A 288358-nucleotide genomic window follows, 5' to 3' on the forward strand; every position below is an offset into this window, starting at 1 on the left:
AAGCCTTTTCAATCTCCTTTTTTGTGAAGAAATTCTTAAAAGTGTTGTAGTTATCTTGATGAATCTGATTAATTTTTTCATTAAATTTTGTATTGGTAACATAGTTATTAAATTGTGTTAAAATAGACATGTATTCAGGTTTGGAAACATATTCTTTTTCTAAGTATCCTTTTGTAACAGCATCATAGTCATTAACTGGGTCATTTATATTTACTAACCGTTTACCTTTAAAGCTAATATATTTTTTGGTAACCTCAAAAATCTTTTCAAATTCATTAATTACATTTTGAATTTTTGAATCTAATATTGAGTTTATTTTATTAATTTGTTTGTTTTTTATATTTTCTGATTTTATTTTATTTCCAAAAATGTCCATTTATTAGATTCAAAATATCACTTAATTTATAACCATCTGATAATAGCTTTAACACAAATATACATAAATGCCCACATAATACTTCATCATAATTTTGTATTCTCATTGCATTATAGTATAATTCATTTTCACCTAAATATTTAACTAGTTGATATGGTATATTGCCACCAAATGAATCAAACACAAATTTACCATCATTATTCTTATAATAACATATCCAATGTGTACCAACATGATCAGATGTGTCTAAATTTACTATTCCACATTCATTACTTTTAGGTTTATTAGATAACTCATCTATCATAAAAACACCTTTAAAATGTTTAATTTTTAGTTTTTTAGCTATATTTTCTAAATCAAAATTACTCAATGCTTGTGGATACATTTTCATTATTTTTTGCATCGTTTTTTTAACCCTGTACCTTTTTTCTCCATTTCCATATTATGCCTCTTTAATTCAGCTAATTCAGCATCATTTTTCTTTTTATTCATAACTGAACTAGCAACAGCTGCAGCACCACCCGCTAAAGATCCCAATGCTCCTAATGCTGCAAATAGTAAAGGTAGAAAACCACCTTCATGTTGTGTTAATCCACTACCTTCTTTCTTTTTCTGTAAATATTCAATAATCTTTTTCACAACTGGAATACCTAGTGTAATAAGTAAATTACCACCAATTTTTTTATCTCTTTTTCTTTTTTGAGCATTAGTTAAAAACTGATCAATACTATTTAGTTGATCATTATTGGCTTTAATTTTAAGTGCTTTTGGTTTAATTTTTCCACTGGGTAGTAAAGTATAGTCAATACTAAATGTATTCATTTATATAGATTAAAAATCCCATCTATCTCATCAAGATATAGTCCCATTCCTAATTTTCTTTTAGTATACATTATACCTCTAACAGCAGTAGAAGCTAATTTTTCACCTAATGATGCATCTGAACTATACATTCTCTCTTTTGCTACATTTTGTAATATTTTATCAGCTATATGTCTTTTTTCTATATCTTTATTATCTCTATATGCAATATCATGCTGTTTACATGCTTCATCTAATGGATTTATACCTTTATCACCTCTAGATAACCTTTCATCTAATTTTGTACCTGGTCCACAATAATTATAACCAGGTAGATGCATTTCAAATGGTAATTTATTAATTAATGTATTTATCAAGCCTTTACCATATTTTTCATTCTTCCAAAATGTATGTGGTATATTATTCAAGAACCTAATTAAATATGGAATACCTTTTGGATCATTAATTATAAAGTCATTAAATTTATTTGTTAACATTTTAGTTATTCCTACCTTTTCATTGTAATAATTATTATTACCAGCCATTTCCTCACCATGAATTACCATTAATCTATCAATTAGTTGTCTAACATCATTCATCCATATATATTCAACTGGTTTATTACTATATTTTTTTACAAATCCTGTACCTGATTTGGTTGGGGACACATCTGAATAATCTGATGAATCTATAGTTTGTTTTCTTTTTTGGGGGAAATAAATATCAACAATTTCTTTTATCAAATTATTGTATTTAACACCTTTACTTGATTTTATTTTATTTGGATTTTTATCAGAATATAACGCATCTGATTTGTATAATATATCTGCATAATTTGATAGATCAACAGGATAAAATTCATCATTCAAATCATCCATAGAAATATGTTTTTTAGTTAAAAGGTTCATTAATCCATCTGTACCATCATATTCATGTCCACCAATGATTAGTTTATCCCCTTTGAATTCTACAGGTAATTTAACGATGTACTTAAACATTCCAACAGGTCTTAATCCAAAAACTGGATCCTCACTGTTATTGATATATTTTAACATTCTTTCACTTATATTTATAATTTTACCTTTGCTATCATCATTTTTATTAAGCATTTTTTTATTTTTTATTTCTTCATCATATTGAGTTAAAACATCTCGTATTTCAGATTCACTTAATGTAAAATCATTAATTGGTGCTATGTCATGATGGTGATGATATGGAATTATTTGTTTTTCTACCTCTCTATTTTCTTCAATAGCTTTCAGAACATTATCACCTATTTCTTCAAACCCTTGTTTTAATTGTTCTATAGCATCAATAACAGGTTGATCCTCTTTTTTATATTTTTCATATTCTGTTCTTGGTTGTTTTTTCCATGTTTTAAATTGTTCTTTTAATTTTTCTACTTTTTTCTATTACGTTTAGCTTGTTTAACTATAGCTGAATCATATTTTGTAAACATTTATTTAGAATGAAAATGTGTTTATGTTGATGTTTGAGTTGACGTTTAACGTTTATGTTAACGTTTATGTTTATGTTTAACATTTATGTTTATGTTAACATTTATGTTTATGTTTATGTTTACGTTTATGTTCTTATGAAATGTTGTATTTTATTTCTATATTTTCCATCATTACATTTCCTTGTAATATCTATTGTTATAAAACCAAATTCATCATTCCAACATTTACTACATATTTCTTTAAATTCGTTAAATTTTAAATCACCACCAACAAATTCATTATAAACATGATGTAGATTTGTATCATCCTGTCTAAATATATTTAAGAAATTCAGATTATCTCTGACTAACTGTTTAGGTATTTTTGAGTATGTTTGAGCTAAATAAAAACAATCAATTCCTTTATGTCTACCTCTAGTAAAATATTCTCTTACTATATCTTGATTTTCTAGGATAAAATCATCAAATATTACAATTGAATTATCATCACAATCATCTAATGGTACAATGTCATCATTGCTACTAATAAATGATGCTAATGAATCACCTGTTATATCTTCAATTTTATTACATTTTTTAATTAGTTGTTGATATTTTGATTGATCTAAGCTTTTAGAATAAATATATACATGGTTTATTTTATCCCTATTTAACCAGCCTGGTGCTAATAAATAGTTATCAATCATTAATGTTGTTTTACCACATCCACTTGGTCCTATAATTGCACATCTAATTGAATTAGGTAACAGTTTACCATGCTTATTTTTTACCTTTTTCTCTGGTATTCTAATTTTTGGTTCCCAATCAATTTTGTTCATTTAATTAATAATAAATGAGTAGATTACTTCAATTGAGTGGTAATTCATCAGTACTTAAAAAAAGATTAAATGTACCTATTAGAGATAACTTTAATAGTGTAGCATTAGTTGGATTTTATACAACATTTTTAACACCTAATATAACATCTAAAAATAATAAATTATATTGTGATGGTGAAACAATTATATTTCCTATTGGTCAATATAATTTAAAAAATATAGAAAAATTTATTCATACAAAAAACCCTAATATAAATATTAAAGCTGATGAAATTTTAAATAGAGTTGTTATTGAGAGTGATAAAAAAATATATATGGATATACAAAAAGATGATAATATAGCACCTCTGTTAGGTTTTACTAATCAAACAATTAATCCAAAACAAAGAACTGTTGCTAATGATGTACCTAAAATTATACCATTTGAATTAATTAATATTAATTTTAATTTAGCTGATGGTATGTATATAAAGCATAATGATCATTTTCATAGAGAAACTAATATTATTGCTTCTTTTAAACCAAATGTTGAATTTGGTGCACCAATAATATATGAACCATCTCATCCATTATTTGTTCCTATTCATGATAAAATATATGATTTAGAAGTAACTATAACTGACGACAATGATAATTTAATTGATTTCAATGGGGCACAAATAACAGTTATATTGGAGGTGAAATGATACATTTTTCTTCTTAATAAATGAAGAAGATTGAAAGCTATCAATTTCAATCATTTCCAGTGAATGAAAAAACAAAAAATAACCTAAATATTCCCAATAAGGATACAGAAATTAATATACATGTTGGTGATGGATGGTTGCATCCTAATATGGCTCAATTGTACATGAATTTTAGTATTATTAAAACTGATGGAACTAATTATCCAACATATGATGGAAAATCCAATAAGAAGCTAATTGATAACTATGTAGCAAAACTATTTGACTTTATAACCATAAGAAAGGGTAATCATGTTTTATCTAGAATTGAACATCCATTTATTTCATCATCAGTTTTGTTACATTTAACATCATGTGTTACTGATAAAATAAGTATGGAAGGACATATAGTTAACAATGGAAAATTAAGAAAGAAGAAAAATGAAGTATTATATCCATTGGAAATGTTAGGTGGATTTTTTAATGATTACCAAGAAATGATGTTTGAAGGTGATCTTACTGTATGTTTCACATGGTCATCAAGTGCAAATGATTGTATTTTGAGATGGGCTGATTATAATAATGCTGGAGTTGAAATTAAAGATACACTTCCAAGTGAAGGTAAAATCATAGTTGAGAATATGGAAATTCGTGTACCCGTTGTTAAATTTGAACCTAATTATGAACTTGAACTACGAGAAAATATACTGAAAAATCCAAAAATACCAATATCATTTTATGAATTACAAACTGTAGAAGTAGCTGGATTAAATGGTAAGGAAAAATTCGAATTAGACATCACAAATTATTATAACTCAATGGAATTTGATATGCCTTACTTTATATTTGTTGTATTTCAAACTAATCGTAAAAATAATCAATTGCTTGATTCATCATTATATGATCATGTTATGTTACAAAACCTATATCTGAAAAATGGGAGAAATGAATTATTTCCTCAAGAAATGTGGAATTTAGATCCACCATACGATTATTTGAAAGCTTATGATTCATTTCGTGATTTTAAAAGGTTAAAACAAAATGGAGATGGAAATGTTGATGTTAATCCATATAATTATATAACAAATTATCCTATTTATGTAATCAATATGGCACATAGAAAAAATACAGTTGTTACACAAAAAACAACTATGAAGTTATGTGCTACTTTTAAGGATAAAATACCTGATAATACACTAGCCTACATAGTCATGTATGGAAAGAAAAATCTCACTTATGATGCACAACACAGAATACTGACAGAGAACTTTTAATCATATATATCAATATCTTCATCTTCATCTTCTTGTTTCTTATACTCATTTTCTTCATGTTTCTTTTTCTCATTTAAAAATTGTTCCCATATACTAATATTACGTTTTGTGTTTTGTATTTTTATTTGATGTTCAATATTTAATAGTTCAGCTATTTTTGCAATTATATATTTGTATGGTAATGCCTTACCTTTGTAAAAGTGATTAAACATCTCAAATAATTCTATAATACGATCCTTTTCATTACCAGTAAACATGTCCACTATTGCACCATTTTCTATAGTTACACGTAAGTTCATTAAATGTTTATTAAAATATTTAAATCTATATTTTTTATTATTATGAACACTTACTTTATCAGGATTACAGATATAACGTCTTGTACCAACAATATTCCATTGTGAACAATTTTGACAATATTCAGGTGCATAATATTCAGATGGATAATGTATATCTTCAGGTATATCAATTTGAACTGCTTTTTCGAATTGTTGAACTAGTCTACTATCATCATTTTGTATTTCATTTTGAATGTTACTAGTGTTCTTTGAATAATATCTATTTTTTCTATCTTGATTTATACATTTCTTACATATAGATCTTGGTTTACCTAATTTCATTCCATATTCTGATATATCTTTTATCATCTCACATTTAGTACATTTTTGTACTGTTTCATTTTGAATGTTACTGGTTTTCTTTGGCTGATATCTGTTTTTTCTATCTTGATTTATACATTTCTTACATATTGACCTTGGTTTACCTAATTTAAGTCCATATGCAGATATATCTTTTACCATATCACATTTGGTACACTTCTTTGATATGTTGTCCATTTATTATATAAAAAAATGTAAGTATTTGTTGTCCACTATTTGTTGTCTATGTTTTATATATGAAAATATATTGTATATTATTGTTTCATCATCATTCATTGTATATATGTATATATTATATAAACATCATTATTAGTAATTGTATATAAGTAAATAATTAGAATAACCAACACCATCTATAATTGTATATATTTTTATTATTCAACACCATTATAAATGTTGTATATATGTATATAGTACTATCTAAAAGAGACACTTTATGCATTTCCCTAATTTTGTGGTTGTATCATTGTAAAAATATGAACAATAGCTGATTTCGATGTAAAATGGTCTAAAAATAGCATAAAATAGGGTTTAAATAGCTGATTTTGGTAATTGGGGTAGAACATACATTTCCTATCTACTGAGGGCACTCGAAATCGTGACTTCACAGACCCCCACTCCCCCTGGGAATTGGCAGGAACCAATGCCAGCACTATGAAACGATGGTTGATAATAGGACAGCAGACTGTCACTCAAGTTCAGGGGAGTAGTCTCCTGCTAATCTCCAAGTAAATAGCTGCTGGTGAGAATATTAGGATGTATAATAATAAGAACAGGACAGCAAACTATTACTGAAGTGCAGGCGAGTAGCCTCCTCCCGATCTACAAGTTAATAGCTGTAGGGATCGAGATAAGGTTGGACGATAACAGGACACCAGACTATCATTGAAGTACAGGGGAGTAGCCTCCTGCCAGTCTGCAAGTGAATAGCTGTTGGGAGAGACTTAGGGATGAGTAATAATATTATGACAGCGACCCTCTGTTCTAGTGCGGCTATAAATCACTGCTCCTTACCTACAGGACTTGTGTAGTAACAGCAATGGGGAATGAAACATACTTAAACCTACTGAGGGAAGTAACACAGTGGTTTGCACAGGATTCGCATTCGGGAAAACGACGATTCAAACTCCAGTCTGGTCATCCTGATTTAGGTTTTCTGTGATTTCCCTAGATCGGTAGACATGGCTGCTCTGATGACCTTGCTGTTTGGTCCCATCCCACAATCAACCAACCAACCACTTAATCTTATTTACGAGTCACAAGTCACATCCAACAGAAATGTCGGAAATACATCTGTGCTATGCAGTCACGTTTTGACATCGATAGTTCCCACCCATTATTAGCCTCTCTGGACTCAATAGCTTCTTGAGCAATTTGTCACCTTTAGAGGACAGGTCTGTGGACCAACATTTAAGCACTGTTGTGGTCAGGAGGTGCTCTCGCAGTGGTGGGCACCTGGAGAGAATGCTGTATCATTCTGACAAATAGTATCCTTGGTCTACTGTTAAAAGTTGTGTTTTTGGTCGATGAGGGTTCGATGGGATTGAGTGTTGGTTGGGGCCGTGAGGACTGCTCGTTGGAAAAGCTATCACTACATTTTCCTGGAACCCAACTTGTTCTCAGCATTTGAATTTGCAAGTAACCTGTGTCCACTGTGGTGCTGGGTTGGGTTCCTGTCTGCCAGTTTCAAGAACAAGGTGCAGTTACATTTGGTAAACAGCATCTGCTGCTTCCTAGTCCTTAGCAAAGTCATCATAGCACATACTTGATGACAGCCCTTGGTGTTGCAGTTCTCAACTTGCGCTTTGTTCTGCAAGAAATTATGGTGAGTGTCCAATTACTGTGGGCATCATTATTTTGTGTTACACAGTGGCTGTTCTGACTCGCCTTCCTGGTTAACTATCGTAAGATATGAACATCTTCATTTATGAATACCTAAAATGATCTCTCTCAATTTACGTTTCTGTGAATGTTTGTGAATAAAATAGTGGTACTCGAGCTTTTGACTACATTTTACTGCACTATAATCAAAATTTATTGCTTATTTTGTAATCAGACTACATGCTCAATGTTCGCCTTTTGCAAGTGTATTTACAGTGTCTATTTCTGATGTAAATGCTAACTGTTAATTAGTGGATAGCATTTTACAGGATAGCTTGATGTATCTGCTCTTTATATTGTGGATCCAGCTAAAGCGGCCTGGGTACGATAAATGCCTTTATTGAGAGTTTCTGTCTCCCTGGTGGCGACCGTCATCCATACTTATATGAGGAAAGAGAAATTGTTGGCTCTGTAACTCCCACTTGTATTATACTTTGAATTTAATGTTGTCAGGTTATTCCACTTGCTTGGAACCAGTGGTCTTCCTTCTAATTATCTGCAAACAATAGTGTGGTAGTGGACGGCTGATGTTAATGACTGGTTAGCTATTTTCAATATGTTTCTGAAACTTGTAATGTGGAAAATACAGGTTAACTTTATAGACTTATGTAATTAGACCTCTGTGCTAAGAATCAGTCACATTTTTTAACTTAACATTGTTATCAGAAAATAAGTATTTTTTAATTTCATGTAGTCATTTCTGAAAGATTTCTACTAACAGTTGTGTTGTTGGAAATTAATTTAATTAATTCTGGGAGCAGGTGCTCAGAATGTCTTGCATCATTTTCTGTGATTTAATAAACTAGTTTCCATTTTCAATAAACATGTTAATAAATTAGTGGTTCAGTACCCCTCCACTCAACACCAGCTTCCTACAACATTGCAACATCATACAGTATTTTATATGAAAGCAGTGGGTAGTAACAGAATAGAAAACCCGATTTCAAGATGAAAAACTGTATGCGCTAGCTCGGAACGATCGCTAGTGCACCTAGCGATCATCGCGCGAACAATGGCGTCACATAAGCGCATCACACAGCCGCATGTGCTCGTCATCTAACGACGACTCGTGGAACTGTGGATAGTTGTGTGTTCCATGAATCTGTGTCTTCGCAAGCGAAGCCTCTCGTTTGTCGCGCCCTGCACTCTTTGGAGATGTCACAGCCACCGCATCGAACTCCACAATGGTCAGACGTCCCCACAGGTTTCAACACATGTGTGTGATTGATTTCATCACATCCAATTCCAAGTCTCAGGCAACATTTCTGAGGTCAGTGGTCAGCAATTGTAGCATTTTCTACCATTCCTTACGACTAAAAGCTAGCACTGCATTTTAAGCAACTCTGCACATAAGATCACACATCCATAATAGAATTACTCTGGGAACTGTGGGTAACGCTAAAAGTTTTTTCTCTCACAAACAGCACCTACAGCTGAGAGAGAGGTAATACCTGTCCCAGCTTGTCGAAACCAAACAGTTCCTCACCCCTGAAAGCTATTTTCCTTCATAAACAAAATTTCTGCTCAGAATACTGTCCAGTAGAAGCGTTCCTACTGGTTCCCGCCAAGGTGAGTGTCCATACGTACAAGTAGATAGAACTCCAACATGCTGACGAAATCGATGCATGTGCCCTTAACATTCTCCTATCAAAAGCATCCAAGCACCTAGAAGTGGATATTAATGTGAGTTGTAACATACGCATTTCTAATTATGTCATCCTGGTTTTGAAATGTACATCTCCAAAACATTAGTTTTTAATGAATCAACAGTAACCTTCAGTGAAACCGAATTTTCCAGTCACTATTATATAGTTATTTGCGCAACTGTGTCATGTACACAACCGATGCTTATGTGTAAAAGTAATTTGTTCCACATGTCGAAATCTTGTCGCCACAGATCGCCAGTTGTCTTTTTTTCCATTCTTCTGTATATTAATCTTCAGCAGTTTGGCTGCTTGAGATATTAACCTGATTGTGCTATAATTTTCGCATCTGTCTACCCTAGTTTTCTTCAGAATGGTGTGGTTGATATTATCCTGAAAGCCTGGTGGTATGCCACCAGTCTCATAGATGCTATATACCAACTCGAATAGTTGTGTGGTCGCCTTTTCCTCCTAATGATTTTAGAAATTCCAATGAAATGTTATCTGTCCATTCTGCTTTATTTGTATCTCAAGTCTTCAAGAGATCGTTTGAATTCTGCTGCCAGTCCATAATAACAAACAAAAAGCTGCAGGTGACAAGTAACTTATATTTTCGAACAGCCATTACTAATCTCCATCCATAAATAAAGAACTCTGTTAATTATTTTCACAGACAAAGTTCGTCTTGCGATATTTTGGACACAGCTCTGTACCCTTCTTACTGTTAATAAACATGGAAGCAATTTCAACAGCAGCCTCCAATAATAATATGGCTGTCTCCCCAGACATTGGAGCATTCTGTTGTTAACGTTAAATCTCTGTCTCTCTCTTGCAAACCTACAGAAGACAAAGTACTACCTGCGAAGAATTCCTTGCAGCAGCTGCATCCAGTAATAATACAGCTATTGTTTGTTGTTGGTCTTTCCGTAGAAATCAGAGCATTCATTTATTAATGATTCCAAACTCACAAAAACCATCCTATCCTACTCAGAAGAACTAGGCACTTAAATGCCACTTTGGCAAATACGAGAATGTTGAACAATATACTTCCCATGCTCCCAATCGCAAACAGAAATGATCTGACATGTGTTTTCGCGGTATGTCGTAAAAGCTGACTCAGTGAACAATAGCGCAATACCTGTCTCCTGACCACATCAACCCAAACTTGTATGAGCCTGTAGACATGCAGTCCTGTAGTAGTGTTACTATTGCTTCCCACCAAATTAGTGGGTGGAATGGTACATCTTAGCAAAGTGAGCACTGAGCATACCGGCATTTTCAGTTTCATCTCTGTTCGGATGTGACAATGCAATACTGTGACACATCCATTCCACCAATTACAGGGCAAATGAAAGACGTGTGAGCGTTTCTTTTGCGAAATACTGTTGCTTAAACTTCACAGAACCCATGATAGAGACAGGTAGCTGAACAACAGTAACTGACATAAGCCATCAAAACCAACTCACATAACTTCATGCTTAAATCGATCAAAATTATAATGAACATAGCGAAATTCACGTCATACCGCCATACTTTCTTATACATAAATGTTTTGTTCCTAGCAGGACATCTATGAGTTCATTCGATATCTCATTGTTCTGCACTCTAAAATCAATCATACTAGTGTCTTCCTTTACAGAACATTTCTTTACTGATGTATTTGTGCCTCTGTTTGTTGTAGGGTAGAACAGGACTGGATCAGAATTCAGCTCAGATAAGTGCAATTATCAAGGGCTGGTAATACCACAGGACTACAGTGTGTAAGAATCATCCAAGTATAGTGAAAAAAATGCATCCACAACAAGAATACCACAAATTAGTGGTTACTTTACAGAACCAACAGTTGAGACAGATAAACAATTCACATCTCCTGTAAGGCATCCAATTCAAATCTCCCAACTTCGTCCTTAAACCTATCAAAATTTAAACGAAAGAAGTGAATTTCACATCATACCGCCACAATTTTTGTCTGATTTGTAAATAAATGTTTCATTTGAGATGTAACAATCCATTGAAAACCATTTAAAGTATATAAGTCCTGTAATTGGTAGGGACATTTAGGATTAATGTAATTAGGTGAAATCTGAAAAAATGAGAGAGTACATTGATCAAAGTCATTTCTTTAAACTGAGATGGACTTTGTGTTATAACAATAACTAAATAAAAGTCTGTTGTATTTAAACAATAAACCAACTGAGAGAATCAGAATTGAATAGAAAATTAAAATGTAATTAGTGAAAATGCTATAAGTGCTGTGTAAACATAGGCAGTTCTTTAGGTATTTTGTCAATAATAAATAAAAGACCTATATTGCCACACTCAATAGGTGACTTGGAAACATATATATTGGTAGTAACATTTTCCAATCCATGTGTCTTTTGCATTTTATAAATATGGTAAAAGTGTTGTAGTAGTTTCACATTTATAAAATATTAAATGGTTAAAGTTCGATAAATGTATTCGTTCTATAAGTGCCATTGCAACTGTTGAAGTATGTCATTAATTTTATAACAATGGTTTCAATTGTAATTTTATTAATAAACCCTTTATAATAATACTGAGGATTGTTCAGATTCATATATAAAGGGGCAGCCATGTTGGCATTAGAGAGCAGTATTTTATTAGATTCCATGCAAGAAGCATGTAATGACTTAAGGAAAATGTAAGTCAGTGTCGTACGCATGTCAGTGCAATTATGAAATATCTTAGAATAAAAGTTCTGAAACTTAATGTTTGTATTTAGGAATCATGGCTTAAAACCCATGTTGCAGTAGACAACATGAGCCTGAGGGAGCAGCAGATATATGGATGAGTACACCCTACAAAATTATAAGCTTTGTTAAATAATAAAATTTTACATGTGGTGAATGGAGCTGGGATTGGTCATAATTCTGTAAATTTTGTTTCAGAAAAAGTTTGTAACTTCATAAGAAACTTGAAGGGTTGCATGAGGAAAACAACGAGATGGTGATCAGCAGCACTACAATAAGAAGAATGTAATGATAATTGTCAATACAAGGTAAACTGAAGTAGTCAAAAAGGTACAGAAGAAGAAAAGTACTGTAAGTACAAAAAAATTATTTGTTAATTGTTTGAAAATTTTTTGCTACCTTTGTTAATATGGAAGACAACAAGGAGGTTGATCTAAACAATAAGAATGATGCAAATGTTAGTAGGGAGGAAATAAATGATAATGACACAAGTATTTGAGTATCAGTCCATGATGAAAGTAATGTAGTTAATCGAAAAAACGGAATTCAAAAATAAAAAAATAAAAATGTTTCAAATGGCTCTGAGCACTATGGGATTTAACATCTGAGGTCATCAGCCCCTAGAACTTAGAACTACATAAGCCTAACTAACCTAAGAACATCACACACATCCATGCCCGAGGCAGGATTCTAACCTGTGACCGTATCGATCACGTGGTTCCAGACTGAAGTGCCTAGAATCGCTCAGCCACTCTGGCTGGCACACCGGAAATGGAGAACTGTGACCACAATAATGTAAGGTTCACCTTTTTGTGGGTCAAGTATGTCTGTTTTGGATACATTAGTTCAGCTAATGGGAGGAGCAGAAAAAGTCGATTGATGAACATAAAAACATTCTCAATCAAAAGCTTGACTCTATTCAAAAGAAATTAGATTAACATGGGAACCAAATATGTGAAACAAAAGATAGCTTAGAAAAATGTGTCAGTTATAGAGGGGGAAATTTCTACTTTAAAACAAGAAAAGTAGAATTTTGAAGAAAGCTAAGATTCTGTAGAAAGAAAAGATGATAGTTTCGAAAAATTTGCAACCTCAGAATGACAGTATTAAAAAAGTGTAACAAAGATTTAGTGAAAAAAGTATACAGAACTTCAACAAGACTGCAAATGACAATTTTACAGAACTAAAAGAAGACATAGGTACATGTTTAGGGCAAATTTCAAATTTCCATTCAAAAAATTCCATGAATTGAGGACACTGTTAGTATAAAATGTTTCAGCAACTACAATCAATTTTTGAATAATATCAATATCAAAACATTTTCAGGGGAAGGGAATATACATTCTGGCGACCCAATGTTTCAAATTAAAGACAATTTTGACAGTAGCATGAGTGACAATTTAAAAAATAAATTCATTAAGAAATTCTTGGATGGTGAGGCTCTCTCCTGGGCTAACCAGATAATCAAACCTGACATGACGTTTTGTGAAGCTGAACATGCTTTTATGAATAAATTTTGGTCGGAAACTAGACAAGCCAGAATCAAGTCCAAGTTCTTAAATGGTCCAAATTTCAAGCAAGTTAGAGGTAGAATGAAAACATTCAGCAGTTAAAAACATCAGTGCATTTGGATAAGCCATTAGATGAGATGATTGATGCTTTGAAAAGACGTTTTCCACAAAGAGTGCAGTGGAGTTTGTTCAGTGGACCTGACGACACTATTGAGGAATTTTTAAGACATATTGACAAATTAGACTTAGCCTGGGATAGAAATGAAAGGTATAATGACAGACAAGATGACAGTAGAAATAGATATATAAGAGCTTTCAATGATCATTTTGAACATAGGGATATGAAGGGAGATTTTAGAAACGAAAATTATACGGGAGATTTTAGAAATCAAAATTATAGGAGAGAGTACCAAGGGAACAGTAGATTCAGAAATTATGACAGAAGAAATGGGGAAAGAAATGATAGGCAGAGACCAGAGAACAAAAATTTTGAACCAAGAAATAGGCAGTGGGGACAAACTCAAGGAAATAATGGTAACAATATTGAGAACAGAAGGAATGGTCCAGAAAACTAAGGCCTGCCTCTTTCAGATCCTGGCAGAGTGAGGCAAATGGTGTGGTGATTTCAGAAAGGGAAGGGGTAGAACAAATAGGCCATACCAAAACTATGTATCCAGAAGACAACCTGAAGTGAACAGAATGATTTTTGATAGGGAATTTTGGAAGAATTTTTTATCTGAGAACAAAGATGAACAAAAAAGGAAAAGAAAATCTGAATTTAAAATAGAAGAAAACATTTTGACAAATTTCTTTGATAGTAGTAATGTAATAGTAGTTACTGATAGTGATGAGAACATATCTGATGAGTATGGTTTAGTGAAAATGTAGAGTGATTGTGAAATGAGTGAAAGAATTGATGCTGGTGTTGTATGTATGGAATCTGACCATGTACTTAGAAATGAAAGTGAAGATGACACTGTTATTCCAGATAAAATTTCAGTAAGCAATAAACAGGAAAAAGATGATGATATGGTAGAACAGAAGGATCTTAGTCGTGAAGTTGTTGGTGTATTTGAAGAAGTGTATGAAGATGGAAATGAATTTAGTGTTGAGGATAATAATAAGTGTGATGATAATGTTTCTGATGATGATGATAATGAGATTGATGACACTATATTGCTCAGAGAATTGGATGTAATGGTATGTGCAGAAGTTAAGGTTGATGATTTTATGCTGAATGAATCTGGAAAATCTGACGTAAGCTTGAGTGATGACTTTTAAACAAGTAGAAAAGTACATGATAGTTTAATTTTGCTGGCAGATGTTAGTGTTATTGTGTCTGAATGTGTTAATAAAACTGAGAGAGAGAATTTGATCAGTGATAAAACATTGAAAAGAGCTAGCGACTATGATAACAAATGTAACCATAGTGACCAAAGTTTTAAAATCATAAATCACATTCGTCAAAATGTGTATTTATGGAAGGAAAGTTGGTCTGAAAATCTAAAACAGTCATCTAATAGAAAAATAATCAGTGGTTGTGTAGAAGTAGTAGAAGAAAGACGTGATTGTGACAAAGAGGTGAATTTCCTGGATATAGAGGAGGATCTGTTATTTGAAAATGAAGCCAATGAAATTGTTATAGAACTTGGAAGTCCATATATTGTAGTACAGATTTCTGATTGGGTAGTAAACTGTCTTCTGGACACAGGTAGCCCAATTACAGGAGTATCAAAGAAGCTAAGAGATAGGATTAAAAATAATGAGAATTTCACAGAACTTCCAGTAAGAGCAAAAGGTGCAACAAGAAAAAGTAGTAAATTGATTACTGGCCAAGTCTTACTAGAGTTTAGATTAATTCTGTGACATTGGTACAAGGATGTCTAGTGAATGATGATTTGAATGAAAACATGATATTGGGTATGAATTGAATAGTTAAGGCAAAAGTAAATTTTATCTGGGCTGACATGAAAATAACATTTGTTGAACCAAAGATTGGAACTCACGGGGAAGCTAGCATTGTAATGGAGCATCATGGCCAGAGTAATTTGATTAGAGGGTGCAAAAGACTAATGGTGATGAATATTGTGAAGAAGGAGAAAAATTTTATATAACTGGTAGCTAAAAAATGTCTAAAACTGAAAGCCTTAATGTAGAGAACAGAAGAGAACTTACGGATTTTTGTGGGATTATAATGACATATTTGATGCAAAACTTGCGAGAGTAAAAGGGTATCAATGTAAACTGAAATTAAAAGTGCATTGTCCATTCTTCATTAAACCATATGCTATTCCCGTCTGCAAAAGAAGAGAAGTGGAAAGAAAGCTTCATAAAATGGAAAGGTGGAAAATAATAGATAGAAGTTGTTGTTCATACAATAATCCATTAGTAGTGGTTTCAAATCGAGATGGGGGTATCCGATTAGTTCTTGATTCAAGATATCTAAATAGATACTTAGAGAGAGAAACTGACCATCCTGAAAGCATAGATGAACTGCTTAACAAGTTTGAAAATGTAAGATATGTCACTAGCCTTGACTTAACTTCTGGGTTTCATCAGATTGAACTGCAGAGAGATTCTAGAAAGTACAATGCATTTTTGTTTAATGGAAAGAGTTTTCAGTACTGTGTTGTACCATTTGGTTTAAATGAATCTGTAGCAGAATTCATTAGAAGAGTAGACTTTGAATGGGGCTCTTGGAAAAATTAATCATATATATATGTATGACATTTCAGTATCAACAGAACCTGGAAAGAGCATATACAAATTTTAAAGGAAATTGTAGAGAAAATAAGACAGGGGGTATGACACTAAAATTAGAAAAATGTAGATTTGCAATGAAACAATTAAAATTTCTTGGCCATTTCATAAATGAAAAAGGGATTTTGCCTGATAGAGAAACGATTGAGGCCATCGCAAAATTCCCAAAACCTAGGAATAAAAAAGATTTGAAGTGATATTTTGGATTAGTGAACGTTTATCTAAAATATGTGAAAACACATGCACTTAATGTTTAAATAACCTGTTAAGAAAAAATGCAGTGTGGGATTGGTCTGATGAATGAGGAAATTAAGAAAAAGTTGATAGAAAGTGAAATCCTTTATAGACCTGATTTATCATTACCATTTTGCTTGATGACTGACAGTTGTGGTTATGGTTTGGGGGTAAATTTGTTCCAAGAAAAGGAAATCAATGGGGAAATAGAACATCATTCTATAGCAGTTGCAAGTAGAACCTTACAAGAACATGAGGTAAATTATATATTAGAGAAAAGGAACTTTTGGCAATAGTATGGGGATTCAAAAAATTTAAAAATTATTTGTTTGGGCATGTAGTCAAAGTTTATACAGATCATAAAGCATTAACTTACGTTCAGGAATGTAAATTGTATCATGGGAGAATTACCAAGTGGTCAATGTTTTACAGAAGTTTAGATATACAGCTCATTTCATAAAAGGAAAGGAAAATGTAATTGCTGATGCCCTATCAAGAATGCCAGTGGGAAATGTAAATGATACTGAAACTGATAGTCAAGGAAAGACTTTCAAAATTATGTTCTATAAAGATGTGAATGAAGAAAATGAAATTAGGAAAATCTGTAATCAATTGATACAAAAATGGTGATGATCATTGGAAGCTTCTTAAAAGTTATATATGGAAGAAAGGTCATGAGAAGGTACAAAAGTACTACCAAGTCTTCAAAGGTATTCTGTTTTATAGACACAACCCAGATAGTGACGTATGGAAAGTTTGCTGGCCAGATTCTCACATCAATACTTTGATAAAATATATATATGAAAGTTTCATACACTGTGGTGCATTGAAATGTATTTAAAAAATCCAAGAATGTATATATTTTCATAACATGTCTCGGAGGGTTAGAACTTTACTTACCAGTTGTGATCAGTGTCAAAGAACAAAAGTTAGTAACAAAACCAATAGGGTCTTTTACAAAATGTGATACCTCATAAACAGTTGGATTTAGTGGAAATAGATCTGTATGGCCAACTTCCAAGAGCCAAAGGAGAGTTGCAGTATATTTTTGTTATTGTATATCTATTTTCAAAATATATAAAAAATTTTCCTTTAAAGAAAGCAACCAGCAAGAAAATAGCAACCAAATTTGTGAAAGACTATTTTGTTAAACTAGGTATACCAAAAGCAATTTTATCAGACAATGGGAGACAGCTTACTTCAAAGTAAGTGTGTTGAGCAGCTAAATTGACAGCCAACGCGTAATGGAAATATTTTAGATCTGGTAGCCACGAACAGACCAGACCTCATCGACGGTGTCAGTGTTGAGACAGGGATTAGTGATAATGATGTTGTCATTACGACTATGGTTACGAAAGTTAAAAAGTCGGTCAAGAAGGCTAGGAGAGTATTCATACTAGAAAGAGCAGATAAGCAGTTGTTAGCATCACACTTAGTAAATGAATTGACTTCATTTAATTCCGGTACGATGGATATGGAAGAATTGTGGGCAAATTTTAAACACATTGTAAATCACGCATTGGACAAGTATGTGCCGAAAAAGTGGGTAATGGACGGAAAATACCTACCGTGGTTTAACAGCGCAATTCGAAGAATGCTCAGGAAGCAAAGGCATTTGCACTCGCAGTACAAGAAAGATCGGGAGAATGAGGACAGGCAAAAGTTAGTAGAGATTCGTGCTGCTGTAAAAAGAGCGATGCGTGAAGCATTCAACCACTACCACCGTCATACCTTAGCAAAAGATCTTGCTGAAAACCCAAGGAAATTCTGGTCTTACGTAAAATCGGTAAGCGGGTCGAAGGCTTCCATCCAGTCACTCACTGATCAGTCTGGCCTGGAAACGGAAGACAGCAAAACGAAAGCTGAAATTTTAAATTTAGCATTTGAGAAATCTTTCACGCAGGAGGATCGTACAAACATACCGCCGTTTGAGTCTTGTACAGATTCCCGTATGGAGGACATAGTGATAGACATCCCTGGGGTTGTGAAGCAGCTAAATGGGTTGAAAATAAATAAATCGCCAGGTCCTGATGGGATTCCAATTCGGTTTTACAGAGAGTACTCTACTGCATTGGCTACTTACTTAGCTTGCATTTATCGCGAATCTCTTGCCCAACGTAAAGTTCCGAGCGACTGGAAAAAAGCGCAGGTGACGCCTGTATATAAGAAGGGCAGAAGGACGGATCCTCAAAATTACAGACCAATATCCTTAACATCGGTTTGTTGCAGGATTCTCGAACATATTCTCAGTTCGAATATAATGAATTTCCTTGAGACAGAGAAGTTGCTGTCCATGCATCAGCACGGCTTTAGAAAGCATCGCTCCTGCGAAACGCAACTCACCCTTTTTTCACATATCTTGCGAACCATGGATGAAGGGTATCAGATGGATACCATATTCCTTGTCTCGGTGCCCCACTGCAGACTCCTAACTAAGGTACGAGCATATGGAATTGGTTCCCAAGTATGTGAGTGGCTCGAAGACTTCTTAAGAAATAGAACCCAGTACGTTGTCCTCCATGGTGAGTGTTCATCGGAGGTGAGGGTATCATCTGGAGTGCCCCAGGGAAGTGTGGTAGGTCCGCTGTTGTTTTCTATCTACATAAATGATCTTTTGGATAAGGTGGATAGCAATGTGCGGCTGTTTGCTGATGATGCTGTGGTGTATGGGAAGGGCGTCGTCGTTGAGTGACTGTACAAGGATACAAGATGACTTGGACAGGATCTGTGATTCGTGTAAAGAATGGCAGCTAACTCTAAATATAGATAAATGTAAATTAATGCAGATGAATAGGAAAAAGAATCCCGTAATGTTTGAATACTCCATTAGTAGTGTAGCGCTTGACACAGTCACATCGATTACATATTTGGGCGTAACGTTGCAGAGCGATATGGAGTGGGACAAGCATGTAATGGCAGTTGTAGGGCAGGCGGATAGTCGTCTTCCGTACATTGGTAGAATTTTGGGAAGACGTGGTTCATCTGTAAAAGAGACTGCTTATAAAACACTTATACGACCTATTCTTGAGTACTGCTCAAGCATTTGGGATCCCTATCAGGTCGAATTGAGGGAGGACATAGAAGCAATTCAGAGGCGGGCTGCTAGATTTGTTACTGGTAGGTTTGATCGTCACGCCAGTGTTACGGAAATGCTTCAGGAACTCGAGTTGGAGACTCTGGAGGAAAGGAGGCGTTCTTTTCGTGAATCGCTACTGAGGAAATTTAGAGGACCTGCATTTGAGGCTGCCTGCAGTACAATTTTACTGCCGCCAACTTACATTTCGCGGAAAGATAAGATAAGATAAGAGAGATTAGGGCTCGTACAGAGGCATATTGGCAGTAATTTTTCCCTCGTTCTGTTTGGGAGTGGAACAGGGAGAGAAGATGCTAGTTGTGGTACGAGGTACCCTCCGACACGCACCGTATGGTGGATTGCGTAGTATGTATGTAAATGTAGATTTACATAATGATAATCTTACATATTTAATTGAAAATATAGTTTAAAGTTCATTGTGATGTATGTATACACTTCATTTTGGAGATTAAGCAGAAATCTGATCTCATATAATACATAAATTCTCCATCCATCCAATTCATTGTAAAATGAGTACCGTTACGTGGATATACGAGAAAAGGTTTTGTGCAACTTTTAGTTGCACAAATCGTTTTGGTGGCTGTTGAGACGTAACAATCTATTGAAAACCATTTAAAGTATATAAGCCCCATAATTGGTAGGAACATTTAGAATTAATGTAATTAGGTGAAATCTGGAAAAAATGATCGAGTACATTGATCAAAGTCATTTCTTTTAAACTGAGATGGATTTGTGTTGAAACAATAACTGAATTAAAGTCTGTTGTATATAAACGATAAACCAACTGAGAGAATCAGAATTGATTAGAAAATTAAAATGTAATTAGTGGAAATGTTATAAGTGGTGTAGTTCTTTAGGTATTTTGTCAATAATAAATAAAGACTTATATTGCCACACTCAATAGGTGACTTGGAAACATATATATTGGTAGGAACATTTTCCAATCCATGTATCTTTTGCATTTTATAAATATAGTAAAAGTTTTGTAGTAGTTTTACATTTATAAAATATTAAATGGTTAAAGTTTGATAAATGTATTCGTTCTATAAGTGTCAGTGCAACTGTTGAAGTATATCATTAATTTTATAACAACGGTTTTAATCATACTTTTATTAAAAAAATCCTTTATAACAATACTGAGGATTGTTTGGATTCATATATAAAGGGGCAGCCATGTTGGCATTAGAGAACAGTATTTTATTAGATTTCATGCAAGAAACATCTAATGACTTAAGGAATATGTAAGTCAGTGTTGTAAGCATGTCTGTATAATTATGAAATATCTTAGAATAAAAGTTCTGAAACTTAATGTTTGTATTTAGTAATCATGGCTTAAAACCCATGTTGCAGTAGACAACATGAGCCTGAGGCAGCAGCAGATATATGGATGAGTACACCCTACAAAATCATAAGCACTGTTAAACAATAAATTTCACACGTTTATAGCAGGATGTCTACGAATTCGTTCGTTATCTATTTGTCATTCACTCTAAAATCGATCGTGCTAACGTCTTCCTTTTTAGAACATGTCATTACCGATGTGTATTTGTATGTGTACATGTGTTTGTTGTAGGACAGTACAGAACAGGATCAAAATTTAGCACCAATAAGTGCAATTCCCAAGAGCAGATTTTGTTACTGAAGTAGTGTGAAAGAATCACCAGTTCAGGCATAGTTACCTCGTAAACATTCCGTATTTTTCTCGTGTTCTAACATCTCGGAACTGAACACTGAATTGTGCCTTGTTGGTCGATCTCGTCTTGATTCTAATACAAGAGTTAAACAAGCTCTTGATAGGTTGCAAGTGAAAGAATACTGTCTCTATAAGGGGCAAGAGACGTTCCCTAAAATTGAACAGCCACATTCAGTAAGACAATCAACACTTGAGAATTGCACTTATTTGGGCTGAATTTCGATGCAGTCCTGTTCTATCCTACAGCAAACAGATATACAAATACATTGGTAATGAAATGTCCTGTAAAGGAAGACGCTATATGATCTATTTTAGAGCGCATGACGCACTGATATCGAAAGACTTCATAGACATCCTGCTAGGATCAAAACATTTATATGTAAATCAGACAAAAATGTGGGTGTATGACGTGAAATTCACTTCTTTCGCTAAAATTTTCATTGATTTAAGCACATAAGTTGCGTGATTTGGCTTTGATGCCTTATGTGAGTCGTGAATCGTTTATCTACCTGTCTCTAGTGTGGGTTCTGTAAAGTCTAGGAATAATATCTCGCGAAATAAAAGCCCACACGCCTCTCATTTGGCTTCTAATCGGTGGAATGGAAGTGCTCGTTCTCGCATGGTCACATCCGAGCAGAGAGATGAAACTGAAAACGCAGGTATGCTCAGTATTATGTGTGTATGTCACATTACTAACAGATGTATCACTCCGCCCACTAATTTGGTGGAAAGCATTAGAAACACTTTTAAAGGGCTATATTATGAGGGAAACTCAGATCTGCAGGCTCATACGCGTTTGGGATAATGTGGTCAGTTGATATGTATTTTGGTATTGTTCCCTGGGTCAATCTTTCCAACATATCTCGAAAACACATCTCAGATTATTTCGGTTTGCGTGTGGGAGAATGGGAAAGATATTGTTCAACATTCTGGTATTTCTCCAAGTGGCATTTAAGCACCCCATCCTTCTGAGAAGGAAAGGATAGCTTTTGTGAGTCTGGAATAACTAACAGTTGAATGCTCTGATTTCTGGGGAAAAACTGACAAGAAATAATAGCTGTGTTGTTACTAGACGCTGCTGTTGAAAGGCTTCCCTGTTTATTGACAACAGGAAGGATAGAAAGCTGTGTCCAAAATATCGCAGGAACGACATTGTTTGTGAAAATGAGTAATGAAGTTCTTTATTTATGAACAGAGAGGTGAGATGGTTGCATACCACACGCAAGTCTTCGAAAATATAAAGTTGCTTGCCCCCTGCAAGTTTGCATCTGAATTCCAGACCGGCAGCAGCTGAGAGAAGAAGAAACTGGAATCGATAAGAGAATCCTGTATTAGTCAGAATTTAAACGATCTCTTGAAGACCTGTGATACAAATAAAGCAGTAAGGATAGATAACATTTCATTGGAATTTCTAAAATCATTAGGGGTAAAAGACCACCAAACAGCTATTCATGTTGGAGTATAGAATCTTTGTGCATGGCGGTGTACCATCAGGCTTTCAAACTAATATCAACCACACCATTCTGAAGACAGTTAGGGAAAACAGATGTGAAATCTATCACACATCTAAGGCAAACACACGGCTGACAAGATTAATATGCAGAACAAGGGATAAAGAAAATTGACGATCTGTGGCGACATGATTTCGATATGTAGGATAAGTTACATTTACACATAAGCATCCGTCAGGAACATGACACAGTTGTGCAAGTAACTATATAACAGTAATTGAAAAATTCGATTTCACTGAAGGTTGCTGATGAGTCATTAAAAATTACAGCTTTGGATATAGACATTTCAAAACCAGGATGACATAAGTTAAGAACGTATATATTGTGTCTCTTATTAATACCCACTAATAGGTTTCTGGATACTTTTGATAGGAGAGTGTTAAGGATGTCTGTGTCGATTTCGTCAACATATTGGAGTTCAATCTACTCAGATGTGAATATGTACCCAAGTTCAGTCCACTAACTGGATGGGAACCAGTAGGTATGCTTCTACAGGTTGGTATTCTGAGCAGGAATTTTGTTTATGAAGGAAAATAACTTTCAGGGGAGATGAACTGTTTGGTTTCGACAAATTAGGAAAGGTATAACCTCTGCCTCTGCTTCAGGTGCTGTTTCCGAGCGAGAAATCTTTCAGCATAACCCACAGTTCTCAGAGCAACTCAGTTATGGTTGTATGATTTTATGTGGGGAGTCACTTAAAATACAGTGCTCGCTTCAAAGCGTAAGCAATGGTAAAAAACTACAATTGACTGACTGCTGGTCTCAGAAACTTTGTCTGCGACTTGGGACTGAATGTGATGAATTAAATGACACACTTACGTTGGATTCTATGGGGACGTCTGACCAGCGTGGGGTCCGATGAGGCGGCTGTGACATGTCACTGGGTGGCAGGCCGCGACAGACGAGAAGCCTCGCCACGAGGATACACAGTCACGAAATAAATTACTATTAACAATTCCGCCGGTCGTCGCTAGATCGCGCATACTTGCGGCCGCGTGATGCTTCTGCGCGATGCTTTCGCGCGATGCTATAGTTCACACGATGACCGCTAGGTGCACTACCGGCCTTTCCGAGGTAACACATATAGTTTCTTTTGTCTAGAAATCCGGTTTTCCAGCCTGATACTGCCCACTACTTTCATAAATAATATCGTATACTATGTATTTCCCACGTTTCTGCTGGCTAGAATGGGAGTTGTGACTCACAAAGTATTTTCATTCCCCAGTGCTGTTTCTACATCACTCCTGTACACAGAGAACAGGAAAATACTTGATCCGTCCCATCCTTTGTTACGCCAGTGTTGGCTGGATACCCGCCTCACCTAAATTCTGTAGAGCCCTCCAAATCCTTAAACGCCATGTGCCCTATGTCGCTTTCCGTATCCGTCTCCTGTCCCCCATGAGGATCTTCTATGACTTCATTCCTTTCCCACATCTCCTCCTTTTCCTTGAACACATCTGTATGCTCTACATCAACCTCCTCCTCAGTCACCATCACCTCCTGGTGATTCCTTTCTTTTCCACTCTCCACCTGCTGCTGTGCCACTACCAATGTGTCCCACCCTCTCTTCATCTCCAAAACCTCCACCTCCTCTCCCAAAGAAACTTCCAGCATCTCCCCATTCCTGGATGATGTGTTTCACCCAAATATTTATTCCTCCTTCCAAGCCTGACCCTCCTCTTCCTCTCCCCTCCTCCGCAGGGCTCCCACTCCTTCCCCTCCTCCTCAGCTGTTTCCACCCTCCTACCCCCTTATCCATCTCACTTCCCCTTTCCCAGTCCTAGCGCTCCATCCTGGGCAGCTTCCTCACAACCTTACCCATTCCTGCCCCCTGGTGTCCTACCACCTCCCCCCTCCGACCCTTCCCGTCCCTCCTCCTCTGCTGACCGCCTTCACTCTTTCCTCTCTCCCTCCTCTCTGATCTCCCCTCCCTTGGCAAGTCCTTCCAATTGTAATCCAGTTACTCTGTTTCGTGTATAGGTGCTCTCCGTGTATGTTACATAAGTGCAGTGTGTTTTTAGTGTCGTCACCTCGTGTGGTTTCCATAGTGTGAACACAGTCTTTAAGTGTGCTCTACATGTCACTAGTGTTTATGTGCTAGGCCATATTCGAGTGCCATTTTGATAAATGTGCCTTGTCAAACTACCCCTTCTCTGTATATTTTAACTCCAGTTGTTTCCCTTCTCATGTGTAAATGTCATATTTATACCAACATTTTATGTATGTTCTCTTGTGATATTTTATACAGTCTCTTGGCTGAAGAGCTGCGAATTGTTTTGCTGCCAGTCCACCCCTTCCCACATGGGGTAAGGGTACGAAATAACAATGAAGAAAAAAAGTAGCCACTCTGGGCCAGTGGGATGCTGTCCTAATATTATTACTCATCCTTATGTCTCTCCCAGCAGCTATTCACTTGTAGATCGGCAGGAGGCTACTCGCCTGCACTAATGAGATAGTCTACTGTCCCGTTATCGCCAGTCATTACGTCCTTCCGAGCAGCTGTTCACTTGTAGCCCAGCAGGAGGCTACTTCACTGCACTTCAGTGACAGGAAACTGCCTTATTATCGTGTGTTCTTTCACAGTGCTTCCATTAGTTCCTGTCAATTTCCAAGGTGGGTGCCCTCTGGTGGCAGAATTGTAAACTAAGCCAGTCAATCTCCACATGTCAAGGTGAACACACACAGAACATGTTCCACCAATCTTCAGCAACGTAATGACGGTGGTGAGTGCTTTACGTTTATGTTGACGCCAATTTTGTGCCAGTATTGCATGCACAATCGAAAAAAAGCAATCTATTTCCATATTTAATCACTTTTTTCCTAAATATTTTGCTACACTTACACCTTCCAAAATTAATTAAACAGCAGAGAATGATGAGTTTTTCCAGCCAAATAAAGAGACCTGTCTCCCATAAACTGATTAAATGAAGGACTTGCAAACTGAGTTGTGTACATAATCAATATATTCTCTGCAATGTAATTAACGTCGATTTCAATTTAATGTCATTAAATTTTTCCAGAAGGTGAGGGAAAAACGCAAGATATCATGTGTGCAATATTGGTACGTATACACCATGGACATTGGTGCGGGGAGGGCCCACCACCTTGAATAACCTGGAAGTGGGTTAGAATACCCTTATACTAATACCAATATCAGTTTTACAAGTACATTCCTCCTTGTTTTCTTTACCCATTTTTCGTAACCAGTTCACAAAATTTCATGCATATGTAATGTCATTTTGACCTCACATGCAATATCGAAGACAACAAGAACTACTACCGAAACTTGTTAGTGTTTGTGTGGGTGCCCGTGAGTCGCAATTTGGAATTTGTAGTTAATAGTTTTCGTATAAGTTGTGTACCATGAAAGTATGCCATTTCAAGACAAATGCATATAGAAAATTTATAATAATTCTTGGTATAATTTGATACAATTAAACATCACATAATGGTATATTGGCAGTTAAAGCTTTCATGAGATCTACGTATGTTACAACATGAAGTCTTTGCATTTATGGAAGACTATGGAACTTGCTTATTAATTAAACAGATTTGTGTTGTGTAATATTTTAGTTTTATATATATATATATATATATATATATATATATATATGTGTGTGTGTGTGTGTTGTGTAATATTTTAGTTATGTTATATATATATATATTTACTCGCTTTTGTGTTTGATGCTCATATATATATATATATATATATATATATATATATATATATATATATATATATATATATATATATATATATATATATATATATGTGTGTGTGTGTGTGTGTGTGTGTGTGTGTGTGTGTGTGTGTGTGTGTGTGTGTGTGTGTGTGTGTGTGTGTGTATGTGTGTGTGTGTGTGTGTGTGTGTGTGTGTGTGTGTTGTGTAATATTTTAGTTATGTTATATATATATATATATATATATATATACTCGCTTTTGTGTTTGATGCTCAATTTGTAAATTATTGACTATATATATATATATATATATATATATATATATATATATATATATATATATATATATAATGGACTATATATATATATTATTGACTATATATATATATATATATATATATATAGTCAATAATTTACAAATTGAGCATCAAACACAAAAGCGAGTAAATATTCAAAATCCATTACTCATCTGGAAAAACAAATTGCCACTCAGAATAAAAAGCAAGAAAAAGATTGACACATTTACGAAAGATTTTAGAGGTAACTTAGTCTCACCTATCTATAAAGTAACATATAAACAAATATTTATAAGCTACTTCAATTAGGACACTTCTTTGCCAAACGAGAATGTCTTCAATTAAAGTGCGTCTTGAACCACCAACATGACCTTCTTTGTTATTTTGTTAGAACAAATTGTACCAATACCAGCATGTTTTTGTGTGATCTTCAGACTGCTGCTGTTTTGAAACACCATTTATTCATACCAGAAGAGCTGCCTCTTTAATCTGTCTGCTAGAATGGCTGTTCACTCTTTTGGTTACAGAACTACTAAAAAAAGTTTTCAAAGTTTCTAAAAATAACCTTGCATTATTGAGACACCTCAATGAAATATAATAATAATGACAATAATAATTTTACTGTTATTAGGCCATTACAGCAATAGACAACATCACACATATAATATAATGCAGTTGATAATTTAAAAGAATTAATGGGCTGGTTATTAACATTAATGTTATGTTGCAGTTGATATACACTATGTGAACAAAATTATCCAGACACCCCCAAAAACATAGTTTTTGATATTAGGTGCATTGTACTGCCACCTACTGCCAGATACTCCATATCAGCGAACTCAGTAGTCATTAGACATCGTGAGAGAGCAGAATGGGGTGCTCCGTGGAACTCACGGACTTCAAACAAGGTCAGATGATTAGGTGTTACTTGAGTCATACATCTGCACACGAGATTTCCACACTCATAAACATCCCTAGGTGCACTGTTTCTGATGTGATAGTTGCTTGGAAACGTGAAGGGAAACATACAGCGCATAAGCATACAGGCCAACCTCATCTGTTGAATGACAGAGACCGCCAACAGTTGAAGAGGGTCGTAAAGTGTAATAGGCAGACATCTTTCCAGACCATCACACAGGAATTCCAAACTGTATCATGATCCACTGCAAGTACTATGACAGTTAGGTGGGAGATGAGAAAACGGATTTCATGGTCGAGCAGCTGCTCATAAGCCACACATCACGCCAGTAAATGCCAAACGACGACTTGCTTGGTGTAAGAAGCGTAAACATTGGACGAATGAACAATCTAAAAACATTGTGAGGAGTGACAAATCACAGTACACAATGTGGCGATCCAATGGTAGAGTGTGGGTATGGCGAATTCCTGGTGAATGTCATCTGCCAGCGCGTGTAGTGCCGATAGTAAAATTCGGAGGCGGTGATGTTATGGCGTGGTCGCATTTTCCATGGAAGCGGCTTGCACCCCTTGTGTCACTATCACAGCACATGTCTGCCTTGATGTTTTAAGCACCTTCTTGCTTCCGAGTGTTGAAGAGCAGTTCAGCGATGGAGATTGCATATTTCAACAAGATCGAGCACCTGTTCATAATGCTCCGCCTGTGGCAGAGTGTTTACACGGCAGTAACATCCCTGTAATGGACTGGCTTGCACAGAATCCTGACCTGAATCCTATAGAACACCTTTAGGATGTTTTGGAACACCGACTTCGTACCAGGCCTCACCGACCGACACCGATACCTCTCCTCAATGCAGCACTCTGTGAAGAATGGTCTGCCATTCCCCAAGAAACCTTCCACCATCTGAATGTATGCCTGCGAGAGTGGAAGCTGTCATCAAGGCTAAGGGTGGGCCAACACCATATTGAATTCCAGCATTACTGATGGAGAGCACCACGAACTTGTAAGTCATTTTCAGCCAGGTGTCCAGATACTCTTCATCTCATAGTATACATCTTCATCTCATAGTATACATCTTTATTTCATAGAATGGGTGGGCAATTAAACAGTCATGCACTGTTTGTTTGAATACTTGTTCTAGTAAACCTTGTACAATTTGTGGGAGCTTAGTAAATAATTTGTGCCCCATGAGCTCATAGCTGTTAAATGATTTTGCCACTTTGTGGTGTGGAGTGTGCATGGAGCTATAGCTTTCTATGTTTGAACAGAGCAGATTTTCTCTGCATTTTGCTTCTGGTGAGCAAGATGTATGAGACAGGCGAAATACCCTCAGACTTCAAGAAGAATATAATAATTCCAGTCCCAAAGAAAGCAGGTGTTGACGGATGTGAAAATTACCGAACTGTCAGTTTAATAAGTCACAGCTGCAAAATACTAACACGAATTCTTTACAGATGAATGGAAAAACTGGTAGAAGCCAACCTCGGGGAAGATCAGTTTGGATTCCGTAGAAATGTTGGAACACGTAGAGGCAACACTGCCCTTACAACTTATCTTAGAAGAAAGATTAAGGAAAGACAAACCTACGTTTCAAGCATTTGTAGACTTAGAGAAAGCTTTTGACAATGTTGACTGGAATACTCTCTTTCAAAATCTAAAGGTGGCAGGGGTAAAATACAGGGAGTGAAAGGCTATTTACAATTTTTACAGAAACCAGATGGCTGTTATAAGAGTCGAGGGGCATGAAAGGGAAGCAGTGGTCGGGCAGGGAGTGAGACAGGGTTATAGCCTCTCCCTGATGTTATTCAATCTGTATATTGAGCAAGCAGTAAAGTAAACAAAAAAAATTCGGAGTCTGTATTAAAATCCATGGAGAAGAAATAAAAACTTTGAGGTTCTCCAATGGCATTGTAATTCTGTCAGAGACAGCAAAGGACTTGGAAGAGCAGTTTAACGGAATGGACAGTGCCTTGAAAGGAGGATATAAAATGAACATCAACAAAAGCAAAACGAGGGTAATGGAATTAAGCCTGGTGATGCTGAGGGAATTAGATTAGGAATTGAGACACTTAAAGTAGTAAAGGAGTTTTGCTATTTGGGGAGCAAAATAACTGATGATGGTCGAAGTAGAGAGGATATAAAATGTAGACTGGCAATTGCAAGGAAAGCGTTTCTGAAGAAGAGAACTTTGTTAGCATCGAGTATAGATTTAAGTGTCAGGAAGTCGTTTCTGAAAGTATTTGTATGGAGTGTAGCCATGCATGGAAATGAAACATGGACGATAAATAGTTTGGACAAGAAGAGAATAGAAGCTTTCGAAATGTGGTGCTACAGAAGAATGCTGAAGGTTAGATGGGTAGATCACATAACTAATGAGGAGGTATTGAATAGAATTCGGGAGAAGAGGAATTTGTGCCTCAACTTGACAAGAAGAAGGGACCGGTTGGTAGGACATGTTCTGAGGCATTGGAGGGCAGCGTGGAGACCAAGAGATGAATACACTAAGCAGATTCAGAAGGATGTAGGTTGCAGTAAGTACTGGGAGATGAAGAAGCTTGCACAGGATAGAGTAGCATGGAGAGCTGCATCAAACCAGTCTCAGGACTGAAGATCACAACATCAACAAGAACTTCTTCATACAAACTAAAACATAATATATATCTAAGTTTATTACTGTCAAGACTTTTTGTTCACTGAAGAAAGGTTTACAATCTGCCTCATTAGAAGAATCGGTAGTTACCCTAACAGCCTTCTTCTGCTGTATTAAGACATCATGTACACAACTAGAGTTTCCCCACAAATAACACCATATTGGTACATGCATGATACCAATATGTTCCAAACTGCCACATGCAAAAATGGTATTGGTCACAGAGATAAGGATGTAACACCACCAGCTCTTATCTAATTGCCAATCGCCAATAATGTCAACCTTCTGTAAAGGGTTTTAGCCTGACCATGACTGTACCTGATGACAAAAAATCGGAAATAATTTCTTAGTCACGAAGTAACTGAAACGGTAACAACAGTTAAACAAATGGGTTTTGAACTTACATTCAACTAATAAGAAGGTAAACTGTAATTATATGTACAAGCAGCCGCCAGCCTAAATAGTCAATGCAGTATCAACTTATATAGTGACGCATAAATAAACTTCACCTAAGAAAACTAGCTTCACTTGATACTCTTAACTAATCTCTTCCAACACAGTTAACAACTTGTCCTAGCAAACAACAAATGCAGTGGTACACATTGTCTCACAATAACAGTTGCTGTTGGCAAAAAAGTACTCTACAACATAAGGAACAAATGCAGAAGGACAAACAAACCTGCTAACAAAGTCTGGATGGTAATAGAATGAACTACTACTATTTTAACTAACTATCACAAAAATATCATGATTTAAAACTGTACTGATTACTATGAGCTTCAGAAATTTGCACATGAAGTTACTCTAATATTTTAAAAAAGTTTTGGTATTGAATAAATGATTGAAGTGATTACTACACTTCGTCAAAAAGAGCCTTTACTTTCGTTATCTTATAAGTTAAGTATCTTATGGAGCCCCTTAAACTGGTATGTTTTGAAGAACAATTATCAACTGTAAATAATAACACACAAAATTAAGAAAATAGCAGTACCTTTAGTAACAACTTTAAGTATAACGAATAATGCAAAATTAGTTCAACAGGTAACAAACTGGCTTTGTGAATGACTATCAAACTTGAAAACCTACTTTAAAACATCATATAAAAAAAAACAATTACAAGTTTACAAACTTGTTCAAAGCGAAGTAATACTGCTGTCTTTTTATAATTTTTATTTATAGAGAGCTGTAAGTACTTTATATTTTTGTCTCATTGGTTATTTTAATGGTAGCTTTTTATTTAATATAAAGCTTTCTTTATAAACACACTTTAGGAAATTTTAAGATGAAAAATTATGGGAAATAAATCATTTACTACTGTATGGAAAACTAACAAACTTCATACACCACAAAGTTAATAAAAGCTGCAAAATGTTTTACTCCCAAAATTGTCAGTTTAATAAAAACAGGACAATCGTAGTTAATTCACTTGGAAAGGACCCAGTCTAGGAACATGACTGGGGATAATTAGATAATAATAATTAGAAACGCGACAAAAAGTTATTATTCAATTCGTAGTACCTGGTCCATTGGGTGTTAGTGGCAAGAAACAATCAATGCCTTCTCTGCACAATAGCAATGGAGATACCATGCTACCAAAGCAGAGTTACTAAACACAGTCTTCCGAAATGCCTTCACAACAGAAGACGAAGTAAATATTCCAGAATTCGAATCGAGAACAGCTGCCAACATGAGTAACATGGAAGTAAATATCCTCTGAGTAGTGAAGCAACTTAAATCACTTAATAAATGCAAGTCTTCTGGTCCAGGCTGTATACCAATTAGGTTCCTTTTGGAGTATGCTGATGCATTAGCTCCATACTTAACAATCATATACAACCGTTCGCTCAACGAAAGACCCGTACCCAAAGACTGGAAAGTTGCACAGATCACACCAACATTCAAGAAAGTTAGTAGGAGTAATCCACTAAATTACAGGCCCATATAGTTAACGTCGACATGCAGCAGGATTTTAGAATATATATTGTGTTCGAACAGAATGAATTACCTCGAAGAAAACGTTCTATTGACACACAGTCAACATGGGTTTAGAAAACATCATTCCTGTGAAACACAACTAGCTCTTTATTCACATGAAGTGCTGAGTGCTATTGACAAGGGATTTCAGATCGATTCCGTATTTATGGATTTCCAGAAGGCTTTTGACACTGTACCACACAAGCGGCTCATAGTGAAATTGCGTGCTTATAGAATATCATCTCAGTTATGTGACTGGATCTGTGATTTCCTGTCAGAGAGGTCACAGTTCGTTGTAACTGACGGAAAGTCATCGAGTAAAACAGAAGTGATTTCTGGCGTTCCTCAAGGTAGTGTTATAGGCCCTTTACTCTACCTTATCTACACTCCTGGAAATTGAAATAAGAACACCGTGAATTCATTGTCCGAGGAAGGGGAAACTTTATTGACACATTCCTAGGGTCAGATACATCACATGATCACACTGACAGAACCACAGGCACATTGACACAGGCAACAGAGCATGCACAATGTCGGCACTAGTACAGTGTATATCCACCTTTCGCAGCAATGCAGGCTGCTATTCTCCCATGGAGACGATCGTAGAGATGCTGGATGTAGTCCTGTGGAACGGCTTGCCATGCCATTTCCACCTGGCGCCTCAGTTGGACCAGCGTTCGTGCTGGACGTGCAGACCGCGTGAGACGACGCTTCATCCAGTCCCAAACATGCTCAATGGGCGACAGATCCGGAGATCTTGCTGGCCAGGGTAGTTGACTTACACCTTCTAGAGCACGTTGGGTGGCACGGGATACATGCGGACGTGCATTGTCCTGTTGGAACAGCAAGTTCCCTTGCCGGTCTAGGAATGGTAGAACGATGGGTTCGATGACGGTTTGGATGTACCGTGCACTATTCAGTGTCCCCTCGACGATCACCAGTGGTGTACGGCCAGTGTAGGAGATCGCTCCCCACACCATGATGCCGGGTGTTGGCCCTGTGTGCCTCGGTCGTATGCAGTCCTGATTGTGGCGCTCACCTGCACAGCGCCAAACACGCATACGACCATCATTGGCACCAAGGCAGAAGCGACTCTCATCGCTGAAGACGACACGTCTCCATTCGTCCCTCCATTCACGCCTGTCGCGACACCACTGGAGGCGGGCTGCACGATGTTGGGGCGTGAGCGGAAGACGGCCTAACGGTGTGCGGGACCGTAGCCCAGCTTCATGGAGACGGTTGCGAATGGTCCTCGCCGATACCTCAGGAGCAACAGTGTCCCTAATTTGCTGGGAAGTGGCGGTGCGGTCCCCTACGGCACTGCGTAGGATCCTACGGTCTTGGCGTGCATCCGTGCGTCGCTGCGGTCCGGTCCCAGGTCGACGGGCACGTGCACCTTCCGCCGACCACTGGCGACAACATCGATGTACTGTGGAGACCTCACGCCCCACGTGTTGAGCAATTCGGCGGTACGTCCACCCGGCCTCCCGCATGCCCACTATATGCCCTCGGTCAAAGTCCGTCAACTGCACATACGGTTCACGTCCACGCTGTCGCGGCATGCTACCAGTGTTAAAGACTGCGATGGAGCTCCGTATGCCACGGCAAACTGGCTGACACTGACGGCGGCGGTGCACAAATGCTGCGCAGCTAGCGCCATTCGACGGCCAACACCGCGGTTCCTGGTGTGTCCGCTGTGCCGTGCGTGTGATCATTGCTTGTACAGCCCTCTCGCAGTGTCCGGAGCAAGTATGGTGGGTCTGACGCACCGGTGTCAATGTGTTCTTTTTTCCATTTCCAGGAGTGTATATAAACGATTTGGGAGACAGTCTGAGCAGCCGTCTTTGGTTGTTTGCAGATGACGCTGTCGTTTATCGACTAATAAAGTCATCAGAAGATCAGAGCAAACTGCAAAACGATTTAGAAGAAATATCGGAATGGTGCGAAAAGTGGCAGTTGATCTTAAATAACGAAAAGTGTGAGGTCATCCACATGAGTGCTAAAAGGAGCACATTAAACTTCGGTTACACGATAAATCAGTCTAATCTAAAAGCCATAAACTCAACTAAATACCTAGGTATTACAATTATGAACAATTTAAATTGGAAGGAACACACAGAAAATGTTGTGAGGAAGGCTACCCAAAGACTGCATTTTATTTTCAGGACGCTTAGAAAATGTAACAAACCAACTAAGGAGACTGCCTTCACTATGGTTGTCCATTCACTTTTAGAACACTGTTGCACAGTGTGGGATCTTTACCAGATAGGACTGACTGAGTACATCGAAAAAGTTCAAAGAAAGGCAACACGTTTTCTATTATCGCAAAATATGGGAGAGAGTGTCACAGAAATGATACAGGATTTGGGATGGACATCATTAAAAGAAAGGTGTTTTTCATTGCGACAGAATCTTCTCACGAAATTCCAATCACTAACTTTCTCCTCCGAATGCGAAAATATTTTGTTGAGGGAGGAACGATCACCAAGATAAAATAAGGGAAATTAGAGCTTGTACAGAAAGATATAGGTGTTCATTCTTTCCGCGTGCTATATGAGACTGGAATAATAGAGAATTGTGAAGGTGGTTCAATGAACCCGCTGCCAGGAACTTAAATGTGATTTGCAGAGTATCAATGTAAATGTGGATGTAGATGTATGTATTTAGATAACAGTTCTGCTGAAGGTGATGACACTTGTAGCAAATTACAGTGGCTGTAAACTTGACAGTAAAGCAACCATGGTTCTTGATGTTAGCCACATCTTGATATAACTCTTCTTGGCATCATAAATTTAACCAAACTGGGCCAATAACAATTCCATGGTTGATGGGCCAATTTTCATTTTATCATAGGATAATTTACATGCTCATGAACTCTTCTTGCCTTAATTTATACATCTAAATTAACCACTATATCTGACCAACGCTGTCACTTACCACTTAGTATCACAGTCAGAACTCGAATATCACTTGTCCCAGAGGAATCGAGCACCTTGCACACCAAGTCCACCTCTTCCAGTCCCACCAAACTACTTCCATAGTGATAGGGTTTTACTACTGGTTTAACATTTGGCTCCCCGGCTTATGGATCAATAAAATATACAGAGTTTTTACAAATTATTACATTCACAGAGTACTACATATAAAACCAATGGTATAGTTACAGTATAATTTCTTAAAACATAGTAGATTCCTTAAAACGCCAAAATAATCAACATTATTGTTACATATTTACACAACCAAAGATCTACACTATGCAGATACACTAGTGTACAATGTCAGCAGAGAACTTATACCGAACATACATACATGTATCGATTATTGGTGTTACGAAGGGGTCAAGTGTTTTGGATAGCCCTTGGTGCAGAGACAAATTGTATACCTGTGGGAAGAACAGGCATACTGTAGCTGTCTTCAGACAGGGTCAAAATTTAACAATACACACTTCCTCCAACCCAAGTAAACTGAGCAAATCGGTTGGTTGTTTTGCATTAGGTGGGTCTAGGGTGGGCCTAAGATGCCTTTAAAAAGGCACCATTTGTTCATAGGCAGTTCCTGAGCAAACTCCAAAAAACTATAATTTTGTAGTGCCAAAAGTACCAATTGTGGGGATGGCCACTTCTATAATTTTTATCCATGAAAAACCGTCAAAATTTTTACTGTATGTTCTTAAGATGATGATCTTAGAGAACTTCTAATTTTTTTTCGTTACAATTATCTCTTAATGAGAGTTAGACGTCCAAAGTTACCATACAAACGCAGAAAGTTGTAAAAACCGGCCTTTAGACTTTCTGTGTGGGCCTCAATTATCTAAATAACTAGCCAAAGAAAATGGCTCAACTTTTAACTGTGCATTCTTTAGACATTTATCTATGACTGACATTTTCCCGTTTTCGAAAATCTGTATCCGTTATCCAGATACACTTCAAAAACCCACTATTTTTGGCTACCAGAAGTACAAATTGTGAGGGTGGCCACTTCTTTACTTTCCATTCATAGTAAATCGTCGAAATTTTTACCATAAGTTTCTAAAATGATGTTCTCAATGAACCTTGAAACTTTTTTCGATATCGTTATCCGTTACCGAGATTCAGAGGTTCAGAGTTACTGTACTTATGCACATGAAGTATGTACATAATATCCAGTCTAAGGCTTAAATGCAGTTTTAAATAATGTAGTGAATACATAGCAAGGGTTCTGTGGCCGTCTCAATGGTTCTGACTTCAGCAAACTGTATTTTAGTCGTCATTTTTTCATCAATAAAGCTTGATGACACATGGTCTCTGTTCGTGAATAATAGATACTTCATGTCTATATAGCCTGCTGTCTTGGACTCGAAATTACTAGATGGCACCATCTGGCGGCAAAGGCACCTTACAAAAAACTATTTTGTCACACGAAATTCTATGTACTTGCAAATCAAACACCTCATTTTTTTGGTATACTGTGGATGTAGCTTAAAAATGTTGTGCTTTTATAATGAAAGTAGTGCACAGTGATCTTGCATTGGATGGGAGACAGTTTTGTGTTAACCTAATGTTATATATACTTGCTTATTGTTTATATATGGGTCAAAGTATTTAAATGTGTTTAAATATGTAAATAAACTGCCATAACTTTGCTGACCTACAGAATTCCTTTTATATAAGCAGCACCCACTGCTGTAACAAGGAAAAGAAGGGTATTAGATGAAAATGCTCCAGTCAGAACACAAAACAGACGAATATGCTCGTCTTTAAAATACTCTGACAGAAGAGTGGGGAACCAACGGCCTCAGTCCTCATTCTACCTTCCTCACCAATAATTTTGGTGTGCGAATATTTCTCACTTTTTGTGCCAAAATAGAGTAGCAAAGAAACTGTTGTGGTGGAAGATACAGCAGACAGTGCCAAGGAGAGAGGAGACAGTGATGGTGAGAGAGAGAAAGTGGCAGTGAAAGAGAAAGAAAGATGTATAAAGACAACAGCAGTGGGAGTCAGAGAAAGACAGTGATGATCAGTGAGAGAGAGTGGTAGTAAATAGGAAGAGAGTTGGATGGAAATAGTAGCAGTGGGAACAAAAGAGAGAGGAGACAGTGAAAATGAGAAGGTGAGATGAGCAGAGACCTTACATAGGCTTGAGGGGTCTGGACACCAGGTGCCCCCCTTCCCCCTTAACACATAAAAAAATGCCCACCTTGCTTCATCCCCTATACTCACATATTAAAGTACTCTGGTCAGCGGGTCAAAACCACAAGTAAACCATACCCAAGGAAAGGAGACAATGGTGGTTGAAGAGAAAGATAGGAAGCTGTAAGCAGAACAAAAGAGACAATGACCATGGGAGAGAAAAAGAATGAGACAAAGACAACAGCAGTGAGACAGAGAGACAGTGAAAATAGCAGAGAAGGAGACAAATGGTAAATAAGGGTGAGAGAAAAGGATGAAGACATTGAGAGTGGGAGAGATAGACAGGAGAAAATGCCAATGGGAGAAAAAGAAGACAGTAGCTGAGAGACATGTATAGACAGTGGCAGTGAGAGAAAAAATGGTAGGTGTGAGGGCTTCACTACACAGAGAGCCTGGAGAAAGAGATTTAGAATGTTGTGTGTTAAAAGAGTGAGAGGACATGAGTGGAAAGGAGACTATAGTGGTTGAAGAGAAAGATAGGAGGCCATAAGCAGAACAAAAGAGACATGTTTACATGTCAAAATTCTTGGTGAGGAAGGCAGAATGAGAATTGAGGCAGCTGGTTCCCCACTTACCTGACAGTGTCTTTTAAAGAGAAACTTATTCACCTTTTTTATGCTCTGGCTGGAGCGTTTATCAGATGGCGATATTATGCTTTGAAAAAACGAAAAATATGCTCTTCTAACGTTTATTTCAAGCACACGATCCATAAGTCACATAAACAGGCAAATTACTTGTGACAACTTACCACTGATATATAGTACATGTTGACCCCGAGATATTTTATCATATAAATATACCATCAAAAACTCAACATACTTTGTGTCACATGACAGAATCTTGTCTTTTAGCCAAAAACCAGCTGCTGTGTTTTGTTTTCATTCAGCAAGAATCTATTTCTTTTTAAACCAGTAAAATACTTCATCAATTGCCTTTGCAACACAAGTTTTGAGACTACCAAAGTCATTAGTACTGAGAAGAAAAGTAGTATTATCTGCATATAGCAGCGCACTGCTTTTAGTAAATGATAACATGTCACTAGTCATTCTTATGAATAAGAAAGGGCCCAGTTCAGACTCCTGTGGAGTACCTACCTTACCTTACTCTATACTGACCATTTCTTTGCAGACATAGAAAATTTGCATATGGTTCTGCGGATAAGATTTTAATAGTTTAAGGCTGCCATCTCTGAGCCACAGAAGTACATTTTTTTCTAGACATTGTGTATGCCCTACACAGTAAAAGACTTTTGCTTAGATCACAGAAAGTGACTTGAGCAAAGCCTTTGTTCTTCTCAAACACTTGAAGTAGGTATTTCACTACAGACTCTACCATATCAATATTAGACAATTTTTCCATAAGGCCAAATTGTGCTCCTGTAATTATTCCTATATTTTCTAAGTAAACATAAAACTGTTGGTAAATAAGACCTTCAAATTCTTTAGAAAAAACTGGGACTATGTAATTTGGCCCATAACTTGAAGGCGAGTCTATATCTCCCTTTTTATGTATTGTAACTGTCCAAGACACATTAAGCTCATCAGGAAAGTATTTCTCAGATACACACTTGTTTATACATCACAGGGTACAAAATAAACCGATTGCTTTCTTTAGCATGTTGCAAGATGTGTCATATATATCAATATTATCTGATGATTTCAATTGTTTTATTATTTTTAGAACGAAACTAGGTGAGACTCAGGGGAATGTAAACGCACTTGTATATGTTAATGATTTTTTTGAAAGTAACTATGGAATAGCGTTTTCTACTTCTTCGATTGATTTAATAAAATATCATTGAATTTTTGGGGACAGATGTTAATTTTTTTGTTACTCGCATTTTTGGCGGCACCATTTATCAGTTTCCAAGCAGCTTTGGCCGTACTGTCGGAATTCGCAATACTGCTGCCATTGTCTGCATTTTTGACTTCCACGATGACTTTTTATATTCATTCGTATATGCAACGTAGGCTAATCTGGCATGATCAGTCTTCAGACAGCAATGTAACTTGATGTTTCAGATTTGTCAGTTATTTAGTGTCCATGGGTTTTGTCTTTGTGGACCCCTTGTCAGTTACTTTGTTGAATATATACGTTAAATGGCTTCACGTCGTCTTACTTTCGGGACTGATGAAGGCGTAGTAGGAAAAACAGTTAATAAAGCCTTGTCATTGAGTCTCTGAATTAGTTCTTGCATACACTTTAATCTCTCTCTCATCTGCTGCCCAGTCCACATGAATACAGAATTTTACGCGTTAATAAACTACATATGTTAAAGTATCCTGCAGTAAAGAAATAGCGTAACCTTCAGTTCTCTCTAATTGAGGCTAATGTTATTGTTTTGAAAGTCATTTTCGTGTCACGTGTGAACCGAACGGTCACGAAAGTCGATAGACAGCTCTATGCGGCTTCGATACAGCAGGTGACGTTAAAATGATGTCACATCGTCGCGTATGCGTGCATACCAAAGTATTACGTAATAAAACATGAAGTTGAGGATAGAGCTGTTTAGCAACAACCTGTTTCAGCGCCGCTCTTCATCTGTTTACCCCCACCACCTCAATTTTCATAGACCGACGTTATACAAGGAAGGAGGAAAACAGAATTAAGAGTAAATGTATGAAGATCGTTTGCGCGTCATATGTCTTATCGCCGACACGAAAAGCTGTGTCGGCTTGTCATTATAATACGTTTTGCGTGTTCCTCGCTGTTCGCAGATGTTTTTGTCACGCACATGAGCTGGGCGAATTCATCGCTTTCGTAGTGCCATACTGTCAGACATCTGATTGGCACAACACCGGATGTAAAATAATGGAAATTCAGAATTGATGGCGCCTGAAAATTGTTTCTGCTCTACTTGTTGAGAAAGAAATGTGCAGAGATTCATGTCAAATTATTCATTCAATTTAAGATAATTGCACTGCACAGATATGGGAGTTCCAGATCCAGAAACTAAGTTGCACGAACTAGATGTAACGATTCGTTTGAAACTCATTGAGAAATTGTTGATTGATGACAACTGGAAGAGACTAGCGGATCTGATGCGAGTTCTTGGGTAAAGTATTAGATATTTTGAATGAAACTTTTGCATGATACTGACGTGCTTTGTTTTTAGCGTTTTATGAAATAACACATTTCATTTATTGGCCAGTAAAAATAATTTTGATTTTCTTGTATCTCGTGAGAATGCGTCTGTGGAAAATTCATTAATGATTTCGTACCAGTTACTATCTGTAAGCAACCTGTACATTTAGTGGCATAGAAACAATGTACAACAGGACATGTCACATGCAGTGTTGTTCGGTTTATTCTTTGCTCGTGCATTGTAGCTGATAATTATGTTGTGAGAGTATTAGGTTCACTATCAAATTTCATATGCAGACAAAGACAGACAGACAGACGTTCGAGCTACATTTACAGTACATTTAGAGTACCTACATGAAGGCTACAGGTGTATTAAATGATTTACAGTACATTTAGAGTACCTACATGAAGGCTGCAGGTGTATTAAATGATAACAGGATTACACTTCACTTCAACATAAATGATTGTTACATATTTTGTGTGTGCAGTGTAACATGTGACATTTACTTTCATTTTCAGTACTCATTCTGTAGACTGTACTCTACAAGAGTTACAGTTTTATGCGATTTTTAAAATGGTGGATTGCTTTTGTCCACTTAATTGAGTTACGTTGCTAGTCCCTCCCCTCCCTCCAACTGAATGCTGTGAACACTTATACTGATAATTTTTTTTAAATATCATTTGCCTTTGGTTACTTGTGTTTTTTGTTTACAGCTGCCACTCAGTTCATTTTTCAAAAATATTGTGCTGAAGTGCTTTGTTTTGGGAGGGGGCACGGAATTGAGCGTGAGGCAGTTATGCCGGATTGACTTTAGTTGAAAATGTTGGTAAAAGGTTGTCTTTTTATAGCACTTGTGCAGGACTGTAGTATAGTCAGTATAAGAAGATCCCTGGCAGCTAACAGCACTGTTTTCCAGCTTTCAGCAGTGTAGCATTAACAGCTGCAGATGGGAACAATAGTTGTTTGTATAGCTGTGAGAACATGAGTTGCTGGCATAGAGATGTTTGCAAAACAAGACGACCTGATCGATTGATTTGGGCGCCCAAAGCTCCCATGCCCAGCCCACTGCAAGTGCCATAGTTTTTCCTGCATGTAGGTAAATTATAGCTAGATTTTCACTTTGTAACAACTGTGCTAACTCAGGCACTTGTTATACTGTAAAATAGGATCATCATAATTCGTTGAAATGAAACTTTAACGACTTATGGTCTGGGTTTGTGTGATCTGATTCAAACTTAATGTTAATAAAGTCTCATAAATTTTACAGAGATATGTTAACTAGAAAGGCTTAAAACTGATGTGTGTTTTGTTGTTAAACCAGCAGTGAGCCTGTAGAAGTCATCACAGGTATGCTTAAATCAACGAGATCGGAGGTAATACTTCTGCCTAGCATCTTCATATAGTGCCAGGTGAGGACAGACAGTGGTGAGATACTGGACTCGTATTAAGGTGGTTAGCAGCTCAGATCACTGTAATTTAGGTTTTGCATCAATTTCCCTAAAACAATTGAGATGAAGCTAGAATGGTTCCTTCCTAAAGAGCACAGCCGAATTCCTTCCAAATCAGAACTTGTGCCCTCTTTAATGGATGTTTTTTTTTATTAGACTATAAAACATTTTTTTTTTTTTTTTTTGGAGAGCCACTCATTGAACTATGTTACAGCTTCAGTAGCAAGAAAGAAAAGTAGCTAAGTAATAAATTACTGTAAGTGAAAGGATGAAATAGCCTAAGTTTAATTTCTCCATAAAGAGCGAGCTTACATTATTGTAAAAAAAAAAAAAAAAAAAAAAAATGTTCTTTTATGATCTCAAAACTTCCATTCTCAATCCATTACACTTTAGTGTCTAAAGAGAAATACATAAACAGAAGGATTTTGTATGATTGCAGCAGGGAGGTTTGATAGTGTTTTAAAATCTCTTTGAACTAATCCAGTTATTTTATAGACTTTATATTCATTTTTGGTACTATGGAATCAAATTAATTAGAGAGAGAGAGAGAGGGGGGGGGGTAGTTCAAATGGTTCAAATGGCTCTGAGCACTATGGGACTTAACATCTATGGTCATCAGTCCCCTAGAGCTTAGAACTACTTACACCTAACTAACCTAATGACAGCACACAACACCCAGTCATCACGAGGCAGAGAAAATCCCTGACCCCGCTGGGAATCGAACCTGGGAACCCGGGCGTGGGAAGCGAGAACGCTACCGCACGAGGGGGGGGGGGGGCTTAGTAGTATTAGTGTTAGTCACCTGACAGTATGATCAGAAATCACCCTTCATCCTTGGAGTGAAAGGTAATCATTAGGACAGCCATAATTTTGGCACATGTTTCATGTAATATTTAATTTAGAAGTGGTAACATTTCTTATACCAGTTGTACGTATTTTCTGAAGTTCTCCAAATCGAGTAGCCCTCACTGAGAAGTTACTACTCGTTCCACATTATAAAATTACATTCTGCTGTGTTTTATTGTCAACATATGTACAATGCGGGAGGATTGTAAATCATATATTTTACTAATTAAAATAATGTACATGAGTATTCCACTATCTGTGACTTTCGATTGAAGTCAATATAGATTCACTGGTAACTGTATATTGTAGAGTTACTATTTTGTAGGGTCATTATCAAATATTTACTTCAGAATTACCCAACATAAATCCATATAGCATACTGTTAGCCATTATACTCATCATATCTGGCGAAATGATGTTTTGGAAAGAAATTTTGTATGTATGTAGAATATGAATAATAGGCCTATTTTGTTAACAGTTCTGAAAGACAGCTATTTCTGTAGAGGAATATTCTGTTTGTGATCTGTAAGAACATAGTCTTCTTAAATGTATGGATTATGTGCCTGTAAATAGATGACATGTAACCATTCATAGACTGTAAGGAGATGTAACTTTTGTACGAATAAACTTCCCATATCATTAATTTCATTGCAAGTATGATATATTGAACATGTAACTCAGTTTTGTATATAACTAAGAAAAGCACACTGTTGTTGTGCATATAATTCAATAAATTTTAAAAAGCCCTTTTGCATTCTGCATAAGAAATCATCATATTTTTCTTTGTGAGAAGTCTTTTTGTTGCCTGTTCACAATAACTATCGCATACTTTGTACCCTTTTCCACTCATTCATTACATTATTGCATAGCCTTACCACTGATACTAGTTCAGTGTCATGAATATTCATGACATATATATGCCATGAGAAGGTAAATAAATGGTAGCGATGCAACATTTGTTGTTTCTTACATTAATAAAATATGTAGTACTACATGCTACTGTGAAATTAGACCAAAAACATCAGAGCCTGAGCTTGAAAATAGGACAGGTTGTCAAAACTTACATCTGTAAGTGGAAATCAGAGAAAAAGTGCTACCACTGACAATGTTTTAAATTGATGAAATGAATTGTATCTAGTAAAATAAAGACACAATTTTTGCAAAGATGAATTTGAAATTCCTGTAATTCTTTGGAAAGTAACTATGACACTGTGGCCCCACAAATGAAGAATTTTATGAATATTCAATTTTATACAAGGATGGAATGGGTAAAAACAATCGCTAACTTTACAGGAGACACATTGAGCAGCTGTTAGTCACATAATGAAGGTGAACATCGTATCTTAGCTTCTGGGAATTCTTTTCCCAAAGAAAATGTTCAATTATTGTGTAAAACATTTAATTTTTAGTGGATATGCTACTTTTTTGGCAGAAGCCAATTTAAATGTTAGGACTGTTATCTCAGTTTGTCGTCATAGTAGAGTGCTATAGCAACAGCAAGCACATGAACTTTCATTTACGAATAAGAGCAAAAGCTGCTGTGCATCATTTACTTGGAGGGAACATTGTAATGTCTTCAGTAATGAAAGATAATGCAAGTTTTTAGTCTTGGTTTGGCGTATGTATCAGAAAGATAGACATCTAAAATAGACTGAGGGGTATTTGAAATGAGCACATTACTTGTCTTAAATGAAAGTCATAATTGTAGTGGCCAAGATCACTGCACCTCAGTGTTCTGTGGTGCCATGAGTGCTGATTTACATCACACTGTCAAAATATTTTGGAGGCAGCTGCCTGAGGTGCTGTGTTCTGCAACATCACACTCTTAGACTAAACCTTTTACCTTCCTTGATTTTAGATAATTCTTAGTATCAGGCTAATTGACTTGTCAATTCTTTTTAGGGATAATTCTACTGTAAAGTAAAACTTCTCAAAGCTGGATTCTCCGTTGATAAGCTTTTCCTTTCTGCACATGGATGAACAAAGTGTTGAGAACTCTTCTTGTAAGAGTGTGTGTCATATTTCATATGCATGTTGGCTAGATTGTAACAAGCATGGGAAATTGATTGGACAGTCTCTTATTTATGACCACTCCAACACTGATGACCCAAATATAATTTGGACACACATAATAGCACTGGAAGGACAAGCTTGTAACGTGACAGAACCAATGACTGAGCCTGTACTTTCAGTCTCTCAGCTCACTGTGCAGTAATACACTTCTGACTGCAAATCAAACATTGTGATTCACACAAGTGAAAGCCACTCTTCTTGGTGCAGATATTACAGCAGATTCCACTAAATTTACAATTGTTGTAAGCCAGCTGGACCATAAATAAGACGAAACTAATCTGTAGGGTGTCTGTGTCACAAGAACAAATCATCAGGCAGGTTTTGATGCAAGAAGACATTGGCGACAGGAGACACTTGTGGAATAAGGTTGACACTGGTAATGTGCCTGATAGTCTTCTGCATGCATTGTGATGTAGCCAGCTGCCATCTCAAGTGAAGGCTGTTACAGTGTCTCAGAACAACATGGACTTGGATACATTGGCTGATATTTAATGCAGTAATGCCCACTCAGGTAAATGCAGTGACAGCATCACGCAACAGCGTGTCACCACCTCTGGTTACACATGCTGATTAGACATTCTGGCTGCCAGGGTTCTGAGGGTACCACACAAGATCTGGAGACGAGGTGAGTAAATGTACTACACCTTGTGCCCACTGGTTGCCAGATTATGTTGCAAAGTCTATTCGTAAGTGACTGCAAGCCAGGACAAAAATGTTGTACCTATGTGTGTTTCCACACATGCAGTTACACAGTAAGTGACCAACAGCCACTTTCTAGCTGACTGCAGCAAATAATTCCTCCATACTGACGTATGGTACACTATGGATCAAGCAGGATCTCAGGCTGCAGCATGACAGCATGGAACTTTACTATTGCGGATGTGTGAGATGGAACCCCATAATAGGGGCATATTCTCTAGCATATTACAAGCTGTTGCCAGATGTGGCAAATGTGTGGCTCATTGGCAGAGCCACCAACTTAATGACTTAAGGCTTTCAACAAAATGCAGCAACACAAATGGCCAAGTTCTTACAAGCCACTATTGCCAAGTATGCAGGATTATTTGGGGGGGGGGGGGGTGGTAACAGGGTATGCCATGGCAAAGTGCATCACATTAAAACTACCAATAGCCCACCGGTATCCTGTTGACTCCAATGATTAGTCCTGGACCAGCTAGCCATAGCAAAAGTGGAAATTGACAATATGCTGTGGAAACATGTTAAATGCCCGTCGAGTAGTTCCTGCTTGTCCCCACCTGACTTATTACCTATGAACTGTGGCCCATGGCATCTGTGCAGGGATTATCAATGGCAAAAGTGTACTAAACTGATACCTCATACCCTTGTTATGAGACTATAATTACTTGTTAAGTCATGCAACCTTATTCAGCATCCAAAATTTTACCAATATCTACACTCAGACCCCAGTAGCAGAAGCAGACATACCAAAGATGGCCATAATCACCGCATTTGGTCTATCCGAGAGTCATTTCCTGACTTTTGGCCTCCAAAATGCTGCACAAACTTGGCAAAAGTTTATAGGCTCCATATTACAAGGTATTCCCTTTTGCTTTACATATCTGTGTGATATTCTGTTTTTTCAGCCTTGCCAGAAAAACATCAGCAGAATCTAGCTGAGGTGTCTGAATGGTTATAGTAGTAGTACAGCATGGTTTTGAATACCACCAATGCATTTTTGGTCAGAGACGATTAACTTCCTGGGGCATAAGATCTAATCATCAGGTTCAGTACCTTTACCTGAGAAAGTTGAAACATCTTGCAAATCACGTAACCAAGAGCCTTTAAAGAATTGTGTCGTACCCCCAGTGTGCTTAATTTATGTTGCTGATACCTGCCACTTGTGGCCAGGTACCTCGATCAGAGGCCAATGTAACCTACTGACAGTGATCAACAGCTTCATCCACTGGCTGGAAGCATTGCCAATAGGTAACATTTCAGCAGAGACTTTAGCTTACACTTTTGTTGCCACCTAGATATCGCATTTCGGCTGTCCTCTACAAGTCACGATGGACTGCAGACGCCAATGTGAGTCGGACCTGTTCACCCAGCTTAAAGTCTGTGGTGCAGTATACCATAACACAAGTTACCCCCCAGCCAGTAGCTGGATGATAGAACACTGGCATAATTCTCTCAAGGGAGCCCTCATATGCCACGATACAGATTGGACCGCAGCTCTGTGAATACTTTTATTAGCCTGAGGAATAGCTACAACTCAGATTTAGACTGTGACTGCTGGATTCGTATACGGCGAAACATTATACGTACCAGGAGAGTTTGTAGACGCACATTCCCTACAGCTGCCTGACCATAACAACTGTGACTTTATTACTCAACTTAGGGAAAATATTTCTCGCATTCGTCCCCAACAAGCATCAATACACAGTACAATTTCCAGCTATGTACATTAGGTCCTAGACAAGTGCACACACATCATGATTTACAACAATGGCATGAAGCCTTCACTGCAACCATCGTACAAGGGCCCACACAGTCATATGATGGAAAGTGCACCCTATCAAGGTACTTGTTAACAACAAGCCCTCTACAATCTCTCTTGACCGGGTGAAGCCCGTATATGTTTTTCAAGAAGAGCTACCTACTGCTGTACCATGATGCCGACCTACTACAGCACCAACATTAGCATCAACAGCACTTCCAGCACCTTCACCACAGACAGACAGACTGACCTCTAGGATGTACAACAAGATCAGGTCGATGTGTCCACTTTCCGGCGCACTTCTTAGGCAACACTCTGCCTCCCTTGAGGGGGCTGATGTAGCAGCCAGGACTTTTCCACAGTCACATCATGCTTACTCTTACAATGGACCTTCCTTGATAATAAAAAGTTCTCAGTAGCAGGCTAACTGCCTTGTCAATTCTTTTTAGGGATAATCCTGCTGTAAAGTAAAACTTCTCAAAGCTGTATTATCTGTCGACAACATTTTCGTTCCTGTACATGGGTGAATAAAGTATTAAGAATTGTTCTTGTATGAGAGTGTAATATTATATATCCCACCCAGCTAGATTGCAGCACACATGGTATATTGATTGGATGGCCTCTCATTCATGGCCACTCCAAAATGATATTAGAAAGACTGTTAATATCCAAATGTAAAACAACTTCTTAATTAAGGTTGTAGCCAAGGTTATATCCAGTGTAAGTTAAGCAATGCAATGGAGACTAGAGTCTATGTGCTGACTAAAATTAGTAATATGATACCCCCTAATTATGTTTATAGATGGTGCACAATATTCCTCTTTTCTGTTACACACACGAATAATCTCCCCCTCCCTCTTCTCTTGCATTGGACACTACCTTTGCACTATCCTTGAATAAACACACAAATTTAACACTTCACAGTAATAATATAAATTCCAGGATGAAAGCAATAAACAAAAACTAAGGAACGTAATCACTCACGTGCAGCTGATTTGTGGATAGTGCATGAACATCGACTTTACTAGATTTTGAGATATTGCTCTTTTTGTGTTTCAAGTACACATCCTGCCATACAGTCCCCAACCTATATTAAGTATTCATTCAGTTGCAGGAAAGTGTTTACCTGACCCCATTTTTGTTTAAAGATTATACCTTGATGACTGCACAATATAAGTAGTTACCTGAGATTAAAAGAAGGGTAAAATTGTACTTGTTAGCTTAAAATTGTTAAAACCTGCAGATTATCAGTATGGTTGGTGGGCTGTACAATAAGTGTTTTTCTGTGTGTCTATTCTGGTTTTACCATAAGTATATTGTGGTACTTTTGCAGAAAATAACACTAACCCCATTTAAACTTCTTGTTACATACTCACGGCTTAGAACAGAAATGCTGCAGAAAGAAGACTTATGTGATATGCTGACAGTTTCTTTTTTAAGTAACATAGAGAAATTAGGGAACTTTATTCAGGTCTCGTAAGTCTGATAGAGACACAAACAAGTGATCATGTCAGTACATCAACATCACTTGCACAGAAGCAATTAATTTGTTAAGAAAGGTAGGTTCTTGGTATTGAGAGCCAAAATAAAAGCCGTTCTCCTCATTAAGGGACTGAATTGATGTGATGTGTTTTATAGTAGTAACATACACGCACATGTCAAAGTGCACACAGTATGAAAAGAAATTTAGGGAGTATAATGAGAAAATTACATAAGGCTGAGGTAAAGATAGTCTCAACCTGAAGGAGACAATCATCCTGTAAAGATAACTGAAATGAGTGAACCATGAATCTTGGCATTGGGGGAGTCAGAAAATGGGATGGGGGCAGAAACAGGGGACTAGGAAGGGATCAAACATAGCCCAAGGACAGAAATTAGTGGACACTCATAACTGTGGGGCACAGGGTATTGTGTATGAAGTTGATCACATTTGTATGTTCTTCAACTAGATTGTGAACTAGCTGTGATGAATGTGGTCTGGTACTGATACACAGCTGATTTGTAACCAAGTCTACATAAAAACTTGTGCTGTGATTGCAATAAATTGTATACTTACATCTTGACATTCCTATCTCATTAGAGGTGGCTGTCTTATTTAACTCTCTAGCTATAGTAGTTGCCTTTTTTTCTTGTTGTATTTTTTTTTTAAATACAGTACTACTTCTTTTTTAGATTTATCATAAAACCTTTATCTCTTGTGTTTCTGTATTTTTTAATTTTTATAGATGAGATGTGTGAAGCAAAAAATAGCAGAGGTGACTGTTAACTCATGAAAGATAAGGGAAGGAGAGTCTAGGAATAAAAGTGTAGAGGATATAGAGGACGGACACACAAAAATATAAAAAGCAGCTAACAACATAGGGAAAGACACAAGTAAAAAAAACATTAGAAATTGCATACTATATATGAAGTTTGATAAAAAATTGGTTAGGGAAAAGTGGACAGAGGTGTTCCTCAAAGGAAGAACAAAAGAAAAGAAGAACAAGAAATAGAGAGAGGAAATGGAAAAAGACTTGCATATTAACAGGACTGATTGGAGCTCTAAGACACTGATTGGGATGGAAAATTCATATTACTCCTATTGTAAAGCATGCATTAAGTTTAAGAGTGTGGTGTTCAAAGTCATGTGATGTGTCTCCTATATAATCCAGTGGGTAGTTGCATATCCCTCCCATGTCCTCATCCTCATGCTGTTAGCCATGTGTCATTTTTATTACCCTGTCGTGTTGATTTTATACCATCCACTGACTATTTCATTCAGCATTCTTCTAGGTGTTCATTCTCTTTCACGTCAACATTCCATTTCCACCTACTGTTTTCAGAATTTCTGACTTTTTACCTGTCCCCCCCTCCCTCCCTCTGTACCATAACAGGCACTAATGGTCATGTTACCTTGCACACATGTCAAAGTCAACAATGATAGTTTTAAGCCCTCAAGTTTAAAAGTATCCTTTCTTCACAGATTTTATTTTTTTATTTCCATCTTATCAGGTGTTGTTGTTTCCCATTCAGTTTTTGAACAGCAAAATTTCCACTAACCATTTCCTTTCCATTTTGTTATTTGAAAGAACTACTGACTTGAATTCCTTCTACATTCACCCGTGCATGTCATTTTATGGCAATCTTAACAACTAGATGCCTTTTCTATCTCAATTTCATTAAGATGTACACCTATTCTTATTCTGCACTTGAGCTGATAAAAAATAATATTGTTTTCATCCAGTTAACTCAATAAACGTTCTGAGAGTGGGAACTGAAAGTTAAAATCTGTTTTGCAAGTCACCACAATGAATTGATGAAGGCGTGTATCACAGTACTTCATTTATTACTGAGTACTATTAGCTGGTTTTCATTTAATACCAGCTCAGCATTAAAGTCATTTAAATATTAGAGCAGTATCAGATTTTTGAGGTGAAATAAGAAACCACCGGATCATTAAATAAAATTTCTTTTTTCAGACATGACACAGTTGAAAGACTTCAGTGCTTTAAAAATCCAGCTGAACGATTGATTGAGGAACTTGCAGCTCGGATGTGTCCAGTAAATATACTTGCCTTTGCACTAAAGACGCAGGAACTATTTGATGCACTTGCATTATTTGTAGAAAGAGGTATGTTCATACTGACATTCTTTATGTTAAATGAATGACAGTAGCGAATTAGATATAATTATTTCTTAAATTTAAGTGTAACAGTTAAGACTGAAATGACAAGTTATACAATTGCCAAGACCCTATGTTCACCAAAACCAAAAGCTAAGAGAGATCTCATAACAATACAAAAATGAATACACTGTAGCAAATGCCAGAATGAAAGATTTGTTCTTCAGGAATAATACAGATGAAAAGAGAGAAGGAAATCCATTTAAGAGGACCATAGAATAAGCGCAGCAGAAATTAAGATGTGGGACATACACTGATCAGCCAGAACATTATGACCACCTGTAGTAGCTGGTATGTCCACCTTTGGCACAGGTAACAGTGGTGATGCTTCATAGTATGGAAGCAATGAGGCTGTGGTAGGTCGCTAAAGGGAGTTGACACCACACCTGCATACATAAGTCACCTAATTCCTGTAAATTCTGGGGAGGAGGGCAATGAGCTCTGACACCGTGTTCAGTGATATTCCAGATGTGTTTGATCAGGTTCAGAACTGGCGAGTTGGGAGGAGGATTGGGGGGGGGGGGGGGGGGAGGCAGTACATCAGTTGTAACTCACCACTGTCTTCCTCGAACCACCTCAACATACTCCTGGCCTTGTGACATGCCACATTTTCTTGTTGCAAAATGCAAATGCTGTCGGGAAACATGATCAACATGAAGGGGTGTACATGGCGTGCAACAAGTTTACAATACTCCTTGGCTATCATGGTACCTTGCATGATCTCCACTGGCCCCATGGATGCCCACATGAATATTTCCCAGAGCATAATGAAGCAGCCGTCAGCTTTTCTGCATCCTGCAGTATAGGTTTCAAGGAGCTGTTTCCCTGGAAGAGGATGGATTCACACCCTTCCATCAGCATGATGAGAGTATCGGAATTCATCAGACATTGCAATGCTTTGCCACTGTACCAATGTCTGGTCCTGATGGTCATGTTGCTATTTCAGCAGTAGTTGCTGATGTCATTGTGTTAACATTGACACATACATGGGTCGACGGCTGCGGAGGCCTACCGTTAGGAGTGTTCAGTGCACTGCATATTCAGACACACTTGTACTCTACTCAGCATTAAAGTCTGGTGTTAGTTCTGTTCTGGCGTAACATAAAGTGCTGGTGCAATGGTCAAGGACAGAAGAGCAGAGAGGGCTGTGAGATGACATCAACCAATAGAACGCTGACAGACCTCTCTCTAGGACGACACCGAGACAGGAGTGGCATCTAGACCAAGAGAATATAAGTGCCATCACCTCCTGGTCGCGGCACAGTTGCAGTCTAGGCAGTCTACAAGATTGACAGCAGCGACTTAGGAGATGTATTTCTCGTCTTTGATGTATTTCTCGTCTTGTGTTATGGATTGTATATACTGAAGAGATTGCTTATGTTTCATGTCACCTTTTGCTTGCGACATCTCATTGTACATTCCTCAAAATTAAGTATTGTTAATTATCTTACTGTAAAAAAATCTCATTAATTAGATTTGCATGAATTTTTGTGTAGCGATCCGAGAAAGCAGGTTTCCTAGGCACCCTTTATCAGGTGAGTGGGCAGAACACTAGAAATTCAACGACAATTCACTGCCTGTCCTGTTTCACCAGTCTGCCTAGCCTATGGCACCCAACATCTGTAGTGAGGGGTGGCTGCCCAACCCCACAATATCTGGACGCAGTTTCACCTTGGTTTTGCCACATGTTGAAGATACTCACCACAGCACTCCTTGAACACCCAACAAGTTGTGCAGTTTCCAAAGTGCTCATGCCTAGCCTCCGGGCAATCACAATCTGCTCAGATAGATCTCACACCTTCCCCATCCTACACATGGACAGCACACTCACTGACACTACATGCACTGTGTGTGTGTGTGTGTGTGTGTGTGTGTGTGTGTAGCAGTCACACCTGGATGGGTTTATATCGATGGTAGGTTGGTGCTCATAATGTTCTGGTTGATCAGTGTATATCAGATGCATTGTGTAGAGCAAAATCAGAGCCTGGGAAGCACATTAAAGTGTACATAGATTTAAAACCAAAAATACTGGCCTTTTTTGTGAAATATTGGTATTTGTATGATTTTGGAGCCATTCATGGGCCAAGAACCACCAAAAATTTTGAATTCACAAAACCCCAAAAATAGATTACTGACATCCTGTATCTTATAGTGGCCAAAGGATTTGATTTTCTACTTCTAAAATACTTGTGTCTGAAGGGGTTCAAGATTGTTTACAAACAACTTATTTCCCTATTCTTCTTAGTTTCTGGAGTATTTGGTTGGTCAGATTTTTCCTCAGAGTCCTCATTGTTCTGGTTTAGGTTCAGATTCTAATGGCCACAGAATGTCTTTGTATTCCTCTTTGAAGTAGATCCTTGTATTTTTAAAAACATAATCTTTTTGTTGTCTTGTCATCCCTGCTGGAATTACTGCGTCAGGAAACCCATTGTCTTTGGGGAAGAAGTGGTGCACAAATTCATTTCCATCCATGTACAGTTTGCAGTGTACATTACCTTTCTAGTCAATGTTGAGCTGGAAGTGGTTATATTTAGTTGTGTCAATTACTGTGTTAGCATTACTATTCTCCAAGAAATTTAGCCAGTCATATGTATTCACAGCAACTTCGACCTTTTTTATTCCAAAGCAACAGCAGAATTAAAATGTGCTTTAGGTGTAGATTTCTCAATGAAGTTATCAAATTCTTGTATGGAAGAGACATAAGTGATCCTAAACCTTTTCTTTAAAAGTCTAAATGCCAAATCACATGTAAGTTTCTTGTGGCCTGCAGGCACGGATGACAAGAAATTCTCTTATTTTTGTTACTACTGATTCTCCAGGCGAGATACCCTAATAAGATTCATTCTGGTTCTGTCCTATACAATTGTCAGCATGAATGGAGATTGTGTCTTCTCCATGACTATAGATTTTGTAATAATTGTGGAAAAGACTAACAGTAGTGGTGAATCCCATTGCTGTTCCTACACATTCTGGGAGTGATAGTTTACTTGTTTGTTCACTCTCACACATAACCTAGAATATGCCAGTTCTGAGTGGGATCAGAAAATAAACAGGCCCCAGCCGTAACATATTACTAGGTATGTGGATCTGCAGAGCATCAAAACTGTAATGTACACAAGGTTTTTTACTATCTTCGGAATTTACCTTAGTCTTTGTGATTGTTCCCTTATAAAACTCCCTTTCTTTTGCAGTAAGTTGTATATGGGATCTCATTTTTTCAGTATTTCCCATTTTAATTTCTTCCAGCTGTAAATCCATTGCAGTTCCAGATCTGAAATGCCTTATTATCGCGTAAAGGTAGAAGTTTTAAATTTGCATTATATCCGTTGTACTTCTTCCTGGTAATAGTATGGCATGTTATTCTGCATAATTGTATAAAAATCTTAAACAAATTCTGAATCAGATAAAGAAACCACATTCTTATGAAGTTTTCTTCTTGCATTACCATGTGGTTTGTAAGATAATCCTGTATCACAGTTTGTTTTTGTTCGGTGTTTTAATATTTTATTTTAATACTGTGGGCAAACATGTAAGTATTTTGTAAACACACTGACCTGTTACTAACTGTTTGGTTCATGGTTGTTTTTTCTTAGTCTGTACATTGTGTTTACAAGCTGTCAAAGAAGAATTTGAAGTTACACACCGCACTTATGAGACTAACACTCCTGGAAGAAAGGATATTGCGGAGACATGCCCCTGAAAGGTGAAGGTCCTGAGTTAGAGTCTCGGCCCGGCACACAGTTTTACTCTGTCAAGAAGGTTCATATTAATGCCCACACCGCTGCAGAGTGAAAACTTCTCTCTGGAAACATCCCCTAGCCTGTGACTAAGCCATGCCTCTGCAGTTCCCTTTCTTCCAGGAGTGCTAGTCTTGCAAATTTTGCAGCAGAACTGCTCAGAAGTTTGGGAGGTAGGACATGAGGTACTGGCAGAAATAAAGCTGTGAGGACAGGTCATGAGTCATGTTTGAGTATCTCAGTTGATGAAGCACTTGCCTCCGAAAGGCAAAGGTCCTTTGTTTGGGTCTCAACTAACACAAAATTTTAATCTGTTAAGGAGCTTCATATCAAATGAGTCAGTTAAATCTATGCAGTCATCAGTTATGACCAGTTCAAAGTTCTTTCATACGGAAGTGTTACATGCTGTTCAGGCAAAATACATTTCACTCCTTGTGTAGTACAAGGAAAGATGATTGTGACAGAATAATATTAAGTAGGGAGTAATAGTATTATGAAAAGGAAAGTTGCTACTCACCATACAGCGTAGATGCTGAGTTGCAGTTAGGCACAACAAAAAGGCTGTCACAAGTTAACTTTCAGCCAGTATGGCCTTGGTCAAAAATAGATGACAGACACTCATGCCCAGTCACACAAACCCAACTCTCTCTCTCTCTCTCTCTCTCTCTCTCTCTCTCTCTCTCTCTCCCTCTCCCTCTCCCTCTCTCACACACACACAGTTGCCAGATACTGCAGTTGTGTGTGTGTGTGTGTGTGTGTGTGTGTGTGTGTGTGTGTGTGTGGTCTAGTTTTGACCAAGGCCATACTGGTCGAAAGCTATTTTGTAACAGTCTTTTTGTTAAGCCTATCTGCAACTCTGCATCTCCGCTATATGAGGAGTAGCAACTTTCATTTTCATAATATTGTCACATTCCATCCTGGATTTTCTATTGTTTAAGTAGAGAGTAAGTCGCAGAACATATACTGTGGGTGAGTGTTTGTTTTCGTATGTGCAGACATTAAATGGGAGGTGTGATGAGAAGTAAATAACTTCACCTTCTGTGGGCAGGGCCTTTTACATTTTAGTGTCACAGCTTGGCTGTGGCTTGACCATCAAAGAGCAACCACACTCTCCAAGAGTGAAAATGAAAGACAAGATGGTTTTGTGACAAATAAAATATATCATAATCTGGGATGTCAAGTTGAGTCTCTGAGGTGTATATCGTACAAAAAGTTGTGTTCTACTCTAATTCATGAGTCACTCCAATGATCTGTACACCCATTCAAGGAAATATAAATGTTTGTAAAAGGAAAGTAGTGGACATGCTTTTTTTTGTGATGTGTGTAGAAGATATCTTCTTTTGCTCCAACAACAGTTGCAGAACGTGAAGGAGCCAAGCCTGTCCTCCGCTACACACAAGATTTCAGAGGCACTGATTAGCGGAACCTTTACTTCAAGAGAATCATCTACAGCAGCCGGATAATAAGTAAATAAATATATAAATAAATGTAGTCAGTCAGATATTAACGTCGGTTGACAGATCTCATGAAGTGCTCTGCCTCAGCTTCAACTACAAGGAGCAAGCCAGCAGCTACATAAAACTCTAATACAACAAGAAAAATGCTTCAACACCATCATTCTCAAATATTGCTTGCTCATTATTACCATGTCATTGTATTTCAGTAATAACATTATCAATAATATTCTCATTGTTGCCACAGGCTTCATCAAAATTTGGAATGTCTTGTAATAAATAAATATTGGAGACGTCAACTGACTCTTTAGGCAGAGGTTCCAGTTCATCACCACTTGATTCATCACTACTTGGTGTTCTTTCAAAAAAATAATCTTGAAATACTTGATAGTCTTCATCACACAAACTGCAGCCAACACTAGTATTATTTAGTGTCTTCACAATCTTATCTTCCCTCAGTTTACACTTTAAACTGATCAAATTGTAATATGTCTTTGGTGCTACAGTAAAGTCAGCTGTTGTTTTAGGGCTGTCAGGCAGCAGCTCACTGTTTTGTGGTTAGTGTTGCTGACATTTGGTCATGGGGCCCTGGGTTCAATTCCCAGACAGGTCAGGGATTTTGTGTGTTCGGGACTGGGTGTGTGTGTGTTGTCATCATTATCATCATCATCATCATCAACTTGCAAGTTGCCATAATGGCATCAAGTGAACATCCCATATGAGGTTTCCCAGCCAATAATGTCATATGCACATTCTATTGCAACTGCTAAGTGCAAATGGCAACATCCATAGGCTTTTATGTCTCATATAAAAAGGGGTCACTTGTCATATTTGGAATTATTGTAATCACACAACATTCTTCTTTTGTGCAAAGCTAACCTGGTATTCTTAAAACACCTCAGAAATTTAAGAGATGCTGTTTTGTGAAGCACTGCAAAACAGCTGTGAGCTTCAGAAAAGGAGCCTCTTATCAGGCCAATGTCATCTTACCATAATGGCAAGAGGTCTGTTTCCAGAAGACTGACATGGATTGCTTTTAATGATATTATTGATTCCTGCTGGAGAGACCGACAACTTTCAAATTCCTTTAATATATAAAAAAAGATGTTTTAGACACTATTGAACATTTTTTTCTTGCACTGAAAATTTTACTTCTTTGACAGGAGGTCCTTTTAACACATTCCATTTCACAGATTCATTGTAATTAGAGTTGTGTATCAGCTGTAAAAGCAAGTAAATGTTATAAAACAGTTCCTATCTATATACTCCAAGCACGCTGGTATTAAGGAGGTATGCACAACAAATATACTGAAGGAATAACCAGGACATCTGCTGTTGCATTTTAGGGTAAATTTCACAAAAGCTGTTGCATTTTATGATCGTTCCTTTGTGCTAACGAGGAAGCAGAGAGCTCATACAAATGTATATGTGCAACTTACTTTTTTCAACCACGCATATGTTCAAGCTTTCTACCCTGTGCATTAGATCTTCATAGTAGATGAAACCAGTTTATTTATTATTTTCATATATCAGAATTATTGTATTGTGTGGGTCAGGGAACAAACTGGATGGAAGAGGCTTAAATATGTCTGCAATAATAATAATAATAATAATAAATAGCAGTGATTGTGACATGTAAGCAGGTGAATGGATAGTAGAGGAATGAGGAAATTCTGAATTAGATTCTAAAATATAAGAAAAGATCAAGATGTAATGAAAGGTGGGTGATCACATTAGGATTACATTACATGGAATTTGATTTAATCTCCTTCAAAGTATTGTCCTTGGCTAGCAGAGCTCTTACCCCAACGTTGAATCTGTTACTGGGAGCATTTCCCGAAGGCTTCTTCAAAAGGGTGTTCAGCTGCTCTGTCATGGCCCTCTCAATGTCAGGAATGATGTCAAAATGTTTTCCTTTAAGGAAGGTTTTAATTTTTGGGAAGAACCAGAAGTTGCACTTTGCTGAGTCTGGTGACTATTATGGATCTGGGTTTCTTCTGTTTTTTGAAGTTAATTCACATCTCGAATGCTGCTCATCTTCTACTGACTCATTTCTGCTTTTAGTCTTTAGAGTTACAGCATTATTGCCATTTACCAAATTCAGGAGGAAGGTACAGTGCACACTTCATTGACAGTCTCTCTTCGCAAGAAATTTTGTATTGGAACACTGTCCTTGCCAGTAGCTATTCGGTATGTCTGCTGGATGAATTTGACAATTTTAAATGTGATAATAAGCACACTAAACAAAAAATTTGTTATCTTTAGGATACATCCCACTAATACCATGTAACACTACCTGCAGCCTTTATAATCTGCATCCATACTCTGGAAACCACCACAAAGCGCATGGAAGAGGCTATGTCACTTTGTACCAGTTATTAGGGTTCTTTCTTTTCCATTCACATATGGAGCATGGGAAGGCCGATTGTTTGAATGCCTCTGTGTGTACTGTAATTGTTCTATTCTTATCTTCACAATCCCTATGTGAGTAATAAGTAGGAGGTTGTAGTATATTCCCAGTTCATTTAAATCCAGTTCTTGAAACTTTGTTAGTAGACTTTCTCGGGATAGTTTATAGAGTATGCCAGTTCAGTTTCTTTAGCATCACTGTCCCACGGGTCAGACAAACCTGTGACCATTCATGCTGCCCTTCTCTGTATACATTCAATATCCACTGTTATTCCTATTCGGTATGGGTCCTACACACTTGAGCAGTATTCTAGAATGGTCGCAAAGTGATTTGTGAGCAATCCCTTTTGTAGACTGACTGCACTTCCCCAGTATTGTACCAATAAACCAAAGACTACCACCTGCCTTACTCACAACTTAGCCTATGTGATCATTCCATTTGATATCCCTACAAAGTATTACACCCAGGTATTGTTATGAGTTGGCCGATTCCAACTGTGACTCATTGATATTATAGTAATAGGATACTATGTTTTTTCATTCCATGAAGTTCACAATTTAATATTTCTAAACATTTAAAACAAGTTGCCAGTCTTTGCACCATTTTGAAATCTTATCAAGATCTGTTTGTATATTTATGGAGCTTGTTTCAGACTGTACTTCATTATACATAACTGCATCTGCAAAAAGTCTGAAGTTGTTATTAATATTTTCTGCTACATTATTAATGTACAACATGACAGCAAGGGTCCCAACACACTTCCCACAGGGCACACCCAGAAGTTGCTTATACATCTGAAGATGACTCTCCATCCAAGATTGTTGTGTCATCAGCTACTGTGGGAGTCAGCATTGACACAAACAACAAAGGAGAGAAGTCGTGAGGGCCAGTGGCAGGAATCCAAAATGATATGTACATAACACTTGCAGATTAATGGAACACTTTATTTCTAAAAAGGAAAGAAACATAACTTAGCCTCTCATTATGAGGTGGTTTGATGTGCTTCCAGTGCCTCCAACATGCAGTTACTTTTACACACTATTACTTGCCACAGAGATCGATGACCACGCTGTTTGGTCTCTTCCCCCAAACAACCCCAACTTGTCACAGAATGTAGGCTACGGATCATCTTCCTATAATGCAGTATTGATGCTCTCAAAGTCTGAGTCTGCGACCGAACTGGCACTGGATATGTGGCGCTACCTGATCTTTCCATTGGTGCACAGGTCACCACCTTCTTAATGCTGTTTTGCTGCACTGTAGCGGTTGGTGTACAGTTGATGCTTTAGCACTGCATACTCCTCTTTCCCCAAAACAACTGGGGATCTGTAGAGGAATTTTGCAATCAACAAGCACAAATCTGTTTCTGATGGCAGCACAGCAACCAAGCAGGACCTTGAATCAAATATATGCAAGAGCCCAAATTGCGAAGAATCATTCCTCTTTCCCAGTGCCTGGTGTGACCAAAAACTCTGAAAAGAATGAAATCATTAGTCACAATGATATACCTGCAGAGCATAGGATGTGCCTTGCACTGCATTGGGTGCAGCAACTGGAGCAGTGTTCAGTGTTGGCAGCCATGTAGAAGCTCTGCTGGTGATGGACTGTCGTGGGGCTGGGAGCGGTACCTGGTGAGGAAGAGCAGTAGCAATTGCTCCTGTGTGTGGGAGGCACGTAGTTTGTTCATCTGTTGCTTGAACATACACACAAATTCTTCAGCTTCTCCATTCAACTGAGGATGAAACAGAGCACTTGTAAGATTAGTGATACCATTGACTGTACAAAACTGTTCAAAATCCTGAGCTGTAAACTGTAGTCCATTGTCTGTAACCAACACTTCAGGTAAACCTTCCTAGCAAAAAATAGATGACAAAGCCTGAACGGTACTACCCAGCGTTTTAGAGTTCATCAGTACTGCAAATGAATATGTACTTAAGAGTCCACAACAATAAGCGAATGAGTTTTCCAAAAGGGACCAGAAAGTCAATATGCACTTGTTGCCATGGCGATTCAGACTTCAGCCAACCTGTAAACATTTGCTGCAGAGCTTATAGATTTTCAGCACAAGTGTGACACTGTGATGTCAACAGCTCAATGTGGACATCTATGCCCAGCCAAGTACAGTGGCTATTTTGTACATACAACTCCTAGTGTCCTTGGTGGAGCAATTGCAACATATCTTTTTGCAATGCTTTAGAAATAAGTACATATGATTGTCCAGAGTCATTTTGCAATAAAATCACACTGTGCTAGATGGAAAGGCTATACCAATGAGCAAAATATTGAAGCACAAAGTAATTCTGAATATTTTTCACTGATCGAGACCAAGTAGTACGAATGTAGTGTAACAAAAGGTTCAAGTCAGGGTCTTCTTTGTGGCCTGTGTAATTTTCCTATAGTGGAATGGAAAAGTCTGTGAAAGTTCAGTGTCCTGCACATCGATCTGACAAGAAGATGTGGGAGTGGCATCAAAGTCAGTATCAGGGCCAACAGGAAGGTGAGAAAGAGCATCAGCATTTGTGTGCTTTGATGTGGGCCAATACCATATTTTGCACTGAAACAGCGACAATAACAAAGCCCAATGTTTCAGTTTCTGAGCAGTGTGTGGCGGAACAGATGAGGACGAATGAAACAAGGACTGAAGTGGCTCATGGTCCGTCACTAGGTAAAACTTCTGACCAAACAGATAATGGTGAAACTTTGTCTTGCCACAGGTAATAGCGAGCACTTCCTTCACATTTGTGAATGGTTACATTGAGTCTTGGTCAGTAATTTGGAAGTGAAAGCAATCAACCTGTCCTGTGTACCAAATCTGTGCGAGAGCACAGTCCCAATCCCGTGGGAAGAACTGTCCACTGCCAGAACCACAGGCTTAGCGGGATCGAAATAAATAAGACACCTCTCACTTAGCAAGGTATTTTTAAGTTTCTGAAATACATCCTGACACTCTTTGGTCCAAACAGAAGGCTCATTCTTCTGGCGCAACAAAGCTGCAATCTGGGCTTCATTGGGTGTCAACTGGATGCGATATTTCATCTTCCTGAGAACTGATTGTGGTTCTGTCATGTTCTGCAGGGCAGCGAGGTCCCAGATGGCCAAGTATTTGGCTCTATAGAACATGACCTAAGTACTCAATTTCAATCTGGAAAAAGGTGCATTTGTCCAGGAGACACTTCAAACCTACAGCTGAAAGTACTTGAGGAAGCATACAAAGATTACTGATATGTTCCTCCAGTATATGTCCTGATACCACAATATTGTCCAAGTAATATGAACAGAATGGAACTTTTGCAGTAAGCTGTTCCAAGTAGCATTGGAATATGGCTGGCACAGAAGTGCTGCAAAAGGATAAATGCAAAAATTTGAACAACCCTAAATGTGTGTTGACTGCAAACACCTTCTGAGACTTCTGATCTAGCGGAATTTGCAAATAAGTATTGCGTAAGTCAGTTTTTTAAAAATAGCTGCCTGCATTAATTCATCAGGGGAGGCAATGGATAAGTATCAGTTATTGTTTTTGGAATCACAGTGGGTTTAAAGTCAGCACAAAGAGGAAGTCTTCCAGATGGCTTTGATAAGATTACTAAGGGAGAAGCCCATTGACTAGCCTGGATAGGACCAATAACACCGTTGTCTTGCCATTCTTTAAGTTCACTTGCAACTTTGTCTCTTCATGCATGAAGGACAGGATGTGCTCAAAAAAACTTAGGTTGCACATTGCCCTTCATTATAACTTGTGCCGCAAAATTATTTGCTCTGCCAAATCTTTCAGAAAATAAATCATGAAACTCCCCAATCAATTGAGTAATACTGGGTTGAAAGCAGAAACAGAAAGTACATTGTCCTGAATATTATGATCAAACAAATCAAATGAATCTAACCCAAAAATGTTTTCATGATCTCACAAATGCAAAATTGTAAATGTCACCGTTCTGGTGTAAGACTGGAATGTAGCAGGCAGACTACATGTACCCAGCAGTTGAATGTCCTGACTGTTATTTGCAGTAAATTGCATGCAAGATTTTATCAACTGTGGTGAGCCCAACTGGTCATGATTAAGCAATTTAGTGGAAGAACCAGTGTGTAACTGAAGTCACACACAGTGTCCGCTAGTGGCTAAGTGGCATTTTCTGCAATCGAAAGAACTATTAATGAGCTGCAGAAACCTGTACCTGATCCTCTAAATACTTAATGCTTAGTGAAGGCAGAAACTAAATCATCAAAAACCAGCAACTCTGACCTACTGGTCGGGAATAATTTCTGAGCAAGGCAGTAAACTCCTGTGCCAGCTATTGACAAGAAACAAGAAAGTTTCACAGTACTTTGCACTTGATGTGTAGCACAATGAGCATTCAACTGAGTGACCACTCATTCCACTTCGCTTCTTGTTGATTGAAAGCTTGGAATGCTGGAATGCATGGAGGTGGTGCCAAGGATGTGGCTGGCTGTTGTTGTGGAGATGATGCAGCAGCAACTTGTACGTTAATGAGCTACTGGACTTCCATCATCAACTGCGACATTTAACGGTTCTGAAACTGAATAAATTGCATTGGATCAAAGCTAGCAGCAACTGGAGGCATAGGCACAGGTGGTGTAGGAGGCGGGTTAGAGGTCCTCTTAATAAGAGAAGTGCCGCAATGTATTGATGAAAAGCGATGCAGATACACAAGTAGCAGAAGTGCTGTGAGTAGCAAGGAAAAAAACAGTTAATAGCGATTTTCCTCTGAAAGGAAAGAGAGAAATATTAGTGATGTGCTGTGAAGAAGAGGCAAAGAGTGAAGGCATCACAGGTTCTGTAATCCTCATCGCCAGATGTTGTGTTGGCTACTGTGGGAATCAGCACTGACACAAACAAGAAGGGAGAGAAGATGCAATGGCTGGTGGCAGGAATCCAAAATGATTTGTATGTAACACTTGCAGATTAATAGAACACTTTATTTCTAGAAAGGAAAGAAACCTAATTTAACTTCTTTCTATGAGGTGGCTTGATGTGCTTCAAGTACCTCATACGTGCAAATACTTTTACACACTATTACTACTCGCAGAACACAGGCTAAATATCACCTTGTATTATGCAGCTCTGATGCTCTCGGAGTCTGCCAGAGAACGGGGCCCGACCAGCAATGGGTGGCTGGTTAAGTCAGTGTTGACAGGGTCGCTGAACTCTGTATTCCTGGTGTGACACTACCTGTTCTTTCCACTGGCGTGTGGGTCAGCACTGTCTTGATGCCTTTTCACAGCCCTGCACTGGTCAATGTGTAGTCGACGCTTTAGAACTGTACAAAGGTAATATGCTGTGTCCTCCCTACCAAAAAGATCTCAGTCCAGTCATGAATTTAGCTTGGTACCCCATGTGATTGAACTTTTGACAAGAAGTGTACATGTGATTCTGCATCAAGTGCTTACTGAAACCAAGGAATACAGCCCCTACATGACTGCCTTGATCTAATCCTTTCAGTATGTCATGTGAGAAAAGTGTGAGCTGGGTTCCACATGATTGATGTTTTTAGAATCCGTGCTGGTTGGCATGGGGGAGTTCATTATGACTGAGCTCAGAATATGTTCTAAGATTCTACTACAGATCAGTGTCAAAGATATTGGATGGTAGTTTTGTGGATCACTTCTACTAACCTTCTTGTATACAGGTGTGACCTGTGCTTTCTTCCAACTACTGGACATGGTTTTTTTTGTTTGAGGGATCTATGACACGTTGTAGTTAGAAGAGGGGCTAAGTCAGCTGCAAATTCAATATAGAATCAGATTGGGATTCCATTGGGTCCTGGAGCTTAGTTCAGTTTTAATGATTTCAGCTCTTTCTCAATACCACTACCAGTAAGATTGATTTCATTCATATTTTCTGTGGTACAAGGATTAAATTGGGGCAATTCTCCAGGGTTTTTCTTGGTAAAGGAACACTTCAGCTTTTGCTTCGCTACCCTCAGTTTCAGTCTGTGTCTCATTCAGTAGGGACTGACCATCAACTTTGGTACCACTAACATCCTTTATATATGACCAGAATTTCTTTGGGTTTTGTGAAAGACCATTTGACAATACAGTATTCTGCTATGGTAATTATTGAAGGCTTCACGCATTGCTCCCTTGACAGCCAAATGTGTTTCACTCAGCCTCCCTCTATCTATAGCCCTAGACTTTGTTTTACACCTATTATGCAGTAATCTCTGTTCATTTAGCTGTTTCTTTACAGTGACTGTACCATGGAGGGTCCCTACCATTATGAATGGCTCTACTGGGTACATATCTATTCAGCGTGTGGTCAACTATTGTTTTAAACTTGAACCGTAGTTCATCTACGCTCCCACCCTGCACTGAAAGTTTTGAGTTCCTCATTGAGATATGACACTACTGATTTTTTATCTAGTCACTGAACGTATTAATCTTTCTGCTAGTTTTAATTGTCCTTTGTACTTTGATAACATTATTGCCACAAGACCGCATCATAATCATTGATATCAGTTTCGATGTGGACATCCTGAAAGACGTCAGGTCTATTTGTCACGATTAGCTCCAATATATTTCCATCATGAGTGGGCTTCCAGTCTATATATTCTAGGTAGTTTTCAATAATGTTTCACACAGTGTCTTATCACTCCCATCACTAACAAAACTGTAATTTCCCAATTGTTTGTTGGTTGATTAATGTCTCCACCGATAATTACAATATAGTTGGGGGACTTATGTACAAGCAAAGTGAGGTTCTCTTTGACATTTTTGGTTACATAAGGAGATGAGTCTAGTGGGCAATAAAAGGATTCAGCTACCATTTTTTACCCACTCCTGATAATCGCCTCAATTTGGCGAGGAAGGAAGTCCACAGGTATCTTCATTTGTGTCATATCCAGCTGCAGCCACTCGTTGATGTTTAGATTGAGAGTATACTTATTGTTAGATTTTATCTGCTGTTTCAAATAGTCCCAGACATTTTCTGTCATTTAAGGTTGGGTGATTTAGTAGACAGGTGAGGTGCAACAGGATATCCAAATACTTGGTATTTGTGTGTTGTCCTGTGGACACAGCTGTTGTGATATTAGAACAAGGGAATGTCCACAGCATACTCATCATGAAGTCATTGAAGAAAGGGTAACATTCAGTCACTGAAAAGATTGAAATAAACAGTCATTCAAGTTCATGGTAACTTGAATAATGGGTGCAATTCGTTGTCCAAATGAAAGTCCCTCCAGCCAAACTACACTCTTCACACACTGTAGATTAAATCCCTCATTGGGCATTTGGTGTCCTCAACACCAAATCATTTGGGTGGAGGGGGGGGGGGGGGGGGCAGGAATGCCAAAACCACAATTTTTCAGACAATTGTGGCATGCCTCCAGCAGCTGCTGTCCAGTTCATGTGTTATTTGACACATAGAAGATGTACAGCTTTATGCTCCACTGTGAGAAATGGCCTTTTGTGAAGTACCTGACTCCAGATGTCCATTGCGTGTAGTTCCCTTCTCAATGTTCTCTCAAAAACTGATTGACATGAACTTGCATTCGTTGACATCAGCAATTTTTTTCATGTCTGAAATTGTTTGTTATTGACAAGGTGTGGCCGATTTCTCGGGTCCTGGTCAGTTAAGATATTTTTACAACCGCTGTTGTTATGCCGTATCTGTGCCATTCCTTGTGTACACATTGGATACACCAATAAATTGGGAAAAATCTTTCATGGTTTGGTCAAGTGCACGTCCCGGCATAATACAGTGGAACCTTGCATAGCGAGTATGATTTGTTCCAGAATCTTAATCATAGTGTGAAACACTTCTTAAGTGAAACAATTTATCCCTTACAAATTAATGTAAAATACAATAAGGCATTCTATGCAGAAAAAATTAGTAAAAGTTTTATCTTATTCATGCCATTTATTCAAAGATAATTATACATAAAGTATTATGTGTACTTTATTATTCATGATACACAACTAATTCTTTTTTACTAGGAAGCTACCTAGTCATTTCTTTCTTCCGGCACTTCACCTTTGGTGAAAATGCGACGCAGCATTATTGTCAAATAAATTTGTAACACTCGTAGCCACTGCTTTATTGGAGTGATGATTTTCAATGTATGATGCAATCAATTCCCATGTTTTTAGCATTTCTCTTATTGTGCTGGAAGATTGCTACTTTGCTGTAACAGCCGCCACCTCCTCCTCCTCCTCTTCCTCATCTGAAGCACTCCTCTCCACAACTTCCTGCTGTGAAACACACTGCAACTCCATAAGCTCTTCAGTAATCATTTTTTGGGTATGATATTCCACAACCTCATTGACATCATTGTTATCCACTTCTAGTCCCGTGCTCTTGGCCAAAGACAGAGGTTTCACAGGTACTGACTTGAATGCCTCTGAATCACATTCAACAATGCAATCCAACCAAAGCTTCTTTCAAGCGTAAGTGAGAGTTCTCATGGTAACCCCTTCCCATGCCTTTTCGATCATCTTGACACAGATGACGATGTTGAAGTGTTATTTCCAAAACTCCCTCACGGCAAGATTGATATCTTTAGTCAACTCAAAGCAATGCTTGTAGAGAGCTTTAGTGCAGAACTTCTTAAAGTTAGAAATAATATGCTGCTCCATAGGCGGGAGTAACAGAGTGGTGTTGGGAGGCAGAAATTGGAACTTGTTAAATTGAAATTCTTCAAGAAGGTGGTCTCGTAGGCCACAGAAATGGGCAGGAGCGTTGTCCATACCAAGCCAGACATGGAGCGGCAGATTCATCTGAATGGTAAACAAGCAGTGGCTTAATTTTCAAATCGCCACTTGCATTGGCCATAATAACAGTGTGAGACTATCTTTCATTGACTTGTGACCAGGCAGTGCATTCTCCTCTGCTGTTTGAAAGATACACTTCAGCATCTTTTACCAGAATAGGGCATCTTGTCACAATTAAAAAGCAGCTGTGACAGATAACTCTCAGAATCTACGGCTTCTTGAAGTTGCTGATGAAATTCTCTGCTGCCTTTGTGTCAGAGCTGATTGCTCCACCATGCCTCACAATGTTGTGGATCCCGGTTCTTCTCTTAAACTTCTCGAACCACTCACAGCTACCCTTAAACACTTCTTTGGCTGCTGATGATCTTAGTGTCTTCTTATTAAGATTAGCGAAAATCATTCTCGCCTTCTCACAAATTATGTTCTCATTAATAGTGTCGCCTTGCAATAGCTTTTCATGTATCCATATAAGGAGCAACATTTTGACGTTGTCCAGAGTAGGAAACCATTGTTTAGATACTATTGTCACTCACTTTGAAGCATCTATCAGAAAGAACGCTAAAGCCAGACTGCAGTACCTACTAAAGGCATTTTTCATGTTCATATGCCACTGCCGACAAATGAAAGGTGTTTGGACGGGGCGTGAGTTGTGCTTGGGTGGCTCAGATGGTAGAGCACTTGCCTACGAAAGGCAAAGGTCCCGAGTTCGAGTCTCGGTGCGGCACACAGTTTTAATCTGCCAGGAAGTTTCATATCAGCATACACTCCGCTGCAGAGTGAAAATCTCATTCTGGGTGTTCATATTGTTGAACATTTCCCTCATTGCATGCAAATGGCTCATGATGTCACACTAAATCACTGTCACTCATTATACAAAACATTGCTCATTAAGCAAGTCATTTTTTTACAATTTGTTTTGCTTGTTATGTGAATTGTGTATTATGGGAGGTGCTCATTAAGCGAGGTTCCACTGTAGCCCCTTTCCACCATTCTGTCACATCTCCATGTCAACCTATCTTATTACGCTGATTCCATATAATCGACTGGCTCGTACATGCTACTGCAGGGTGATGACTTATTTCAGTGGTAAATGGTTATGTGACCACCTGGTACCAGTTGTACACCATGTACAGTGCTCCAGAGTGATCAGTGTGCTCTTGTAAGGGGGTGAATAATATTTTTCCCAGTGACTTTATCTACCCCAAGACCATTGCCATTAATATCTTTAAAAAAAAAAGTCTTCAAGAAGCTGATTAGTAGTTCTGCTGAGAAAACAGGGTGTGAAACCTGCTCAGCTGAATATGTGTATTTTAAATCCTGTTCACTGAAAAGTAACATTAATTTCTGTTTGTGAAAGATATACTTCGTAATTTAGGGAATTGGTGCATCCTGTAGCTCATCCTGCTGTAACACTGCTCCATGAGGCCAGGGCACCACTCAAGTCACCCTCAGGCAGCTGGTATAAGTGAATTGCCAGGCAAACCTTATGCACATGTTCCGTGTGTGGGCAAGTCAGTTTGCCAGTGCTGCCCACATGCACTCAGCCAGTGCAGTATGAGCATGTATACTATGGCCCAGCTGTCTGTCTGCATGTGCTTCAGAGTTTGCCCAGCTGTGCCCCTGGGTACCAAGCAAACTACTGGCAGGCAGTTGAGCTGGGAAAGCTTGCTATAGATAATGGCAATTGTAATGTTTTGTTACTGAGGGACACCTCCATAGAGAATTTGTGCAACAATAATTAATCATGTATTGCAAAAATACCTGAATTTGTATCTCTTTCTGGCAAGGGTAGAAGAAAACAGATAAACTGAAATATCCTGCTGTGGTCAGATTCTTTGTTTCACGCAGTTTATCCAGAACAAACATTTACCCATGTTTGGTGAAGGGTTATTAGGATACTACTGTCTCGATTTCAGCAGTTCCTCCTGAACTCATTTGGACAATCATTGAGTAGAGGTATATGAAATAGGAGACAGATTGTCGTATCAGAGAAAAGGGCAGAACACATTTTGCAATGAGAAAGTGCTGTGCTAAATTTGAGGTGCATCTGTTGAACACTGACTGAAATAAAATGGGGAAAAGAAATTTTACTGTTGGTTTGGACTACCAAAAAGTGTATTTATTCACCAATTTGTAACTCTGGATGAAGTATAAGTGCATACTTCGCACCATGAATTAAACTGCAGTCACCGCAGTAGGCCTACACAGGTCCAGCAGCAGCAACAACAACTGTGGTATTTGTCTTAGTTATTTTCCAAAATACCCTCTGCTTACCGGAGTTAGCTTGCTGACTTCTACCTGCTCCCATATCCAAAGCAATCTGTGGCTGGACAACAGTTCGAGTCCAAGATGATGCTATGACAGCTATTGTGAATATTTTGCAGAACTTACAGACTTGCACCATATAAATTGAATGTAATCACTGGGAAAATGTTGGAGAATGTTCATCAACTTAGTGGAGAACTACATTGCCCTAGGAAACATAATATTTCATTGTCAGGCTGATAAATTTTGTCTTTATTCTCATAACTACTTCTGGTGTTTACATGAAATTGTTTTCTAATCCTGTTTTCTAATCCTCATGGAATTTTTCAGATTCCTCTTTTTTGTCATTTCCATTCCCTAAAACTCCACATCTGCTCTGTCTCAAGACACTGCTGTTTAATGCACCCCCACCTGCTAATCCTCTCACCAACAATTATGTTGCTGTCTTCTTGTCTATAGTTTTGTTCACCTCTTACTTTTTCTTCACTTACGTCTTCAGAATTTTTCCATATTCTTACTGTTTATGTTTATGAACAACTGTGTGATCAGATGATTTCATTTGCTCATACTGTGCATTACCAACTCTACGGTATATGAATCTGCTTTGTTGTGTTTGTATTTTTTTTTTTTTTTTTTTTTAGTAGATGGGTGTTATATTTTACTTAGAACTCTGTAATTTTGTTGTGTGTTTGTTTATATCAGGTTTCTCAAAGTTTTTCATATTATTTTTCATAGATGGGCAGCTAGATGAATACAAAGCACATGCGTTCTGTTTCCCCTTTTCATGTGCTATTATCAAAGCTGCTGTGTGTAATGTGTCAGAACTAAGGATGGAACTAGAGTAGAGTTTTGTTTTAAAATCTCACCTTTTACATACTAGTTTGGTGTATGTTAATGTTATACATTGAATGTTTTCTTTTAATGTTTCTTTAGAACCTCTGATTGTCACAAGGCAACCGGGGAATGGATGTGATGTAGTAAGAGTCAGTTATGGAGATACACTTGAATTACAGTGTAATGCTGTCGGCTTTCCTCCTCCAAAATCATACCAGTGGTTTTTTAACAACGAGGCATTGAGTTTTGGAACAAGCAACATACTTACAGTGGAAAACTTTGAGTAAGTATTTTTTAATTTGTGTGTTTTCGTCTAGGCTAGACATAAAAATTAATTTTTAATTGAGAGATCATTTCAGATTTACAAACAGCTATATTGAAATGAAAATGCCCTAAACTTGTCATCACTTCAGTGACTGTTGCACCAGTGAAACAGTCCTGTAAAAGTCAATGCACTGAACAAATCATAGGTAAATTTAAAGGTTCAGTGTAAAGGACACATTAAGAGATGGAAATACGAAAGAAGCTATTCAGCATTTCTAAACATCCTACAGAACAAAATCGCCTCTCTGAACATGAAAATAATCTGAATAACCAGCACAGCATAAGTTTGCTGACACTATTTCAAGATTATCCCATCTGAAAGTCAATAGCAGATAATACAAAATATACTAAATTAAGAGTTAAATAATGATAGCAAATATGTGTGCAAAATGGCTAAGCAGGGTTGGCTAGAGGACAAATGTAAGGATGTAGAAGCATGTATCACTAGGGGTAAGATATATACTGCCTACAGGAAAATTACAGAGACCATTGGAGAAAAAAGAACCACTTGCATGAATATCAAGAGCTCAGATGGAAACCCAGTTCTAACCAAAGAAGGGAAAGCAGAAAGGTGGAAGGAGTATATGGAGGGTCTATACAAGGGCAATGTTCTTGAGGACAATATCATGGAAATGGAAGAGGAGGTAGAAGAAGATGATATAGGAGATATGATACTGCGTGAAGAGTTTGACAGAGCACTGAAAGACCTAAGTCGAAACAAGAACCCAGGAGTAGACAACATTCCATTAGAACTACTGATAGTCTTGGGAGAGCCAGCCATGACAAAACTGTACCATCTATGAGACCATGTATGAGACAGGTGAAATACCCTCAGACTTGAAGAAGAATATAATAATTCCAATCCCAAAGAAAGCAGGTGCTGACAGATGTGGAAATTACTGAACTGTCAGTTTAATAAGCCACAACTGCAAAATACTAACACAAATTCTTTACAGACAAATGTAAAAACTGGTAGAGGCTGACCTCAGGGAAGATCAGTTTGGATTCCGTTGGAATGTTGGAACACGTGAGGCAATACTGACCCTAGATTTATCTTAGAGAATAGATTAAGGAAAGGCAAACCTACGTTTCTAGCATTTGTAGACTTAGAGAAAGCTTTTGACAATGTTGATTGGAACACTTTCTTTCATATTCTTAAGGTGGCAGGGGTAAAATACAGGGAGCGAAAGGCTATTTACAATTTGTACAGAAACCAGATGGCAGTTATAAGAGTTGAGGGGCATGAAAGGGAAGCAGTGGTCTGGAATAGAGTGAGACAGGGTTGTAGCCTATCCCCGATGTTATTCAATCTGTATATTGAGCAAGCAGTAAAGGAAACAAAAGAAAAATTTGGAGTAGGAATTAAAATCCATGGGGAAGAAATAAAAACTTTGAGGTTCGCCAATGACATTGTAATTCGATCAGAGACAGCAAAGGACCTGGAAGAACAGCTGAACGGAATGGACAGTGTCTTGAAAGGAGGATATAAGATGAACATCAACAAAAGAAAAATGAGGATAATGGAATGTACGAGTCGAATTAAATCAGGTGATGCTGCGGGAATAAGATTAGGAAATGAGATGCTTAAAGTAGTAAAGGAGTTTTTCTATTTGGGGAGCAAAATAACTATCGATGGCCGAAGTAGAGAGGTTATAAAATGTAGACTGGCGATGGCAAGGAAAGCGTTTCTGAAGAAGAGAAATTTGTTAACACCGAGTATAGATTTAAGAGTCAGGAAGTTGTTTCTGAAAGTATTTGTGTGGAGTGTAGCCGTGTATGGAAGTGAAACATGGACGATAAATAGTTTGGACAAGAAGAGAATAGAAGCTTTCGAAATGTGGTGCTACAGAAGAATGCTGAAGATTAGATGGGTAGATAACGTAACTAATGAGGAGGTATTGAACAGAATTGGGGAGAAGAGAAATTGGTGGCACAACTTGACTAGAAGAAGGCATTGGTTGGTAGGACATATTCTGAGGCATCAAGGGATCACCAATTTAGTACTGGAGGGCAGCGTGGAGGGTAAAAATTGTAAAGGGGGACCAAGAGATGAATACACTAAACAGATTCAGAAGGATGTAGGTTGCAGTAGGTACTGAGAGATGAAGAAGCTTGCATAGGATAGAGTAGCATGGAGAGCTGCATCAAACCAGTCTCTGGACTGAAGACCACAACAACAACATGTGCTAAATTGTTAACATTGATAGTAATTGCCTTTAGCTATATATCAGATTGGTTTCCACTTACTTAATGATCCTGTCCTCTGGATATCTTTCAAAAATTCTGTTTGAGTTTATTTGAAAGGTATGTCTTCTGCTGCTCCAATTAAATGTTAGATTCTTGGATTTCCATACTTCTCTGTACCATGCAATCTTGCACCCTTGTTTAATTTTGTCCATAATTATTTAACTACTATGGCAGTAACAAATCTAAAGAATATACCTACATATTTCAGTTTTTAATTCCAAATATTTTCTGTTATACAAAGTGATATTTTGGTCTCCATCTTATGTACTGCAGTACTTAAAACTAAAATTCTTTATTATTCTAATTTTTTCAAAACCTTCATGTGCAGCTAAACACAAAGAAAAAAATCATTTTTGATTTCAGAATTTCTGTGTCATTTAGTTTGACAGTGCTGATAACTGCAATGAGTTTCTAGTACAGTTGTAAACCTTTCTAAAATAATTATTTTATCCTATGTATTTTTATAATTATTATAGCCATTGCAAGTTAATTATACACTTATACCTTAAAAACAATGTATTTCTAAGTTCTCCTGTAGTGTAAACATTTCTTTATTTTTCAGACTTCATCATGAAGGTGAATACAGGTGTGTAATAAAACAAGATGAGACACCAGACGGTTCCTGTTGGACAGATGATGTCACTGTTGAGTTGCTACCAGATGTTCCTATTATTGAAGATGAACCACGACCAGCAGTTTGTGTAGTTGGTGAAACATTCACACTCCAGTGTTCAGTTGCCTGCTACCCTCTTCCAAATTTCCAGTGGTTTCGTGGAAATGAGCCTCTTCTCGATGAAACAAGTGATACTTTAGTGGTCAGTAAATTTTCAGTGTTAGACATGTCTTTCCTTTTTATTGCAATGCTTCAGTGAACTGTTTGTTAGTTAATATTTTTTATTTGCGCTGGCCGGAGTGACCGAGTGGTTCTAGGCGCTACAGTCTGGAACCGCGCGACCGCTACGGTTGCAGGTTCGAATCCTGCCTTGGGCATGGATGTGTGTGATGTCCTTAGGTTAGTTAGGTTTAAGTAGTTCTAAATTCTAGGGGGCTGATGACCTCAGAAGTTAAGTCCCATAGTGCTCAGAGCCATTTGAGCCATTTTTTTTATTTGCTGTTACACAGTGGTGTCTAAAAGTTCAACATAATAAAGAAATGAGAGCATATTTCTGAAATAGGTGTTTGAAGTATAACATTACAAGATAAAGTGATTCATCAAAATATTGAAACATTTAATTACAAAAGGTATGAAACTTTAGATACAAAGTTCAGTTAAAAACTATGGGGGTGGAGGACAAAATAGGAAAACATGGAGCGCAATATAGGAGGACCAGGCACACTTTCTCAGCAGTGATCAGCATCTACATACATACTCCGCAAGCCACTATACAGGGCATGACAGAGAGTACTTTGTACCACTACTGGTCATTCCTTTTCCTGTTCTACTTACAAGCGCATTGAGGAAAAAATAACTGCTCATACATTTCTGTACTAGCCCTAATTTCTCTCATCCTTTCTTTGGGGTCCTTACGCAAAATGCAAATTGGCAGCAGTAGAATCATTCTGCAGTTGGCTGCAAATAATGGTTCTTTAAATTTTCTCAGTAGTATTTTGTGAAAATAACATCTTCCCTTCAGGGATTCTCATTTTAATTCATGGAAAATTACTTACATATTGACTAACCTACCAGTAATAATTCTAGCAGCATACCTCTGGATTGGTTCAACATCTACCATTAATCCAACCTGGTGGGGATTCCAAAAACACTCAAGGAGACCTCAAGAATGGGTCATACTAGTGATCTAAATGCAGTCTCCTTTATAGACAAGCTGTAGTTTCCTAGAAGTTTCCCAATAATCCAAAGTTAACCATTCAGTTTCCCTACTACCAACCTGACATGCACATTCAATTTCAGATGATTTTGCAGTGTTATGCTTTGATATTTAATCACCATGACTGCATCAAGCAGCACACCACTAATACTGTAGTCAAACATTACACAATTGTTTTTCCTACTCATTTGCATTAACTTCCATTTTTCTATGTTTAGAGCACACTGCCTTCAATCACACATTGTAGAAATGCTGTCTAATTCATCCCATGTCATCCTAAAATTATTTAATGATACCACTTTCCAGTGAACTGCAGTGTCAGCATCAAACAGTCCCTGATTGCTGTCAGGTCGTGTATGTATATAGAGAACAAGAGCAGTCCTGTCACACTTCCCTTAGGTACTCCGGACAGTAACCTTTTGTGTTATGAACACTCCCTATTCAGGACAGTGTCCTGTGTCCTATTACTTAAGAAGTCTTCGAGCTGCTCGGATATCTGTGAACCTATTCCATAAATCTAAAAATATGCAGTCTGCTGCCCTTCATCCATGGTTTGCAGGACATCATGTGAGAAAACAGCAAGCTGAATTTCACATGAGCAGTGCTTGCTAAATATGCACTGGTTGGTGGACAGAAGCTTTTCTGTCTCAAGGAAATTTATTATAATTGAACTTAGAATTGTGCAGCAAACCGATTTTTAAAACATTTATCTGTAATGCTATGGGTCCATTCTTTTACCCTTCTTATATTTAGGAGTCACCTGCACATTTTTTGAGTCACTTTGAAATGGGCAAGGGATTCATGATAAATGTAAGCTAAGCAAAGGTCAGTGCTGAAGAGCAACCTCTGTAAATGCGAATTGGGATTCCATCCACCCTGTTTGCAACTCTTAAAATTGCTTCGCAACACCAGAGATGTCCTCCACACAGAAGTCTGTGTGACAGTCAAATACTGGTAAGTTTGTATGCTCCTCCTGCATTAATGATTTTTCAAACGCAAAATTTAAAACTTCAATTTGACTTTTTCTGTTTTCTATTGGTACACTCAATTGGTCAACAAGTGACTGAACAGAAGCTTTCAACTTGCTTAGTGATTTTATGTAGGACCAGAATTATCTCATGTTCTCAGCGAGATCTTTCACCAACATATTGTGGTTTAAGTTGCTGTATGCTTCATGCATTAACCCTTTTATGGACTCATGAATTTCTACTAACTTCTGCCTGTCAACATTTCTGTATTTATTTTTTGAACCAATGTACAACAGTTTGTTTCCTTGGTATTTTCCAAATTTTGTTGTTTTTCATCACTAATCCATTTACTTGGTGTGTGTGTGTGCCTCTAGAGTGTGATTTATGTTTAGTTCAAGCTTTGCGTGTAATTCCTCTATGTCCATCATATTGGAACTAAATTATGTCCTTTCATAGTCTTTAAGTAGGATGCTAACATCTGCTGATTGCTGACTTTTGCACAAGCAGTGCTTGCTGATTTGTGAACATTTATTATATTTGACCTGAGAACATGTTCAAGAATTCTTCAGCAAATCAATGTTAAGGATATTGATTTGTTATTTTGTGGGCCCATTCTTTTATCCTTCTTACACATAGTAATCACATGCACTTTTTACCATTTGTTTGGGACTTCACATTGGGCAAGAGATTTGCAATAAATGCAAGCTAAGTAAGGGGCCAGTGCCATAGTGTACTGTAAAACTAAATTGGGATTCCATCCAGACCTGGTGACGTATTTGTTTTCAACTCTTTCAGTTGGTTCTCTTCACCAGGGAGATTTACTACTGTGTCCTCTGTATGGGAGTGTGCGCAATGGTCAAATGATGGTGTGTTTGTACGATCCTCAAGTGAATGATTTCTTAAATGTGAGATTTAAAGCTTCAGCTTTCCTTTTGCTGTCTTCTATTCCCACACCAGACTGGTGAACAAGTGACTGTAGAAGCCTTCGACCCACTTTATGATTTTAAGTAGTACTAGTGATTTTACATAGTACCAGAATTTTCTCGGGTCCTCAGCAAGATCTTTTGCTGAGGTATTACAGTGATAGTTGCTGTATTCTTCACACATTGATCTTTTTACAGATGCATGAATATCTAATAACTTTTGCCTGTCATGATTTGCACATTCTCTTTTGAACCAAGAGTGCAACAATGTTTGCTTCCTCAACATTTTCCAAATTTTGTCATTAAACCACAGTGGGTCTTTTCTGTCCTTAATCCACTTACTTGTCACATGCTTCTCCAGAGGGTGATTTACAGTCTGTTTAAACTTTGTCCATAGTTCATGTACCTCCATCATACTGGAACTAAATGATGACCATTCATTTCCTAATTAGAATGCTTATCTGCTCTTCCTTGCAAAAATGTTCTCCTAGTCTTCTGAATTGATTTATTAATTGTAGTAACCATTTTCACTATGATGACATCATGTTCACTATACTGACACCATAAATAAGGTCAGGCATATTTGTAGCAACAAGGTCTAAAATATTTCCATTGTATGTGGGCTCACAAATTAACTACTCAAGGCAGTTTTCAGAAAACATGCTCAAAAGTACTTCACAACCCTGTCTGCTCATACTCACTGTGATGAACCCATTGATGCCCCAGTCTATACTCGATAGGTTGAAGTTGCTTCCAGCTAATGCTGCATGATCTGGGTATTTCTGTGCTACTGACTGCAGGCTTGCTTTCAGTGACATTAAAACTGTCATGGAGGATTCGAGTGGCTGATAAAAACGTCCAACAACTAATTTGATTTCATCCTATGTGTCCAGATAACTTCACAGTCACACTCAAATTTGACCTCAATAGAGACATCCACTCTGTCTTTCCAATATATGTTCCATAACTGCAGGTTAGTAAATTTGGGAACTTTGTTACAAACACTTTGACAAATAAGTGATAAAATTTTGACAGTCTAAGTATCTTTACTCTAAATGCAGTCTGATTTCACTATCTGAGTGTTGAATAGTTGGTGTTCATCAGAGTACCTCAAACTACTGCCTAGCCTAATATTCTCTATGTACACTCACAAGTATTCTGCTTCCTGAGTAGCTGCTGCCTTTGTGTAGTGCAACCCTGATGTATCAAAGTGAATCCTACAATTCTCCACCCGATAATGTAAATCCAGAAATCTTGGTTGAGACTCTTCACTAGGCTCAAAACAAAAAGACTCGTATCAACTGCGGGAACAGTGCTGCAAATGGCAAGCTGAGCTTGCACCCCATGCACGAGGCCAGCAGTCTTCACCAGTTCTGCTAGCTGCCCTTATGAACTGAAGATGGTCTTGGACCCAAGTGAAAGATGTTATTGGTGTCAAAGTGAGCCAGAACTTGCAGACATCTGCACTGCAAGCTTGATAGCAGCAGGCAAAGCCACTTCCATATCTCAGGTGAGGCCACCCAGCAGACGTACCGCATGCACATTAGCTTCCTTTCTGGCCCTGAATGCTATTTCCCTAAGGAGCTCTTTGGACAAAGGGCAACAGGTAGATTCCATATTCCTAGATTTCTGAAAAGCAAAGACTGTTAACAAAGGTACAAGCATACCAAATAACTTCCGATATATGTGAGTGGCTCCAAGATTTCTTAAGTAATAGAACCCATTATGTTGTCATCAATGGTGAGTGTTCATCAGAGATAAGGGTAATATCAGGAGTGCTCCAGGGAAATGTGGTAGGACTGCTATTATTCTCCATGTACATAAATGTAGCTGTTTGCTGGTGATACTGTAATGTATGGGAAGGTATCATTGTTGAGTGACTGTAGGAGGATTCATGATGCCTTAGACAAGATTTCTACCTGGTGTGATGAATGGCAGTTAAATCTACAGGCAAGAAAATATAAGTTAATGCAGATGAGTAGGAAAACAATCCTGTAATGTTCAAACACAGCACTGGTATTATTCTGCTTGACACAGTCACATCGATTAAATATCTAGGTGTAACATCGCAAAGTGGTTTGAAATGGAACGAGCCTGAATGGATTGTAATAGTGAAGACTTCAGTTTATTGTGAGAATTTTAGGAAAGTGTGGTTCATCTGTAAAGGAGATTGCATATCGAACACTAGTGTGACCGATTCTTGAAGACTGTTTGAATGTCTGCGATCCCCAACATGTCTGATTAAATGAAGACTCTGAAACACTTCAGAGGCACATTGCTAGATTTGTTACTGGTAGGTTTGATCAGCACCCAAGTATTGTTGAGATGCTTCAGGAACTCAAATGGCCACATTCCTTTTGAGGAACACTATTGAGAAAATTTAGAGAACCAGCATTTGAAGCTGACTGCAGAGTGATTCTACGGCCACTAACATGCATTTCACCTGAGGACCACAAAGATAAGATAAGAGAAATTAGGGTTCATATAGAGGCATATACACAGTTGTTTTTCCCTGTCTCAGGAAAGGAAATGGCATGACGTAGAACCAGGCAAGGTGGTGCAGTGGTTAGCACACTGGACTCACATTCGGAGTATGACGTTTCAAATCCACGTCCAGCCACGCTGATTTATGATATTTAGGTTTTCCATGATTTTCTGAAGTCGCTTATGGCAAGTGCCAGGATGGTTCCTTCAAAAGGGCATGGATGATAATCCTTCACCATGCTTCCTAAGTCAAGCTAGTGCTGCATCTCTAATGAACTCGTTGTCGATGGGACATTAAACACATCTCCTCCTCTTTCATTACTAGTAGTGGTACAAGTACCCCATGCCATCCACCACGTAGTGGCTTGCAGAGTATGTATGTAGATGTAGATCTGCTCACTCCAGTATACAAACTTGTCTAGACTTCAGTAACCATTGTTACTGTGATGATATCACAATCATTAGTACCTTTCTCTATACTGCCACTGTCAGTAAGCTCAGGCTTGTTTGTAGCTACAAGATTAAAAATATTTCTGTTACTTGTGGGTTGTTGAACTCACTGCTGAAGACAGTTTTCAGAAAATTTATTCAGAACTACTTCACAAGTCTGTCTGTCCTTACCACCTGCAGTGAATCCACAGATGTTCTAGATGGTCTCACGGCCTCAATTTGCCTGCGGAGTTCTGTGAGGAAGTCTTGAGTAGAGTGCAGGGGTCCAGTTCGTTGTGTGAAAAACTCTCCTGGTAGATGCAGGGGTTCTCCATACACTAGTTCCGCTGGAGAGGTCTGTAGGTCTTCTTTTAGTGCACTGCGCATTCCGAATAGCACTACCGGGAGGGCATTGATCCGCAAATTGTGTGGCACATTATGGCGGCTTTCAAGGAATGGTGCAGACGCTCCACAATGCCATTTGAGGCTGCATGGTATGGTGAAGTTCTTGTCAGGTGTATCCCATACAACCAGGCCATTGCACCGAAGATGTCCACTTCCCACTGCCATCCCTGGTCGGATGTTACTAGCTGGGGACAGCCAAAACGTGAAATTCAACCACCAGTGAAGGTGCGCGGCACATTCTCGGCTGTCTGTGTTTCCAGTAGGAATACTTCTGGCCACCTGCTACTCCTGTTGATTGCTGTGAAGCAGTACCGGTAGTTATGGGCGACTGGGAGTGGTCCTACCAACTCCATGTGGATGTGTGAGAACCGAGCCTCTGGGATGTCAAATCTTCCTAGCAGAGCTTGTACGTGCCGTGTTACTTTGTACTTTTGGCAGGGAACACAGGTCTGAGTCCATGTACGGCAGTCCCTCTGTATATCAGGCCACACAAAATGCTGCGTAGCGTGGATTCCTGGGTGGCTGAGTCCATGTAGAGAACCGAAAACTCTTCATCATAGAGGGGCAGGTACATTTGGCCACTGTCGACCTGCTGACTCGTCACAATATAGCAGCTCCTCAGTACCTGGCAGTGGTAAGCGACGCAAGTGCAAAGCCCTCTTGCCTTTGAGCAAGTCCTTTAACTCTTCGTCACCATTTTGTGCTGCAGCTAGTTTGGCGAAACTCACGGGTGCGGAAATGCATTCCACTCTAGACAAGGTGTCAGCAGTGACATTTTTCGAACTGCTTATATGCTGGGTGTCTGTTGTGAACTGCAAAATAAAATTTAGTTGGTTGATTTGCACTGGTGGATAGTTATTTCTTGGCTGTGAAAACGCAAAAGTCAATGGCCGGTGATCTGTGTATGTGGTGAAAGCATGAATCTGAAGTATCTGACTGCCTCATAGGCTGCTAACAGTTCAGGGTAAAATGGCGGCCAAGAGCGCTGTTTCTCCGTGATCTTGGAGAAGAAACCCAATGATTGCCAGCACGCATTTACCTTCTGTTGTAAGACAGCGCCGACAGCACGGGATGAGGCGTCTGAGAAAATGGCTAACGGGGCATCGGCGATTGGGTGCACAAGGAGAGTGGCCTGCTTGAGGCTTGTCTGGCAGGCTTCAAATGCTGTCTGCAATTCATCAGTCCACATGACAGGTGTGGAGCCACGCACCTTGGGGCCAGTGAGGATGGCATGGAGTGGTACTTGCACTTCAGCAGCTCGGGGTAAGAAACAATGGTAGAAGTTGATCATCCCCAGATAACGACGCAATTCACACATTGTTTTTGGAGCCGGGTAGGTTGTGAGTGCGGTGATGAGCTCAGCTGGTGGGTACGTACTGGTTGCGGAAACCCAAAATCCGAGGAGTATCACTTCCTTAGCCCCATTAACGCATTTAGCTGGATTTATGAGGATTCTGTAGTCATCAAATCTTTGGAAAACCATGTGTAGGTGTCTTTCATGTTCATCTGTGGATGATTATGCCACCAACACTTTGGTGATGTATGTGAAGCAGAAGTCCAATCCACACAAAACTTCGTCAATAAAACACTGAAAGGTCTGTACTGTGTTTCGAAGGCCAGACATGTATGAGAATGCAAACAGTCCAAAGGGCATGATTATTGCAGTTTTATGGACATCCTCTGTTGCCACTGTTATTTGGTTGTAGGCTTTTACTAGGTCTAAAGTCGAGAAAACATTGCACCGCACTAATAGGCAAGCGAAATCTCCGATGTGGCGCATGGGGTATCGGTCGGCAATTGTACAGGCGTTGAGTCCTCTATAGTCACCACAGGGACACTTGCCATCTGGTTTCTTTGGTACCAGGTGCAGAGCAGACGCCCAGTTGCTTTCAGATGGTCGTGCCGTGCCTGCTTGGATCAATGCGTCAAATTCTGCTTTTGTGATGCGCAGTTTGTTGGGGGCCAACTGTCTGGGCTGTGAGAAAACCGGAGAACCAGGCATGGTCCTGATGTGATGCACTGTCGAGTGGCGGGGCGATGACGGCACTCCGGCGGGTCGCGTGACTGTCGGGAACTCGTTTAGCAGTTGCGCTAACGGCGCTGGCACCTCAAGGACATGTACCGACATCTCACTGCACTGCGTAGGCTGGCATGCCAACTTCAATGACGTAACACGGTCCAAAAGGGAAGCATTCCTTAAATCCAGTAATAGGACAGGAAATCCAGCCCGATTATAGCGCGGGTCATGTCTGCGACTATAAATCACCACTCGAATGACCTCCGCGACCCGATGTTCAGATTTAAAGTCACAAGGCCATATGTACATATGACCGAACCGTTTGCAGCTGCTAAGTGGTAATTTGCGCGCGGCACTTAGGAAAAACACATACATCCGAGCCGATATCCACTAAAAGCTGCAACTTAGTTGTCCTGTCTGTTACCACTAAATGTCGCGATGGTTGCCCGGGCTGGTGCTGCTGGCAGACCTGCCCGCCGGGCGTGGGGTGCTGCCGTTCACATTTCCCGCCCAAGAACACAGCGACCTGCATCTATGTGCTCTGTTGCCGAAATGACAGTGGTAAAAGCACTCATTCCAGTCTGGCAAGGACGAGGAGCGCGCGCTGCATCATCTACGTGATGGCGTGCGGTCTCGCTGTTTGTATATACCGAGAGCTGCAACCTGCCGCGTCAACTCGGCGAGGCGCGAAGTGATGTCGGCCAGCCTGTTTTTGGCAGGTGTTGTAGTGAAAACCTGCGGAGTTGCAGCCTCAGTTACTGTGTCCGCGATCTCTGCCAGCTTGCGCAAGTTCTCCTCTTGCGTCACTGTGAGCAGGGTGCAATGCATTTACGGCAGCGCGACATCCATATGAATCGTAGCAAAGGGTCCGGGACATCTGCTCCAGCCGCGGAGACGTCGCGGAAACTGTGACGGCATCCTATCGCCAGTTTTCTCCCTATGCAACAACTGTTTTAAGCGCTGCGTGTTAGAGAGGGAGAGACGCCGAATGAGCTCGCCTTTCAGAATTTCGTACTTCCCAGAAACCGGTGGGTTGACGATCACATCACTGGCGGAGTGGCTATCCAGTAGTGCCACCACATGTGCATATTTTGTGGTGTCTTGCGTTATCCCATCAGTGACGAAATGGCTTTCGATGTGCGTGAACCAAAGTGAGACACTCCGTCCAGAGGATTGGTGCTTTGAGAGCCATGCGGTTCACTTGAGCAGCTGGGGCTGTTCCGTGGGGGGGGGGGGGGGGGGGGGGTATAGAAGGACTCGACGACCTTGGGGCTGCAGGCAGGTAACGGGATGGTCCCGCCCGAGGTGCAGATAGAACTGCCGTTCACCATAGGCAGGGGGGCGGCGGGGGTGCCAGGGAGACCGGACACGCGCTTTCCTGGAAGCGCGCCTCCGCCCGCTCTTGTTGTTCCGTGGTAGACAGTCCCCTTTCTTCCAGCCATGTTCGAAGATGCTCCTCGTGTCGCTGTTGTAGAGCGGCCATCTCTTCCATGTGTTTGCGCTGCTGATCGCACAGTAGCTGCTGCTGTTGTACAAGTTGTTCCTGGTGGCATAATTGTTGCTGCAAGTGCTTCATCTCTTCTTGTTGCTGTCCTAACTGTTGTTGTAACTGCTCCATGATACTTTCGTTGGGGTCACCACTTTGTAGGTATTCATTAACTGTACACTTCACTTTAAGGCACTGATACTTTATTTCCTCGATCGTCTACAATACAAACTGATCGACAACAGTATTAACATGGTTACTACAGGTAGCATGCTTCCGACAACCGCACACCGATGCTTGCGCCGCGTAGGTGGAGGCCGACTGGCCACTGGAGATCGTGGTCTTCTGGCGTTGGCCATTCGCGACATTGTCGACAGGTTAGTGTGGAGCAACCAGCGAGCTGGGGTCACTACATACTCAGTAGATTAGTCACCTTCAGCTAATTTGCATAATCAGGGTGCTTCCACACTACTAAGCATAAACTTCCTTTGAATGATTCCGCAACTGTTATGGTGGAATTGGGTCGTTGGTAAAAACATCCAATGATTAACTTGAGTTCACCTAGGTCAATTACTCGCTCCCAGATAACTTCACAGTCAGATGTAATTTTGAATGCAATAAACACAGTATTTTTGTCAATTTGCAGTTTACACCTCCCCCCGCCACCTATGGCATTTAACCTGTCTTTTTGACATATGTCATGCCTTGTTCAGTATTTTGTAGTTTCCACTTCGATTTCCATCCAGCACTCAGTTCCGAGTATAATTTGGGCATGATGCCTTTTCTGGAGGGTGGTAAATTCAGGGACTTTGGTACAAATACTTCAGCAATTTACTGTTAAAAGTCTGATATTCAAAGTGTCTTTACTTTGTATGCTATCCGATTTCACTCTCTGTGTGTTGACTGGTGAGTGTTCATGAGGGAACCCCACACTATGTCCTAGCCTAAAAACCCCCATGTGCACTTCACTATCTACCTGAGTAGCATGGCTTCTTTGAGGTTGCCCAAGGGCTGTATTTACAGTGATATCATTTCCTATATAGAATTTTAGGAGGTTTTTTAGATTTCTTCATAGTGTACGCCATTCTGTTCCATCTCATAATTAGGTATTGTATGCATATCTGGAGACTTTGCTGGCCAGATGATACTCTAGATATCTTTACCTGATGTGCCTCAGATTAGTTAAATGTGGATTTTTGGATGGGCTGCAGCTATGAAAGGTGACTTACTTTATTGCAGTACCTCAATATAGAGAACATCTCTCTGTCTTAATAGCATTTCTCCAGCATAGCAATAAAGTGGTGTGTCTGTGCTCATCCAGCATGATGCCACTCCACATCGCTGTCCCACCACCACCACCACCACCGCCAACAACAACAACAACAACAACAACAACAATGACAACCAATAAACTGGCCTGTTTTGTGAAGTTCCCAGTTATCAGTTTCGCTCCAGACAAATGAGCAATGGAAATCATTGTGCATAGTGAATTAGAATTCATCTGTTTTAAGTACCTGCCATTTATCATATAATGGTATCTTGCTATCTACTTGTTCACACAGATATTTTTCAAAGGTAATAATTACCTCCACCTGTAACAACAGAGGCCTGTTTACAATACCTTAGTAGCTTTACAATTAACACTGTTACTTGTCATGTAACTAACAGTTATTTTCAAGCCTTTAATCTATGTGATCAGCTCATGAAGAGTAGTGCAATGGTTAGCAACCAACATTCACATTCTGGAGGTTGATGGTTCAAATCCCCGTATAGATTTAAGTTTTCCGTGGTTTTCCTAAATTGCAAACTGTACTAAAGTTCAAGAAGGCAGCGATTCACCTCTCCATATCTCTTGTCAGATGTAGTTTTTGTGGCTCCCATAATCGCTTAAAGAAAATATGAGGCAAGTTTCCTCGAATACCTTCCCATTCTTCCCTAGTCTCCGTATGTGATCTTTCACTATTGAGCTCATTGTCAATGGGATGTTAAATCTTGATGTTCCCTGATGTTCCTTCCTTCTGTTAGATAATCAGATAATTGGTAGAAGAAATGGCAGATGAAGTATGTTTTTAATTTCATTTAAAATGATAGGGATTTCCAGTTTCTTGCTTAATTTTTTATGGGAACTTGTTGAATACTTCTGCGTCAGAGTACATAATTCCACTCTGAACTAGAGATGGGCAAAACTGTTGTTTTCAGAGATTGGATCAGAACTGTTCACTCCCTGAAATGAATTAGCTCTTTTTCATGACTCACCACTCATTTACAATAGAAAATAAATGGAAGGCACATTGCCCTTTAAACTTGGTTTATTCCAGTACTACACCTGTATTTTGATCTTATTTGATCCTATTTTGAAGAAACACAGATAATGAGTAAGAATTTTGTATTGTTTATTGAAATTTCCACGATATGACAAAGTTTTTGATTATTGATTTATTTTGCACTATCGTGGTTTTTTGGGTGATCGGAAAATGTTGTAACTTGAGATTTACATTAACAATATATTTGGCTATAATGTATTAAAATTTCATTAACCTCATACAAATACATCGCAAGCCATATATTTTTAAAGTGAACGTTTCCTTCCGAAGACGCCTAAAATCGCAAAATCCGTAGCAGAATAAGAAAAAAATATATAAATTTGACTGTAAAACGAAAGTGCTGCATATAGCCTTACGCAGAATAAAACAAGGAAAATATTGGTGTATCACATTTTGCGATACGTTTATCGGTTCGCTCGTAATTAAAGCGTAAATTCGAGTGTCCATAATAAAAATCCTATGGTAAGAGGAGTCATCAGCAACCTAATCTAATCAGTTTAAACAAATAAAAATAAAATAAAAACGATTGATGTATACATAACATAATAATGTAATATACATAGCGGTATTACTACGAAGAACAATATCCAGTGGGGACGAACTCCGATGCAGAGGCGCTGAGTCGAGCAGGTCGAGCCGCGAGCTGTATTGCTGCATGAGCTGAGACCGCAGAGACCAGAGTGACACCTGAGTCGCTTTGCTCAACGCTCTGGCTAGAGTCGAGACGGTGGGGTGAGCGTTGAGCGGGCGAGTTCCGAGGGTGGGGGGAGCTCACCCGCTCGGAGCCAAATCGTCCGTTCCCTTGCGAGCAGGTTTTTGCAAGTAGTTCCTATGTTATCTGCTAGGTGGCTCTCTGTCCTGTTGCTCGCATCAACTGCCCAGAGGGCAGGACGTGCGACTGAAACGATCGCCGACAGAGTGCGATGCGAAGTTAAGCTGCGCCAGACACTGCACGCGGCAGACGACGCACAGAGACGGCACGGCATATGTGAAACACAAAATCCAATGGGGCACTGCACAATGCAGGCAGCCAAGGTAGAAGCAGGGCAGAGGCCGGCGCTGGCTGTGTTGTGTGGCGTGCAGTGTGCTCTGACCAGCAGACGCGCTGCTGATATGCTCCGTCTCTCTCTCTCTCTCTCTCTCTCTCTGCCGTGGGAAACGTTTGGAGCTACCGTTCTTTTTTTCTGAATCACTGATTGTTCACTCCTTTGAAAGATTCAACTCTATGAATTAGTTCAAGAGCGGATCCCCCATCTCTACTCTGAACCCTTGATAAGAAGGGAAAGTGTACATGAAAATTGTTGTTATGTCTTGTACATTGCTCAGAAGAATTAGGGGGACATCAGTATCAGTGTCCAGTATGTGTTGCTTCAGCAATGAAGCATACGAGTGTGGGATTTGTGTCTGTGTTGAGACGCCATGATCGGCCTCATTTGAACTCTTCCGTAGGGAGGGTGAACTTGGAGTTGGAGTGGCTGCTTAGGGCGGATATAGGGTCCCATATTGGTTTGATTCCTGTGGATGCTATCGATAGGTGGGACTACACTAGGCATGGCCTTCGCCTCAACAGGAAAGGGAAGGGAAAACTGTCTGGGTTGATTGCAGAAAACTTAAGGGGGGACACTGGCACAAATGGTAAAATACCAGTGGTCACAGGTGTCAGAGGGATGCCTTTTTTAGGATAAGGAAGGGGGAAAGAAAACGAGTTTTAAGAGAGATTGGCAGACACACTCAGTTTGAGAAAACCGATGAACAGGAGTCAGATTTTATCATACAGCCTCCATTTAAACAGTGTTTAAAAGAAAGTAATCATAAACTGCCAGTTCATCTTCGCCCTAGCAGTTACAATCCCATTAGTATGCATTATCAGTTATCTTTATTACACCAGAACATTCCGGGACTTAGAAATAAAGTTGATGAACTACTCATTTGTATCGATGAAATGAATTCATCTAACCAAATTGACATTATCTGCCTCTCTGAACATCAAGTGACCACTGATATAGATATGTTAGACATTTCAGGATTTAAGCTAGCTTCCTACTTCTGCAGAGTAGATATGGATGGATGGAGGAGTTGCCACATTTATAAAACTGCCATAAATTCAAGAACATTGAAATTAATAAATTCTGTTTAGAGCAGAATCTAGAAGCATGTGCAACAGAAGTAGAGTTCCATAACAGATCCTATATAATAATAACTATTTACCGAGCACCTGCAGGAAATTATAATCTATTCTTAGATCATCTAGAAACTCTTTTGGGTTATTTAACAGGAAGAAACAAAGAAATTTTGATTGCTGGTGGCTTTAATACAGATCTTCTAATGCAATCTTCCAGTAAACATTCACTGCAGTTAGTAATGTTGTCTTTCAATCTAACTCACACTGTAAACTTTCCAACTAGGATCACTAAATCCTCAAGGACAGTCATTGATAACATTTTTATAGACAAATCAAAGGAACAAAATCATATCATAAAACCTGTTATAAATGTACTATCAGATCATGACATGCAGCTCCTTGTTTTAGATGTAAATTCTAAGCAGATTATCAAGACTGCTAAATCTGAGTACAGGAGAGTAGTCAATCAACCAAAAATTGAGTGTTTTAGAAAACTGCTCAAAGATATGAACTGGAAAGATGTTTATAGTGCTCATGACATGAATGAAAAATATAACACATTCATGAACAATGTCAGTACCATGTTTGAAAACTGTTTTCCTCTCAAAGTTACTCAAATTAAACAGAAGTCTATAATAAAACCATGAATTACACAAGGAATAAAGATTTCCTGTAAGACAAAAAGGAAAGGTATCTGTCGACCAAGAATAGCTCCAATGCTGATGATTTAGCTAAATACAAGGAATACTGTAAAACATTAAAAAAAGTAATTCAGACGTCTAAACAAATGCACTACGAGAAGAAGATAGCAATGTCAGGGAACAAAATAAAAACAATATGGGATATAGTGAAAGAGCAGACTGGTAGAACCGGAAAGGAACAGGAGCAAATAGCACTAAGGGTAGATGACACATTAGTCACTGATGGGCATAGTGTGGCAAATCTATTTAACAAGTACTTTATATCCGTTACTGATAGAATGGGACTTTCAGGATCAGTAAATAATGCCCTTGAATATCTGAAACTAGCCTTCACAAATAGCTTCAAGTACATGAATATATCACTCACTTCACCAAAAGAAATAACTTCCATAATAAAATCTTTAAAAACAAAGCATTCTAGTGGTTACGATGAAATATCAATAAAGTTAATTAAGGCATGTTCTTGTGAGTTTAGTACAATTCTAAGTTACTTGTGTAACCAGTCAATTATAACTGGGACATTTCCTGACTCGCTAAAATATGCAGATGTTAAACCTCTATTCAAGAAAGGGGATAAAGAGATACCATCAAACTACAGACCGATTTCACTTTTGCCAGCATTCTCAAAAATTTTAGAAAAAGTAATGTACAGGCAGCTGCTCAACCATCTGACCACAAATAACATATTATCAAGAACACAGTTTGGATTTCTGAAGGGTTCTGATATCGAGAAGGCTATTTACATCTACAGTGAAAATGTACTTAATTCATTAAATAACAAATTACAAGCAGCAGGTATTTTCTGTGATTTGTCAAAGGCATTTGATTGTGTGAACCACAACATCCTTTTAAGTAAATTAGAATTCTATGGTGTCACGGGCAGTGCTGCAAAATGGTTCAAGTCATACCTCACTAACAGGAAAAAAAGGGTGTCAGTGCAAGGGACTAGTGAATTAAGTCATCAGTTATCATCAGAATGGGAAGAAATTACATGTGGTGTCCCACAAGGATCCATCTTAGGGCCATTGCTTTTTCTTGTGTACATTAATGATCTCTCATCAGTTACACTGCCAGAAGCAGAGTTCGTTTTGTTTGCAGATGACACAAGTATTGCAATAAATAGTATGTCAAGTGTAGTTCTAGAAAGATCTGCTAATGATATTTTCATGGATATTAATAAATGGTTTAAAGCCAACTCACTGACATTAAACTTCGAAAAGACTCACTATATGCAACTCAGAACCTGTAAGAGGTTTCCACCCAGCATATGCATAAAATACGAAGAAGAGCAGATAGAAGAGGTTGACAGTCTTAAATTTCTGGGATTACAACTTGATAATAAATTCAGTTGGGAAGAGCACAGCACAGAACTGCAGAAACGCCTTAACAAATCTGTATTTGCAATTCGAGTGTTAGCAGACATAGGCGACATAAAAATGAAAAAGCTTGCATACTTTGCCTACTTTCATTCCATAATGTCATATGGTGTAATATTTTGGGGTAACTCTTCAAGTCAAACAAAAGTTTTCAGAGTCCAAAAGCGTGTAATACGTATTATTTGTGGAGTAAATTCACGGACGTCCTGTAGAAACCTCTTCAAAGAACTGGGTATACTAACTACTGCCTCTCAGTATATTTACTCATTAATGAAATTTGTCCTAAATAATATATCTCTTTTTCCAACAAACAGCTCAGTTCATACATACAATACCAGGAACAAAACTGATCTGCACAAGGACTTAAAAGCACTTACTTTAGTTCAAAAAGGGGTCCACTACTCAGGAACACTCATCTTCAATAATTTGCCAGCAAACATAAAAAATTTAGTTACAAATAAAAATCAGTTTAAAAGTAGCCTGAAAGACTTACTAGTGGCTAACTCCTTCTACTCCATTGACGAATTTTTTAATAGAAACAAATGATGTATATATTCATACTATTAGTATTGTTATTTCAGCTTTAAAAAAGAAAAAAAAATTGACATGTTCCACATCCACGAGGATCTCCTCAGCACGGATCTATGGAACGAAAAACTAATCTAATCTAATCTAATCTGTTTTGATACAAGCATTATCTGTGGTCTTATTATATAGCTTGAGATCTTCACTGTCAGTGTATATGACAGCTAAAGTCATTCACCATGTATCTGCTGTGTTGTACTTTGCAGTATCAGATGACCCCTCAGTACGAAGTGATTACCATTGTCCTAGTGTATCTCCAACTGTCGTCCCTCGGTTGTGGACATACTTCAGGGAGGCAGGTCAATACACAAGGCGAGTTGGACAAGGTTGCTGATGCATTACAGCCACACGTGAAGACTGATACCTGGATACCTGGCCATCTCTGCAGTGCGGCGTCATATGTCTACCGCCAGAACACTGCAAGTCAATCTCACAAAGGCCACTGGAGTTGCTTTGTCTGATCAGACTGTAAGGAACAGATTATGAGGAATGACCTTATGACCTAACCTCCTGCTTGACTTGCCAACAAAGCACAGCTCACCTTTATTTGCATTGTTCCCAGTCACTGGCGAAACTTGTTATTTACAGATGACTCCAGATTTCCTCTTACATAAGTTGATGTCTGTGTTCGGATGTGGAAATGCCATAGTGAGTGGTACCTGTCAAATGTTGTCCATACTACAGTGAGGCAGGTCAGTACACAAGACTGATACCTGGCCATCTCTGCAGTGCGGCATCGTATGTCTACTGCCTGAGCACTGCAAGTCAATCTCAGAAAGGCCACTGGAGTTGCTTTGTCTGATCAGACTGTAAGGAACAGATTATGAGGAATGACCTTATGACCCAACCTCCTGTTCAAGTACCCTGCTTGACATGCCAACAACGTGCAGCTCGCCTTCATTTGCATTATTCCCAGTCACTGGCGAAACTTGTTATTTACAGATGACTCCAGATTTCCTCTTACATAAGGTGATGTCTGTGCTTGTATGTGAAAATGCCATAGTGAGTGGTACCTGTCAAATGTTGTCCCGTAAATTGACAGATTCAGCAAGTTCCTATGATGATGTGAGGAGGCCTCAGTGTTGACAACCATGCAGATCTTGTCATTGCCCATGGCCACCCTACTGCCAAGAAATAAGTCAACCAGATATCCTTTTGGACATGTTGTGGCTGCTGCGTATGGTGGTGGCCTTGAATTCCTTTTATACATGATAACCCCTGTGGCGGTCATCACGGGGGATGTCTTCGACAATGAAGCAATGGAATGACCAGCAGAGAGTTCTAACCTAAATCTCATCAACCACGTATGGGACATGCTCAACGGACATGGTCGTGTTTGTCCTGTTCCATCACAGATTTTCAAGGGCTCTCCTTGAAGAATGGGAATGGATACCACAAGGTGACCCCCCTAGACTTACGTGGAGCATGCCACGTATGTGTCAGGCAGTGAGAAACACTCACGGAGAGATTATACAGAACTGAAGCTCCTAATGTTCGATGAAAAGCACCCAGTGTGACATGATGAATGATTGTTTCCACTTTGTTTTCTACATCTGTTTGACACTTCAGTTCTTGTCATATAAATGAATAAGGTTGTAATGATGTTTTGTTGTGTACTTAATTTGTGAAAGATAGAAGTATAATTTGGTAACATATCTAACCAGGTATTAAATTGTAAGACATTTCCAGGGGCAGATGTGGACTCTGACCACAATCTATTGGTTATGAACTGTAGATTAAAACTGAAGAAACTGCAAAAAGGTGGGAATTTAAGGAGATGGGACCTGGACAAACTGATTAAACCAGAGGTTGTACAGAGTTACAGGGAGAGCATAAGGGAACAATTGTCACAAATGGGGGAAAGAAATACAGTAGAAGAAGAATGGGTAGCTCTAAGGGATGAAGTAGTGAAGGCAGCAGAGGATCAAGTAGGTAAAAAGATGAGGGCTAGTAGAAATACTTGGGTAACAGAAGAAATATTGAATTTAATTGATGAAAGGAGAAAATATAAAAATGCAGTAAATGAAGCAGGCAAAAAGGAATATAAACGTCTCAAAAATGAGATTGACAGGAAGTGCAAAATGGCTAAGCAGGGATGGCTAGAGGACAAATGTAAGGATGTAGAGGCTTATCTCACTAGGGGCAAGATAGATATTGCCTACAGGAAAATTAAAGAGACCTTTGGAGAAAAGAGAACCACTTGTATGAATATCAAGAGCTCAGACGGAAACCCAGTTCTAAACAAAAAAGGGAAAGCAGAGAGGTGGAAGAAGTATATAGAGAGTCTATACAAGGGCGACGTACTTGAGGACAATATTGTGGAAATAGAAGATAAAGTAGATGAAGATGAAATGGGAGATAGGATACTGCGTGAAGTGTTTGACAGAGCAATGAATGACCTGAGTCGAAACAACATTCCATTAGAACTACTGACGGCCTTGGGAGAGCCATTCCTGACAAAACTCTACCATCTGGTGAGCAAGATGTATGAGACAGGCGAAATACCCTCAGACTTCAAGAAGAATATAATAATTACAATCCCAAAGAAAGCAGGTGTTGACGGATGTGAAAATTGCCGAACAATCAGTTTAATAAGCAACAGCTGCAAAATACTAATGCAAATTCTTTACAGACGAATGGTAAAACTAGTAGAAGCCGACCTCGGGGAAGATCAGTTTGGATTCCGTAGAAATATTGGAACACGTGAGGCAATACTGACCGTACGACTTATCTTAGAAGAAAGATTAAGGAAAGGCAAACCTACATTTCTAGCGTTTGTAGAATTAGAGAAAGCTTTTGACAATGTTGACTGGAATACTCTCTTTCAAATTCTAAAGGTGGCAGGGGTAAAATACAGGGAGTGAAAGGCTATTTACAATTTTTACAGAAAGCAGATGGCAGTTATAAGAGTTGAGGGACATGAAAGGGAAGCAGCAGTTGGGAAGGGAGTGAGACAGGGTTGTAGCCTCTCCCCGATGTTATTCAATCTGTATATCGAGCAAGCAGTAAAGGAAACAAAAGAAAAATTCGGAGTTTGTATTAAAATCCATGGAGAAGAAATAAAAACTTTGAGGTTCGCCAATGAAATTGTAATTCTATCAGAGACAGCAAAGGACTTGGAAGAGCAGTTGAACGGAATGGACAGTGTCTTGAAAGGAGGATATAAGATGAACATCAACAAAAGCAAAATGAGGATAATGGAATGTTGTCGAATTAAGTCGGGTGATGCTGAGGGAATTAGATTAGGAAATGAGACAGTTAAAGTAGTAAAGGAGTTTTGCTATTTGGGGAGCAAAATAACTGATGATGGTTGAAGTAGAGAGGATATAAAATGTAGACTGGCAATGGCAAGGAAAGCGTTTCTGAAGAAGAGAAATTTGTTAACATCGAATATAGATTTATGTACCAGGAAGTCGTTTCTGAAAGTATTTGTATGGAGTGTAGCCATGTATGGAAGTGAAACATGGACGATAAATAGTTTGGACAAGAAGAGAATAGAGGCTTTCGAAATGTGGTGCTACAGAAGAATGCTGAAGATTAGATGGGTAGATCACATAACTAATGAGGAGGTATTGAATAGAATTGGGGAGAAGAGGAGTTTGTGGCCCAACTTGATAAGAAGAAGGGACCGGTTGGTAGGACATGTTCTGAGGCATCAAGGGATCACGTATTTAGCATTGGAGGGCAGTGTGGAGGGTAAAAATCATATAGGGAGACCAAGAGATGAATACAGCAAGCAGATTCAGAAGGATGTAGGTTGCAGTAAATACTGGGAGATGAAGAACCTTGCACAAGATAGAGTAGCATGGAGAGCTGCATCAAACCAGTCTCTGGACTGAAGACCACAACAACGACAACAACAATCTAATCCTCATTTATTCCTCAATGAAGTGTGGTAGATGCCTGAAGTTATGTTCCACTAATTCTTTTGTGCAGTGTGTTTTTATTGTGGAAATAAAATTTTAGCTGAATATGATCTTTTGTTCTCAGCAACAGAAACTATTAAGAATTAAATGTATTAGGAAATGAGTGTAGCAGTTGCAACACCCTTAAAAAGGTACCTGCAAGATGTGTGACTATCTCAAACTTCCTGGCAAAATAAAAATGTGTACCAGACTGCAATTCGGACATGGGACTGTTGCCTTTCACAGTCAGGATCTCTACCGACTGAGCCATGCAAGCATGATTCATGACCTGCCCTTACATCTCCACTTCTGTCATGCTTGACAGCTCAGAAGAGCATTCCATAAGAAAACACGGAGTTACAAGAAGGCAATTCTCTTGCCCTTAGATAAATAAACTGAGAAGTACAGCTAAGAGCAAGGCACAGTTTATCACTGTCATTTTATCGTACTATCGAGTGCCTGACCAGTTGTGAGTTGTCTGAGGACTCTACCCTTAAAAATATGATCTAAATTGCATCTTTGAAGTGTTTCATTGTAAAATTCACACAGAGACCACACTGTGCTGAAAATGAAATTGCAAACAGAAATGAGATCTTACTGCCTAAGACATTGCTTGTCATTATCTTCGAATCATGTGTCTGCCACTAGAGGATAATTCCTCTATATATGGAAAGCAGATTTCCAGTTTGTGTCGTGATTTTGATGCTTATTTACTGTTATGGTCACCATTGCTCTTGCAGTTTTATTTTTTCCCAATTATGTTCAACTTTCAGACATTGGTGTAATCCATAAAACGGAGTTAAAAATGCTTTCCCATGTCATTAAAGGTTTGAAAAATGAAATACACTGTGCTCCCATGGAGCTAAAGAGCATTGACAAAACAGTGTATAATAAAGATACTGGACACAGCATAGAACTACGTTTACTATAATTTTATATACATAAAATCTTTGGTATTTATAAAAAAAATAGTAGTCCAACATTAAGATTTTTTGTATGTTCCATGAATCCATACATTGCTGAGATTGCTGAGATCACTCTTGATGTGGAGTGTATTAAGATTTTGATTACATACATTTACATGAATATTAAAATACCATTTACTACTAAACAGAATTACACACAGATACTGCAGTATTACGAATAAAACAATAAATGATCATTATCTTACTCTTACATGCTGACATGCTCAGAACAGTGTGACAAACACAGTTGTTACCATATTACAGAGCAATATACAGGGTGACCCAAAAGACAGTTAACAATGGAAAATTCAACACTTCACAGAATAACATAGCTAAAAATTAACATGTTCTTGAAATGACACAGTATTTTATTGAAACAAAAAAAGTGCACAAGATGACCAACAGATGGTCATCTATGGTTTTATATGATACAAAAGCAATAATTAGTATAACAGTTGATTTTTAGTGAAGACAGTAATCTTTATAACAAATGCTCAGGATGCCAGCCATCAGTCATCAAAAGTATCTGTAGTTGAAGGACCATGTTGTGAACAGGACTGCACAGCGTATCAGTAAGTCTGGTGAGAAACTGTCATAAAATTTTGTCTTTTAGCATCCCTAATGACATTGGACAGCCATGGTAGATGTGCGACTTCAGGTAACCCCAGAACCAATAAGCACACGGATTGTCTAGAGACCTGGGAGGCAAAGCATGAAAGACGTGATGGCTCAGCACGTGATCCTCACCAAATGATGTGTGCAGATCTTTCACACACATAGGAGTATGAGGTGGAGTGCCATCCTGCATAATAGTTGTGCACCTTTCAGCAAGTATTTATCAGTCAGACTAGGGATGGCGTGATTCTGTAACATATCGGTATACCTTGCACCCATCATGTTGACAGTTTGAAAAACAGTGCCCTACGTTTGTTTGAAGAAACAGGATCTGATCATGATGGATATAGTAAATCCACACCACACCCTGACTTTCTCGTCATGTAGTGGGGTTTTCACCACAGTTCTAGGATTTTTGGTAGCCTAAATTCTGCAGTAGTGGGTGTTGACAGACTCTCAGTGTGTGAAATGACAGACCCTCAGAATGTGAAAGGGACCTCGTCAGTCCACAACACGCTAGACAACCAATTGTCATCTTCCCCCATTTTTTGAGGTGTCCACACCATAAATGCTCTCCGCATCACAAAATTATTGGCTGACAGTTTGTTTTGTACACTATTCTCAAGCGGCATCAATGACGTGTTGCTGTCCAGTGCCTTCTGTTGGCTGGTTCTTGCACTAAAACCCCATGTAATGCCTGTTGTCAAGTTTTACCTCTCTACCTTCATTATTCAATGAATTAGTGCATTTTCAAATGTTAACGGACTTTTTGGTCACACTGTATGATAAAAATCCAAATTCACACTTTGCAGTTGTCATACTGCTGGACAATATACATGGTGTCCCTCCTAACTTGCCACCTTATATATTTCCGAAATGAAACAAAATGCCCTTGGTTTGGGTTGCATCTATGTCAGGGGCTGACTCATTGGGCAGGAACACACACTTTCAGCATAAAGTTAGGCTTTTTAAATGGCACATGTATGTTTCTTTCTTCTAGAGGTACTATTGGTGACAACAGACTTGGTTTCACTGTTCTAAACCTCATACCTTTAGAAATGCGCACCTTTTAAAGGATGGCTACAGCGCCACGGCTTTTTGCGTAATGCACTGAACAAAGGTTGCCTACAGTAGGCTTTAGGACAGTACAGGCAACCTGTTTTACAGCATTAAGGTGGAAACTGTGGCATTGTTTCCATTGTTTAAAGTCTTAAGTATTCCAGAAGGTATGAGATATAGAGCAGTGAAACCAAGCCTGACATCACTAATTGTACCTCTAGTTTTCATTTTGGTAGAAAAAGTATTCATGTGTCATTTAAAAAAAAAAATGTAACTCTGTGTTGAAAGTTACATTTGTTTATTCATAAGAATTGTGTATTCCTGTCCATTATATGAGCCCCTGACATTCATGCATCCGTGACGAATTGCATTTTTTATATTTTGTTTCAGCTCAAGAATATATGAGGTGACAAAGTTAGGTGGGACACTGCGTATATTAAAAATTCATAGACAAACTATACAGTGACTAAATGAAAATAACTTGATCAGTGTAAAACATTTGTGTTAACATTTGACAGTTATTAAACTGTTTAGCTATATCTTTCCTTCAGAAAGCTTCCCTTCATGAATTCCTCAACAAGCTAGAATGGGTGATGTAAGAGAAATTGGGAGAGTTTAGTTTTGAAAAGGGATTCTTTATTCCTTAATTTTTTTTAAGTTCGTTGAGAAGACAGTTGCTAACTAAAACGGTAAACTATAAAAACAGAAGGTGAACAAAGTTGAAATGAAAAGCTTTTGATTCCTGTACAGAAACCCTTCACTTTGCTTACAGTCATATATTAATAATGGAGAAAATTTCAATACACTAATATAAAGCTGATGTCAGTGAATGAGATGGAATGCAATCTCAGCCTTTCAGAGCTTGAGATGCATCTTCAAATTCAGGAAAAAATATTTGGGTGATCTGTAAGGCATTTAAATAACAAATTATGATTATGGAATGCTGGATTGTCTAGTTCATAACTGTCATTATTCTGGTTGTAGGATTAACTCCCACGCCATATTTTGATATTCTTAGCATATTGCTGAGAGCTTTAGAATTCAAATCAGGTATTTTTTTGTTAAACTGAAGTAAGAAAGGGAGTTTTTGCCTTCGTTGTACATTAATAGATTTGCACAGACCGATAGCAGATGAGAAATAAGCTGCACAAATTCTTTTCTGTTGTCTTTATCTCTTGTTGGAATGTATGTTGATGTAAAGTGAAGAATTTGATAAATATGTTCAGAGTTTCATTTCAAGAATGTGAAACCATTCGGATAATGTTTCCTCCTTATTTTAAACAATGTTTTATGTTAGCTTTAATTTTTACTAATAAAATGTTTTCTGTCGCAAGGTGGAAAATGCATCACTCGAAGATGGAGGGCTGTATAGATGCCATATAAGCAATATTCAAGCTGAGGTGTGGTCAAAGGAAGTAAAAGTGACAGTAAGTCAGGCACATTCATAAATGTAGTCAAAACTGGATGTATAAATGATCCTTTTAATGAGTCCATCTTGATTGTTTTATAGGTATATCCTGAACCAAATGCTGAATATGAGATAGGGAGACAGCTGCTACCAAGAATAAGAGGTATGAATTTTTTATTTCCTCCCTATCAAGGGTATCTGATATTTTGCCATAAGCAGAGTTCTCCTTATAAAGTATACAGCAATATGCCAAAAATAGGGAGCAGAAGTAAAGTAATGCTCATATGAGTTTTCTCAGTTTTCTTAAACTGTTTCTTGTGAATACAATTAAATAGAACCTTAGGAATTACGCAGAATCTTTTCAGCATTTAATGGTATAAGAATTATATCAAAATATGGAGAATAAGGAAGTCCATATGTAATAATCACCAAAGAAAACATATTTTATTAAAAAAATTGGAATTGTTGAACTAAAATTAAAAATATTTCATCTGTTGTGACTTTTGTATGATGGCAGCAAGAAAATTGAATGTTTTAGTTGTACGACATGTGTGTTGTAAATATTCTTCAACTATTATGGGCACTAGGTTGAAGGCAAAATAAAATTCTTTGAACATTAGTGTGGAAGAGGATTGATAAAATGCAGTCCTAAGATACTAACAAAAGGGAGACTATGCCATTGATTCATACCATTAAAAATTCACTCATGTGTTTATGGTTAAATGACAGGCTTGTGAAATTCTGTTCACCATGTCAGATCTTGCAGGTTGAGGATTTTGCTCCTTTGGGCGTCCTTCACTTGGTTGTGGCATACTCAAGTGGGAATGCTCGAGTGGACAGGCTATGGTGGAATCAGGCATCATGGGGAGAGGGCGGCAGAGACCACCAGGTCTGGCTCTGTGTGTACATAAACTGTTGTTGCTTCTGATTTGCTCCCTTCAGCTGACGGAAATATACTCACAGCAATTTAGGTATGCTGCAGTCAGAGCAATTTAGCTATGTTGCAGATGTTCATTCTTGCATAGTAGTGTCTAATTGTGATATCATTATGATCTATAGGAAAAGAGCTTGCTTGAATCAACAATAAAAGTTTGGAAACAATTAAAAGTTTTGCAGAAAAATTAAGTAACAACCAGCTTTTATAATGATATACATGAAATGTATTCACCATTGCAAATATGGATAACCATCAGCTTTATAATGGTATGACAATGTTGAAAATTTGTGCCAGACCAGGACTCTAATCCAGATTTCCCACTTGTTGCAAGCAGTTGCCCTACCATGCAGCTGTCCGAGCGTGACTCATGGCCAGACCCAAACTTCCATATGTTGTCAACCATGTGCCTACAACCTGTACTCATACATCCATTATGTATATTACCGTATGGGGGAGACATATTACTTGAAAGTCACTCACCTGGTGTCACCTGATAAATGGTATTTTGCAGTGCCTGTGTTATTTCAAATTACGATGCAATGTTTCATCAGACATGTAAGCATGTCCGAAAGAACAGGCACTGCAGTGACTACAGTTGTCATGAAATACATGAAATGTATTCGCAGTTGCAAATATGGACAACCATCAACTGTATAATGGAATGATGACAATGAAAATTTGTGCATATTTATAATGATGGTCAGTCTTGGAATGAAACATTACATTTCTGTTTTTATAACATCATATGCCGTATTGATTCAAATTTAAATGCATGAATGTTACCATTTAACAAATTAAAAATCTAACAAAAATGAAATCATCTCCAAATTATTCTCTGGTAGCATAATACTTTCAATAAATTGTCAGGTTATCAGTCACTCATTTTAGATCAAATCTGCTTCACCTAACCAAAATTAGGTCCCCTGCTGCACTAAAATTTCTTTCGCTAGCTACATTTGAAGCTGGAACATAAAATACTCTTTTTTGCTAAGATAGTCAGCTTGGGAAAGAGAATACTGTTACACTTCAACCACCCAAACAGATCACCACCACCACCATTCATTCCATTTTAGTACAAGTTAACCTCACCGGCTGATTGATTATCTTATGACCCACAGTACTGGAAGTGTATCCGCACAGAATTGCATCAGCAATCCAAAAACGAGCATACCAGCAGAAGTGCTCAAACCACAAGCAAATCAGTAGTGCAGTTATGCAGATGTATGTGCATTCAGTGACTAAATCCCCTCCAGCTGTGATTTTAGAAGTGGAGACATACAACCTGCCTGTTGCATCCAGTGGACTCTGAAACGTTTGTTTACTTAAGGAATGTAGGTTGTTATGGGAACAAAGTGATGGAAACTAAAACAGCTTGAATGCCAAAGAACTGCATGAATATAGCTTTCCTCAGAAATGAACATAACCAATTGTTGTTGTTGTGGTCTTCAGTCCAGAGACTGGTTTGATGCAGCTTACCATGCTACTCTATCCTGTGCAAGGTTCTTCATCTCCCAGTACCTACTGCAACTTACATCCTTCTGAATCTGTTTAGTGTATTCATCTCTTGGTCTTCGTCTGCGATTTTTACCCTCCACGCTACCCTCAATACTAAATTGTTGATCCCTTGATGCCCCAGAAAATGCCCTACCAACCGATCCCTTCTTCTAGTCAAGTTGTGCCACAAATTTCTCTTCTCTCCAATTCTATTCAATACCTCCTCATTAGTTATGTGATCTACCCCTCTAATCTCCAGCATTCTTCTGTAGCACCACATTTCGAAAGCTTCTATTCTCTTCTTGTCTAAACTATTTGTCGTCCATGTTTCACTTCCATACATGGCTACACTCCATACAAATACTTTCAGAAACGACTTCCTGTCACTTAAATCTATACTCGATGTTAACAAATTTCTCTTCTTCAGAAATGCTTTCCTTGCCATTGCCAGTCTACATCTTATATCCTCTCTACTTCGACCATCGATAGTTATTTTGCTCCCCAAATAACAATACTCATTTACTACTTTAAGCGTCTCATTTCCTAATCTAATTCCTGCAAGATCACCCAATTTAATTTGACTACATTCCATTATTCTCGTTTTGCTTTTGTTGATGTTCATCTTATATCCTCCTTTCAAGACCATGTCCATTCCATTCAGCTGCTCTTCCAGGCCCTTTGCTGTTTCTGACTGAATTACAATCTCATCGGCGAGCCTCAAAGTTTTTATTTCTTCTCCATGGGTTTTAATTCCTACTCCAAATTTTTCTTTTGTTTCCTTTACTGCTTGCTCAATATACAGATTGAATAACATCGGGGAGAGGCTACAACCCTGTCTCACTCCCTTCCCAACCACTGCTTCCCTTTCATGCCCCTCGGCTCTTATAACTGCCATCTGGTTTCTGTACAAATTGTAAATAGCCTTTCACTCCCTGTATTTTACCCCTGCCACCTTCAGAATTTGAAAGATAGTATTCCAGTCAAAATTGCCAAAAGCTTTCTCTAAGTCTACAAATGCTAGAAACATTGGTTTGCCTTTCCTTATTCTATTTTCTAAGATAAGTCATAGGGTCAGTATTGCCTCATGTGTTCCAATATTTTTACGGAATCCAAACTGATCTTCCCTGAGGTCGGCTTCTATCAGTTTTTCCATTCGTCTGTAAAGAATTTGTGTTAGTATTTTGCAGCATTGGCTTATTAAACTGATAGTTCAGTAATTTTCACATCTGTCAACACCTGCTTTCTTTGGGATTGGAATTATTATATTCTTCTGGAAGTCTGAGGGTATTTCACCTGTCTCATACATGGTCTCATAGATGGTACAGTTTTGTCATGGCTGGCTCTCCCAAGGCTATCAGTATTTCTAATGGAATGTTGTCTACTCCAGGGGCCTTGTTTCGACTTAGGTCTTTCAGTGCTCTGTCAAACTCTTCACACAGTATCCTATCTCCCATTTCATCTTCATCTACATTCTCTTCCATTTCTAAAATGTTGTTCTCTAGAACATCGCCCTTGTATAGACCCTCTATATATTCCTTCCACCTTTCTGCTTTCCCATCTTTGCTGAGAAACTGGGTTTCCACCTGAGCTCTTGATATTCATACAAGTGATTCTCTTTTCTCCAAAGGTCACTTTAATTTTCCTGTAGGCAGTATCTATCGTACCCCTAGTGAGGTAAGCCTTTACATCCTTACATTTGTCCTCTAGCCATCCCTGCTTAGCCATTTTGCACTTCCTGTCGATCTCATTTTTGAGGCGTTTATATTCCTTTTTGCCTGCTTCATTTACTGTGTTTTTATATTTTCTCCTTTCATCAATTAAATTCAGTATCTCTCCTGTTACCCAAACCTTGCTGTGCTGGTACTGCGAACAGCTGAAAGCAAGGGGAAACTACAACCTAATTTTTCCCAAGGGCATGCAGCTTTACTGTATGGTTAAATGATGATGGCGTCCTCTTGGGTAAAATATTCCAGAGGTAAAATAGTCCCTGTTTCGGATCTCTCGGGCGGGGACTACTCACGAGGACATTGTTATCAGGAGAAAGAAAACTGGCGTTCTACGGATTGGAGCGTGGAATGTCAAATCCCTTAATCAGGCAGGTAGGTTAGAAAATTTAAAAAGGGAAATGGATAGGTTAGAGTTAGATATAGTGGGACTTATTGAAGTTTGGCGGCAGGAGGAACAAGACTTCTGGTCAGGTGAATACGAGGTTATAAATACAAAATCAAATAGGGGTAATGCAGGAGTAGGTTTAATAATGAATAGGAAAATAGGAATGCGGGTAAGCAACTACAACCAGCATAGTGAACACATTATTGTAGCAAAGATAGATACGAAGCCCACGCCTACCACAGTAGTACAAGTTTATATGCCAACTAGCTCTGCAGATGACGAAGAGATTGATGAAATGTATGATGAGATAAAAGAAATTATTCAGATAGTGAAGGGAGATGAAAATTTAATAGTCATGGGTGACTGGAATTCGATAGTAGGGAAAGGGAGAGAAGGAAGCATAGTAGGTGAATATGGAATGGGGGGAAGAAATGAAAGAGGAAGCTGACTGGTAGAATTTTGCACAGAGCATAACTTAATCATAGCTAACACTTGGTTCAAGAATCATAAAAGAAGGTTGTATACATGGAAGAAGCCTGGAGATACTGACAGGTTTCAGATAGATTATATAATGGTAAGACAGAGATTTAGGAACCAGGTTTTAAATTGTAAGACTTTTCCAGGGGCAGATGTGGACTCTGACCACAATCTATTGGTTATGAACTGTAGATTAAAACTGAAGAAACTGCAAAAAGGTGGGAATTTGAGGAGATAGGACCTGGATAAACTGAAAGAACCAGAGGTTGTAGAGAGCATTAGGGAACTTTTGACAAGAACGGGGGAAAGAAATACAGTAGAAGAAGAATGGGTAGCTTTGAAAGACAAAATAGTGAAGGTAGCAGAGGATCAAGTAGGTAAAAAGATGAGGGCTAATAGAAATCCTTGGGTAACAGAAGGGATATTGAATAACATAACCAGTAAGTGTTTTTAATTGTGGCAGTCTTTACAAAGTGAATCAGTAACAGGATTATTTTGAAAATTAATTTTATTGAACAGCAATACATTCTGAATCCGTATACAGCGTAGTGCTATTATAAACTATTTGCAGTGTCTTGACTATGTCAGCAACTCAAAGAATTTACTATAACACTTAAAAGGTATATCCATATTTTATATCATGTCACATGCACAAAACTTCTCAATTTTCATTTTCAGTGGTGTGTCATGGCTTATAATCTTCAAGTGGATATTGAATTCTTGAAATTCCCTAACTTTTCAGACTGCTGCATAGAGATACAGTCTTCCAATTGTTGTTGCCCAAACTAATTGAAAGTTCGTGCTCCACGTCCATGAGAATGGGCTCAGATGTTCCCAGAGTCATTCTGAAATAGCTGTAGAAGCTAAGTGGATGATTACTTAGTGCTTCTCTTCTTTTATACAGTACATTAATGTGTTCTTCCTCATTTTCATCCATCTCAGCCTTTGCCTTAGCAAAAGGTAGTTTTCACAAAGATAGAGGTCAACTGTAGATTAGATCTAATTCTAAGGCAAATCCTAGAGAATGTGATTAAATTTGGGATTGGTACACATCACCTCTATATAGACTTCAAAGCAGCATACAGTAGTATAGATAGCAATAAGTTATATCATGTCTTGGTGTAATTGGGAATCCCACAAAAACAATTGGTAAGGCTAGTGAGAAAGGCAACGAGCGAGACATGAAGTGGCACAAGCACTGGAAGAGTGACGTCTGATACACTATACATAAAAAAAAGAAACAGGGTACTGCTAGGAAATACACTGACCTGTCTTCTTTTTAATGCTGCCCTGGAGAAGGTGGTGAAAGGTGTAAAAATTTTGAGCTGGGGACAATCTTCCATAAATCAGCACAGATATATAATTATATGGATGACATATAGTGGCAAGTACCTGAAAACCAATGGAGAAACATTTGTCTCCCTTGAACAGGTTGGCAGGCACATTGTATTAAACATCAGCGAGCAGCAAGCAAAATACGTGGCTGCCAGAAAGGCAGTCAAGGAAAACATACCAGCCTCAGTAACAGTGGGATGGGAAACTACACTTTTAAGGGAGTTAAGCAGTTCAGGTATCTGAGTTTTACAATCACCTACTCAAACAACATGTCTTAAGAAATCAAACAGAGACAAATAGCAGCCAGTAGAGCATATTTTGCTGTAACTTTATCACCAAAGCTCTAGATTTGCAACACCAACCTACTCATCTACAAAACTCTTATTAGATGATTGCTCACATATGCCTTGCAAAACTGGTACCCCAGCAGCAAAAGGTATTTAAACGCTTGCCGCATTCAAAATAAAAATTCTTGGAAGAATCTTTGGCCCAATTTGTTAAACAGGAGTATGGAGAAAAAGACACAGGGGTGTACATCATTCATGAAGACCCACCTATCAGAAGGATAGTGAAATCATCCAGACTGAGATGGTCTGGGCATGTAGCATGGATGAGTAATGTGGAAGTATCCAAAAAGTTATTACAAGGAAATCCAGGAGGACAGAGAGGGTGTGTTCAGCCAAGGATGAGACGGGAGGATGGAGTCAGTGAGGATCACTGCAAAATGGTTTATAGAAATTGGAGTGTTGTGACAGTGCCACAACATTTAACAGTGCCGCCACGACAGTACGCACAAACGGCGATAGAGGCGCTCCGCAACTCGGCTGAGCGCGGGAGCGCCACCTAGCTACGAACGGTGCCGGCCGCATGTCACGGCACGGCAGTCGAATGAGAGATACTCAGTTGTTATCATGTAACCAGCTATTGTTTCTAAGTGAGTGTGTTTGAATATCCACGCAAATATTGGTGATTAAAGGTTATAACACTTTTTGGCGACGAGGTCAGATATTTTCACTGCGTTGTGGATTTTGTGTTCGTGACGGGGCAGACATGGAACAGCTTATGCAAGCGCTCATTGAACAACAAACACAGCTGACGGCTGCTATTCAGGCACAACAAACACAGCTGTCAGCTGCTATTCAGGCGTTGTCGACGTCGCTTACTCATCGTCTGTCTTCCTCTTCTCCGCCTCCATTCCCTCCTTAGGACGAGGTCGCTGAAGACTGGGAGGATTATGAGAAGCGTTTGCGGCAACACTTCTTGGCTTTCGGCATTGTCGACGCTCCTATGTGTAAGTCGTTATTTCTATCTTGGGTCGTTGCCGCCCGCGTGGCGTTCTACCGGTGTCGTAAACAGCCCCATCAATCTTATCGGGCTTGGGCGGCAGAACTACATGGTCTGAATAGGAAATGTCAGTTTGTCACGGACACTCATCATGAGTCTTATGCTGATTCAGTGGTTAGGGATGCTATTCTACGGCTTGCTCCTGATAAAGAAGTTCGGCAACGTGCCCTACAACTGCCAAACCCGTCGTTGTCGGAAGTTCTAAGCATCGCTCAATCATTTGAAGTGTCTCACGCTGCTGGCGCGCAAATAGATGCATGGTGTGATGTAGGCGCTGTACAGTCAACTTTCGACACGGACAATTTGCCTGTTTACCAGGAGAATGAAGATGTGGTGGCGGTTCACTCGCGTAAACAACGTCGCGTTGGGCCGCAACGCTCGCAGCGAAAACAGCAACCACAGAAGCAGGTTCGTTCCGCACTTCCTTCTTGTCCACGTTGTTTCGTACAGCATGACAGGGCCGCGTGTCCAAAACGTTGGGCCACGTGTAATTCATGTAGGAAAAAAGGCCACATTGCTTCTGTGTGTCAGTCCCCTAAAGTTCCTGTCGACGAGGACGAGGCATCGGACATGGATGTTAACTGTGTGCTTTCTCAAACAAATAAGTTGTTTGTTACTGTTCGTGTTCTGGATAAAGACATTCGCATGCAAGTGGACACTGGCTCTGCAGTAACTCTCATTAATTCTCGCACGTATTTGGAGTTGGGCTCCCCTCCCTTGTCTCCAGTTACGCGAAATCTGAGAGAACTTATAATAAACAGAAAATTCCTATCATTGGCCAGTTTGATGCTTCCACTGCCTACAGTTCTGTTGTTAGGCCCCTCACGTTTTATGTGGTGGATCATGTGGGCACTGAAAACCTGTTCGGTTATGATGCTTTCCAGTTGTTCGGGTTCTCCATTGATGATGATGTGCACCTCATATCTGAGGATATTCCGTATCAACAGCTGGATGGATTGTGTTCTGAATTTTCGTCCGTGTTCTCTGCTGGTCTGGGTCGTGCCAAGGATTTTGGAGCCCACATTACTCTTAAACCTACAGCTCGCCCTAAGTTTTTCCGGGCACGCCCTGTTCTGGTGGCGTTGCGTGCACCTGTCAAGGCTGAGATAGACAGGTTAACAGCTTCAGGGATTCTCCTTCCTGTTACCTCCAGTGAATGGGCATCGCCAATCATGGTGGTTTCTAAACCAAACGGGAGTCTGCGATTGTGTGGTGATTTTAAAGCCACCGTCAACGCTCAGAACCTCATTGACACTTATCCTCTTCCCCGTCCTGAGGAGTTATTTACCAAGCTCGCTGGGGGCCACTTCTTTTCCAAACTTGACTTATCGGAGGCGTACCATCAGTTGCCGTTGGATGCTTCTTTCAAGGAATTTCTCATCATCAACACTCCTTGTGGGTTGTATCAGTACCAGCGGTTACCATTTTTCAGCGGTTTTTGGAACAGCTCACGGCTTCCGTTCCCAGCTGCATCAACTATCTAGATGACATTGTTGTCACGGGGGCCTCCACTGAGGAGCACCTTCGCAATTTACGTTCACTGTTTCGGGTTTTGCATTCGACTGGGTTGAAGTGCAATCTGGACAAGTCACAGTTCTTCCAACCCTCCATTGTGTATCTTGGTTTCCACTTGTCCCGTGAGGGTATACTTCCTCTACGTCAGCACGTTGCGGCCATTAACGCTCTACCCCGGCCGTCTACGGTCAAAGACCTTCAGGCGTTTCTAGGCAAGATTGCTTATTATCACAAATTCATTCCATCCGCGGCGGCGGTAGCTCATCCTCTGCATCAGCTGTTACGCAAAAACGTCCCTTTCTGTTGGTCCGACGAGTGTGAGGAGGCTTTTGTCCACCTGAAGGCTCATTTGCAGTCGGCGCCTTGTCTTGCCACATTCCGTCCGGGTCAGCACTTGGTTCTGGCGACTGACGCATCACAGTATGGTCTAGGGGCTGTTCTCGCCCATCGGTATGAGGATGGCTCAGAACGACCCATCGCCTATGCTTCCAAGACCCTCAACGATGCGCAGTGGCGTTACTCTCAAATCGAAAAGGAGGCGCTTGCTATCATTTATGCTCTAAAAAAGTTCAGCGTTTTTTTGTATGGTTCTAAGTTTCACCTCATCACCGACCACAAGCCGCTGGTCTCTCTGTTCAGCCCATCGGCATTGCTTCCGGATAAGGCAGCTCACCGCCTGTAGCGTTGGGCCTTATACTTGTCTCGTTTTCACTATGAGATTCACCATCGCCCCACGGCCCAGCACGCCAATGCTGACGCATTGTCGCGATTGCCGATGGGCCCCGACCCGGTTTTCGATCGTGATGAACGACTCCGTTTCCACATTGATGAGGAAGAACGTCGTGCGGTCAAGGGTTTTCCACTTACAGGTACGCAAGTCACGTCGGCTACTGCGCAGGACCCGGTCCTGCGTCAGGTGATCGGTTTTGTTCAACAGGGTTGGCCGGACAGGACCAAGGGCCGGGCATCAGATCCCCTTCGCAACTACCATGCCTTGCGCCTTTGTCTGTCTGTTCGTGATGGTGTTGTTCTTCTGGCCATGGATAGCGCATCTCCACGGGTCGTGGTGCCAACCTCTCTTCGCAAAGATGTTCTCAAACTGTTGCATGAAGGCCATTGGGGGATTTCTCAGACTAAGTCCCTGGACCGCAGGCACGTTTATTGGCCCGGTATTGATTCGGACATCGCCCACATGGTTGCTGCGTGTGGTCAGTGTGCTCAACAACTGGCTGCACCTCGTACAATGCCCTCTCTGTGGCCTGATCTGGCGCAGCCATGGGAACGGATGCATGCTGACTTTGCCGGCCCCTTCCTCGGTACTTATTGGCTACTGTTGATTGATGCCATCTCGAAGTTTCCGTTTGTTGTTTGATGTCCGTCGCCCACCACTGCAGCGACGACGCTGGCTTTGTCCGAAATCTTTGCGCTAGAAGGTCTTCCATCCACGCTCATCACGGACAATGGCCCTCAGTTCTCTTCGCAGGCCTTCCGTGATTTTTGTACTGGACAAGGGATTCATCATGTTACAGCACTGCCTTTCCATCCGCAATCGAATGGGGAGGTCGAGCGCCTTGTCCGCACTTTCAAAAGCCAGATGAAAAAATTCCTTAGTGATTTTTCCACAGATGACGCTCTGCTGCAATTTCTGAGTTCTTATCGCTTCACGCCTCTGGGTGATCGCAGCCCTGCTGAACTCTTGCATGGCCGCCAACCGCGCACTCTACTGCACCTGCTTCACCCTGTCAGGCCTTGTGCTGTGTCCCCTAGTGCGGGAAAATACTCGGTGGGCGCCGACGTGTGGGCATGAGGGTATGGATCTCGCCCTAAATGGATTCCAGGGGTGGTCAAGGCTCTTCGCGGCCTCCGGCTTTGTGAAATACATACGGACGATGGCATGGTTGTTCGCCATTATGACCAGATGCGCCCACGAGTGGTGGCCACACCGGTGCCACCGCCCCTTCGGTTCGCCTCCACCAGCCCGAGAAGCCAGTCCTGTCGCTGCTGCCGATCTACCGTACGTGTTGATGCAGCCGACGTCGCTACCACTTCAGAGTACGCCGGAACCGGCCCCAGTCGCGACGCCGCCTTCTCCGGGACACATCTCGCTGGAGCACACCCCCAGGTCCACGACACCTATGGATGCTGCTCCGGAGTTTTCACCCATCATCTTGTCCAGGAGGCACGTTCCACGCACGAGCTTCCGTCCTGGACATTTTTGACCATACTCTCGTGTCTCTCTGCGGGATCTTCTCGGGGCCTCACAAGAGTGTCTCCGCACTGTCCATGTCTCCACGGAAGTGAGTGTTTTTTTTTTTTTTTTTTTTTTTTTTTCAAAGGGGGAAAAGTCGTGTGACAGTGCCACGACATTTAACAGTGCCACCACGACAGTACGTGCAAACGGCGATAGAGGCGCTCCGCAACTCGGCTGAGTGCGGGAGCGCCACCTAGCTACGAACGGCGCTGGCCGCATGTCACGGCACGGCAGTCGAATGAGAGATACTGAGTTGTTATCATGTAACCAGCTATTGTTTCTAAGTGAGTGTGTTTGAATATCCACGCAATTATTGGTGATTAAAGGTTATAACATGGAGATCCCTAGCAATGGACTGAGATAACTGGTGGAAAATTATTGAAGAGGCCACAGCTTATAATGAGCTGTGGAGTCACAAAAGTATGAAACTAAGTAGGTTACAAATACATGACATTCTGAGTACGAACATCTGTGAAATCGTCTGCTTCTGTCCGTATATTGCTAGTTCGTGCCAGATAAAAAGTAAATCACATCTGTAACATACCAAAAATAGTTAAATGATACAAAAGTTTGTTTTGTTTGTGACGTATGTTGTTGAGAAATATGAAACATAAAACCAAGTCATATGCAGTGTGACTGCATTGAAATTTAAATGCGACTCATTTGCAGTTTCCACTCTTCCTCCTCCCCCAGCTCAGGCAGCGTGATGTGGCAATTATGCCAAAATCTTGGTCATCCCTGATATAGACTATGCATTCCTGTTTAGGTTTTTTTAGTATCCAACAGTTATTCAGTTTCCATGCCCAACCAGCGTATCAATACACTGAACACATCAGAGATATCTAGGCTACATACTCTGTCCGCAGCTTGCTCCCATGTGAGTGTTGCTATAGCTGTAGCCGCAAGCGTGTAACATGCAGCCAGGCTCTGACATGAGTATGCCAGTAAATACTGCAGCCCAGCTCTTGCTAACCAGTCTGCCACTAATCTTTGAAGCCTTTAGTTATCCACCATTGAACAGTAGGTTTACGACCTCGCCTGTCTTACATTTGTGACTAGGACTGATCCCTGGACTGTATACACTTGAGATGACTTGGTTACAGTCTTGACTTGTTTTTAGGTAGCCATTCACTCTGTGAACTCTGCCATCATCAACCTCAGGAACCACTTCTTTGTTGTGCTGGACTTGGTGTTACTGTCAGTGCAAGTGATCATAAACTGTGTTTTACCTATGTGGAGTAGGATAGAAAAGTATTGACGAGTACTTTCTCATCATGCAACTGTCTTGAGTGAGGCAGAAATTGCTGTTATGACTGCTACAAAACCAGCAACATCCAACACCTGAAGTTCCCTCACCTCCCTCTCTGCCATTCACTTGCTATAACAAGGCAGATGAGTTTTGGGAGATGTATTTATATAGTTTTGTTCTTTACTGCAAGGCAGATCAAGTCCTAGACCCAGAATGTCAGAGTGTACTCCTACTGCCTTCTACTAATAAACTGTACAAAGTGGTGCAAAAACTACGCTCACTCTCAGACCTCGGTAGCTTAAGCTTTTAGGGTGTCTGTGGTTTGCTGATGGGCTATTATGGTCACCAAACCCACATAGTTGTAATTAGGCTCAAATTTAACCAGAGTGCCAAGCAACATAAGCAGGTATATACGGCATGGGCTGCGTCTTGCAAGGTGTAGCACGCAAGTGAGATTTTTCTGTAAAAAGTGTACTGCACCATACGCCAAATTATTAAGCTGTTTATAGAGGAGTTAGTGTGAATGCTTTAGAGTCAGCTGGTCTGAACCTGAGCGATGTGCTAAAACACTCATGAAGTAAATGCGTCAACACAACCTGTGTTTCATGAGTCTTCTGATGTCAGTGTTGTTAGTATTTGCTGTTGTTCTCTACAATCAACTGATGACTTCTAGTCAGTGTCATTGCGTGATTTACTTAGCACCCATTTGCCCAGTAGACCAGCAACATGGGATTCAGTAGTTGCGATCCTCCACCCTCTTCATCAGTAGAAGCGCACAGTTTCCTCCCTATCATGTTAAAGGGTCACTGAAAAGTTCAGTCCATCAAATTGTGTCCCAATTACAGCCCATAGGAGCAACAGCATCACTGCTCTTTCTGTGACGTCACCTTTTTTGCATGCCACAAACCAGGGCATCTGCTGAGTGTCGGCCTCAGCCAACAACAACATCAGCCATCAGCACACTGCATGCTATCTTGTCATTGCCCATAGCAGCAGCAGAGAGGATGTAGAGGCTCATGTTGGAACTGGGCATTAGTGGAGCAACAGTGGATTTCCACTTGGACACAGGGGTGGCCATGTCTCTGATTAATGAGGACATGTATCAGGGCATTGACTTGCCACAGCTATAGTACCCTCAGCGCAGAGTGGTGACATACAATGGCCAGTCAGTCTCAGGGCAGGGTGTAGTGCCTGCACAGCCTATAGCTTTTGTCTGAGCTGGTGCAAGCTCATGGTTTGTGTAGTTGCCTCAACAAACGTAGTTCGTTTGAGGCGAGTGTCAAGTTGTTGGGACATATGTTAAGTAAAGAAGAGCTAACTTCCTCACAGGATCATGTGGTCGCAGTCACAAATTTACCAGTTCCTAAGAAACTGAGAACTCCAGTTGTTCCTCTAGATAGTAAAGTTTATTCCCAATGTGGCCCAGATTTCCCACTCACTTAATAACGTGCAGAAAAAGGTGTTAAACTTCTGTGGTCAGAGGTGTGCCATAAAGCTTTCTTGCAATTTAAAAAATTCTTTTTCTGCCCCTTGTTTAACAACATTCCATCTGTGCAAATGCTTGGCTATTGCCACTGATGCATTCGGTTGTGGTTTTTGCTGCAGTTCTGTCCCACAAATATGCCAGTGGCACAGAACAGCCTATTACATTTGGTTCTAAAACATTAAATGCCTCATAAAGGAATTTTTCACACATTTAGAAAGAGAGGGATACAATGTCAAGAAGTTTCACATCCATCTGTATCGTACTGAGTTTCACCAATCATGAGCCTCTCATTTTGCTATCTGGCCCCCGTTAAGAGCTTCCCAGTAAGACCACACAGTGGCTGCAACAGTGTGCAATGTTCCTGAGTAATTATAATTATGAGATCTATTATTGACCCACCACACAGCACTCCAACACAGACACACTTTCCCACTTGCAGTGTGGCCCAGGTGCAGAGTTTGATAGGCACAAAGTGCTGTGTTTTGTCTTACACACAAATCAGCAACTCACTCAACAAATTTTCCAATGCAGCATGTGAAGTAGCCATGGAAAAAAGATGTGATCCAGTCCTCCATAGCGTTTTTTTTCTGTTGTATGGTGAGGTTGGCTGGAGTACCTACCTAAGGATACCGATCGGTCTTGGTGCACCTATTTTTCCATATGGCACCGATAAAGTCATATTGTTGGCTATAGACAATTCTGACTGCTGGGTGGTAGATCCTTCCACACTCCACCCACGCATATTGAAGCTCCTCGACACTGCACCTTGTGGAATGCACAGAATGAAGGCAATAAAGTAGTGTCATGCATATTGGCCTTGTATAGATGACACCACTGAACACACCATTCAGAACTGCCAAACCTGTGCCCACAACTAATCTACACTAACACAGCATTTCAACCCCTGGCCATGCCATGACCATCCCTGTCAAAGAGTGAATGTTGATTTCCCTAGACAATTCTGGGGAGTAGTGAGGTTGCTAGTTGTTGGTGTCTCTAACTTTCCATATGTGACATTGATGGCTACCACTAATGCAGCAGCTATTACACATGCATGTCCCTCATATTGGCAACTGGGGGCACCTTTCACCCTTGTTACAACAGCACTCAGCCCATGGCATTTTCCTTTCACGTTTTTGTCAGCACAATGGCATTGAGCACCTGACCACTGACACTTTCCATCCCGCAGCCAACTTGGAAGCCAAACAGATAGTCAGGATCTTCAAAATGCAGTTAGGTAAAATACTGATGACCGCCAACTGGAGAAACATTCACCAGCTCCTTTGCCACTGTCGGTCCTCCCCAGTAAATGGATGTAGCCTCGTCAAAATTTTACATGGGTGCAAGCCTCTCATGCTTTTTAATTGATTGAGCTTGACTCAGTGGGACCACCACCCACGCATACAGCCTTACCACTGTATGGGCTCGCACATCTGGCTTATCTTTTGGCTGAAAAGCTGGGGTGCCGAAGTGGCATCATCAGCAATAGGGGAGACAATTGTTTGAGATTTTGGCCGGCCAAAAATAGTAGGTCTGGCATTGGAATCAGCTCCATCCACATTGTGACTTACTGTCCCCACATTCCCCTCAGCTGCTGACTGGGCACGCCCTTCGCAACCATGCCAGCAACAAGCTTCCCCATCAGCCTGGCTGTGACCACTATAACCTACACCCTGTGTTAGGTGTCAGCAGTGAGTCAACGATGACCAGCAATGGCAGCTGGTAGAGGTAGAAGAATTTCTTCCTGTGGATCTCTTTTGGCTCCCACTGCCACTACCATTGGATCCCTCACCATACCATCAATGGAGGTTGAGCATTTTCAGACTGAGTTACCTGTGGAGGCCCAACCATTCATCCAATCCCCACCATGGGCAGCCTCCAAGGCCCAAGGTGCGATCCTGAATCTATTGATCAGCCAGGATTCCCATAGACAGCACTGTCATCCATCCCAGCTGATAACATACAGGAACTACCACAGGAGCCTTTGGCAAGGATCCCTGTATTTCTGTCTCCCCCGTCCATGGCGAAGTCAGCACAGGCTAGACCATTTAAGATCCTACATGCCAGTTAAAGGGCAGAAGAGTTTATACAGACAGTGATTCCAATTCCCTACCCAGCCTGAGTACTGATCAGCAGAACACGTCAGAGATACTCAGGCCACAGCTTGGTTCCTTATGAAGGCTGACACAGCCAAAACAGGTCGCATGTTGCTGTCTACTGATTCAAGTAAGTAACTGGTCTCTTATTAGTCTTTGAAACCTTTGGTTATGCACTACTGAACAGTAGAATTTTGAGTTTGCATTTACTACATTTGTAATTTTGATTGCTCTTTGTGCTGTTATACATGCTTAAAATTACTTTCAAGTTGCGATATAGTTGCAGTAATGTCCTCCAGTGATCCAGAAATTATGTACTTTATTTTATTATGAAATGAATCACAGGCCACAAATGTTTATCAATTAGGTTATTAAGTTTGGTTGGTGATGACTACCTTCAGAAGATGGTCATCATTGGCCAAAATTAATAACCTAATTGACGAACATTTGTGGTCACTGACTGTACTTAAAATAAGTATGACAACTGTGTTACACTCTTGACCTACTTTTGGATAGTCATTCACTTTGTGTACCCTGCTGTTATCAAACTCAGGCACCACCTGTTGGTTCCGTCGGTCTTTGTTACCACTAGTGACAACAATCATAAACTGTGTTCTACCTAACCAGAAAAGGATAGAAAAGTTTTAGAATTTAATTTTTAAATTCTGATGAATAAGTCTTTAACTGGTTGCTCGCAAGTATCATGCAGGAAACTGTAACCCAAAATATTCAGAACGTAAGTAAAAGAGCACCTTATTAGCCACCACTAAAATTTATCAGAATATTTAGATTGTGGGATGTAGAATTCAGTTAACGGTAATTGTTCATATTTAACAAGATACAAATCATGTTCTGTGTAAAGTTACATACACATTTAGTCTGAAGTATTTGATAAAGTGAGCAGAAAAGCAGCTGCTTTATATTTAAAATTCTCACAGAAATCAACGTGGGCAGCTTAGTAGGCCTCAGCATGAAATAAACATCTCACAAAGTTTGTATTGTTGTGCTTTTTAAAAGGTAATTTCAGTATCTCCTTCCATAACACGAGATCAGATTGTTTATTCTATATATAGAGTCAGAACTAAATAATAATAAATTTTGGTAGTATAAAATTATACATATTGTGCTGACAGAGTAATAGTTGGAGAGAATCTGAATATGGTCCATATGTCGGTGTTGCAAGTTTCATTTTAATTTCATGTTTATTTTCTTTATCAATTACTTATTTGTTCTGTTTGTTGATAGAACCAGTTCCAGCAAAAGTTGCTCTACTTATTGGAAACAATTCTTATGAGAGAGTCAATGCCTCACTGCCTACAGCTTCAGAAAATTCAAGACTTACAGATCTGATAATGCCTTGTAATGATGTTGAGACTTTATCTTCAATACTTTCAAAAATGGGATTCAGAGTTCTGGCATTCCATAATCTTACAAAAACTGAGATGAGAAATGCTGTAAAACTTTTTTGCAATATGTTGCAAGAAGGGTCTTACGGTAAGTTAAGTTCTGTGTTATCATGATTGTGTCCCAGTTGTGCTTATAAATAGCAATATCTTTAAAATATTTTTTTATATCTATTCTGTACACCACTGAGTTGATAAAACATTTTAAATACATTAAATATTAAAGTCCAAAGACATTATAAATGCCTCTTTTAGCGAAGACTAAGATTGTGGGTGTACAGTTGTTGAGGCACTGGACTTGCATTTGAGAGAAAAGGCATTCGAATCTTCATTCAGCCATCCAGATTTAAGTTTTCCTAGTTTCCCTAAATTAATTAAGATTTATGCCGAGATGGTTCCGTAACATACTCATCCCAAGATGCTATATTGTCAAGGCATAGTAGCCTTCTGAAGAAAAGCACCTGACAGCACTCTGAGGAAGGGCTGCTGCCACCACATGTGAAAGAAATGTGCCCATGAGTGAGTGACCTCCACTGTGACTGCCACACAGCCCCCACTGTATGCCAGGAGTGTAAAAATCCTTCACACTCAGGCAGCAGTCTCCCTGCTGTTGAGAAGTGTTGAAGGAGTGCAGACTCACATTGTCGAACTGGAGAAAAGGAGACGTTATCATATGCAGCAGTGGAGATGACAATTGGGTGGATTCACAGGATGCAGGATGTCAGTGTTTAATAGACAGCATATATTTTGCCAGGGGAAGGGAATTTCTTAGGAAAGTCTTTTTAACAGTTGTAGCCTCCTGCTGAGAGAATTGTGGGAGCAATAGCAGTACAAACACATTGTTAAAATGGAGTGAAATGGGGTGTTTGAAGGTGAAAAGGGGAGGGGGAGAGGAGGTGACAGATGAATTGCTGGACACAGGACATCTGTTCTTAACTGGCAACATGCAGTGTGCCCAGTGGAGGCATTTCAACTACAATAAAGTCTGTTTGTGTTCTTCCTCTTATAGCATGAGAATAATGGATGGTACAAATATTGAACAAGTATGGTGAACAATAATTTGATTGGCCAGAAGAAGAACACAAGCTAGCCAATCAGCTGTGTTGTCATGCCCACAAAGATATATCTGGAAAATGCAAAGAGCTTGCTGTGGAAGGACAATTGTTGCCGAAGCTGGGGAGGACTCTTGTTGTCGAGACACAAAGGGGACACTTCCTGGCAAGAGTCAAGAGAGGACACTTGGCTGCAGAGTGTCTTCTATTGCATTGCCAGTGCAGGAAATCCAGCTCTGGCCATTGCCGAGAGACATGCATTCTGCTGCACCAACTATGCAGCAGCTGCTGGGAGATAATGAAATCCACTCCCAGAGATCAGTCAGCTTTACCCACAATAGCCTGACCATCACCCAGTAATTGCAATAAGCTCTCTTGACAAAGTCTGTCTGCCAGTTTCATTTGTCTCATAGCAACCATGATCTAAAACCCTAGTACGGCTCCGTGTAATCGTGTTATTGGTAATGGGCAAATTTCACTCGTAATAGTCATTTGTAAACTGTATTTGTAGAGTCCTGGGTTGGTGCTCCTATTCCTTTTACATGGGTTGTAAATGCTGCACTGATTTGCAATTTAAGATATTGTGATTGCTTTTATTTAATATGCAAATGCTACACTTAAGTGCAGTTTAATATGTTTTAATACTCAAATGCAATAAATAAGTAAATAAATATAGAAATTGATCACTCATTAAATGGTGCCCAGTGTAGGGTATGTTTTGTCATTAATTGCCCATTGCTCATTATTTTGTCTTTAAGTACCTGCACCTTGTGGCTTTGATACATTGTTTTTCTAAATTCGTGAGAATTAATGTTTAATATTAACACAACTTAATGGAATGGCTGGCAAGTAGTTAGCAGTGAACTTAGACTGAATGCATGAGCGTATGATGTATGTTGTTGTGGTGGTTCTCATTTGATGTATTTTTTGAACTGTGGTTTCATGTGCCTGATAGTCTGTGTCATCTCGGCATAGATATCATCATTGTGTTGATCTTGTTGTTGTCTGGTCTGGGAAAAATGGGGAAAGTATGTTGTGTGGCCCGACAGTGACAATATTGAGAGTAATGAATGAACTTGGGTGATGTTTTTGATGTCTGTAATAAATGAACATCAGTTGAGATGAAGCAGTTGTTATAATTCGTTGTACTGTGGGAAGTTCAGAAGGAGATCTGACTAAGACTGAGGCAAAGTAACCAAAATTAGAGAGGTAAATCGCAAGGATGCAAGTCAGTCCAGAACTCTGATAGGACATGAAATGTTAATGAAGTTGTATGCAATGTTAAAGTATGATGCAGATTATAGAGAGGCATGACTTATAGAACACAAGAATAAGAAACTTTTAGAGATGCAAAAAGCTTCATCTAATGATTTCACACAGACCCAGGAAGAGTCTATTAAAAATTTGTGGAAGGAAGTACTGTGACAGAAAATACAATACATGATGTGTGCTGCAACTCCTCGCGTAAAATGACCAATCTGAAGGATGAGCAGCAAGTAGAAAATGAGCAGATGGCAGGGATGGCAGACTCAGGAGAACAAGTACTTTGCAACATCTGTGAAGTAATCACCGATAGTACTGGTCTCTAATCATGTTGATGTTACCAGCAGTTGTACAGCGAAGCAAAGTTATAGACAGAGGTAGCAGCAGCCCTGTTAGAGTATGCAACATTCCAGGCTTACCAAGTAATTGATAGTACTGAGATGCCTGATCTGGGATTATATGGCATCACAGTGTTGCATGTTTCTACACAATTACAGAATGCATTAGTTGACACAGGTTTGGAGAATTCATTCCTCACAAATTGTAGATAGTTGAAAGGCACAGAGTAAGTGAGAAACATGCGATAATGTGAAAGACGTAAAAGGTAAGGATGTATCCACCCCAGAAAGTACAGCATAAAATTTAATTTGACACATGTCAGAGGACAATAAACGTTTGATACAAAAAGGAGTGGTGTGACACCAAGTGCAAAGAGAGATATAGAGGCCATCAATAAGGCAATGAACTGACTCCAATCCTGACCACTGGCTAACGAAATTGGTTAATGATCAGATGGAAAGTGGAATTAGATACAGGTTTGATGTCAGAGGGTTTGAGTCAAGTTTTTACTAACTGAAACTATTTAAAAATGTGGCAAAATGCCTGATAAATAGTAATAAGATGAAAAGATGTGTATAAGATTTGAAGGGAGAATCAATTTAAGTAAGAAGATGGAAATAACTTTAAGAACAGCTGTTTATTCATACAGGTTAGTAGCCAACACATATGAATTGAATTATGTATTATGATTGGCAGTGTCAGTGCTTGCTAAGAAAAGGCAGTGACAGTTTAGAAAGATACCAAACCTACAGTCTAAATGTTCCTGGCAGATCAAACTTGTATGCTGGACCGAGACTTCCTCAGGACCTTCACCTTTCGCGGGCAAGTGCTCTACCACCTGAGCTACCCAAGCACAACTCACGACCCATCCTCACAGCTTTAATTCTGACAGTACCTTGTCTCCTACCTTCCACACTTAAGAGAAGCTCTCCTGCAGACCTTGCAGAACTAGCACTCCTGGAAGAAAAGATATTGCGGAGACATGGCTTAGCCACAAGCTGGGGAATGTTTCCAGAATGAAATTTCCACTGTGCAATGGAGTGTACACCGGTATGAAACTTCCTGGCGGATTAAAACTGTATGCCAGACTGAGACTGGAATTTGGGACCTTTGCCTTTCACGGGCAAGTGCTCTACCACCTGGGCTACCCAAGCACGACTCACTCCCCGTCCTCCCAGCTTCTTCATATCAGGGCACCCTCTGGTGCAGAGTGGAAATTTCATTCTGTAAACATCTCCCATGCTGTGGATAAGCATGTCCTTTCTTCCAGGAGTGCTAGTTCTGCAAAGTCTGCAGGAGAGCTTCTGTGAAGTTTCAAAGCTGGAGACGAGGTACTGTCAGAATTAAAGCTGTGAGGTCTGATTATGAGTCATGATTGAGTAGCTCAGATGGTAGAGCACTTGCCTGTGAAAGTTCGAGTCTCTGCCCGTCACATAGTTTTAATTTGCTAGGAAGTTTCATATCAGCACACACTCCGCTACATGGTGGAAATTTATTCTATAGTCTGTTTTCAGATGTGAGAAATGTGGTAAAGCTGCAATATGATGATAGCATTAGATTACATGCGATAAAAGTCAGGAATGAGAAACGAAAATATAGATGAGATTTCACAGTAATAACCCATCCAGACCAAGGGAGCGGCATGTTGTTATGAGTTGTTATTTTGTTGTTGAAGTATTTAGATGTGATGGAGTAAGAAATGAATGAGGAACATAACTTTGTATGAGAAGTATTGTTGTCTGTCTTGAATGAAGGTCATGATGCATGGAAGTGAGTTGTTGAGGTGAATGATGGTTCACGAAAAAGAGGTTAGAGTTTGTTGATGAAAGTTAATTAGATGCTAGCAAGTATTGGGATCGTGCACCAGAGAAGAATTGAAGGGCAGACGATATTGCTAACCCTCGGTTTAGTGAGGATTAATCCGATCACACTGTCTTCGAATGCACCACATGCTGGTAGCAACTTTTTCCATATGTTTTGCTAGAAAGTGTTGTCTGCTATATAATTTATTTTGTCTTATTGTATTTATTTTTTGTCTTTGAATTTAACCAAACAAATAACATCTCACAAGCTCATGTAGATTAGCACTTCAGTTCAGTAGTGAGATTGCACTGGGGAAACTGAGCATTGGAAGACGTGTAAAGAAAAAATTCAGAGGAAGGAGCTGTGTAAATCCATGCTAGCAATGGAAGAGAGCTGAATCTGAAAGAATGTACCATTCCTGAAAAATATTGAAAAGGAAAACACTTCGTAGTTTTTGCAAAATTACACTTATTTGGTCATGAACTGGCTTTCGGCTTCTTAGGTCACGTTCAGGTGACAACTGAATATTGCAAACCCAGATAAACGTAATGTGAGACTTACAGAGATTTTATTTGTACAGAAGATACAAAAATGGAATACATTACATACGAAAACATCACTTTTTTTTTTTTTGTTTTGTCACATAGAAATACTTACATTTACCAAAAAAGGGGGTGGAGAACAAAGCTTTTTTATAGAGCTGCATTAAACAACTGTTGAAAAATAAGATGGATTTATAATTTGAATGTAGTGTGTGTAACAAAAACTTAATTTACCAAGGGGGGAAAAGAAACTAAGTCCGATCATAAAATACTAAGCTAACATTTTGTGCCATGTCTGTTGATTTCCAGTAGGATCATCTATTTCCTTTTATTAACAGGATCTAAAAGTTCACGTTTTACATAATATGGATGGTTAAATGTTAAAAGATGGTCATCAAAGGTTGAATCTTTCTTTCTTAATCTCCACCTTCTATCATGTTGAGATAACCTAACTGCTCAGCTTGACTGACCAGTATATAATTTTTCACATTGCTTTCATGTGATTTCACACATACAACTCTGTGCCAAGGATTGCAATTTGTCTCTACTATTGAATAAAAATTTTGATATCCTATTGATATTATAAAATGCTGGTCTGTAGTTGTAAGTCTTCAATTTTTTTGCAATATTATCTGAAATGTTGCCACTACATGATATTTTGTACCAGACTTCATAACTACTGATTGAGCACTGTTGGCCAGCATAGAGAAGTGGTGTAATTTTATGCATTTTCATTTTTTGTTGTACGTTAGCAATCAGAGCAGAACTATAGCCATTGCTGGAAGCCATGCATTTGACAATCTGGAGTTCTGTTTGAAAGGCTGATTCAGATAATAGAACAGATATGATGTGATGCACCATTGAATGGAAAGCTGCATCTCTGTGGCATTGTGGATGATGTGTTTGTGACCAGTACCACTAGATAATTAGATACATTATTGCAACATTTAAATTCAGAACATAAGAAAATTTACAATGGAGCTGTGAGGCTCTTCTATAAATTTCATGGACCTTAATATAGATTTTAGCACAAGAAGCCACTTGTTTAGCATTTACAGAAAAAAAAAACTTAGCTACAAATATGGTAACATCTGCAAGCTCCAAGCATCCACAAACCCACAAAAATGTGACTTTCCATCACTTCATATCTGTTCCATTATCTGGATCAGCCTTTCAAACAGAACTACTGCCCATCAAACATATTGCTGCCACCAATGACTATAGCTCTACCCTGATTGAAAATATTCTGTGAAAAAGAAAATGACTAAAATTACGCTGGCCAAGAACAATCAGTCAGTAGTTACAAAGCCTGGTGCAAAATCATGTATATTGGCAATGTTTCAGACAATCTAGCAAAAAATTTAAAGTCTTGCAACTACAGATCCACATTTTATAATAGCAACAATACATCAAAATTTTTATTCTGTAGCAAAGACAGATTGCAACCTTTTGCACAGAGTGGTGTGTATAAAATCACATGGAAGCAGTGTGAAAAAGTATGTATTGGTCAGTCAGGCAGAGCTATGGTAATTAGGTTATCTGAACATGACAGAAAATGGAGATTATGGAAGAAACATTCAACCTTTTTTGATCATCTTTTAGAAGGAAGCCATTAATAGGATGTAAAATGTGAATTTTTACATTCTGTTAATTGAAGCAGACAAATGACCCTAATGGAAATCAACAAACACATGACACAGAATTGAATTATCAGACTCAGTTCCCTTTTTTCGCTTTGATCTTATTTCGCATTAGTTGTTAAATTATCTCCCACCCTTTCCTTTTTATTTTTATGTAATTGTTTCTATGTGACAAAAAAGTAACATTTGCCGTTGTAAATACTGTGCTTTTGTGTCTTCTTGTATCTTCTGTACAAATAATACCTTTGTAAGTCATACATCACCTTCATCTGTGTTTGCGGCATTCAGCTCAAAGCTGGTTTGTGATCAAATAAATGTAATTTTGCAGAGTATTAGGAAGTGTTTTCCTGTTTAATATTTTTATCATGTTGTGCAAGTCAGCGACAGAAAATTCAGTTAACATTCCTGAAAAGTTGTGGAAACCTCACAGAGTGAACTGAAGAGGTTCCTGAGCAAATCCTTGGAAAAGCCAGGAGATACGTGGAGAGCAAAGTTCGGTCTAATTTAAATGTACAGATACACAGAGAATGATGGTGATAATAAAAGCCACAAATTACCTGAGGCATAGAAAAATTTCAGAGGTGTATTTGCTTAAAAGCTTTGTATCTGTGATCAGAGGGTGCAAGAGAGTTGGAATCTTCAGTGCAAGAAAATGAGGGAGCATTTCATAGAATAAGGATATATTTATGAAAAGGAAGTTAATTCAATGGAGAAATTAGGCAGTGTTGAAGCTAATGATATGTTAGAAGTTAATGGCATGAATGTTGTGTGTTTGCTGTATGAAAGTGGCAGACAAATAAGGTTTGCAAGTCAAAATTGCAGTGTAATAAGAGAGCAAAGAACATCCACAGATTATGTGGAAAGTGCAAGTCTTTGTATCAGGCAGTAAACCTTGATTAGATTACTTTTTTGTTCCACAGATCCGTACTGAGGAGATCCTCGTGGATGTGGAACATGTTACTTTTTTTTAAGCTGTAATAACAATACTAATAGTATGAGTATATACAATACATCATTTGTTTCTATTAAAAAATTCATCAATGGAGTAGAAGGAGTTGGCCACTAGTAAGTCTTTCAGGCTTCTTTTAAACTGATCTTTATTTGTAACTAAATTTTTTATGTTTGCTGGCAAATTATTGAAGATGAATGTTCCTGAGTAGTGGACCCCATTTTGAACTAAAGTAAGTGCTTTTAAGTCCTTGTGCAGATCATTTTTGTTGCTGGTATTGTATGTATGAACTGAGCTGTTTGTTGGAAAAAGAGATATATTATTTAGGACAAATTTCATTAAGGAGTAAATATACTGAGAGGCAGTAGTTAGTATACCCAGTTCTTTGAAGAATTTTCTACAGGACGTCCGTGAATTTACTCTACAAATAATACGTATTACATGCTTTTGGACTCTGAAAACTTTTGTTTGACTTGAAGAGTTACCCCAAAATATTACACCATATGACATTATGGAATGGAAGTAGGCAAAGTATGCGGGCTTTTTCATTTTTATGTCGCCTATGTCTGCTAACACTCAAATTGCAAATACAGATTTGTTAAGGCGTTTCTGCAGTTCTGTGGTGTGCGCTCCTCCCAACTGAATTTATTATCAAGTTGTAATCCCAGTAATTTAAGACTGTCAACCTCTTCTATCTGCTCTTCTTCATACTTTGTGCATATGCTGGGTGGAAACCTCTTACAGGTTCTGAATTGCATATAGTGAGTCTTTTCGAAGTTTAATGTCAGTGAGTTGGTTTTAAACCATTTATTAATATCCATGAAAATATCATTAGCAGATCTTTCTAGAACTACACTTGACATACTATTTATTGCAATACTTGTGTCATCTGCAAACAAAACGAACTCTGCTTCTGGCAGTGTAACTGATGAGAGATCATTAATGTACACAAGAAGAAAGTGAGAGAACAGTGCAAAAGATTCAAGTGCAATTTTAAATATTGTAATGTTCAAATATGAAAAAAAAAAATAATTCATCCATTAAATTTTCTTTGAAAGCAGCATGCTAAACTAGCTATCCAGTTTTTGTCCTGGTCAAGTTTGTGCTTTGCATTTAACGATGTGGCCATCAATGGTATACTAAACTCTAATCTTGCTTCAGGATTGTAATTTCATCTGCAACAGCTACAGAAGAAAATTGTTTTGTTCCAACAACTCAATATTCACTTACCTTTTTGCATACCCCTGTTGGCATCCTATGATTTGTACTTACGGTAAAACCTCATGCTTTCACTGTCTTTAGATTCTTCCCTAAGAACTAAATTATTGCAGTTGTTCTCAAACTTCATTTTGTAACAAGTTTCTTTATTGTTTATTGTAACAGGAATCTTTTATTTTGCTGGCCATGGATTTGAATTGGATGATAAGTTCATGCTGCCTGTGAACGCACCTGAAAGTGGTGAATACCTTCGTTGTGACTGCATGTCTGAGAGAGAGTTGCTTAGTCATGCATTGGAGAGAAAGCCAAAGCTGCTTTTTGAAATCTTGGATATGTGTCTGATAGTGCCAGAAAGGTAAGATTTAGTATCTGCCATTTACAAATGCCTACCATATACGAGGGGCATTCAGTAAGTAATGCAGCATTTTTGTTTTCTGAAAGTGGGTTTGTTTTATTCAGGATTCCAATGCACCATATTATTTGCCACTCTTTTGGCTACAAAATCCTATTTTTCAACATAATCTGCATTCAATGCGATGACCTTACACCACCCTACTGGAAGGACTTGTATGCCCACATGGTACCATTCTGCTCGTCAACGTCGGAGCCAATGTCTTGCTCCCTCAATGACCTCCCTGTCACCCGTTTATTGCTTTCCATGGAGTGCTTCCTTCATTGGGCCAAACAGATGGAAGTCAGAAGATACGAGATCCAGGCTGTAGTGTGGATGAGCAAGAGTAGTCTAGTGAAGTTTTGTGAGTTCCTCTTTGGTGTGCTGACTTGTGTCAAACCCTGCATTGTCATGGAGAAGGAGAAGTTCATTTGCATTTTTGTGGCAATGAACACATTGAAGTCATTTCTTCAATTTCCTAAGGGTAGTACAGTAAACTTCAGAATTGATCATTGCATCATGAGGGAGAAAATCAAACAGAATAACCCCTTCAGAATCCCAGAAGATCATCACCATTGCTTTACCAGCTGAGGATGCAGGTTTGAACTTTTTCTTTGGAGGAGAGGTGGTGTGGTGCCACTCCATGTATTGCCATTTTGTTTCCAGTTGAAAGTTATGAACCCACGTTTCATTGCTTTTGACAGTGATCAACAATAAATTGTCAGTTCCACACATGTGGTCCTTCATTGCTCTTTATGGTCTTTGCCAGGCGGCAAGGAAACCAGTGGGCACAACCGTTTGAGTACCCCAACTGAGGCACAAGTTTGACAGTACAGAGATATACAGTTGAGCAGTGAGGTATTTGATCGTGAACCATCCGTTACCTTGAATGAGAATGTCCGCATCTTCCAAAAGGGCCAGAGTCACAACTGTGTGGGGCCAGCAGGCCCATGGGAGATCGGATGGGTTTATGCGACCTTGTTGCGATGATGACAGATGCCTCGACCAATGACTCAACTTGCTTTTCTTCACTGCCAGGTCTCCATAACATTTTGCAAACATCTATGAATATCTGTGCTGCTCTGGTTTTCTGCCAAAAGAAACTCAATGACAGTTCTCTGCATGGAATGCACCACTGGTACAGATGCCATTTTTAAGGCTTTGTATAGCGCCACTGCCTATCAGAACTTCATGAAACAATAAGTGTTCTGTCCTCTTCTAGAGGAGTGAGACTCGCTGAAGTGAGACAAGCACTTTGCAATAAACAGCTGTTTATTACAAGAACTAAGCTAAATACACCCTCCCAGGGGACACCACCTTATTGTAGGCACCTTCAGTGCTGGGCAGGAGTGTTTGTGCGCTCTGATGAGGTGGAGAGTTGTACCGGTGATAGTGTAGCTACTGGCAGGGTCACCAAAGCCGGAGTGGTCTTGACTGAGGAGCCAGATGAAGTATGCCCCACACCATAGGGTGGGGGGGCTATAGGCTAGGTTGTCAACCCCTCTATGGGAGCTAACCCCAAAATGAAAGCCTGGTCCTCCAGGTTGGGGGTTGAGCACCAGGTTGATACCCCTGCCTTGTAAAATATCTATTATTGCTAATAATTCAACAAGGAGTGTCGGACTGCCCCTATGTAGTCAAAATACTCTAGGAAACAGGAATATGGATTTATAGGTGCTTAAATTTGGAACATGGAACATGTGTATGCTGTTGAAAACAGAGATGATAAATAGTGTTGCAGAAGAGGTGCTCAGGTATGGAATGGGAGTTGTTGCACTGCAGGAAATAAGGTGGAAGGGAAGAAGAAAGATTTATAAGCAGAAATTCTCCATGTGCTATTCAGGGAAAGACCAAAGACAATGGGAGTATGGAGTTGGGTTTATAGTCTCCAAGGATATGCATAGATCAGTTACTGCTTTCACCCCATATAATGAAAGAATGTGTACTCTGCATATGAAAGGCAAATTTCACAATGTGGCCTTTGTGAATGTATATACACCAATGGAAGAATCAGCTGAAAATACTGTGTACATCTTCTATGATCAACTACAGGAGGTGTGTGAGAGAATACCCAGTTATGATTCCAAGTAGTTCTTGGCGACTATAATGCAAAACTGGGAAAGGAAGTGGTGTTCAGAAGCGTGTTTGGTAAGGAGAGTCTGCACGATGAAACTAATAATAATGGTATGAGGATTGCCCAGCTTGCTTCTGCAAACAAGTTGAAGGCAGTACCTATTTTCCAAGGAAAAATATCTACAAAGGGACATGGAAAATACCAGGAACAAATCAAGCAAACCAAACAGACCATATATTGATATCAAAGAGGTGGGCATCCGATATGGAAAATGTACGCACTTTCCAAGGAGCTAATTCTGATTCTGACAGTTACCTAGTAGGAGCCAAAATGAGAGAGAAATTTGCCATGGCTGCCAGGGGAAGTAGTACCAGAGTAAATAAATGGAATATAGAACAACTGAAATATAGGTCTGCTGTTTAGGATTACCAGAACAGATTGAGACAGGAGTTACAAACAAAAGATGGTGGAGATGATACAGACAAAGAATGGAACTCTATTAAAGATGCCATTAGAACAACAGCACATGAAATACTGGGGGAAGCATGGAGACTTAGGAATGAAGACTGGTATGATGATGAACGTAGACAGGCAGTGGAACAGAAAAAGGAAGCAAGGCTGAAATGCTTGCAGCGGAATACTAGATCAAATCAGGCATTATATAATGAAAAGAGAATAGAGGCAGCAATGGTATGCAGGAGGGGAAAAAAGGGGAAACCACGAAGAGAAGGATAGAGGAGATGGAAGAGCCCTACCAAAGGAATGAAAGCAGAAAATTCTACAAGAAAATTAAAGAAGGAACCCAAGAATATAGACCAAAAATAACAGCTTGTAGGTACAAAGAGGGAAATCTGCTGACAGATAAACAATATGTTCTGTATAGATGGAGAGAATATTTCAAGGGAATTTTGGAGGGCAATCCTACCAGGAATGAGCAGCCACTCTATTATACTGTAGATCCAGAAATATAGGAACCAACATTAGAGGAAGTACAGAAGGTAGAGCATTTTTAAAAAAATTATAAAGCACCAGGAACTGATGAAATAACTGCAGAACTGCTAAAAAAATGGGGGAACAATCTTCATAAGCAGAGGAGAGAATCCCAGAAGAATGAACATTAGGTGTAATCCAACCAGTATACAGAAAGGAGTCAAGACCTGCTGTTCAAATTACAGAGGAATTACCCTGCTGAATGTAAGCTGTAAGATCTTCTCTAGTATTATCTACAACAGGTTAGCACCAAATGCAGAAGAGATTCTGGGGGAGTATCAGTGTGGATTTCGGCCTAGTAGATCAACAGCAGACCAGATATTTGTGTTAAGGCAAATACATGAAAAGGCATATGAGTATAACATTGAGCTTCATAACCTGTACGTAGACTTCAAGCAGGCCTTTGATAGTCTTGATAGAGCACAAATGCTAAATGATTTTCTGCTGCTTGGTATACCATCGAAGTGTGTCTCCCTTATTCAAGCAACATTGACTGGTGCCAAGGCTGTAGTGTGAGTGGATGGAGAACTGAGCAATTGGTTTAGCATTAGCTAAGGAGCCAGAAAAGGGGAGGCACTCTCTATAGTGATTTTCAATCTGACTTTTGAAGCAGCCATGCAGAAGGTTCAGATATCTGGTTACATAGACACAAAGTTGACTCAGATATGCACATATGCTGACGATGTAGCAATTATTAGTAGATGAAGGGTATCACTAGAGAGGACAATGTGTGAGCTGAAAGAAGCCATAGGGCATAGAGGCCTTTCTATAAATGAAACAAAGACTAAGTATATGAATTTCACCAGGAAGGAAAATAATAACTTGGATAGACTATCAGCAGATGGTTTCAATTTTGAACATGTGCTGAACTTTGACTATATGGGCTCTAATATTAACAGCACAAATTCCATGTCAACTGAAATAAAACTGCACATCCTAAGTGGTAATAGATGCTTCCACACTTTTAAGAAATTGTTGGCCTCTAGGTTATTAAATAGGCAGCTGAAGTTGCAACTATATAAGGTCATGATCAGGCTAGTTGTAACCTATGGATGCGAAACATGGATGCTAGCAAGTGTTGAGGAGCAACAGCTCAGGATATTTGAACGTAGGGTGCTGCATAAGATCTATGGGGCAGTTCAGGATGATAATGGTTTCTGGACATGTAGGACGAATACTGAGCTGGACCGCTTCATACAAAAAGCTGGCATCATAAGAATTATAAAAAATATGAGGGTGAGTCAAATGAAAACCTTAAATATTATTTATTGTGCTGAAGGGGTACAAAGCTGTATCACTTTTCAACATAATCTCCCCCACACTCAATGCAAGTCCTCCAGCGCTTACAAAGTGCATAAATTCCTTTAGAAAAACATTCTTTTGGTAGTCCGTGCAACCACTCGTGCACTGCTTGGTGTACCTCTTCATCAGAACGGAACTTCTTTCCTCCCATTGTGTCTTTGAGTGGTCCAAACATATGGAAATCACTTGGGGGAAAGTCTGGTGAGTATGGTGGATGAGGAAGACACTCAAAATGCAGGTCTGTGATTGTTGCAACTGTTGTACGGGCAGTGTGGGGCCTTGCAATGTCATGTTGCAAAAGGACACTTGCTGACAACAATCCACGTCGCTTTGATTTGATTGCAGGCCGCAGATGATTTTTTAGGAGATCTGTGTATGATGCACTGGTGACCATGGTCCCTCTAGGCATGTAATGCTCCAAAATGATGCCTTTTTCATCCCAAAAGAGTGTCAGCATAACCTTTCCTGCTGATGGTTCCATTCGAAACTTCTTTGGTTTTGGTGATGGGGAATGGTGCCATTCCTTGCTCACTCTCTTCATTTCCAGTTGGTGGAAGTGAACCCAGGTTTCGTCCCCAGTAACGATTCTTGCAAGGAACCCATCACCTACTCGTTCAAAGCACAAGAAGTTCTTCACAAGCATCAACATGTCGTTCTCTCATTTCAGGCGTCAGCTGCCATGGCACCCATCTTGCAGACACTTTGTTAAACTGGAGCACATCATGCACAATGTGGTGTGCTGACCCATGACTAATCTGTAAACATGCTGCAGTGTCATTCAGTGTCACTCAGCAGTTTTCCTTCACTATGGCTTCAACTGCTGCTATGTTCTGTGGAGTCACAACTCGTTGTGCCTGACCTGGACGAGGAGCGTCTTCCACTGAAGTCACACCATTTGCAAACTTCCTACTCCATTCGTAGACTTGCTGCTGTGACAAACATGGCTCACCATACCGAAACTTCATTCGCCAATGAATTTCAATAGGTTTCACACCTTCACTACGCAAAAACCGAATAACAGAATGCTGTTATTCCCTGGTGCAAGTCGCAAGTGGGGCAGCCATCTTTTTACTGATACTGCGACGGTATGTGTGCATCTACACTATGCTCCCACCTACAGGCCATTCTGCACGCTGTTTGTAGCACGCTCACCAACTTACACAGGATAATGGTGCAAAATTTCGATTTGTTATTACAAATTTAAGGTTTTCATTTGACTCACCTTTGTAGAAGAATAGCCTGGCTTGAGCATGTCCTCAGGATGGATACTGGAAGAACTACTAAAAAGATTTTTGAATGGAGGCCAAGCGGAAGAAGACAGAAAGGAAGGCCATGAAAACGGTGGATAAATGACATGGAAGAAGATATAAAATCTCCCAGAGTCCGAGGATGGCAGAGAACCGTGCTGGAGAGAGCAGAATGGAGGAAACTTGTTGACGAGGCTAAAACCCACACATGGTTGTAACGTCGTGAGAAGAAGAAGAAGAAGAAGCTAAATAAAATCTCTGAAAATAATGTCTATGAAACTTGAGAACAGCAATGTACTGCGGAGCAGAGAATATTAATGACGAATCAGTCCCACAAGGCTGATAACTTGTAGGCATTGTCCTGATGAGCAGCAGGTGCTATGATGATACAGTCCTATGAGACTGATAGCTCATAGTCTGTCTACTTGCAATGACATGGTCCCACAAGGTAATGAACACATAGGCAGCCATAAAAACACTGTGGAGCGGTGCCCTCAGAACAGCAGATGGAAGCATAGCGTCGAACGAGGCTCAGGATGAGGACGGCACAGCACCTTGGCGGGCAGTGACAGGCAGCGTCTGTAGGGGGGGACTTGAGGTGGCTGTTGGTTGCTCAGGGCTTGAGACATAACTGGCTCTCCATGGGCAGAGCGCCAATCAAGTACACGCCTGTGGAAGGATACTTGCATGGTATTACATGAGCATGTGACTGTGCAGGCATAAATTAATTCCCCAACTGCAGCACTGTATGCTGTGACTTGCATGCCATGTAGTGGCAAGACTGGCACCCCTGAACACAGCAGTGACTGCTGGTGGCTTGACTGTACACAATTCCTTCTCTCCTCTGTTTACACCTGGTCTGCAAAACATGCATGCAAATGTGGTGGCTGAAATATGCAGGGGGCAGCTCTACATACTCAACAGTAGGCACTGAAGCAGGAATATTCCATCCGTACAGCCCCCCCCCCCTCCCTCCCCCCCATCCCACCTCCCCCCCCCCCTCCTCCCCTCAGCAGAAATTGGCCAAGGAAAAGGAGTGTGTTGCATTACTTATTGAATGTTCCTTGTACATTATTGTGTCTCAATGTCACCTACCACTTACCTGTGATGTCTATAGTACATAGCTTTTGATATGTGTCATGTGATAAACACTAGCAAAAGGTACTAACTGCTGCTGTTGATAAAATAAGTGATTTATCCTGTTTACTAAAAGGAAAGGTTCAAATGGCTCTGAGCACTGTAGGACTTAACTTCTGAGGTCATCAGTCCCCTAGAACTTAGAACTACTTAAACATAACTAACCTAAGGACATCACACACATCCGTGCCCGAGGTAGGATTCGAACCTGCGGCCGTAGCAGTCACGCGGTTCCGGACTGTAGCACCTAGAACTGCTCGGCCACTCCGGCCAGCAAAAGGAAAGGACATCTGTTCATAGGCAAAGGGAGTTATATTTCTGAGACAGTGAAGTTTTTCTGAACTTTGTGTCTGCTTGTATAACGAAACTGTGTTAATGGCAATGTAGCAATTAACTTTTGTGGAAATTGTGAAACTCAGTGTAACATTAATGCCCGAGACTGTCGTTGGCACATTGATTATGAAGATGTGTGAAGGCACAACAGCTTGACACTGTGGGACAGATCACCATTCCCATAAACAGTCTCAATATTTAATGATGGACTTGTTGTTGGTGAATAGTCTGGGAGAGCTTCTCACTGACTAAAAGTTGTTTTGTATAATCTCTTGAGGAATTGTCATTTGAATGCCCATCAGCATATCAACAAGTTTATATCCAGACTCATATTTTTAAGGTGTTCCATATGATCATACATTTGTTTTCTAAAACTGCTGAAGGAGCATATGACATGTCTTTCAGTAATCCAGAAAGTATATATGTAAGAACAACAACATAATATGTTAAGTCAGTCTTCTTAATAACTTCAAAATATGTAATCCTTTCATTCAAAACGCGTGTGTTTTCCTTTCTCCCCATTCTAATATTTAGCTGCAATTCATTATGAGCTTGTTCTTTATTCACATCTGAAACATTCAGCTGGAATTGCTTGCACAAAGTTTGTAGAATCATGTACTGCCTAATTAAAGATTACTAGTATGCTCATGCAAGTTTATATAAATGTTTGTGAAAACAGCAACAGCAAGAAGAATAAATATGGAATAATGAACCTAATGAACCGAGTGGGTACATTACATTGATTTTTAGAATTCTGTGTCATCTGAAACCCCTATGTATTTTAGTTAGAACCTCTAAATCTCGACCTGGAATCAAAGAGGGGTTTGATGTATTTGTTGGAAATCACAGTCTGCTTGCTTTGTATGTGAATTCACAAAGCACTGAGACTGGTTTCTGGAGTGCTGTGACAAACCAATTACCAACCAGCTATATCCTACATATGTTTGGTGGATGATGTTAAACAAACATACTTGGAGGTAAAGCAGTGATACTTGTCATTAATAGAAGAAGACTTGCAAGTTTGTTGCTGTGCATGGCCAGACATTATCCAGTTGAAATGTCTCATATGGAGTTGTCTGAAGAAGATGCCGTAATTCACTGATGTAATGATTGCAGTTTGGATTGCCTTCAGTACGGAGGAGTTGAGGTCACATATCATATCCAGCAGTGCACCAAATCCCCACATTTGACATTAGTATGCAGTGCCGCTACTGCAGCAGAGTCTGGCACATTGGCAAGCATCTAATGTATTATTGTAAATATTAATAACAGAATGTAACAATGTGATTAACAACAAAATGAGTTAACAATAACAGTTCGCCACATAACAAAGGTACAGGACCAATTTGATGCAACTCTCCACACTGCACTACTGTGCAAGCCTCATTGTCTGCAAATAACTACTGCCACCCACATCCATTTGGACCTGGTTACTGTACTTATCCCTTGAGCAGGTGTGTCATGCTATTTTGGTGATGACAAAATCAAGAACCGAGCGAGGTGGCACGATGGCTAGCACACTGGACTTGCATTCAGAAAGATGATGGTTCAAACCCATGTCTGGCCATCTTGATTTAGGTTTTCTGTGATTTCCCTAAATTGCTTCTGGCAAATGTCAGGATGATTCCTTCCCTAATCTGATGGGACCGATTACCTCGCTGTTCAGCCCCTCCCCCAAATCAGCCAACCAATCAAAAACAATTCACATTTACAGGGAACCTGGTAGTATGTGCCCACATATCAGTATGATGCTGTATTTTGTATCGTCATTGACAATGTAGTCTTGTACCATAGGAAGCAAGGAGAGGATGTTGTTCAGTGGCACCAGTATCCTCTTTCTATAACACAACTGCGCACATGTAATAGCAAAGGTTCTGTATTCGTAAGAACAAGAAGCTACTTATCTTTAAGGAAGTTGTTGTGGTACAAGCTCTTCCTTAATAGTCCATGTTAGCCTTACTGCTGGCGAAGTACAAGTCCTGCTATAAACACAAGTAATGGAACTAGTAACTGTGACTGACTGTCTGCAACTGGGCTGACTGTCTGGCTGGGCTGTGACTGATGACTCCGATTTTGTGACTGACTGGACCCTCCGGTCCGTGGCAGCAATCTAAATACTGGTGGTTGAGAGGACGTTAGCGGCACGTTGTTTGTGAGTCTGTCTTTGGCCTCTCACCTGATAAGCGTGCTTGTTCCAGCGCCTGTTATCAATCTTCTTGCAACATCTTTGCCGACCTGTGTGCTGGTGACAGCTTACACCAGTGCACTGTACTCCTTCTGCGCTGAATGCATGCACTTATTCAGTTGGGAAGGGTTCATAAAGACATTATATCTTCTCCTGAGGCAGTCTGACCCACAACTGTTCTAACTGGTCTTGATAGCTTGCATACTGCCACTGGTATGGAGTTAACATCCGAACTAGTCCCACACATTCTGTTGGGGACACATCTGGGAGTCTTGTTGGACTTTGGAGTGTTCAACATCATGCAGACTGTTCTGGGAGACACGTGCCATGTGCAATCATTAACATTCCCACCGATGGTGTGCATGTGCAAGAAGTTGTATTGATATCTGCTGATGTATTATGGATGCTTCATTTTTTTTGTCAGGTCGTGTATATTCAGTGCTACATTGTCCCAGCCAACTACACTGTACCAGCACCTCAGTTGAGCTGCAGTATCTTTTCAGGTTGCACGTGTGTGTCTGTGTGTGTGTGTGTGTGTGTGTGTGTGTTTTAACTCTGAAGAAGGATCTGAAAGTTTAGCAGCATTTACAGTCGTATTTGTGTGTCTGTTAACCACTGTACTATCCATTGAGTTGTTACGTATACTCCTTCCATTATTTATATTCCACCAAGGAATTTCCATTACCATATTTGTTGTGAATAGTTTTGTTTTTGTACCTTAATTTCAGGGATCAAAATCCAGCACTGTTCTGGGAGAAGTATGACTTTCCTGAATACAAACAAGACAGAAATATCATTCGAGCTTATGCTACATCAAGTAATCTAAAGTCCTTTGAAAGAAAACATGAAACGAATGGTCTTTATGTTAAATATTTGAAAAAATTTCTTGGTAGCGACCTGTCCGTACTGACAATAGTGAATAAAGTTTCTGAAGGTAAGTAATTGTAAAGTTTAGATTCATTCCATTGTATACAGTTTAAGGATTCTTGATATTAGGTGATTGGGTGTAGTATTTTTTTTAGATAATTGTTCATTCACGTAAGAGTACTACTTTTCCTCAACCTAAAGATTTAAAAACAAGTTCTACATGCCAGTTTTTAGCTTTTTACTCAATGTTGTGAATTTCAATGAAGAGAAATTTTGATAGTGACACACTTTGACAAAAAACAAGGCCATCGACCGTGGTCTAAGCCCACTACAATTATGATGTGAAACAATAAACTTGGCCTCTTGATAATTTTCTCTAAGTCCAACTGTATGCACAAACTGGCAGCACTGTAGGCTGTGGCAGTTCCTGGAGGAAGTCAAGTCTTTCATTTCAGCCGTCCTGTGACGTCTTCAATAGTGGTCTATCAGTAAACAAACTTAGTGTCATATGACTGCATCTGCCTGTCCAGACCAGTAGTTGCCTCCATTTTTATAGTGCCTTTCACATGAATGTTGTCCGTCCCCAGTAGCTGAGTGGTCAGTGCGACAGCATGTCAATCCTACGGGCCCGGGTTCGATTCCCGGCTGGGTCGGAGATTTTCTCCGCTCAGGGACTGGGTGTTGTGTTGTCCTAATCATCATCATTCCATCCCCATCGACACGCAAGTCACCGAACTGGCGTCAAATCGAAAGACTTGCATCCGGCGAATTGTCTACCCGACAGGAGGCCCTAGTTACACGACATTTACATTTAACCTGAAAAATGAAGAGTGGAAAAAGCTTATCACTTACTAAATTTCCGCTGTTCATGCAGTAAAGCTTTAGCATCAGACATGAAGTTTAGTTTAGTACTTCTTTACTACTGACTGTATTCTCAACACAGTTTGCAGACAGTATCTAGATAACCACTGAATGTACCTCCAAAATTATACCATCATACAACACACAGTTCAGGAGACATAACATCATAAACATTTGAGATGCATGAAGAACTTGCTTGTGCTCAATATAGAGTGCAAATTACCCAGACTATATTCATTCAGTGTTTCATAATGAGAGCACTCAGCAACACCCAACATACTTCAGGAATCATTTCAAAATTTTTTCTTGGGTACAAGCTTAATGTAAAATCATTAACTCATTTGTAGAGTAATGAGACATTTCAACCTCTTTTAAACTCCAGAGTTCTCTTCTTTAAAGAAATGGGGCTTTTACTGGTTTTTTTATACCGGTATATGAGTGTGGCTCAAAATTATTTTATATTTTGTGATCCATTTAAAGTACCTCAATATGTTGTTTATTGTTATTATTAATGTGTTAAATGGTAAACATTTAAAGGTGATTCTGGATGTAATTTTTTTTGTAGGGAATACATATGTTTCTGTAAAACTACAGTGAGTGCAGAGTCGTGTTTCACTGTTGTTTGGTTCCTTATGGTAAATGTAAGTGATAAGCTAGGTGAATACCTTCCAGTGGATTCTCTATTGCAGTGCACACACATTGCATGTTTGGAGATCCCTGTCTGGATTCATGGAGAACTTAACACTGATCAAAAGTTACATTTAAGGTAGTCAGTCAGACTGTATCACCTGTTCAGAGACATTTGTATGGTGAAGCAGCTTGGTATTCATAAAGCAGACATCTATGACCACTAACACAACTTATTAAGTCAAGCTTGCAAGAAGACTTAATGTGCAAAAATTTTTGTCAGATTTCATTAAAGAATTCCTTCTAGCAATTAGCAGCTTCATTAAATAAGAACTTTCAGTGCACTGATCTCCAATGGGGTTAGAACTGATAGTTTATGCCCCCCTTACATCACCAGACACCTGGGGAGCCACTGAGCTAATGAGACACGGCCAACGGCAGGTATCTCTAATAGCAATATGGTTACTGAGCCTCATAACACAACATTAAAGGTAAGAACAGTTTTTACTCGTGTGAAGAATGGCATTCCTGGACTTCAAAAATTAAATTTTGTATTCCAGTGTCTCATTTTTCATGAAGATTGTCTAGTATGAGGCACAGAAGTGGGAAGGGAATACCTAGTGCATTTATCGGTACAATTGAGTACCTTATATGTAAGTAAATGCACTATCACAGAGTTGTTAAATATTTGCAATGGCATTGCCAAATCTTAGCTGTACTTGGGACACACTGTAGCAATATGCTTTTCATGCTCATCTCTTGTGGGCTTTCGGAGGGAGGACATGCAAGTGTAGAATTTTTATGCAGTAGTTTTTAACATCACCTTTTAGGATATGTACCTTTTGAGCCATTCAATTAGATTTAATCCTGAATTCCCCATTTTTGAAACTTTCCAGTGTGGGTGGCAGCTATTGACACTGCTGTTATGTAATTCCAGTGTAGGAATAGCAAAGCTACAGATATTACTATCGCTCATGCAGCATGTGAAATATTGAGGTGTATAATCTTCCACCACAAATACAATTTCCCCCAAAATACTAACATATAAAACACTTAGATTGTTAGTTTGCAACAAAATCTTTAATTGCAAATCAACCCCAAGTGTCATGAAGCTGTAAGATATCAAACACTTTGGAGCTTGAAATCAACTGTCTCTGCAGGCAGACACATACAAGTAAAATTTCACGGCCACCGTGAGAATGCAGAAATACATGTTGTTTCAAATTGAATATGTATATTACAAAGTATTATGTTGCCATAACTAATGAGTGCTGTGCCACAGCTCAGCTATTGGAGGAATGGATAATTTGTCTAGTTTATATTCATTGCCACTAGATGTCGGATGTCCTTTGTTCACATGGTTGCCATCACATGTTGCAAAATGGCTACTCCATAGCAGAAATAATTTTGTGTTCTCAAATTTGCGAAGTGTAAATTCATGATTACAGTGCATTCTCCGGATGAAACATTTGGAGATTGGTGTCAACAGTCTGTAGACACAGGATGTGTGTGTAAAGGAATGGGTCTTGGCCACCCATGTATTTCTGGGAAAATGTTTTCAAATTCAAACTGCTTTCCATTGTAGTCTCATAAAACTGTTACAACTGCCTACAACAACAATTTGGCATGTTTGTAGATGTTGGTTGGTTATGAAGCCAAACAAGTTGCCACTGTTATAGGCTCTACCCCATGGAAACAAATGCAAAAGTGTGGCATTTTCCGATGAGCTTTAGAATGCTATTGATAGTGATAACACACACAGTGTTTGAATTTGAGGCTTACAGAACTCACACAGAGAACATGTACGAGATTCACCCAAAGTCAATATGTGTTTTGTGGTATACAGGGTGACAATTATTGAACTAAAAAGTAAATTAGTTTCAAACTGCGGCATGCACACACACTTTAGTCAACATATAAACATCACTACAAATATTCGCATTTAGGTTATGACAAGTTCGATATGCCTGTCATCATTGGCGATGATGTGGCACGGACAAATAGCGAAATTCTGCATGGCCCGCTGAAGTGTTGGAGCATCGATGCTATCAGTGATCTCCTCAATGGCTGTTTGCAGCTCAGCAATGGTTTTGAAAGTATTACTGTACGCCTTGTCTGTAATATAGCCCCACAAAAAGGAGTTGCATGTGTTCAGATCCGGAGAATAAGGTGGCCAATCGAGGCCCATGCCAGTGGCCTCTTCGTATCCCAGAGATAGAATGCGGTCCCTGCCAGGACATCAAACCTAATCCTGCTTTGATGGGGGCAAGCTCCATCTTGCATGAACCATATCTTGTCGAAATCAGGGTCACGTTGGATAATGGGGATGAAATTGTCTTCCAAAACCTTCAGGTACCGTTCGGTAGTCACCATCCATGCCATCAAGGAATATCACACCAATTATTCTGTGACTGGACATTGCACACCACACAGTCACCTATTGAGGATGAAGAGACTTCTCAATAATGAAATGCAGATTCCCAGCCGCCAAATGTGACAGTTTTGCTTATTGACGAACCCATCCAAATGAAAGCGGACTTCGTAGCTGCACAAAACCATACTGTGCATACTAATTCCCATCATGCCCCTTGACCAACTGTGCAGTTTGAATGTCCCAATGTAAACCATTCAGAAATTAAGACAATTCAATGTAAACCATTCAGAAATTAAGACAATTTTATTTAGTTCAATAATTGTCATCCGGTATTATTATTCTTATCTGCATTTCCTTTGGCTTTCAGTTTCTGAAATCTCAGAACTATTAAGCCATCGGCACTGCCCCGTTTCCTCTGGCTGAAGCTGGTAACCACAGAGTGTGTACTCTACAAAGTATAATACTATTCACTAGTTCAGATTTTGTCTAAATTTTAATTCTTTGTATCCCAGACCTACAAAAAAAAAATTGTGTCTCTTTTTATTTTTCTAGAATTTGAGAACAATGAGCCTTCTGATGCTGCTGACAGAATGATGCCATCTGTGTACTACAACACTTCAAAACCATACTTTTTAACAGATCCAGTTATTGGTATGTGAAAACAAAAAATCATACAATAATACATTACAGAAAAATGTAGATCTGACTGCTAACTAACGTGTTTAATGTGTGCTATGTTATGGCTGCATTAATCATAAAAGTTATAACAAGTAAAAAAGTAAAGAATGATGAGGTGCTTACATAAGCTGCATAGCCCTATGATGGTGCTTTATCTGCAACTACCAGTCTCACATCAGTGTAGACGCATTTTCAGGTTTATAATGGTTATATTCTTAGTATGCATATGGACTCTGATTTTTCGGGATGTTATCCACATTAAGAGTCAAATCATATTGGTGGGTTGTCATACTAAAACTGAGTACATCCAAAAGATGTTTGTCGAAAGTATACAAAGCATGACTGCTGAATGAGCCAGGCCAGATAATGCCCTGTAGGATATGTTACACTTTTGACAAATGGTTTTTGGGTATACTCAGTTTTAGTATGACAATCCACCAATGTGGTTTGACTCCTAACGTTGATACCTTCCCGAATGCTGGGACTCTGTAACTGTATATCTATGCAGGTTTTCGAAACACCTTATCATTCTTGACTTTTTTAGTTGTTATCATTTTTATGGTAATTTAAATAGTTATTGAGTGCTGAGTGTTCTTTATTTTGTTGAACTCTGTGATAAAATAAATATGATTTCCCCTCCCATCTTTCTTTGCTATGTTTCATCTAGTAAAGATTAAAATACATGTACTTCTTTATGTATCTTCTTTTTTATAAAATGTTTGATTTTATTTAGGGTTTTCTTTGAGGTGAGCAGAGTTTAACAATTAAACATTGGAACTGTACGTGGTACAAGTTTATTGTTATGCTTCGATTTTTGCTCAGACTGTATGTGTTGGGCAAAATAGGGCATTGGTTAAGACACTATCTGTTGTTCTACAGGAGTAAGATTACAATCCCTGCCCAACAACTCTAATTCTAGTATTTTGTGGTTTCCCTCAATCACTTTAAGCAACTGTTAGAATTGGTCATCCAAAAATGCCTCAGCCATTTTCCATTCCCATCCATGTTCATGAGAGTGTAATTTCAAATTACCTTTCTTCTTCAAAATCCACATCTACATTTATGTGAAATTTACTTCAAGTATTATTTGCAACAGTTCTGATGAACTATATGTGATTCTCCTTCTCTCTGTACATTTGTGTGTTTGTTTGCAACATGTTGTTTGAAACACTCTGTTACCAGATTCTGATGGAAGTTTGTCATGGACATTTTTTCAGTCTGTGGAGTGCATGAATGAATGTATGTTTAACCCCGCCCCCCCCCCCCCTCTCTCTCTCTCTCTCTCTCTCTCTCTCTCTCTCTCTTAGAAAAAGACGATTGCATCATCTGCAGTCTTTAATACTGATTTTATTTAACTCCAATAAAATACTGAGTGATTATACCCTCAATATTTGAGTTGCAAAACACAGCGCACTGATTTATTTTTTTCCACCAACCTCTCAACATGTTTTTTTTTAATTCCCTTGTGAATTCAGCAACCCTTTGTTCTGTAGAGAGCAGAATTATTTTTACTGAAGAAGAAAATACAGCATCATAAATCACTAGTAATTCAAAGCATAATTGAAACCACATTTCAGCAGCTACTCCTGCTAGAAGCTATTTGAATATTTACATTCTGTGAACCTAGATCCCCTTTAGCAGAATGTGAAACAATGTTCCTTGCAATTAAGGCTCAATCCCATCAAACCTAATAATTTTTGTTCTTCAAAGATGGACATATTTTTATAGTTTTCTCGCAGATTAAGAGACACTGTATTATGGTCAAACTTTCTTGCTCACCAGCATATAAGAGTCAGTCAAATTAAAACTGAACACCTGCCACAATGGAACCATGGACTGGTTCCATTCAAAAGTATTCACCACACATTTATTCACTGGGAAATGAGCCAATCAATTCCTGTTTCATGGAATGCAGCCAACCACTGACAGATCTACAACTGCACTCGCTCTTGCACTTCCTTGTCCGACTGAAACTGGTGTCCACAAGTCTTTCTTCAGGTCACCAAAGATGTGAAAATCACCTTGTGAAAGATCCAAGCTGTACAGAGAACTTTCGTTTCCCAACCAAATTGCTGAATCATAGACTTCGTCCAGTTGGCAATGTGGGAACAGGCATTACCGTGCAACAGGAAGACTCTGCCCAACAGCAGAGCCAACGGTGGGAACATCTCACATTTCCCCCTGCAAAGAAATCAAAGGCTGTTCACACAATTTCTCCTCCTCCAACACAGTGGGTACACACTGCTCATGGGTTCCTATAGTATGGAACCACAATCAGTGTGCAGCGCTGTGAAAATTCTTTCCACAAACAGTGATGTGCCGTAGAGCCAAAATGTCCAGGAATGCTGTCAGACAGAGTCTCCTTGATGCACGATAAACCTGCCCCCACCCTGCCAATTGGACACAGGTTACACTTAAGTGATTTGGTTAGGAAACATTGCAACATCATCCGTACATTCTGGATCTCTCCCATGTGGAAGAAAGAGCTGCATGGACATCGGTTTCTGTCAGACAAGGAACTGAAAGAGTGGGTGCTGTTGTGAATCCATCAGCTGCCAACCGCTTTCTATGAAACGGTAATTGACCATCTCATCTCCCAGTGGGATAAATCTCTTAAAGCATGTGGTGATTATTTTTCTTGGTTCCATTGTGGTGGGTGTTCGGTTTTCCTCTGACTACCTCTCATAACTGTGTGAAAGGAGCCATGGAAATAAGATATACCAAGCACACTCAAGCTGCCATGGTAAGATGAGTAGTGTACAGTAACAAACATTTAGGGCAGTATATGTGACACAGACACTTCAACATTTCATGAACATAATAAGTAAAAAGTATCACTTTTTGCTGGTGTCACAATTTCACCATCACTCATTTAAAAACAAACAGCATAACATGATGTTCATGTATGGTTACTACATAGTAACACTCACTACTTTTATTGTTTGATCTTTTAGACTGGTAGTGGCTGGATGTGTCAACTTAAATTCTCTAGAATTCTGCCAAATCAGAACTAAGAAAGCCAGCATTAATAAAAGTTTGGCAAATAGTAATAAACTGACTGACAGCCCTTTTTAAGCCCAAGTATAGAATGACAAATGCTCTAAATAAATAATGTAAGCCACATATCATTAATCATGGTTCATTGTTAATCTAGTCTACAGAACCTGCTCATGATAGCACTGTATCTTTGCGGTAATGTATACTTTGTGGTCTCCTAGTTATGATGGGACTTACGAATAAAAGTAATGTACCACATAATTCTGCACCGACTCAATCGACAATTTCTGATGATTTAAATGAAAAGAAAACAAAATTTAGTAAACAATTAAGGAATGTTATATGATGAGACCATTTTGAATTATTTTAAGAATGCTACAAATCAATAACAATTCTGTCAGTAACAGCATTTAAAAGATTTCCCAAAATTCTCCCTGCATTACAGTCTGTCAGCCATGAGAGTATTGTCTTGGACTTCTCTCTTCTCTTAAAAGATCACAAAATAACTTCCATGATTTGCCTGCGGATATGTTCTGTTCTCTAATCTAGTTGTTTTGTGTGTCTACTCACGATTCCTAGACGGCATCTTTCTCCTGTCCACTGAGGACCCCTCAGTTTTGAATTGTTTCTGCATTAAAAGTACATTTCTCACTCTCATATGTCAAACCTGGTAATACACATTGATTGTAAAGTTTCAGTATCAGAGAGACCTGAACCTTAATTCTGAAACCCTCATTTAGATTACAACAAGCATAGCAAGCCATATTTTTATTCTTCTGTTTTTATACTTTGCCATTTATCAAGCCATTGCCTTCAACTACTGTAATATAGTTTCTCTTAATCTGCGAGAAAAGTATAAAAATTAGGTTTGATGTGATTGAGCCTTAATTGCAAGAAACATTGTTTGATGTTCTGCCAAAGGGGATCTAGGCTCACAGAATGTAAATATTCAAATAGCTTCTAGCAGGAGTAGCCACTGAAATGTGGTTTCAATTATGTTTTGAATTACAGATTTATGTTGCTGTATTTTCTTCCTCAGTGAAAATAAATCCCTTGTGACTTTCAGCAACCCTTTGTACTGTAGAGAGCAGAAAGACAGTATCCTGGAATCTGCATGAATTGTCTGCTAATACATCATGCAGTTATAGATGCTTGGGAAGTGTCAGACTAATGATAAAATATGAAATCCAACATAATGAATTCATTTTCTCAACAACAACAACAACAACAACATGGCCCAAATAATGTACAATCACTGTGTTGAAATGAAAATTGTAGAAATTAATAATGAAGTTGTGGAACCATTTTGTGAGTTATAGTAATTAGTGAACTTCAGAGTAACGATTCCGATACAAGTGAGGTAATACAGTGGATGCTTCTACAGGTCACTGGCCTTGAAGCTTATGTTCTCTTCACCTAGAGGACACTGCTGTCGTGTTGTCATCCTAGAGAGGGGTCGGTCAGTGTGCTCTTGGCTGATGTCTTCTTCACAGCCCTCTCTGCTCTTTCATTTCAGACTGGCATGCCAGTGCTTGACTTTAGACTGGAACAGATTTGACTTGTCATGCTGCCATTAATGAAGAGCATTCAGGGGGTTTTTTCCAACAGAAAAACACTTGCCAACATGCTGCTGTTGTAACCCAACATGCTCTACTGTGTATAGATATATTGTCTTGGCCTGTTCAATCACCAGATCAGCCTCCAATCGAGTTCATATCGGACATCATTGGATAACAATTCTACTACCATTCACAACCAGCATTAACCATCCCTGTATTGACCAACCAAGTGCAACAGACATGGAACTCCATCCCACAAACTGACATGCGGCACCTATACAATGCAAAGCATGCACATTTGCATGCTTGCATTTTGGCAACTACACTGGTTGTTAATGTACCAGCATTTCACATTTGCATTTACATTAACCTGTGATCTTGCAATATTAATCACTTACATATATTTCCTAGACAAAAGTATTCCTGAAATTTCATTACTCTGTATTAATTATTTTTGTTGTTGGGATTTTTTCCCCATCAGTATCCCTTTGTCTTTGTCTTTTCCATTAATGGCGTACTGTTCGTTCAGAGGGCGTGTCTGCATTTGTCAACATTTGCAGGAATGTTGATAATTTGACTGATGATTCCACATCCGAGCTCTCACTATCTTCTAATCTGCATTGTGGTAGTCGCAAAGAAATCAACTTGTCAGTGGAACTAGCTTAGGAGACAGCGGTTTGGCCACGCGAGGATATGTAAATCCATCGCTTTGACACTGCATTGAAATCTTTTCCATACTGCACAGCATCCTGTAGCAGGAACACATAGGAGTCATCTTAACATTAATTCCACTCGAAAGAATGCAGTGATTTTATTGTTGACAAGATTCAAGTCTTTTTTAAAAACAAATATGCTTCTCTCCACACACACACACACACACACACACACACACGTGCTTGTAAGGGTGGGAAATGAGCACATGTATTTTGAGATAGAAGACAACTTCTGATTGCAGTTCTTATAAAGCATGCTTCATGAGACCCTCAGGAATGTAAACCTGCTTTACATCACAATTCCGTGGCACTCTGAAAGACTGAAGGGAAATAGCAGGCTCAGACTCTTGTGGATAGGGCCAGCAGCTGAGGTACAAATTAAGGTGCTGCCCTTGCTTCGCAGCAAGTAACATATGTGCCATCAAGTGCAATGCCAAGAATACATGAGGAAAATTTGGACATTTCATTTTAGCCATAACACTCATTTTCTAGGAATAGTAGAGAGCAATTCTAAACTCAATGCTTTTAGTGCATATTGATGGCAGTGAATAAGAAATCAAAGGCTTGAGAACATATCACATATATCCCAGAAAATAAGTTTCAATATTATATTTGTGACCAGTATATTAGTTCCTTATGCCAGAGTGCAGTGGGCATGACTCACCAGCAGTCATGCATCAACTGAGATTTGGAACTTGTTTCGAAGATGAATCATTGTGTTAACAAGAATGTGTGTCTCAGACTGTACATCCTGTAATATTTAATTCACATATAAAAATGAAACATTCCATCACATGAAGTAAAACTTTCAGTGGTAATCTATTTTAGAAGTGCAAAATGTATTCACATTCTTAGAGTTTTATTTTAACAGTTCTTATGATCAAATTCCCTGCTAATAATTATTGATTGTATCTAGAAACATTTCAAAAAGTGCTCTGGCCTGAAGGCAAATTGATTATAGTCACTGGGCATTAATTGCTGTGACAATATCAACCTACAGAGAAGTCTGAAAATCTAGAATTGTGACTAAATACTGCTGATATTTTGCCCCAGTCTTCTGGAATCATTTTTTGTGATACTATTGTTTTTAGTGTGGGGCTGTAAGATGGGCTACAGATTTTCAGTGGAGTGTCTTCAGTTGCCTGTTAGAAGGTAAAATTGTTTTCATCTACATCTGTACTCAGCAAGCCACCATAAGTTGTGTGGCACAGTATTTCATGAAATTTTCTCTCCCTCCCCTGCAGTCACACATGTTTTCCTTCTGTATGTCAGTACTTCAGGTTGGCCATTATTCCCTAAGTGAAACTCGAGTCTCTGATTCCAGCCCAAATTATTATGCACCTCCAAAACAAGGACTGACTCACATCCATAATCTACCTTATGACAGTTGTTCGGATAGATTAACTAGAAATACAACCAGCTAAAGCCATGTCACAAGTGTCTGAACTTTTTTTTCTTTTTTTTTTCTGTAGTTAACATGTCAGAGACTGTGACAGATGGTGCTAACTGACACGTAGGTTAACTAAAGTTGTATGTCCTGGTCAAGAGATGGTACTGCCGTTCAACATTTCTCAAGATGTTCAAGAAATGAGCTATAATTCTCAAGAGAAACAAATTTCCAGGCCTAGGTACTAGCATATAATCTGTTACAATGTATTCAACAGTATTCAGCTCATGCGTGTCCTATTTTGATACAGACAAAATTTTCACATATGTATGTATATGCGTCAAACATACAGTAATTAATTGTTAGAAACATAATGAGTAGGAAGAAAATGTACCAACAGTTCACATCAGAAAAGTATTTCCTCTTCATTCGTAGATTGTAGCATATCAGCTACTCTTGTTTCAATCACACAGTTGTTGATAGTTTCACTATATTTATGGCACAGCTGCAATACTCCAAATAATCCAAGCGAGAATAAAAAGTTGACTAATTTTCTGTTTTATATTGTGGGTATGAAGACAGGACTTTTAAGGGGACATCAATATTTTGTCTGTTGCCCTGGATTTTTTATGTAACTCAGCAAGAGTCAACTGGAGTATATACCTGAGAATTTTAAAATATGTGGGTATTGACTGGAAAGACAGATTTATGAAGGAAATGTATACAAAGCAAAAAGTGACAGAGTAGGAAATGAGTGGACTGAAGAAATGAGCATCGGAAGAAATGTAAAGCAAAAATCCTCACTGTCACTGAAGCTATTCAACATAAACTATGTGATCGAAAGTATCTGGAAACCCCCAGAGACATATGTTTTTCATATTGGTGCATTGTGCTGCCACCTACTGCCACGCACTCCATATCAGCTACCTCAGTAGTCATTAGACATCGTGAGAGAGCAGAATGGGACATTCGGCAGAACTTGAAGACTTCGAACGTGGTCAGGTGATTGGGTGTCACTTGTGTCTTATGTCTGTACACGAGATTTTCACACTCCTAAACAGCCCTAGGTCCATTGTTTCTAACATGATAGTGAAGTGGAAACGTGAAGGGACACGTACAGCTCAAAAGTGTACAGGCCGACCTCGTCTGTTGACTGACAGAGACTGCTGACAGTTGAAGAGGGTCATAATGTGTAATAGGCAGACATGTATCCAGACCATCACACAGGAATTCCAAACTGCATCAGGATCCACTGCAAGTACTATGACAGTTAGGTGGGAGGTGAGATAACTTACATTTCATGGTCAAGCGGATGCTCATAAGCCACACATCATGCCGGTAAATGCCAAACGACACCTCGCTTGGTGTAAGGAGCGTAAACATTGGACGATCGAACAGCGGAAAAACGTTGTGTGGAGTGATGAATCACACTACACACAGGCGATCCAATGGCAGGGTGTGGTTATGGTGAATGCCTGGTGAACGTCATCTGCCAACAGTAAAATTCGGAGGCAGTGGTGTTATGGTGTGGTTGTGTTTTTCATGGAGGGGGCTTGCACCCCTTCTTGTTTTGTGTGGCACTATCACAGCACAGGCCTACATTGATGTTTTAAGCGCCTTCTTGCTTCCCACTGTTGAAGAGCAATTCGGGGATGGCGACTGCATCTGTCAACACAATCGAGCACTTGTTCATAACGCACGGCCTCTGGTTACATTACAATAACATTTCTGTAATGGACTGGCCTGCACAGTGTCCTGACCTGAATCCCATAGAACACCTTTGGGGTGTTTTGGAACACCAACTTCGTGCCTGGTCACATCGACCAACATTGATACCTCTCTTCAGTGCAGCACTCTGTGAAGAATGGGCTACCATTCCCCAAGAAACCTTCCAGCACCTGATTGAACGTATGCCTGCGAGAGTGGAAGCTGTCATCGAGGCTACGGGTGGGCCAACATCGTATTGAATTCCATCATTACCGATGGAGGGCACCACGAGCTTTTACGTCATTTTCAGCCATGTGACCGGATACTTAGTATAGTGTATATGGAGAATAACTAATAGGAAAGGCCATAGAGAATGCAAGAGGCATTGTAATTGGAGGCAGAAGAATAAAGACTATATGTGATCACAGTGCTAGCATTCAGAAGAGCAGCTATAGAAGATGCTGAAGAGTATTGCAAGAAGGGATAAGGAGTATGGAAGGAAGATAAACATATAAAAGAAAAATGTGATGAGAATAAGCGATAAGGAAGCTCTAGTTGACATATTCCTAGATGGAAAAAAAATTATAAAACAAGTAAAAGCCTTTGTTGTCGACTTTAAAAAAGCATATGACAGTATAGACCGAGAATCCCTTTTTGAAGTATTAGCAGAATTTGGACTAGATCAAAAGACAAGAAACATCATAAAAGAAATACTCATGGAGACCAAATCCAAAGTAAAATTTATGGGAGAATTGAGCACAGAATTTGAAATAGACACAGGAGTACGACAAGGGGATGTACTGTCCCCAGTGCTCTTCAAAAAGTTGTTAGAGAATGGAGAAAAGCAGGTGCACCAGCACACAGACTGGGACCAAGATGTAGGGGCATAGAATTAGACTGTTTAGCATTTGCTGATGACATGGCACTGATCGCACAAGACATTACTGATGCACAGAAACAGATAGTATTATTACAAGGGCAGGCAGCAAAACTAGGATGACAAATTTCATTTGAAAAAACAAAATTTATGACTGACATCAAAGGTGCACCTTCTGATCTCAAAATTGGTAATAACTACATCTCTCGAGTAAAAGAATTTAAATATTTAGGTGAATGGATTGCAGAAAATTGTAATGAAAAGAAATATGTCAGATCAAGAGTCCAGAAAATGGAGACGGCATTTCAATTAACAAAAAACATTTACAACAAAAAGAGTCTCTTGTGGAACTGCAAGATATGACACTACACAACAGTAATTAAACCCGAAGCTCTCTACGCATCTGAGACACTAAACCTTCAACACAGAACACTAAAAGAGGAATTAGAAGTGAAAGAACGTAAAATAATGAGGAAAATCCTAGGACCAAGAACTAAAGATGGTGTGCATTATCCAAAGCCCAATGCCGAAATATATAAAAATATCTCCAAAATAACAGACACAATGCGCATGAGAAGAATCCAATTCATGGGGCATTTAGAAAGAATGGCCTCAAACATGTTAACGCACAAAATCCATACATTTTCAAAGAACAAAACTACAAGACCACACTGGTACAAACAGACAGAAAAAGACCTGAGAGAATTAGGGTCTCCAAATCTACATGATAGAAATGAAGTCAGAAAAATCACAAACACACGGGGTTTTGAGGAAGAAGAGAGAAAAACTAACCGACATATGTGGTCTATGCAACAAAAGCTAGTCCATTCGTTGTTTATGAAGGAATACTGGGCGAAAAGGAAGGGCCAACAAATGTTGATTACGCGTGGTCCTAAGTGATCCATCTGCGAAGAAGAAGAAGAAGAAGAAGAAGAAAAAGCCTTTCTTTACCTGGGAAGGCTAACAACAGGGAATCAAAGCTGCACAGAAGAAATAAGGAGTAGGAAGCAGGTGAAGCAGTTACTAACATATGAAAGAATTCCTACTAATGTACAGGAGAAAGAGTTGTTAAAATATTATGTCAGGAGTGTAGTGTTATGTAGCAATGAATCATGAACCACTGAAAAGAAAGAATAAAGGTATTTCGAAAGTTTTGAAATGTGGCTGTGGACAAGAATGCGTAAGGTGAAGTGGCCTAACAGACTTAAGAAAGAAGGAAATTGGGGAAGAAAGAACATTATTGAAGTGATTAGAATTAGAAAAAATCTTGGTCAGGACAAATACTACAACAAAGAATTATTGAAGGCAAAGAGCAAGGAATGAGAGGAAGAGAACTGGAATGACGACAGCATTAAAAGAGGACAGACAGATAAGGGAAGATGCTCAGAACAATACATGGAGAGCCTCCAGTTGAAACCTTTGATCAGAAAGAACAGCAAGCGCTAATAAAACATTTATAATTTTGTGTGGTGCAGTAAGAACATTGTATAAAGCCTGTAACTGAATGCCTTGCAGAGACCTCTTCATTGTTCTTGCTGTCCTTAGATTCTTTTCTTAATATATTTATCCTTTAATGAAATTTATTGCTTCAAATTTATCATGTTCAAACAAAGTTCCACATAAGTAACCACCAAATAAGATATAAAGTAAAGTTCATGTAAACTTTACACCATCTGCTGTTTAGAATGGAGTCCTGTACCTGGCGCTAGAGATTTTTTTACAATTTGTGCACATATGAGGAGGAGGAGGAGGATATTAGTGTTTAATGTATCGTTGACATCATTAGAGACGGAGCACAATATTGGATTAGGGAAGGATGGAGAGTGAGAGCAGCCCTGCCCTTTTGAAGGAACCATCCTGGCATTTGCCTTAAGTGATTTAGGGAAATGACAGGAAGCCTAAATCAGGATGGCAAGGTGCAAGTTTGAACCAGTGTCCTCACAAATGCAAGTCCACTGAATTACCCTGCTCGATCAGGTTGCACATATATGTAGAGTAGAAACTATGAATAACTAGATTTTCCAAAATAGTTAAGTGTCCTCCTTTAGCCAGTAATACAAATGATCTGAACTCTTGGTGGAAGTAAGAGAATTGTCTGTAATAAAATAAATCTACATTCTTACTGTATGTAGACAGTTATTTCTCCCAGTAAACATGAGTATTTCTAAGTCCTCCGGGGGAGGAAAAAAAAAAAAAAAAATCCTTTCCTGTTTCACTCTCAAAAAGGGCAAGGAAAAAACGACTATCTATATGCCTCTGTACAAGCCCTAATTTCTCTTATCTTACCTTTGTGATCCTTATGTGAAACGTATGTTGGTAACAGTAGAATCACTCTGCAGCCGGCTTCACATGCTAGTTCTCTAAACTTTCTCAATAATGTTGTGCAAAAATACCATCAACTTCCCACCAGGGATTCCCACTTGAGTTCATGAAGGATCTCCATAATACTGTCATGTTGATTGCACCTACCAATAACAAATCTAACAGCCTGCCTCTAAGTTGCTTTGATATTTTCCTTTTAATCTGACCTGGTGGAGATTCCATACACACGAGGAGTACTCGAGAATGGGTCACACTAGTGTACTGTACGTAATCTCCTTAAATATCGCTTTGCAGCGTTATGCCTGGATATTTAATCAATGTGACTGTATTCTGAACATTACAGAATTGTTTTTCCTACTCATCTGCATTAACTTACATTTTTCTACAGGTAGAGCAATTTGGCATTCATCATACCAATTAGAAACTATGTCCAGGTTATCTTGTATCCTCCTTACAGTCACTCAACAATGCCACTTTACCATAAACCACAGCATCAAAAGCAGACTGCTGCTCACTCTGTCCATCAGATCATTTATGTGTATGGAGAGTAAGAGCAGCCGTATCACACTTCCGTGAGGCACTCCTGACAAAACCCTTGTCTCTTATGAACACTCACCATCGAGGATACATTAGTTTTGTAGTGTAGTACATCTAATGTACTATACTAATGAAAATAGTACACTAATTAGTTATCAGCATAGCACACAAGTATACTTAATAATAGCTTTGTGTTTCTGCTTTTATTGTTTTACACCTGTGAACAGATTTGGACTGTAATGCATTAGTGATTTATTGTATGTTTCACTGTTACATCCCTACAGTCAACACAATGTTATGAATGACACACATTCCCTGGACTGCCTTTTATAGCCATGAACATTTGTTATTTATATTCTCCACAAATTCTTTTGTGCTGATATACGATCTCTTGTGTTTCAATCTCAGCCACCAGAGTTAACCTGTGGACCTTGTAGCGTATATACTCTTTTGTTGAGTTTCATTGGTATGTCACAAAAATTACTGAATGCAAGCTGTAGCTGCCAAACTATTCGTAATAAAGTTCCCGAATTTATTGCCCTCCAGAAAGGTTCTCATACTCAAATTATTCTTGAGACAAAGAGCTAGCTGAAACCCGAAGTTGAAAGCTCTGAGATATTTAGTGAGTCATGGGATATGTATCGGAAAGACAGATTAGAGGCCATGGCAAGGGGAGTTTTCATTGCAGTTGACAAAAATGTTGTGTCTATTGAGGTCGAAGATGAGTGTGACAGTGAAGTCTTCTGGTAGAATATAACAGGTGTAGGTGAAACTAAGTTAATTGTTGGATATTTATACTGATCAGCCAATTCCGCTGTGGCAGTTCTAGAAACATTCAAAGAAAGTCTACGGTCAATAGCGCGTAAATACTCAAATAATGCAATATTAGTTGGAGGCAGTTGGCGAGGGGAGTTTTCATTGCAGTTGACAAAAATATTGTGTCTATTGAGGTTGAAGATGAGTGTGACAGTGAAGTCGTCTAGTGGAATGTAGGTGAAACTAAGTTAATTGTTGGATATTTATACTGATCAGCCAATTCCGCTGTTGCAGTTCTAGAAACATTCAAAGAAAGTCTATGGTCAATAGCACGTAAATACTCAAATAATGCAATATTAATTAGAGGCAACTTCAACATGTCGAGTATAGACAGGGATGTCTATGGGTTCATTGCGGGGGGTACAGACAGACAGTCATGCAAAATGCTTTGAACAAGTTTTCTGAAAATTGTCTTGAGCAGCTAGCTTGGTAGCCTACATACAATTGAAATATTTTGGACCTAGTAGCTAGAAATAGGCCAGACCTTATCGACAATGTCCGTATAGAAACGGGGATTAGCAATCATGATGTCATTATAGCAACTGTGATTACGAAAGTTAATAAATCAGTCAAGAAGGCTAGGAGAGTGTTTCTGCTAGATGGAGCAGATAAGCAGTTATTAACATCTTACTTAGATGGTGAATTGGCATCCCTTAGTATTACTAAGATCGATATAGAGGATTTATGGGCAAAGTTTAAGCAGTTTGTTAATTGTGGTCTGGAGAGTTAACATGCCTAGCAAGTGGATAAAGGATGGAAAACATCCACCATGGTTTAATAACGAAATTCTGCAGATACTGAGGAAGCAGAGGCTGTTGCACTCTCAATTCAAAAGGGAACGCACCAATGACAACAACCGAAAGTTGGTAGAGATTCGTGCGTCTGTGGAAAGATCTATGCATGATACATACAAGAACTACCGCCATCGCATTTTTGCAAAAGATCTGGCAGAGAACTCGAGAAAATTGTGGTCGTTTGTAAAATCACTAAGTGGGTCTAAGGCTTCCATTCAGTCCCTTGTTGACCAGTGTGGTGTGGCAGTTAAAGATAGCAGATTGAAAGCCAAAGTTTTAAATTTCACATTCAAGAAATGAAATCGTTCACACAAGAGAACCGTACAGACATACTGTCATTTGACCATCAGACAAAGAAATAAGCATATCTGACATAGAGAAGCAACTGAAAGGTTAAAAAAACAATCATCAGGTTCGGATGGAATCCCAGTTCGATTTTACAGTGAGTACTCTACAGCATTGGCCCCTTACCTCACTTGCATTTATCATGAATCTCTCACCCAGCACAAAGTCCCAAACAGCGCAGGTGACTCCAGTATATAAGAAAGGTAAGAGAACGGACCCGCAAAGTTACAGACAATATCCCTAACTTCTGTTTGCTGCAGAATCCTTGAAAACATTCTCAGTTCAAATATAATAAACTTTCTTGGGATTAAGAAGCTTATTTCCACGAATCAGCATTGCTTTAGAAAGCGTTGCTGATGCAAAGCTCAGCTTTCCCTTTTCTCACATGATATACTGAGAAGTGACTCTGCATGGAGAGCTGCATCAAACCAGTCTCAGGACTGAAGACCACAACAACAACAAACAACATACTGAGAACTATGGATGAAGGGCAACAGGCAGATTCCATATTTCTAGATTTCCGGAAAGCATTTGACACGATGCCCCATTGCAGGCTGTTAACGAAAGTACAAGCATATGCAATAAGTTCACAGATATGTGAATGGCTCAAAAACTTCTTAAAAATTAGAACCCAGTATGTTGTCCTAGACAGCGAGTGCTCATCAGAGACATGGTATCATCAGGAGTGCCCCAGGGAAGTGTGATAGAACTACTGTAGTTCTCTATATACGTAAATGATTTGGCGGACGGGGTGGCCAGGAGTCTGTGGTTGTTTGCTGATGATGCCATGGTGTACGATAAGGTGTTGAAGTTGAGTGACTGTACAAAGATACAAGATGACTTAGACAAAGTTTCCAGTTAATGTGATGAAAGGCAGCTAGCCCTAAATAAGGAAACATGTATGTTAATGCAGATGAGTAGGAAGAACCAACCTGTTAATGTTCGGATACAGTATTACTAGTGTCCTGTTGACACAGTCAATTCATTTAAATATTTGAGTGTAATGTTGCAAAGCAATATGAAGTGTAACAAGCATGTGAAAACTGTGGTAGTGAACTTCACTTTATTCAGAGAATTTTAGGAAAGAGTGGTTCACCTGTAAAGAAGACTGCATATAGGATGTTGGTGTGACCTATCCTTGAGTACTGCTCGAGTGCTTGGGATCAGTACCACATTGGATTGAAGGAAGGCATTGAAGCAATTCAGAGGAGGACTGCTAGATTTGTTATTTGTAGGCTCAAACAAAACTTAAGTGTTACAGAGATGTTTCGGGAACTCACATGAGAATCCCTGAAGGGAAAGCGGCATGTTTTTTCGTGTGGTTTTTTTACCCCCAGGAAACACTATTGAGAAATTTTAGAGAACTGGCATTTGAAGCTGACTGCTGAATGACTCTGCTGCCACCAGTATACATCATGCATGAGGACCACGAAGATAATATATGAGAAATTAGGGCTCATATAGAGGTGTATGGACAGTTGTTTTTCCCTCACTCTATTTGCAAGTGTAACAGGAGGGGAAATGGCAAGTAGCGATACAGGGTACCCTCCACCACACCCCTTATGGTGGCTTGTGGAGCGTTGATGTAAATCTGTCATATGTCTTTGTATTGACAATTCCACATGAGTTTGCAGTTTTTTGTGATTTTTTATGCAATATAAAACTGTATCCATAAAAAGTATCTTTGTTTTTAGATACATTTTTCCTACGTGGAATGTTTCCCTCTATTATAACTGTATCCATAAAAACATTTTCTTGGTATATTCCAGTGAAATATCAACAAATGTGATTATACATTTCTCCTCATTGCAGAACATGAGGATACAACGGCACTGTATGACAAAATAACATCACTGCCAACTGCCGAATTGAAGTTTGAATCTGCACCCATGTCAGTGCCTGTGGCAGTAGAGTTCAAACCCCACCGGAACTGTTTCCTTAATTCTATTGATATAATAATATCCAGCCCACGAAACTGGATACCACAGTTTACAACAATGGATCTTGTAAGTGCATCTTATTATTATTATTATTATTATTATTATTATTATTATTTATCATCACATCAAAATAGTTAAAATCTCAATTTTTGGAGCAGTTTCCTCAAATATCAGACACAAGAAAAGCATAAAATTACTAGTTGGGCGAAGATGACTACATAGACCGACATTAGTGAAACTAGAAACATGTGCATTTCTCTCAAGACAGTACATGATGTAAGTTACATTGATGGGAAATCCAGGCTGGAATGCAGTAAGTACATATGTCCATTTTTGGCTTGTTTTGTCGCAAAATTCAAACTTTAAGAAAAATTACAATAAAAGTTGTAAAAAGCTGACTTAGGAATTCCAAAGTCTGTCATAACAGTCTGGCCAGAAGTACTGGCATGTATTTTATCAAGCCCTCATTTTATTTTCTAAATCTAATAATTTCTATTTATTCCTGATACTTACATCGAGTACTTATTGCAATATATATACAATACAAGTCCCACAGTGCTTAGAGCCATTTGAGCCATCAACCACAGACAAAGCGAATGGCAAGGGAGGGAATGTGTTCAACAGTTTAAATGAGCTTGGTGCAATCAATGTCCAGTACGGTATACTTGCATTTGAAGTGGCAATAAAGAAACTAGTTCAAATGATCATACACAAACTGCATTGGAGGTAGGTGGCTGTATGTACCAATTTTCTGTGGTTGAAAGAGTATTGAGAGAGCTGACTGAGAAAAAATGGGCAACAATGTTTTCAGTAAGAAAAACAGTCTAGGTTACAACTGACAGCAGAAGGTTTATTAACGCATTTTACCTTTTTGAGGCCCCTTCAGAATTTTTACATGGGAAAAAATAAAAGAAATAATTAGGGGCATGGTCCCATCTAGCATGAGATGGTGCTAAAAAAAAAATTTAAATGCCGTTTAAAAAGCCAGGAAGAGGGGAACTTGTGTTTGGGAACTGTGGGTAATGTATTAGTCATAAATAGAAAAAATTTGGTACGCACCTAGAATGTGAAAGTAAATTTTTTTTTAAAATTTTGATAATGAGAAGCTAAATTTGTAGTGGAGCCATACAAATGATGACAATTCTGACCTTTGGCAAAGGAATGGCAATGCTAAGATAGAACCACACTTGTAATCTTGAAACATACAAATTGCAACACAAACTGTAGCAATTGTGAACACACAACAATGTATATGCACACTACATATGATTGACAGGCAGAAAGCTACCGACATGGTGGACAGAAGCTCCAGGAGGTGGCATTTACATGTTTGGAAGCACTATAAATGAGAATAAGGTAAAACATATAGTGATAATTAAAGGCAATGAAAATGAAAAAAAGATTTAAAATAGGCGATAGAAGTAAAATTGATATAAAAGCAGAAGAAGGAATAAAATGTCTAATGCGCACGCACGCACACTCTCTCTCTCTCAACCTGCCCCAACTGCGAATGGCATAGGCGGTCAGGGTGAACCCACTGCGAAGTTCTTGCTGTAAACAATATGCAAAGCATTTGTATACAGCACAAACTTTTCTATTTCAAATAACAAAGAAATAATTAAAAAACTGCAAGGAAAGGCCTTTACAGCTACCTGTTGTATAGCTTCTCTTGAAGTAAGAATTTGTACACTAACATTCTTATTGACAATATGATCAGTGTTATTGTGTCATCTAATATTGTCCAAGAAAACCTGTCTTCTAACAGTCAGTTTAGTGCCAACAAGAGAAGAGAATTAACTTCACTTCTTAAATTGGCCACTCTTAAGTAGTGGGTCCAGACAAAATGAAGGGTTATAACATTAAAGTAGCTCACACCACTCATGACAAGATCCAGTATCATTTTATATGAAATTAGAAGCCATGTAAGAACAAATTCTCTTATTATGGTGTGTATAAACTTAAATGCAGTCAATACTGCATGTCTTACATTGCACAGACTGAGATTCCAAGATCATATGCTCACTGAAAACGGTACATTTAAAAATAATTCCTCACTCATTGAGCATTTAAAATTTAGACTCCTAGAGCCTGCATTAGAATTGCTCCAAATTTTGCATCATTCATGCAAGAGCAAAAAATTGACTTTGCTTGAGGAACTGGAGATTGTGAAACACTCATGTAGCTACAGATGTAGGTCTTAATGATTAACTAATTACTGAGAATCAGACCTTTTATGATCCAGTGATGGCAGTTCTTCAGAGTATAGCTGAGTACCACCGTAACTCCCCTTTTCAAGACATTAACTCATTTCTGTTTCTTAAATTTTACATCTGACTTATAAAAATGTACATAATTTATGTCCGTTTTCTATAGGAGTTGTAATGTCTATACAATTCTAATGTACATTTCGTCTTTACTCTTGATGAGAGCAGATGGTGCCATGTGTTAGATATTTTATTCCTGTTTTAACTAGGCCTACTTTTATATCTATTTTACCTCTGTAACCTGTTTTCTGAAGAAGAGAAATTTGTTAACATTGAGTATAGATTTAAGTGTTAGGAAGTCTTTTACAGAAGTATTTGTATGGACTTTAGCCGTGTATGGCAGTGAAATATGGACGATACACAGTTTTGGCAAGAAAAGTGAATAGGAGCTTTTGAAGTGTGTTATTACAGAAGAATGCTGAAGATTAGATGGGATGGATCACATAGCTAATGAGGAGGTAGTGAATAGAATTGGCAAGCAAAGACATTTGTGGCACAACACTGACTAGAAGAGGGGATTGGTTGGTAGGACACATTCCGAGGCATCAAGGAATCACCAATTTAGTACTAAGGAGAAATGTGGGGTGTATAAATTTTAGCAGGAGAACAAGATATGAATTCAGTACACAAATTCTGAAGGATGTAGCTTGTAATAGTTACTTGGAGATGATGAGGCTTCCTCATGACCGAATAGCATGAAGTGCTGCATCAATTCAGTCTTCGGACTTAAGACCACAACAACAACCTGTTTTAAATGCATTTTTCATTTTCATTGCCTTTTCTTACCACTATATGTTTTGCCGAATTCTCATTTATTGTACTTCCGAACAGGTAAATGCCAGCTAGCGAAGCTTCTGCCTGCTGTGTCAACAGCTTGCTGCCTGTCAGTCTTACGTATCGTGCGCATATGTTGTTACATATTCACATATTTAGCTTTTCGTTGCCAGTTTTGGGTAACATTTTTAAAAATCTCTTACTTTGGCATTCTAGGTACATACCAAAAGCGTGACTATTTGTGACTAATGCATTACCCATAGTTCCAAAATATAAGTCCCCTTCTTTCTGTCACCATCTTCTGATGCTAGGTAGGCCCTTACCCCTAATCTATTTCTATTTATTTTTTCCCATTTAAGAATACTGAAGATGCCTTGAGAAGGCAAAACGTGTAAATAAAGATGCTGTGGTCATTTGCAACCTGGACTATCTTTCTTGCTAAAAATACACAGGGTGTATACGACCAACGGAAAAACCCGGGAATTTTTCCATTGTTTTAGTTTTCAGTTAAATTTTTGTAACTGGTAAGAATCAATACTCCAACAAAGGATATTACAACAGAATAATACTGCAGCAATAAAACATGAACGAGAGAGAAAAAACGAAAATAAAACATAAGTTGTAAAGGAAATGTGCCATATACGACAACAAGACACAGTGCGCATACAAGCATCTGCCAACAGCAAAATGTGTCAAAGTCTTTAGGAAGACTATGCAATGTTTCATACCAAATTGCCTCTGATGAGCGTGACGTCACAACTGCTTACATTAGATTTGTTTGATCAGTTGCGAACGAACTCATGTGCATGCACTATTCAGTCGCATAAGAGTAGTACCTTCTCCCACTTCTGGCTACAGAAGTGTTGCATTTAGCTGTATAAGCAGAAGCAGCAAGCAGCCAGGTGCTACCCGGAAAATCTTTACTGGTGCGACTAAGCTGCCTCTAGATTCACGCATGCACAACAGGCCCGGATCTAGGGGGTGGGGGGCAATCTGGGGTATCTGCCCCTCAGCAATTTCGGGGAGTTGGGGGGGGGGGGGTGTAATTCATCTTCTTGTGGAAAAAGACCTTGTTTCACAAAGCAACTAGCATCCAGCGCAAGTTGGTCTATCAATTATTCGAATGATTTTGAAAAACATCCCTATTAGTTTTTGAACATTTTTCAATAAATTCTAAGTTGACTCTGAATGAATCATAAGTTGATTTTTGAATGTGTGCGTAGTGTACACGATGTCTCTGCCAGGGGAATTCCCGTCACATATAGAAATAAATTTTCCTGCAGACAAAAGGGGACAGGGCTATATGAACTGAGTGGAATAAAGCTGGTGAATGCCAGTCGCTGCTTATGTGGTTGACTTGGTTTGCAAATAATCAGCATTGTTATAATTACTAGCAAAATCCATAGAGTCAGACTACCAGAGTGGAAATAAATGACTAACAGGTAACAACAATTTCATAATATCTTCTCGTACTACTTTTTGATCTCGCGCTTCAGAAGCTAGAGAGTATGAATGAAATGTGAATTTATTTCCTAATATAAAACTTTTTGCGTGTAGTGGGTGTAATAGGCATTTGATAGTGGTACTTTGTGAATTATATCCTGTCATGTTATAAAAATAACCATTTGTGCCAAAACAGTCCTGTTTATTTGGTGTGTGTTACAATTGCTGCAATATTAGGCAGGCCTATTTTGTTTTATATAGCAGACAGTAACAAAATAAACATAATCAGATCGAGAAACCACACCAGTCTTGAGTACTATTTTAAAGGGGGTAGAATGTCAAACCAGCCAACTGGGAGCAGGACAGGCACCACAGGATATTTTAATTTCTACTGTTCTGAATATAGTTTGATGACACCCATTACAAAATATTGCACATTTGAATTCATCAGATCGAAATACAGCGACGTGTGATTGAAGAATGCTGTGTGAAGAGGCATGGCACTTTGGCATACTTAAGACGAAGTAACATGTCTTACATTTCCTCAAACACAAGTTTTATGTATCAGACTCTTCAGAAAGATGTGCAATATAAAATGAACATTTTTTTTTTTTTTTTTTTTTTTTTTTTTTTTTTTTTTCATCCTACCTCAAACGCTCGAGGGAGGAGGAGTGCCACTACCTAGTATTGCCCTGGATCGGAAATATTGTAGATCCGAGACTGATGCCCGTCGTAGTAGTAGTCGTCGTAGTAGTCTCCACGTGACCTGTGTTTATGTTTAGTGATTTTTGCTATTTCCTCTCATGTCAGATGAAAAACAAAACTGATGGCGCTATCAAGTGAATTGAAACACACTCACATAATTATGGAAGGCTAAAATATGTTATTAGTTTCAGATTTGATTTTATTTCATTTCCACCTTTCTGACAGTCAACCATTAATCGCCTTGCTAAAGAAATTTGGCTTTTATTAATCTTTTCTGCTGAGACAGTCAATTTATTTGAAACGAAGTGTTTTAACTCCACACTATTGGCTAATTTCAACTGTTCACTGCATTTCAAGTGCATGTTTTCATCTTGTAACAAATATGGCATTATGCCATTATAAAGAATCAAACATAAGGTAATACAGTACTGATACTCCAAGAAAATTTACATCCGAATCTGGACATACGAATGTGCACTTCAAGCCAAATTATGCATTTTTATATGGTTCACAAAATTCCGAAGCTTTTGGAGCATCCTCTAAGGTCTTGTTTCTTTTATGACGTAATGCAAGATCTTTTAATGTTTTACACATACGAGCCTATGGGCTTCCAGCGTCACCGTAGCTGCGTGAGTGTGGCGATGCCTGTTATCTGGCACTCTCTGGTAACTGCTGAAACGAACCTATTTCCAACAGGTCGCAGGAAAATATTGCGAATAGTTGTTTGAAAAGCGTTTATTTTGAAAGTAAATATCCTTTTACGCAAGATGAACTGTGTGTTGGAATGTACGAAGAATTTCTTAAATCACAGAGCATTTTACTCTCATTTAAAAATCAACTCTTTGAGGATGACCATTATACGTGTAAGCTTTTCTTTTCTTGTAGCAACACTCTGTATGTTAATTTAAATCATTACCTTTTACTATGTGTGTTCGTGCTACTTAACAATGTCCTATCGGCTGGCAAGATGACGTGACATGTGCTATGACTGGCTTAGAAAAGTGCATCGCAATCTTGATTTCAGTGCTTCGGAAAGTAATATGCAGTGTTTGGTGGAATTGGAATTTATACTTTCGTAATACGAAAATATGCAGTGTACACATTGCTGCACATCAGACGTCTTTACAAAATGTGTTTTTGCCCAGAGTTTTGTTTTCTGAAGTGTTGGGAAATTCTACACTGGTGTCAAAACCATAACCATTGAAAAGGATTGATAAGTTTTACAGTTCTGAGGAAAAGTATAGTGTCACCTACCGAAAAAAATTTATTTTCATCTGGGAGAAAGTGTATTATTAACAAGGAAATGAGGGTCCTCTCCCTCTCCATTTATACACACAGATTCATCATTAAGATTGCTGCATCATAACCTTAGAGTAGGATGATTCACATGGTACAAATAATGCGTGGGTGGGGAGGGGGGGGGTGGGGAGCACCTGTTGTTGTTGTTGTGGTCTTCAGTCCTGAGACTGGTTTGATGCAGCTCTCCATGCTACTCTATCCTGTGCAAGCTTCTTCATCTCCCAGTACCTACTGCAACCTACATCCTTCTGAATCTGCTTAGTGTATTGATCTCTTGGTCTCCCTCTACGATTTTTTTCCCTCCACTCTGCCCTCCAATGCTAAATTTGTGATCCCTTGATGCTTCAGAACATGTCCTACCAACCGATCCCTTCTTCTAGTCAAGTTGTGCCACAAACTTCTCTTCTCCCCAATCCTATTCAATATCTGCTCATTAGTTATGTGACCTACCCATCTAATCTTCAGCATTCTTCTGTAGCACCACATTTCGAAAGCTTCTATTCTCTTCTTGTCCAAACTATTTATCGTCCATGTTTCACTTCCATACATGACTACACTCCATACAAATACTTTCAGAAATGACTTCCTGACACTTAAATCTATATTCATTGTTAACAAAATTCTCTTCTTCAGAAACGCTTTCCTTGCCAGTCTACATTTTATATCCCCTCTACTTCGACCATCATCAGTTATTTTGCTCCCCAAATAGCAAAACTCTTTTACTACTTTAAGTGTCTCATTTCCTAATTTAATTCCCTCAGCATCACCCGACTTAATTAGACTACATTCCATTATCCTCATTTTGCTTTTGTTAATGTTCATCTTATGTCCTCCTTTCAAAACACTATCCATTCCGTTCAACTGCTCTTCCAAGTCCTTTGCTGTCTCTGATAGAATTACAATGTCATCGGCGAACCTCAAAGTTTTTATTTCTTCTCCATGGATTTTAATACCTACTCCGAATTTTTCTTTCGTTTCCTTTACTGCTTGCTCAATATAAAGATTGAATAACATCGGGGAGAGGCTACAACCCTGTCTCACTCCTTTCCCAACCACTGCTTTCCTTTCATGCCCCTCGACTCTTATAACTGCCATCTGGTTTCTGTACAAATTGTAAATAGCCTTTCGCTCCCTGTATTTTACCCCTGTCACCTTCAGAATTTGAAAGAGAGTATTCCAGTTAACGTTGTCAAAAGCTTTCTCTAAGTCTACAAATGCTAGAAACGTAGGTTTGCCTTGTCTTAATCTTTCTTCTAAGATAAGTCGTAAGGTTAGTACTGCCTCACGTGTTCCAACATTTATACGGAATCCAAACTGATCTTCCCCGAGGTCCGCTTCTACCAGTTTTTCCATTCGTCTGTAAAGAATTCGCGTTAGTATTTTGCAGCTGTGGCTTATTAAACTGATAGTTCAGTAATTTTCACATCTGTCAACACCTGCTTTCTTTGGGATTGGAATTATTATTTTCTTCTTGAATTCTGTGGGTATTTCGCCTGTCTCATACATCTTGCTCACCCGATGGTAGAGTTTTGTCATGACTGGCTCTCCCAAGGCCATCAGTAGCTCTAATGGAATGTTGTCTACTCCCGGGGCCTTGTTTCGACTCAGGTCTTTCAGTGCTCTGTCAAACTCTTCACGCAGTATCTTATCTCCCATTTCATCTTCATCTACATCCTCTTCCATTTCCATAATATTGTCCTCAAGTACATCGCCCTTGAATAAACCCTCTATATACTCCTTCCACCTTTCTGACTTCCCTTCTTTGCTTAGAACTGGGTTGCCATCTGAGCTCTTGATATTCATACAAGTGGTTCTCTTCTCTCCAAAGGTCTCCTTAATTTTCCTGTAGGCAGTATCTATCTTACCCCTAGTGAGACAAGCCTCTACATCCTTACATAGCCATTTTGCACTTCCTGTCGATCTCATTTTTGAGACGTTTGTATTCCTTTTTGCCTGCTTCATTTACTGCATTTTTATATTTTCTCCTTTCATCAATTAAATTCAATATTTCTTCTGTTACCCAAGGATTTCTATTAGCCCTCGTCTTTTTACCTACTTGATCCTCTGCTGCCTTCACTACTTCATCCCTCAGAGCTACCCATTCTTCTTCTACTGTATTTCTTTCCCCCATTCCTGTCAATTGTTCCCTTATGCTCTCCCTGAAACTCTCTACAACCTCTGGTTCTTTCAGTTTATCCAGGTCCCATCTCCTTAAATTCCCACCTTTTTGCAGTTTCTTCAGTCTCAATCTGCAGTTCGTAACCAATAGATTGTGGTCAGAATCCACATCTGCCCCTGGAAATGTCTTAAAATTTAAAACCTGGTTCCTAAATCTCTGTCTTACCAATATATAATCTATCTGATACCTTTTAGTATCTCCAGGATTCTTCCAGGTATACAACCTTCTTTTCTGATTCTTGAACCAAGTGTTAGCTATGATTAAGTTATGCTCTGTGCAAAATTCTACAAGGCGGCTTCCTCTTTCATTTCTTCCCCCCAATCCATATTCACCTACTATGTTTCCTTCTCTCCCTTTTCCTACTGACGAATTCCAGTCACCCATGACTATTAAATTTTCGTCTCCCTTCACTACCTGAATAATTTCTTTTATCTCGTCATACATTTCATCAATTTCTTCATAATCTGCAGAGCTAGTTGGCATATAAACTTGTACTACTGTAGTAGGCATCGGCTTTGTGTCTATCTTGGCCACAATAATGCTATGCTGTTTGTAGTAGCTAACCCGCCCTCCTATTTTTTTATTCATTATTAAACCTACTCCTGCATTACCCCTATTTGATTTTGTATTTATAACCCTGTAATCACCTGACCAAAAGTCTTCTTCCTCCTGCCACCGAACTTCACTAATTCCCACTATATCTAACTTTAACCTATCCATTTCCCTTTTTAAATTTTCTAACCTACCTGCTCGATTAAGGGATCTGACATTCCACACTCCGATCCGTAGAATGCCAGTTTTCTTTCTCCTGATAACGACGTCCTCTTGAGTAGTCCCCACCCGGAGATCCGAATGGGGGACTATTTTACCTCCGGAATATTTTACCCAAGAGGACGCCATCATCATTTAATCATACAGTAAAGCTGCATTTCCTCGGGAAAAATTACGGCTGTAGTTTCCCCTTGCTTTCAGCCGTTCGCAGTACCAGCACAGCAAGGCCGTTTTGGTTAATGTTACAAGGCCAGATCAGTCAATCATCCAGACTGTTGCCCCTGCAACTACTGAAAAGGCTGCTGCCCCTCTTCAGAAACCACATGTTTGTCTGGCCTCTCAACAGATACCCCTCCGTTGTGGTTGCACCTACGGTACGGCCATCTCTATCGCTGAGGCACGCAAGCCTCCCCACCAACGGCAAGGTCCATGGTTCATAGGGGAAGGAGCACCTGTTATAACTGAGATATTGCTGAAATGAGGGAGTTCTGTCAGTTATGGTTCATGTGTATGTCAGTGCAAGATATATTCGAGGACACTGGGCCCAGCATTGTGTCGTATCACACAGTTTCTGTTCAAACATTATGAGACGTGACAGGTTTCAGCCTCTCCTTCAAATGACAATTCACTAGAAAACAACTAGAGAGTAAATTAGCTATGTCCCATTAAACAAAATGACACAATATTATGAGAACAATAGTTGCTACTCGCCACACACACACACACACACACACACACACACACACACACACACAGGCAAATCACATGCACATGACCACAGACTACCAGCAGCAGCAGCAGTGCATAATGGGAGTGGCAACTGGGGGGAGTAAGGAGTCTGAAGGTTACACTGAGGGTGGACTAGAGAGGGTAGCAGAAAAGAAGGGAAGTAAAAACACTGGGTGTGTTGGTGGAATAGAGAGATGTGTAATGCTGGAATGGGAACAAGGTAGGGGCTAGATAGGCGAGGACACTGACTAAGGAAGGTTGAGGCCAGGGGAGTTATGGAAACATGGGATATATTGCAGGGAGAGTTCCCACCTGTGCAGTTCAGAAAAGCTAATGTTGGTGGGAAGGATACACACGACACAGGCTGTGAAGCAGTCATTTAAATGAAGAATAGTGTGTTGGGCAGCGTGTTCAGCAACAGGGTGGTCCAGTTGTTTCTTGGCCACAGTTCATGTGGACAGACAGCTTGATGGTTGTCATGTCCACATAGAATGCAGCACAGTGGTTTCATAGCCCTGCCATTGATGGGATAGGTGATGTTTGTGGCCAGACTGGAGTCGGTGGTGGTAGGAGGATTTGTGGGACAGGTTGTGCATCTAGGTCTATTACAGGGGTATGAGCCATGAGTTAAGATTGTTGGGAGCAGCAGTTGTGTAGAGGATGGATAAGTATATTGTGTAGATTCAGTGGACGGCAGAATACCACTGTGGGAGGGGTGGGCAGGACTTTTCTCATTTCAGGGCACGATGAGAGGTAGTCGAAACCTGGTGGAGAATGTAATTCAGTTGCTCCAATTATGAGGGTAATGCTTGTCTGTGGCCGGATGGAAAGACTTTGGGAGGTGGTGGGTGACTGAAAAGATAAGACACAGGAGATTTACTTTTGTACAAGGTTGGAAGGACAATTACAGTCTGTAAAGGCCTCAATGAGACCCACAACACATTTCGAGAGGAACTGCTCATCACTGCACCTGCGGTGGCCACAGGTGGCAGTAATGCTGGTGGTTAGTAGGTCTGATATGGACAGAGGTACTGAAGAAGCCATCTTGGAGGTGGAGGTCAACATCTAGGAAGGTGGCTTGTTGGCTGGTGAAGTGAATGGGGGAGAAGGTGTTGAGGTTCTGGGAGAATGTGGATAGAGTATCTTCACCCTCGATCCAGATTGCGAAGATGTCATCAGTGAATCTGAAATAGGTCAGAGGTTTAGGATCCTGGGTATTTAAGGAGGATTCCTCTAGATGGCCCATGATTAGGTTGGCATAGGACGCCCATAGCCGTGTCCCAGATTTATTTGTATGTAATGCCTTCAAAGGAGAAGTAATTGTGGGTAAGGGTATAGTTGGTCGTGGTGACTAGGAAGGAGGGTGTTGGTTTGGAATCCATCGGACATTGGGAAAGGTAATGTTCAATAGCAGTAAGGCCATGGGTATTAGGGATGTTAGTGCGAAGGGAAGTGGCATTAATAGTGATGAGCAAGGCACCATGGGGAACAGGAACTGTGGTGAGTCTATGGACGAAATGTTTGGTATCTTTTTAGAGGAGGTAGGTTGTGGGTAATAGGCTGAAGGTGTTGGTCTATAAGAGCAGAGATTCTCTCAATGGGGACACAGTAACCAGCCATGATCGGGTGTCCTGCTTGGTTTGGTTTATGGACTTTAGGAAGCATGCAGAAGATAGGAGTGTGGGGGGTGGTAGGGATGAGGAGGGAGATGAACTCTGGGCGAGAGACTGCAGATCATGCTAGACTTCTAGAATGGGGTCACTGTTCAAGGTTTATGGGTGGATGTATATGACAGCTGGCGGAGTCGTTCTGCCAGGTAATCCCTGCGGTTCAAAACTACGGTGGTGGAGCCTTTTTCCGCAGGTAGGATTATAAGGTCAGGATCAGTTTTTAGATGGTGGACTGCAGTTCTTTCTGTGGGTGTAAGGTTACTTTGCATGTTGAGGGAAGGTTCAAGGTTAAGAAATTCTGTAAAGTTAAGAGGGATGATTTGGGGGCAGTGGGGGTGGATCATCGATGGATGGAGGAGTGAAGTAAGGCAGGCGGGGTTCAACATTGGTCATAGGTAGTGTTGTTGGCGAAAAAATGTTTCCACTGTAGGGATCGGGAGAAGGAAAGATGGTCTTAACAAGTCCTGCCTGATTGAATTAGGGAGTGGGGCAAAAGATGAGGCCTTTGGAAAGGACTGATATTTTTGCCAGGGCTAAGGCTTTTGGAGGAAGGGTTGATGACTGTGTTTCAGGTCTGTTTAGGTTCTGTGTTGTGGTGGGAACGAGTTTTGGAGTGTGGGGTAAATGTAGTAGGTCTGAGAGACAGAGTTTATCAGCTATGAGGGGGCATGGGGGAGGTGTGGACAGTGGTACTCGAAGGCATGAGTGGGAAGTGAGCAGAGTGGAGAGTTTTTTGAGGTAGCATTGTGCATGTTGCTCTAGTTCCTGGTGGGCAAATGTTTCAATGTTTGTTGTGGGTTCCAGGAATTTGCCATTGCATAGCAGGAGAATTTTACGGATGGAAAGAAGGTATTGCAAGGAGGTTTGGGTTTTATTGATGTGGTTTTGTAGGACTATGTTACTGAGGGCTAAGGATTGGCGGAATCTGAACAGATGGAAGTCATTCTGGAAGGAAGGGTGGCAGCCAGAGATGGGTAACGTGATGGTAAGGTCATTAGGGGAGGTTCCATGAGCAAAGCAACAATGCAGGAACAGTATATGGGACTCCGTTCTGGCTAGGAATAAGGAAACTTTGCTGTATTGACACAAATGGAAGGAGCAAGGATCCATGGTGGTGAAAAAAGTGAAAAAAATACATAAATAACATAGAATTACGTCCAAAAAAAATCGCAAAAATACACCCAAATAGTGGAAGAAAATCACAGAAAGGATGAAACAGATGAAATAAGGGGAAACAAGATGAAATTTGAGAGAGTACGATGGTAGTGAAAGGCAAAACCCACTGAAACTGGTGGGAAGTCTCAGTGAGATTGAAGAAAAACTGTAAGTAAAAAAACGTTTTACTGTGAGTTGCCTGTCTGAGGGTGGATAGGTGTGAAGAAGGGGACTGCAGATGTGAGTGGATGAGGTGAAATTATTAGGTATGAACTGGGATAGAATGAAGGTGTGGGTAGGGGTTGGTAGGATGAGATACAAGATCGTGTGCGACCGGAGAGGTGCAGGAAATAACACGTGAAAATACAAGGCCTGACGGATTCCAAACCAACAACCTCCTTCCTAGTCACCATGACCACCTATATCCTCACCCACAATTACTTCTCCTTCGAAGACATTACCTACAAACAAATCTGGGGTGTGGCTATGGGCATCCAATGCCAACCTATTCATGGACCATCTAGAGGAATCCATCCTAAACACCCAGAGTCCCCACCCTCTCACCTGGTTCACATTCATTGGTGACATCCTTGCAGTCCGGGTCACGAGTGAAGACATCCTATCCACATTCCTCCAGAACCTCAACATCTTTTCCCCCATTCATTTCACCTGGTCCTACTCCGCGCAACAAGCCACCTTCCTAGATGGTTGACCACCACCTCAAAGATGGCTACATCAGTACCTCCGTCCATATCAGACCTACCAGCAATACCTTCACTTCGACAACTGCCACGTGTTTCACACCGAGAAGTCCCTTCCATACAGCGTAGCCACCCACGGCTGTCGCATCTACATTGACAAGCAGCCCTTCCCAAAATATACAGAGGGTCTCACTGAGGCCTTTACAGGCCATAATTGCCCTGACAACCTTGTACAAAAACAAATCTCCTGTGCCTTATCTTTCCAATCACCCACCACCTCCGAAAGTCTCACCATTCTGGCCACAGAGGGGCATCCCCTTGTAACTCAGTGCTATCTAGGACTGGAGCAACTGAATGACATTCTCCGCTAGGGTTTCGACTACCTCTCGTCGTGCCCTGAAATGAGAAGTGTCCTGCCCAGTATCCTTCCCACCCCTCCCACAGTGGTATTCCACCGTCCACTGAACCTACACAATATCCTCGTCCATCCCTACTCAACCCGTGTTCCCAACCCCTTACCTCATGGCTCGTATCACTGTAATAGACCTAGATGCAAGACCTCTCTCATACATCCACCCACCACCACCTTCTCCAGTCCGGTCACAGCCATCACTTATCCCATCAAAGGCAAGGCTATGTGTGAAACCAGTCACGTGAAGTACAAGCTAAGCTGCAAACACTGTGCTGCATTCTATGTGGGAATTACAACCACTAAGCTGTCTGTCCACATGAATGGTCACCAACAAACTGTGGCCAAGAAATAACTGCACCACCCTGCCAACCATGACGTCCTTCATTGAAATGTCTGCTTCACAGTCTGTGTCATATGCACCCTTCCCACCAACACTAGCTTTTCTGAATTGCATAGGTGGGAACTCTCTCTGCAATATATCCTATGTTCCCGTAACCCTCCTGTCCTCAACTTTCATTAGTCATTGTCCTCACCCATCCAGCCCCTACCTTGTTCCCGTTCCTGCACTACACAGCCCTCTATTCCACCAACACATCCAGACTTTTTACTTCTCTTCTTTTTCACTATCCCCTCTGTCTAGTCTCCCGACTGCACCTAGCTACCCTATCCCAACACTTCGCCATCTCCATACCCTATCCTGCCATCCCTTTCCCTGCCTGCCCCAGCTTCCTCCTTACTCCCACCCAGTTGCCTCTTCCATGATGCACTGCTGCTGCTGCTGCTGCTGCTGGTGGTGGTGGTTGTAGCCTGGCTTCAGCTGCTAGAGACTGTGGTCATGTGTGTGGTGAATTGCCTTTGTGTGTGTGTGTGTGTGTGTGGTCTGAAAGCTTATTTTGTGACAGTCCTTTAGTTGTGCCTATTTGCTACTCAGCATCTGTTGTGACTTGCCGATCATTCAAAGCGCCGCCGCGAAATTACGCATGTCCTCTACGTGCGGCGCTGTCTGCCAGCCGAGCAGCAGCCGCTAGACTGGGACTCAGTGCTCATTCGAATGCTAACGTGTACACATATCTTATATGTGTTGTGTCGTTCTGAAATATATTTGTTAAACTTGACGTTATAACAATTGGCGACGAGGTAGTGGATTTTTCCTTTTCACCGTTGACCCACAGGGTTCCATGGCTACTGTCAAGCAACTATTGCAAAATCTCCTTGAACAGCAAACGCTTCTAACAGTGGCAATTCGCGATTTCGTCGCGGCGTCAAATGCGGGGCGTTTCTCGTCATTGGCTGTACCTCCTTATCCTCCTTACGACGAGACGGCGGAAGACTGGTCTGATTATGAAAAACGTCTTCGACAGCACTTCTTGGCATTTCATGTCACAGACGAACAACCATGGATTTCACCTCAAATGTATCGGTTGTTGTCGCAATTGGCTCCTTTGAAGGATCCTGCATCTTTGTCCTTTGCTGAAATGTGCTCACTTCTGTTTGTCTATTTTCAAAAGCAAACACATGTGGTAGCCTCTCGTGTTGCCTTTTATCGTTGTCAAAAATAGCCACATCAATCCTATCGCGCTTGGGCTGCTGAACTTCACGGCCTCAGTCGAAAGTGTCAATTTGTTACTGACGTTCACAAAGAATCCTTTGCAGATTCCATGGTAAGGGATGCTATTATCCGGTCAGCGCCCAACAAAGAAGTTCAGCAACATGCCCTTCAGTTGGCGAATCCGACTCTAGATGAAGTTCTCTCCATTGCGCCGTCTTTCAAAATTTCTCACACCGCTGGGGTGCAAATAGAGGCGTGGGGTGATGTCTGGGAAATACAACCTCTGTGCGCGGTTGACGACGCGTGCGGCGCGTCCCCGCCGGCCGACGTGGCCGCAATGCGCTCCCACGTGCAGCCTCAGCCTAGCCGTAAACAACCCGCTAAGAAACTGCAGCAAAACCCCTGGCAACTTCCTTCATGTCCCCAATGTTGGGCTGTGTGTCACAATTGTAAAAAGAAAGGTCATGTGTCTTCCGTTTGCAAATCCGACCGCATACATGATGTTCATGAACGTGACGCTGATTCTGATTCTGTGTTGTCTGTCAATTGCACTTCTTCCCTTTCAGGAAAGTTATTCCTCACTGTCCAAATCCTTGGCCGAGATGTTCACATGCAAGTGGATACCGGTTCTGCTGCCACTATAATTAATTCTCAGACGTATCTTCAGTTGGGTTCTCCACTCCTGTCACCTGTCACTCGGCAATTATGGACGTACAATAAACAGAAGATTTCTCTCTTGGGACAGTTTAATGCTGAGGTATCTTACAAATCCGTCGTTCGCACTGTTCCCATATTTGTGGTCGACCAGAGCAACGCAGAAAATCTTTTTGGTTTTGATGCCTTTCGCGTTTTTGGGTTCTTCATAGATGACTCTGTCAATATTGTCTCTGATGCTATTCCTTATGCTCAACTGGATTCCTTGTCGACGACATTTTCGTCCCTTTTTTCTCCTGGGTTAGGCCGTGCAAAGGACTTTGAAGCTCTTATCATGCTCAAACCCACTGCTCGGACTAAGTTTTTTCGGGCTCGGCCCATTCCTGTGGCCCTTCGTGATCGGGTAAAACGGGAGTTGGATTGTCTCACTACTTCAGGGGTCTTGCTTCCTGTCACTTCCAGTGAGTGGTCCTCTCCTGTCGTTGTCGTCGCTAAGCCAAATGGTGATATTCGTCTCTGTGGCGATTTCAGAGCCACTGTAAATGCTCAATGCCTCATCGACACTTACCCTATGCCCCGTCCTGAAGAACTGTTCACTAAACTTGCTCGAGGCCAGTATTTTTGTAAAATTGACCTGTCAGAAGCTTATCATCAACTTCCTCTCGACACTGCTTCCCGGCAGTTTCTGGTCCTTAACACGCCTTTCGGCCTCTATCAATACCAACGCTTGCCATTCGGGGTTGCTAGCGCCCCTGCTCTCTTTCAGCGATTCTTGGAACAATTATTGCTCACTGTCCTGGGTGTATCAATTACATGGACGACATTATAGTCACTGGCTCCACCACTGAAGAACATCTTCAAAATCTCCGCACACTTTTTCATGTCTTACAGACTGCCGGTCTTAAGTGTAATCTTCAGAAATCACAATTTTTTCAGGCATCTATTACGTACTGTTTTTGGTGGGGTTTAAGGGCGCTCAACTACTGAGGTCATTAGCGCCCAGTCACAATTGTTAGAGCACATAGAATCTAGTAAAACTCAAGGGGGGGGGGGGGGGGGGGGAGGACACCAGAAAGTCCTTACAAAGATGCAGATAAAATAAGTAAAAGAGTTAGATGTCTTTGGACAAGCCAGTCAAAGTTATAAAACGAAGAACACGAGCAGCTGCTCGAGTGACATCAGCTAAAATATCCAGTAAAGTAGATGGCAGGGACAGGACAACACGAGATTGACTAAAGCGGGGACACGACAATAAAACATGGCGCACTGTTAATGCTTGACCACAAGGGCACTGCGGGGCTGGGTCACCGGCAATGCCCAATCCACAACCTGGTCAGAAGGACCTCTTCTCCCCGAGATGGTCGGGAGGAGGTTGTCCAAGCAGTTGCGAATGGTTTTACTGCCCAGAGCTTGTTTCCTTGAAGGGATGACCAAGTATCCCACCACAACGACACAAGCCTCTTACAAACAACCCCACTAACGTCAGATGACGGGACACAATGGGAGGCTGGCCGAGGCAGGAGGACTGCAGCCTTGGCTGCAGCATCAGCAGCCTCATTCCCAGGCACTCCTACATGTCCGGGAACCCACAGAAAGCTGACAGGAGAACCATCATCAGCGAAAGAATGGAGGGACTGCTGGATCCGTTGCACCAAGGGATGGACCGGATAGGGAGCTCCAAGGCTCTGAAGAGCACTGAGTGAATCAGAGCAGAGTACATACGATGAATGGCGGTGGCGGCGGGCGTACTGAACGGCCTGATGGAGAGCAAAAAGCTCGGCCGTAAAGCTGGAACATTGGTCGAGGAGCCGGTATTTAAAAGTGACGGCCCCGACGACAAAGGCACAGCCGACACCATCGTCAGTTTTGGAGCCATCGGTGTAAATAAAGGTGTAACTGGCAAGTTGCGCACGAAGTTCGACAAACCGTGAGCAATACACTGCAGCCGGAGTACCCTCCTTCCGGAGCGAGCAGAGGTCGAGATAAATATGAACCGGAGCCTGGAGCCAAGGTGGTGTCGGGCTCTCACCCTCTCTGAAGGTGGTAGGGAGGGCAAAATCCAATTGTTGAAGCAGGCGACGGAAGCGGACTCCAGGGGGCAACAGGGCAGACACATACAACCCGTACTGACGGTCGAGAGAATCGGCGAAGAAGGACTGATAAGAGGGGTGGTCGGGCATTGACAACAGCCGGCAGGCATACCGACACAGCAGTATGTCGTGCCGGTAGGTCAATGGTAATTTGGCAGCTTCAGCATAAAGACTCTCAACGGGACTAGTGTAGAAGGCTCCGGTTGCAAGACGTAACGCCCGATGGTGGATGAGTTGAGACGGCGTAAGAGGGATGGCCAAGCAGACGAGTAGACGAAGCTCCCATAATCCAGCTTCGATCGGACTATGGACCATTGCAAGCGAAGCAGGACAGTGCGATCCGCTCCCCAAGATGAACCACTAAGAACTCTGAGGACATTAAGGGAACGTGTACAACGGGCCGCCAAATAAGAGATGTGCGGAGACCAACAAAGTTTCCTGTCCATTGTGAGCCCTGGAAACTTAGTTGTTTCCACGAATGGGAGAACAACGGGACCGAGATGTAAGGATGGCGGAAGGAACGCTTTATATCGCCAAAAGTTGATACAAACCGTCTTCTCTTCAGAGAACCGGAAGCCATTTGCCACGCTCCATGAGTATAGGCTGTCTAGACAACGCTGAAGGCAGCGCTCCAGGAGGCATGTTCTCTGGGCACTGCAGTAGATCGCGAAGTCATCGACAAAGAGAGAGCCTGAGACATTAGGGGGAATGCAATCCATAATTGGATTGATCGCGATGGCAAAAAGGGCTACGCTCAAGACGGAGCCCTGAGGCACTCCGTTCTCCTGGATGAAGACTTCTGACAATACAGAACCCACACGTACCCTAAACTTTCGATCTGTTAAAAAGGAATCAATAAAAAGGGGCAGGCGACCGCGTAGACCCCACCTGTGCATAGTGCGGAGGATACCTCCTCTTCCAACAGGTATCATAAGCCTTCTCCACATCAAAGAACACGGCTACCGTTTGGCGCTTTCGCAAAAAGTTGTTCATGATGAATGTCGACAAGGTCACAAGGTGGTCAACAGCGGAGCGGCGGCGACGAAAGCCGCATTGAACATTGGTAAGTAGCCGTCGAGATTCAAGACTCCAGACTAACCGATTGTTAACCATGCGCTCCATCACCTTACAGACACAGCTTGTAAGAGAAATGGGGCGGTAACTAGAAGGAAGGTGTCTATCCTTCCCAGGTTTGGGCATAGGAACGACGACGGTGTCACGCCAACCCATGGGGACCTGACCTTCGGTCCAGATGCGATTGTAGGTACAAAGAAGGAAGCTTTTGCCCGCCGGAGAAAGGTGTGCCAGCATCTGAACGTGAATGGCATCTGGCCCCGGAGCAGAGGACCGGGACAGTGCAAGCGCACGTTCGAGTTCCCGCATAGTAAAGGGGGCATTATAAGTTTCCAGATTCAGCAAGTGGAAGGAAGGTCGCCGAGCCTCTTCTGCCTCTTTCCTGGGAAGGAAGGCAGGGTGGTAATGGGCGGAGCTTGAAACCTCCGCGAAAAAGCGGCCGAAGGCGTTGGAGACAGCCACAGGATCAACAAGGACCTCATTACCTGAAGTCAGGCCAGGTACCAAGGAGTGGGCCTTAATGCCCGACAGCCAGCGCAGGCCACCCCAAACGACAGAAGAGGGAGTAAAACTGTTAAAGGAGCTGGTGAAAGAGGCCCAACAAGCTTTTTTGCTGTCTTTGATGACTCTACGGCATTGCGCTCGGAGTCGTTTGTATCCAATACAATTCGCCAACGTAGGATGGCGGCGAAAGGTGCGTAAAGCACGTCGTTGAGCACGGATAGCATCTCTACAAGCCTCATTCCACTAGGGGACGGAAACGCGACGTGAAGAAGAGGTAGTATGAGGAATGGAATGTTCGGCAGCATTGATGGTAACAGCCGTGAGGTATTCGACCTGACTGTCACAACTGAGAAAATCGTGGTCCGGAAAGGTCGCTAGGGAGGAGTAAAGTCCCCAGTCAGCTTTCGGTATGTTCCAGCTCGAAGGACGTGGGGATGGAGTGTGGTGCAGGAGACGAACGACACAGGGGAAGTGGTCGCTCGAATAGGTGTCAGAAAGGACATACCACTCGAACCGACGGGCAAGAGTGGTAGAACAGATCGAAAGGTCCAAGTGGGAGTAGGTATGAGTAGAGTCCGACAGGAAAGTCGGGGTGCCAGTATTGAGGCAGAGAAGATTGAGATGGTTGAAGACATCCGCCAAGAGGGAGCCTCTTTGACAGGATGCAGGAGAGCCCCAAAGGGGATGATGGGCATTGAAGTCGCCAAACAATAAAAACGGCGGAGGAAGCTGAACAATCAGGTGCATCATGTCAGCCCGACTAACTGCGGATGACGATGTAGACGGTACAAACGGAAAAAGTAAAGGCAGAAAGAGTAATACAGACAACTATTGCTTGGAGTGGGGTGGTCAATGGGATGGGATGGTAATAGACATCGTCCCAAACGAGCAACATGACCCTACCATGAGGTGGAATACCGTCCACAGGGGTGAGGTCATACCGCTCCGAGGTATAGTGGGTAAAGGCAATATGGTCAGTTGGGCGCAACTTGGTTTCCTGGAGACCAAGGACGAGTGGACAGTGCAGGCGGAGGAGCAGTTGTAATTCCTCCTGATTAGATCGAATACCTCTTATGTTCCAATGTAACAAGGCCATCGCTAGTCAGAAAAAAGGGGGAACGAGACAGGGGAAGAGCTGGTCACCTCGACGGCCGCGGAGGGCCAGGTTTCGAGGGAACAATGCTACAACCGGCGGGAGGCGGATCCTTTTCCATCGAGTCATCGCCAGCTGCGGCCGCTGTCCCGGGTTGCGTAGGAGGGGCAGCATCATTTGCCGACGAGAGGCCAGCTGAGCGCCTGGCAGCAGAGCGTCCCGGCGAAACTGAGGACGGCCGGGAGCAGCGACTCACGGATGGAGCGTCAGACGAAACGCGCCGGGGTGGAGAGGCGGATAAGGACTTCTTCTTGGAGGCCTTCTGGGAAGTCCGATGAGGCACGGGGATGGTGGGCTGGACCCGAAGAAGGTCCTCACGCGCGGGGTCCGTTTTGGAACGCCGGACCTCGGAAGCTGGGGTCCGGAACGTTTCCCCGATGGACGCCTGAGAAGAGGATCGCTTCTCAGGCGGCAGTGGGGGGGGTGGCCCCTGGGGCAGAGGTCGCGGGGGAGGAGGATTTGGGAGGCAGAGGCATAGACCCCGGATGGGGGGAGGAGGTGGAGGGGGGACAGGATAGGGGTGAGGATACTGTGGAAGGAGTGGACACGACTGAGGCAAACGAAGTTGTCAACGTCACGGGATGGAGGCGGTCATACTTCTTCCTGGCCTCAGAATAAGAGAGACGATCCAAAGTTTTGAGTTCTTGAATCTTCTTCTCCTTCTGATACGCGGGGCAGTCTAAAAATCTAGGCGAGTGGATGCCAGGACAATTAACGCACCGAGGTGGTGGGGTGCATGTATGTTCCTCACGAAGAGGACGTCCACAATCGCCACAAAGGGGCTCAGCCTCACACCGTGACGACATGTGCCCAAAGCGCAAACACCGAAAGCAGCGCATAGGAGGCGGGACGTAAGGTCGCACGTCGCACCGGTAGCACATCACCTTTACCTTCTCCGGGAGAACGTCCCCCTCGAAGGCGAGGATAAAGGCCCCGGTGTCGATGCGACGGTCTTTGGGGCCGCACTGGACTCGCCGGACGAAATGCACGCCTCAGCGCTCCAGGTTGACCCTGAGCTCCTCGTCAGATTGCAGTAGGAGGTCCCGATGAAAAATAACCCCCTGCGTCCTATTCAGTGCCAGATGCGGGACAATGGTCGCACGCCTGGAGCGCCGCCGACTGTGTGGCCGAGGTGGTCTTTATAAGAACGGACCCCGAACACATTTTACTGAGAGCCTCGATTTCCCCGAAGATGTCCTCGATGTGCTGAACAAAGAACATGGGCTTGGAGGTGGCGAACGTCCCCCCATCGGTCCGAGAACAGACTAAATGGCAGGGGAAGTACTTCGCCCCAAGCCGGCGGGCCTGTCCTTCCTCCCAGGGAGTGGCCAAGGGGGAAAGGGCAGGAGAACCAGAACCAGAGACAGTACCTTTCTTTTTATAAGACTCGGCCGCAGAGCGACCTGATACATGTTGACGTTTCATCTGCGAAACGTCCGCCCCGATACCACCCACTCCGACCAGGGGCTCTCCCCACGGGTGCCACCCAGCCTCAGCAAGGGCCACCTGGCAGGAGTCCTGATGCCCCAAGGAGACGGGCATCTACTCCTTGGCCGACGTGGGGAGGGTGCAGCTCAGGTATCGGCAGTACGATCCCTGTGTTGTCAGGGGGCTACAACCTAGAGGGTACATGACAACCCCACCACAACGGGCTGGCTACCGTGCTGGATTTCGGGTGCCATGGAAAGTCCATCATGATCGTAGGTGCAGATGGGGACAGATGGGGACGCACTATGGGCGTAACTCGTGCAACCCATCAGGCGTTTAGGCCCAATTTGAGGAATAGTGGGTGTGGTTACAACGCCGTTACAATGCTGAGTGCCAAGGTCTTAGTGCACTGAGGACCAGTGATACACCATGTAAGGCATCCTTCCCCAAAAGGCTCGTACTTCTGTAGAATTTTGAAAAATGGAGGTCAAACCCCAAGGGGGACCATCACATGGAAGGCCGAAACGGTTGAAACTCCTTTTAGTTGCCTCTTACGGCAGGCAGGAATATCTCGGGCCTATTCTTACCCCGGACCCGCAGGGGGGTCACGTACTTGGGGTTTCAACACTTCAGCAAACTGTCGCTGTGATCAATGCCCTTCCTCGCCCTACATCTGTTAAGGAACTGCAGGCCTTCTTGGGGAAAAATAGCATACTATCGCAAGTTTTTACTGTCTGCGGCTTCGGTGGCTCAGCCGTTGCATCGCCTGTTGCGTAAAAATGTGCCTTTTCACTGGTTCACGTTATGCGATGCGGCTTTCCAGAAATTGGAGACTATGCTGAAACAGGCCCCGTGCCTGGCTACTTATCGACCTGGCCAACATCTTGTTCTTGCCACAGACGCCTCTCAATATGGGGTCAGTGCAGTCCTTGCGCACCGTTTTTCTGACAGTTCGGAACAACCCATTGCTTATGCCTCCAAAACGCTCACGGATGCCCAACAAAAATATTCTCAAATTGAAAAAGAAGCTTTGGCCATTATTTATGCTCTTCATAAGTTTGGTGTTTTTCTCTATGGCTCTAAATTTCATCTTGTTACGGATCACAAACCACTTGTTGCCTCCATCAACGTCACTTCCCGACAAGGCTGCACACCACCTCCAGCGTTGTGCTCTTTACTTGTCTCATTCCAATTATGAGATTCATTTCTGGCCAGCAGCTCAATATGCAAATGCTGATGCTCTGTCTCGCTTTCCCATGGGTCCTGATCAGGCATTCGATAGGGACGAACTTTTGTGTTTCCACCTGGATGTTGCCAAGCAGCGGGTTGTGGACGGGTTCCCTATCACTGGGGACAGGCTGGCGGCTGCTACGAGTTCTGACCCTACCCTCTCCCGGGTTTTACACTGTATTCAGAAGGGTTGGCCAGATCGCCCGTCCGCTAAGACTTCTGATCCGTTGCGGAACTACTACGCTTTGCGCTACCGCCTCATGGCTAGGGATGGTGTTATCCTCCTCTCCACTGACAATGCTTCGCCGCGTGTCGTGGTACCTGCGTCTTTGCGTGCTTCGGTCTTGCGCCTCCTTCACCAAGGGCACTGGGGTGTGTCTCGCACAAAATCTCTGGCGCGCCGTCATGTGTACTGGCCTGGCATCGACTCTGAAATAGCACACATGGTCACGGCCTGCGGCCCTTGTGCGTCACAGGCCGCTGCCCCGAAGTCATCTTTGTCACCGTGGCCTTCGCCTGAGAAGCCCTGGGAGCGCATTCATGCTGACTTTGCGGGACCCTTTTTAGGTACTTACTGGCTCCTCGTAATTGACGCCTACTCTAACTTTCCTTTCATTGTCCGTTGCATGTCGCCTACCACCGCGGCAACCACCAGTGCTCTCGCTGCATTTTTTCTTTGGAAGGCCTCCCCTCTACTCTTGTTACTGATAATGGTCCGCAATTTGCCTCTTCCGAATTTGCGGATTTTTGTGCTCGTCACGGCGTTACGCATGTCATGGCCCCGCCGTTCCATCCACAATTCAACGGTGAGGCTGAACGACTGGTCCGCACATTTAAGGCTCAGATGCGGAAACTTCTGACTTCTTCTGCTGCTGACGATGCGATTCTCCAGTTTCTGGCATCTTACCGTTTCACCTCACCCCCATGGGCGACCACAGCCCGGCTGAGCTCTTACATGGCCGACAGCCCCGCACGCTACTTCATCTTCTGCGGCCTCCCACCTCACAGCCGCAGGTGCCTTCCCTTGGCCGGTTCACTACCGACGACCTCGTCTGGGTATGGGGATATGGCAGGCGGTCAAAATGGAGCCTGGGCCGCATCTTAAGACACCGTGGCAGACGCCTGTATGAAATCCAGATGGACACGGGTGTTGCAGTGCGTCATTCGGACCAGCTTCGGCCTCGTGTGCCAGCAACGCCTGTTCCAAATGCCGCTACACCACTTTTGGCCCTACCTGACGCTCAGGATCTTGGTATCTCTCAGTACTCACAACGCAGCCCTCTCACCGTCATCGCGATGCCAGCACAAGAATGGACGCCACCAGGAGACGTGCCCATGCAGGAACCGGATGACCATCCTCTGTCAGAGCAAATCTACTCGCCTCCTCCTCCGACACATCGCCCATGTCTCCTGTCATATCAACTGGACTTGCTGCAACGGGCAGATTGGTGCAGGGGGCCCCCAGCAGATTCGACCCCTACGTCTCCTTATATGTGTTGTGTCGTTCTGAAATATATTTATTAAACTTGACGTTATAACAGTTACATTCCATCCTTGATTTTCCATTGTTTAAACAAAATTAGACCATTCTTGTGAAATGTGTGTGTTAATTTTCAACATACATATATGACATCTAACTCGTTGATCATGTTTAAGAAAATTTATGCCATGAAGAACCAAATAAACTGTATACATTATTACAGTCAGACAAAGGTTAGGTTTGGAATTCTTGGTTTGTTGAAGACATTGCTCGCAGTTATTTCTGGGGAAGAGTTATACTATGTTTACAGGTATATTTTAAACCAATCTCAGTCTTGCTTCAGAAGCTGCCAAGACTACTCATATAACCAAAACCGCAAGAAAATCCAACTGGGATGACCTTTCACAATAAAAAATCCTTAATATCAACTAGGTTAACAAAATTTTAGGCATAAAGGAAATGGCTTGGCAATGTGTTGGAGAGACAAAAGGAATATCCATACAATAATGACTAGGCATACTGCTGAGATGATCACCTTTACCTTTAGAGGAGACAGTAACAAGTGAAAATCACCCTTTGTTGTAGACAATATCGTAAGTTGGGGTTTGAATTGTGTGACTGGCAGCTGAGCATCAGCCTGAAGTGGTGAAGGAAAGAGAACCCTTGCATGACTTATGGTAATCATCTGAAGAAATCTTGCTGAGAATACAGATCTTTAAGTACTACATGGCACATGAAGATTCTCCACATTATGAACAGGAAAGCATTTTCTTAAGAAAATAATTGAGACAAGTAGTTAGGAAAGAAAAACAGTGTGCAGTGTGTTCTCTGATAGGCACAAAACTGAGTAGTGAATTCAAGATAGCACTGTACAGATTACACTATTTCAAAATTTATCATACAAAGCAGAAAACTGCTCCCTGACAGTCTCAAAATAAGATTATTGTACATACAACAAGCCATATTTTTGTGTGGCAAGATAGATGGTTTTTGGAAAATTCTGTGCATGTACTTTTCATCACTTTCTTTCCAAACAAACACAGTGTTATAAATAAATTAATTTATGAAAGTACATATTTTATGATTAAAGGAACAACTCACCAAATAGCAGAGACACTGGGTCACTCAACAGCCTCAGGGACAAGACCGAAAACTTGGTTAGCTTTTGCGATTTTTTGCAGCCGAATGTAGCTGGAGGAGAGGGGGCCAGCAGAGGCTGAGTGGTACCAAAGTTTTCAGTCTTGTTTGTGTGCCTGTTAACAACTCATTTCTTCTACTATTTGATGAGTTGCTACCTATACTGCTAAATTATTTAAATTCTGCCAGAATTTTTCATACCATATTTGCTTTATAGGAGTAAATTTTTATTCAAGAGCACATAATTACACACAACTTTAAAGTAGAAAGTCTTGACTTTTCAATAATATAAATGTTACTACTATACCAAATATTTTGGGAGGCGCAGTAGTTTGAAAACAATGAAATTCTTCACCACGACATTGCATAAAACATTTAATATTTTATTCACCTCTGCATACTGCTAAGGTCTTTCATAAATAAAGAGAAATCGTGTTATATTTTCCAGTGTCAGACAAGGTAAAAGGTTCAGATAAGAATAACACAGTCCTGAACTTTTAATAAAAAGTTTATTTATTCAAAACAGATTTTAGGAAATGATTGTTAAGTGACACATACAAAACATATTTAAAACCAGAACCATTACTGCTGTTTTATGTGCAGTTTGAGGGAGTTCAGCGATTCGTGAAAGAAGAAAATGGATCCTACGTACTTACAATTGCAGGACTTCAGAAAGTGAAGGTACATTATTGTCTTCAAGTACATCGCCATTTGTATACAAAAGTCCTCATGAGTATTTTCAGTCTTTCCCTTTTCCTGTTACAGGGGCCTATCTCATTTGGTATAACATTCTACGATCGTACTACAAGAAAATTACTCAACTCTTCAGTGTTAGACTTGGGCACTCCTTTAATTGTTCCAGCTGGGCTTTGGTATGATCCACATGAAGCTGAACTGGAGCAACTGTACAGGCTTTAAGGTGAAAAAGAAAAAATATTTGTGTGTATATATGTTTCATAAAAAAGTTCTCAAAATTATTTCTGTCATTTATACTTATCAAATACAATTTTCTTTACAAAGTATAATCTGCTAGTTTAAAATGATTCAATACATTTATAACCCACTGACACTCTACACCTTTAGTAAACTCTCTAATAAAACGGTAATTGCAAATAAACATTTTATCTCTGTATTCAGGTAACAGTCCCATGTTCATTGGAGGTACTATGCCTTGTTCTTTCAATTCTTGAAGGCCACGGAGAACATGATACACCATTGTTATTTCCACAAATCTCTTTTGGTTTTCTGTAACAAACAAAAGACTTTGCCTAGCAAGATATCACTAGTGGGTAGTCCTGCAAGTTAACAGAACATATACTTACCATCATCATCACTGAACATTACACCAATCTGATATGGGAATGAAAAGTATATATCCTCCTTGTTGACTGCCAACTCTTGTCGATGTTTCAGTGAAAATGAGGTAATATTTTTTTTCAGTTCTTTTATAGTGTCCTCGTGCACCAAGCCCTCCAGATTTTCAAAATCACTTTTTGGTAAATAAGCTGACACTGTTTCAACTGCCTGAGATTGAAAAAAAGAAAGTTTTGTCATTGTGTATTATAGTTATGTAATAAAGAAATACAGTTAGGAAATAAACAGTTAGAGCTATTCCATGTAATTAAAGGGAAATAACATTTTCCAAACAACTCATTTGCTTGTAATAACTGTCCTGACATTATACAATGTAAAAAAAAGTTTAAGGTGTGGCTTTCATAAATATAAATTCTCTCAGGACCACAGAATTGTCTGGGGAAGCCTGATTATGAATTACAATTATCGACCCCTTTACAAATATATTTGAACACTTTCCCAAATGTATTAATATTCAGTGCAAAGTAAATATACTGATTTTATGTGCTTTCCGCCATTCACAGAATTTAAACCTGCTTCATTGCACTTTCCATGGAGAAACCAAGTTTAGTGATACCACACAGACTAAAGGAGATAATTTAGGAGAGAACATGTGTCATTTCATTTTAACTCACAATAATTAACATACTCTGCTGTATCGTCATTTGTTGATCTACAGGCAGCTTTTGAGGTCACAACTGCTGCTTCTGCTGCTACTGAGCAGCAAACATACAGAACTGCATCTGCTTTATCGCAAATGGCAAGAATAAAATTCTACTATGTACTATGTCATTGTTTCATATTACAGTGTGCAACCATTTGTAAATATTCTGAGGAATACCTATACAATTACTTACAGACAGTCATTTGTCTTATGAAATCTACACAGATATTTTAGAATACGTACTTAAAAAACAAATTTTTGTTAAACCTCAGGTAATGTCAGTATTGTAGGACTATGTTATCTTGGAAACATATTTATACCCTGAACAAGCAAGAGCGCCTGGTGATGATTGCAGCACTGTACCATATAGCACACAAAAATAATTTGAGGGGGCATTCAATAAGTAATGCAACACTTTTTTTCTAAAAGCAGGTGGGTTTTGTTCAAAATTCCAACATGCAGGGATGCCCACTTTGTACCACCCTACTGGTTGACGTTGAAGTCAATGTCTTGCTTCACCAATAACCTTCCCATCATCCACATACTGCTTCTTACAGAGTGAATTGTTCATTGAACTGAACATATGAAAGTCGGAAGGTGCTAGATCTGGGTTGTAGGGAAAATTAGGAAGAATAGTCAAATGAAGTTTCATGAGCTGCTCTCAGGTGCACAGATTTGTGAGATACCTTGTATTATCATGGAGAAGGAGAATTTCGTTTGCATTTTTGTGGTGATGACAAACACACTGATGTCGTTTCTTCAATTTCCTGAGGGTAGCACAATACACTTCAGGAGATGATCATTGCACAATGATGGAGGACATCAAACAGAATAACCCCTTCATAGTCCCAGAAGACCACCACCATGACTTTACCATCTGAGGGTGCGGCATTGAACTTTTTTTTGGCACCACTCCATGGATTGCAGTTTTGTTTCTGGTTCGAAGTGATGGACCCATGTATTATCATCTGTGATTCTCAACAAAAAATTGTCACAATTAACCTCTTAACCGGCAAGAAATTCTGCAGAGATGGTCCATTGTTGCTCTTGTATTAGGTGGTGAGGAACCCAGTGGACATACACCTTCGAGTATCCCAACTGGTGGACAACTGTGTCAGCACTGCCAATAGAGATGTCCAGTTGTGCAGTAAGATGTTCGTTTGTGACCCGTCAATCACCTTGAATGAGAGTGCCACACATTCCAACAATGTAGGATTATCAGCTGCGTAGAGCTGGCCAGCATGCCACAGGTCAGACAGGTTTGCACGACCTTCTTGTTATTATGACAGATGCCTCACCCAACAACTCACCATGCTTTTCTTCACTGGCAGGTGTCCACAGACATTCTGCAAGCACCTATTAATATCTGTGATGCGAAAGGTTATGTATAGCACCACCACCTATCAGAACCTCATAAGTATGTAGGGGTTAACGAAGGAATATTCCATGATGGCCCACAACAAATTCTGCATTTTTTTTCTTTCAACTGAAATTGGCTGCAAAAAACAACGTGTAGCATTGCTTATTGAATACCCCTTGTGGAGCACTTAACTATATTATTATACAGAGGAAAGACTAAAAAAATTAGTGAGCATTTCCTGGGCAGGAAGTACATAATTTTATTCTTTAACAGAATGTTCACCCCGATAAACAGTTTCAGCAAACTAATTTTTTAAGATTGTGTACCATAACTTAATTACAGAAATGACATCATGTAATATACTGGCAGCCAATTATCACATGCCACAGTAAACTGTAAATATCGCACTAGGATTATGCCATTTCTCTTCGAATGTTAGCGGGCATGCAAATAAAATGGATGGGAACATATTTTGTAGTGCTTCCTCCGTGATAACTACAAACCAGTGTTAAGTACTGAAATGATGGTCAGTGTCCTTAAGATCAACTCTGAGAAGGGATGCAGTTGTGTTTTCGACTGTGCATGCTCTGATGTGATGCCATCCTTTCCACCACAAGTGCTATGTTGTTCACAGCACCAGGTCACTGTTTTTGTTTGAAACTGAGTGTATCACATTGTGCAAGCGTAAAGTATTAGGAATTTTCGAGGAGCAGTTGTCGTAACAGCATCATGGTCGAGTGGTCAAGTGCACTGACTGGCAATTGATTGGCTCAGGTCAGATTCCTGCTGCCACCAACCTTTCTTTTTTTATTATTATGTCATTCCTTGCAATGTTAAATTATAAATTACAAAATTTAAATATATTTAAACAGTTCAACTTCTATATACAAAATAAGTATATTCGATGTAGTTAAAATTACTACCCTTTTATGTCAAAAGGCTTAGACCATCACATTGTAGCACATTGGTAGAGCTTTGCACGAGCCACCACTGATTTTGGCTAAAGGTCATTACCCAGCACAAATTTTTGTTAACAGCAACCCCATGCATCTACCTCCACATGAGTAAACATTATTACAAATATTATTTTTTGACACTGTGCTTGTAACTGTTGCTGTTAACAGAATTGTATGCTGGATAATGGTCTTTGACTGCAGCTGGTCGTACTATAAAGAGTAAATTGAACAGTAGCTTAAATTGTTACATGATATCATTTCTACTATTGTACAGGAAATTGAATTGTCATATAGTGACAAGATTGGAAATGTAACACTGTTTTTTCAGGTAATCGCTTTCCTTGGTCAGATCAGTAGTTGAACAGCACTTCCTTAATTGTGGTAGCTACTTGTAACAGAACATCCTCTACTGCCACTGTCCTCTTTCCTGACTAGTAAGAGTCTACACAGGTCTGACCAAGTTGTATTGTATGTACTTGGGTTTTAATCTTACTATGGTATACCAATAGCCATCAAGGAACAATTTACTTCCTTTAATCCTGCCTGTCCCCACCCATCCTCAATAACATAGTTCTTAAGACCTGCCTTGCAGACATACTACCTCCAGTATTTCCATTTTCCTTCACTTCAATAAAACGCAATGCTCCTAAACAGCCTCATGACATTTTTCTTCAGCCTACCTTCCAATAATCTAGCTCAAACAGAAATCTCAGCCTGTAAGTTGATTCACTGGCAGTGTTGAAGCTAGGTTTAAGTATGATTACTTGTAAAGGATTTCTTTACTTCCTTCAGTGAAAACCTTCCCTTGTTGCCCACTTCATTGGCTTCAGCTAACTCAAAGCATACAGTTGATTATGTCTCGCATAGTTCCAATCTCCCTCCTACTGTGATGCACTCTCCACTTTCTCTCAGACACACTGTGGTAAATTCTATGTATTCCTGATCTTCAAGCTTTCATCACATCCCATCCTTAAATCCCTTTACAGTGAGTCTAACATCACACTTTAAACCAATACTGACCTTCAGAAAACATTAAGTCCAACTAAAAAAAAATTTATTATTTTTACACTTACAACTCCTAACCGTTTGCCTTTTCGCCAAGCTCCAAAACCATACTTCACTAGCATCTTTCTAATGGTCTTTCCCCATGTAGCTATTTACAGTGCTGGTGAAAACATAACCCCTAGCTTCATTTAGCAGCAGCTTCAACTAACTGTCTGTAGCCTCTTCCTACTTCTACGATACTAATCATTTCGACCAACAAATTTTTAAAATTCTTGTCGCATTACCATCAGATTTCTTGTTTACCACTGTGTGTGCTAAATCTCTGTACATTAACATCCACTAGACCCAAAACCTCATGGTACTCTTTCACAGTACCATTTTCACACTAACAACTCACCATCATTCATCCTTTGAAAGTCTAATCTGGAATCAAATCTAAATAATTGGCATAAGTATTTGCACGGTGCCATTCTGTGCCAATCTATTTATGGGAACTTCCTTTTCATTCAACATCTTAAACCAGTTGTTTGCTTCAGACTCATTAATGACATCTTCATGATCAAAACTGCTTGTGCTCTTTCCTACATAATCTCATCCCCAACTCTGAAATTCTTTTCATTCAGTCCTTCTCATCTTAACCAGCTTTCATGCTTGATATTGCTCCCAAATCGCACCATAATAACTTATATCCATACAAAATATAGCAACTACCAACAACTGTCATCCACTCCACATTAAAACCATCCTCCCCCCTTTATAATATTGGCATCCATGAATAATACAAAAGCTTGCCAGGCACATAGCAAACTGTCCATGTAGCTGAAATTTGAATTTCCCACACCATTTCTCTATTAACACCTACAAGCATGTTGTGCTCTGAAGCAATACACCCAATATGTGTGTGTGTTTTTTTTTTTTTTTTTTTTTAAATTGATTGCAGCTTCAATTATGTTTTTGCTTGCTGTGTGATGAGGGATATTCTACCCATAATCCTTCCCTCATCACACAAAGTAATATTCTGCTCCCAGTTCTGTATCATGCAGAAAATTCCTTGTACAGAAAATTTAAGAGCAAAAACTTTTCCAAACATATTTCCATCATGGCAATGAAGTCACAGTCATTTACTATGGTGTTAATGGTAGGGTCATATCATCCACCAGCTACAATGTAATTACCCCCTCCCTCCCCCCCCCCCTCTCTCTCTCTCTCTCTCTCTCTCTCTCTCTCTCTCTCTCTCTCCCTCTCTCCTGACCTATTCTAGCTATTATCTTATTCAACCCTCATTTTGCTACTTCTGCTGCTAGCCATTCTGCCTCTACCCATAGGCAACCAGTCACTATCGTCTCGCCTACAACATGTGAGAAAGAAGAAAGAGAACCTAATTGAAAAAAATCCATTAGCTCTAAAACAAATAAAATTGCCTGTATTATTTTGTGTGTGTGTGTGGGGGGGGGGGGGGGGGGGCACGTGTGTGCACCACACATCAATCAGTTGCACTGAGTAGCTGCCTATCATTTTGTTTTTGGTTTTCCATCTTGAAATTACCATTACCACAATATTCAATCAATGCATTCCGTTTAAGATCACTACAAATATATGTTGTGCTTTAAATAAGTGAAGTATTGTCGAAATTTCCCATTATTTCAATTTTGTAGAATTGGAGATAATATAATGTCAGCCATCTATGTGACTGGATCTGTTTGTATAATATCATCTAAGTACTCCTATTATCAGTTCATCGACTGAAATATGAGTGATGTGCCAGGAGAAGCACAGAGACATTAACCAATGTTCACAGCCTCCTTAATTGAATTTATGGCAAAAACTCATAATAAAACTACTTTCTCATGCAAGAACATTGGAGAATTAGCATAACTCTTTCTTAATGAAGCAACGAAACCTCTAAACCAGAGGTTCCCAAACTGGTGGGCGCACCCCCCTGGGAGGGCGTGATGATGTTGCAAGGGGGGCGCGGGTGTAGTTAGCGGTATAAACCCAATATTTCTTTTTAATATCAACATTTTAATAAAAATGAATGTGCAGGTATTAATGATAGATTATGGTGCTAAATGCAATCGTTCAACGTCCCACTTCCCGCAATCCTATCTCAATAACCTATCCTAGAACATACAGCTTTTGAAGATCACGTTTAGAATGTCACACACAGAAACTCACAAAATTACGAAGGCGATATGCGTTAATTCTAATATATCAGATTTGTAAATAACTTACTTCTGACAATTGGAAAACAGAAAAGTCAGGTATTAACTATTCCGTACATTTGTACACATAAACTGAACGTAATCATATTATAACTTTTAGCCGTAGTAGGCTATGTTCATCAGAGTAACAATCACTTATACTGCGTAACTGCAAAAATGCCGTTTTATTACCCTGTCAACCCGCGGATCCCCATGTGATGCGATTACATTCACTTTAACAGACTGTATACGCTTCAAATGAACTGGCGGGTTCGTAATTTGGATGCCAGGGTTATGCCCTTTGTCACCAGAAAAATGTCCACGACGTGAATGCGAAACTAGTACACATGTTCGTTCTGAGCAGAGTACTTCACGCCGTTCTGGAAACATTGTAGTGAGTGCTAACAATGCAACATAACCCATCTAGGTAGACAATGAAGTCAATTAGTGAGGCTATTTTTTTTTTTTTTTTTTTTTTCAAACGGTCAGTACTGCAGCTCTTTCATTCGGATTTCTTATCTGACAAAACAGTTATTTTTCTTCTGCCTTTTTGAAATACGGCATAATTTCGTTGGAAATTAGTGTACGTTCTTTGCTGCGACAATGGCTTCTTTTGGTACGAGTACAGAGATAACTGCTTGGCACTGTGCACAGTTTCCAGCGATGTGTGAGGTGTATCCATGACCTTACTTAATTACTGTGAAACGTATAATGTTTCGTTTATAAGTAACGAAAGATACAGGTACGAAAATGATTTTCGCATAAAACTCCAGGCTGCACTGCTCAGAACAGCACCGCAGAACAGGTAGCAAATTCTTAGGGTGCCTGTGGGCTGTTTCTGCCCTAATCTGGGAAAAGCCTGGTTCTCCCAGCAAGAGCCCTGCTCGGCCACCAGGTCGCAGACAGACAGTGCACTGAATACCTGCGCTGTGGCTGGACTTCCCGTTCTTCGCCCCACTCCTCACAGGCAGTCATCTGAGGTGCCGACAGATGACAGTAGCTTTCCTTTATTTCAGTTGGTTGCTTGCAGTTGTTGACACATCTGATGTATTGGATTTTGCTTAAATCGCATTGAATCTTTCACAGTTGTGCCTCAGTAAAATCAGTGTTAGTGCGAAATTATACTGTTAACTTCTTGTTTTCTTTTTACTTCACCATGACTGTCGTGAAAAAACGTAAATATAATGATGATTATGTCAAATACGGTTTTGCTTCTATACAAAAAAAAATGGTGTTGACCAGCCGCAATATGTTATTTGCTATGAGGTATTGAGCAATGATTCCATGAGACCTTCTCATCTGGAAAGCCATTTGTGGGCAAAGCATGGTGCATTGAAAGAGAAGCCGAAGGAATTTTTTGCTGCAGAATGTGATAATTTGAAACAGATGAAGTTGGACACTGCTGGATCCTTCGCTCAGACATCAGAAAAGGTACTGGAAGCCTCATATGAGTTATCGCTACTTATTTCAAGGACCAAGAAAAGTCATATTATCGTAGAGACACTAGTCAAACCCTGTTTGTTGAAAGCTGCTGATATTGTTCTTGGGTCAGAAAGTAAACAAAAACTTTCAAAAATACCACTTTCTGACAATACTGTGAAACTTCGGATTGATGATATGGCGGAAGACATACAAAATCAATTAGTTACGCCGTCAAACAATCACAGTTTTTCGCAATACAGTTAGACGAGGGTACCGACGTTGCGAATTGTTGCCAACTGCTAGCTTTTGTTCGCCATATAGAAAATGAAGCAATTAAAGAAGAGTTGCTGTTTTCTACAGAGTTAAAGACAACTTCAAAAGCAATTCATATAATGGCAGCCGTCCCTGAATTCTTTTGTAAAAATGAGTTATGATGGCAGAAACTGATAGGCGTATGCACAGACGGCGCTCCATCAATGCTTGGATGTCGCTCAGGATTCGTGCAGATGGTCAGAGAAAAAAACCCTAGTGCTACTGCTATCCACTGTGTAATACACCGTCAAGCATTGGCAGCTAAGACACTTCCAAGGGAACTCAATGATATCTTGAAATTGTGCATCAAAATCGTGAATCATATTAAAAAGAGTGCGTTAAATTCCAGATTATTTACGGCTCTTTGTGAAGACTTGGGAGCAGAGTATAAAACACTTATTTCATACAGAAGTATGCTGGCTCGCAAAAGGAAATATGCTAGGAAGATTATTTGAACTTAGAGACGAAGTGATGCAGTTTTTGTAAAATAACAAACAAACTGAATTGTATGTGGAATTTAGAAAGCCCGGTGTTCATGTTGCATTGGCTTATGTGTCAGATATTTTCGAATCTTTAAACACATTGAATTTGAAATTACAAGGTGGAGAGTCAAACATAATTTTTCATCGGGATGCCATCAAAGCATTTACTGATAAGTTGCAACTATGGAAACATAAAATTTTAGCCTGCAATTATTCCTGCTTTCCCAGATTGTTTGGAATCCTGGAAGAAGCCCGACTTCACAGTGATTTTAAGGATATTGATACTAACAAGGGAACCTCCCCAATGCATGCCCCCCCCCCCTCAGATTTAGTTATAAGTTGGCACAGTGGATAGGCCTTGAAAAACTGAACACAAATCAATCGAGAAAACAGGAAGAAGTGGTGTGGAACTATGAAAAAAATAAGCAAAATATGCTAAATGAGTAGTCCATGCGCAAGATATGCAACATCCAGGATTCTCAGAGCTCAAGAGCGTCGTGGTCCCGTGGTTAGCGTGAGCAGCTGCGGAACGAGAGGTCCTTGGTTCAAGTCTTACCTCGAGTGAAAAGTGTAATTTTTTATTTTCAGACAATTATCAAAGTTCACGCACTCACACATAATTAACTTTGCTCTCCAAAATTCCAGGACATTTTCAGATTTGCTTGGACATATGCAGGATTTGACGGTCTACACACGGAAAAATGTGAAAACGTTAAAAACATATGTTTTGACAGAGCACAGGGAGAACTGTGCGACTGTGAAACTGTTTCATTCATTTGTTGCAGTTTATGTGACAAACTCTTATGTTTTCATCACTTTTTTTGCGAGTGATTATCACATCCACAAGAAAACCTAAATCGGGCAAGGTAGAATCTTTAAGCCTTTATTTTGGGTGAAATATCTCACAGTGTATCCCAGCACAGCAGAACAAGCACTGAAACGGTATTTACCATTTTCAAGCACTTATTTGTGCGAAAGAGCATTTTCAGCGGTAGTGGCGATAAAAAATAAGCTTAGAAGCAAACTCAGTATTGCCAATGATTTACGTTGCGCAGTTTTTACTAGTCAGCCAAGAATTCAAAATCTTGTAAAAAATATGCAAGCTCATCCTTCACATTGATTTATTAGTTTGTTTCTTGCCATATGTGTGTGGAAATAACATTTTTATAATAAATACGTCCCATTATAAGAGAACTTGTTATTTTTCTCCTAACTATCCTTACATGTAGGTAATACTGTAAAATTATAAAAAAACTATTTCGAAGAAACAGTATAAAATAAACATAGTGAATCTGATTTAGATATAAATACTGCGTGTGATCCTTATGGATTCTGATGTTACGCGTGTTATGTTATTTCAACTAATAATAGTATTTCTTCTGGATGAAGACACAGCGAAAGTTTATCCTAGATATGGCAAGCGAAGAGTAGTCCTAAAATCACATACTGGTGAATAAATGGTGTGCAGCAAGGGAGTGTAATCATGGTAAGGAAGTTGTTTTATTCATATTTTTTAAAGTTCTGTGTAGTCTGCAAAATTATTTCGTAAAACTTATTTTTTATTTTTTGTTTGGTTCTGAGAACTGGGCGTTTGTCGCCGTTCGGTAACTGTCGTCGTTGACATAAATGCCAACCTATGCGCAATGACAATGGGGAGTGCTATAGGCGTACAAATCAGTGGTGTTTGTTAACAACGTGATTGAGTGACTATTTTTTATAATGAGTGAAAGTAATAAGCTAGACTCAACTTAAAATAATGACCCGCATCTGCTAATCTGCAAAGGTCGCAAATATTTTTCCTTGTTTACCAAGGACTTTCTTTACTTTAGGAGTGGCTTATAATCACTAGAGTAGACTGCTGACGTAATAACTGCGACTCGATACATTAACAGCCCACCATGTTACATGACGTCACCATCACAAATTTTTCAATAGTTTCTTGATAATTAATAAAATTCTCTATATTTTTTTAGGGGGGGCATGGAAGTTTTCGTTTCGGCAGAAGGGAGGCGTGACAAACAAAAGTTTGGGAACCTCTGCTCTAAACCCACATACAATAGCAGTATCAATTGTCTCAACCTCTTCAAGTAGGCTATTCAGCACATTTAATCAATTCAAATACCTACTTCTTTGGAGTCCATTCAATTTCACAATGAACAACTACTAAAGAAAAAAAAAAATGCTAGTACCTTCTTTCTTCTTTTGGGTGGATGAAACATTTCAATCATGTGGTTTGGCTGGCTCCTGTAGTGATATTCCAGAATGATACTTGTTCTTGTTTCTAAGCTAGTCATATCACATTCATTGGAAACTTTGAAATTGCTTTCATTCATTAGCGATCTCTGAAATGCTACACAGTTTTCTCATGCCAAGATCTTCATTTAATAGCTTCCTAAATGTTTTTCTGCTGGTGTTTATTTAATTCTCTGCATCAAACAGTGATTCATAGCAACATAAAACAAAATGCCTAATAAACATTCTGACTAATTCATGAGTAAGATGGAAAGAGAAGTGTTCTGTTCTAAATACAGAGCATTGTTGTGGGAAAGCTTATATGCTGCCTAAGTTGATTAATACCCTTTAACTTTACCTTCGAAGCTAATTAAAAACATTTATAAAAATAGAAGAGTAATCGTATAAAGTACTTGCAGTAAAGAAGATATTAGGGTAAGAAAAGTAAACTAGATATTAACAATCTTCCCTCTATTTTGTACAATAGTGCTTTTTTATCTAACAGTTATTACATGCAATTTGTTCCCATCATGCTGTGCTTCACAATGTACAAGGTAACCAAAAAGACTAGCCCAAAATGTTTTCTGCATTTCATGGCAACATAACCTAAATAACAAACTATTTAGAAAACTATTCAAAATTAGTCCAAATACCAAAAAACATTGCACAAATTAAGTTACTTATGTATGTATTTAAAAAGGGAAATGGATAGGTTAAAGTTAGATATAGTGGGAATTAGTGAAGTTCGGTGGCAGGAGGAAGAAGACTTTTGGTCAGGTGATTACAGGGTTATAAATACAAAATCAAATAGGGGTAATGCAGGAGTAGGTTTAATAATGAATAAAAAAATAGGAGTGCGGGTTAGCTACTACAAACAGCATAGCATTATTGTGGCCAAGATAGACACAAAGCCCATGCCTACTACAGTAGTACAAGTTTATATGCCAACTAGCTCTGCAGATGATGATGAAATTGATGAAATGTATGACGAGATAAAAGAAATTATTCAGGTAGTGAAGGGAGACGAAAATTTAATAGTCACGGGTGACTGGAATTCGTCAGTAGGAAAAGGGAGAGAAGGAAACATAGTAGGTGAATATGGATTGGGGGGAAGAAATGAAAGAGGAAGCCGCCTTGTAGAATTTTGCACAGAGCATAACTTAATCATAGCTAACACTTGGTTCAAGAATCAGAAAAGAAGGTTGTATACCTGGAAGAATCCTGGAGATACTAAAAGGTATCAGATAGATTATATATTGGTAAGACAGAGATTTAGGAACCAGGTTTTAAATTTTAAGACATTTCCAGGGGCAGATGTGGATTCTGACCACAATCTATTGGTTATGAACTGCAGATTGAGACTGAAGAAACTGCAAAAAGGTGGGAATTTAAGGAGATGGGACCTGGATAAACTGAAAGAACCAGAGGTTGTAGAGAGTTTCAGGGAGAGCATAAGGGAACAATTGACAGGAATGGGGGAAAGAAATACAGTAGAAGAAGAATGGGTAGCTCTGAGGGATGAAGTAGTGAAGGCAGCAGAGGATCAAGTAGGTAAAAAGACGAGGGCTAATAGAAATCCTTGGGTAACAGAAGAAATATTGAATTTAATTGATGAAAGGAGAAAATATAAAAATGCAGTAAATGAAGCAGGCAAAAAGGAATACAAACGTCTCAAAAATGAGATCGACAGGAAGTGCAAAATGGCTAAGCAGGGATGGCTAGAGGACAAATGTAAGGATGTAGAGGCTTGTCTCACTAGGGGTAAGATAGATACTGCCTACAGGAAAATTAAAGAGACCTTTGGAGAGAAGAGAACCACTTGTATGAATATCAAGAGCTCAGATGGCAACCCAGTTCTAAGCAAAGAAGGGAAGGCAGAAAGGTGGAAGGAGTATATAGAGGGTTTATACAAGGGCGATGTACTTGAGGACAATATTATGGAAATGGAAGAGGATGTAGATGAAGATGAAATGGGAGATATGATACTGCGTGAAGAGTTTGACAGAGCACTGAAAGACATGAGTCGAAACAAGGCCCCGGGAGTAGACAACATTCCATTAGAGCTACTGATGGCCTTGGGAGAGCCAGTCATGACAAAACTCTACCATCTGGTGAGCAAGATGTATGAGACAGGCGAAATACCCACAGACTTCAAGTAGAATATAATAATTCCAATCCCAAAGAAAGCAGGTGTTGACAGATGTGAAAATTACCGAACTATCAGTTTAATAAGCCACAGCTGCAAAATACTAACACCAATTCTTTACAGACGAATGGAAAAACTGGTAGAAGCGGACCTCGGGGAAGATCAGTTTGGATTCCGTATAAATGTTGGAACACGTGAGGCAGTACTAACCTTACGACTTATCTTAGAAGAAAGATTAAGAAAAGGCAAACCTACGTTTCTAGCATTTGTAGACTTAGAGAAAGCTTTTGACAACGTTAACTGGAATACTCTCTTTCAAATTCTGAAGGTGGCAGGGGTAAAATACAGGGAGCGAAAGGCTATTTACAATTTGTACAGAAACCAGATGGCAGTTATAAGAGTCGAGGGGCATGAAAGGAAAGCAGTGGTTGGGAAAGGAGTGAGACAGGGTTGTAGCCTCTCCCCGATGTTATTCAATCTGTATATTGAGCAAGCAGTAAAGGAAACGAAAGAAAAGTTCGGAGTAGGTATTAAAATTCATGGAGAAGTAAAAACTTTGAGGTTCGCCGATGACATTGTAATTCTGTCAGAGACAGCAAAGGACTTGGAAGAGCAGTTGAACGGAATGGACAGTGTCTTGAAAGGAGGATATAAGATGAACATCAACAAAAGCAAAACGAGGATAATGGAATGTAGTCAAATTAAATCGGGTGATGCTGAGGGGATTAGATTAGGAAATGAGACACTTAAAGTAGTAAAGGAGTTTTGCTATTTAGGGAGCAAAATAACTGATGATGGTCGAAGTAGAGAGGATATAAAATGTAGACTGGCAATGGCAAGGAAAGCTTTCTGAAGAAGAGAAATTTGTTAACATCGAGTATAGATTTAAGTGTCAGGAAGTCGTTTCTGAAAGTATTTGTATGGAGTGTAGCCATGTATGGAAGTGAAACATGGACGATAACCAGTTTGGAAAAGAAGAGAATAGAAGCTTTTGAAATGTGGTGCTACAGAAGAATGCTGAAGATAAGGTGGGTAGATCACGTAACTAATGAGGAGGTATTGAATAGGATTGGGGAGAAGAGAAGTTTGTGGCACAACTTGACTAGAAGAAGGGATCGGTTGGTAGGACATGTTTTGAGGCATCAAGGGATCACAAATTTAGCATTGGAGGGCAGCGTGGAGGCTAAAAATCGTAGAGGGAGACCAAGAGATCAATACTCTAAGCAGATTCAGAAGGATGTAGGTTGCAATAGGTACTGGGAGATGATGAAGCTTGCACAGGATAGAGTAGCATGGAGAGCTGCATCAAACCAGTCTCAGGACTGAAGACCACAACAACAACAACAACAACAACAACAACAACAACATGTATGTGGAAATGAAATGATTGATGTGCCAGAAAATTATCAAATAAATATGCATCTTTATCCTTAAAAAAAATCTTGTATTATAAATGAGTAAAAGCTTCCATACTAACTCTCAGAACGCATGCCATTAAACCGGTACACAGTTAAAATGTGTTTCTTCAATTACTGAACAACTGTTGCATATCGCCTAATCAAAACTTTTTTTATATTACAAGTGTCACATATGAACCATTTCCCTGCAAGGGGTCCATAAAGGTTCTGGTACAAGTGATGTTCAGAGACAGTGTTAAAACTGCTGTATGATGAATATTGTTTTAGAGATGTTACTAACCGCTACAGATTTTTTTTTGTCAGGGTAAACAAAGTATTTGATGTGCCAGATACCGAAAGGCACTCCAGAAGAGCTAGTTGCCTATTTGGTTGAAGCTGCAACCATTACTCGTGAAACACCTAGTTGTTTTCAGCACTGTAGACAATCATTAAAGCGCAGATGCTAGTTGTATACGAATGTAAGCAGACAGCATTTTCAGCTACATCTGTACCTTGGTGGTCCCCTAGCAATGGAAAAAATGTGTCCCTTTTTATCTCTTCTAAATACTCTAAAATTGTATATACCTATGTTTTTTATGCCTGCATACAAGGCATATAAATCATTTTTTGCGCACATGTGTGGCATCGTGCAGGGGAGCGCCAAAATCTGGAGTGTGTACGACAGAGACACACAGGACTAACACCCGGAATCGTTGTGTGGGGAGCCATATCCTACACTGGCCATTCTCCACTGGTGATAGTGGAGGGAACACTGAACAGTGAATGGTACATTGAAACCATTATTCAACCGGTCTTGCTACCATTCATGCACCAACGAGACCAACATGCTTTTCCAACAGGACAATGCATGTCCAATTATCTCCCGCACCACCCTTCTTCAAGGTGTACGACAACAGCCTGGCCAGCACAATCGCCAGATCTGTCCTCCACTGAGCATGTTTGAGACCAGATGAAACGTCATATTTTTGGTCTGCACGACCAGCAGGGAATCGGTCCCAGCTGAGGCACCAGGTGGACACTGCATGGCAGGCCATTCCTCAAGACTACATTTGGCACCTCTACGATCGTCTTATGGGAGAATTGCAGCCTGCATTGCTGCAAAAGGAAGGTGTACACAGTACTAGCACCGACATTGTGCACGCTCTGTTGACTTACATGGGTATGGCACTGCCTTTGTGATCGTGTGTTGTATACGTCCCCCCCAAGAGTGTGTCAATAAAATTTCCCTCTGCTGGGTCGACGAATTGATGGTGTTCTTTTTTCATAGCCTAAAACTGAAGGCGAGTATCTCAGTAGCCCAAAGGCTTTCCTTCTATCAGTATACAAAACAGGACATTAAAACATGGTGTACTGTGACGCCGAAAACACTGAAATTATATACAGATAATACATTGAGGGGGAGCCAGGTGTACATGTTAGAATGAACTACACATTACTGTGTGAGAATTTAAATACTAACAATAACAGTTTTTATGATTGCACTACGATACTGCGTGAAGAGTTTGACGGAGCACTGAAAGATCTGAGTCGTAACAAGGCCCCAGGAGTAGACAACATTCCATTAGAACTATGAGATAGGTGAAATACCCTCAGACTTAAAGAATAATATAATAACTCCAATCCCAAGGAAAGCAGGTGTTGACAGATGTGAAAATTACCGAACAATCAGTTTAATAAGCCACAGCTGCAAAATACTAACACAAATTCTTTGCAGACGAATGGAAAAACTAGTAGAAGCTGACCTCAGGGAAGATCAGTTTGGATTCCGTAGAAATATTGGAACACGTGAGGCAATACTGACCGTACGACTTATCTTAGAAGCTAGATTAAGGAAAAGCAAACCTATGTTTCTAGCATTTGTAGACTTAGAGAAAGCTTTTGGCACTTTTGACTGGAATACTATCTTTCAAATTCTGAAGGTGGCAGGGGTAAAATACAGGGAGTGAAAGGCTATTTACAATTTGTACAGAAACCAGATGGCAGTTATAAGAGCCGAGGGGCATGAAAGGGAAGCAGTGGTTGGGAAGGGAGTGAGACAGGGTTGTAGCCTTTCCCCGATGTTATTCAATCTGTATATTGAGCAAGCAGTGAAGGAAACAAAAGAAAAATTCGGAGTAGGTATTAAAATCCATGGAGAAGAAATAAAAACTTTGAGGTTCGCCGATGACATTGTAATTCTGTCAGAGACAGCAAAGGACTTGGAAGAGCAGTTGAACGGAATGGATAGTGTCTTGAAAGGAGGACATAAGATGAACATCAACAAAAGCAAAATGAGGATAATGGAATGTAGTCTAATTAAGTTGGGTGATGCTGAGGGAATTAAATTAGGAAATGAGACACTTAAAGTAGTAAAAGAGTTTTGCTATTTGGGGAGCAAAATAACTGATGATGGTCGAAGTAGAGGGGATATAAAATGTAGACTGGCAAGGAAAGCATTTCTGAAGAAGAGAATTTTGTTAACATCGAGTATAGATTTAAGTGTCAGGAAGTCATTTCTGAAAGTATTTGTATGGAGTGTAGCCATGTATGGAAGTAAAACATGGATGATAAATACACTCCTGGAAATGGAAAAAAGAACACATTGACACCGGTGTGTCAGACCCACCATACTTGCTCCGGACACTGCGAGAGGGCTGTACAAGCAATGATCACACGCACGGCACAGCGGACACACCAGGAACCGCGGTGTTGGCCGTCGAATGGCGCTAGCTGCGCAGCATTTGTGCACCACCGCCGTCAGTGTCAGCCAGTTTGCCGTGGCATACGGAGCTCCATCGCAGTCTTTAACATTGGTAGCATGCCGCGACAGCGTGGACGTGAACTGTATGTGCAGTTGACGGACTTTGAGCGAGGGCGTATAGTGGGCATGCGGGAGGCCGGGTGGACGTACCGCCGAATTGCTCAACACGTGGGGCGTGAGGTCTCCACAGTACATCGATGTTGTCGCCAGTGGTCGGCGGAAGGTGCACGTGCCCGTCGACCTGCGACCGGACCGCAGCGACGCACGGATGCACGCCAAGACCGTAGGATCCTACACAGTGCCGTAGGGGACCGCACCGCCACTTCCCAGCAAATTAGGGACACTGTTGTTCCTGGGGTATCGGCGAGGACCATTCGCAACCGTCTCCATGAAGCTGGGCTACGGTCCCGCGCACCATTAGGCCGTCTTCCGCTCACGCCCCAACATCGTGCAGCCCGCCTCCAGTGGTGTCGCGACAGGCGTGAATGGAGGGACGAATGGAGACGTGTCGTCTTCAGCGATGAGAGTCGCTTCTGCCTTGGTGCCAATGATGGTCGTATGCGTGTTTGGCGCCGTGCAGGTGAGCGCCACAATCAGGACTGCATACGACCGAGGCACACAGGGCCAACACCCGGCATCATGGTGTGGGGAGCGATCTCCTACACTGGCCGTACACCATTGGTGATCGTCGAGGGGACACTGAATAGTGCACGGTACATCCAAACCGTCATCGAACCCATCGTTCTACCATTCCTAGACCGGCAAGGGAACTTGCTGTCCCAACAGGACAATGCACGTCCGCATGTATCCCGTGCCACCCAACGTGCTCTAGAAGGTGTAAGTCAACTACCCTGGCCAGCAAGATCTCCGGATCTGTCCCCCATTGAGCATGTTTGGGACTGGATGAAGCGTCGTCTCACGCGGTCTGCACGTCCAGCACGAACGCTGGTCCAACTGAGGCGCCAGGTGGAAATGGCATGGCAAGCCGTTCCACAGGACTACATCCAGCATCTCTACGATCGTCTCCATGGGAGAATAGCAGCCTGCATTGCTGCGAAAGGTGGATATACACTGTACTAGTGCCGACATTGTGCATGCTCTGTTGCCTGTGTCTATGTGCCTGTGGTTCTGTCAGTGTGATCATGTGATGTATGTGACCCCAGGAATGTGTCAATAAAGTTTCCCCTTCCTGGGACAATGAATTCACGGTGTTCTTATTTCAATTTCCAGGAGTGTAGTTTGGACAAGAAGAGAATAGAAGCTTTCGAAATGTGGTGCTACAGAAGAATAGATGGGTAGATCACATAACTAATGAGGAAGTATTGAATAGGATTGGGGAGAAGAGGAGTTTGTGGCACAACTTGACTAGAAGAAGGGTTCGGTTGGTAGGACATGTTCTGAGGCATCAAGGGATCACCAATTTAGTATTGGAGGGCAGTGTGGATGGTAAAAATCGTAGAGGGAGATCAAGAGATGAATACACTAAGCAGATTCAAAATGATGTAGGTTGCAGTAGGTACTGGGAGATGAAGAAGCTTGCACAGGATAGAGTAGCATGGAGAGCTGCATCAAACCAGTCTCAGGACTGAAGACCACGACGACATGATTGCACTAAATCTCAATATATATGGACATGTAAAGAAATCATGTTACTGAATCACTTCAGTTCCACAGTAATCTGAGTCACATGGTTTCTTTGCTCATAGATGGTTTACAAAATACGTTCAAAAGCCTAGACAGCACATTGTATCTAGTGACATAATTGATGTTTTCATATGCTCAAGATTATTGATCTCATGGTGACCATTATCTAGTGCTTTTGGTACACTGATTCATTAAATTATATTCTATGTACTCATAATCAAATTCACATTTCACTATCTGCTCACGTAACTAGGAACTACCGGAAGGCCTGGTGCAAACCGTTTTCACACGAAGGAAGAATGTTTAGGGAAGGAAGCTTAGAATTTAATGTATTGTCAACAACAAGGTCATCAAAGATGACTCACTAGCTCAGGTGGGGGAAAGAAATTGGTGCCCTCTTCAAAGAAGTCATCACAGCATTGGCCTTTAGTAATTTAGGATATCAGAAAACTTTAATCTGGATGGCCTGGTGGTTATTCGAATCTTGGTCTTCCCAAATTTAAGTCCAGTGTGCCAACCACTGTATTACATTCCTCAATAATGAACAGTGGATATGAAATCAAATCTAATCTGTCCCCTCCATAGCAGCTCAATGGTTGATGAAACCTAGAGCACATGCAAGTACAGAACTGCAAAGATAGTCTCCCCCAGAGGTAAATATCCTATGGCTAGGTTGCCAGCTCAGTTAAATAAAAAAAAGTAATGACTCACAGATGGTTACAATCTGAAGACAATTCAACTTGTTGCAAGACTTAAGTTGTGACCTACACCTCATTGAATATCCACCTCCTCTGCTAGTTTCTGTAGACCTAGCAATTTCTGTCATAAAAATACCATTTTTTTTTTTAATCCACTGAATTGAACCTGTGACTTCTGCAGCAACAGTCATCCACAGTGCTAAACATTAAAGCTTAGAAGCTGTCCCTCAATTCTTAATTCTCCTACTTGCACAGGAACTGTTCTCCACAGTTAACAGCATTTAGTGAAGGAAACACACACTTAAGATATGGAGATTTGAAAGTATAACCATACCTGTAAATACTGTACCATTTATTTCTCTGCAAATAAATGATGCTGTCAAACCACTGACAAGTGCCTTATGCCTTGTTGAAGATTTAAAAAATTACTAAAAATTACTTATGTATATTTTGCATACATCTGCTTGAAATAGAGACATACTATAACAGTAGATTCCAAATCATTGGAAGCGACTTCCAAGGTGTATGAATTTTAGAAACCAGAGTGTAGGGATGTTTATCTTCCACTCTAGGATATTTCCTGTACAGCTGGTAAGGACTATGCTTATGAGGGGACTGTGCCTCCATATCATCATCATCGATTTATGGTGTCTCCAGAACTTTGCCAGAAATGACAGTGGTAGAAATGGGAGCTGCAGAGGACCAAGCATTTGGAAAAAATAGCATTTCTGGCACAGGTCGGGTGAGACATGAGCCATTTATGCTAGCATGTATTCAGGGAAGTGGTTGGTGCAATAGAAAGACTACAGAATGGTAAACAAAGCATCATGGGATCAAGCCCCCATATAGAATTTTTTTATTTTAAAATTTTACATTACGGCAAATAAAATGAAGTAATGCTCATATATTATATTTATTAATATTTTCAAAAAGCAGGAGAAGGAAAGACAAAGAAAAATTTTGGACCAGGGGTTCAAAAAATGTTGCAGAAGTGCATGGCAAAATATATGAAGTCTTCATTAATTCATCAAAATCTGGGAAAAATACAAGTCTTGTAGAAAACATTTTTGACTTGTCTGTTAATGTCCTACATGCAAGAAAACAAATTTATTCTCTTAACTGAGTCACAGAGAGTGCAAACAAATCCACAGTTATATGATGAGATTTTTCAAGGTGAAGGACAGTCATCATGCAGTATTAAAGGGATTCCTCCAACTGCACTCTGCTAGCGCAACACCTCGATGTCCATTTCTATTGTCATGTGAAGACTTATCAAAAAGTTTCAAACCGGCTTTTATCTCAGAGGAAAAAAAAATCTTTTCCCAAGAAGATGACATCAAAAAACATTCCACTCTACATCACTAGCTATCCTTGCCAATATTTGGTAAAATGATGTGTTATGCATGGTTTGCTGCCAAACCATTAGATGAGAGAGAATCTTTTATGAATGTAAACCGAGTCTGTTTTCCTACAGAAACTTTAGACCACAATGTAATTGTAAAAATAAGGCATTTATAAAGTGTGCAAAATGTCGAGAAATTATTGCTTCTCCTGTTTTCATGATGAATATCACCCCACCAAGTGTAAATCACTCATTTTAAAATAATACAAATATCTAATTTTGCCTATGATGTTCTCGTCTATGCCTTACAATCCATTCCTGGAAACTTACGCACAACTCCAAAGTTTCCTTTACCTTTCCATGTCATATCTTTTACGAACATATTAATAAATACAATACACTGAGCATTATATCAGTTTGCAGTCAATGTAAGAGTTGAAAACAACCCTTGCATTATAGTTTTATACTCTTTCCATTAAGCCAACTGCTGCCTGGAAACTTTTTCAACATAAATGGCTCATGTCTCTCAAAAAATGCTGCCAAAAATGCTATTTTGTCAAAATGCCTGATGATCTGGTGCTCCAGTTTCCAACACTCATTTTGGCCAAGTCATCCATATGCCATAAATCTTGGCGAAATCTGTGATGGGCACGTGCAGATCCCTGTGAAAGAGATTCCTCTACAATTTGAGGGCTAATTGCCACCCATAACAAATCTGGAGAATGGACTACAATTCTAAATTTTGCTGAAATTCAGGATTACTTCTTGAGACTTTCAGCTGAGTTGTTGCAGCCTGCTAGAGTGAGCCACTTCTAGCACACAACCTGCAGGTAATGTAGTGGGAATGTGCCAAATGTGTGGTGATAACATTCTAGCCTTCTTCATAGGGTGAATCTGGATTTAATTATTTTTCCCTCCATGGACACTCGGTACGATTTAAATCTTAAAGCCAACTTTAATAATGATACTGTGATAATAGTATACATTTTTGGCTACTTTAGAATGTAATAAAGCCTTTTGCTTTTTATTTTGCCTAAATGTCCTCCTCACTGAGTTTCATATTTAAGTGGCTGAAGTGGAAGGGTTAATAGAGTTAAGGCAGTCCTGCAGCAATTTTTACTTATTTACTTGCATTAGCCTTCCCTTCATAAAATGCTGCAGCGATCTCTGCAGATGGATGACCCTCCAATCTTTACTATGTCAACTGTCAGTCCACTATTACTCAGTGGCATTGCTTGTTCAGCTACATCTGGACACCACTGAAATGCAAGGCAGAAGTTACTATGCATTGTACCACACATTAGGGTTTCTTTTCATTCTATTCACATATGGAGCACGGAAATAATAACTGCTTAAATGCCTCTGTGTATGCTGTAATTAGCCTAACTTTGTCCCTACAGAAGCAATACACAGAGGACTGTATATATTCCTCGATTCTTCACGTAATACTGTTTCTTGAAAGTCAGTACGTAAGCTTTCGCAGAATAGCTGGTATCACCTTGTATACATTCAATATCTTGCTATTTGGCTTATTTGGTAATGACCACTTTGCTTGAGCAATACTGTAAAATGTCCTAATGTTTTGTAAGCAGTCTTCCCTGTATACTGACTACATTTCTCCAGTATGCTACTAATGAAACACAGTTTGTGAGCTGCTTTACCTACTACTAATCCTGTTTGATTATTCCATTTCATAACCCCCACAAATCTTTACACCCAAGTATTTAAGTTACCCGATTCCAATTGTGACTCATTGACATTGCACACCATTCCTTTACAACCATTTAAAGCACGTTGCCAATCTTTGTACCACTTTGAAATTATATCAAGATATGAGTAGATACTTCCGTGTCCTTATCTTGGACAGTACTTCATTACAGATAACTTCATCATTTAAGAAAAGTCTAAGGTTCCTATTAATACTGTCTACCAGGTTGTAGCAGAGCAAGGTGCAACCGTCCTACTTGTTCTTGGACCATTCCTGGCATCAATATATTTTTTCTCTTTATTTTGTCTCATTTTACGAACGACACATACGCGACTGTTACATAAACTACCTGCTTTCTTATTAGAGTAGGAAACTGCAAAATTTTATTATTTGGAATGTAATTTCCTGACTCCTGATGCCAATACTGCACTTAGTTTAATTTTCATGAGGAAATATCCACAATTTAAGACTGACAAAGAAGATTGTTTTAAAGCCCTCATCCTTCTCTTCTCCATAAACATCTTATTTTATCCAAAAACATTCTATTTGAAAAACTATCGTGTTCCAGAATATTCAAACCTTAAGTAATATTTATTTCCAAAATTCAGCTCCATTGTTTATTTGCCTTCATTTTCCACTTTCAAAAATTCCCACTTTCACTAGGCGAACTTGTTAAGAAGTTTTCCTTTTTCCTAAACATATAGGCCATGCCATGGTGGATACACCATTTTTTCATAATACCACTGAAGTTAAGCCCTGTCGGGTGTGATCAGAGGCCGGACCAAGTATGCCACACATTATTGACAATTTTCCCTTTGCCTTTATGGCAGATGGGCAGGAAAGGCGATGGTATAAAGTCCCTGATCACCATTGTTTGCACCAGTTTTGTGGATTCAATTCCAAATCTCTCTGCACTGTCCCATAAAGTGAGGGCATGTAACATTTGATTATGATCCACCCACTGGATGGGGATGTTAAGTTCAGTGGCTCCCATGGTGATCTTCAAAAGGAGTGAGCTATGAGCTGGCACCATTTTTCACCCTCGCCCTTCTCTCATTATCTCCACCATGAGATCTCACCTACACTTAACAGATACACTTCCCAACATAGCTCTCATACTTCATGAAGGAAAGGTTCCTGCAAGTGTGAATGATATGAAAAACCTTGCAATTAGGCAGTTAAACCTGTCCTTCAGTGTCTCCCAGCCATTCATGGGCATGACACTACTTAACACGTCACAGTTAAAGAGACTTCTTGTGTTGCTTTAAGACAACAGGTTATGAGAGCCCCAAAGGCAAATAACCACATAATGTAAAAGATCATTAATGTACAACATGAATAGCAAGGAATTCAACATACTAGCCTGGACATGCCTGAAATTATTGTTGATTGGCATTAGCTGTTTCACCAAAGAGCACGATATCTGCTATTTTGACCTGCCTACCACCATATCTATGCATGAATGTTAAAGTGAGCAGCACTTGTTTATGTAGTCTACCAATTCTAAACATAGTACACAGCAAACTGTCCAGTGTTCTGTTAGCCACACTGAGCAACCACATTGAAAGTTTTGATTACGGCTCAGTGCTGCACCAAAGCTGAAAGGAAAATGGAAAAACAATCATTGCATCTGAGGGGTGGTTCATGGGGTGGGTTCCTGTAGTCATGTCCTAGTTCATGAACCATGGGCAATGTATGAGTGGCCAAGTAAGTGGTCCCGGCAGTCGGGATACCAGTTACTTTGGAATAAGGCTGGGCATCTCGGACATATTCTGAGGCACGGTCACCTTTGTGCTCATACGGCAAAGACTACCAAATCCACCGGTTAGTCCCTCAACCGTTAGGGTTAAACTCAATGGGACTCGGGGCAAGTAAGGCTAGCAACCTGCTTCCCTGGTACTTTAAATATGATGCTGGCAACAATCAGAGCAAAATGCCTCGGACCTTTGGAGGTGACTGAGTCCCACCTCTAACTGACAAACCAGGGACTCCTAAGATACGACTTGGCAAACAAATGGTAATGAGATGGGGAGCTATTAATATCAATGGGAGCTACTCTGGGAAGAAGGTAGAGCTGGCAGAGGCTGCAAGTAAGATGGGGCTGGACATTTTAACTGTTAGTGACATTCGGGTAAGGGGTGAGAAAGAAGAGGAAGTGGGAGAATACAAGGTCTACCTGTCAGGAGTCAAAGCAGGAATAGCACAATGGGGTGTAGGGCTTTACATGAGGAAAGAAATGGAACCCAGCGTAGTTGCAATAAGGTATGTAAACGAACGACTGATGTGGATAGATTTGACAGTGTCTGGCAAGAAAATTAGGATTGTGTCAGCATATTTGCACTGTGAAGGGACAGATCAAGATAAGATGGATAGTTTTTATGAGGCACTCAGTGATGTAGTTGTTAGAGTAAAGGACAAGGACAGTGTTCTGCTCATGGGTGATTTTAATGCCAGGATTGGAAATCGAACAGAAGGCTTTGAAAAGGTTATGGGTAAATTTGGAGAGTATATGGAGGCCAACAGGAACGGGAAACAACTCTTGCATTTCTGTGCCAGTATGGGCTTAGTAATCACAAACTCCTTTTTTAAACATAAGAACATTCACCGGTATACTTGGGAAGGCAGGGGAACCAGATCTGTCATTGACTATATAATAACAGATCAGGAATTCAGGAAGGCTGTGAGGGATACACGTGTATTCAGGGGATTCTTTGATGACACTGATCATTATGTAATCTGCAGTGAAACAGGGATTATGAGGCCGAAAGTGCAGGAGGTCAGGTCCATATGTAGGAGGATAAGAGTGGAGAAACTTCAGGATAAGGAAATCAGGCACAAGTACATAACAATGATCTCAGAAAGGTACCAGTTAGTTGAATGTAGTCAATTACAGTCATTGGAAAAGGAATGGACAAGGTACAGGGACACAGTACTAGAAGTGGCTAAAGAATGTCTTGGAACAGTAGTGTGTAAAAGTAGGATGAAGCAAACAGCTTGGTGGAATGACACAGTCAAGGCAGCCTGTAAAAGGAAAAAGAAGGCGTATCAAAAATGGCTACATAATAGAACTCAGGTAGACAGAGAAAGTTATGTTGAAGAAAGAAACAAAGCCAAACAGACAAGTGCAGCATCCAAGAAGAAATCTTGGGAAGACTTTGGAAACAGGTTGGAGACTTTGGGTCAAGCTGCTGGAAAACCATTCTGAAGTGTAATTAGCAGTCTTCGAAAGGGAGGTAAGAAGGAAATGACAAGTATTTTGGACAGGTCAGGAAAACTGCTGGTGAATCCTGTGGATTGCTTGGCCAGATAGAGGGAATATTTTGAAGAGTTGCTCAATGTAGGTGAAAATACGATCAGTAATGTTTCAGATTTCGAGGTACAATGGGATAGGAATGATGATGGAAATAGGATAACATTTGAGGAAGTGGAGAAAATGGTCAATAGATTGCAGTGCAATAAAGCAGCTGGGGTGGATGAAATTAAGTTGGAACTCATCAAATACAGTGGAATGTCAGGTCTTAAATGGCTACACAGGATAACTGAAATGGCCTGGGAGTCGGGACAGGTTACATCAGACTGGACAAAAGCAGTAATCACACCAATCTTTAAACATGGAAACAGAAAAGATTGTAACAACTACAGAGGTATTTCTTTAATCAGCTTTTTAGGTAAAATCTTCTCAGGTGTTGTTGAAAGGAAAGTGCGAGTATTAGTTGAGGACCAATTGGATGAAAATCAGTGTGGGTTTAGGCCTATTAGAGGTTGTCAGGACCAGATCTTTAGCTTACGGCAAATAATGGAGAAGTGCTATGAGTGGAACAGGGAACTGTATCTATGCTTTATAGATCTAGAAAAGGCATATGACCGGGTTCCTAGGAGGAAGTTATTGTCTGTTCTACGAGATTATGGAATAGGAGGCAAACTTTTGCAAGTAATTAAAGGTCTTTACATGGATAGTCAGGCAGCAGTTAGAGTTGACGGTAAATTGAGTTCATGGTTCAGAGTAGTTTCAGGGGTAAGACAAGGCTGCAACCTGTCTCCACTGTTGTTCATATTATTTATGGATCATATGTTGAAAACAATAGACTGGCTGGGTGAGATTAAGATATGTGAACACAAAATAAGCAGTCTTGCATATGCCGATGACTTAGTTGTGATGGCAGATTCGATTGAAAGTTTGCAAAGTAATATTTCAGAGCTAGATCAGAAATGTAAGGAATATGGTATGAAGATTAGCATCTCCAAAACGAAAGTAATGTCAGTGGGAAAGAGATATAAACGGATTGAGTGCCAAATAGGAGGAACAAAGCTAGAACAGGTGGATGGTTTCAAGTACTTACGATGCATATTCTCAGAGGATGGCAACATAGTGAAAGAACTGGAAGCGAGGTGTAGCAAAGCTAATGCAGTGAGTGCTCAGCTACGATCTACTCTCTTCTGCAAGAAAGAAGTCAGTACCAAGACTAAGTTATCTGTGCAGCGTTCAATCTTTCGACCAACTTTGTTGTATGGGAGCGAAAGCTGGGTGGATTCAGGTTACCTTATCAACAAGGTTGAGGTTACGGATATGAAAGTAGCTAGGATGATTGCAGGTACTACTAGATGGGAACAACGGCAGGAGGGTGTCCACAATGAAGAAATCAAAGAAAAACTGGGAATGAACTCTATAGATCTAGCAGTCAGGGCGAACAGGCTTAGATGGTGGGGTCATGTTACATGCATGGGAGAAGCAAGGTTACCCAAGAGACTCATGGGTTCAGCAGTAGAGGGTAGGAGGAGTTGGGGCAGACCAAGGAGAAGGTACCTGGATTCGGTTAAGAATGATTTTGAAGTAATAGGCTTAACATCAGAAGAGGCACCAATGTTAGCACTGAATAGGGGATCATGGAGGAATTTTATAAGGGGGACTATGCTCCAGACTGAACGCTGGAAGGCATAATCAGTCTTAAATGATGATGATGCATCTGAGGGATGGAGAAAAAAATAGCCAGATCTGTGGTGCAAGAAATTTTTACTGTACAGAAATAAGTTTGTTGTTTGCCCTATATTCAGGAAGAATATATTATTTGAGCATAAAAGATAATCACTCATCCCCTGGGTCAGGTACAGTCCTATAGCACTATGTAAGTTGAAATCTATATGGAGTGGTGGTTGGGAGGCTTGGTCAAGTTGTTCTGTGACTGCCCCTTTTCCTATAAGGTCCTGTTTTTCATAGAGGTAAGAGGGTTGTAGCACTGACGCATCAGATGGCACAAATATCTCTCTTGAACACACACACACACACACACACACACACACACACACACACACACACTCAGGGCACGTTTAAGAAAATTTTTCCACGCAAGTAACATCATTTGGCTCCCTCTTCTGCATCCTTTCCCCTAATACACTTGTCACCCACATCAGTTTTCACTACTATTTGTGAGGTACACTGAATATAAATCTTGTACTTGGGTGCCCCTCTCAGCCTCGTACCTCAAGCAGCTGCTGCTAATTGTGATACACGTTGCATGGAAGACCGGTCCTGCATACACATAATTACTTGAGGCTAGGAATTTTGTTTCTCTATAAAAGGTTTAAGTCATTTATATTTCAATGTAGTACTAAGATCATTAAACAGTAAGATTTTCCTCTTTTGTATCAAATTTCACAGGGATCCCAAGGCAGTCACGGGAAGAATGGAACGAATTCGAGATTTGGTTAAATTTTGAATTTCCATGATAGAGTTATCAACATATGAATAGGCTAGTGGTGTTCTTTTTAGACTGTTTATTCTTTCTTTACTTTTGCCTTTTTCTGCAATTCTTGTTTTTTTATTGGGGGAGGGATGCTCTCTGTGGGACAGCAGAAGAGTTCAGGTCTTCCTTATTGCTTGAATGAGCAAGTTTAACAACAGATGTAGATAAATAAAAAGTGCAGCTTGATATGGGTGCAATCCTGTCAATTAATATAGACCACCATTTTCTGAAACATACAATGGCTTGCCTTCATCTCCAATGATGATAACTGAAGCATGACCACATACTCTGATAAAGGACTGGTAAGCTTACCAATCCCTGTCAGGGAATGCAGTTTTCACCTTACCCATTGTTCCTGTAACTCTGTTACATATCTGCCTTTCAGCATTCCACCAAATTCACTGGAAATCTCCCCTGCTCACACACACACACACACACACACACACACACACACACACACACACACACACCTCATTGGGTAGACAATTGCCACTTGCCAGCAATCAAGGTAAACTTCCCGAGAATCCTGTTCAGAAATGGGGAGTAGGAGCTATTTACACTTTTGTGCTGGAACAATACTGTCCATAACAAAAATATAAAGTGCCAGTTGTGTGTGTGTGTAAGAGTATTACTTGCACGACATGCAATGAAATGTACCTGTAATTTGTCATTCTCTCACAGTTTGTTTTCTGTTCTTCCAACCTTACAGTTGCACCTCCCTATTACGTTTCCCAATTAATAAATGGGATGAATTGAGAAAAAATTGAATGTAAACATTTTACTCATCTGGCATTCTTTTAGGTAACCACAAATTTCCATGTTTGATGAGATTACCGATCTTCGTTGGCAAAGTCGGGCAGCCACCTTCTCCTCCTCGTCCTGCAAAAACCTCTGTCTCATTTGGATAAAAACTGCACTCTACATGCCCTCATCTTGATCTCTGTATTCAACACTTGAAAATACTATTTATAATGACAGTAGCAGTTTAACCAAAGGACCTCACTAGACAGGACCCCGACTGATTAACTGCCTTAAGCTTTGGCCAGACCCAGAGTCTTTTTAACACATTTCTTTCATCGGCTGTCTCACGTGATTCTTCCAAGTACAGTATTTCCTTATTCATTCATGTCACAGTGTATTTATGAAGGCCTCTTTAACCCTAACAGCTGACCATGTAGTAGCCCTAAAGGCACTATCACATTTCAAACGTTTTCTATTACTGAAAAACAATATGATGCTGTGTGAATGTTCCATCATTAATAAGGAAATTTTCACGGGATATTTTGTTCTGTCATCAGTTTCTCTCTCACTTGTTCCAATTTCTTCTGGATATTCATTTTTCTAAGCAAACTAGGATTGCATTTTAATTTTTCAAAATAATATGCAGATATTTGTATCAGCCCCATCGGACTGATTCTTGGGATGTTACCATAGAACACTGATCATGTTTTTCAACATGTTTGTACACCCCTGTTCACATCTTAATTTAGATGTTTCTACTGTTTTTTTCTCTTTTCCCTAATGTCTTCTTCACACTTTCTCTTCCATTCTCCCAAAATTTCTTCATTTTCTTATCATGATCATCCCATCCCATGTTATTCCATCTTACTTGATGGGTCAGCAAATACAGCTTCTCCCCCAATTGCAGTTTGTAAACTTCTCTTCCTCTCCGATACTGTGCCAGTTATGTCCCCTCTGCTCCATGTAAGATATATCCTTGTACCTGCATCTTTGTCTCTTTGGTCTTTTATCTCTGAATTTCAAATCATACATTACTCTTGGTAGCGTGTTAGCATCCATGTGTCGCATATGTCCATACAATTTCAGCTGCAATTTTGTTTTGTCTTTTACAACTGGAGCCTCTTTTCAGATTTCCACAATTCAGATTGTATCCCTCCAGGTCTTTCTAAACATATGTCACATTGGGAATGTAATAGGTTTCATACATGACTTTTCTCATAGGTTTCCATACTTTATGTTTAATTTTGATGATGTAGTCTTGTTTGCCACTACCTCTGCTTTTCGAAGGAGGTGTGTACCTACCAGAACTGCTAAATCATCTGCAAGTGCTAGACAGTCAATTTTAATATTATCCTTTTTCATTCAGTTTGAAGTTTTGTATTCAACTTTTGATCTTAGCTTCTGCCAGTTTCTTCTTCCACTTTTTCAGGCAGAAAATCACAAGTTTTGAGATATTAAATATTTCTGTAATAAGTTTTACTATAGCTTTCATATTTGTGTTTCTTGTAGAAGCTCACATTTTATCTACTCCAAATTCTTTACAAGTTTTGAATAAATTAAGTCTTAAAATCTACAAACATACACCAGTATTCTGTAGCTCTTAGTTCAATCTTGCAGTAATAGCTATAAGTATTGATTTGTTCTACACCTGCCCTTCCTCTTTTATACCCTGCATGATTAAATTATTCTCTGAAGTGCCACAGAAAACAAATGAGCATGCTGTTCTACAAAGTGGAAAGTTAATTTTTTCAGTTCTCATCAACTAGCAGGTAGGTGCTTGCTGTGTTCACGGGAGGAGCACTGCAATGTTATTCAGTACAGTCTATGTTGTGGCGTAACAAGCTAGTCACGCCACACTGAGGAGGAAGCCGAAAGGCACGCGTACACACACGCCGACTGGCGTCAAGTCTGGAACAGGATACGTATTGAATACTATAAAGAAAATACGTATCTTTGGAATATACTTAACTTTTAATCAATCCTTGTGATACATCTCTCTTGACTATACAAATGAGACTCGTAAGATACATGCACTGTGACAATTGGCGCCTTGCTAAGTCGTAGCCATTAACTTAGCTGAAGGCTATTCTAACTGTCTCTCGGCAAACTAGAGCAAAGGCTTCGTCAGTATAGTCGCTAGCAACATCGCCGTACAACTGGGGCGAGTTCTCGTACGTCTCTCGAGACCTGCCGTGTGGTGGCGCTCGGTCTGCGATCACACAGTGGCGACACGCGGGTCCGACATGTACTAATGGACCGCGGCCGATTTAAGCTACCACCTAGCAAGTGTGGTGTCTGGCAGTGACACCACAGTCTAGTGGCTAGGATGCTTGGCTCTCACCCAGGAAGCCAGGGTTCAATTCCCAGTACCAGAAATGCACAATTTTTTTGCTCCACTGAGAGTAAGAATATACATCTGTAGTTGACATGTGTTACTGTTTTGTGTGGTGGATGGATGAGTGCTATTTTCCAGTCATTTTCTAATATCCCTTTGTGCCAGATTTTTTCAGCCATTTAATTTTGTGTCAGTTGTGTTTCTCTTTCACTCTATTTTAAAATTTTCTGTTCTTATATTAGCTTGTGGTGCTTTAAAATTCGTTGAGGAGTTAGAGTTTGTATTTATTTTTTGTTTTGAGTTCTTTATGGTAACTATATTTGCTAAATTCTAACCTTTCCTTTGGATCTCCACCACTTAGTAATTTATTAAAATATTTTACTTGCATATTTATGTTGTCCATAACAAAGTTACCATTACACTCTTCATTCCTAAAACATAAATCGTGCCACTGAACTTTACTTAATTTCATCTTAAAACAATAGCTAAAGTTTCCATTGTGAAAAGTTCTGATAAATCAAATCTTAATTTTTCTTACTCATATTTTCTCTTACTACTTCCTTTGTGATGTTCCTGTAGTTATCAAATTATCTTTGTTTTTATGAGAGTTCCATTTCTCTAAGTTTCCAGTCTTTCTTGTACTGCTCTGTCACACTCCATTTGTCCACTAAGCGTGTTTTCTTATTATTTTTACTGGGATCAATTTTTCTGCTGCACAGATATTTTCGATCTTACTTTTATGATTGGGCTTTGATCCCTCTCAGTGACTCCATGTCTCTGCTGCTGTTCAGTGTGTGTGTGTGTGTGTGTGTGTGTGTGTGTGAGTGTGTGTGTAAAGGCACTACAGCAAATGTACCATTTGGATTAGTAAATTGCTCATTTTCCATGTTCTTATAAAGTGCTACAGACTTTTTGAAGAATGGGAGCCAAAATGTTACTTCTGGACATGTACAAACCTCAGAGATATGGTGCCATCCCTTGACGTCAGGTGGGAAACCAGAGAAACAAGCTAGCCGATTTGGTAGGAGAAATGACACTTGTTCAGGGTGTATTATGGCACAGTAAACTACCTTACCTACTTAAAACTTGTTCACTGTCAAAAGCAGGTCCTGTGTTCTTGGGAAAATAAGTTGCCAGATGTAAAAGTCCCAGATTTAATTCTCCATTAAGCATTTATGGTTCAGAACGTTTTCAGTGGAAATATTTGGAATATTTCCTAGGTGTATTGACACCAGTAGAGGAGATGCACACACAGATGAGATGATTCAACAGAATATTCATTATAAGGTTCACAAATAATAATTTTTTTGCAATTACCATTTCTAGTTTATTTAATGAACCCTTTTCACATGAACATTACTGTGGCAGTAATAGGCTAAGCTATCAGCAGGCTGCATCAAACTCAAGTTACCTATTACAAAAAATCTGCAAATTTGCACTTTTGACTCTCACAGATAACAAATATTCTGCTCAAACAAGACGTGATTGTAAAGTCTTTTTGCTTTAAATAAATCCTGTCTTCTTGACATACAAATCACAAGAGTGGCACTGAATCATCATCTTGAAACATGTCACATGAACTGCTTTTAAATGGTAATTACCAATAACATAAAATAATCTTCTACTGCAATTAAGCCAGCAATCCAGCCATTACCCACTTTTCACTCAAAGGTGTAATGCTCAAAACTTCTATGGCATTTCTCCCTGGATAGGAAGCTTAAATGGTCATTTAAACCCTCACATCACTTCTCACTCCAACAAAGAAGGAAAAAGAAAAGATGTGGTATAAATCCCTGTCAACAACAAGGCCACTACACATGAAGTATAAGTTGAGGACAAACAAGAACAAGGAACAAATTTCCATCACATTCTTTACGAAGAAACTTTCTCAACATTTGCCTTAAACAATTCAGGGAAACCATGGCTGGCCAGATGACGATTTGAACCCTGTTCCTCCTAACTAGGAATAACATCTGCTCTCCACTACACCTCCTTTCCAAATAAAAATTACTTGAGGAAAAGTAGAAAACTGTACATGGATGGCCATGTACAGGTTTTTGTCTCAAGTGAGGATTCACTGCCTTAATGTACCACTCCACCCAATCATGTGGTGATAAAGTACCACTGAAAGGGGAAAAATAAAAATAAAAATCTGTCTTTTACCACAAGCATTAACTGTTTAATATGCAAGATGACACCACATAAGTGACACAGTATGATGGGAAATATCCACAGACTCATTTTCAGTTGCTATTGTAGATGTGCTTGGCAGAAGAGGAGCAAGAGAACTGTAGCTTCCCTTGCACAATTGACATTGATAATGTCTGTAACCAAATTACCAACATTCTTTGATAAAAAATGATCTCTGATGAGGTTTGTGTTTCCTTGGTAAATTCTCCTCCAAATGTACAACAGTTACCCCAAAATTATTTGTAATCACTGCTTGTTAATTTACTGATATCAGTATTTCATGACCTGACAAGATGGAAGGTGGAGAAAATGTGTAGTAAATGTGAATTGCAGAAGAATGCAAGCAAAATGAAAGGCAACTTTCAAGCAGAAAGATGAACTTCTGGATTTTGTGCAGGGAAATACTGAAATATATGAACATGAGACTAATAATTAAGTGCAGCATGTACTGAAAGAGCACTATTGCTAAAGAATCTGCATAGAGCACTATTGCTAAAGAATCTGCATAGAGCACTATTGCAAAAGAATCTGAATAATTGGATCAGAGGGTTTGCCAGTAGTGGAGAAACCATCCACCAGAATGAGTGTAATGACTGAGCAAAGTCTATGCTACGTCTGAAATATTTATGGATGAGAAATCAATAATCTGTGCAGAATTTTGTTCCAAACTCATCTTTGATACATATAATTTGTTCAAGATGCTCAGTCTCAACAAGTTATTGTCACATGGAGGGTCACTATATTCTGACAAAGAAGAAACAATGTATTTTAGATTGTTGACAGTTACTGCAGATAAATGCTCATGGATCATTATGTCCCAACCACACACAGGAGTAAATTTTCAAAACTTACACTGGATACTTCCAGAATGTCCACAGATGAATTCTTTGCTGCTCTTGTAAGCAATCAAGTGATCACCACCATTTTTGGCATATTAGTTCTCTGACAAATAACTTCTGTACAGAAAATTATCAAGTGGGTTCACTGTGTACTCGTCAGTCCAACATGAACACGCTGCACCCAATGTCTGATTGTTTTATCTGGTGACATGAAGGATGGGCAAAGACATACTGATGTTCATCCTTCAATGGTTCACACTTGCTGATGAACAAACTAATGAACTTAACCACATATAAAGCATGCAACCAGTTTGGCTGCAACTGATTGGCCTGCATCCATGAACAAGATTTTCAAGTGCCTATATGAACATGTTTGTATATGTATTGATGTGAAGAGAACTTTTAACACATTAGAGTCCATCAGATGGTAGTGGGAGAGAGAAGTAAAGAGGTACAAGAGTAGAATGAAATTTTCACTCTCCAGCAGATTCTGCACCGATGTGAAACTTCCTGGCAGCTTAAAACCGTGTGCCAGACAGACTCGAACAAAGGACCCTTGCCTTTCGCAGGCAAGTGCTCTACCAACTGAGCTACCCAAGTGGACTCACGACCTGTCCATCCATGCCTGGGTAGCTCAGTTGGTTGCGAAAGGCAGAAGTCTGAAGTTTGAATCTCGGTCCGGCACACAGTTTTAATATGCATATCGTGCACACACTGCTGCAGAGTGAAAATTTCATTCTGGAAACATCCCCCAGGCTGTGGCAAAGCCACGTCTCCACAATATCCTTTCTTCCAGGATTGCTAGTTCTGCAAGTTTCACAGGAGAGCTTCTGTGAATTTGGAAGGTAGGAAACAAGGTACTGGCAGGAGTAAAACTTTGAGGATGAGTCGTGAGTCTTACTTGGGTAGCTCAGCTGGAAGAGCACTTGCCCAAGGCAAAGGTTCCAAGTTCCAATCTCGGTCTGGCACACAGTTTTAAGATTAAAACCAGGAAGTTTCATTTACAAGAGTGCTTAAAACAGGTGACAGTGCCCATATCCCCTTCCATTAGTATACAGTGTATAAGAAAAATGACTGATAAGAAGCCTCGGTATGAGCTCAAATTTCTCTACTTGGAACACATGGTAGTTTGTTAGGTGTGTGGAAGGAAGAATCAGTAATACGTTACTTGGTACTTCTTCGAATGTAAAGTCAAGGAATTTTAACAGTAAACTTTTTCATGATGCACAATGTGTCTGCTACAGAGATTGAATGAGCACCTCCATGACACTACTGAGCTTACTAAATGAATATGATATGCCTACTGAACAAATCTGAGATTTAATACTACATGATATTGTGTTCTGCTCTGTATCTTCTCTATCCTCTATTAACCCTATCTGAAACGGTCCTAAACTGTAGAGCAATACTCCAGGATAACTTTAATAAGGATTTTCTGAGCTACCTACTTTGTGGCTGAATTTTCTTCCCTCTGACTCTTCAAATGAATCTCTCAACTTCCCTATAGCTTTCCCCCAAGTTTTATGTGGCCATTATCTATAAACTGTGCTAAGCACATCTTCCTGAACATTTAACAGTTGTTATTTTCAATGTGATTCTCATTCATGTAATCAAACAGTAATAGTCATTCTGCCTATTTATGTGCAATTCAATACTTGGCTAAAAGTGCACTCAGTTTCAGCAGCTGTTGCGTTGTGTGCTTATGTTGGTAACTACCACCATGATCAATAATGGGAACTGAATCTGACAACTCTTGAGTCTGTCGACAGCAGTGAATCAGAATGCCTGTTCATAATTTTCTATGACTCGAAAATAAAGTTAGCTGGTGTTTTGCAGTAAAATTTAATCACATTGTCACCATTTTCAGCAAAATCTGAAGTAAGACATAGAAGCAGATTATTGCAATGACAAAGGTATATCTCAGGCTACGCTACACACAAATCTATTACAGCAAACATTTTTTCGTATTCAGATTCACTGGCTTCCCCAACTCACAAGCAGATTGTCACTTTTCCACCTAGTCTTGGCCTTGGGCTACCCTACAGATCAGTCTGTCAACACATCTAGTGCCCCTTACCCCCTCCATTCCTCTATGTGTAAATTAGTAATCAACCTGAAAATTCATAATAACCAGATCAGTAAAAGTTATTCTGGTGCTCACCAGATAATAATAATAATAATAATAATAATAATAATAATAATAATCAATTCATATCAACTGCCAAAAGAAATCAGATTCAGCGATTCTCATGGGCTACCGTATATTATCACCTGACTGGCTACAGCCAATGTCATCAATTGTCAACATCAGTACGTGAGACGAGCCACTGACACTGCAAGTGCACTTTAGCCCACTACATGTGTTTGTGCTGGGGGTCAACCATCAGTCCCCGCACCAAGTGCATCCTCAAAGTATTTCTAAATGCACTATAATTTTCTCACTTTGTGAAATATATCAAACACTACTGACCACGAACAGCCTCATGGAGTCCACATTATTCTCCGGGACATTTACATTGATCATGAACAATTCACAGTTTTACATGACTGTTGGGGTATTACCTCTATGTTAACAATATCTTCCCATTAAGGGCAATATACTGTGTTCCATTTGTGGGACGTCTTCAGTACATCACGTAAGTACGTATTTTGTAAACTAAATGACTGTTTAAGTGTATCTAATGCCTTCCATAAGCCAAAGAACACAGCAGCAGCTTAATTCATTAGACAGTAAATTACAGGCTACTGGTATATTTTGTGATCTGTCAGAGGCACTTGACTATGTAAATCACAATATTCTTTTAAGTAAATTAGGATATTATGGTAGAAATTATGCAAAATGGTTCAAATCCTGTATATCTGACAGAAACAAAGTGTGCCATTAGGAAAGAGGCATATATTAAGCTATTGGGCATCATCCAGTTACATGCGGTGTCCCACAAGGTTCCACCTTAGGGTCCTTATTTTTTCGTCTGTATATCAATGACCTTTCATCAGTAACATTACCAAATGTCAAGTTTGTTTCATTATGATAAAAACATTGCAATAAACAGCAAATAAAGTCCAGTCTTAGAGAGATCAGTTAATGAAATTTTCATGGACCTTATTAAATGTTTCCTAGCTAAGCCTGTCACTAAACTTTGAAAAAACACACTACATGCAGTTCAGAACTTTTAAGATGTTTCTGACCAGTACATGACTAAAATACAATGAGAAACAGACAAAAGAAGTAGGCTCTGTTGAATTCTTGGGATTACAGCTAGATAGCAAATTCAGCCAGGAGCAGTATGCTGCAGCATTGCTGAAGCACCTAAACAGATTGCTATCTGCAATGCGAATGCTGTCAGACATAGGGGATATAAAAATGAAAAGAACTGGAATACTATGCTTACTTTCATTCCACTATGTCATATGGGATTATTTTTTAACTCGTCAATCAAAGTAAAAAGTTTTCCAGGTCCAAAAACACATAACAAGAATTATTTATGGTGTGAGTTCTATCCTGCAGAGGCCTGTTAAAGAGAACTAAGGATATTAACTACTGCTTCTCAATATATTTATTGCTTATGAAAGTTGCAATTAAAATCTCTCTCTTTTAAACCAACATCTCAGTTCACGTTATCAATACTAAAAATAAGAATTGCCTTACAAAGATATAAAGTCACTTACTTTAATCCAAAATGGAGTCCATTGTTCAGAAACGCACATTTTCAATAATATACAAGGCAAGGTCCTGATGGGGGTGGTTTGCTGTTGCCTTCCGGGACCCTGTGCTTGGGAAGCGAGACCACAAGCTGTGTGTGTGTGTGTGTGTGTGTGTGTGAGAGAGAGAGAGAGAGAGAGAGAGAGAGAGAGAGAGAGAGAGAGAGAGAGAGAGACTAATAATATCAAATAATCTGGTTATTAGAACAATCTGAATACTGTACAAATTTTGTACTTCAATGTGATCATTGTAAATAAGTGTTGTAAAATGATTTTATATTTAGTATTTATTATTACCTTCCAAATGAAGAAAATTAAAATTTTTTTGTCTCATTCCACATCCATGACAATCCATTCACTAGGGATCGGATCTATGGAAAGTACATTAGCACATTTGTTTTTCACTGTGAATATTTATTGTGTATTTTTGTTTTTATGACATGTTCTACATCCTGTATGATTTCCTCACTATGGACCAACTGCAACAAAAAGTACATCCCATCACACCACATCAGACACTTATCCACTGCCCTTTGGCTCAAATGGAAAAAAAGAGACTAAGCCGAGTTTCGCAAGAGTATCATTTGCAGAATTTATATTCATCCATACAGGAGATTTTTGGTTCCCATGAAAGTCATACATAATACAGCAGCTTAAAGCATGTGTCATTATTCCACAAAAGATTGATGTCAGCAGCATAAACTCGTAACCTAATAAGTCTAAACATTTTGACTACCCACTTAATAGTGCATCGGTCCACCTTTGGAAATTCCAGTACAGCAGAAATTTTGTGTGGCTTGGATTGGGTAAGTCCTTGTAAGGTTTCCAAAAGAATGTGGTAGCCTACCAGATGTGTCAGCACAGGTCATGCAGTTCCAATACATTTACAGGCTGGTTATTTGTGGACAAGGAACTGGCACCCAATTAAAGAGTCCCAGGACTCTAACACAGCTTTCAGATCACGTGAATTTGGTGGCCATGACATGATTGTGAGTTCGCTATCATGCTACTCAAACCACTTTAGCACAATTCTAGCCTTCTGACAAGGACAGGTATCCTGCTGGAAGATGCGATCGCTGTCAGGGAAGACATCAAATATGAAGGGACGCAAGTGGTCCACAATAACGTTTACATATGCAACAGCTGTCTTAATGCCTTTGATTATTACAAGAAGCCCTATCAGCCAGCATGCACGGCATGGTACTTGTTTCAAGCAAGTGTTTGCCTGGATGATGGTGTGTGCGGATGGAGCCATCAACTGCAATTAAAAAAAAAAAAAAAATTATGAGATTCACCCAACCAGGTGACACATTTCCACTGGTCCACTGTTCTATTTTGATGATCCCATGCCCACTACGGTCTTAACTAGCAAAGTGTGTCAACATGGTCTTAACTGGCAAAGTGTGTCAACATGGGAACACTCAGGGGCCATCTGCTGCAGAGCCCCATGCTCAACAACGCTGAACAGTGTGCTCCAGAACACTTGTGCCTGCACCAGCATGTACTCTGTTGTCATATCTGCCACAGATCATTTCCTAACATGTTTTACAGCTAGGGTGTGCCATGAGATGAGTATTTATGGACCACACAATATACTTAACATGAACAACAACCACTGAAAAAAGGGGGGAAAAAAAGTATGGTCAGAAGCATACATTTAAGTAATTTAGAATTTATTAATGTATGATTCTTTACTCTAAAAAAGCACGATGGAATTAATTTGATATTTTATATGTGAGATTTCATTAATAATTTTATGTGTACTTAATTACAGATTATAGAATTAACGTGATCTTTAAGTAGTGTTAGGTGGTAAACACAGCATGAAATGCAATCCACATGAAGATATCTAATTTTTACCAACTTTATCACAATTGCCAAAACTAACACAAAATTTCTTTTTATTTCTACAAATTCATTTCATTATACATCTCTAAAGCTCTTAGTTTCATCATCATGACTGAAGAAGCTGTAAAATAACAGACGAATGTAGCACAAGTGGGAATGGCATGAATGGAATGGACCAACGAAAGAAGAGATGAGCAAGCCTCCGATATCTTTATTCTGTGATGACAGTGAATGTCCCAACACAATCACCTATTCGTGGTTTTACCAGCCTTCAGCCATGATTCATAGATGCTCACAGCAGTAGCATGCAAAAAGCCAACCAGCTTCTCTATTTCTGGGATGCTCATTTCCATGGGGGGCCAAAGCAACATTCCCTTTTCAAAGTCACATGTCAGTTGATTTCAATATTTAGGGATTGTATCAGCATTAGAATAATTCCCCATTGTTCTCTGGTTTGCTTATAAACTTCCCTTACCACATCACGTGCCACACCACTACCAATAGGGCATTTAAACTTGGGGTGGAAAATTATTTTAGTGTTTTAGCTCATCAGTGCAGTTACTTGTTATGTCTTCGATAACCCTTCTTGAAAACTGGAATGATTTTTGCCTTTTTGCAATCACATAGAATGCTTTATTGCTCCAATGACCTAAAGTGAAGTTTTTTGGATCCCTTGCTATTCACGTTGTATATTAATGACCTTGTGGGCAACATTAATAGTAACCTTAGACTTTTCACAGATGATGCAGTTATTTATAATGAAGTATTGTCTGAACAAGATGCATAAATATACAGACAGATCTTGATAAGATTTCAAAGTAGGGCAAAGATTGGCAACTTGTTTTAATTATTGAGAAATGTAAAATCTTGCACTTTACAAAATGAAAAGTAGTACCCTATGGCTGTAACGCCAATGAGTCAGATGGAATCACTTACAAACAAAATACCGTTCAAACAGGCCTTAAAGGCCTAATAGTATCGGCTGGCCGCCATGTCATCCTCAGTCCTTAGGTGTCACCAGATGCAGATACGGAGTGCATGTGGTCTGCACAGCGCTATACCAACTGTTGTCAGTTTTCATGATTGGCATCACTACTCAAGTAGCTCCTCAATTGGCCTCAAGGGCTGAGTGCACCCTGCTTGCCAACAGCACTTGGCAGACCCAGACAGTAACCCAACCACCTGCTAACCAAGCCCAACAATGCTTAATTTCGGTGATGTGATGGGAACCAGTGTTGCCACTGCAGGAAGGCCTTTGGCTCATGGAATCAGTTAACTCATACGAATACTCAGTGGAACACTTCGCAGAGACGTGAAATAGAATGATCACATAGGTTCAGCTATGGGTAAAGCAGGTGGCAGACATCAGTTTATTGGTGGAATACTGAAGAAATGCAATCAGGCTACAAAGAAGATTGCTTGCAAATCACTCATCACCAACCCATCCTAGAATACTGCTCAAGTGTGCGAGACCCATACCAAAACAGGGCTAACAGGGAATATTAAACACATACAGAGAAGGGCAGCACGAAAGGTCATAGTTCTGTTGGACCCATGGGAGAGTCTTACAGAGACTCTGAAGAAACTGAACTGGCAGTCTAAAAAGATGCACTTTCTATGTAAAACATTCCAGGTTTTCTTGCTGCATCAGTTTGGGATAAAATCTTGAGCTTTCGATGAGAGCCTCCATTGTCATCGTCAGTAGCAACTGACTGTCTTCACTGCTGTTGTGGTGCCTTATATAGCCCATGGATGGCTTCTGATTGGTCAGCAATTAGTACTGCTGTCACAGACGGTGTCAATTTTATGAAATGATGGACAGTATGGCGATGGGCTCTCCGTAGTCTCCATCATTGGCTAACTTTTTTATGGAGAATTTTGAAGAATGTGCATTAAATTTGGCTCCCCTCTGTACATCCTTATTTTATCGTTACGTTGACGGTACATTTATGGTCTGGCAATACAGCACAGAAGCTGTCGTGGAACACGTGAACAGCATACATCCAAACATCTGGTTCACTGTCGAGATAGCAAGGGATGTTGCCATTCTTAGAAGTTTCAGTACGATGACAGGCGAACGGGTGTATTAGCCACTCTGTGTACCGCAAACAGACACATACCAATTTATATCTTAATGCACCGAGTTTGTTCAGAAGAGAGCCATTTTGGACATGTAGAGCAAAAACTGTTTCTGATGAGGAGCACTTGAAGTCCTAAATTAACCATCTGAAGTACATATTCCGAAAAAATGGCTACAGTGCGTGCGATATAAAGGCAGCATTATCCAAGAAAGGGAAATGTGAAAATGCTGCACACTCACAGGATGAACCACTGATTGCAGTTCTTCCTTTTTGTGGCACTATATCCAGTAAAATAGGAAGAGTCCTGGGTAGACAGGGTATAAGAACGATTTTTCGTCGTCCTAAGAAAATTAAGGAAATGATGCACCCTGTTAAGGGCAGTCTCGGCTTCAGGGTTCCTGAAATTTATAATATCCCCTGTGAGTGTGGAAGCAATTACATAGGTCAGGCCATTCATACTGTTTCTGACCACTGTGCAGAATACCAATGGCATATTAAAAATAAGAGAACTAGAGAAATCGGCAACTGCAGAGCACAGCCTCACTAACAAACATAAAATACTGTTTGATGAAATAAAAATTTTGTCCCATGCCTCCACATACTGGGATTCTGTCATTAAGGAGGCTGTTGAAATAAGAATGAGTGAGAAGAACTTTAATCATGTTAGTAGATATTACCTGAGCACTGCATGGGTACAAGCGCTCAATGCAGAGAAGCAGCAGAGGCATTCTTTGCAGTGTTTACTTTGCCACAGAAGTGGTGGCACCACCAGCATGGACACTGACACTGTCTGCAACAGCAGTATGTAAATAGTCAACGAATCAGAAGCTTCCCATGTAGGCTTTCACGGCCGGCGTCTTCATCAGTAAACACTTCCAGGCTAAATTGCCGTGGTCGATCTGTAGAACTTCTTCTCCCTGACGTTTCGTTCTGAACTACGGAGAACATCTTCCGAGGTGAGTCGACGACTGGCTGCTAGGAGCTGGAGCCGCCACTTATATGGAGATCTTGGAGGACGCCACCGCACGTCACGTGGCGTCGATGTGTAGCTATCTCTGGCTATCGTCTGTTCTCTCGATTGCAGGCAATCGATTGTCACGTGATTGACGCAACGTCGACTGCCATATCTTGTCCAATTTTAATCCTCCTCCTTTACGATTAAAATTGTATTGATGTTTGTGTATTTCAATTGCCTCTCTATACATATGTGTATAATAATGTGACGTCCTCGCTAGCACGCTTGTCTCACCAAATTTTATTTTGTGATCTCCATCCTTAAAAACACTAGTGGATAGGGCCAATAATATTTGTGAACCAGGCTACTTACAAGAAGAACTAAATCATTTACGAATGGCTTTAGCGAAAAATGGTTATACGAAAAACGAGATTAACCGAGCACTTCACCCAAGTAGAAAAATGCCTAAAAATAGGAGACAGCAACAACCATCAGCTGGAAAAGTATTTCTTCTGTTCATCCATAACATCACGGATTGCACTGGGAAAGTACTAGCCAAGTTTCAGGTGGAGACTATTTTCAGACCTACTAAGAAAATTAGTGAATGCCTAAGATCAACAAAAGAAGCTCGTCACCCCCTAGCCATCCAAGGGGTATATAAAATTCCGTGTAGTTGTGGCAGGGTTTACATAGGAACTACAAAAAGAAGCATCAATACACGTTTGACGGAGCACAAAAGAAACTGTCGCTTGGGACATATCGACAAATCAGCAGTAGCGGAACATGTTTTTAAGGATGGAGATCACGAAATAAAATTTGGTGAGACAAGCGTGCTAGTGAGGACGTCGCATTATTATACATGTATGTATAGAGAGGCAACTGAAATCCACAATCATCAATACAATTTTAATCGTAAAGAAGAAGGATTAAAATTGGACAAGATATGGCGGTCGACGTTGCATCAATCACGTGACAATTGATTGCCTGCAATCGAGAGAACAGACGATAGCCAGAGATAGCTACACATCGACGCCACGTGACGTGCGGTGGCGCCCTCTAAGATCTCCATATAAGCGGCGGCCCCAGCTCCTAGCAGCCAGTCATCGACTCACCTCGGAAGATTTTCTCCGTAGTTGAGAACGAAACATCAGGGAGAAGAAGTTCTACAGATCGACCAGGCAATTTAGCCCAGAAGTGTTTACTGATGAATCAGAAGCTGTCCTTGGGCTATAAAAGGCCACCACAGCAGCAGCAAAGACAGCCAGTTGCTCCTGATGTTGATGAAAGAGACTGTCTTCGAAAGCTCAAGATTTTATCCCGAATTGATGACCAAGAATGTTTTACATATCAATGCTGTTGCGGAAGACTTCGTTCTCATAGATTTACACTATCCCAAGAAAGCCTACTTACAAAATCTTAGGTACCAGCTTTAAATTACAAGGGTCGTTCCACAAGTTGTGGCAATTATGGTGTATCATACAAGGAAGTGGCACCACCATAATCACAGTAAACATGTTTGAAAGTCATAGCAACTATGGTATATCTTGCCACAATTTGACAATGTGGGAATTCTATGGTGTTCACTGCACTGGTACGGGAATCTGTATCTGAATGCCAACATAAAATGGGGTTCCACTACAGGAGCTCACAGGAAAGGTTGAAATGAAATGCACACTTCAACAGACAGATTCCGACCACATGGGAGGGTGGCTCAGTATCAGTGCCTGAAACATTCCGTTTGAGCTCAGCTGTGCTACAAGATGGATGTAAGCAGAGTGAAACAATGGGCATACAAGAAATAGCCTTTCCCACTGGTAGAAATGCTACTTAGTATCATGTGGAACTATAAGCCACTGTGGGTGACAGGGCATTGCCCTATCGAACATTTGCATTTTGGGTGGTGGCTTTCTGACATGGATGGGCAGCAGCAACAGACTCACCGCAAAGTGGGCGGTCCACCTCAGCCCATACTGACCCGTACATGGCTGTTATGCAACAGTTGTTAACAGAGGACTGACACTGAACAATGCAGAAATTAATGGCCGGGGCGGGTCTGTCAAGGGCAACTATGTTCCCCACTCTATGGCAGGACTTGAAGGTGTGCAAGAAGTGTTCAAAATGGATTCAGTTTCAGTTAACAGAGCTGCAGAAGAGGACGTAATATGAGACCAGCCAAATCAACATGGAGCAATTTGAGTGGGAAGGGATTGAGCAGCTAAACCACACTGTTGTGAGTGATGAAACCTGGGCATGAGCCATCACCAATGAAGGTCGTTCTCATTCTGGTGTATGATGACCATGGTGTTCTGGAGTGTCACCCTGTTAGGGAAGGCCACACCCAATGCCCAGTACTACATCTGCAAAGTACACATCCAACACTGCTGGATAATGCAGTCATACTCCACGATAACGCTACAGCCCACATTGCAGACCTCATAAAAATTGTGTACAATGGTGGGGATGGGAAATCCTCCTCCACCCATCCTACTTACCAGATCTCCATGCGTGCGACTTTGACCTCATTCCAAAACTGAAGAAACCATTGAATGGGAGACACTTTGGAAACACGGTGGATATCCTCATGGTTTTTTGGCGGTGGATCACACTGATGGCAATGCCGATGACATTCAGCACCATCTCAGTCATTGTGAACACTGTGTGGATGCACTAGGGGATTAGTTTGAAAAACAGCAGTTGATTTTGATTCATCTTTGTTCCATTTGTACTCTTACACAATTAAGTTGCAAAGAGTTCCAGTGTTTGTGTTTCATTTCAACCTTTCCCCGGACCTCCAGTACTGGAACCCCATTTTATGTTGGCATTAAGATATACAGACTCCATTACCAATTCAATGCATACCATAGAATTCCCACACCACAAGATATACGAGGGCTGTTCAATAAAGAATGATCATGAATTTTTTTATGGTCATAATTTCTTGTGCTAAAATTTAATCTTATGATATTCTGTTAGCTTAATGTGCAACAAACACACATAGTAGTTTCATTGTTGGGACTTCTGGTTCCTGCCTGTGAGAGGCAGGCGAGGTCAGACATGTTCAGTATCGCCAACCAACGCAATGAAGGTAACATGCGAGAAACAATATGCGGCCTTGAAATTCTGTTTTCGTCTCAACAAATCTTCAGCTGAGGCCTATACAATGTTACAGGAGGCCTATGAAGATTCTGTTCTTCCCTACAGCGGAGCTCGAAGGTGGTTTAAAATATTTACAGAGGGGAGACAATCAATTTCTCCAGTTACTGCTCTTACAGAAGAAAACAACAATGCTGCTGTCATTGTGAGAGAGAATCAATGAATTACCTTAAGATCACTTTCTGAAATACTGAATATTTCATTGGGTGCAACCCACACGTTGGTGACAGAAAAATTAGACCTGGCAGATGTTTGTGCGCGATGGGTTCCAAGACTGTTGATTCCCGAACAAAAGAACATGCGCGTGCAGGTCTGCATGTAGTTAAAGTTGATGTTAGAGGAAGATCAGGAGTTTCTTTAAAATGTAATCACTGCTGATTGGCTACATCATTTTAATCCTGAGAGCAAACAGCAAAGCTCAGTGTGGAAATCTCCTTCATCACCAACCACCAAAAAAGCAAACATGGTTGCTCCTGCTGAGAAAGTTATGGCCATCTCATTCTTTGATATTCATGGAATGGTTTATCAGCATGTTGTACCTGCACTCACATCAGTAACTGGACAATACTACAGGGATGTCCTGAAAACATTGCAAGTCCATATCAGGCGCAAAAGACCACATTTCTGTGAAGCAGGCTGGATGCTGTACCATGACAAAGCGCGGCTGCATATTACCAATGTTGTTGCTGAGTATCTTGCAAAAATCAACATGAAATGCATCCCTCACCCTCCCTATAGTCCAGATTTAACGCCATGTGACCTTTTTCTATTCCCTCACATGAAGAAATGCCTTCATGGGAGGCATTATCAATCGTCAGAAGCAGTGGTGAAGGCTGCGGAGGCGATTTTGAAGGACCTCTCAAAAAATGGTTTCCAACATGTATTTGAAGACGGGCAGCATAGCTGGGACAAGTGCATCGCAATCATGGGATATTACTTTGAGAGGGGTCATCAAAATTATGAGTCAAGGTATGTTATAAAAAAAAATTATGATAATTCTTTATTGAACAGCCCTCGTACAACAGTTGCTATGACTTAAGAAATGACACTCATATGACTCCAGGAAGGTACTACAACCCCCTACATGTCGCTCCGTGGGGATTGCGAGGACAAGATTAAATTCATTACAGCATGCATTGAGGCATTTAAACTATCATTCTTTCTGTGCTCTCCACATGAATGGAACAGGAAGAAACCCTAATGCAATCATACTCCATGGTAACACTACAGTCCACATTGCAGACCTCATCAGGAATTGTTCAGCAGTGGGGGTGCAAAGCACATATCATCTGCTATGCACTTCACAGTACAGAGTATAGTTTTAGATATAGAATGAACTGCTGTAGGAAGGGCAGCAAGCTATTTCACATGATCTATGTAGAATTGTACAAACATTCTATCAGTTTTCAGTAATTTTGGTTCATTTTCTATTCTTCAGTCACATTGGTATGTATCATTACAATTTTCATGTGAAGTTTGAAAGGATTTTGGTGAACATTTGAAACTGAAAAAATAAATGGATTACTTTTAATCATTTAGTAACACTAGGAAAGAACAAGACTTAGGTTTTTTGTCAGATTGGTCCAAAATACTTTATTTTCAAGTTTACTGGACACTTCTCACACTGCTCTCAGTATTTTAATTTTGAATTTATTCAGCTTATTGTTTGTCAACAAACTTATCTCTGATGTCACAGTAACTTACTAACACAGCTACTGAACCACAATATTTCCAACTCCTTGCAACCTTGCTCAGCACAAATTTCTCTAAATAATGCTGTACAATGAATTTCAATTTTATTGTTACACACCTCTATTTTAATCTCAGACTTTTATGATGACTGCTCAAAAAATCTGCATTCTGTTTATGGTTCACTTGCTAGAAAGTGAATTTTCTACAAGTGCCTTGACATTCCTTTTTGAATCTGTAGTCATGCTGTAGTAGCCTCATTCTCAACGACTCCCTTCTAGGACTAATTTAATGTAAACATTCAGATCTGTTTGTAAATAGGAGATCTAAGATGTTCTAACCACATTAGGTTCCCATTCTAAAGCCCATAAGTTAAAATCTCAGCCGCAGTATGATCAGTGCACATTTATGTACAACATCCTCCATAATCCACTAATTAATACAATATTTTCTTTTTCTGGTGTGCAAAGTCAAGTTTTCCCCTTTATAATCAATGCTGTTAAACTCCTCTCTGTATACTACATGTAATTTTATTACTCTAAAAAACTGACGTATGCATACCACACACACACACACACACACACACACACACACACACACTGCTTCTCAAGTAGCTACCTGTCTGTGGTGGTTTTCTGCATGCCTTACTATTAAGAGGACCTCATGATTCTCCACTCAGTATTAGTGATCAAAAAGTCTGCTTCTGGTATATCTGAGCCTTCCACCTGGGTACCATATACCACTATCAAACCTTAAAATGACTGAGCCAACTGCAAACATTGCTTCCACCCCTGACAGGCAAGCTGTATCGTGCATTAGACCAACACTGTCCTGGGATACAGGAATGACATGGATTTCCCAGTTAAATGTTTGCACAAGAATAACTAAAAAAAAATTGTCTGCCACTAAAGGGCAAATCTAGTTAACAAACAAAATACATTACTTAAAGGAGGAGGGCATTTGAAGAAAAAAAATTACCTGCATGGTTCCCAGAGCACAGGATTAGATTAGATTAATTATTCATTCCATATACCCACAAAAGAGGGATCCTCCTGGGTGTGGAACATGTCAGGTGATTCTATTAATTAATCATTTGTTCACACTTCTGAGTTTGTAATGAAATGATATGAGTTGCCATGTGCTTTCTCAAAATAATAGTTAGATACTTATACATACATTATCATCATCCTATTGTCAAATATCCCTTAAAGCCAAAATAAAATGTATAACACCTGTTTCACATCAAAGGACTACAGCACAGCTAATGTAGGCCTACATGTTAAAGAATACAATATCAGTGACACTATCAACTATGAAGACTGTCATCATATAATCAAATATATTTTATCAAAATATTACGATGCCAATGGGAATAACGGGCCTTGAGTATGTATGTTCTTATTATTAATGCCTTCAAATACATTAAAAATCTGAAAATATTACACCACACTGGGAAAATAGAGAGAGAGAGAGAGAGAGAAGGGGGGGAGTGTGCACGTGCAGATGTGTGTCTACTACAAGGTGGCGTTGATTCTAAGATAATATTATGTTGTATGTTATCTATACTAGATTGGTTTAAAAATATGCAGACCCTAATAAATTAAACTGTTGATTCTTTAATACTGGTTAACCCCTCTGAGTCTTTAAAAAACTGAACTCTGATGTATAAAATACCTGAAACTTCTGATTACTTTTCAAATTAGTCAGTGTGTTGAATACTTGACACTCATGTAAGTGAGAAGAAATTTTTCTAATATTATGTTTAAATTTTGTTGGCTATCCTGAAGTACTCTCATTACGAAACATCAGTATTGTCTGGGTATTATTCACTCAGTTTAGAGTAAAATCTTGTTATCACACATCTCCATGTTGTTGTCATGTCACATTTCTTAAGGTATATGCCATACAATGATATAATTTTCCATGTTCATTCAGTGGCATGCATGGTTAATGTCTGTTCCTAACTAGGCCTATTTCTCTTGCTGCGTTAAAACATAAACATAAGATTTTCTCTCTTAATGAGTAGATCATAGCACTTTAAATCTATAAAATCAGTCAATAATTGTGTGAAATACTGAAAATCAAGTATTTGTTGACCCTGGAAGCCGTCAGGTAGGCATCCCGCAACTAGGCTCGTGAATGATGAACTGGGATAGCCATTCAGTAATATAGACTAAAGACTACAATGACAGGCTTGACTGTCAATAATAAAAACAGTCAGCAGAACTTAGAATCAACATAATATTTCTCTCTCCCATCTAAAACACTATGGCTACCCTAAGGCAACTGCTAAAAAATTAAAACTAATTGCAAATGAGTGAGCAACCTGCAGATCCCTCCAGTATATATATAACACACACAACACACACACAGAGACAGACAGACAGACACAGAGAGAGAGAGAGAGAGAGAGAGAGAGAGAGAGAGAGAGTGTGTGTCTTACAACTGTCCATAAGTTTACGAACACTATTAAAGCAAATACCTTTTATAAACAAATGACACACACCAAACAACAAATTAGATTGCCACAGTGTGTTTTTGTATATTATTTTGACACATTTTCAACATGAGTAAACCAACGCATATCCTCATTTTAAAACTCAATTAGCCCCTACTGCATGTATAGCCCTTATCCTAAAGCTTGAAACTAAGGCAGTAAGCATATATTCAATACATCCTGGGGGCATTTTATGCAAAGCTCAGCGTGAGAAAACTGTTCAATGATTTTACTGTCCATTCTCTAGTCGTTCATGAGCCTATGATCACACGAAAATTGGTGACTAAGTTCTCCACACATGAAAGCTGTAAGCGCCGGCTAAGAAATATGACTCCATAAAAATGTTTTGCATATTTACATATCAAATGCCTACCTGCTTTGACCCCAGTACGAAGTCCTGAATATTGAATTCCTGATCAAAGTAAGGCCTGATTATCAAATTTGCAAGTATCCAATTTTTCAAACTCTTCGTGAGACTTGGCCACACCAATTCCGGAAAATTCATAATATGAGGGAATTTCTCGGGGCCTGAACTTGTATCGCTACAGAAGTTCCTGCTACAACATGTAAATAAGTTTACGCACTTAGTTTTATTTATGGCCTGACAACTCTGCAAAGAATGACAATCACCTTTTGCTGATAAAAATGCAGCGTGATGTACAGTGTACACTGGGGTTAGGTGTCGGTGAACACAGTAATGTGACAATCTGTCATTCCTTTTGCAGGTTATGATATTCAGTGATTTCGAGGAACCGCCATTTAGCACAAATGCACGAGTTGAAGACATCTGCAAACGTTCTTGACCTCCACGTTTCGAAGAAAAACAAATTCGTTTCAAAAAATCAAGCACCCTGCCACTCCTCCAAACACTACCGGCCATATCCGCGCACTGTCAACATCTGAAAGTCGCTGTAGACACGGCAACCAACTTGGGATACAGTGAAGTTGACATAACCCCACAGTCCTTGATAACCCTATAGATATGGAACCCATTTTTTTCCTTTCTAAAATACATGAAATGTTCATAAAAATGGCTACCTCATCTTTACATTAGATGGTATATCGATGAAAACACCATTTAATTCTTGAAAACCCGTTTGCTAAAACCATGTCATCCTACAAGTTTCTAATTCTAGACTCATTAGATTACACAGGTGAAATGATCGTCATTGATGTGGAATGAATAAAAAAAATTTAGTCATAAACACTAAATGTAAAAATCATTTATAACACCTATTTACAATGATCGCATTACTGCATTGAATTTGTACAGAAATCAGGTTGTACTAATACTCGCATTATTTGACATTATTAGTAAAACACACACATCAGTTGTTCCCACTACGAAATTCATCAGCAGAGTAGGTGGAATTAGGTTCCTCTTAAACTGAACTGTATTGGTAGTTAAGATTTTTAGGGTTGCTGGCAACTTATTGAAAATATATGTTCCTGAATAATGGACATATTTTTGAACCAAAGTAAATGACTTTAAATCTTTGTGAAGAGTATTCTTATTTCTCGTACTAATTCCATGAACTGGGCTGTTACTTTGAAAAAGACATGTATTTTTAATGACAAATTTCATTAAAGAATAAATATATTGAGAAGCAAAAGTTAATATCTCTAGGTCTTGTAACATCCCTCTGCAGGATGGAGTTCGCACTACAAATAATTCTTATTACACATTTTTGGACGCAGAAAACTTTAGCTTGACTTGATGACTTATCCCAAAACAATAATACCACATGACATGACTAAATGGTAACAAGCATAATACACCAGTTTTTTTAAATTTTTATATTCTCTATGCCTGACAGCATTTTCATTGCAAATAGTGATTTGCTTAGGAGTTTCAGCAGTTCTACAGTGTGCTCCTCCCACTTGAATTTATCAAGCCACAATCCCCAAAAACTTAACACTGTCCACTTCGTCTATCTGTTTGTCACCAAATTTTAGGCATGTAATTGTGGGAAACATCTTACAAGTTCTGAACTGCATGTTGTGTGTTTTCGCAAACTATAGTGGGAAAGATTTGGCTAGGAACCATTTATGAATGTCCTCGAAAGTTTCATTGATTGATCTTTCTAAGACTTAACTTGATTTACTATTTGTTATAATGTTTCTATCGTCTACAAACAAAAGGAACTTAACATTTAGTAATGTTACTGATGGAAGGTCATTGATATACACAATAAAAAGTAAGAATCCTAAGATGGAACCTTCTTGGATATCACATGTAATTAATATCCAGCTGAATGATGCCTGATAGCTTAATACATATCTCCTTCCTAAAGACACACTCTGTTTCCTGTTAGAAACATAGGATTTGAACCATTTTGCAGCATCTTCTTTTACACCATAATACTCTAATGTAATTAACAGAATATTGTGATGTAGACAGTCAAATGCCTTTGATAGATGAGAAAATATACCAGTAGCCTGTAATTTATTATCTAATGAATTCAGTACATTGTCACTGTATGTGTAGATAGTCTACTTAATAACAGAACCCTGTATAGATGCGAATTGTAACTTTGACAACATGTTATTTTCTGTCAGAGGGTTAAGGAGGTAATTGTGTATCACATTTTCTAAGTATTTTTCGGATGCTGGAAAAAGTGAAATTTGATGGTAGTTCTTTTACCTCCATTCTCAAACAAACATATTGCAACCATTCAGGAATGTTCCACTGATAAATGACTGATTTAATACGTTATTAAACTCATAAGCACACACTTTAATTAACTTTGTTGATATTTTTTCATTAACACTAGAACTTTTTATTTTAAATATTTTGTGATGGACTCTACTTCTGCTGGGGCATTGGGGGTCATATTTGTATTAGTAAAGTTATATGTAAAGACTGGTTTGAAGTACACTGTGATGGCTTCTACTGAATCTGAGAAACTCATCTTTTCAGTAACAGCTATGAAATGCTTGTCAAAAAGCTATGTGACACTGCACACATCAGTCACCAATATATTGTTTACACTTTACCCTATCTGACCTTCTTCACGTCTGGTTCTAACATTCTCCTCTTTCCCTGTCTCCCATACTGTCTTTATTTTGTTATCTGAAATGATTATCTTTTTTTCATGATGCATTTGCTTTGATTCCCCTATTACTATTTTTAATATTTTGCAGTATGTCTTGTTGTGTGGTATAACATGAACATAAAAGCTGTTTCTGACTGACAGATACAGTTTCCTTTTTCTTTTACAATATACCCTTATTTCTTGAGTAATCCATAGCTTCTTTGCAGTTTTTAGTCCCAATCTGGGATACTGAACAAGGTGGCGCAGTGAGTAGCACACTGGACTCACATTCAGGAGGATGATGGTTCAATCAAGCGTCTGGCCATCCTGATTTGTATTTTCCATTATGGTTCCTGTGAAAGGGCATGGCCGACTTCCTTCCCCATCCTATCCTAAACTGATGACCTTGCAGTTCGGTCTCCTCCCCCCAAACCAAACTAATCCAATCCAATCCAATCTGGTATAGCTTTGGGGGAAACAATATTCAAATAAGGCAAATGCTGTATTATTAAAATGTCGTATTTCTCATTCTTGCCATGAGCACTGTAAACTCAGTCCAGTTTATGTCTTTGTGGAGTGTCCTAAAATAATTCATTTTTGGCTGACTGCACTCATGAAACTATATTTAATGCATTATATATCCTATCAGTATTAACACTTAACAAAAGGACCTGCATTTCTTGGTCGAATAGGCCATTGACTATTGGTTTTGTAATGTAATCTCGTTCATTAGACCTTTCTATAAAGATATTATGAGTGGCGGTTTGTGAGAAATTGGATACTCTAATTGGGAAGCCTACAGTAGGAATTAAGTTGAATGATACTGTTACTGACTCAGATATATTCTTACTGGGAGAGTTTTTAAGAAACCCATGCCACAGAATAATATAAGAGATACATTATAAGCAATCTTTTTCTCAAAATCAGTGTATCACATTCAATAAAACTCGTTTGCTAGCGCTTATCAATAAATTCATAAGTTCCTTGTGCCTGTAAGTAGCTTCCATATAACTACAACACTGAATGTATGTGTGTTAATCCAAATAACTCTGTACATTTTTTATTTTTTCAGTTATTATAATACAGCTATATTGTTTCAGTTATTATAATTTGTAATTTTGTTCATTTTTTCATTTTGTAAATAATTATCTTAATTGTTACATTCAAATAAATTTTTCTGTAATACGATAGACCTGTCCCTTACAAATTTGCAATTAACTATCGATCAATCAATTAAGGCCCAAAACATGAATCAATTATAAAAAGAGCAAAAGTGAGTGAAGTTAATGATGTGATGGATATCAGTGTTGTACACGTAACAAACAGTTTCCCAATTGCTTCAAAATGAAAATGTGAGACATTTTTGAGAAAGAAATATCCACAGTCTGTCAAAGTCAAAGCTACAAGGAGGTAAGAGAATTGCAGTGTTTAACTGTAGAGAGAAGCCTGTGCTTTTTAATAATGGAGAGTCATCTTAGATCGGTCACTCCATAAAGATAAAAAACTAGGGCAAACATCATAATCTTTGCACAATGCGTGTTTAAACTGTATGTAAAGGAAGATGGGGATACATGCATTGTGGCCATCAGCATTTGCATTACATCTTTAATAAATTGTTTATTTCTCCAAACATATACTCTTCTCGCCATTCTGCCTAAAACGTCATGCTCATAGACAAAAAATTAGCAGTTGGAAATTGTTTTCATAAGAAACATTACCCTGTAAATATATGTAATTTTAGTCAGCCTCCAGAGTATTACTCAAGGGAATTTGGTGTAATTCTTTATATTTAGAATGGTTATAAGCCAGTATCTTACTAAACAACAGGAAACTCTCAAACTTGAATGGAGTAACTTTTTTTGGTGATACAGTTCACTTGCTTATTATCTCATACACTGCATTTCATATTTATATATAGATGGATGTCGTATATTATATCATTGTAAAGATTTCAAAGGCTTTGTACACTATGTAAACTCACTCCATATGCATACTACTCTCCTTTACAGACTAAATATTGAATTCATTTTCTTTATACGTGATGGCTAATTCACACTCTCTGTCACGTCACATCACATCCCATGAAGACACCATCATATCAGAATTTCACACTGTCCATGATGTAACATCACATGTTTCCCAGTGCTGAACGGTGAAAATGTGTTTATGAGTTACCATTCATGATACGAAAGTTGTAGAGTAATATCGGAATTGTGGAACCAACAATAATAAAGTTTATTAATGACCAAAGCTGGCTTGATATTGTATGTTCTTGATCAATTTTTACGTCATTAAGTGTTGGGAAGTGAAACATTTCAAAGCCTTGACATTTATTTGCTAGCGAAGATTTGTACATACAAACTAAAAAAGAATATTGATAAGGGAATATACAGAGCATATTTATTTCATTCATCACGTTTTTCTTGATGTAACTAGCAACGTTAAAAACAAAAGTATTTTTGTTCTTCGTGTAAAATGTTATCCAATGAAGCTTGCTTCATCAACGTAAGGTCTGGGTGTCAGCTCTGTTTTGTTATTGTGAAAACTAAATATCATCTGGCTTTTTGATATCTGATCTCGTTTGTGAAAGAATAATCAACGAAAGAAATAAGTCGTCATGGAACATGTACAATTTTCGACAAAAACAAAACATAATAATGAAAAGTAAAAATTAAGAAGAAACTAAAGTACAACATCCACTACCGTAAAATGATTAAGCGTGGTAAAAACAGTTAAAATTTCGGTGTTAGTTGCTGATGACACCATCAAAACCTACTTCCTGAGAAACGTTGTTGTGACTTGACGGCCTGTGTGAATGCCGCCATTTGAAATTCGTTGTGGAATGTTTTGACATGATGTAACATGATGGCCAGTGTGAATTAACCACTACCCCAGAAAACTATCTTGTGCCATTACAAGAGAAAGAAACACAATAATGTCAGTGATTTGTGGTAGACTAATAACACAGTGAATGACCTTATTGCATGAAAAGCAGTCCTGTAGGTCGAGTCGATTCACACTGAACTACCACTCCACATAACAACAACTTCAGAGTGCATTCACATTGGACGTCACAGCACGGCAATTCACCTAGTCCTCTAACGAACGTTGAAAGTGAGGCTGTAGCGACCAAGATCGTCATTTTCATCTGTTACCGTCTTTATGTAAGCTGTCATATAGTTTGCACTCCAGCAGTCAAAGATGCTGAGTTTCAGTTTGTTCTCTGTGTGTAGTATGACATTCTGTAAATGTTACAGAGGACTACAGTTCCTTGACAGTTATGGACTCTCTTTTCTGTCTCTTCTCTAGCGCTAACTGGTCTCAAGTTTTATTAAGTATCTTTTCTGTGTTTATTAGTTAATAAATGGTATTCGTTGCTGATACACCATGTTTTATATTTCGCACAACTGGCTGAGTACCTCGACCATGCTGTTATAGTTATGCAGACTGCTGACACCCAGTTCCTCCAACCTTAATGACCCCAATATGATCTCAGCCTAGGTTTCTTATGTACATAACCAGAAAAAGCAGGATTAACTTTCAAGAGCTAATGAGAAATTTTCACGAAATCCAAGAACACACCAGCCACTGAGGTACTCACACTATCGTGACTCGCTGTGATATCGCCTCCATCCTGGCGTCATAACCTGCTGTATGGTTTGTAAAGGTAGAAGAAAGCTTTCATTACACAATAGATCAAACTACAGGGTTATTACAAATGATTGAAGCGATTTCACAGCTCTACAATAACTTTATTATTTGAGATATTTTCACAATGCTTTGCACACACATACAAAAATTCAAAAAGTTTTTTTAGGCATTCACAAATGTTCGATATGTGCCCCTTTAGTGATTCGGCAGACATCAAGCCGATAATCAAGTTCCTCCCACACTCGGCGCAGCATGTCCCCATCAATGAGTTCGAAAGCATTGTTGATGCGAGCTCGCAGTTCTGGCACGTTATTTGGTAGAGGAGGTTTAAACACTGAATCTTTCACATAACCCCACAGATGAAATCGCACGGGGTTAAGTCGGGAGAGCGTGGAGGCAATGACATGAATTTCTGATCATGATCTCCACCACGACCGATCCGTCGGTTTTCCACTCTCCTGTTTAAGAAATGCCGAACATCATCATGGAAGTGCGGTGGAGCACCATCCTGTTGAAAGATGAAGTCGGCGCTGTCGGTCTCCAGTTGTGGCATGAGCCAATTTTCCAGCATGTCCAGATACACGTGTCCTGTAACGTTTTTTTCGCAGAAGAAAAAGGGGCCGTAAACTTTAAACCGTGAGATTGCACAAAACACGTTAACTTTTGGTGAATTGCGAATTTGCTGCACGAATGCGTGAGGATTCTCTACCGCCCAGATTCGCACATTGTGTCTGTTCACTTCGCCATTAAGAAAAAATGTTGCTTCATCAGTGAAAACAAGTTTCGCACTGAACGCATCCTCTTCCATGAGCTGTTGCAACCGCGCCGAAAATTCAAAGCGTTTGACTTTGTCATCGGGTGTCAGGGCTTGTAGCAATTGTAAACGGTAAGGCTTCTGCTTTGGCCTTTTCCGTAAGATTTTCCAAACCGTCGGCTGTGGTACGTTTAGCTCCCTGCTTGCTTTATTCGTCGACTTGCGCGGGCTACGCGTGAAACTTGCCCGCACGCGTTCAACCGTTTCTTCGTTCACTGCAGGCCGACCCGTTGATTTCCCCTTAGAGAGGCAGCCAGAAGCTTTAAACTGCGCATACCATCGCCGAATGGAGTTAGCAGTTGGTGGATCTTTGTGGAACGTCGTCCTGAAGTGTCGTTGCACTGTTATGACTGACTGATGTGAGTGCATTTCAAGCACGACATACGCTTTCTCGGCTCCTGTCGCCATTTTGTCTCACTGCACTCTCGAGCGCTCTGGCGGCAGAAACCTGAAGTGCGGCTTCAGCCGAACAAAATTTTATGAGTTTTTCTACGTATCTGTAGTGTGTCGTGACCATATGTCAATGAATGGAGCTTCAGTGAATTTATGAAATCGCTTCAATCATTTGTAATAGCCCTGTATTTACATAGTTTTAAAGTGTTGTACCAAGCATAAGTGACATATTAAACAAAGGGAGCTTGACAAGTTGGCTATAACTGAGCATTGCCTGGAAAATGGACACAAAATACAGTTTGAAAAGATGAGAGTCTTGGCTAATGCATCATCATATTGGGATTCCGTTAGAAAACAGGCAGCTGAGATTAGAATAAACCGCAATTGTTTCAACAGTGACCAGGGGTATGCATTTATTAGAGCGTGGGGGCAGGCACTGGATCTCGAAAGAGAGCAAAGACAGGTGCTCAAAGTTTGCAGATAGGCAGAAGCAGGAGTTTTAAATGTGGCGTCGGCCCCTTTTGCCACCTGACACAACATGATCCTGTGGTGGACTCGAGCTGCTACGAGTTGCCCAAATTGTCTTCTGGGCTTCCCGGCAGATGTCATTTCGGTCCTCTCTGACTGGTGCCAGGTACTACTATCGTGCCTATATATGCGGTAATCAGTACCAACATCAGTAGTCAGTTGTTTCAACTCCTGATGATGATGGTGGAGACAGCCATTGACAGCTCGTGTATTTTATTGGAATTGATACAGCTTGAAAACGGGAAAGATTTTATTCAGATATGCCACCATGAAAGTATCCAAGGACAGAGTACTGGCACTGATCTCCATCAAGAAGGACTTTATATGTAGCATCATAGACTTCAATGAATACTCCACTGACAGATTCTTTGCTCACAAGGAGAGGAGAATAGATGTTCCTTACAAACATTCATCATAAAGTAAGCGTATTTCTGTACAGTGATTATTTTGCTATCCACTTTTAGCCATGCAGTGCTCTTTTGCTAAAAAGAGTTGAAGGCACTCTCACAATAGTTATAATGTGGCGACAGTTACTGAATTTTTGCTATATCTGATTATTTATTTAACTACAAAATTACATTTTAATTAATTAAAATTACCTAGTATTATAACAGTTCCAAACTGAGATCAGTCCATGGCTGCTAAAGTCTTCACGACTTCTTACTTTATCGAGGTGTCTGCCTTTCATAGATGAAGTGTGTACACAAGTCATAGCTCGAAGCAACTGCAGGGGAGGATCAAACACTTTAACAAACATTAGACTGCTGATGGCAGGAAGATGGAATGAAGGCATTGTAGGTGTCATTATGAGATTCATTTACGAAAACCCAAGTTCATATTCAACAGTAGATATGGGAACACATTTCACTGCATTAGAAGGGGAAGGAGAGATGCTGGCATTACCTTTTCCATCAAATAATCCCGAAATTCTCCAAGTATCCATCTTTCTGAAACATCAAACCGATGAACTAAGGACTTTATACTTTATGGTATGCCAATATTTTCAGGCCAAGTCGATGAGCCCATTACTTCTGCACTTGGAGAGATAGCAGAAGACGATTCTCCATCAGCTGGTTTAGAAAATCATAAAACCTGCTGAGCTCAAGATGTCTGCTTTTTGTTCCCCTTTCCAGTGTAATTCCTCTGCAGTCCAATTTTTCTATTGCTTTGTAGACTTTACAGTAACGAGAACCACTGCTCACCTTCCTTTCTTCAAAGAGCAGCAGCTGGTTTCTGATTTTCCGATGGGTAGAATCCAGTGTGATGTCTCCTGACTACCTATACAGTTCAAGACTTAGTTCTGATGATTCTTGAATGGAATCACATAGTAGAGCTAAGTCAAGAATGAAATTAACATTAGCGATGCACTTCAGTAAATTTTGGTACATATCGCCATCAGTTGACTCCCTACTTTGATCATCTTTCGCAGCTGTGAAGTGACTAACCAAACCTTAAATTTTTTTTTTCATATAGCTGACACACTTCTGGAGCTTACTATTCATATGGCGCCCAAGATTCTTTCTATATTCGGAATTTCAATTTCAACTTCCTGTGCAATGCTGCTTTAAAGTCTGAAGCATTCTTCAATGGCTGGTGGTGCAATGAATATAACTTGTCTAAGAAAAACCTGAAGGGATTCAGATTTGATGGGAAGTCTCTTTTTATTGCATCACCAACTGACAATTCAAGCCTATTGTTATTACAATGCCAATCCAAAATCCGTGGGAAATGCTGTTTCATTAATGTAACAACTCCTTCTTTTTCTTCTCATCATGACTGCTGCTCCAACTGAAATAAGATTTTCTTTCAGGAACACCTTAATAAATCCAATAGATTCCAAACAATTTAGCAATGTGTTACAAAGACCTTCAGCAGTAACATCACTTAATTCAACTATATCAATGAAAATATTTGTGGTCTCTGTATGATATTGCAGTGCCTGTGCTGTTAAGTAGAAAGATGCGATGTTTTATCAGACACGCATCCATGTCTGTAGGAACAGTCACTGCGGTTCCTTAACTCTGTAATGAAGTATAGTAAATGTTTTCGCAGTTGCGAATACGAACAACCATCAGCTGTAAAATCTTTGCTGGACTTGTGCTTGTAACCCTTCATGTGAGCGGTCATGTTAATCACTTGAGTTATCCATGCACGAGTAACAGTCAGACCCAAACTTCCATATGTCGTCGTCCTTATGTCAAAGTCTGTACTCATACACGCATTATGCAATTCCCATAGAGGGGAAGACATTTCGTTGAAAGCCACTGCATTACAGTGCAATGCATGTTTGCATGATTGCCTGAAGTAATGCTGCATTGTTCATCTTAACAACACAAGCACTGCAATATCCTATTTATTCGCTGATACAAGGCAGTGACTTTCAATTGAAATGTTCTCCTAAGTATGGAAATTACATGATGCATGTACAATTACAAGTCGTGACACATGAATGACAACATATGGAAGTTTGGGTTTGGGCATGAGTCATGCACAGACCGGCAAAGCAGTTACGGCTACTGCTCGCGTAAAGTGGGAAATCTAGGTTTGAGTCCCAGTCCAGGAAAGATTTTCATTGTTGTCATTCTCTTATAGAGCTGATGGTTGTTTGTATTTGCAGCTGTGAATACATTTCGCATTTGTGGAGTCTCTCAAGTCAGGGAGTTTGGTTTGAAGATAAATTATTAAGCATGTCAATTGTCTAATTGTACTAATCTCATCAATAATTAATGATAATCTTGCTCTTGTCTCAATAATTCTTTTAATCCACATATTTTTCATTTATTGTGCAATGTGATAAATAGTTAGTTCATGCATTTCCGAAAATCAAAGTGAGTCTTATGTCAACAGCACTTTCTTTATGTTCAAATATTTTTTCAGCAAAGAAACATTTCTTCTTTTCTTGAATGGCCTGACGATAACACAGATATGGTAACCCAGATTGTGCAAAGTTTATGCCTTTCATATTTTTTTCTACTCCCAAATTTCCTACTTCTTTGAGAATTTTGCAACCAAGTTTTTTGTCTGAAACGACTGACCAGTCACTTTTCCCACAGAATGCAATTTCTTGATGACGAAAAATCCGCCTACGACATATCCTGCTGTGTCCAGGCTAGCTGTACGGTTACTACCTTTCTGGCCTCACAACACTGCGCTTAGGTTAGCTGTAGCTGAAGCCAGTTTCTTTTATTCGGAAGTAACTACCGACACCACCGAGTTCGCGCTGGTTGTGAGCCAACTTGACAATTAGTACGTGGCTGAAGTGCAAGATTTGATAACTTCGCTGCCAGAGAGTGGTTTGTACGATCATCTCAAAGCAGAGCTAATCCGTCATACATGCACTTCGCAAGAAGAACGTCTCCACCAAGTCCTGAGTCAGCAAGACATGGATGATACGACACCATCCCAGTACTTTCGGCGCTTGCTAAGCAAAATCGACACTGGCACTGTACCAGACAACTCTCTCTGAGAACTATCTGAGGTAGTCGGTTCGTCACGATCTAACGTACCTTTAGACGCAGTGGCAGAGCTAGCAGACTAATTGTAAGACGTCGTATCATCCACGCCTGCCATTGTAACAAATGGGCAGTTCGCAACCACATCTGCTACGGTACTGCGCGCCAACTACGACGTTCTGACGGTAAAGGTGGACGTACGGACAGCAGATCGGGCAGCTGTTATTACGCCATGACACCTGCAGTGACTGTGGCCGATCCTGATTCCCGAAGCATTCATACAGCAAATCGTCGACCACCTCGACTATAAGTGGGACAGAAACGTAGCAGGGGGTATGTTGGTAGCAAAGCAGATTTGGTGATAAAGCACATCACCGTACCAAACCCTGCACGTAGCCAAGTGACAGAGGCAGTCGGATGTAGACGCTTCGTACGATTGTGAGTTTGAGTCACAGCGTCTGTTTGTAGATCACCGATGTACAGGACAGAAATACCTGGTTGATACTGGCTGTCATCTAAGAACGACGCTACACAGGTGTAGGACACATATGTCGTTCTGTCTAGCTGCCACAGACAATTCTATCGTGACGTGCGGCACACACTGATTTGACCTGGACCTAGGCATATACCGTGTGGGAGTTTACAACCGCGAACGTCGCAGAGCCGATAGTATGAATGGACTTCCTGGATTACTACAGCCTTCTGTCTGACATTGCAAACAAAAGTCTAGTCGACCAAACCACCGGAATGATGAGTGCAGGATTCAGGTGCCATGCAACCATCCAAACCGACTAAATGACTGAAACTACAGGGAGCTTCTATACCGCCCTACTTCGAGATTTCCCAGCACTTACAAGACCACCAGATATGCCTAAAGGAGTAAAGCATAACACCATGCACAAAATAAAGACTACTGAGGGATCCCCAATATTTTGTAGGTCATGACATTTATCCCCGAATCGCTTAGCAACTGCAAAGGCCGAATTTGAAAGCATGATTCGAGAGGACATCATACAACAATACAGTAGTCCTTGGTCTTCATCACTGCATTTAGTGCCAATAAAGTGTGGTGCATGGCGCCCTTGTGGTAGCTATAGAGCACTTAACACCAATGCAATGCTAGATCATTATCCACTGCTGTAATTCCATGATTACAACTACGCATCGAGTGGTGCCCGCCAGTACAGTGTGTTGGACTCCACCAAGGCATAATTGCAGATAGATGTCGGCAAAGAATACATCCCAAAGAGGGCCATAATTACACTGTTGGCTTTATTTGAAAGCAAATTCGTGACATTTGGTCTCAGGAACGCTACACAGACATGGCAGAGATTTATCATTTTAGTGTTGCAAGGCCTGCCATTCTGTTTCATGTACCTTGACGACATACTGGAATTCTCAGGCTCTCCAGAAGAACATTGCCAGCACCTCATAAAAGTTTGCTGGGTCACCACATTACCATCTCAGACTCCATATCGCTATCTGAGAAAGTGGAAGCCATTCTGAAGATCCCCTGGCCTTCCTCAGTTAAGGAGCTGTGACGATTTCTAGGGATGCGAAAGTTTTTTCATCGCCATCTATCACAGAAAGGAGAAAGTCAAGAACCATTAACGACTATGTTCGTAGGTCTGAAATGCAAAGGAAATGAAGCAATAACTTGGACAGATCGCATGACTACTGTGTTCAAACAAGCAAAACAAACGATAGTGAACGCCGCATTGTTGGTGCACCGTGAGCCAAGTACTCTGTTAGCAGCGGTGGTAGATGCAAGCCAGATGACGGTGGGCGCTGTGTGGCACCAACACAATAATGACACGTGGCAGTCTCTAGCCTTTTTCTCGTAGAAACTGTCAACACCTAACAAAGTGGAGCGCCATCTCAACGAAGTGGGGCGCTTATAAGTGCAAACTTTTAGCGACATATGAAGCAGTCAAGTACTTCCAACCTCAGCTGGAAGCTCATGAGTTTACAATTTTCACTGATCACTCTCCTCTCTCATTTTCATTTCGGCAGAACAACATCTACTATTCGCCACAGCAGCTTAACCAGCTTATGTTTATTGCACAGTTCAAAATGGTTCAAATGGCTCTGAGCACTATGGGACTTAACTTCTAAGGTCATCAGTCCCCTAGAACTTAGAACTACTTAAACCTAACTAACCTAAGGACATCACACACATCCATGCCCGAGGCAGGATTCGAACCTGCGACCGTAGCGGTCGTGCGGTTCCAGACTGTAGCGCCTTTAACCGCTTGGCCACCATGGCCGGCTAATGCACAGTTCAGCACAGACATCCAGCACATATCCAGGATCGAGAATGTAGTAGCAGATTGTCTTTTGCTAGTTAGTAACGTCTCCACTATTGACTACACAGAACTTCAGAAACACAGTTTATCTTCCAGAAACTGAAAGAGCCATTGTAGGAAACAGTTTCGTAGTTAGGCTTGCAATTAGTCAACGTTCCTGGCACAGGCATCAAGTTACACTGTGATGTAACAAGACCAAAACCGTGGCCTTTTTTTTCAGTAAGATTTCAGAAGAGTGCCTTTCTAATCTTTACAGATGGCGCGCGAGCTATGTTATGCCTCATCACAGATCGCTTCGTGTGGCCAGGAAAGAAGAACGACTGCTGTGAGTGGACGCGATGTTGCATACAGTGTCAGTGTTGCAAAGTCACCTGGCACCACATGCGCCGATCGGCAACTTCCCCGACACTACCATGCGTTTCACTCACGTGCATGTGGACGTCATACGACCACTGTCACCTTCAAACAGTCAGTGATAGCTACTGACAATGACTGACCGATTCACTCGTCGGCCAGAAGCGGTATGTATGGACAACATCTCCACAGTAATTTTGGCGCATGCCTTCGTGCTAAATTGGGTGTCGTGTTTTGGCTATTCCTCTGCACATTGCAACAGCTCGTGGCAAGCAGTTTGAAGCGGAATTGTTCGCCAAGCTGGCAGCATTCTGTGGCATGACTCATCACTAAACAACCAGCTACCATCCTACCAGCAACAGAATGATAGAATATTGGCGTCAAACACTAAAAGCGGCTCTGATGTGCCACACTGATGGGTGGACAGAATCTCTGGCAATGATCCTATTAGGCGCACAGAATGCGTACAGACACGATCTGGACGGCTTCTCTGCAGAACCGGTGTATGGAGAGTTACAAGGATTGCATGCCGAATTTGGAGATGTGGGTCTGCAGCCTGATAAAGACCCATCTAACTTCGTCGGTCGCCTTAGAGATCACGTCAAGAAGATCTCCACTGCCATCCAGACTCAGATCTGTTGCCACTTTTGTCCACAAAGGCCTTGTCACATGCACATACTGATGGTATCAAACCGGCTGTGCAACCTCCATACACTGGGTCACATCATATGGTCAAGGCTGGAGATCGCAGACTGGACGTTCTGGTCAATGGAAAATGGTGTATGTCTTCAACGAGCTGCACCGCCACAGACACTCGATGGACAAAGTTCACATAGCACCTGGCCCAGCCACAAGTCCTCCTGTGCCAGCACCTGATCCAGCAACAACACCCCCTGCACCAATATTGGCCATGGTGCCAGCAACAACGAGCACAGAATTTTGCTGACAAGTCCACTTCCTGGCATACTTCCTGGATGGCGCTCCACTTCCGCTGAGAGGGCTGCTGTAGCGACCATGGCTAGCAGTTCTGTGCAATTAAATGTGGAAGTGTTTCTTCACATGCGTGTCGTACCATGAATGTTCAATTTCACACTGTCAAATTAGTTATGTGCCAGCCACCAGGAGTGCTGTGTTTTGTCTATTAACCCTACGCCGTTTACTCAAAGTTTATAGCAATTTATATGTTCATGTTTACTCTATGTTGTGTTCTGTGATTGTGCATAGCCCTTAGTTACCAGTCAACAAGAGTTTCATTCGTTTTCTCACAAGTCTTCTCTTGGTGTGCACTGCATCTAAAAGATATTATGTATTACTCGACCTATTAATGAATAAAGTCGTCGTCATCCCAGCAAGGAGATATCGTCTGTACGTCATTTGTCATAAATTAAGCAGGCTAGCCAGTCAGATGAGCCAGTACTCAGCTCTGCAATCAAAATGTGATCCTCCAGAAAAAGATCACTGGCTATATGGAAATTTGTTGTCCATCTTCCTGTGAACCCCTAGAAAAAATTCCACAACACGCCACTGGTTCATAAATTATTAACAGCTACTAGTAAAAATACATTTTAGCATAAATCAGTGTACCATAATCATCCTCCCACGCCAATGAAAATTTCAAAGTAAATGAAACACATTCTCATGCTTTGTTTAGTGGATTCTGTGTAATTAGAGTTTACTAAATGCAGTAGCATTCAGTACAGTGTAATTACATTTACACTATACCACACAATTCCATATACAAATATGCACTTTGATGCAATTTTTTTGTGTAATAGTAACTGGCGCAATAACTACCAAAGCATACTCAGTGGAAAGAGGCAACACCATTCAAGACAGAATTTCATATTCATTCTTTGACTAGATGTAATATAGTCAAACACCAATTTTATTAAAACCTGCTAAAATGGATTTCTCTATTAAATGTTAGAAAGTATGTAAAATGGATGTGAATAAAAATAAAGTATAATATAAACAATATACCTACAGTTCAGGTAAATCTAGCAGCTCAGTCATGGATTCTTAAGCAGAAACAAATATACATGAATCCACAGAATTTACACCACGAAATATTACAGATGCGAACAAAAATCAAACAGAGTACTAACAACATACTTACAATGCAATTCAAAGAGTGCAATACACATAAGAAACCATAAACAAGATAACAATGGGATGATACTAGCTTCTTTGTCATATTGTGTCACATTATTTTTAGGTTTTGAGATATTTAAAGCACAATCTTTTCCATTTGATAATGGCCACATGATCAAAAAAGCCTATTGGGTGTTACAAATAAGTAATTTTACAATCAAAAGGTGACCATTTGGACATTTACAAAATTTGATATGCATGTGAAGCCCAGCTTCAAGAAGTTAATTCTAGTTTTTGATTGCAATTTCTTGAATATATTATTTAGCAAGGTCACAAAAAAGTTTTCAGTCACACATTTTACCACAAACCTACAAGGCTCACTCATAAGGTATAAATGAAATTGTCATGTTGTTGTTCTTGTTGTTATGGTCTTCAGTCTGAAGACTTATTTGATGCAGCTCTCCATGCTTCTCTATCCAGCCCTCTTCATCTCCAAATAACTACTCCAACATACATCCTTCTGAATCTGCTTACTGCATTCATCTCTTGTCTCCCTTATATTTTGAAGTTCTGTGAGTGGCATACTGCAGTGGCACTGAGGCTGCATATCTGAACACCCAGTTTTCAATGGCGTCATCCAAATGACGCCACTTATGCCATGTAAGAAAAAGTTCAACTCGGTTGTACCTTGTCATGATATGAGCCCACCCTGACCACCGAATAGCGTCATTTTGCTGCTCCCTGATTGCTACATTTTCAAACACCAGCTTATTGTCGTAGTGAGCAAAATGACGGATGCTGTATTCCAATCGATTTCAGTGTGTTTTTATTTTCTAACTGAAAAAAGTCAAAACAGCAGTCAGTAGGTACAATTTCGCAGCTTCTGGAATTACAAGAGAAGAAACCTAATATTGGTCTTAAAATTCTTGTAGCGCTAAGTGTGTATGAGTGTGTACTTGCATACACATTCATGCACAGTATCTGCAAATGAATGATATGTGCCATAATGTTGAAAGATATGTGGATGAATAAATATATAAACTTAATATAGCCCAAACAGGGACTTGTATAAACGTCTTAGTTTGAGAGTCCACTCACTATAAGAATTAAGGATTGTATGCAGTAAATAGCCCCAGACTCTGCTATGACAGCTGAGAAACCAAAATAAGAGTAATTCAAAAGGAACAAAGGCAATAAAATTCTAAAATCTTGGAAGATTGCTGCATCTGCAGATGATAATTACATGCCAACTATTGCTTGGTTTGCCATAGGAGACAGCATTTTTCACTTTGAGTGTTATTTCTTTCATAAATGTATTTGTTACCCTTATTTTATTTATGCACAAAATCTGTTTTCATATACAACATTTAGGTTTCATTTTCTTTGTGTGCACCTCTTGTCACAGCTCTGATGCCATAATCAGCACTATAACATTAATATCGGACCAGGAGTTCAGCTGGCGCCATATTGGAACCAGTGTCACAGCAATGAATTTGTGACATCTTCACGGTTCCACTGTTGTTCGTCACTAGGAATGTGGCGTCACTTTACTTGCATGAGTAAATCTGGTACAGATTGCAGTAGGTATAGCACTGTGGTTGCTTTAAAAAATAGGAAGCTGGAGGATACAGTTACTGTTTAAAAACTAAATTTCCTAAGTTATGTAAGTAAGCTGAGATTAAAGTCTGAATAACTCCAATTTAATTCCAGAAACTCTTCTTGGAATTTGTGTTGTATTTAAAACATCTGATTGCAATATATTTTTCTTTCAGATCTTTCACTTATTTTTTGTACTCTCTTAGACATTTTGTCATACATGGTATATTTCTTGTGTGTGTAGTTATGTAAAATGAGGTAACACAGTTCATTACCTACTATTTAGAGGCTGACATTCCTGACAACAGGAGCACCAATACTACTGAATAAGTGGAATTTAATGCCTTTCTCTCTCTCTCTCTCTCTCTCTCTCTCTCCCCCTTAATGCATTTTGACCATAGTCATCATCAAAATATGTCAGGTAGCCAGAACAAATGAGAAATACTATTTCTACCACAATACAAGAATACATAGTTCAGGACAAAATGATTGCCTACCACATTTAAAACCTCAGTACAATGTAACTTATAATTCACCCATACACTTGTACCATGACTAATGCTGTTTAGTGAGGCAGCTTACTTTATGTAACAGTCTGTGGCCATTAAATGGCATTACGTGCATTTGAATTTGTCAACTAAAATTCAAATCAATGTTTACAAGTCAATTGTACAGTCATTTCAAAAATAACCTATAAAAATAATGAATTGGAAGTGTCATACTGAAGTTTAAGGTAACATCTACAAACTGAATATACATTAATTTCATAAAAGAAGGCCGGCTAGTGTGGCTGAGCGGTTCTAGGCGCTACAGTCTCGGGCATGGATGTGTGTGATGTCCTTAGGTTAGTTAGGTTTAAGTAGTTCTAAGTTCTAGGGGACTGATGACCTCAGATGTTAAGTCCCATAGTGCTCAGAGTCATTTGAACCATAAAAGAAGAAGTCAGTCATTCCATAAAAAATAATGTACAGTCATTTCGTAAAAATACTCTGTATGGAAATAAAATGAACAATTGCCCTGTTAAAAAGTTTAATGTGTGGTTTTAATTCTCTTTTTTACAAGCAGAGCTTAATGTAACTTTATCTGTGCTGTATAGTATGTAAAGTTGTTTTGCAACTTCTTCTTCTTATTGTAAGCTGAAGTTATAAAACACACTGACTTTATTATTAAACTACATGAAACTGGCTTTAACATGTTAGCATAGAAAGAACTGTTGACTCAGGTATCGCCACCATCTCATGGCTGTTGTGTATTTGTTGTGTTGACAGTGTAAAAGATGGCCATATTTGTACTAGTAATATTACTTCTTATTTGTTCTGTTTATCCCACAGATACCAATGATGGCTATGGCCAAAACATCTGTTAAGGCATGTATTTTTAAAAAAGAAAAATGTAAATAACAATCAAGAAGGATAATTATATTTGACTAATAATAATCATTGTGCGTTCATACAAAGATCTTGTGTTATTTATAGCAAAAAATATGTGGTTCAGTTGGTAAGTGTAACTCTATGAATTTAGAGATCCCGTGTTTGAATCCACCATTTATCTTCATGTGGAAAATGCCACAAAGTTACACCATGCTATGGAGTCCACATTAAACTTGATAAGTTAGTTCCAAGACCAGCTAAAGAAGGTTAGGTCATACCACAGTGGCAGGCAGTATTAATTTATTAGGTGACCTTTACATATACAACCTTACTTTGCAAACCACTATGACATGCATAGCGGACACTTACCATTGCTACAGAAACATAATCATGTTTCTTCCCATTTCATTTATGTATGTAGTGCAGGAAGAATGATTCCAGAATGAGATTTTCACTCTGCAGTGGAGTGTGTGCTGATATGAAACTTCCTGGCAGATTAAAACTGTGTGCCGGACCGAGACTCGAACTCGGGACCTTTGCCTTTCGCGGGCAAGTGCTCTACCAACTGAGCTACCCTAGCTCGACTCGCGCCCCGCCCTCACAGCCAGTACCTCGTCTCCTACCTTCCAAACTTCACAGAAGCTCTCCTGCGAACCTTGCAGAACTAGCACTCCTGAAAGAAAGGATATTGCGGAGACATGGCTTAGCCACAGCCTGGGGGATGTTTCCAGAATGAGATTTTCACTCTGCAGCGGAGTGTGCGCTGATATGAAAGGCAAAGGTCCCGAGTACGAGTCTCGGTCCGGCACACAGTTTTAATCTGCCAGGAAGTTTCATATCAACGCACACTCCGCTGCAGAGTGAAAATCTCATTCTGGAAACATCCCCCAGGCTGTGGCTAAGCCATGTCTCCGCAATATCCTTTCTTTCAGGAGTGCTAGTTCTGCAAGGTTCGGAGGAGAGCTTCTGTAAAGGTTGGCAGGTAGGAGACGAGGTACTGGCAGAAGTAAAGCTGTGAAGGCGGGGCGTGAGTCGTGTTTGGGTAGCTCAGTTGGTAGAGCACTTGCCAGCGAAAGGCAAAGGTCCCGAGTTCGAGTCTCAGTCCAGCACACAGTTTTAATCTGCCAGGAAGTTTCAGGAAGAATGATTGCTTTAAAACTTCTGTTCACACAGTAAATAGTATAATCTGCCTGTGTGTTCTATACAGTGCAGTACATAGTGGGATGAAGAATATCTGTTGATTCTTCATTTAGTATTGGTTTTTGGAATTAGTAAGCAAGCTTTGACTGGATAACTGGCCTCTCATAAAGTATTGGCCAGTTCATGTTTTCCACCATTTCAGTGAAGCTCTTCCAGAACTCAAACAAACCTATGACCATTTATACTTCGAATCCTTGCATACTTTTAGTATCCCTCATTAATAATATTTGTTATTAGATCCACACATTTGAGGAGTTTTATAAAATGGGATGTACAAATATTTTGTAATCAGCCTCTTTTGTAGACACCTTTTTAATAGTTTTTGGAGTACAGTGCTTTATAAATCTGGAATTAGTATTCTTTTCGATTTGAGTGCTCTGTTTGTCAAAGGTTTTGCTCCCTAACCGCAAACTCTCTGTTGCATAATAATTGTTAGAGGAAATGCTCAAGAGTGTTTTTTGTTATCAAATTTGTATCCCCGTATTAGGCAAAATTTAATTCGCTCACAGACATCAGGCTTCTACTCAATTTAAAAAAAATTGATTCTTGAATATGTATGTGTTTGAAAACGTATTAAATTCTTTCAACAGTTCTCACCTTTACTTACGAAATCCATTGTTGAATTTTAACACTAAGAAGGATTACATACAGTGTCTTTGCTTCTTCTTCCAATCTCAGAAAGAATTTATTGACTTTAACATGAATTTTGTACCACAGTGAAACTTAGAATTTTTCACATAAATAAAAAATTGTAGAATCACAGGGTATCTGAGCCACTAGCATCATACTGAGCAGGACTGAGCAACCTTACTTTTTTTTGTACCCACAGACCACTATTTGTTCTTCTTCTACATATGTGTGTGTGAGATAGACACACACACACACACACACACACACACACAGTGAGAGAGAGATAGAGAGATAGAGAGAGAAGGTCTTCCTGCCTTCACTTCGGCCCCTTGTCTACATTTACATCTGTACTCTGCAACTGTCAAGTACATGGCAGAGGCTATGTCCCATTGTTATTCACAAAACAAAAAAGAATGTAAGAATCTACGACTTCTGTGTCAACGTAACACAATGGGAATCAATCATCTTAAATAAATACTTGTGTCCAATATTCTGCAGGGACATGAAGTGGAACGATCACATACGCTCAGTAACAGGTAAAGTAGGTGGAAGAATTTATTTCACTGGTAGAATACTAAGTAAATGCACTCAGTCTACAATGGACATTGCTTAAAAATCGCTTGTGCGATCCATCCTTGAGTATTGCTCAAGTGTGTGGGACATTCGGCATAAAAGTTGTCTGGGTGAGGTACTGCGTCATAATGTATAAAACTACTGCTGCTGGAGAAAAAAACCAGCGTTTCGGCCACGGTTGCAGCGGCCTTCTTCAGGGTCTACTGGCGCGTTCTAGCTATGCAGAGTTCTTTATACTTTGTTGTTACTGTTCACTGGGCATGCCATTACGTCATAATTTTAAAAATATAGTTCGTTTCATTGGTCACTTAAGAAAAAAGGAGAGGGAACTGTATTTTAATAGGTTGTTGCTGTGGAGGGCGAACGTAACCTCTGTTGTCTGTTGGCTCTTGTGTTACGTTGGTCGAGCGGCGGCAGTTACTCGCTGGTAGTGCTCGTGGCTAGTGTTGACAGTACGGTCTATTGGGCTCTGATTGCTGGCAGGCAAGACGGGGCAAGTCTGGTCTACCCTCCCTATTCATGTTATTCGGGTGTTTAATTATTTCGATGGCCTCTCTGATTTTGCGTTTTGTCATAACCGGCTGCTTGGCCAACACACAGGCTTCACTGAATTTTAGATACTTTTCCAATACTAACCCGCAGACACTAGCCTGCAAATTAAGAGTTCTAGTTGCCAAGACGGATTCTTATGTGTAGAACTCGATGCACATTGTAGAACGCCTAAAGAGAGAAATAATTTTACTTACGGACACCATGGTCAGCTTTGGCATGAAGTTACTATTTACGAACGTGCTAGTAGATGAAACTATCCCAGACGGCGGTGGCTTGAGGCGGGAATGATTCACTTTTCTCATTAACGGCAGGAGCCGTCCGCATGGAAAGGTCTGTTGGGATGCAGGAATGTAGCTGACTTTAACTGTGTCGTCCTCTAGACGGCCGAATAGCGAACTAATACCTAGTACGTGTTGGACAGCTTTGTGATCGTGTGGAAATTTGTGAAGATTCAATATGGACATGTGTTTGTGGTGGACCATTATCCCCTCCCATTTAATTCGTCCCATTGGCTGCTTCTTCACATTTCCTGTCTTCATTTGGTTGAGAGAACATCGATTGTGGTGTGTGTTGAGTGCATCTAGCAGGTGAAAGACGGATGGAGGACACGTTTGCTGGTTCTCTAGACATGAGGAACACCTTAGAATTATGGGGTTGATTTGGAATCTTTTATATCAGCGACATTGGTATTCGCGAGTGGAAATATCAGTTTCCCCTTTGAGTTTTCACGTAAAGTTCTTCAGTAAGGCTAAGTTTCTAGTTACTCAATGGTTTAAAGCACGCTCCACCTCGCAAAAGTTTCGGATTTGTAGAGAAATAATTTCAAGTCTATATCTTCGGAATTATGTTGCGCGAGTGACAGGATGTGCTTGATATCGAGCAGTATAGCGTAAATGGTATAATATTGTGGCAAACCATGTGAAAACACATGTGTTCTAATCCTAGAGTCTGGAGATGTGTTTAGAAAACAAGCAAGCAAGCAAATTGGTCGGGGTCACAAACAGTGACGCGTTTGTGGGGGAACAGTCCCAGCCTTCGTACAACAGTCTTCGCGGTATATGTAGGAGTGTGTGGTAGTCGCTACTGCGTATCCTATCGTGTGGGAGGTATAGATTCAGCACATCAATAAGCATAAGGGGAATGAAAGACGTTTTTTACGTGGAAAATTAAGTGCACTATAGATACTGAGATGCGTTCCAGAACCACAGTCGTAAAGAGTAGACATATCCAGTACATTGCTCGGTCTCAGACTGCAGCACAAATCCTAATATTTAATTGTAGTTACACTGATAAATACGTGTCTGGTTCCCAGTATTCTTGTTAGTCTGGAGATGGCTGTAGAAAGCACAGCAGCAAGCAAGCATGCCATCCTTTGTACACTGGTTCAGAGAGTCCGAGAAAGCTTATGGCTTATGAAGATTTGGCTTGCGGCTCCCCCTGGGCTCGTGAATGGTGAACTAATACCTAGTTTGCGATGAGTTGCCTTCAGAACCGCGAGTGTCACGTGTATACTCTGTGGAAATTTGAGAAGATTTAATATGACGAGTGTTTGCACTGGGAGTATTGATAGCATTCTCCTGGGATGTGGGGTCTTCCACGACCGGCTGACCACTCTCTCTGGCTGACATGGTCTTCCGTGACTGTGGTCATGGGCCACACTTTACGGTGGTAGTTTCCTCTGTCGGCCCTGCTCAGAGGCACGTTGGATACTTGGGATGTATTTGATGATCTGTAGATCACTTCTGCAGGGTTTAACTGTCAGTGCAATATGGCGATCTGTACAAAATAGTTTTTTTGCCGCTGAAAATCTCGTCTGCAGAAAAAAAGGCGGACAGTGCTTACACACCGGTAGCATCAGCAGTTTGGCGGGTAAATTCAGTAACAGCCTATCACAATGCTCCATTCATTCACAAGACATCCTTTGCGCCATGACATAGGAGCGTCTGCATAGCCGTGTTTCGGAGCTGTTTGTTGAAATCAGGATTTAACGATTTCCAGGAATGGTAACATGTAGTGCCTCATTAGGACCATAAGGAAGAATGTATTCGGTGTTATTCTGAGCTATTTTCATAAACAGGTCCTGTTTGGGCAAGAATTTTCATGCAGATAAACTGAGGCATCACGAAAGCTCCTACAAAAGGACTGTTTGCTATTTTTGTGTGACTTTACTGTTTCCGAGAGGTCGACTTGGTTCTCATCTACATAGCCATGTGACATCAGTATAACATTGAAAACCTTTTAGATGCACTTGCTATGGTGTGTAGCTACGTGAGCATTTCACAGCGATGCGTCAGCCACACGTGGCTGGTAAATACATGCACAGCTAGATGCAGCTCGCATGTCCTGTTATGATTGCTAGGAACAATGTAGCCTATGCTATTCTGGGAAGCAATGGAACACATATCTATAGTGTGACCTGTGACGTCAGTATCCATAGGTAAAGAGGTTTTGCGCCAGGAACGGTAAACACGCGCACATGCCCCAGACGGTGACAAGGCTCTCATTGACATAGAAATATGACATCGTCAATCCACACTCGAACAGTAGCTCGGGTCTACTGTGTGTCCTGGGAGCTGCTCGCGACATGTGCACATACACAGACATACAGAAAACAGAGCATAAGCTATGCAAATGCGGAATATGTGGGTTGTGGGCGACTGGATACAATCGAGTACAGTGCTACACTATGCCTCTCGATCAGTGCATTTGCGCTAGGTGTTGGCAGCTGTACTACATTTACAAGCAATTTTATAACACGGAGCGAGAGGTTATGACACGATCACATGGGTAGAACTGACATAAATAAATCGATAGAATTGTGGAAAATAGTATAAATTGAGGGAATATACACCGAAATGCAGGGAAATTGAGGAAGTACTTGCATGTCTTCTGGTTGGCGCAGAACAGTTTGCACATGGGTACAAGTATGCAACAGCAAGAGGAATCTGAGAAAACGTCGACATGGAAGTGGCCGTTAACTATTTTTTGTGGGACTTTACTGTTTCCGAGAAGTCGACTTGGCTATCTTTTACATAGCCATGTTACATAAGTATAACATTGAGGACCTTTTGGATTCGCTTGCAATGATGTGTAGCTATAACAACATTTCGCGTCGATGCATCAGCCACACTTGGCTGGTAAACGCGTGCTTGGCTAGATGCAGCTTGCATGTCCCATTATGATCGCTAGGAACAATGCAACCTGTGCTATTCTGCTAAAGCATTGGATCATATTTCTATAGTGCAGCCCAGAGGGTGACTAGGCTCTCATTTACATAGACATGTGACGTCCGTATAACACTCGAAGAACTCTAACTGTATACTGGAAAACAGATGCAACTTTCACCTGCTTGCTGTAGGCGGCAGTGGCATGATAGTGATGACGCTAACTTGCGTCAGGCAGTTGCTCATGGCGGGCTGTGTGCATGCGCACGTTGGAGCCTCTGATAGTTGCGAATGATAATAGTTCAAAAGCGTTTGTTTAGATGCAATGAGTGTTTGTACAGTGCATTGTTTTCTGCTGTTTAAGCATTCTGAGTGTGTTTGCAGAGCCTTTTACATGTATTATTTTTTGAGAATTTACGAGTTGTTTGCGTTTCTGCACAAAAGTGAATTGCATTATTTCGGTGATTTACGAGTAGTTTACAGGTCTGTATGCAGTGTACTGTATTATTTCGATAATTTACGAGTTGTTTGCGTGTCTGTACATCAGTGTACTGCATTATTTTGGTGATTTACGAGTAGTTTGCAGGTCTGTATGCTGTGTACTGCATTATTTCGATAACTTACGAGTTGTTTGTGTGTCTGTTCCACAGTGTACTGCATTATTTTGGCGATTTACGAGTAGTTTGCAGGTCTGTATGCTGTGTACTCAATTATATCGGTAATTTACGAGTTGTCTGCCTGTCTGTATGCTGTGTATTGTGACCCCAAGCATGTCATGGTGAGTGTTTTGTATCAGTGTAATAAATATACTATGTCAAATCCGTCCCTAAATAAATTGCTCGAAAAGAAATAAAGTATGTTCCTTCTCTCTCCAGTAGCCATTTTTCCCACAGACCGCCATGGGATGAAAGTGCACTCTGTTGGCAGTACTGTGTACTAGGTCAGTTGGACTATGGACCTCATGGTGGACACAATGGATGGAGCTACTACCTCGAATTGTTTAAATAAAGACTGCCTGCAAAATAAGACTTACGTCCACCCTATCCAGCAGCCCAGCACAGGCTGAGTCCTTTTCCCGCTATTTTTCCTCCCAAGATCGCCCTCTTGGATTACGTCACAGAAGGGACCACATTGCCCTCTGGTGACAGTACTGTGTACTAGGTCAGTTGGACTTTGGACCTCATGGTCGGCACACTGGGTGGAGCTACTGCCTCAAATTGTTTAAATAAACACTGCATGCAAAATAAAGACTTATGTCCATCCTATCCAGCACAGGCTGAGTCCTTTCCCAGCCAGTTCCTAGGAAGAGGTGGCGGTCGGATGACTTAGGTTAGTGGAGGTAGCCCAAGTGAACTATTTTCCCACCATTTTCTTAGGTCAGTGGAGGTAGCCATGGTGTGGTGCATTGTCCTGCTGGAATTTGAACTTGCCGCCATTTTCTTGGGTGGGGTGGGGAGGGGGATGGGAGGGGGTTATTTTAGTGGATGTAGTCCAATTGGCCTACTTTCCCGCCAAAATTTGAACTTCCCACCATGACATCATTGTGACATTGCTATATCTATCGCTGCCATCTTGTATCCACTATCTTGAATAAATTTGGCAACAATGGAGAGTGGGGTAGAACATACTTTGTTCTACTATTGATGCCCCATGATGCCATGCTTTGGACAATAATTGTACATGTGGTACTGAGCCAAATGCTTTTCGGGAACTGATGAACAGTGTATCTACCAGAATGCTTTGGTTTATAGTTCTCAGCACGTCATGTAAGAAAAGTGCGTGTTGGGCTTCACAAGATCTGTGTTTTCTCAATCCATGCTGGTTGGCATAGAGGACGCCATTCTGTTTGAGATACCTCATTGCGTTTGAGTTCAGAATATGTTCTACGATTCTGCTACAAATGGATTCAAAGATGTTGCACAGTAGTTTTGTCCTTGTGCTTTCCAGTATTCAGCCTCCTTGGTCTGGCCTCAGTGCCTTTCATGTTCATCTCCCAAACCATGAAACTGTAAACTAAAAAGTTAAATTCTTCAACATCTAACATTACAAAAATATATTCTTAACAAAAATCTAAAACTTTTCAGTTATAGAAACAGGAAAATCCTTAGTACTTGAATACTTTACCTTCTTTCGAAACTACACTTCCCCATAGACACAGAAATCGTTCGAATAACGTAAATTTTCGTACCAAATTTATTAAATGTGTTCTTCTTGGCAAGTCTCTTAACTGGAAAGCACAAACTAAACATTATCACTTCTTTACTGCAAAGCATGAAGTAAAATATTTTGAGCAAATGCTTTATATTTAAGACTCATTCTAATATTTTGATGTACTTCCATTAAATATTGTACAGTTTTTAAAGGCACATCTGCATGTTGAGCTTTTATTAGCAGCAAACGTAATTATAAGTACTGAAATAAAGAAATAATTTGAGCCATAGATATAGTCCACGGCTGTATAAATATCGTATACAGCCGCTGGAAACATTTGAAGATTTTTGATCGCCATATCAGTAGACTAAGAGGCACCTTTTGTATTCTAGGTCTTGTCCAAGTAGGGCATATTATGGCAGACCGCCATTAATACTTCATTATTTCATTACTATACTCAGGAGGTGCAAGTAAACTGCACTCGTACTTGCATAATGTAAGTGTCCTACTTTAAATTGTGTTTTTATTTCAGAATATACTGTTATTACGTACTAACCTATATATGATTGATATTGTATCTTTAGTCATTGTAAGATTGTTGGGTGACATGGCATGGCTAAAGGTTACGTATTTTTAAGCAAAAAGTCGTCGAATTCGATCCACCGTCGTCTTCGGGTGCTGTTTTTTCACGAAGTCCCATTTACCACAGAGAGAAGAAACACGGTTAAAAATACGTGAACAGACCTTTTAACAAAAATGCCATCCTCAAGCGCCGAGAGTTTGTATTAAACTTTTTTTATATTCATTACTATAATTCATTGTATTGTCTCGATCCAGGAACGAATGAGCCAAAAAAGAAAATAATTTAATTGGCGATTTCGTGCCTGGACGCATTGTTTTATGTACTACATTGTCTTCCTTTTGTTACATGATTATTGGATACCACAAACTGGATACGACACCGGAATACATTGAAGTAAGACGCATTGTATGTCGACACCTGAAACTACGCTGCAATCGCGGATGCAAGGTAATGCACCACATTACTTCAGCAATTACTTCAGCAATCTTGCCCAAGAGCTATGTATTATCGTAGCTTACACGGTAGATCTATCACAAATTTTCTTTACTGTAGCAGTGATTTTAAGCTACATCGCGGTTTCCAAAATTATTTTCATTATTCATATACTGCAACAATACAGTTTCATCAGTTCACAATATGGCCGTAATATGGCGTGCAGCCATTGGTGTTCAAAATTCCACCATTACTTTCGACAATTAATTTTCTTGTTCAGACATTGTCGCACAGTGAGATTAATTTTTATATTTATTCTGATTACACATACGAGTTTAAATTTTTATTGTGTCATACATTACGTGTGGCATGGTATTGACCAGAAAACAATTAGCAAAGATGGAGAACCAGTGACGGAAAACACAGACGCAATCCTACTCTGACGTGCCATTAAATAATGAAAGTGACGTTACGATTGACTCGAATACTAATGAGCGACATATTATTTACTATTCTGGTGACGTAAATTTAGAAAATAGACCATCTATCAGTAATATGCCTAAATCTAGTTCCGAATCCATTTTGGTGTCTGACGTCATATCTAACGACGAAGTGGGAATGGAACAGTTGCACATTACTAGCATTACCAGTATGTTCGATGCGATTATGAAGCAGATGAACGAACAAAAGCACATGTTGCCTGACAACAAAAATCAGATGGAATCCATTCAGTATCAGATGACACAACATAAACAGCACATTGACGCACGTATCGTCCAACAGATGACGTCTATGCGCGCCACTTTGAAAGCAGCTCATGACGACATAAAAACATGACACGATGAAATTAAATCAGATTTAGCTGCACTTAAAACGTCAAACGACGCTTCGTGTAGCCGTGTTGAGGAGATAAATAACAGACTGACTGGACAAGTGACCGACCTCAACGCTAAACTTTCAGAGCTTTCATTACAACAAGAAAACACAAATAAAGATGTGACAGATATCCAAGCACAGCCGGCCGGGGTGGCCGAGCGGTTCTAAGCGCTACTGACGGGAACCGCTACGGTCACAGGTTCGAATCCTGCCTCGGACATGGACGTGTGTGATGTCCTTAGGTTAGTTAGGTTTAAGTACTTCTAAGTTCTAGGGGACTGATGACCTCAGAAGTTAAGTCCCATAGTGCTCAGAGCCATTTGGAAGATTTTTTCAAATCCAAGCACAAGTAAACAATCTCAGTAAAATATGCGAGTCTGTCTTTACTCAGATTAAATTTTATCCGACAGTGCATGTTGATATAAAAACGCGTATTGCCGATGTCGAAAACAAGGTTGACACAATTGACAAATAGCTTTCTGAAAACCATTTCTCATACATCAATAGAGAATTTCACAGTTGAATAGAGCAAAAAGACAAATATTTTGACGGGTGCTTACAAGAAAAATTGCCTGCTGTTGTCCGCGACACTGTCGCGGAATTTCTAAATAACAGCATACACGTAATCAATCAAGAAACACAATCTGCCGCTGCGCAATCGAAACATTTGACAATGACGTACAACCAGTGTGCAATGACAGTAATAGCAACCAAAACACACAGTTTGGCAATGAATACGTTTATGACGCATACACACAGCACATTACGTACTCACAAGAACAACAGTACGCACCTCGACATGACACACTGCATTGCAGTCGTGATAATTATCAACAACATTTTCCTTGCCATTCGCCAGGTGAGCCTTACAGTAATCATTCTGAAACTAAACATTACTATAATGCCAAGAAAGAGGAGAGCCTCATAAAACACAGACAATTTCAGTCATTTATACCTGAAAAAAGAGCCGTACATCCTGTCATCTTTCTTAAAGCCTTCAGGAATTCATTTTCTCGTAGTGGAGTGACCGTAAGAGGATATCTTAATGTTGTCTGTTATATCCAAGGCGACGCAGCTGTATGGGCGTATAATTAAGCCGACAGATGCGTCACGTACGAACAATTTGAGGGAGCCTTTTTATCTAAATTTTGGTCACAATCTGTACAGAAACGACATCGTAGACAGATTGTGGATCCTGAACCATTCAATCCTAAGCACGGAAATTTGCGCCGGTATTTTGAGAAATATTTAAATATGGGACATTTCCTGAACGAGCCGGTTGCAATGCGCGACATTCTTCGCGCACTGAAGGCAACACTGCCATTTAATATCAAAGAAAAACTTCTGCATATCCCAGACAACGACGCAGACTATTTTCTCACCGTGCTCGATTCTGTTGATACGCTTTACGAGGACCAGCGTTCGTACGGCAAAACAATTGCTACAATGTTTACACCAGCGCCATGCAAAATACGCAGAGTAGCCAACCCAATTCCGGCGCGCCGGCTGCTATCGGACGTGCAAGCCAACAACAGAATCAACCGCTTCAAATGGCAAATGTATATACACAACAGAACCAACATGCTCAACACAGCGCAAACAGAAATTATAACACTTGTTATTCTAGTGACGGCAATCCAAATAAGAGACAGCGTAACAGCAACAACAACAACTATTACTACAGCGGTAATAATAATTATCAGAATAGTAACAAAGCCGGCCGCGGTGGTCTCGCGGTTCTAGGCGCGCAGTCAGGAACCGTGCGACTGCTACGGTCGCAGGTTCGAATCCTGCCTCGGGCATGGATGTGTGTGCTGTTCTTAGGTTAGTTAGGTTTAAGTAGTTCTAAGTTCTAGGGGACTAATGACCACAGCAGTTGAGTCCCATAGTGCTCGGAGCCATTTGAACCATTTTTGAATAGTAACAAAAATTTTTTTGTAGATTAAAACTGAAGAAAGTGCAAAAAGGGGGGAATTTAAGGAGATGGGACCTGGATAAACTGAAAGAACCAGAGGTTGTACAGAGTTTCAGGGAGAGCATAAGGAAACAATTGACAGGAATGGGGGAAAGAAATACAGTAGAAGAAGAATAGGTAGCTTTGAGGGATGAAATAGTGAAGGCAGCAGAGGATCAAATAGGTAAAACGACGAGGGCTAGTAGAAACCCTTGGGTAACAGAAGAAATATTGAATTTAATTGATGAAAGGAGAGAATATAAAAATGCAGTAAATTAAGCAGACAAAAAGGAATACAAACGTCTAAAACATAATATCGACAGGAAGTGCAAAATGGCTAAGCAGGGATGGCTAGAGGACAAATGTAAGGATGCAGACGCTTATCTGACTAGGGGTAAGATAGATGCTGCAGCCGGCCGGTGTGACCGAGCGGTTCTAGGCGCTTCAGTCTGGAACCGCGCGACTGCTGAGGTCGCAGGTTCGAATCCTGCTTCGGGCATGGATGTGTGTGATGTCCTTAGGTTAGTTAGGTTTAAGTAGTTCTAAGTTCTAGGGGACTGATGACCTCAGAAGTTAATTCCCATAGTGCTCAGAGCCATAAGATAGATACTGCCTACAGGAAAATTAAAGAGACCTTTGGACAAAGGAGAACCACTTGTATGAATATCAAGAGCTCAGATGGAAACCCAGTTCTAAGCAAAGAAGGGAAAGCAGAAAGGTGGAAGGAGTATATAGAGGGTCTATACAAGGGCGATGTACTTGAGGACAATATTATGGAAATGGAAGAGGATGTAGATGAAGATGAAATGGGAGATATGATACTGCGTGAAGAGTTTGACAGAGCACTGAAAGACATGAGTCGAAACAAGGCCCCGGGAGTAGACAACATTCCGTTAGAGCTACTGACAGCGTGGAAGAGCCAGTCCTGACAAAACTCTACCGTCTGGTGAGCAAGATGTATGAGACAGGCGAAATACTCTCAGACTTCAAGAAGAATGTAATTATTCTAATCCCAAAGAAAGCAGGTGTTGACAGATGCGAAAATTACCGAACTATCAGTTTAATTAGTCACGGCTGCAAAATACTAATGCGAATTCTTTACAGATGAATGGAAAAACTAGTAGAAGCCGACCTCGGGGAAGATCAGTTTGGATTCCGCAGAAATATCGGAACATGTGAGGCAATACTAACCCTACGACTTATCTTAGAAGCTAGACTAAGGAAAGGCAAACCTACGTTCCTAGCATGTGTAGACTTGGAAAAAGCTTTTGACAATGTTGACTGGAATACTCTCTTTCAAATACTGAAGGTGGCAGGGTAAAATACAGGGAGCGAAAGGCTATTTACAATTTGTACAGAAAGCAGATGGCAGTTACAAGAGTCGAAGGACATGAAAGGGAAGCAGCGGTTGGGAAAGGAGTGAGACAGGGTTGTAGCCTCTCCCCGATGTTATTCAATCTGTATATTGATCAAGCAGTAAAGGAAACAAAAGAAAAATTCGGAGTAGGTATAAAAATTCATGGAGAAGAAGTAAAAACTTTGAGGTTCGCCGATGACATTGTAATTCTGTCAGAGACAGCAAAGGACTTGGAAGAGCAGTTGAACGGAATGGATAGTGTCTTGAAAGGAGGATACTAGATTAACACCAACAAAAGCAAAACGAGGATAATCGAATGTAGTCGAATTAAGTTGGGTAATGCTGAGGGAATTAGATTAGGAAATGAGACACTTAAAGTAGTAAAGGAGTTTTGCTATTTGGGGAGCAAAATAACTGATGATGGTCGAAGTAGAGAGGATATAAAATGTAGACTGGCAATGGCAAGGAAAGCGTTTCTGAAGAAGAGAAATTTGTTAACATCGAGTATAGGTTTAAGTGTCAGGAAGTCGTTTCTGAAAGTATTTGTATGGAGTGTAGCCATGTATGGAAGTGAAACATGGACGATAAATAGTTTGGACAAGAAGAGAATAGACGCTTTCGAAATGTGGTGCTACAGAAGAATGCTGAAGATTAGATGGGTAGATCACATAAGTAATGAGTAGGTATTGAATAGAATTGGGGAGAAGAGGAGCTTGTGGCACAACTTGACTAGAAGAAGGGATCGGTTGGTAGGACATGTTCTGAGACATCGAGGGATCACCAGTTTAGTATGGAGGGCAGCGTGGAGGGTAAAAATCGTAGAGGGAGACCAAGAGATGAATACACTAAGCAGATTCAGAAGGATGTAGGCTGCAGTACGTACTAGGAGATGAAGAAGCTTGCACAGGATAGAGTAGCATGGAGAGCTGCATCAAACCAGTTCCAGGACTGAAGACAACAACAACAACAAGAATTTTAAGGGGAAAAAAACTATAAATCCCCACTAAACCAGCAACAGACCTGGAGTAACGACAACTGCGACACCATCACAGAAAAACAATAATTCAAACCAGTGGCAACTGCCGCCGCCGCAAATGCAAACTCAAAACTGGAATTTATCTATGAACCCGCAGGTGAGTCAAAACGTGAAAACGCAACGACCACCACAGTTCGGAGACTGGAATAAACAATAGTCAAATGTAAATATTATCGAAGTAACTAGTGATACTCCACCTCCGACTGTGCCTGCACTCACTACAAATGTGACGACGTCAAACTAAAAACAGTCACCATCGTGTCCCGGGTCATGGCTGTGGAAGATTTAGGGGACGACTTCAATTTAAATTTATTATTTGACACACCCACTTTGCAACAGCACAATGATCATATACCTGACAGTTGTACACAGCAACCATTATAATTTATAAGGTATAATCATGACGAAAACTTGTCTGATGAACTGTTACAAGAGAACACACAATGTCGTTCATCTACCAATGAAATTGTTTTGGCCTCAGCTACTGGTGTCGTCGGTGGTATTCCCACTACTATTATTCTGGACACAGGAGCGGCTGTTAGTGTCTTGTCGTATGATTTTTACAAGAAAATGTGTGAGTTTGAGCCTGTACCAGAGTATCCTGTCCAGAACTGTAAAATTTTAACTGCCGTACCCAATAAGTCTGCTAGGGTTAAGAAACAGGTTTTTGTGACAGTCAAGGTAGGTAATGGAATCGTACAACGGCCATTCCTCGTTGTCCAAAACCTGGTCACTAATTGTATTTTAGGTCTACATATATCGTGCGAGAAGGACAGCACTATTGACTTCTCCCAACGTAAATGTATACTTAGAGATAAGGGCAGTGAAATTCAACTGACCTGGATACAAGACTCTGAAGCACGATAAATACTGATAGGGTACAAGTTTCAGTTAATACAGGACACTGGTGATGTTGACACACAAACAAACACACCGATGCCGAGTTTGAGGACTTGAAAACTTCAATTAGTAATAGGTTATCAGAAAGCACAACTGTCACACATGAGGAACTTAATGAACTTTATGATGTTTTGTCCAAGTATATACAAGTATTTAGCAAACGACCAGGTGTGATCAACACATATGTGTATAAAGTAGAAGTTAAGCCTCACCAGATATTCTTTCACAAAACCTATAATGTGCCATTACCTCAACGACCTGCGGTGTGGCACGAGTTGAAACACATGTTCGAGTGGAAAATCATCGAACCTTCCACGTCACCTTACTGTAGCCCTTTACTTGGTGTAAAGAACGGGAATATCAGAGTTGTTTTCGATGCTCGTGCAATTAATGAGATTATTTCACCTATTCACCGAGAATTTAGAGGAGCAACTCCAGAAATTTTTAGATTGTAAGTATTTTTCTACGATAGATCTGACCAATTCGTTCTGGCAAGTCGCAGTCACTGCAGATTCTAGAAAGTATACTGCATTTATATTCGAGGGCGAACCTATCAATTCTGTGCCCTCCCTTCAGTCTGAACGTCAGTGTTTATCACCGTATTGGATACTGTACTTGGTGATGAAATGGTTGAATAAGTTACTCACCACTGATGACCTGCTCATAGCTAGTAATACTTGGTCTAAAGACATTGATGCTTTGCAAAAGATTCTGCATAGATTCGCACAAGCTGGAGTGACAGCTAATCTCAAAAAGTCGAAATTTGCTTGCAGTGAAATTAAGTATCTTGTACATATTATTAATGCTCAAGTTATAGGACCTGACCCAAGTAAGTTAGACGCAATCAGGAATTTTCCTAGTCCACGGACTAGAAAGCAGTTGAAATCATTCCTTGGACTTTGTTCTTTCTTTCGACGATTTTTACCACACAAACTTTTAAACAGCAAACAGCTATGGAACCTGCTCAAAAAGAATCAGATATGTATTTGGTCTGACCAGTGTCAGAAATACTTTGACAGTATTGAGCATGCTTTGGCTAACGCAAACATTTTGGATCACCCAGATTTTAATTTAGATTTTTGTATAACATGTGACACCTCATCTTATGGCTTAGGCTGTTGCTTGTTTCAAGCTCTAAAGAATGGAGAACAAGAACATGTGAAAATTATTGTTGTGCAAGCTGCTCACTTAGTGAATGTGAACGCACATACTCTACCACAGAATTTGAAACACTCTCTATAGCGTGGGCGTTTAAGAAATTCAATTATTATTTGTATGGTAAGCACACTAAAATTTATACCGACCACCAAGCTCTCACATTTGTTAACTTGCAAGCTTGTACATCCCAGATTATCACTCCAGGCTTTATCTTTGCAAAACTATTCCTTTGAAATTGTATATATTAAGGATAAATACAACATCATTGCTGACACTTTGTCTCGTCTGCCTCAATGCTTGAGTGAGTGTAACTCTGACCTGGAAAATGTGAATGATTACAGAATACGTCTTATGCAGGATAAGCTATATCACCAGTATTATATCGACTTATGTAGAAATATGTCAGTGTTGCAGAAATCTGATCCTCACTGGAGTAAGGTGAGAGTTTTACTCACAAATCAATCTGACCATCCTCCGTCCAACCGACATTTGATACATAATGTGTTATTTTATCGCCGTCACGCTGAAGTCACTACTTGGTGTATTTGTATTCCTAAGGATTCTGAACGCAACTTAATTTGGTACACACATTTGATTTGGGGTCGTATTCTACCTAGTAAACCTCTAAAAATTTTAAGTTCTGACGTAAGTGGTCCACATCCCACAAGCAGTGCTGGTGTGAAATATATTCTTGCATAAATGATAATTAATTGAAACCCTCACCTGCCGACAGGTGTTGTTGATATACCTCGATGGGGACAGCTGAAAATGTGGACCCCGACTGGGACTCGAACCCGGGATCTCCTGGTTACATGGCGGACGCTCTATCCATCTGAGCCACCGAGGACACAGATGAATAGCGCGACTGCAGGGACTTATCCCTTGCACGCTTCTTGCATGTTACGATTTATTCTCCAAGCGTGTTAAACTTTGTGCTGTAAAATCTGCTACTGCCACTGCCGTCATACGTCGTTTCTCGTATGACTACATACGTCACGTGGGAAAACCAAAATCTATTCGATCCACAATGCTGCAACTATACTGGGTACAAGTGGCGTAAATTTCTCAAAGACAGTAGTATTAAGAGTATTTTTATCTGAAGGCACAGTCCCCAGTGTAATCCCACTGAACGTGTGTTCCGTGAGGTTAACTGATCTATGAGAGCCTACATTTCTACCAAACATACCAATTGGGTAACATATTTGTCTTTATTTGAAGAGATACACAACAACCACAATGTTTACGAAACTCCGTGCATTCCTAGTGAGCTCATGTTCGATCGGAAAGAAGGCAACAATTGGACAACGCCGTTACCATAACTTTCTTTTCAGCAAACAACTCGCGGCAGAAAAGTAAGGAAAGTCTGTACGACGCTGTCTGCGGAAGCCAAAATTAGGAACAAAACTTATGTGCGCACTGTCAGGAGGAAGCAGGAATTTAAAGTTCGAATGTTAGTGCTTTTGCGTACTCACTGTAAGTCGTCTGCTCTTCAACGGCGCAGTGCGAAGTGGCGTCTGCTGACGGTCCTTATGTTATTATCAGCATTCCGCATCCTGGTGTGTATCTGCTGTAGCATCCTAAAACAAACAGAATTATTGGACTATATGCTCACTGTGATCTTAGAGTATACCGTGCTCAACAATAAACACATTTATGGAACATGTTTAAGTTATAAACAACTATCAAATACACGTACTTCACAGTAATTCTACAGAGAAGCTACGTGGTATAAGAATTTTATTTCAGTTGTTCTTGTCAGCAGCAGAAGGAGAAATAAGAGATTCGTCTTCGCCGAATAGTTACAGCAGCCACTTAAAATTTTAAAGCAAATTTTATATTAACTTTTGTACAGGTGTGAAGAAGATATATTTTCAGGCTACGAGACTGACTGTCTGCACCGTCAGTCTTCGACTACTAACGACTGATTTACATGAACACTTAATCATGCTACACCCTTACATTTTCACCTTGAAACTGATTGGATACGCATCTCACCGCTGAACACACACACTTACGAGTAGGTAAGGCCATGTTTACACTGCACACTTACACTCGTGTCGCGAGTATGTTTTGTATTTGATGATAGTTCATTGCTTTTGTTACTTGCTTATTTGTAGCTGTGCGCTTGGTCTTATTGCTGGTGTGGAATGTCGTGTCTAATCCTCTTCTGTTTCAGGTGACATCATTTGCAAAAGCAAATCATAGATCTAAACTTGTAAATATTGTGAACCTATGTAAAGCTATATGAAAATATTTTTATGTGACAAATCATACTTCTGTGAAGACAAGAGAAATGTGTTTTTATGTTTATGTAAAGCCAATATGTAATATGAAACTTTGTGGCAGATTAAATTTGTGTGCCGGACCGAGACTAGAACTCTGGCCCTTTGCCTTTCGCGGGCAAGTGCTCTACCAACTGACCTACCCAAGCACGACTCACAGCCCCTCTTCACAGCTTTACTTCCGCCAGTACCTCGTCTCCTATCTTCCGAATTTTACAGAAGCTCTCCTGCGAACCTTGCAGGACTAGCACTCCTGAAAGAAAGGATATTGCGGAGACATGGCTTAGCCACAGCCTGGGGGAAATACGTGATATGTTTGCATGTATTTGTACCTATGTAAAAAACATATATGTAACATGTTTCTAAGTATTTATCTGTATTTAGGTAAAGCTAAATGATGTATGTTCACTTGTATATGTTACCTGTACTTGTTACATGTGCCCATATGGGAAAAGTTATGAGACTTGCATATCCTGAAACTATTTGTGGACTTTTACTATGCGTCGCTGAACCTGTAACTACGAGGAAACTGGTGTGCAAAACCGCATAATTGAAAAAGACTCTTCATGATATATTGCTATGTATATAGACGTGATGAACTATTCATGTGTGAAATGTGTTTACAAACTGTTAATGTTAAGTAGTGTTACGAATAGTTTGCGTAAAGACTTGTCAACGGACATTTGTTCTACGCCACAACTACTTGTGTACAAATATTTGTATATTGCCTGACAAACTGAGTACGTGAAAAAACTGTCATAGTGAAGTGCTCCCACACTTTCGAGTGCATCACAAATTGACATTTACTGCGATGCATCTCTGTATATCTGCATCTCTGCAAGTCTGAATAGCAAGAACTGGTTCTCTACTGGACGTACGGTCGCTTTGTTCCAAAACGAGGAAGACCACTCGACGGGTGGAGGAATTTTGGACGGGTCTTCAGGGAGCAAAATGTTCTCGGAAACGACAGACACACTTACCTTGTCTAAACGAGGATCGACGCCAGCATCGTGCCGTCCGACGACCTGCTTCCATGCCTTCTCGAACTTATGCTGTGGAATGGGAATCCACCAGTCAGGCGAAGTAAGACCTAGGGCAACAAACAGTGACATCAGTCTAAATAAACAGTGTAGCCAGTGCAAAAATATAAACTGTGCTACGAGAGAACGCGCACATGCATCTGTATCAAAAATGCGGACTGTGACATTTAACTGCCATAAACAATGCTCACCTTTATTTTGTTATCGTATGTTTTCGGTCGATGGAACTGTGAACGACGACACGTCGTAAAAAGACGTTATATCTGAAACAAAAAGTCATTTCAAGCGCAATACTGTGCGAAAGAGACTATCAGTAATAAGAATTTGTAATTTCATGTTAACGAATGTTGTAACTTTAGGATTTTGTACCTGTTTTAAACGTTAATCCACAACTGTGAAATCCATGATGATAAATCTTGTCTCTGCGACGTCTTGTGCACATGAACACACGGACTGAATATTAACTAATGTTTCGTGTGAACTCGCTTTGCAACGGCCGCGCTAGTACTGTACTTTAGGCGACTGCACATGCGCGGTAGGCGCAGTACCAACATAAAAATGTTATAGGCTCACGCGCCACATTCAAACGTTGAAAATCTGTTATGTGTAAATATTATGTTATGCTACGCAATGAGCTTTAGAGTGAGTTGCTTTCGCCTCGGAACAGAGGGGGCAGTTTAAAGGCACATTTGCAGGCTGAACTTTTATTACCAGGAAACGTTATTATGAGTAATGAAATAGAGAAATAAGTTGAGCCATAGATATAGTCCACAGCTATATAAATATTGTATGCAGCCGCTGGCAACATTTGAAGATTTTTGATAGTCATATCATTAGACTAAGAGCCACCTTTGGTATTCTAGGTCTTGTCCAGATAGGACATATTGTGGCACACCGCCATTAATACTACATTATTTCATTAACATATTCAGGAGCTGCAACCAAATGGCACCCGTAATTGCATAATGTAAGTGTCCTACTTTAAATAATGTTTTTATTTCAGAATATACTGTTATTACTAACATATGTATGATTTATTTTGTATCTTTAATCATTGTAAGATTGTTGGGTGACTTGCCATGGCAAAAGATTACGTATTTTTAACCAAAACGTCGTCCGGTTCGATCCACCGTCGTCTTCGGGTGCTGTTTTTTCTTCACAAAGTCCGATTTACCACAGAGAGAAGAAACACGGTTAAAAATACATGAACGGATATTTAACAAAAATGCCATGCTCAAGCGCGGAGAGCATGTAAGAAATTTTTTTATATTCATTACTACAATTATTGTACTGTCTCGATCCAGGAACGAATGAGCCAAAAAAAATTAATTCAAAGTCTTAGACAAAAAAGTTGATTGCCTGCCAGCCGCCGCCGAGGCAAAGTCCGAGTCGTTCTCTTTAGGTGGCTAATAAAGGCGATCGCTCCTCAGAATTCTAAGTCTGGCGATTTACGCTTTCTGGCAACACTGTAGAATGCGAAAGTGGCTGCAGAAAGTGTCCTTTCCCCGAGAAACTCAAGACTGAAACTGCTCGTGGTCCAGTGGTAAACGTCGCTCAATGTAGCCACGAATCGCGAGACTGAATTCATTCCAATCCTTTTTTTTTTTTTTTTAATCGCATTTCGGTTGTCTACGAAAGTAGTCTGGCAGAGCTCATAAATAATTCCCTTCACTTCATAACCAACATGTAATACCAGAAATCTGCACAATAGTTCCGCTGTGTCAAGTCCAAGTTTACGCTCGGTCGTTTCCTCGCCCTACAGCGGCCCCTGGCAGCTGACTACCAGCCTCACGCCACTCGACATCGCCAGGCGTCGTCGTACGACCAGGTGGACGTGGCGCTACGATTGTGTTTATCGACTGTCATTTTCTAATCTGAAGTTATTTTACCTTGCAGTTACATATTGCATTTTACATGCTCGAAACTTATGAACATTGTTCAAGATTTGTAAAACAGAGTTGCAAGTAAAAAAAGTCAAACATTGGCAATATAGTTTTTGCTCTGGCCTTAACAGAGGTGTGAAGGCAGCCCAGAAGACTTGCACTGTGTGTGGATCAAGTGCTTTTGGGCAAAATATGTCAGCAAAGGGATTTACTGTTTAAAGAATCGTTTTCGTCGTTTCATTTTCTACATTCAGAGAGTCTCGATAACTGACATATGTGATGAAGTGCCGCCAGTTAACCACAGTACGCTATTTACATTCAATAGATAAGCTTCAGAAGTCGGGTGTAGGAGTACAACAACAAAAATCAAAGACCTGACTATATTACTGCATTTTAGTTTGAACATCATCATTTCGGTCATTGGGAAATTTCTATGCAGCACTGTTACTGATGCCCCATTAATATGCCTTTATGTTAAATTCTTAAGAGGAAACTGATGGTCAAGGCATAAGAAAAGATATCTACTCGAGTGAAGGGAAGTGAGACCATAATATTTTGCAACTGGTGGCTTAATAAAGATGCTGTGCACTACAAAACCCTCCACAGGGTCTTGTATATCGCAGCTGGCTTTTGATGCCAGCAACCAAGAACTGGCCGGCCGAAGTGGCCAAGCGGTTCTAGGCGCTACAGTCTGGAACCGCGCGACCGCTACGATCGCAGGTTCGAATCCTGCCTCGGGCATGGATGTGTGTGATGTCCTTAGGTTAGTTAGGTTTAAGTAATTCTAAGTTCTAGGGGACTGATGACCTCAGAAGTTAAGTCCCATAGTGCTCAGAGCCATTTGAACCATTTCGAACTAAGAACTGTAATTAAGCTTACCGTGGTAACATAACTGCGAAAGTTAATTTTAATTAAACAAAATACTGTAACATGAGCATGTGTATAACAGCACGAATGAATGAGATATTACTCATTATGGACTTCGAAACGGTATGTGTTTATTTGCTTTTGTATGTCAGACTGACAAATAATGCAAATATGGCATTTCATAGTTAAAATTTATTTATTGATTTTTTATCTGAGTGCCTGCAGCTCTGTCACGAAACAGCCGAAAAATTTGGTCTTCACCAAAACAGTAACCGTGACCCAAAGCAGCTGCCCCTTCATAAGCAAACACATTACCTCAGTGCCATTGAATCGCTGCTGTGAGTGTCTCTTCCTTATTGCTCCAGTCGTGGCTAGAACTGATAAACTGCAACGTAAAAGACGAAATTGGTTGCAGTTTCCACGTGAAATGACCTCCCTACACACAAAAGGATAAAGTGATAAGCCAGTGTCACACCTTTAAAGAAAATAACTCAGATTATTAAATCAAACTGACAAGGAAATATCAAGGGAATTTGTCATTATATTTATACGTCATGCAGGAAATAACTCGGTAGTCACACCGTTGCCAAGCATATTCTACGTCGTTGCCAATTTTCAGTTACACTACAAGCACGAATAATTCGTTTCACCAGACGATGTGAAGCCTGGCGCGGAAGAGAGCACCTCTCGTTTCTAAAACACACAGCGAAAGAGGACCTGAATACCAGAAGCATATGTCAGTGGATTTTATTCGTGGTTCTGAACAACAGCGTAACTACTAATAATATTCAGATGCTTCAACTACTAATAAAACGTCATAAATCTGTAACTGTTACAAGTATTTCTGTTTTTCTGTCGTAGGCACATTGACAACTGAAAAGCTAATTCGCCAAAGGCGATCCACATATCTGGAGTGTATCGAGTAGTGATACTGCATACATTATGGGAAAGTAACACGTCTTTTTATCGTTACAAACTCTGAAAATGTTTTTCTTAAGAATTCTGTCATTGGCATCGTCCCCGAAACACAAGAATACAAATGAAAGGACAGCTCAGCTTTCATTGCAGAACGTGAACATTCAAGTTGAGGCTTTGTTAGCTCCGAATAACGTTACGGCCGGCCGCGGTGGTCTAGCGGTTCTGGCGCTGCAGTCCGGAACCGCGGGACTGCTACGGTCTCAGGTTCGAATCCTGCCTCGGGCATGGGTGTGTGTGATGTCCTTAGGTTAGTTAGGTTTAAGTAGTTCTAAGTTCTAGGGGACTTATGACCTAAGATGTTGAGTCCCATAGTGCTCAGAGCCATTTGAACCATTTTTGAATAACGTTACGCTCCAAAACAAGAATTAGAGGGCTCAAAAAACTGTGTGAAATTTGACACCAGCGAATATGCGCACTGTTAGTTCGATTCGAGCTGCTGCTAACGTGAAAGGAGATGCAGATGTCATCAGGACACGAAATAAGGAACGAAAAACGCAGACAGTAATGTCTGGAATAAGTCATCCTTAAGCAGAACTGTCATTAAGCCTGTAAATACTGAAACAATGGCAAGTATCTACTCATAGTGATTAAAGTGTAATCACTGTTGATGTTTTGTCGGTAAAAGCGAACGGCAATAATGTTGATGATCTTGCAGCTCGCATTGTGCATAAGACAGATATCGAAATAGCAATGCGTTCACCATGCTGAGTGTTGCGTTAATTTTATATCCAGTGCTTCAAAGTCGGTGCACGGTGTTACGGTTAATGAGCGACGCCTCTATCCTGTCGCAGTACTCAGATGAGAATTAGCGGGGTGTAATACGACGGCACAGGCGGGCAGAAAGTTCTAATACTTGCACAGACTCTCTTTATGCTGCCGATTCATGACGCTTATCTACCACTATGTCGGATTGTGACTCAGACTTATTTTCTGCTTGTGTAAGTGTTTCTCAGCAGTGGGTAAACAGGATCCACACCCTGGTACCCTACGCATGACACAGACCCATAATATGCCCGTTAATTGCAGTGAAATGCCATATGCTCGCGTCTTTCTCGCAAAATCTTTTCTTTTTTCTTCTTTTGCGGTAGACTGTCGCCTCGTTTTGGAAGCGATAAAGAATTTTTACAGTCTACCATACCATAATTCATACCCACTGCCTCCCCGCTCAACCACAACAACCACCACGGATGAAACTTCCTGGCAGATTAAAACTGTTTGCTGGACTGAGATTCGAATTCGAGACCTTTGCCTTTCGGGGACAAGTGCTCTACCACTGAGCTACCCGAGCACGACTCACGACCCCTCCTCACACCTTTAAGTCCACCAGTACCTCGTCTCCTACCTTGCAAACTCCATAGAAGCTCTTCTGCATTCTTGAAACATCCCCCAGGCTGTGGCTAATCTATGTCTCCACAGTATCCTTTCTTCCAGGAGTGCTAGTTCTGCAGGTTTGCAGAAGAGCTTCTGTGAAGTTTGGAAGGTAGGAGACGAAGTACTGGTGAAATTAAAGATGTGAGGACGCGCTGTGAGTCATGCTTCTGTAGCTCTGTTGGTAGAGCACTTGCCCTCGAAAGGCAAAAGTCCCGAGTTCGAGTCTCGGTCCGGCACACAGTTTTAATCTGCCAGGAAGTTTCATACCAGCGCACACTTCGCTGCAGAGTGAAAATGTCATTCTGGAAACAAGTATATATGTTGAAATATGACTCTGGATGTAGTTTCATACCTACCATATCGGCTTCTTGTTGAGAGCTTTTTTTGATTGGTTATTCTGCTGTCAGTCTGAAGATGAATACGTCAGGTAAATACTAATACTTTACTGTGGTGAACACCCAGTGTCTCCAGTCTTGGAGCTCCATCATTCAAAATACAATGAAAATGAGGGTTATAAATGCCCTTATGGGTGATAAACAACATTATAGAAGTAACTGGCAAAGTGTGGCGATCTCTATCAGTCGTCTGACGCTCATGAACTCAAGTGTTTCACAGCATTCCTTTTGTTATTTCGTTGCGGTCGTTTTCAATTAAAATAGAAAAAGGGAAGTAACTTCTGTCTTTAAACATACGTTCGTGGTGGGATCTGAAGGTATGGCTGCAGCTACAGCAGTAGTTAGTGAGATATCGTCGAGAATGTGAACATTCTCTCATTTTTTAGTTTAGGCTAAGACAGAAATTAGCGGTTATGCTTATTTATTGTATGTTAATTATCATATTGCAACTCATTTCAACTGTTTTGCTCATCATCAGGCGTTTATGCAGACTGCCAGCGGTGTCTTATAGTTTTTTCATTTGTCGTGATTGAAATCAAGGTCTGTACAGGTTGCGGATAATGTTTCTTCAATTTGTTGTGGTGCGATATTGCGTGATACACTTTTTATGAGTTAGTTGTTCATTTACATTTTTGGCACCACACGATTCATCTGCATCCATAACACTGTGGATGAGTGGCTTTTGACATTTCACTACTGCATTGTTTAATCGGTCACTGATTTTGAAATAATTACTCCACACTGTAGAGTCTTGTACCGTAGGAAGGAAGGGAGAGTATGTTATTATGGGTAGCCGGTATCCTCTTTCTACAACACAAATGCACACATGGATTAAAACAGTTCTTTATTTACATGAACCGATAGCTACCACTTACTAATAGAGTCGCTGTGTTGTGGATCAAGCTCCTCAGTAATAGTCCTCTTGCAGACAATATCGGTAACATTGCTATTACACAATTCTCGTCGCTATGTAGTATCGTAGCCTGTGACCCACTCTGCGATGGGACTGACAAACGCCAAAGTGGAGTGCGAGTGAAACCCTCCGGTCTAAATACTTGCTTTCGAGAGGGCATTGGCGAAGTGTTGCTTGTTGGTGTGTTTCTGGTCTCTCTCGTGATAGGCGCGCTTGATGCAGCACCTACTACGTTATACATCTTTGCCGACTGGTGTGCTGGCGGCAGCTTACACCAGCACATCCTCCCCCCCCCCCCCCCCGAACTGCCACACCGTTATCGTGTAGGGAAGATGTGAACGACAATGGGAAGGGAGGCAGAACGCTTGATGCAGAGGTGAGCTGCAAGCTGTGACTGTGGAGGACAGCGTACTCTCGACTCTACCCCGGCACCTGGCTCGTGAGGCAACAGGAACATCCTCCGGAGAACTGCTGCCAGGGCACACATCCAGGCTTGAGGGTGTGTCCTGGGGCGATGACAGCGACGAGGGGTCCATGTCCAACGGGTCGGCGAGTGAGGATGGCCGGGGTGAGGGCGTACGGTCCATCCTCTCCTCCTAGATGCCCTGGTGGCACCAGTGGTCGGCTGCGAAGGCCGCGGGATCCCGTGAGGCCGTGAACCTGTGAGAAGAGAAGCAGCAGAATCACGGGGCAAATAACATGCACGAATTTGGTTCTGGTCGCGGCGCTGCAAGGCATCGGGACTTCCAATCAAGTACATAAAAGAGCCAATGCGTTCCTGGATCACGCCTGTTTCCCAGCGCCCACGGTTGCTACAAACCCTGAAAAGAACAAGCGCGCGGCGCAAAGCGATACTTGCGGACCATTGGCGGCGCCGGATGCTGCGGTGGGTCTAGCTACTATAGCAGCGTCCGATGGCGGCGTCCATGAGAAGTTCCGCCGGTGATAGTCCGCCTCGTGGGTGGAAGCGATAGCAGGCGAAAAAGAGTTGCAGCGACTGTTCTCGTGTATGGCTGGTGCGAAGCTTGGCCATCTGTTGTTTAAAAGTGCGTACAAAGTGTTCTGCTTCTCTGTTGGACTGGGGGTGAAACGGAGCACTTGTTAAATGACGAATGCCGTTTTGTTCATAAAACTGTTCAAAATCACGTGAACTGCGGTCTGATGTCCGACACAAGTACTTCTGGCAAAATATGGAGGACAAAGTTTGAATGGTGCTAAAAGAGTCTACCACCATGAGCCAAAGAGTGTTCCAAAATGGTCCTGCAAAGCCAATGCGCACTCGTTTCAATGGCGACTGAGTCTTTGTAAGCTGAGAATGTCTGTAGCGGAGCGGATTGGTTTCCCATGCATGCGCGACACTGTGACGTCATCTGACACTATGGGCATCCATGCCCCGCAATTACTGTGTAGTCGCGCTAACTGTTAAGTGCGAAATACCTCAAATGGCTCTGAGCACTATGGGACTTAACATCTGAGGTCATCAGTCCCCTAGAACTTAGAACTACTTAAACCTAACTAACGTAAGGACATCACACACATCCATGCCCGAGGCAGGATTCGAACATGCGACCGTAGCGGTCGCGCGGTTCCAGACGGAAGCGCCAATAACCGCTCAGCCACACCGGCCGGCTGCGAAATAGCCCCCAATGTCCTTGATGGAGCAATCGCAACACATCCTTTTGCAACACTTTGGTAGTAAGCACACGCGATTGTCCACTGTCATTTTGAACTAGAATCACACGCTGTTGAACTGAAAGGTTATGCCGACCTGCAAAATAGCGGCGCACAACTGAGTTCTGGATACCGTTCAATGGGCGAGGTCAAGACATGCGAATGTAATGCAACAAAATCTTGAGATATGGGTCTGTTTCCCAGGCTGGTGCAATTTTCCTGTAGTGCAAGAGAAAGGATTCCAGCAATTCTGAGTCCTGCGCATCGATGTGTCAACAAGATGTGACAGATGCATCAGAATCAGAGTCTGAGCCAATCGGAAGGCGAGACAGTGCGTCTGCATTGCCATGCTTTTCCGTAGGACTGTACACAATTTCATACTGATACTGCGAAAGCAACAAAGCCCAGCGTTGCAATTTTTGAGCAGTGCGTGTAGGAACCGGCTTTGACGGATGAAACGAGGACTGCAAAGGCTTGTGATTTTTCGCTAAAAAGAACTTGCGACCATACAAATGATGATGGAATTTTGTCACACCACAAACAATAGCGAGAGCTTCTTTTTCAATTTGTGAATAATTGCACAACTTTGAGGCAAAACCAAAGGTCTTTTTAGGCACCAAATCTGTGCGAAAGCACAGCGTCGATTCCGTAGGAAGAAAAGCGTCGACTTGCAAAACTACTTGCACTAAACATCTGGCTCTGAGCAAAGCATTTTTGGGTTTCTGAAATGCGTTGTGACACTCTTTGGTCCACACTAAAGGTACATATCTGCGAAACATGCGACGCAATGGAGCCGCGATCTGAGCGACATTAGGTATGAACCGAACGTATTATGTCATCTTACCTAGCACTGACTGCACTTCAGACACATTGTGAGGAACAGGCAGGTCACGAATTGCAAATAAATGAGATTGGAGGGGTTGCACACCCTGACTGTTTATCACATGGCCTAAGTACTGTAGTTTAGTTTGAAAAAAGTCACTTTTCGAGACGACACTTGAGTCCTGCTATTGACAACACTCGAAAAAGTGTACGTAAATTGGGAATGTGTTTCTATGATGTACAACCTGAGACGACAATATCGTCCATGTAGTTTCAACAAAATGGCACTTTTGCAGTCAGCTGTTCCAAATAACGTTAAAGAAATGGCGGGTGTGGAAGCACTACCGAAGGGCAAACGCAAATACTTGAACAGTCCTAAGTGTTTATTTACAACTAACACATTCTGTGATTCTTCATCCAATGGAAGTTGCAAGTAGGCATCACGCAAATCCATCTTAGAAGAGTAACGTCGTGCAGCAAGCATGTCCATGAGTTCCTCAGGACGACGTAACGGATAAGTGTCCAATATTGTCTGTGGGTTGACTGACGACTTAAAGTGCATACAAATGCGAATGCGACCGGAAGGCTTAGGCAACAAAACGAGAGGATTTGTCCATTGACTACTTGAATGGGAGCAATTACATCGTTATCTTGCAATTCTTTCGATTCACTGGCTACTTTGTCACTTAAAGCAGTTGGAATGGGGCGGGCGCGGAAGAAGTTAGGCTGTGCATTGTCTTTCAATGTAACATGCGCTACAAAGTTTTACCATTCCTTCTGAAAATAGTTCAGGAAAGTCTTTAGGCACGCTAGGAACACTCCTTTTGGTGTAAAAGCAGTCACTGAAAGTACATTGTCATGGATGGTAAGTCTGTCGGCCGCGGTGGCCGAGCGGTTCTAGCGACTGCTACGGTCGCAGGTTCGAATCCTGCCTCGGGCATGGATGTGTGGGATGTCCTTAGGTTAGTTAGGTTTAAGTAGTTCTACGTTCTAGGGGACTGATGACCTCAGCTGTTAAGTCCCATAGTGCCCAGAGCCATTTGAACCATTTCTGGATGGTAAGTCCAAACAAATCAAAGGCATCTAAACCGAATATGTTCTCACTGTCTCTTGATTACAATACATAAAATACACTGTCTTAGTGTGAGTTTTGTAAGTGGCAGGCAAACTACACCGTCCAAACACTGGAATCTCCTGTCTCTTTTAATCAGTGAGGTGCTTGCTAGATTTTGAAAGGCGTGGTGAGCGTCACTGTTCGTACGTGGCACTATTAAGAAAAGTTACTGAGGTATCTGTGTCTGACTGAAAGTTCACACGACGGCCAGCAATTCGTAATGAAAAAAATAGTTCGTTAGAACGTCGTTGCACGGCACTAGGACGAGAAGGAGGCACAACCTTAATCTTACTTTCGTCAGAACTTGTTGTAGGTTCTGGGTTGGCTTGGGTTGTCTGGGGGAAGAGACCAAACAGCGAGGTCATCGGTCTCATCGGATTAGGGAAGGACGGGGAAGGTAGTCGGCCGTGCCCTTTCATAGGAACCATCCCGGCATTTGCCTGGAGCGATTTAGGGAAATCACGGAAAACCTAAATCTGGATGGCTGGACGCGGGATTGAACCGTCGTCCTCCCGAATGCGAGTCCAGTGTGCTAACCACTGAGCCACCTCGCTCGGTTGGTAGGTTTTGAAAACAGTGCGTTCACTGCATGTACACGAGCATGTTTTTTCTGAGAGCGGGCAAAATTGGCGTTTTTGTGCCGTTACAAACAAACTGCTTGGAAAAGGCCTTTTCCTTCCATACGTGTAACACATTGCGTTACGTGATAGGCAAATCTGTCTTTTACGGCGAGCCAAATATCTAGGGCAAGGCTTCACTAAATTCACAGGCCTGTTTACTTGTCTACGTGGCTGTCCGCGCGGCTTTGTACGCGCTCGTTGTTGTGGCTATTTGGGGTTCGCAAATAAGAGGCGACTCGACCCAACATATCGGGACCTGGTCAAACTTATCGGTCGCTATGGAACCCGAGTCACATTGCTCTAAGATTTTCAAGACGTGGGGAAGTGATGGATCAGAGTACTTTAAAATCTGTTGCCGCAGTCCACTATCTGGGACTGAATGTTATTGCATCCCGAATCATTAAATCACCCTAAAAGTTGCCACAACTACACTTAAATTTTCACTTCCTAGTCAAGCCCGTTAATTCTGTGAACCACTGACGGGAGTCTGTTCCGGCTTTTTCTGCAAGCGGAAGAAATGATACCTAGCTGCAGCTACTTGTACTTGCTTGTCACAGTATCGATTAATGCAGCGATTAAAAATGGTTCAAATGGCTCTGAGCACTATGGGACTCAACTTCTGAGGTCATTAGTCCCCTAGAACTTAGAACTAGTTACACCTAACGAACCTAAGGACATCACAAACATCCATGCCCGAGGCAGGATTCGAACCTGCGACCGTAGCGGTCTCGCGGTTCCAGACTGCAGCGCCTTTAACCGCACGGCCACTTCGGCCGGCAATGCAGCGATTACTTGTTCATAGCTAAGTTCGTTGGGTGACACAGTTGGGAATAGCTGAACACTGGGAGTCCAGCAATCGAAAGTAAGTATTGTAACTTTGTAGTACCTTGAACACTATGAACTTGGCAATGTGCTTGGATCTCTTCTTCTGCTTCGTCAAATTACCGCAACGACGGCACGTCTTGGGCTGGTTGATTGGTCGGTTGTGCGGCCGACGCAGCTAGTGTAGCTAGTAGTTGTTGTACCGTCGTCAGAAAGGTGGCAATTCGTTGGTTCTTAAACTGATAAACTTGTGTTAGATCCATCACATTGACCGTCTGCGGCTGCGGCGTGGGGGCAGGAAAGAGAAATTTGATTAGTTCTGCAGCTCCCCTCCTGGAATACACGCAAGAACACAACAACAAATCAGTAAAGAGAAACAGTTGAACACGAGCACTCCTGCAAGCTAAAGCACAAGAGAAGCAAGCAAAATCTTCGACCAAGCTGATTATCTTCAATCGCCACTATAGTATCCTCGCGCCACTGTAGAGTCTTGTGCCATAGGAAGAAAGGGAGTGGATGTTATTATGGGTGGCTGGTATCCTTTTTCTACAACACAAATGCACACAGGGATTAACATGGTTCTTTATCCACACAAACAGATAGCTGCTTCTTAGCTTATTAGAGTCGCTGTGTTGTGGAACAAGCTCCTCAGTGATAGTCCTCTCGCAGACAATATCGGTAATCTTGCTATTACACAGTTCTGGTCGCTATGTAGTATCATAGCCTGTGGCCCACTCTGGGATAGGACAGACAAACGTCAAACTGGAGTGCGGGTGAGTGAGACCCTCCAGTTTTTTTTTTTTTTTTTCTTTATTGTGATTTCATTCCCCTGCCCCATACGGGCAGGGGAGGGCTGTCAGCAGCACAATCCGCCGCTCTTCAGCCGAGTGATATGACAATTAAAACAAGAATAAAATAATACATACATAAGGAGGTTTTTTGACCCTCCAGTCAGCGGCGGCTGCCTAAATACTCGCTGTCAAGAGGGCATTGGCGGCGTGTTGCTTGTCGGTATGTCTCTGGCCTCTCTCGTGATACGTGCGCTTGATCCAGCACCTACTATCGATCTTCGCGCTACATCTTTGCTGATTGGTGTGCTGGTGACAGCTTATGCCAGCACGCACACAGTCATGGTCTTTGAACTTAGCCAACATGGCAATAATGAATTAAGAAAGAATGGGGTTTTCTATACAGTAAATTACGAGAGCCATTGTAATTAACTCTTAAAATGACCACCTAAAAGCGAAACGTTAATTTTCTAACGCTCTATTGCTTATTATGCACTAATTATTCAGACATCAAAATTCCAGACAAATACCAAGTGAACTTCGGTAATTCAGCTACAATCATGAAACTCCGTTGACTATCAGTGACTTCAGATGGCATTTTTATACATAACTATTTTTCAGGCGTACATGTAATGGGGCTTTAACGACATCTTTTCATTAGTCATTGTCTTGTGATGTGGGTAAAACATATCAGATATTTGTGACTTGAAGTAAAAAATCTATTGATTGAAATAACTTATAGACAGTATATTTCATAAGAGTGGAAGAAATACTGCAGAAACTGAACTAACTGTAACAATAGAACCAGAGTAATGACTGTCAGTTCAGTTGCGTAGTCTAGGGGTAGCATCTTTGACTAGAAATCAATACCTCGTTGATCCCAGTTTTGAAACCTGTCACCGCTTAAATTCTGATTAATAATCAGCATTGGTGGTCGAAGACATCCGGCATAAGAAGTCACATTCATTCTGCCAACGGCCTTGTCAAAGAGGGCGGAGGAGCGGACAGAGGTTAAGGGCACTCTCTTGTCCTTGAGCTTGGAAACTGCCCCTAAACGCGCAAGAATCAGCAATGATCAACGGCATGAGAGGGCAGAAAGCAATGGAAAGCGCTCCATTAAAGACACATAACCTGTATCCACAGGAAATATGGCCTATAAGTGAAAAAGTGTCATGATTATCATTCCATTGACAAAAGATTCCAGATAGTCCCCAATTGGGATCTCCGGGAGGGGACTGCCAAATGGAGGTGACCATGAGAAAAAGACTGAATAACCAAAGAAAGGATAACGTTCTTCGAGTCGAGGCATGAAATGTCAGAAGACTACTGGTTAGAAAATTAATTGTAGTGTTTGTTTTTGCGTAACTCTTGCGAATACCCTTGTGTAGGGCAGACTCCTAGTGTAAATTTTCCCGCCGCCAGACCGCCAAGTCACCCGTCGCGTGACTCAGTTGAGTAAGTGACCATTGGCCCATCCGGCTAAAATGGTTCAAATGGCTCTGAGCACTATGGGACCTAACTTCTGAGGTCATCAGTCCCCTATAACTTAGAACCCATCCGGCTAGCCGCGCTGTCTAACGCGCTGCTTCCCGAGTGGGAAGGCATGCTGGTACCCAGCAGAAATTCGCCTGGCGGATTAGTGTCGAGGTGTGGTGTGGCGGCCAGCTTGTGGATGGTTTTTTAATGCGGTTTTCCATCTGCCTCAGTGAATACGGACTGGTTCCCCTTATTCTGCCTCAGTTACACTATGTCAGCAATTGCTGTGCAAACACTTGTCTCCACGTATGCGTACACCATAATTACTCTACCATGCAGACATTTGGGGTTACACTCGTCTGGTATGAGACGTTCCTGAGGGGGTCCATTGGGGGTCCAAACAGCACAATAACCTTGGGTTCGGTGTGAGCGGCGGTGGGGTGGGTGGACTGTTGTGGCCTGTTGTGGGGCTGTGAACCACTGAGGGGTGCAGAGGGACGAAGCCTCTCCGTCGTTTCTAGGTCCCCAGTTCAATACACAATACTAGTGACCGATGACTACTCAGTGTAGCGGCAGCCGCATAACCTTGGGTTCGGTGTGGGCGGCGGTGGGGTGGGTGGACTGTTGTGGCCTGTTGTGGGGCTGTGAACCACTGAGGGGTACAGCGGGACGAAGCCTCTCCATAGTTTCTAGGTCCTCAGTTCAATACACAATACAAGTGACCGATGACTACTCAGTGTGCCGGCCGCGGTGGTCTCGCGGTTCTAGGCGCTCAGTCCGGAACCGCGCGAC

At 40.2% G+C, this 288358-nt stretch overlaps 2 protein-coding genes across 5 annotated transcripts; one reads left to right on the top strand and one right to left on the bottom strand.

Annotated features, from left to right (window-relative positions):
• Positions 1 to 40250: 40250 nt before the first annotated feature.
• On the top strand, positions 40251 to 183939 carry LOC126260895 (mucosa-associated lymphoid tissue lymphoma translocation protein 1 homolog). Of its 4 annotated transcripts, XR_007546658.1 has the most exons (14): positions 40261 to 40833; positions 51147 to 51298; positions 70876 to 71059; positions 73910 to 74162; positions 98875 to 98967; positions 99051 to 99111; positions 116490 to 116738; positions 125619 to 125808; positions 135841 to 136046; positions 140394 to 140492; positions 156386 to 156579; positions 156672 to 156826; positions 183518 to 183595; positions 183680 to 183738. XR_007546658.1 is itself a non-coding variant. In XM_049958346.1 (13 exons), the coding sequence occupies exons 2-13, from the start codon at positions 40709 to 40711 to the stop codon at positions 183830 to 183832; spliced, it is 2121 nt and encodes a 706-aa protein (XP_049814303.1). In that variant the 5' UTR covers positions 40251 to 40395; positions 40496 to 40708; the 3' UTR covers positions 183833 to 183939. The 4 variants fall into 4 exon arrangements, 3 of the variants coding, with proteins under 3 accessions (XP_049814303.1, XP_049814302.1, XP_049814304.1); XM_049958346.1 differs by lacking the exon at positions 156672 to 156826 and having other exon boundaries at positions 40251 to 40395; positions 40496 to 40833; positions 183518 to 183939; XM_049958347.1 differs by lacking the exon at positions 156672 to 156826 and having other exon boundaries at positions 40262 to 40833; positions 183680 to 183939.
• LOC126260896 (uncharacterized) lies at positions 183407 to 222247 on the bottom strand. Its single transcript, XM_049958348.1, has 3 exons — positions 222113 to 222247; positions 184237 to 184438; positions 183407 to 184159 (listed from the first exon to the last, which is right to left on the bottom strand). The coding sequence occupies exons 1-3, from the start codon at positions 222149 to 222151 to the stop codon at positions 183927 to 183929; spliced, it is 474 nt and encodes a 157-aa protein (XP_049814305.1). The 5' UTR covers positions 222152 to 222247; the 3' UTR covers positions 183407 to 183926.
• Between the last annotated feature and the right edge of the window lie 66111 nt (positions 222248 to 288358).

Source organism: Schistocerca nitens, chromosome 5, assembly GCF_023898315.1.
Source record: "Schistocerca nitens isolate TAMUIC-IGC-003100 chromosome 5, iqSchNite1.1, whole genome shotgun sequence".
In the NCBI taxonomy this organism is placed as follows: Eukaryota; Metazoa; Arthropoda; class Insecta; order Orthoptera; family Acrididae; genus Schistocerca; species Schistocerca nitens.

Excerpts from the sequence above, each read along its gene's own strand:
- LOC126260895 (XM_049958346.1), top strand. The coding sequence starts at position 40,709 with ATGGGAGTTCCAGATCCAGAAACTAAGTTGCACGAACTAGATGTAACG. Across the intron at positions 116,739-125,618 it reads GTTGCAAGAAGGGTCTTACG|GAATCTTTTATTTTGCTGGC; the intron begins GTAAGTTAAGTT and ends TTATTGTAACAG. Across the intron at positions 156,580-183,517 it reads AGTTTACAACAATGGATCTT|TTTGAGGGAGTTCAGCGATT; the intron begins GTAAGTGCATCT and ends TTTTATGTGCAG.
- LOC126260896 (XM_049958348.1), bottom strand. The coding sequence starts at position 222,151 with ATGTGCGTTTCTGAACAATGGACTCCATTTTGGATTAAA. Across the intron at positions 184,439-222,112 it reads GGACTCCATTTTGGATTAAA|GCAGTTGAAACAGTGTCAGC; the intron begins GTAAGTGACTTT and ends TTTCAATCTCAG. Across the intron at positions 184,160-184,236 it reads AATGTTCAGTGATGATGATG|AAAACCAAAAGAGATTTGTG; the intron begins GTAAGTATATGT and ends TGTTTGTTACAG.